Source organism: Camelina sativa, chromosome 4 (assembly GCF_030686135.1).
Source record: "Camelina sativa cultivar CO46 ecotype springtype chromosome 4, ASM3068613v1".
Classification (NCBI taxonomy): domain Eukaryota; kingdom Viridiplantae; phylum Streptophyta; class Magnoliopsida; order Brassicales; family Brassicaceae; genus Camelina; species Camelina sativa.
The window spans coordinates 17,290,318-17,563,459 of NC_141883.1; the positions used below are offsets into that span (position 1 = coordinate 17,290,318).

General features: G+C 35.9%; 28 protein-coding genes, 4 long non-coding RNA genes, 1 other non-coding gene and 10 pseudogenes across 47 annotated transcripts; 21 read left to right on the forward strand and 22 right to left on the reverse strand.

Moving 5' to 3' along the window:
• Positions 1 to 4,487: 4,487 nt before the first annotated feature.
• On the reverse strand, positions 4,488 to 6,017 carry LOC104783798 (E3 ubiquitin-protein ligase RSL1-like). The gene is made up of 3 exons (XM_010508902.2): positions 5,668 to 6,017; positions 4,887 to 5,572; positions 4,488 to 4,756 (listed from the first exon to the last, which is right to left on the reverse strand). The coding sequence occupies exons 1-3, from the start codon at positions 5,992 to 5,994 to the stop codon at positions 4,603 to 4,605; spliced, it is 1,167 nt and encodes a 388-aa protein (XP_010507204.2). The 5' UTR covers positions 5,995 to 6,017; the 3' UTR covers positions 4,488 to 4,602.
• A 7,753-nt stretch (positions 6,018 to 13,770) lies between these two features.
• Positions 13,771 to 15,552, reverse strand: LOC104783799 (E3 ubiquitin-protein ligase RSL1-like). Its single transcript, XM_010508903.2, has 3 exons — positions 15,163 to 15,552; positions 14,435 to 15,087; positions 13,771 to 14,320 (listed from the first exon to the last, which is right to left on the reverse strand). The coding sequence occupies exons 1-3, from the start codon at positions 15,520 to 15,522 to the stop codon at positions 14,194 to 14,196; spliced, it is 1,140 nt and encodes a 379-aa protein (XP_010507205.2). The 5' UTR covers positions 15,523 to 15,552; the 3' UTR covers positions 13,771 to 14,193.
• Positions 15,553 to 24,322: 8,770 nt separating this feature from the next.
• On the reverse strand, positions 24,323 to 25,820 carry LOC104780379 (uncharacterized). Its single transcript, XM_019244388.2, is given in 5 exon segments — positions 24,323 to 24,413; positions 24,487 to 24,582; positions 24,664 to 24,747; positions 25,076 to 25,177; positions 25,407 to 25,820. Coding segments are annotated over 5 exon segments (606 nt in total). The 5' UTR covers positions 25,640 to 25,820.
• A 1,349-nt stretch (positions 25,821 to 27,169) lies between these two features.
• On the reverse strand, positions 27,170 to 28,199 carry LOC109132486 (E3 ubiquitin-protein ligase RSL1 pseudogene; annotated as a pseudogene).
• Positions 28,200 to 46,859: 18,660 nt separating this feature from the next.
• Positions 46,860 to 52,255, reverse strand: LOC104783802 (E3 ubiquitin-protein ligase RSL1-like). The gene is made up of 5 exons (XM_019244112.1): positions 51,935 to 52,255; positions 51,684 to 51,795; positions 51,475 to 51,599; positions 47,081 to 47,547; positions 46,860 to 46,953 (listed from the first exon to the last, which is right to left on the reverse strand). Exons 1-5 carry the CDS (start codon positions 52,253 to 52,255, stop codon positions 46,860 to 46,862), a joined length of 1,119 nt encoding a protein of 372 aa, XP_019099657.1.
• A 544-nt stretch (positions 52,256 to 52,799) lies between these two features.
• LOC104783803 (E3 ubiquitin-protein ligase RSL1-like) lies at positions 52,800 to 53,764 on the reverse strand. Its single transcript, XM_019244407.2, has 2 exons — positions 53,145 to 53,764; positions 52,800 to 53,063 (listed from the first exon to the last, which is right to left on the reverse strand). The coding sequence occupies exons 1-2, from the start codon at positions 53,735 to 53,737 to the stop codon at positions 52,913 to 52,915; spliced, it is 744 nt and encodes a 247-aa protein (XP_019099952.2). The 5' UTR covers positions 53,738 to 53,764; the 3' UTR covers positions 52,800 to 52,912.
• A 551-nt stretch (positions 53,765 to 54,315) lies between these two features.
• Positions 54,316 to 55,579, forward strand: LOC147945883 (uncharacterized). The gene is made up of 3 exons (XR_015596154.1): positions 54,316 to 54,449; positions 54,882 to 54,989; positions 55,099 to 55,579. It is a non-coding gene; the product is annotated as an uncharacterized LOC147945883 (long non-coding RNA).
• LOC147945884 (uncharacterized) lies at positions 55,322 to 55,862 on the reverse strand. Its single transcript, XR_015596155.1, has 3 exons — positions 55,725 to 55,862; positions 55,559 to 55,640; positions 55,322 to 55,460 (listed from the first exon to the last, which is right to left on the reverse strand). It is a non-coding gene; the product is annotated as an uncharacterized LOC147945884 (long non-coding RNA).
• Positions 55,863 to 57,799: 1,937 nt separating this feature from the next.
• Positions 57,800 to 58,216, reverse strand: LOC147945885 (uncharacterized). Its single transcript, XM_087509398.1, has one exon. The coding sequence runs from the start codon at positions 58,214 to 58,216 to the stop codon at positions 57,800 to 57,802; it is 417 nt and encodes a 138-aa protein (XP_087365524.1).
• Positions 58,217 to 62,438: 4,222 nt separating this feature from the next.
• LOC104783804 (histone deacetylase 7-like) lies at positions 62,439 to 65,444 on the reverse strand. The gene is made up of 4 exons (XM_087509399.1): positions 65,433 to 65,444; positions 64,785 to 65,177; positions 64,577 to 64,693; positions 62,439 to 62,564 (listed from the first exon to the last, which is right to left on the reverse strand). The coding sequence occupies exons 1-4, from the start codon at positions 65,442 to 65,444 to the stop codon at positions 62,439 to 62,441; spliced, it is 648 nt and encodes a 215-aa protein (XP_087365525.1).
• Positions 65,445 to 67,665: 2,221 nt separating this feature from the next.
• On the reverse strand, positions 67,666 to 69,641 carry LOC104783805 (uncharacterized; annotated as a pseudogene).
• Positions 69,642 to 69,821: 180 nt separating this feature from the next.
• On the reverse strand, positions 69,822 to 70,292 carry LOC147945886 (putative F-box protein At3g21120 pseudogene; annotated as a pseudogene).
• A 2,436-nt stretch (positions 70,293 to 72,728) lies between these two features.
• LOC104780381 (tRNA-splicing endonuclease subunit Sen2-1) lies at positions 72,729 to 74,243 on the forward strand. 2 transcript variants are annotated; one of them, XM_010504876.2, is made up of 2 exons: positions 72,729 to 72,883; positions 73,373 to 74,243. In XM_010504876.2, exon 2 carries the CDS (start codon positions 73,397 to 73,399, stop codon positions 74,108 to 74,110), a length of 714 nt encoding a protein of 237 aa, XP_010503178.1. In that variant the 5' UTR covers positions 72,729 to 72,883; positions 73,373 to 73,396; the 3' UTR covers positions 74,111 to 74,243. The 2 variants fall into 2 exon arrangements, with proteins under 2 accessions (XP_010503178.1, XP_087366384.1); XM_087510258.1 differs by having other exon boundaries at positions 72,768 to 72,918.
• On the reverse strand, positions 74,165 to 78,172 carry LOC104780380 (tetraspanin-3). 2 transcript variants are annotated; one of them, XM_087510257.1, is made up of 3 exons: positions 77,916 to 78,172; positions 75,668 to 77,812; positions 74,165 to 74,688 (listed from the first exon to the last, which is right to left on the reverse strand). In XM_087510257.1, the coding sequence occupies exons 2-3, from the start codon at positions 76,178 to 76,180 to the stop codon at positions 74,344 to 74,346; spliced, it is 858 nt and encodes a 285-aa protein (XP_087366383.1). In that variant the 5' UTR covers positions 76,181 to 77,812; positions 77,916 to 78,172; the 3' UTR covers positions 74,165 to 74,343. The 2 variants fall into 2 exon arrangements, with proteins under 2 accessions (XP_087366383.1, XP_010503176.1); XM_010504874.2 differs by lacking the exon at positions 77,916 to 78,172 and having other exon boundaries at positions 75,668 to 76,340; positions 76,437 to 76,556.
• A 10,558-nt stretch (positions 78,173 to 88,730) lies between these two features.
• On the reverse strand, positions 88,731 to 90,096 carry LOC104780383 (dof zinc finger protein DOF3.2). Its single transcript, XM_010504877.3, has 2 exons — positions 89,793 to 90,096; positions 88,731 to 89,710 (listed from the first exon to the last, which is right to left on the reverse strand). Exons 1-2 carry the CDS (start codon positions 89,814 to 89,816, stop codon positions 89,003 to 89,005), a joined length of 732 nt encoding a protein of 243 aa, XP_010503179.2. The 5' UTR covers positions 89,817 to 90,096; the 3' UTR covers positions 88,731 to 89,002.
• A 5,388-nt stretch (positions 90,097 to 95,484) lies between these two features.
• On the forward strand, positions 95,485 to 98,267 carry LOC104780385 (uncharacterized). Its single transcript, XM_010504878.3, has 5 exons — positions 95,485 to 96,059; positions 96,500 to 96,751; positions 96,854 to 96,997; positions 97,097 to 97,801; positions 97,898 to 98,267. Exons 1-5 carry the CDS (start codon positions 95,949 to 95,951, stop codon positions 98,123 to 98,125), a joined length of 1,440 nt encoding a protein of 479 aa, XP_010503180.1. The 5' UTR covers positions 95,485 to 95,948; the 3' UTR covers positions 98,126 to 98,267.
• A 37-nt stretch (positions 98,268 to 98,304) lies between these two features.
• On the reverse strand, positions 98,305 to 104,052 carry LOC104780386 (uncharacterized). Of its 2 annotated transcripts, none has more exons than XM_010504879.3 (14): positions 103,866 to 104,052; positions 103,193 to 103,294; positions 102,791 to 102,918; positions 102,552 to 102,690; positions 102,364 to 102,473; positions 102,163 to 102,246; positions 102,027 to 102,075; positions 101,820 to 101,911; positions 101,578 to 101,704; positions 101,186 to 101,265; positions 99,761 to 101,106; positions 99,524 to 99,634; positions 98,703 to 99,447; positions 98,305 to 98,605 (listed from the first exon to the last, which is right to left on the reverse strand). In XM_010504879.3, exons 2-13 carry the CDS (start codon positions 103,283 to 103,285, stop codon positions 98,861 to 98,863), a joined length of 2,946 nt encoding a protein of 981 aa, XP_010503181.1. In that variant the 5' UTR covers positions 103,286 to 103,294; positions 103,866 to 104,052; the 3' UTR covers positions 98,305 to 98,605; positions 98,703 to 98,860. The 2 variants fall into 2 exon arrangements, with proteins under 2 accessions (XP_010503181.1, XP_019100172.1); XM_019244627.2 differs by having other exon boundaries at positions 102,176 to 102,246; positions 103,866 to 104,024.
• A 7,053-nt stretch (positions 104,053 to 111,105) lies between these two features.
• LOC104780387 (mitogen-activated protein kinase 3) lies at positions 111,106 to 113,297 on the forward strand. Its single transcript, XM_010504880.3, has 6 exons — positions 111,106 to 111,651; positions 111,748 to 111,877; positions 111,985 to 112,122; positions 112,212 to 112,544; positions 112,647 to 112,830; positions 112,915 to 113,297. The coding sequence occupies exons 1-6, from the start codon at positions 111,494 to 111,496 to the stop codon at positions 113,082 to 113,084; spliced, it is 1,113 nt and encodes a 370-aa protein (XP_010503182.2). The 5' UTR covers positions 111,106 to 111,493; the 3' UTR covers positions 113,085 to 113,297.
• A 477-nt stretch (positions 113,298 to 113,774) lies between these two features.
• On the forward strand, positions 113,775 to 116,053 carry LOC104780388 (protein NRT1/ PTR FAMILY 2.7-like; annotated as a pseudogene). Its single transcript, XR_015596793.1, has 5 exons — positions 113,775 to 113,944; positions 114,047 to 114,264; positions 114,350 to 114,781; positions 114,864 to 115,384; positions 115,470 to 116,053. The product of XR_015596793.1 is annotated as a protein NRT1/ PTR FAMILY 2.7-like (transcript).
• An 867-nt stretch (positions 116,054 to 116,920) lies between these two features.
• LOC147945887 (uncharacterized) lies at positions 116,921 to 120,581 on the reverse strand. Its single transcript, XM_087509400.1, has 5 exons — positions 120,429 to 120,581; positions 119,521 to 120,050; positions 119,269 to 119,462; positions 117,897 to 119,034; positions 116,921 to 117,788 (listed from the first exon to the last, which is right to left on the reverse strand). Exons 1-5 carry the CDS (start codon positions 120,579 to 120,581, stop codon positions 116,921 to 116,923), a joined length of 2,883 nt encoding a protein of 960 aa, XP_087365526.1.
• Positions 120,578 to 124,772, reverse strand: LOC104783806 (uncharacterized). Its single transcript, XM_087509401.1, has 4 exons — positions 123,935 to 124,772; positions 123,605 to 123,644; positions 120,912 to 121,185; positions 120,578 to 120,802 (listed from the first exon to the last, which is right to left on the reverse strand). Exons 1-4 carry the CDS (start codon positions 124,770 to 124,772, stop codon positions 120,578 to 120,580), a joined length of 1,377 nt encoding a protein of 458 aa, XP_087365527.1.
• Positions 124,773 to 125,830: 1,058 nt separating this feature from the next.
• Positions 125,831 to 162,117, forward strand: LOC109132487 (protein NRT1/ PTR FAMILY 2.3-like; annotated as a pseudogene). The gene is made up of 5 exons (XR_015596794.1): positions 125,831 to 125,945; positions 126,035 to 126,256; positions 126,339 to 126,880; positions 126,950 to 127,317; positions 161,656 to 162,117. The product of XR_015596794.1 is annotated as a protein NRT1/ PTR FAMILY 2.3-like (transcript).
• On the forward strand, positions 144,895 to 149,346 carry LOC104783809 (uncharacterized). Its single transcript, XM_010508912.2, has 10 exons — positions 144,895 to 145,090; positions 145,325 to 145,422; positions 145,522 to 145,710; positions 145,794 to 145,973; positions 146,113 to 146,297; positions 146,706 to 146,801; positions 147,083 to 147,128; positions 147,291 to 147,397; positions 147,478 to 147,582; positions 147,679 to 149,346. The coding sequence occupies exons 2-10, from the start codon at positions 145,374 to 145,376 to the stop codon at positions 149,026 to 149,028; spliced, it is 2,307 nt and encodes a 768-aa protein (XP_010507214.2). The 5' UTR covers positions 144,895 to 145,090; positions 145,325 to 145,373; the 3' UTR covers positions 149,029 to 149,346.
• LOC147945888 (thionin-2.2-like) lies at positions 149,741 to 150,962 on the reverse strand. The gene is made up of 3 exons (XM_087510260.1): positions 150,354 to 150,962; positions 150,171 to 150,248; positions 149,741 to 150,080 (listed from the first exon to the last, which is right to left on the reverse strand). Exons 1-3 carry the CDS (start codon positions 150,592 to 150,594, stop codon positions 149,980 to 149,982), a joined length of 420 nt encoding a protein of 139 aa, XP_087366386.1. The 5' UTR covers positions 150,595 to 150,962; the 3' UTR covers positions 149,741 to 149,979.
• LOC147945889 (mitochondrial hydrolase YKR070W-like) lies at positions 153,012 to 155,945 on the reverse strand. Of its 2 annotated transcripts, none has more exons than XR_015596795.1 (12): positions 155,791 to 155,945; positions 155,591 to 155,694; positions 155,412 to 155,447; positions 155,239 to 155,312; positions 155,072 to 155,112; positions 154,796 to 154,867; positions 154,519 to 154,705; positions 154,107 to 154,202; positions 153,957 to 154,028; positions 153,611 to 153,797; positions 153,416 to 153,499; positions 153,012 to 153,327 (listed from the first exon to the last, which is right to left on the reverse strand). XR_015596795.1 is itself a non-coding variant. In XM_087510259.1 (12 exons), exons 1-12 carry the CDS (start codon positions 155,895 to 155,897, stop codon positions 153,256 to 153,258), a joined length of 1,128 nt encoding a protein of 375 aa, XP_087366385.1. In that variant the 5' UTR covers positions 155,898 to 155,945; the 3' UTR covers positions 153,012 to 153,255. The 2 variants fall into 2 exon arrangements, 1 of the variants encoding a protein (XP_087366385.1); XM_087510259.1 differs by having other exon boundaries at positions 153,957 to 154,024.
• Positions 162,118 to 163,032: 915 nt separating the features above from the next.
• Positions 163,033 to 163,137, forward strand: LOC147945890 (U6 spliceosomal RNA). The gene has a single exon (XR_015597827.1). It is a non-coding gene; the product is annotated as a U6 spliceosomal RNA (small nuclear RNA).
• Positions 163,138 to 163,721: 584 nt separating this feature from the next.
• LOC104773831 (protein NRT1/ PTR FAMILY 2.5-like) lies at positions 163,722 to 165,820 on the forward strand. The gene is made up of 4 exons (XM_087510261.1): positions 163,722 to 163,875; positions 163,971 to 164,188; positions 164,266 to 164,807; positions 164,875 to 165,820. Exons 2-4 carry the CDS (start codon positions 164,102 to 164,104, stop codon positions 165,680 to 165,682), a joined length of 1,437 nt encoding a protein of 478 aa, XP_087366387.1. The 5' UTR covers positions 163,722 to 163,875; positions 163,971 to 164,101; the 3' UTR covers positions 165,683 to 165,820.
• A 501-nt stretch (positions 165,821 to 166,321) lies between these two features.
• LOC104773833 (protein NRT1/ PTR FAMILY 2.1 pseudogene) lies at positions 166,322 to 167,147 on the forward strand (annotated as a pseudogene). Its single transcript, XR_015596796.1, has one exon. The product of XR_015596796.1 is annotated as a protein NRT1/ PTR FAMILY 2.1 pseudogene (transcript).
• Positions 167,148 to 169,440: 2,293 nt separating this feature from the next.
• Positions 169,441 to 170,096, forward strand: LOC109131597 (uncharacterized). The gene has a single exon (XM_019242754.2). It carries the CDS (start codon positions 169,565 to 169,567, stop codon positions 169,784 to 169,786), a length of 222 nt encoding a protein of 73 aa, XP_019098299.1. The 5' UTR covers positions 169,441 to 169,564; the 3' UTR covers positions 169,787 to 170,096.
• Positions 170,097 to 175,852: 5,756 nt separating this feature from the next.
• On the forward strand, positions 175,853 to 178,787 carry LOC147945891 (mitochondrial hydrolase YKR070W-like). 2 transcript variants are annotated; one of them, XM_087510265.1, is made up of 12 exons: positions 175,853 to 176,008; positions 176,105 to 176,208; positions 176,352 to 176,387; positions 176,487 to 176,560; positions 176,687 to 176,727; positions 176,932 to 177,003; positions 177,094 to 177,280; positions 177,597 to 177,692; positions 177,775 to 177,842; positions 178,002 to 178,188; positions 178,300 to 178,383; positions 178,472 to 178,787. In XM_087510265.1, exons 1-12 carry the CDS (start codon positions 175,902 to 175,904, stop codon positions 178,541 to 178,543), a joined length of 1,128 nt encoding a protein of 375 aa, XP_087366391.1. In that variant the 5' UTR covers positions 175,853 to 175,901; the 3' UTR covers positions 178,544 to 178,787. The 2 variants fall into 2 exon arrangements, with proteins under 2 accessions (XP_087366391.1, XP_087366392.1); XM_087510266.1 differs by lacking the exons at positions 175,853 to 176,008; positions 176,105 to 176,208; positions 176,352 to 176,387 and having other exon boundaries at positions 176,486 to 176,560; positions 176,904 to 177,003.
• Positions 178,788 to 180,774: 1,987 nt separating this feature from the next.
• Positions 180,775 to 182,053, forward strand: LOC104780389 (thionin-2.2-like). Its single transcript, XM_010504882.3, has 3 exons — positions 180,775 to 181,440; positions 181,546 to 181,623; positions 181,714 to 182,053. Exons 1-3 carry the CDS (start codon positions 181,200 to 181,202, stop codon positions 181,812 to 181,814), a joined length of 420 nt encoding a protein of 139 aa, XP_010503184.1. The 5' UTR covers positions 180,775 to 181,199; the 3' UTR covers positions 181,815 to 182,053.
• Positions 182,054 to 182,425: 372 nt separating this feature from the next.
• On the reverse strand, positions 182,426 to 186,924 carry LOC104780390 (uncharacterized). Its single transcript, XM_010504883.3, has 10 exons — positions 186,703 to 186,924; positions 186,371 to 186,468; positions 186,083 to 186,271; positions 185,820 to 185,999; positions 185,496 to 185,680; positions 184,992 to 185,087; positions 184,665 to 184,710; positions 184,396 to 184,502; positions 184,211 to 184,315; positions 182,426 to 184,114 (listed from the first exon to the last, which is right to left on the reverse strand). Exons 2-10 carry the CDS (start codon positions 186,417 to 186,419, stop codon positions 182,765 to 182,767), a joined length of 2,307 nt encoding a protein of 768 aa, XP_010503185.1. The 5' UTR covers positions 186,420 to 186,468; positions 186,703 to 186,924; the 3' UTR covers positions 182,426 to 182,764.
• A 1,520-nt stretch (positions 186,925 to 188,444) lies between these two features.
• LOC104783810 (F-box protein At3g62230 pseudogene) lies at positions 188,445 to 189,836 on the forward strand (annotated as a pseudogene).
• Positions 189,837 to 203,238: 13,402 nt separating this feature from the next.
• LOC147945892 (uncharacterized) lies at positions 203,239 to 205,147 on the forward strand. Its single transcript, XR_015596797.1, has 4 exons — positions 203,239 to 203,372; positions 203,488 to 203,570; positions 203,662 to 203,722; positions 205,021 to 205,147. It is a non-coding gene; the product is annotated as an uncharacterized LOC147945892 (long non-coding RNA).
• A 94-nt stretch (positions 205,148 to 205,241) lies between these two features.
• LOC147945893 (uncharacterized) lies at positions 205,242 to 205,771 on the forward strand. Its single transcript, XR_015596798.1, has 3 exons — positions 205,242 to 205,379; positions 205,477 to 205,534; positions 205,635 to 205,771. It is a non-coding gene; the product is annotated as an uncharacterized LOC147945893 (long non-coding RNA).
• A 314-nt stretch (positions 205,772 to 206,085) lies between these two features.
• Positions 206,086 to 208,964, reverse strand: LOC104783812 (protein HESO1-like). Of its 3 annotated transcripts, none has more exons than XM_087510264.1 (10): positions 208,861 to 208,964; positions 208,495 to 208,608; positions 208,209 to 208,397; positions 207,931 to 208,110; positions 207,600 to 207,784; positions 207,398 to 207,493; positions 207,241 to 207,286; positions 207,002 to 207,079; positions 206,793 to 206,888; positions 206,086 to 206,686 (listed from the first exon to the last, which is right to left on the reverse strand). In XM_087510264.1, exons 2-9 carry the CDS (start codon positions 208,547 to 208,549, stop codon positions 206,818 to 206,820), a joined length of 900 nt encoding a protein of 299 aa, XP_087366390.1. In that variant the 5' UTR covers positions 208,550 to 208,608; positions 208,861 to 208,964; the 3' UTR covers positions 206,086 to 206,686; positions 206,793 to 206,817. The 3 variants fall into 3 exon arrangements, with proteins under 3 accessions (XP_087366390.1, XP_087366389.1, XP_087366388.1); XM_087510263.1 differs by having other exon boundaries at positions 206,086 to 206,647; positions 206,973 to 207,079; positions 208,861 to 208,951; XM_087510262.1 differs by having other exon boundaries at positions 206,973 to 207,079; positions 208,861 to 208,951.
• Positions 208,965 to 209,737: 773 nt separating this feature from the next.
• Positions 209,738 to 212,060, reverse strand: LOC104711035 (enoyl-[acyl-carrier-protein] reductase, mitochondrial). Its single transcript, XM_010504884.3, has 10 exons — positions 211,785 to 212,060; positions 211,592 to 211,689; positions 211,328 to 211,459; positions 211,069 to 211,212; positions 210,887 to 210,989; positions 210,695 to 210,794; positions 210,539 to 210,615; positions 210,375 to 210,453; positions 210,088 to 210,206; positions 209,738 to 209,996 (listed from the first exon to the last, which is right to left on the reverse strand). Exons 1-10 carry the CDS (start codon positions 211,964 to 211,966, stop codon positions 209,903 to 209,905), a joined length of 1,128 nt encoding a protein of 375 aa, XP_010503186.1. The 5' UTR covers positions 211,967 to 212,060; the 3' UTR covers positions 209,738 to 209,902.
• Positions 212,061 to 229,754: 17,694 nt separating this feature from the next.
• LOC104780394 (uncharacterized) lies at positions 229,755 to 235,659 on the reverse strand. 3 transcript variants are annotated; one of them, XM_087510269.1, is made up of 8 exons: positions 235,431 to 235,659; positions 235,135 to 235,332; positions 234,857 to 234,994; positions 234,088 to 234,305; positions 233,831 to 233,995; positions 230,284 to 230,407; positions 230,133 to 230,205; positions 229,755 to 230,047 (listed from the first exon to the last, which is right to left on the reverse strand). In XM_087510269.1, the coding sequence occupies exons 1-4, from the start codon at positions 235,444 to 235,446 to the stop codon at positions 234,247 to 234,249; spliced, it is 411 nt and encodes a 136-aa protein (XP_087366395.1). In that variant the 5' UTR covers positions 235,447 to 235,659; the 3' UTR covers positions 229,755 to 230,047; positions 230,133 to 230,205; positions 230,284 to 230,407; positions 233,831 to 233,995; positions 234,088 to 234,246. The 3 variants fall into 3 exon arrangements, with proteins under 3 accessions (XP_087366395.1, XP_087366394.1, XP_019100173.2); XM_087510268.1 differs by having other exon boundaries at positions 229,755 to 230,052; XM_019244628.2 differs by lacking the exons at positions 229,755 to 230,047; positions 230,133 to 230,205; positions 230,284 to 230,407 and having other exon boundaries at positions 233,738 to 233,995.
• LOC104780393 (uncharacterized) lies at positions 232,317 to 233,526 on the forward strand. Its single transcript, XM_087510267.1, has 3 exons — positions 232,317 to 232,499; positions 232,624 to 232,803; positions 232,908 to 233,526. The coding sequence occupies exons 1-3, from the start codon at positions 232,481 to 232,483 to the stop codon at positions 233,255 to 233,257; spliced, it is 549 nt and encodes a 182-aa protein (XP_087366393.1). The 5' UTR covers positions 232,317 to 232,480; the 3' UTR covers positions 233,258 to 233,526.
• Positions 235,536 to 238,563, forward strand: LOC104780395 (fumarylacetoacetase-like; annotated as a pseudogene). Its single transcript, XR_015596296.1, has 14 exons — positions 235,536 to 235,655; positions 235,722 to 235,772; positions 236,388 to 236,470; positions 236,570 to 236,608; positions 236,703 to 236,827; positions 236,909 to 236,971; positions 237,205 to 237,259; positions 237,379 to 237,461; positions 237,552 to 237,613; positions 237,727 to 237,797; positions 237,857 to 237,919; positions 238,013 to 238,065; positions 238,149 to 238,245; positions 238,338 to 238,563. The product of XR_015596296.1 is annotated as a fumarylacetoacetase-like (transcript).
• Positions 238,564 to 238,977: 414 nt separating this feature from the next.
• On the forward strand, positions 238,978 to 241,580 carry LOC147945894 (uncharacterized). The gene is made up of 6 exons (XM_087509084.1): positions 238,978 to 239,283; positions 239,711 to 239,797; positions 239,958 to 240,000; positions 240,452 to 240,523; positions 240,626 to 240,732; positions 241,002 to 241,580. Exons 5-6 carry the CDS (start codon positions 240,690 to 240,692, stop codon positions 241,412 to 241,414), a joined length of 456 nt encoding a protein of 151 aa, XP_087365210.1. The 5' UTR covers positions 238,978 to 239,283; positions 239,711 to 239,797; positions 239,958 to 240,000; positions 240,452 to 240,523; positions 240,626 to 240,689; the 3' UTR covers positions 241,415 to 241,580.
• A 19,066-nt stretch (positions 241,581 to 260,646) lies between these two features.
• LOC104783813 (BAG family molecular chaperone regulator 5, mitochondrial pseudogene) lies at positions 260,647 to 261,455 on the forward strand (annotated as a pseudogene).
• On the forward strand, positions 261,320 to 264,134 carry LOC104783814 (respiratory burst oxidase homolog protein B-like; annotated as a pseudogene). The gene is made up of 9 exons (XR_015596297.1): positions 261,320 to 261,430; positions 261,596 to 262,039; positions 262,153 to 262,534; positions 262,664 to 262,764; positions 262,899 to 263,015; positions 263,101 to 263,217; positions 263,300 to 263,350; positions 263,470 to 263,940; positions 264,025 to 264,134. The product of XR_015596297.1 is annotated as a respiratory burst oxidase homolog protein B-like (transcript).
• The last annotated feature ends 9,008 nt before the right edge of the window (positions 264,135 to 273,142 follow it).

The following is a 273,142-nucleotide window of genomic DNA, read 5'->3' on the forward strand; positions in this document are numbered from 1 at the left end:
AGGATTACGGATTCCGCCACAGCATGTTTGGCCAGGACGTCCAATTGAAGAGGTTAAGAAGCTTGAATATATCAACAGGCCGCTACTTGATGCTTGGATAGAGTATGAGACTATGTTTTACAACGCTTGGCTGAAAGTTGAGATCAAGCCAACTCGGTTTGTTGATCCTGCTACTATGCAGAGGCTTGGGATACATGATGAGGTACTGAGACTTCTGGAGAAGATTGGACTTGGGACCATGTGCACTCACCACTATGACTTGTATCCGGAGCTGGTCCGACAATTCATGGCTTCAGTTTGCCTTCTCTTCCAGAACGAGCAGGTCCCGAAAGCTAGTGAAGGAAGACTGTCTTTCTTCATTAGAGGAGTTTGGTATGAGATTTCTTTACGCGACCTTTGTGACATTTACGGTTTTAGTAGAGAGCCAGAGGGAGTTTCACTTCCAGGAGAGTTTGTAGATGTTTCGCATCTCTGGTCCTACTTTGGTACTGGCGATTATGATTCCCGAAGTTCCACTATGACTGATGTGCGGCATCCAGTGATCAGGTACATTTTTAGGGCCATAGCCAACACTATTTTGTGTAAGATGGAGCTTGGGAAGATGAGAGTGAGTGAGCTGGAAATGATGGCATATGGGATTTATGATTTGATTGCTGAGAATGATAATTCGGTTGACCCCGAGAGGGTTAACTATGGTGCAGTGTTTGCTTCTCATTTGATCTCTTTGAAGGTCAAGGCTTTTGGGCGTGGGAAGACAGAGTATGTTGGGAGTCTGCTTACTCCTATTTTCCAGCGACTGCGTATTTCTACTGATTTGGTTTCCGTTTGTACTGAGAGGTGCGTTATTGATGAGGAGCATTTGAAGAACTCTACTTGGATGACGAGAGAGATGCTATGGCATTTTAGGGATTCTACTGGTACTCATCTGATCAGATTGCCACGACCAGACCTCACCACTATCGGAGAGGATGCGGAGCAGAGGCTAACAGTTGGTAACACGCTTCTGGTTCATTTGTTCACTACTTTTTCAATTTGATTTTTGTATCTTAGTCAATCTCAGGCTTGACAACACTGGGGACAATGTTGTTTTAAGTCTGGGGGAGGCTAGTTACTAACTAACTACTTTTTCTTTCTTGTGTCTGTTGTGTGTCTGTCAAAACCATATTTTTGAGTCAAATTTTTAAAATTTTTCTTTTTGTAATTAGGATCTCTAACTATTGGTTTCTGTTCTTTGGCTAACACTCTTATGAAACTTGATTATGCTTTATCTCAGAACTGAAGTTTGGAAAAGCTATGAGCTGTATCAACAATCCTGAAAGCCCTTATTCAAAGGATATCTGGTTAAACTAACGTTGTCTCAACTTTTATCAGGATTTTTACCAGACTTAATCTCTTACTTTGGGGTTGGAAATCAGTAGACTAGACTTCTTCTTTGGGCCATACAAGACAGTGCAATTTTTCAAAGTATGTCTCCCCTCTCTCTTCCTAGAATATTACAACTGCAAGGCTGTTAGTATTATTAGGGTATTACAATTTGAGCATATCAATTAATAAAATGTAAACAGAAGTAGTTTACGAGTAGTCGTAATGTAGTTGTCAACTTTAGTGACTAATTGACGACTATTTAACAACTATAATCATATTTATATAGGATTTATGTATTTATACATCATTTATACAAATTATATACAGTATTTTAATAATAATATTTATATTTTATTAACTATTTTAAACATATTTAAATTATGAATAATATTTGTTTGGAGTAAATTGATACTAAAAATAAAATATTATATTTATTATTATAAAATCATGATTTGAAAAAAAACTGTATTACAAAATAAAATTATAAACATAATTAAAAATAAGAATTCATCATACTATTAAAAACAATAGTAGATGAACAACTACATAATTAATGGCTTGAAGCACACTCTCAAGTCTCGATTGCCTTGTATTCCATCTTTTAAGCCATTTGTGCCGATTGAAACCTTAACATACCACATCCTTCTCTGCAGCAGTCTTGAATCTCAGCTTGATTTGTGCTTTTGAACTCTTAGCTTCACTTTTCATGCTCACACACACGATTCCAGTCTCGTGCTTAACCACAAAAGCCCATAGCTTCAGGTGTTACCAACGATGCCACCATTATCAAATCTCAATCGTTTTTCTGTCCTCATCATCTACAACAATTACCATCTGTAAACACAAAAAAAAATAAGATACTCTCCTTCAAAGACAGCAAAAGCTAACACCATCACTACTATATATCACAAACCTTGCCCTGTTGAATATCCTCAATAGCTTGAGAAATACACACAAATCTATCAGTAGGTCGATCAAGATCGAACTCTTCACCCTAACATTGAACCTCTTTCATATAATCCTAGAACACACCCAAATCGTCTTAGATAGTTTTGTTCCCTTGGTAACATCACTGAAAAAAAATACAAGGAGACAACATAATCACCAATGGCTAAGCCTAATCCAATTCGATTGTAGTACACATAGAAACTGGGTTCGATTGAATCCAAAATCTCTAAGAAAGAACGATTCAACTTACCACGAAGGGTAAGCAGCGCCATAATTATGGAGAGACAACGAGCTTTAAAGGAGAGAAAACCACCACCGCCGTAGAGAAGAATTATGAGAATGACTTCAATTTATAGATCCAAATTGAGAAGAATAAGAAAAAGAAGGAAGCAAATCTACTTTGTATCGATGAAACGATGGGGTTGAGATCTAAGATTTGAGATCCACGAGAGAGTGCTATGGTACCAGATCTAACAACTTGAGAGGATGAAAACAACAACACAAATGAAGGTGAAATTGATTGAAGCAACAGGCGGAGGAGACAAAAGAGAATCGCCACACAGAAAAAAAAAAAAAAAAAAAAAGAAAGGAGACGAGAAGAAGAGAAAGTCTCATTGGCCAAGGAGAGGGAAAACGACAGAGAGAAGGGAGAAAAAGAAAGAAAATATTTTGTCCGTTGGATTAAATCAATCAACGGTTGATAGGGTTAATCCTTCTGTTTACATATCATCCAATGAAAACGCTTCATTATTTAAAGAATAATTAATTGCATCAAAACTTTATAATTAGGGTTTCAGATTTAGAAGAATATTCTATTTGATTTAATTTTAAAAAATGATTAGTTTTAGGTTTTAAAATGACTATATTAAATAAATTATAAGTAATTGGTTTTGGAAATATTGAATTATATGTAAATAATAAATAGTTTTACACATTGCTTTTATACATAAATAATGGTTATATCTTGGTTGAATGGTTTATGCTTTAATTTCTATATAAGAATTATAAAAGTTTAAATTTTGAAGATTTAGGGTTTAATGTATAGGGTTTGGGGTACAGGTTTAAGATTTAGGGTTAAGTTTTGATTAAAAAAAAAAGATTTGGAAAACTATAATTTTTTTATCAGTGTTAGATCTCATTTTTTGGATGTATTATATTAACTAGACTTTCTTATAAGTATTAAAGCTTGGTTTTATGTACATATATCATAGTGTTAAGTTTTGGTTTTATGGTTTATGAATTAATTTCTAAGATTAAGAATTGAAAGTTTAAGATTTAGAGTTTAAGATCTAAGTTTTAGAGTTTAGTTAAGAGTTTGAGGTTAAATTTTGAAAATTTTAATTTTCTTAAGTAGTGACTAATATGCTGACTTTTTAGCGACTTTTCACCATGAGTCGCATATTAGTCGCTAAACTGGCGACTTTTACCATGAATCATATATTAGTCGCTAAATTGGTACTATTTAGCAACTATTTGTTCTGATATGCGATATAGTCACTAAATAATCGCTAAAATACGACTAAAATACCGACTACTATATGTAGTCGCAAAAAACGACTAATACACGACTAAATATTTGTAGTCGTAAAATTGTTGGCTATTAGTCGTTACGTAGTTACCAAAAATGGCTACTACAAATGTAGATGTCATTTGTAATCGTAAAAATCATATTTTCTTGTAGTGGTTTTTAAAACAGACTAAAACATTCTACAAATTGCAATTGATTTTTTTTGATTCATAAGTAATTTGTTTTTTAAAGATAAATTTGAATTCTTCGAAGTAAAATATGTTAGGTCGTTATGTTACTTTTTTTAGATTGATTCGCGAACAAAAAAGTACATACAGTAGTCTGAAGTATGTCATTCCTACTACCTTATTCCAAATTTTTGAATTTTACATAAAGATAAAAGTAAATAATATCTTTAAAAAATAGAACACTAAATTAATTCACCTTTTGATAAATTGTATATATATATATATATATATGATTTTATTAAGTATTTGACCTTTAAGTAACAAAAGTTACTTATGTCTAACTCATGAGTGTTAATTAGTGGATTATAATGGGAAAAATACATACTTTTTCAGGCTTCCCAAATATGCATATTTTAGTAGAAATAGTTAAATAATTGATCGTGGACTGATCAAATATCACTCATAACGTAAGCATACGGTTAAAAAATAAAGTCTTAAAACACATGTAAATAGTCTATGTAGAAGCCACGGGGAAAATTAAAGAAACCAAAACCACAATCGTAGCACCTAGCTAGCTTGGTCCCAGGATCTTACTTAGGGATGAGCTTTAATACAAATTGCTAACCAAATTATATAAAGAGAAAAAAGGACTACAGCAACCAACATATCCCTCAGCAATAGGATACGATGAGAGCAACCTCCAGACTTCCATTCAGATCCACATTTGTAGCAAAACCTATAGCCACACCTAAGCACATCAACCATGAACATGAGTACATAACATTACATCATAGAGCCGAAAACATAATCAAATGGTCCAAAGAGGATTTGACACATAATAATAAGCAATAACTATAGAATGTGATTAGAGATGATACCTGCAAGTTACAACGATGCGTTCTTGCGATAGTTTGTTCATATGTTGGCAACTTCTACATTGACGCCACATTGTTGTACTAGACTTTCGACCCAACGACCTTTTTTTGTACTCATCGCACGACAAGTTACTATGCCACAGAACTTTGCAGTTAATGCAAAAGGGTTTACGGCATTCATAGCAGCTTCTCCTTACTCCATCTTCACTAGATTCAGTGAGCTCGGTCTTGGACATCAAAGCCCAGCAGGTTGGATTTGGGCAATGGAATCTGTCACATACAGGAACCGATTCCTCTTTAAACCTTTGTTCCCACAGCACTTTGAGTTTAGGTGTCAAAAGATGAGCACAGCTTCTAAGATCCAGGCTTGATGTGCAGCCAACATGAGGACATCTTGGTACACGTCCCTGGTTTAGCCTCAGTTCTATATGTTGTTTCATGTACTCCACAAAGAACTTATGAAGGCACGAATCAACACAAAACATCTTCTCAGCTCCAGCAGCACGGGGCGTAGTAGGTACGCTCACGTCAGAAACTATTGTTTCCATTGCGAGATCACACACAAATTTAGTTTGACTATCAGTCACAAGAAGAGGGATGCTCGTTACAAATCCTTGTCTGATACGTTGCACATCATCCATCAACGAGGCGATTTTCTCATTCTTAGGCGCGGATCTCCTCCCCATGGCCTAATCATATTAAAAGGGACAATCATCAATGAGGGTATTGAAAACAAACAAATACACATCATTATGAGAACCTTAACAGACAAGAAAAAACTTACAAATTCGAAAAGCTCAGGATCATCAAAGCAGATTGAGATATGATTGATCCCCAAATTTAGGGCTTTGGTTAGTCCTATCTTCAAGGCCATAATGTCAGCCTCCCAAATTGAAAGGACGGTCTCATCAAGTGGCCCCTTCATCTGAAACAAGAGATTATCACGATCGTCTTCTCTGCAAATTGCAACCCCAAATCCGGTCCCAAACCCGGTTTCTCTCTGCCACTTTCTCAAACCCTTGAAGTAAAGGGTGTACGAGTCAAAACTTAAATCCCCCGGTGAGGGTTTTGGGGCATCTTCTCGTTCTTTCTTCATGTATTTCTTCTGCATATACTTTCAGATTTTTTTTCCTTGAGGCGTAAGGTTTAATGACTCGTAGTATATATCGAGAGCAGAGGCGGCTCCAACTAAACGCTTTTTTTTTTTTTTGGTAGGAAAGGATATTTAGCTTTTAGGAATACATGTTTTCTTTTTGTCTAAGAAAGAGGAAAAAAAACTTAATTATAATAAACGAAAATTTTAATATGAAATAAAGGGTAATTATTGCACTACAAGAAAACAGGCCATTTGCCACTCCTACTATAGTCACTCTTTAGTCGCAAATAAGGGTTTTGCGACTACTTCGCGACTCTTTTCGATGGTCGCAAAAAAACGGTCGCAAAATATGTTGGTCGCAACATAGTCACTTATTTGCGACGGATTACAGACTCTTTTTTATAGTCGTATATTTGCGACGATATTGTGACTATAATTGGTAGTTGTACATTTCCGACTAAACTGCAACAAAGTCTACTTAGGGACAGTTTTGTGACTACATATAACAGTCGTATGTTTACGACCGTATTGCGATTAACGGTAGAGTCTGGGTTTAGCGACGGATTAAGGACGACCTATTAGTCCCAAAAGGGTTGCAAAGTCTGTTTTAGTTTAGTAGGAGTTGAGTCGCAAATTAGTCGTTTATTATTGCGACTATGTTAAGACTGTTTTTGTAGTCGCTAAGGAGTTCGTGTTTAGTAACTATTCTGCCACTATTTTGTGAATTGGTTTAGTCACAAAATAGTCACATTTTGTGAATTGGGTTAGTCACAAAATAGTCACATTATTTGAATTCGTTTAGTCACAAAATAGTTACATTATTTGAATTGGTATAGTCACAAAAGAGTCACATTTATTAATTGGTTTAGTCACAAATCAGAAACGTTTTAGCAATCCTAATTGTGATTAATTTGGGAATTTCAAATGCTAATAATCAAAAGGAATGATGATTGAAACTACCACACAAGCAAACTTATCATCCAAAACAAAAAGATCATCCTAAACATCCAAGAAACAATATTCAAAAGCAAGTTCATACATAAAGAAAAGGGGAATTAGAAGTTTAGTTGGAAGAAGTATTAGAGGTAGGGGTTTGTGCAGCTGGACTGGATGGTGGTGTGGTGCCTCTATCGATGGGTTGTGCAGTGGTTGTAGGCGCGATAGCTGGTTGGGTGGCTGCAGGAGGAGGAACCGTAAAAGCTGAGTATTCAGGAATTTTTTCAGAGATGAAGAGGACAAGCTTGTTGATCACAGCTTGAGACTCTCGGTGTTCCTGATCACGTCGTGCATTCTCAGACTCATGTTCAGATATCTTGCGCCGAAGTTGATCTTGAAGCTCCGCAAGAGTTGCTGCAGAAGAGCTCGCATAACTCTCTTTCCTTTTTCCTTTCCTTAGTGTCTCAACAAGTGATCCAAGGCCAAATGAGTTACCTCTGTTATCTGTTTGAGTACACTAAACCAAAAGATAAACATTCGCTAATCAGCACAAACCAGAAAACCAAATGCAGAATCAACATCAAATATTCTAGGTTCCTAAGCATAGCTCATTAAACAAATTTAAGAAAACCAGGAGACTGTTAATCTAAGAATAAACATCAATCATCATTCACATTAAGAAACCAAAATTGACAAAGAAAAATCACACACAAAAGACAAACGAATTACCTCAAGGAAGATCTCATTTCTTTCTTCAAGGGAAAGAGTTCGATGTGTTGAACTCTCTGAACCATCTGGACCATCATTGTCCGTGTCAGTTTGTCTGTCTTCTATGGTCTTCTCATAGGTCTCAGCAACTTGTTTGGCTTTTTGATCCACAAATGATCCATCTGGCCGAGTGTGTGTTTTAAGAAACACTTCGACCAGTGATACAGGACGCCCCAGTTCTTCCTCCTACAATGATAGTGAAACACATTAAATTATGAAAATTTTAGAAAAACATTAGGAGCTTAAGTGGCCGTGAGAGCATTAAATTATGAAAACACTAGAAAAACTTTGAGGTGAAGTGGATAGAAAGAGAAGTGTTACCATTTCTTGATGAATTTGTACATATGACTTCTGACCAGCTAAGTGTTTGTGCACTCCAAGGCCTCCACGGTCCGAGTTTCTGCAATGAGAAGCATTCTCACTCCTCTCCATGGCATCAGGGGTGTTCCAATATTCGCACATAATAGGCCATACTTTATCACCAATCCATGGTGGTTGTACACCACTCCTCCTAACTTGACTGACAATGCCTTTCATCCTGCTCTTTGCTATCTTCAAGAAACCTTCTTTAACAAGCTCAGTAATCCCGATATCCCAATTATACTTCCGCTACAATAACACAAAACATTTAAGTTAGCAAATTGACCAATTCATTTATATAGAGTTAAGTGTTTAAAGCATTGTCAAAACTATAATTTGACTTACCGCAAATGTCCTGAAGTATCGCTCTTGAATGTGTTGTGGAGTAACCTTCCAACTGTAGTAAGGCCCATCAAACTTTCTCCTTAAGATTCCAGCAATGACTCGAGAAAGCTTTCCTTTGTGCCGGTTAAACCTGTTACATTAACTGAGTAAGTCTACTTGAAAATATGAACCAATAACCTATTGAAACTATTGAATATCTAATAACAACCGATTACTGAACATCAAACAACAACAAACAACAAACAACAAACAACAAACAACCGATTAGTGAACCTATTACCGCAAGAGGAGAGAGTGTTACCGAGTATACTTAAAGATCAAACTATTGAACACATTCATGCTTTTAAGATTCTATGTGACATACCGAGTATACTTAAAGAAAAATTACAAGAGGAGAGAGTGTTTATACCATAGAGTTTCGACTCCAGGGATAGGATGCTGAGACAGGAGTGGTAGATGTTCTCGGCCTGGAAGAGCTAGCAAACCATCTAACAGATCTTGGTAGTGATCGACATTTTGATTAGGGTTTTGTTCTTCCTCGTTTGCTTCGTCGCCGTTATCTCCCTCTGGAACAAGCTCCGGTTGCGGTTGAGGGTGAGGAACAGGAAGAGACGCTTGTTGAGGAATCGGAGGCGGTTGAGGGTGAGGAACAGGAAGAGGCGCTTGTTGAGGAATCGGAGGCGGTGTAAGTATTCTCCGCGGTGGATGACTACTTGACGGTTGATTTGTCCTCGACGGTGGATGACTACTCGACGGTTGGTTTGTCCTCGACGGTGGATCTGTAGTCGGCAATGGACTACTTATTGGCGCTGGATTTGTCAGGGGAAACTGTGAAGGACAGCTTTGATGTGAATGGGTTGCAGACTGTGTCGCAGAGTCTGTGCGTTCAGAAGGGTTTGACGAATGAGAAGAGGATCTGCTACAATTGAAGATTCGGACATCGGTGGCGGTTCTGCCACCGCGACCTCTGGAAGCAACCTTGGTCTTAGGAGGCATCGGATCGACGATTGAGAGAGAGAGAGAGAAGAAGAAAAAGATTTAAAGAGAAAGCGATAGAGGATTGAGAGATTGAGAGAGAAGGAGAGATCGATGTGTTTGAGAGAGAAGGGGAGTGAAGAGGTTTGAGAGAAAAAACCCTAGATCGATTGAAAAAAGAAAATAAGAAGTGTTAAAACGTTTAAGTGTTTGCCTAGTTATTAACAAACCGACGTTGCAATGTAGTCGCAAAACAGTCGCAGTATAAAATTTTGGGGGAAAAAAAACGCGTAAATAATTAGACAAATTTCACAAAATTATTGGTGGGAACATAAACCGCCAAAACAGGGTGGCAAAACAGTCGCAAAAACAGTAGCAACGGTAGCAAAGCAGTCTCAAGACAGTTGCAAAGTGGTGGCAAAGTGTTACTCTTTTGTGACTGTATTTTACTAGTCAATTTAAAAGTTTGATTTTCACACATTAGGAGCTTATTTGCATCCATACATCACTCATACTAGTAGTAAAGAGTATATAAAATAGGAAGAGTATATAAAACATTGCTTTTAAAACATAAGAATTACATTTTCCTAAAATCCTACACATTCTTCCATGGTGACATGTTTTTATAAAGATGGCTTTGGAACATATGCATGTATTCATTGTTAACATTGAAATTTTTGACCTTAAAAAAATTTTAGTTACTAAATTCAGTCAAATACAAGTATAAATGTATATCTAAGGATGTACATACATCTCAAAAATGAAATTTAAGATACAAAAATAACAAGAGTGGGAAAAGAGTCGCAGAAACGTTGCTAATTCAGGTGTTAGTCGCTTATTAATCGCAATTCGGTTGCAAAGCAGTCTCAAGACAGTTGCAAAGTGGTGGCAAAGTGTTACTCTTTTGTGACTGTATTTTACTAGTCAATTTAAAAGTTTGATTTTCACACATTAGGAGCTTATTTGCATCCATACATCACTCATACTAGTAGTAAAGAGTATATAAAATAGGAAGAGTATGTAAAACATTGCTTTTAAAACATAAGAATTACATTTTCCTAAAGTCCTACACATTCTTCCATGGTGACATGTTTTTACAAAGATGGCTTTGGAACATATGCATGTATTCATTGTTAACATTGGAATTTTTGACCTTAAAAAAGTTTTAGTTACTAAATTCAGTCAAATACAAGTATAAATGTATATCTAAGGATGTACATACATCTCAAAAATGAAATTTAAGATACAAAAATAACAAGAGTGGGAAAAGAGTCGCAGAAACGCTGCTAATTCAGGTGTTAGTCGCTTATTCGTCGCAATTCGGTTGCAAAGCGAAACGTTGCTATATTGTTTAGTTACTAAACGATCGCTAATGTGCGACTCTTTTGTGACTATATTTTACTTTAAGATACTAATTTTACTTGCAAATTTCCAGATTAATCAAGCTATTAAGTTTTACTATAATTGAAATAAGTTTATTTGATTTTAACATAGAGACAATATTTTACAAATCAGATGCACATTTAGTCTTCATATGCAAGTTTTTCATCTTCATCTTCATCTTCGGATGTTGACAAGTTACATTGAAATTCGTCTTCTCCTTCACCATCTTCTATCTCAAAATCGATTGGTTTATCTTGATGACTCTCGTCGACTAAACTCTCAATGATGATTTCTTCAACCAAAGTCGGAGTTGCCTCAATAACAGTTTGTTGCAATATAACCAAATCATCATTGTTAAACTTCCCTTGAACAACATTCCTCGGATTAACTTTGCACACTGTAAGCCACGATTTGCGAGGTTGTTTAGTGTATGGATATGACAGATAACACACTTGATCAGCTTGAGAACCTATATAAAGAAACGGAACATATTAAATTAATATTTATTTAATAATATATATACGGTTCGTAATTAATTAGCTTGAAAACCTATATAGTAAATTAATTAAAATATTTAGTGAAAAGAAACTTAACCTAAAATAAAAGGTTCGTAATTTCGGTATTTTCTTGACGGAAGCACGTCTACGATGCCTCCATTTGTCATGCGGATACCTTTGCCAACCGTTGGGTCAAACCGATGCCTCCATTTTTTGTTTCTTTCTCCCGTTTTTTTCTCTTTAGAGTCGATGTAAATGAAAGAAGAAGTGGTGGCATATATATAAGAGAAATTTTGCCACTGTTTTGCGACTATTATAGAAAGAGTCACAAAATTTCAGTTCACCTAACACACTTTAAGCACGTTTTTTGCCGACATGGTGCGACTCTTTTGCGATTGTTTTCAATGTAGTCGCAAAAGTTGAGTACAATATCTTCCACATCCTCAACGTTTTTTGCCGACATGCAGCGACGACTTTGCTACTAAATGATACTCCAAAAAGTCGTTGCAAATAAGTCTCTATTTTGCGACTTATTTGCGACGGCTCTCACGTACCAAAATTGCAATTGCAAAGTAGTCACAAAATGCATCTTGTTTTGCGACGAAATAATATCAGTTACAAAAGAGTATATATTCGGTCGCAAAGGTGAGATGTTTTTGTGACTTTATTGTTTCGTCGTAAATTTGCGACGGTTTTACTTCCGTATTTTGTATGGTCGTTAATCGGTATTAAAATAGTCACAAAACCGTTACAAATATTTGCGACTAAACAATCAGTCACAAACGGTCGTCGCAAATGGCATGTTTTCTTGTAGTGTTGAAAACAGAAAAGGAAACTTGTCGGGGAAGTAATGCTTCTGATTTCTCAAGTTGCATCAAAGTTCTTTACAACGCTTAATCTCAATCCACTACAGTTTTTTAAACAATTGGGCACAATAGATTAAAGCCCGATTCTATTTTGTTTGAGTTATTTAGGTTAGTCCAATTCTATTTGTACTTTTAAAAAACCAATTTTATGAAAGTTAGCTGCTATAGATTCTATTTTGATAAGAATTGGTTAAGTACTAAACATTGGTCTTCTAAAAAATGGGTAAGTTGATTGTCTAAACCCCCCGTTTAAGTGTTAGTCGCTTAGACAAACCCCGTTTAACTAGGAAAACATCCAGGCTACGCTCTGTTTATGTGATTACTAAGTGTTAAAAAAAATCAACTTTTATTATTAGGTCATCATGGTAGTAGATTTGATTATAAGTATAACATATTAAAATACTATTTCAGATGTCTTTATGTATTTATTTATATTTAAATTTTGTATAAATCATTTATTAATATGCAGAAATCTTCTACCATACATATTTAAAATTTTAATATGTTTTTCTTAAAATTTAAACTTTTAGCACCATATTTTATAATGAGAAATACCCTAAAATAGCACTAAAACAAGTTTTATGGACAAGTATAACACACATTCAATAAATTTCCAAAAATAGCATTATTTAGCACATTAAAATATTTAAAATTAATTTTTAAAATTTTGTTTTTTAGGTTTGGGTTCTCAATTTCACATTTAGTGTATAGTTTTGAGGGGTAGGGTTTAGTATTTTGAATTTAGAATTTAATTTTAAAATATTAATTGGTGCTATTTTTGGAATTTTAGAGATGTTGCACTAAATTTGGAAAAAAACTTATTTTTGTGCTATTTTTGAAAATCTCCCTTAAATAATCGATGATGGCTTATGAAATAGAGAGATTCTCAAAAATAGCACTAAAATAAGTTTTTCTTCCAAATTTAGCACAATATCTCTAAAATTCCAAATATATAACTATATTTCAAAATTAATCTTTCAAAATTAAATTCTAAATGCAAAATAATAAACCATATCTCCTCAAAACTATATCCTAAATTAGAAGTGACTTTAGTGCAGTGACCAATGGTAATTAAGTCCTTAATGCACAAGGCACCATCACACCCGGGATCGAGTTCCCCTCCCTACGAATGTAGGGATTTGACTAATGGGCCGATCGGTTGTGGCCCAATGGTTGACAAAAAAAAACCCTAAATTAATTTTAAATGTTTCAATTTGTTAAAATAGTGATATTTTTGTAAATTAATGTAATGTATACTATTATTTCTATAAAACTTATTTTAGTGCTATAGTAGGGTCTCTATCAAATATCACTGATAATGTAACAAATTGTACGACAAAGAATGGCGATGTGAATGTCGCTTCTTCTTCCGATCATCGACCCAATCTTCTTCTGATGTTGTTTCTTCTTCCAATAAAAATTAATTCGTCCGGTTGGTTTCTTCTTCACAAGTGATTCTACATGTTCTTCTTCCTAGAAACTATGCTTCTTCTTACTTCTTTACTTGGCTTTACCAGTTTTAACTATCTTTGTTTAAGTTTGGAATTAGTTTGGGATTTTTACCCGTACCAGAATCAATGCTAAAACATACCCAGATACTGTCCCTAGTTTTTGATTGATTCGTTTCCCATTTATACTAAATTTATTTATCGATTTTCATCTTTTTTTTTTTTTTTTGTTTTATAGAGAGATATTTAGTGGATATCTAACCAGTGGAGCCTCAAAATTAAGTGAGTATCTCAAATTAATTTGAAACTAAACATAGTATTATTTTTATCATCTCATACCTAGTGGGTATGAGACTACTGAAGGTGCTTTTAGAGGAGCTACATCAGATAAAGACTCATTGAGTTTCTAAAATATTATATTTTATTGACTTTGATTATTTTATTAAAATTTTAAATTAAAAAATTACACAAGTGACAAATAATATGCTAAAAGTGAGAAGAGAAACGCATCTTCATCTCTCTCATGCATTTTTATTATATTTGATTTTTTTTTCCTTGGTGAGAACTTGAGATGGTCTTAGGCCCTAGCTACGTGCCAAGATTATGATCATCTACTTGGCGTGTGCTTAAAATTTGCTAAACATAAAAAAGAATTAAAAAGAAGACTAAAGCAACCACCACCTTCATCAGAAATTGGTGATGATGAAAGCAACCTCCAAACTTCCATTGAGATCCACATTTGTAACAAAACCTATAGCCACACCTACACACATCAACCATGAAACATTACATTAGTTGAAAACATAACCAAATCTCCAAAGAGAATTTGAATCATAATAATAACTAAATTATGTGATTATAAATGATATATATATACCTGCAAGTTACAGTGATGCGTCGGTCGAATAGTTTGTTCATGTGCTGGCAACTTCTACATTGACGCCACAATGTTGTACTAGGCTTTCCACCAGACCTCCTGTACTCCGCGCACGACAAGTTACTATGCCACATAACTTTGCAGTTAATGCAAAAGGGTTTGCGGCATTTATAGCAGCTTATCCTAACTCCATCTTCACTAGATTCAAGGAGCTCGGTCTTGGACATCAAACCCCAGCACCTTGGATTAGGGCAATGGAATCTGTCACATACAGGGATTGAGTCCTCATTGACCCTTTGTTCCCACATCTCTTTTAGTTTAGGTGTCAAAAGATGGGCACAACTTCGAAGAGTCAGGTTTGATTTGCAGCCAGGATGAGGACACCTAGGTAGGCCTCCCTGGTTTAGCGTCAGTTCTATTTGTTCTTTCATGTACTCCACACCGAACCGATGAGAGCAAGCGACGGAAAACATATTACCAGCTTTACCAAAAAGAGGCTTAGGTAGTGTTTCCATTGCGAGATCAAAGACAAACTTAGGCCGAGTTCTAGTCACAAGAACAGGGATGCTCGTTGTAAATTTTTGTCTGATGGTTTGCACATCATCCATCAACAAGGCGATTTTCACACTCGTAGGAGCCAATCTCCCCATGACCTAATTCATTAAAGGGAAAAAAAACATCAATTAAGATTGATAATCATGTGAACCCTAAAAGCAAACAAAACTTACCAATTCGAAAATATCATGGTCATCGCAGTAAAATGAGATATGATTGATCCCCAAACTTAGGGCTTTGTTTAGTCCTAGCTTCAATGCCATAAACTCAACCTCCCAAATTGAAACGTCTGAGTCATCAAGTAGCCCGTTCATCTGAAACAAGATATTATCATCGTCTTCTCTCTGAATTGCAACCCCAAATCCAGCCAATGTTAAACCCGTTGCTATCTGCCACTGCCAGTTTCTCAAACCCTTGAAGTAAAGGATGTACGAGTCAGAACTTAGATCTCCCGGTGAGGGTTTTCCAATGGTGGGTTTTGGGGCATCTTCTCGTACAAGATCGCCTTCTTTCTTCATGTTTTTCTTGTGCATACTTTCAGATTTTTTTTGTTTTTTCCTTTTACCTTTGAGGGTTAAGGTTTCAGATTTATATATAAAGCAGGCGGCTCCAACTAAACGCAGAAGAAAATTAGCTTTTTAAGAATAGGTCATATCTAAAACCTAATCTTATTCAAACAAAGGAAAAATTCATCACCAAAATTTTTAAAAATTAATATAAGCTAAATTGGGATATTGTTGAAAACAGAAAAGCAAACATGTGGGGCAAGATTTTCGTGTTTAATTTAATTTATTTGGGTTAGTTCGATGAACCTTGGTTAAGTTGGCGAATGTTTTGTTAAATTTTTATAAACTAGGTGTTAGTCCAGGCTAGGCGTGACTTCTTACGGCTATTCTATTTTGAAAAAATAATATAAAATAATATGTTATTATTATTATGTTTTTTGGTGTACATCAAAATTTAAAAACTACTTACATTAGTATGAATTTAAATAAAGTTAAAGAAATCAAATTTTCTTTTGATGATAATATATTTAGTGCAATTAAGTCATATTGTGTCTTACATGCCATATGCCATATATTTTTGTAGTTTCAGTCATATTTCAAAATCATTGTGATATATATTTTCATAAAATTTATTTCGTGGTGTTAATGATGCATATTTTTATTTATTTATGGTGATAGCTTAAAAAAGTTTTAAATGTTTCAATTAAGAAAAAATCAAAATAATAAATTCTTTGTTTGCAGTGTCTCATACATATATAACTAAGTGAGTCTAACAATAGATTATTAGACTAATACATTTTCTAAATAAAATAAAAAAACATCAACTACTTTATTAGGCTATTATCTTAAAGTCTTTAATTGTGTCTGGACTTTGATTTATATGAAATGATAATCTTTCAAATAGAAAAAAATAATTAAACTATATATCATATATTACATGTATATCCTATTCAAATAAACTGAAACTTTAATTAAGTTAAGATATCATTGGTTAAATCAAGGAAAAATAATGATATTGTAGAATTTATAAAATTATGTGAAATTTGAAATATGAAGCCATGAGGGTTATAGTGAGATATGTGTCTTTCTTTTAATAGATAATACAGAAGTCGATGTATCAAAGGTAACTATTTTGAGAGTTACAAAAGTGCAATTACGTGCATACTAATATATTTTTAACATGTTCTATTATATTAAATTAAATTCATTGAGAACACTACTATGATATTATTATGGGAGTTACAAACAAACTTTTATACTTTTCCAACTTCTAAATTGAAAACTCATTTAATTTAAAAGTGAGTGTTGGTGGGTCCATAATTTGAAGCATAATATGTTACACATTGATCGTTTAAAAGGAATAGGAACATCTAATTCTCAAATACACTTAATTTTTTTTGTTAAAACCAACATATGTGAATTTAAATTTCACTATGGAACTTTAAAAAATAAATATGAATAGATTAGAAAGGCAAGAAATATTTTATTTTTATATAAATAAAATAAAAGTTGAAAACAATGTTAAATATATATAATACTTTCTAAATTAAAATATATAATCAAATTCTTACAACACATATAATATTTGATATTGGTGTGAGAGGAGGAGAGAATGATTACTTATAAGATGATAATCCAAATTAGATAATGGAGATGAATCTTTAAAAATACGAACAATGTAAAATATATATCATGTAGTCTCTAAAATTAAAATTTAGCTTTAAAAATTTATAATGATATTTCATTTGTTTTTTTATAACCCATACAACAAAAATAAGAAATGGAAAACAAAAAAAAAACAAAAAATGATTTGAGGTATTGTGGAAGAGAATGAGAGAAGTGGAAGAGAATGAGATATGTGAAAATGAGAAAGTAAAAGAATGCCAATATGAGAGAATGAGAGAATGCTTATTAATATGGTAAGAATTGATGGAAGTTACATTTAGAATTATTGAGTTACAATAATAATTGATTGTGTTTGAATAAAATTTAGTGGTGGAATATGATTAATGCAAAATTTATTTTATTTTCATTTATAATTTTATTTTAATGTGTGAGTTAAATATATTGTGTTAATTGGGTCTTAAATATTGTTTAAGGCAATTAAAAAATTAGAAAGCAAATAAAAAAAATTAGAAAACATTAAATGAAAATCAACCAATAAAGAGAGACCAAAACCTTACTTTTATGTATATAATTTTGTTTTGGTGAATTCTTCTAATTTCCAACTATATATATATAGATATATATATATATATATATATATATTTAGATTTTACTCTTTTTACCTTACTATACATGATTATAAACATTTATTTGTTGTTTGACAAAAATTAAGTAGTGTTTTTTCTAATTTTTTTGTTTAGATATCTTTATTTTTTTTAACGTAGTTTATATCTACCTTATCATACATTATCTCTTCGCGCAATTTTTAACCTGAATATTCATCGGAGTAATGGTGGTTATGAATCCAACATTGATTCTTGCATGGTAGTCGAAGATGAAGAAGTTTGGTTAACTTTTGGTCTTGTTTTTAAGGCATTTACAAGCCATTCCAATGTGTTTCCACCATATCTCATAAGGAATTCACTACAAGAAACATATTGTGTTCTGATCAGAGTACTAATTGGAGGTGACATATTGGTCTCTTCAAGACGATGGAACAAAATTTGGATGAATTTTGTCACTATAGTACATTAGTACTCTAATTTCGTACTTTCCGTCCAACACATTGTTTTTTGAAATACATAAGCTCAAGTTGAAGATGAAGTTCAAGAAGCGGTAAAAAATAGTCTATGTCTTGGCATAGACATTTAATGTATGCACAAGCCTCTGTCCGACAAAAGAGCATCAGAGGCCTGTTAATTTTGTTTGTATGTCTCGGTTTTTGAAGATTTATGAAGATATATTTGAGACACGTTTTGGGATATTACTTGGAGGTAAAGCACGAAGAAAAAGGAAGCTTGAAGATATTTAGAAGATTTAATAGGACTAAGAAATATTCATTTAACAAAGAATAAAGTTAAATGAAATATTTCCTCTTGATTTTAGGAAAGTTGTTAGTCTTGTGAGAGGCACGAAATCTCTTAAATATAGAGGGTATAGGACTTAGAAACCTAGCTCTCGAGAACGTGAAAAAGAGAGGAAAAAACTTGTAAGCCTTTTGGCATCTTTGGAGAGAAAAGGGTGGGGGTTTTTGTTTCTAAGTGAGAGTCTTGGGTGTATATCAGTGTTGTTGATCTTAGAGATCTCTTAGTGGGTTGGGAATAGTTTGGGAACAAGCTAAGAGAAGATCTTAGGTTTGTGTAAGTCCAATATTGAGCACTAACTGTAATTGTGCTCAAGAAGTATTACCAACAAAGTTTGAGGACGTAGGCATTTGCTGAACTTCGTTAAAAATTGTGTGTCTCTTGTCTTTTCTACACTAACAAGTGGTATCAGAGCGGGTATCTGTGCAGATTCTAACTCAACCAATGGGTGAAGATCTTGAGAAGAAGAACATGGAGGCACAATCGATGTTATTCATGGCAAAAGACTTATTAGTGTTAGATCCAAATTATTATGGGATGTGGAAGGTGTTGATGATGCATAGAATTAAAGGAATTCATGAAGATGCATGGACAGCAGTTGAACTTGAATGGGAGTCACCAAAACAGGATGCTGTTGTTGATTCTGACGGGAATCAGGTGGCTGTTGCAAAACCCAAAACAGAGTGGTCTGAATCTGACAAAGCTTTGTCGAGATTAAATTCTCTGGAACTTTCAGCAATATTTGGTGGCGTTCACAAGGATCAGTTCTCATTGATTCAAGGTTGTACATCTGCTAAAGAGGCTTGGGAGATTCTGCAAACTATATTTGAAGGTACAACAAGTGTGAAACGCACAAGGTTAGATATTCTTGCTTCTGGGTTTGAGAACCTTAGGATGTATGAGTTCGAGAAAATTGCTGCTTTTAGTGGTAGAATATATGCTATTGCGAATGAAGCTAGAGCTCTTGGAAAGAATTACAAAAACAGGTTGTTGGTCAAGAAATTGTGGAGGGGTTTAGCTCATAGATATCATCCTGTGAAAATGCGATGGATGTTGCTCTTGATATAGACAATATGTCTTTTGAGGAAGTAGCAGGTAAATTGCTAAGCTATGAGTTGCAATACTTATCGTCTGATGTAGGTAAGAACACACAAGGGATTGAGGTTTGCTCAGTCTATGATAGTGAAGAGAACACAGAGGCTCGTAAAACAGAAGAACTTGAGAGTCTTGTGGGGAATAAAGGACGCAAAAGTTTGAAGATTACAGGCGAACAGAAAAGGAATAAGGTTCAGTGTCATGGTTGTCAGGGCTTTGGTCATTTTAAATCATATTGTCCTTCAGTGAGGAAGAAAGGGATCAAGAGTCTGCATTCACCAAAAAGGAAGAAAAACGCACAAAAGCTTTCAACAAACAAGTCAAAGGTTGTTGCTCTTTGTGGCTCAATCAAACTTGTTGATGACGAGTTGGAATTGAAGTCTGATGATGGAACATATGCTAGCTTAGACAGTGTTCGGAGAGATTCTCAGACTGTTGCGTGTACTAAGACAGGTTCCGGAACACCTTGTTGTGCGGATCAGGACTCTAAGCCAGTGGAAGAAGAACTTAAGTTATTGCTGAGTGATCAGATCAACACTCCGAGGAAAGATCTGATACATAGGGAAATGGAAAATCAGAGGCTTGTCACAGAGAAGAATGACTTGGTTTGCAAAATTTCAAATCTGGAAGAAGATCTAGCTCTAGAGAAAGTAAATTCTTCGAATTTAGAAAAACATTTAGAAGATCAGTTACGAAGCATCAAGATGTTGAGCAGAGGAACAAAGGATATTGACAAGATTCTGACAACTGGTAGAACATGTAATGTCAGATGGGGTTTGGGTTACCATGGAGGTGATTCTGGTGCAACTACTCAGTTTGTTAAAAGAGCAACTTTGGCTTCAAAATCTGTAGATTCAAGTCGCTGTATATTTCCATCAAAGGTCCGAAACGTGTTTGTCAGCAAGGAGACAGGTGACAACCGGCTGAAATCTTGGCAGGCGTCTGTACACAACAACCTTAAGAGAAGAGTTATTGGTTGTTGTTACTGTAGGAAACATGGTCATATCAAAGCTCAGTGCTACAAGTTCCTGAAGAAGGTAACACAAGTCATGAGAAGGAAGAAATATTACAAAGATGGTCAAAGATTCAATCAAGTTTAGATCAAGCATGATTTATATTGTCCTGATGACTACACAAAGCATGCATCAAGGGACAAACGTCTGCATTCTGACAGTGGCTACTCAAGGCATCAGAGAAGTGTTCAACGCGAGAAACGACATCTAAGACATGTTCATATAAAATTCCAAGATTCAGGTCAATGGAAAAAACGTTGGAGAACGAGATGTTGAGCCAAAGGATGTCGTCTCACATACCATATAATAAGAAGAAAGACAATTGTCTGTTGGACGACTGATCAAAGTCTTGTGTTGATGGTTGATATTTCAGATGCTATGTCAAGGTAAACTTGAGCTCTTAAAGTTTTTTTTAATGTGTTTTATCACACAAGCAGGGGGAGATGGTGTAAGAAGAATATGATTCTTGATTAAGGGGGAGTTTCCAAGATGTTGTTTAACTATGGGGGAGTCTTCAAGAGGTTGTATTATGGATTTCCAAGAATCATGAAGTGTTGTGCTTTAGTTATAAAACTCAGTAAAAAAGAGGGAGAATGTAAGTGTATTTGGGCAAGCTCAAGTTGAAGATGAAGTTCAAGAAGCGGTACAAAATAGCTTCTATCTTGGCACAGGCATATGATGTATGCACAAGCCTTTGTCCGACAAAAGAGCATCAGAGGCCTGTTGATTTTGTGTGTATGTCTCGGTTTTTGAAGATTTATGAAGATATACTTTAGGCACGTTTTGGGATATTACTTGGAGGTAAAGTACGAAGAAAAAAGAAGCTTGAAGATATTTAGAAGATTTAATGGGATTAGGAAATATTCGTTTAACAAAGAATAAAGTTAAATGGAATATTTCCTCTTGATTTTAGGAAAGTTGTTAGCCTTGTGAGAGGCACGAAATCTCTTAAATATAGAGGATAGAGAACTTAGAAACTTAGCTCTCCAGAACGTAAAAAAGAGAAGAAAAACCTTGTAAGCATTTTGGCATCTTTGGGGAGAAAAAGGTGAGGGTTTTTGTTTCTAAGTGATAGTCCTGGGTGTAGATCAGTGTTGTTGATCTTAGGGATCTCTTAGTGGGTTGAGAATAGTTTGGAAACAAGCTAAGAGAAGATTTTAGGTTTGTGTAAGTCCAATATTGAGCACTAATATTAATTGTGCTCAAGAAACATTACCAACAAAGTTTAAGAACGTAAGCATTTGCTGAACTTCGTTAAAAATTGTGTGTCTCTTGTCTCTTCTACAATAACAATCTATTGTTTCCATTGCAAAATAATAACAATTAGAAGATGATCCGAGAAAAAAACATCTAGTTAGATGATTAAAATAGGTTGAATAACATATATATATATATATATATATATATATATATATTCTGGTTATGCGTGAGATGTTGGAAAAAAAATTGGCATGTGTTATCTCATAATTTTTATGGATTTTATCATTTCATCACTCAAATATTATTAATGTGATAGTTTCATTTAGGGGTGTTATTCAAAAAAGGTTTTTAATGGATTTTATAGTATTAGTAGATTTCAGAGTTCAATGGATTTTAATGGATTTTATAGATTTGCCATTTTTTTCTTTCTCAACATGTGTGTTTTTATCTATATGTTTTTTTTTTGCTAAAATACATACTTCATCCCAAATACTAAACTATTAGAGCAAACAAAACCAAAAAAGAAACTCAAACATAATGTGTAAAGTTGTGTGTTTAAATCTTAAAATTAGTAAATTTACAATATTTTTTTATCACTACTCAATATATTTTTCTATATTTTTTTTTCCGAAAGAAATACATAAACTTTATTAGACGGTAAAACTGGAAAACTGAAGTACATAAACTTTTAGCCAAAAAGAACCTAACAAAAAAAACACAAAGTCACAAACTCTAGATGTACACAAACCTTATATGTACTGTCTTAATATATTGTCCATCCAAAAACTTTAAATTATAGACTGACATGGATCACTTGACAAGTTGACACTTGTCAAACGACTTTAATTAGGTAAAATCATAACTATTCACCAAATTTCATTAGATTTAAGTATATCTCTATATTAAAATTTATTTTAATTTTTTTCTAATTTTAATTATTCTAACTATACAATTAATACACCATAAATTGGTTTCTTACATTTATTGGGCCATTTAATATTTCTACTATTTTTCTTACATTAAAACGCAACTATAAGCATTCAAAACACAATTAAGTTAAATTATTTTGATAATGTTTTCTCCACCATGTTAATGGTTGACCAATCAATTAATACACTTAAATGTGAATTATCTACATAAACAACATATATACAATTTGTTTTAGTTTTGTAACTCATATTTAATTGTGCATGACTTGCACATTTGTTATCAACAACTAGGTGTACCCCATTGCTACAACACGAGCATAATATTTTTCTTTTATGAGCTATAAACAATGTAATATTTTGCAATCCATCCATAAAAACTAAACACAATCCATGTTTGTTAAAAAATTAAGTAATTTACGTATATTTTCAAAGTAATCTATATATCTTTTGCAGTTTGCTTAGAGATGTTAAATAAAAATATCATACTGTATTTCACTTTGATTTTAGTTGGATTATTCCACGAATCTCATATCCGATAATATACTTGCACACCAGCTTCTTCGACGATGAGGAAAAAACTGATTACGATGTAGTCATTGTACGATTCTTTTGGGATTTTGAAAATAATCGGATTGATGATATGCCCAATCCTTCTAACGTTGTAGCTAACGTGATCGCCACATGCAATCGCCTTGGATATCGTGGAGAAGATGCAGCCATGATTGCAGTTGGCAACACATGTAAATTAGGTGAAGATATTGCCCATTCCACGCAGATCTATTACTCTTTGGATAAGGTACTAGAGTTTGAACATGTCACTAAAGTTAACTAATCTCTAGTCTCTTAAATCAACTTATATTCATTTTGCTCTGCTGATATAGTTTTTAGATATTGATTGTAACATTGTTTTTCATTTGACTGGATATATTTTTTAGTCCCTCGTATACAATCAACCGACACGCCGAAAAGGTGATGCTCATAAAAATTGTGAATTGGATGATCACTCATCTATATGAGCACAATGAAGGGGATGTGTTGGGTATCTCCTAAATTTTGCACAAGAGAAACAAAGTATTTGAAATATATATAGTAAAGCTAACTGTGTGGCTGATGGGTTAGCAAACTATGTGTTTTCATTATCGTTTGGTTTTCATACTTTTGATTATGTTCCGGATGTAATTGAGCCACTATTCAGGGATGATCTTCTTAATCACTCAAGCTCTCGAAGAGTCTGTGTGTTGTTTTTTGCTATTTTGATAAATTACGGGTGGCCTTGATCGCCTGGTCTTTTGCCAAAAGGAAAAAACTACTATAACTCTATAATGTTTTTATATAGAAGAAAAACAATTCCACTTTTTTTTTGTTAATTGTTTTTCTTTTTTTTTCTTTCTTTTGGAATTGCCTGATATATGCATGAAGGAAAGTAGAAAATTTAGCAACCTACACAATTTAATCTACCGAACCGATTATTTTATTAGTCTACACAAATGAAACAAGAACAAAATAATAATTAAAATGACAAAAGAAACTAAAATCATACAAGAACAAAGTACTGTATGCATCACTGCTCGATGAGAGCAACTGCCTTGCTTCCATTCGGCTCCACATGTGTAGCAAAAGGTATAGCCACACCTATACATCAACAATAAACAGTACTTAGAAGAAATCATTAATCAAATTCTAAAATAATATAAGATAATATTAGAATATAATGTATCTTTAGATGATAATACCTGCATGTTACTTTGATGCATCCTTCTCAAAGTTTGGTCATATGTTGACACTTTCCACATTGACGCCACACTTTGTCATTTGCCAAAGCTGTGAGCTTCCCAACATTTTCCATAGGATATGGATGCAATCTCTTGTAGTCGTAGCATGACAAGTATTATGCCATGGAACTTTGCAATTGATGCATAAGGGTTCACCGCATCCGATGCAACAGCTCCTAACTTCATCTTCTCCAATCCATTTAGAGAGCTCGGTTTTCGACATTAAAACCGAGCATCTTGGGTTAGGGCAAAAAACTCTGTCCCAGACAGGAGTTGAGTCCTCCTTATAATTTTTTTCCCACATGTCTTTTAGTTTAGGTGTCAAAAGATGGCCACAACTCTCAAGAGTCAGGTACGATTTGCAGCCATAATGAAGACATCTCGGCACACTTCCCTCAAGTAGCCTCACCTCTATATAACGTTTCACGCACTTATAACAAAATAAATGATGACATTTACTAACATAATACCTCTCCTCAGCTTCTAAATCATTATCGAAACAAATAGGGCAAGTCCATTGCTTATCAAGGTTGACGTGGCGAGGAGGGTCCACAGATTTGCCTATCTCCGAAACTATTTTCTCCTTTGCTAGTTCATAAACATATCTGATTTTGTTTCCGGTTACAAAAATCGTTTTCGGATTCGTTGCACATCATTAATTAGTAGGGCAATCTTGTTCTCCTCTATCACGAATCTTCCAGTAAATGAAATCTATTCAATAGGAAAAAGATAATTTTAGTAGTGCATACTGAAAAACAAACAAAAAAAAAAAAAAAAAAAAAAGTTCAAAAAAACTGAGGCTTCTATACATGGACAAATAAAACATGCAAACTCCTATAAACAGCCAAGAAAATAAATGGAGATGTGATCGATCCCCAAACTCGCAGCTTCCATAGTCCTCGCTTCAATGTCATTAGCTCAGCCTCCAAAACAGTAATGTTGTTCGAGCCATGAATTGGTCCATTCAGCTGAAACAGGAGATCATCTCTATGTCCGCAAATTGCAACCCCAAATCCAGCCAATGAGTCCTCCCCAACCAAGCCTTTGAAGTAAAGGCTGCACAACTGAGTAGTACTAGAGCTCGAGCCAGTAAATCTCTTGAGCATATTTTTCTCTGGTGATGTAAAGGGAGATACAAGAAGTCTTAACTAATCTAGGAGATTGTTAAGCAAGACTTATATGTATAGGAACAAATACAAGAACTCTCAACTAATCTAGGAGATTGTTGAGCAAGACTTATATGCTTAGAATTCTAGGTTTCTCTAAAGAGAAAAGCAAGAGTTCAAAGACTTGCTGAAGAGAGAAGAGTTCTCGACAATATTATTAGAAATCAAAAGCTGTCGTACAAAGATAATGCTCAATGCTTAAATAGAAGAGAGGGGTAAAGCCAATAGCCCTAGATTCAATAATGTTAAACACCTAAAGAAAATCTTAAAGAAAAGGAAATAACATAGCAAAAGGAAATTGAATACCACCAACATAAAAATGAAACTTGGAGAAGAAGAAGTAGCTAAGAAGCTTCTAGAATGATTAGTCTGGTTACCGCAAGAGTAAATATGGTTACCGCAAGAGTAAATATGATTAGTCTCACGCTTTTATGGTGAGAATCCAGAATACTGTAATTGAAAATATGTTTGCATAGATTTCTAATTATCAATCTTATTATTAAAATTGAAAATAAAAGTACACTAGTTTATATTATCCCGAAAATAAAGGGATATTTATCACACTCAATTTTTTTTTCCTTTTTTCACAATTTTCTCATTGAGAATTGCGTGACATTTCATAATTCTGAATAACTTTTGTGGATTTTTTTTTTTTTTTGTTTTGGTCAATTAATTAACCTTTTGAGGATTCCGCAAGAGTCTTCGATTTCACAAGTTCCTTGACAACTTGGGAAAATAATGATGCTACGAACTAAGAGCGTCCAGATTTTTTGGACAAACGTGTGTTAAGTACGCACATGTTAGTGAAAATATGTATGGTGAAAAGTAAGAATTAAGAGAGAATTTCTCAATCTTAGTTTGCTCTAATCTCCACATTGTTAAACAGAACAAAAGCAAGGGCATCATGTTCTATCGCTTTCATTTCTTCCAATCATATACTCTCAAGTCTCGTATCTAAATTTTCTCTATAAGCTTCGGATCATGCATCAGTTTTTACTGGGCTTCACACACACACGGTTCAAGCATATCAGAAACTAAAACCATCCAGAGATATGTTCAACAACGAAATCTCTAGCCCCTAAATTACACCAACTATTAATGATTTATCTCCAAAACAACCTCTATTTCCATATTTGTTTAACGAATTCAATCAAAATTGAATAAAAAATCTTTATATGTGAGTATATCTCTGTATATATATACATTCAAGGGTCTTTGCATAAAGATGAAAACACTTGAATAATAAGTCATTCTACTTCTGGAACATCTGACTTTCTAGGCAAGCCAAATTTTAAATTAGACTTTCATTTAGTAGATCGTTTTAAAAGTTAGAAAACCAAAGACCTTACAGAAAAGGGAAAAAAAAAACAAAAAAAAAAACATCCGAATTGTAACTAGTAACCCACAAAAGCGATCATACTATTCTATGAAGGCAAACTATATATTATAAATAATAGTATATAATAGGTTTCAAGACGCAAAAAACAAGATGGTAAAATACACTGATGGAGGCGGCAGCAACGGCTGTAATGGCGGCTGTGGTGACCTTTGGTGTAACGGCGACCATGGTTGCACTGAGATATACGTATGTAAACGACCATGACAGCAATCTCCAGCCTTAGCTCCACATTTGTAGCAAAACTTATGTCCACATCTACAATGAAAATGCAATGATTAAAACATATGTATATAACCAAATATGAATGTGATTAATAGATATGATGATACCTGCAGGTTACTTTGATGCATCCTTTTGCAAGTTCAATCATGTGTTTGCAATTTCCACATTGACGCCACATATTCCTATTTGCTAAAGCTTCAAACTTTATATCATCAGCTGTAGGATTTGGGCTCAATCTCATGCACTCGTCGCACGACAAGTCACTATGCCATGGAACTTTACAGTTGATGCAAAAGAGTTGACCGCTTTCGAAGCAGCGTCTTCTGACTCTAGCTTCTTCCGTAGAGTTAAAGAAGTATTTCCAAACTCCAGCTTCTTTAGTAGATTTAGAGAGATCTTTTAACGACATTAAAGCGGAGCACCTCGGGTTTGGACAATAAATTCTCTGTTTTACAGGAATCGAGTCCTCTTTGATATTTTGTCGCCACATCTTTTTTAGTTCAGACGTCAAAAGATCAACACAGCTTCCAAAAGTCAGCTTAGACTTGCAGCGATAGTGAGGACATCTAATCACACTTCCCTTAAATAGTAGCCTTACCTCTATATGTTTCTTCATGCACACGTAACAGAATCGATGGCGACATTTATTAACACAAAACATCTGATTAGCATTAATATCATCATCTAAACAGATATTGCAAGTCGTTTTACGAGGAGAATTCAGAAAGAAGGATGCAAATCGTTTTCTTATAGGTTGCATATTTATTTGCAAAGATCAGAATCAGCAAGCAAAAGTAGTAACGAATTCAAGGAAACGTTTGAGAAGAAAGTTCTCTTAATTTTATAAACGTGAACTTAAAAAACCAGAGCATGCGAGAGTTTTTCTGAAGTAGAGATCGAAACAACTAAAAGAATAAGAAAGTTAGGAGCTAAAGTAAAAAGTATAAAACCTAAACAAAAACACAATCCAAAATAATTAGGGAATATAGATTTTTAATTAACAATCTTATTATTAAAGTGATAATAAAAATAAACTAGTTTATATTATCCTGAAAAGCGAAAATAAAGGGGAGATTGTATCACACACTCAATTTTTTTACATTCATAATTTTGAATAAATTTTTGTAGATTTTTTATTTTGTTTTGGTAAATTAGCCTTTTTGTGGATTCCGCAAGAGTCTTCGATTTAATAAATGAATAAAAACAGAATCATAAAATAAGTTTAAAGAATTTGCGAAAAATAAGTTTCAAGGCCTTAAGTAAGAGTTGAATTAAAAAATGGTAGATTTTATTATACGTCTACATGTCCATCAATTTCTTCTAGTGATATGTTCATGTGTTGGTTATCTGAATACTCTGTACGTTTGCTTCCAATGAGTTCTGAGATATTCATAGGAAAAAATGGTAAAAAAAAATCGAAGTTATTTTTATTTGGACGTTTAATACCTAATACCTAATGGTTTTGAATTGGAATAAAAATACATCAAATAATAAAAACATGTAATTTAAAATCCAAAATAATAAGTGTTGTTATTTTCATACCCACGATTTTTCAACAAAATCGAAATTCCAATTTCACGGATTATTAATTTTAAATATAAAAATTTTTGGTTTTGTGTTAACCATATCAAATGGGAAATTAATCCCAGTTATCTACTTGTTTTTCTCTCTTCCTCCGTCCTTGAGCTCCGCCGTGCTAGCTCTTACTCCGTCCGTAACACATCCATTTCCACCTCTGTTTTCGGCCAGCCACGACGCAGATCATGTGATGTTAGGTCTAATTACGGCTCCTCTCTCCACGATAGAGTTGCTGGCGATGATGATGACGACAACCTGCTAGAGAGCACGACCTGCTGGAGAGTTCGATTCGGTTCCCTATAGTGCCAGCTTTCAAAGAGAAGGATGAAGAAGAAGAAGGAGAAGAGGAAGAAGAAATTGAAGATGGGGAGAAGAAGACGATGAAGGAGCTGATAGATTTGGAATCAAAAACTCAACTTATCAAAAACTCGACGCGGGTCGCATCTCGTTCGAGGAGCCTAGAGCTTCATGGGACGGATGTTTGATAGGCAAGACATATCCAAAGCTGGTTCCTTTGTCCTCTGTAACTGAAGATGTTAAAGCCTCTCCGGAGAAGAAAACAGGTGGTAAAGAAGACGAAGAGGAGAAGTACAACCATGGTGGGACAGCTCAAACGAGGGATTACGACTTGGATTCTCGGAAACTCGGAAGTACAACCCCGTGTTTGTTAACGCATGTGTGTGACTAAACCTATGCTTTTGTTAGTTAACGAATGCAAAAGTACGGTAAAGCATAAAGTAGACAAGACACAAGCTTTGTTAACGAGGTTCGGATAACCTACATTTCCGGGACCTAGTCCAGAATTCATTCACTAGAAAAGGCTGCAACCTACAATTGCTATATGGCACTCACCACTATTTCCTAGAATTACAATGAAAGAAGACTACCACTAATTGTCTTTTGAAACTACCTTGTGTGCATCTCTTGAAACTACCTTGAAGCGCGCAGGTCTTCATAAAGCGTCCTCTTGGTATTTATATCAATTGCCCAACCCCTATGGTTGGCAACTTTCCTATTATACAACAAATAGGAAATTGAGAACTTTCCTTTTTCTTTTTGGATAAGGAAAGTTTCTCTTCATGATCTCATCTTGAATCTTCCATTCAAGATGTTCATTCAGCTAAGCCGCCGCCACTTGGCTTGTCCAAGTCGGCCTTAAGCTTCTGTACTCAAACTCTTCAACTCAGCTTCTTGTACTACTTCCTTTATTATTCTCGGAACTAGTACAAGAACTGCTTCGGACGTTTGATACCATCTCCGTTGTATCTGACCCTCTTGGCTTGTCCAAGTTGTCTCCAAACTTCTATATTTCAACTCTTCAAAGTACTCACACAGTTCGGCTTCTTGTATAACTTCATGTACTACTTTGGAACTTCACATATGTTCTTACTGCAATTGTGTCAAGTAGTGCCTCAACAACTTTGTTAGTTCTGCTCATTGTCTTCACACCATTTATGAGACATCTGTGATAATTCTACCTTGTTGTCTCATATATCACAATGTTGTATGACATCCTGGTTTAGTAGCAATCCCAAGGTATGTTTTAGACAACTTATAAAAACTCATTCAACACAACACTTTCAATCTCTCCCTTGATGATTGAGTTTTATAATTCATGCTTCTTTTAAAACCTGCTTCAATTTCTCCCTTAATTATTGACTTCACCACTTCTATGCATCTTATAAAAACCAGCCATCACAATATTTTCAATCTCTCCCTTGATGACTGAGTTTTAAATATCCTCAACTTCTCACTTTATGGTAAATCGTGCAATGTGTCTTGAAAGATCAAACATCCTCATTCTCCCCCTTTTTAACTTATTTTGATACTCAAGCACTCTTCTCTTTAACAAATCCAAGTAACAACCAATCATTATTGAAATTATGATCTCAGAACCAGACCACAAAACTCTCCTATTGGTTAAGATCAACAGCTCTTTTTTGTGTGATATCTCCCCCCCCCCCTTGAGTGCATAACTAAGTTAAAACCTCTAATTGTGTTTGTGAGCTATATCGTACTTTGACATCCGGTGCAGACTCCAACAGATACATTGACACATCTTTTTGATCATTCTCCGAAGTTCACTTACAATGCATGTGATTCAATATAACATTCATGGAGCATCTTCTGTATCAACCCTTTCCTTTCTGAAGTTCTAATCTTTCCTCTATAGTCATTCTCTTTGAAGCAAAAATATTAAACTCTCTAACGTAAATCCTGCAAAACTTCTCCAAAATCACCATCTAATCCACAAAATTCCACCATGAATTGAGCTAGCAAAACGCTCCCCCGTATCAACAAGCTTCATTCATGCTCTTCTTTATCATACTCAAAATACCCAAAGATAACAACCAATCTGAGAGTCTTTCTCTTCACTTCAAATTTGAGACACGATTGAGCCTTAGATACCTTCTTTATATACTTGTGCATTTCAGACTTTTGCACATCATTGGAGATGTAGTTTTGAACTGCAACAAAACTACTGAACTTAGTAATTTAGACTTAAGTCATCCCTTTTTGTTCTCTTTGCTTTCTAATATCAAAAGTCTCTTTCTCCTTGAGATTATTAAGTAGGATCATAAGATAGGAGGTGTCCGTACACTCGTCCGTACAAGTGAGGAACAAGGGCCGTCCGTATAAGTTAGGTGAGGGGCCGAGTCTTACCATGTCCCATGGAGTAAAGAGGAGGCCACAAAGACCTAAGGCCCATTAGAAGGATCGAGAACTACCTTATAGCCGTTAGAAGAGAAAGAAGAAGGTAGTCACGTGTTTGTATCTTCTTGGGAGACCAAGTGAGGTCGCTTTCACCCTAGGGATTAGTGTGTCCCTCTCTCTTTATGTCCCTATCCAACTTGTATGTCTCACATGAGGGAGTAGCCCTAATGTTCGGACCTATAAAAAGGCTTATAGCCACCTTGTAACATATACACTAATAGAACCCTATGTTTTCTCTTATCTCTATTGCCGAGTTCACTTTCTCCCTCTCAAGTTCTTCTCTTTACTTCCGCTTAAACTAACATGGTATCAGAGCAAGTTTCTTGATTCCTTACTCTTTGAACTCACTCTGCGATTTCCTATACTCTTTACTCTCTTTATACTCTTGTTACTACTCAATTTACACCTTTAAACTCATCTCTCTCGCAAACCGTTCTTATGGACACCTCCAAACCGATTGTTACACCGGTGGTCCTGAAGGGGGCTAACTACTTATTGTGGAAAAGAACCACGAAAACCGCACTTAGTGGCCGGGGGCTATGGATCCACATCGAAACGGACCAACTCCCCAAGAAAGCCATTAAGGACGACGGTAAAGATGGAAAGGAAGAAGACAAGGAGGCTGAACTCGAAAAGGAGACCAAGTGGTTCCAAGAAGATCAGACCGTGCTTGCCATTCTCTAGAACTCGCTTGACGCACCAGTCCTAGAGGCATATTCGTATTGCGAGACAGCCAAGGAGCTATGGGAGACGCTCGCGAATGTGTATGGTAATGTGACCAACTTAACCCGAGTGTTTGAAGTTAAGAAGGCCATCAATTGCCTACATCAAGAAGACTTGGAGTTTACAAAGCATTTTGGGAAGTTTAAGTCACTTTGGGCCGAACTCGAGATGCTCCGACCAAGCACTATCGATCCGGCCATCCTCAACGAAAGAAAGGAGCAAGACAAAGTCTTTGGTCTTCTGCTCACTCTCAACCCGGCGTTCAATGACCTCATCAAGCATATCCTCCGTGGAGACAAGCTCCCTACCCTTGAAGATGTGTGTTCTCAAGTACAAAAGGAACAAGGCTCTCTTGGCCTCTTTTGTGGAAAGGAAGATTTGGCCACAGCCAACAAGGGGGTGTACAAACCTGAGGACCGGAGAGTGGTGGTATGCGACCACTGCAAGAAAAGAGGTCATGTGAGGGACAAGTGCTGGATCCTTCACCCTCATCTCAAGCCGGCCAAGTTCAAAGCCAATCTCTCGCAAGAAGGGTCAAGCGGCCAAGGCGTTGGTGCGACAAACCAAGGAGGGGCGGAGGCCACGGCCATGGCAGCGTCATTTGGAGATCTTGTGAGGAAATCAGACCTAGAGGCTCTCATCAAGTCCATTGCCGCACTAAAGGATTCTGGTACCACTTTCTTTGCTTCACAGCCTAGTAAAGCTCTTGTTGTTGACTCGGGTGCTTCTCACCATATGATAAGTAACCCTAGTCTTATACACAACATAAAACCGGCTGTAGGTAATGTTATTATTGCCAATGGGGACCGAATACCAGTTAAAGGCATAGGAGACTTGAAATTGTTTGATAAGAATTCAAAGGCTTTCTTTATGCCTACCTTTACTTCTAACCTTTTATCGGTTAAGAGAGCCACTAATGATTTAAATTGTTACACAATCTTTGGTCCTAATAGTGTACATTTTCAGGATATTGAGACTGGGAAGATTCTTGGAGAAGGAGATGCAAGAGGAGAACTATATGTCCTAGAGAAAACTTCATCAAATCCCTCAAATTTGTTTTCCCTTATATCGAATCTTAGTAGTATCTCAAGTGAGGTTTGGCATGCTAGATTAGGCCATGCTCACTCTAGAGCTCTTGAATTAATGTTGCCTAATGTTTCTTTTGATAATTCAAGTTGTGAGTCTTGTATTCTTGGTAAACATTGCAAGTCTATTTTTCCTAAATCTACTACTATTTATGAACATTGCTTTGACTTAGTGCATTCAGATGTGTGGACTTCTCCTTGTCTATTTTGTGACTTTTATTGATGAAAAATCTAAGTACACATGGCTTACCTTGTTACCTTCTAAAGATAGAGTTTATGATGCATTTGTTAACTTCCAGAATTATGTCACTAATCACTTCAATGCTAAAATAAAGGTACTAAGATCGGATAATGGAGGAGAATACACAAGCCACAAACTTAAAGCACATTTAGCAAAGCATGGCATACTCCAACAAACAAGCTGCCCATATACACCCCAACAGAATGGTGTAGCCGAGAGAAAGAACCAGCATCTTATGGAGGTGGCGAGATCGATGATGTTCCAAACTAATGTTACCAAGAGGTTTTGGGGAGATGTCGTGATGACCGCATGTTACTTGATCAATAGGACCCCAACCAAAGTTCTACAAGATAGATCACCATATGAGGTACTCAATAGATTGAAACCTTCTGTGGATCACTTACGCGTTTTTGGTTGTGTGTGCTTTGTTTTGGTACCAGGTGAAAAAAGGAACAAACTCGACGCCAAAAGCACCAAATGCATGTTCATCGGCTATTCAACAAGTCAAAAGAGGTATAAATGCTACGATCCAACTACTGGCCGCATTCTTATCTCACGAGACGTGAAGTTCCTTGAACAACAAGGATATTACGAGAAGAAGGACTGGGACAGCTTGAAAGACTTATCTCAATCTAATTCTGATCGGGCGACCAACTTGCGGTTCCTACTAAACCATCTTGGCATTACTGCACCATCGAGTCGCACTAAACAAGGCTACACCGATCAGACTATCCATGAGCCCTCTACATCCCCTATCAAAGATGAAGCACCAACTCCTGTCCAAACATCGACTCCTGTTCAAGAGCTGCTGGTACCTTCACCCGCTGAACATTTTGTGGAGCCAGACCATGGGGATAATGATCCCACGAGCACTGATACTAATACTGAGGCTCCTTCACATGAGCCAGCCGTGCCCCTTCCCTGACGAAGTGAACGCATCAGGTCTCACCCGTCAACCTGGAAAGAAAAACGTGTGTATAACAATCAAGCTAGGAGGTGTCCGTACACCCATCCGTACAAGTGAGGAACAAGGGCCGTCCGTACAAGTTAGGTGAGGGGCCGAGAACTACCTTATAGCCGTTAGAAGAGAAAGAAGAAGGTAGTCACGTGTTTGTATCTTCTTGGGAGACCAAGTGAGGTCGCTTTCACCCTAGGGATTAGTGTGTCCCTCTCTCTTTATGTCCCTATCCAACTTGTATGTCTCACATGAGGGAGTAGCCCTAATGTTCGGACCTATAAAAAGGCTTATAGCCACCTTGTAACATATACACTAATAGAACCCTATGTTTTCTCTTATCTCTATTGCCGAGTTCACTCTCTCCCTCTCAAGTTCTTCTCTTTACTTCCGCTTAAACTAACAGAGATAGCACTAGATCCAGTAATGCTTCCATATGCGAGTCTTCAACTTTAAGAATGAGCTATGAGAAAAATGATTCATCACCACTATAAGCTAAGCTTGATATCTCTTTGCAAAATTCCTTTGAAATCCTTTGACTGAACTCTTCTTCCCATATAAGTTCATCTTTTTCATGAACTAAGAACTTTTTATGTCTCAAACTTCTCTTCTTAGTCTCAGTAGCAATCTCTCTGTTTCAAAATCCATCTAAGAATGTTTTCAGCATTCTGCGTAGATTCTAACATGCTTCCATAACATGTTAGAACATCTATGCTCCTCGCCGTTATTAGAAATTCACTGTTGCATAAAACTCTAAATCAACTGTTCTTAAATAACATCATTCAACTATGTTCTGAGATTCCAAAACCAGTTACCTTCTAGGAGAATCTAGTTAAACATGTATATAGTATCTCTGCCAAATTTCTTCTCATTCCGAGTTCATTTGGTCCTCCTTTTGATGTCACCACCGAAACTGGTAAAATCTGAAACTTCGGAAAAACTGTGCCTGAAACACACTGAAGATGCTTGAATAAATCAGAAACCAACCGTCAAAACTTCAATCCAACCGTTGGATCTCAAGCTCGTAATAGCACCAAGCTCCCCACAAAGTTTCAGCGTGATCAGATTACTTTGGGATCTCCAAACCTTCTCTTGAAACAAATTTTTCTTATCTTTCTTAGTTTTAAAGAAAACCTTCTCTCCTTTGATGATGTTAACAACACTGAATTTTCCTAAACACATTCTGAAGAAAACTCTAGTTTTGTGACCTCTTCTTCATTACATATTACAACCAGTGACAACCAACAATTCTTGTCATGTGCTTGCTACCTCTTAAATTTCTTCATCTATCTTGATGCAGTCTTGATGCAGTCTTGATGCAGAGCATAAACGAAGTAGCACAACAACCCATAAAATTAAGAAAATTGGTGAGGATATCAAAAACAGCCATACGAAGCCATAGGAGAAAGCAGACCGCCATTTCGATTTATGGTTTGAGAGTTATGGCGAAAATCCCAACATAGGTCCGGAATGAAACAATGCTACAAGGAGTCAACTTTGAGATCAATTTCCTGTCAAACCAAATGGAATCAGAAGGTGATCTTTATTTCGTTTAAAAGATCTCACTCTCAACTTTTCAGAACATCTTTCAGAGCTAAAAATCCAAGGTCTGTAGCCAAAATAAACGAGGATGAAAGAGTCAACATTGGTTATGAAAACCATCTATAAAACCTTAAACCTTCTTCATTATTCTTCCTCTGAAATACTTTTCTTGATTCAGAGTTGTATCAAGCTTCGTCTTGATCATTCTACTAGTGCATAGATATCCTTAAGAACCATGTTCCATAGGCTCATCTCTGATTCATCTTTCTTTCTCATGACAAGAAGCAGAGCACACTCTTTGTCTTCTTTTTACAAAGCTCTTCCTATGAAGCTCAACATTCTTCTCCCTCTTGTTGATTGTGTGTCTCAATAAGACAAAACATTCCAATTTTATGCCATATACATCAGACTTCAACCAATCAAGATGCATACTCCCAAATCACTTTCTTCTTCGCTGCTTCTCCACCAAATTCTTCAAAATTGCTTTTATCTGCAAATTCTTTCACACAACTGAACGTTAGGAAATATAAATCCATTCCTCCTCGGAATCCTTATCATCCTAAGTGTGAGTCGATCACTCTGATTCACAGGGGACATATTGCTTTTTGTTATTTATTCTTAATCAATAATAATTAACCGACGATCGATCAAACACTCTGCAGCTTCGGTGACTTTGTTGGAGTAAGCTCGAAGAAAGCCTAAAATGGTAACTAGTCCTAGTTCTATTACAGTTTGGATATTAAAGAGATAAGGATCAAATGTCTAGGAGTTGTCTAGACATGAGAGGATTCCTATTAGGATTAGGATTAGCAAAGTGGTATATAAGGATGTGTTGGGATGTAACACAACTTATAAGGTTTGAGAGAGAAAGAGAGATTGAGAGCTTGAGTTTTTGAGAAAGTTTTCTTAAGCTAATATAAAGGAGAAATACTTTATATAAATCTTGTGTTCTTAAAGCAAACCTTAATCTATATTTGGTATCAGAGCATTGCTCGATCATCAAAGGAATCATGTCCGAACTCGCACTACCACCACCACCACTCAAGGAAGGAGGAAGCTCTTCCTCTATTGTATGTCCTATGCTTAATGCAAACAACTATACTGTATGGGCGATGAAGATGAAACTTGCACTCAAGGTTCATAAAGTCTGGGATGCCATAGAAGCAGCAACCGAACAAGTCAACGAGGATCACAACAACATAGCCATGGCTTTGCTGTTTCAATCAATACCGGAGAACTTAACCTTGCAAGTTGGAGATCATGGTACGACAAAGAAAATTTGGGAAGCAATCCGAAATCGAAACGTTGGAGCAGAACGTGTTAGAGAAGCAAGACTGCAAACTTTAATGGCTGAGTTTGATCGCTTGAAGATGCAGGAATCTGAGAGAATTGATGACTTTGTTGGAAAACTTGCTGCAATTGGATCGAAGTCAGCTGCGTTAGGAAAAACCATAGAAGAACCAAAGATTGTTAAGAAATTTCTTAACAGTCTTCCTCGCAGAAAATTCATCCATATAGTTGCTTCTTTAGAACAAGTTTTGGATTTAAATACAGTAAGTTTTGAGGATGTTGTTGGTCGTCTAAAAACCTATGAAGAACGAATCAATGTCGAGGAAGAATCTCAGGAGGAACAGAGCAAGCTGATGTATGCAAACACAAATCAACAAACGAATCAAAACCAGCAGTACAAGGACTACAGTGGAGATTTTGGAGGTTACAGAGGAAGAGGTCGTGGAGGTAGGTTTGGAAACAGAGGACGAGGAAGAGGACGTTTTGGAGGAAGAGATATGTCACAAGTTGTCTGTTTTAGATGCGATCAAACTGGTCATATGGCGTTTAATTGTCCAGATCGACTACTTAAGCTGCAAGAGACACAAGAAACGGACAACAAAGACACGGAGGATGCAGACGAGCTTCTAATGCATGAAGTAGTCTACTTAAATGAAAAACGAGTTGTACCTAGCAAGTTCGAGACTAGTAAAGATGGGGATAGCACTTGGTACCTTGATAATGGTGCCAGCAATCACATGACCGGAGATAGAAGATATTTTGAGAAGCTTGATCTGTCTGTTACAGGGAAGGTTCGTTTTGGTGATGATTCGCGAGTCGACATAAAGGGAAAAGGGACAGTTGTTTTCATAGATCAGAATGGGAAGCAAAGGGAGATGACTGGTGTTTACTTCATCCCAGATTTAAAAAGCAACATCATCAGTCTAGGACAAGCTACAGAGTCCGATTGTGACATACGATTAAGAGGAAAATATTTGACAATAAGAGACCAAGAAGGAAGACTCCTTGTCAAAACAGAAAAGTCTAGGAACAGGCTTTACAAAGTTCAAATGGGATTGCGTGATAATGCTTGCCTTTATCTTACAGAGATAAGTGAATCAGGTAAATGGCATGCGAGGATGGGACATGTGAACTTTGTAACCCTAGGAACAATGTTAGGAAAAGAATTAGTTCTTGGAGCACCAAAATTGTCAGTAAAAAAAGAGATTTGTAGTTCATGTTTGCTTGGAAAGCAAACTAGGCATGAGTTTCCACAAGAAACTGTTTTTCGAGCCACAAAGAAGTTAGAACTGTTACATGGAGACCTTTGTGGACCAATAACACCAAGCACAGCAGCAGGAAATAGGTATGTCTTTGTGATCATTGATGACTTCTCTAGATATATGTGGACTGTGTTACTAAAGGAGAAAGGAAAAGCATTTGAGAAATTTCAAAAATTCAAAGTTGTTGTGGAGAAAGAAGCTGGGGAAACCATACAGGTTTTCAGAACAGATAGAGGAGGAGAGTTTGTATCTCAAGAGTTTAATTCCTTTTGTGAAGCTTCTGGCATAAAAAGACAACTAACAGCACCATATACACCACAACAGAATGGTGTTGTTGAAAGGAGAAATAGGACTTTGATGGGAATGACTAGAAGCATTTTAAAACATATGCATATGCCAAATTATCTTTGGGGAGAAGCTATTAGGCATTCGACATATCTTATCAACAGAATAGCAACTCGAGCTTTGAAGGAAAAGACCCCATATGAATGTTTTCGAGATCAAAAACCTACAGTTCAGCATATTAGGATATTTGGCTGCATTGGTTACGCAAAGGTAGAAAAACCGAGTTTAAGAAAACTTGATGATAGAACTCGTATTTTGGTTCACTTGGGAACAGAACCAGGGTCTAAGGCGTACCGTTTGCTTGATCCACAGACAAAGAAAATTGTTGTCAGTCGTGATGTTGTGTTTGATGAAACAAAAGGATGGCATTGGTCTCAAGATTTCTCTGCAGAAGAAAGTGATAAAAGCTTTAAGATTAACTATGGCATCTTTGGAAACCACGGTCTTCAAGAAGGTGATGAGACTACTGAGAATGAACAGATTCCTGAAGATGCAGAGAGTCAGAAAGAGATAGGTTCGGGTGATGTCTTGGATTCACAAGAGCAAACGGTTAAGGTTGAGACACAACAACCTGCATTCACAAGTACAAATCAACCTGCAGTTTCCACAGAGCCAGAGTTAAGAAGATCAGAACGGGTGAGAGCTACACCAAAACATCTTAAAGACTATGTCCTGTTTGCAGAAGAAGAAGGCGAGTATATGCTTTTGTGTATCAACGGTGAACCTGCAAGTTTTGCACAAGCTAGCGAGTCCAAGGAGTGGATAAATGCTTGTGAGGATGAAATAGGATCAATAGAGAAGCTTAGAACTTGGGATCTTGTTGATTTACCCATTGGAGCAAAACCAATTGGTTTAAAATGGGTGTTCAAGCTTAAGAGAAATTCTGATGGAAGTATCAACAAATATAAAGCCAGGTTAGTAGCAAAAGGATATGTGCAAAAATATGGTGTTGATTTTGAAGAAGTTTTTGCACCAGTTGCCAGGATTGAGACCATAAGACTTCTAATTGATCTAGCAGCTTCACATGGTTGGGAAATACATCACCTAGATGTAAAGACTGCTTTTCTTCATGGAGAACTCAAGGAAACAGTTTATGTTAGTCAACCAGAAGGATTTGAGATAGCAGGAAAAGAAGGAAAAGTCTACAAACTTAACAAAGCTTTGTATGGTTTAAGGCAGGCACCTAGAGCATGGAATAATAAGCTAAATCAAATCTTGGAGGAGTTGGGATTTGTGAAATGTTCGAAAGAACCTTCTGTGTACCGAAAAGATGTTGGTAAAGATCTTTTGATCATTGGAGTCTATGTTGATGATTTATTTGTCACTGGAACAAGCTTAGGAGTGATTAACAAATTTAAGGAGGAGATGGCTGATAAATTTGAAATGAGTAATCTTGGGAAACTATCCTATTATTTGGGAATGCAAGTTTGTCAGCACCAAGATGGGATAACATTAAGTCAGGCCCGGTATGCTCACAAGATCCTTGAGGAAGCAGGGATGTCTAACTGTAATTTAGTTCTTATTCCGATGGAGACAGAGTTAAAGTTGTCAAAAGCAGAGGATGAAGAAGAGATTGATGCAACTCTGTATAGGAAGAATGTGGGGTGTCTACGCTACTTGCTACATACTAGACCGGATTTATCCTATTGTGTGGGAATATTGAGCAGATACATGCAAAGTCCAAGGCATTCGCATGGTGTTGCAATGAAGCACTGCCTTAGATACTTAAGGGGAACTATTCATTTTGGTTTGTCTTATGGAAGATCGAAGGTACCAAGATTGGTTGGTTACTGTGACAGCAGCCATAATATTGATCCTGATGATGGACGAAGTACTTCAGGGTACATATTTTATCTTGGTAAGAGTCCTATCACATGGTGTTCACAGAAACAAGATGTGGTGTCTCTATCTTCTTGCGAAGCAGAGTTTATGGCAGGGACTGAGGCTGCAAAACAAGCGGTTTGGTTGCAGGATCTGTTGGTCGAGATCACCGGAGCTGCGGAAGAGAAAGTGACTATTCTGATTGATAATCAATCAGCAATAGCTCTTACTAAGAACCCAGTTTTCCATGGGAAAAGTAAACATATTCACCGACGCTATCACTTCATAAGGGAACGAGTGGAGAGTGGTCAAATTGAGGTGCTACATATTCCGGGAAATGAACAGAGAGCAGACATTCTTACAAAGGCATTGGACAAGAACAAGTTCAAAGTAATGAGAGATCTTTTGGGAGTTCAAGACTTGTCAAGACAGAGCTTCAAGCTTAAGGAGGAGATTGTTGGAGTAAGCTTGAAGAAAGCCTAAAATGGTAACTAGTCCTAGTTTTATTACAGTTTGGATATTAAAGAGATAAGGATCAAATGTCTAGGAGTTGTCTAGACATGAGAGGATTCCTATTAGGATTAGGATTAGCAAAGTGGTATATAAGGATGTGTTGGGATGTAACACAACTTATAAGGTTTGAGAGAGAAAGAGAGATTGAGAGCTTGAGTTTTTGAGAAAGTTTTCTTAAGCTAATATAAAGGAGAAATACTTTATATAAATCTTGTGTTCTTAAAGCAAACCTTAATCTATAGACTTTAGATAATTCTTCAATCACACAATTATCTCCCACATAATTTCATCTCCCTCATGAACTCTCTCGATGAATCTCCTTTTCCTTTGTGAAATACAAATCTAAAAGATTCTGAATTAACTCCTCAGGAAGACCATCACTCAACTAGGTTCTCAAACTCTTCTTTCTTATAAGCCCTCAACATCCACCTCAAAACTTTATAGCGTCTTCTTCCCTATGAGTTTAGCTTTAACCTTCTCTGCCAGCAAGGGCTTAATCTGAGAACTGAAAACTCTGTTTTGATTTTACAATTCTCTTTTTGCTTCTCCATGAGTCACTTTTGATAATGCTTCAGCACTAATCTACTCCTCTATTATTTCTGATGACAAGAAAGAATACAAACTCTGAAGCAATTTTGTAAAATCATCTCTGATCATTTACTTCTATTCAAATCGAGAACGAATCGGACAAAGAAGACGCTTCATCTCGGTGATTTCTTGAAACCCAGAAATTGAAACCACATTCGCTTGAATGATTCTTCAACATTAAACACATCTTTTTATGCTGACTCCATAACCAGTAATGAAGAATAAAAATCCTGAACTGAGAACCCTTTGAAATGTTGAACCAAAATTGTATATGCGCTTATAGTAAATTAGCTTATCTTCTGATATCAACGCTTTAACCAATTTTCAGAGCAAGCTCATCAGACAGCTTCAGTACGTGACAACCGAAGCTGGTTTCTTCACCCTCTTTAGTTAGACAAAAGTTTTTAAAAGTAACGTCTACAGTGAAAACTCAGATATGCCTTTTCTTCCCCTAATCAACTGAGAAATTCTAGCGAAGAAGACTACAATCTCCACCTATGAACTCAACGACTCACAAAACAGAAAATCCAAAGATTAGCATATGCCCTTAATTGCTTCAGATTCGTGTGATGATGATACAATCTATTAACTCCAATCTTGCCAAATTTGGAAAACCAGAATTCTGACTCCACCTTTGCCGACAATTTCCCAAACGTGAAACACATGTCTTCCCTTATAAGACTAAATCACAACAGAGACGAAGATTCTCAAATTCGATTTCTGGTTGTGAAGATGAAGCTTTAATACATTCATAAATTCTTCACTTTTCTTCTCACAAAACAGAATTCTCTAAACGAAAGTCTTGGTATTTGGTCGGTAAGTAAAGGTACGGAAAGAGCGGACAACGAATGAAAATCTCTGAACGTGATACGTAATAAATGGGAGAAAAATATGGATGAAACCCCTTTGATTTCTTCTCTCTCCCAACACGAGATTAAACCCCTGGTGTGTACCACGTCGAACTCAGATAAGAACTGTAGCTCCTATTGATTCTCTTCACCACCTTTCTAGTTTGGACCGAGATATATATTCACAACAAAACAAGCCCAAGTATGCAGTTATCAGAAGCCCAAACTGAAACATAAGATCATAATAGGTCAACTATTCCTTATTCGTCTTTCTTCTCCTCCACGCTGACACAAAATCAGAAGCAAACCAGATTATGATCAATGATTTCCACTTTCAGACGAAGATTCATAGCAGAAGGAACACTCTCTTATTAGCAATCGTAGCTCATGTCCTGTTAATTCTCCTTTGCTTCGACTTTTCCTAGGCGAACACAACCACTTCTTTCTTATCTACTTCCACTTCTCCGCTAGTCACACATCGAGGATCGAACACCCGAAACGAAAACAGATCTCTGTCAAGAACCTGCTCTGATACCACTTGTTAACGCATGTGTGTGACTAAAACCTATGCTTTTGTTAGTTAACGAATGCAAAAGTACGGTAAAGCATAAAGTAGACAAGACACAAGCTTTGTTAACGGGGTTCGGATAACCTACTTCCCCGGGACCCAGTCCAGAATTCATTCACTAGAAAAGGCTGCAACCTACAATTGCTATATGGCACCCACCACTATTTCCTAGAATTACAATGAAAGAAGACTACCACTAATTGTCTTTTCCAACTAGTGTAGATCTTCAACAAAACCATCAAAAGATCTTTTTATCTTGTTGATGGAGTGACACCACACATCTTGTGTGCATCTCTTGAAACTACCTTGAAGCGCGCAGGTCTTCATGAAGCGCCCTCTTGGTATTTATATCAATTGCCCAACCCCTAGGGTTGGCAACTTTCCTATTATACAACAAATAGGAAATTGAGAACTTTCCTTTTTCTTTTTGGATAAGGAAAGTTTCTCTTCATGATCTCATCTTGAATCTACCATTCAAGATGTTCATTCAGCTAAGCCGCCGTCACTTGGCTTGTCCAAGTCGGCCTTAAGCTTCTGTACTCAAACTCTTCAACTCAGCTTCTTGTACTACTTCCTGTATTATTCTCGAAACTAGTACAAGAACTGCTTCGAACGTTTGATACCATCTTCGTTGTATCTGACCCTCTTGGCTTGTCCAAGTTGTCTCCAAACTTCTGTATTTCAACTCTTCAAAGTACTCACACAGTTCGGCTTCCTGTATAACTTCATGTACTACTTTAGAACTTCACATATGTTCTTACTGCAATTGTGTCAAGTAGTGCCTCAACAACTTTGTTAGTTCTGCTCATTGTCTTCACACCATCTATGAGACATCTGTGATAATTCTATCTTGTTGTCTCATATATCACAATGTTGTATGACATCCTAGTTTAGTAGCAATCCCATGGTATGTTTCAGACAACTTATAAAAACTCATTCAACACAACACTTTCAGTGTTCGTCATTGGTCTGAATTTGACGGAAACCAAAAAAGAAAATTCTGGAATTGAGACAATATTAGAACAAAAAAGGAATCAAATTTGTCGGAGAATGTTTGGGATCCAAAGCAGACGTGATTTGACAATGGAAGTCCGATCTCAGATTTTGATTCTCTGTCCGAGCATCCACTCTAAACGAGCCAACATCGTCGTCAAGTTCCAGGATTTGTATGGCTTCACTGTCGAAGGAGAAGAGACGACGATGATTAGAGCAAGGAGGAGGAAGAAGAGAGAAATAAGTAATCCCGGTTTAATATGGTTAACATAAAACCAAAAAATTTTATATTTAAAATTAATAAATAATTAGATAACTAGGGTAAAATTGGAATTTTGATTTTGTTGAAAAAATCGTGGGTATGAAAATAACAACATTTATTATTATGGATTTTAAATAACACATTTTTATTATTTGGTGTATTTTTATTCCAATCTAAAACCATTGGGTATTATACGTCCAAATAAAAATAACTTCGGGTTTTTTTGGCATTTTTCCCGATATTCATATTCTAAAATTATTGGAGGATTAAAAAAACCATGTTTTCTTGAAAAATGCTAACATAATCTTCTCTAGCTCCACAAAAACCTTAATATCTCCTCCCCGTCCTCACTATGCTGCGGCGCAATCCTATTTTCTTGGCCCCTATTACTATAATTTCTAGCTCCTCCAGTCGAACTAAAATATCTCTAAGCTTCGGATCATGCATCAGTTTTAAGTGGGCTAGCTAGACTTTCACACACACACAATTCAAGCATATCAAAAACTAAAATCATCCAGATATGTTCTAAAACGAAATCTCTAGCCCCTAAATTACACTAACTATTTTATGATTTATCTCCGAAACAACAACTATTTTCATATTTGTTTAACAAATTTAATCAAAGCTGCAAAGAAAATCTTTATATGCAAGTGCATATGTACCATGCTTCATGCAAGGGTATTTGCATAAAGATGACTGCACTTGAACAATATAAAAGCTGCATAAAGATGAATGCACTTTATATGCAACGGTCCAGGCAAGCCAAATTGTAAATTAGACTTTCATTTACTACATATCGTTACAAACTTACAATATAAATATTAGATCGATAAAGAAAATTTCTGAATTGTCTCATCATTTCTGGGCAGACCAAAATTTTTTTAATTACTAGATCATTTCATACTGTGATCCGGATAAAAAGAATATCTAGGTCTGCCATGGGGTCCGCCACCAGCTGTAATGGTGACTGGTGGCATTCGTTGTAATGTCGAGTGTGGTGTGGTATCAGTTATAAGGCGACTATGGAAAATACCATGACGGACGAAAGAGGAAGCAGCTCTCAGTGAGAGCTGCTTATGTACGAATGATAATATTAGCTGAATTATTAAAGTTAGTCAATTATTACATGGATCAAAAACTTGGAGGAGCTAAGCTAATCAATTTTTATTTGTTTTTAGGTAGGTAAACGTTATGGGCCGAACGTTAGGTCTGGGAAAAGTATGTTAGGCCCAATGTGGATCGAGAGAAAAAAGATGTCCAGAAGCTTTTTTTTGGACACAGCGATTGCTCCCTATTAATTGAATTAAGATATAATTTCTCTTAAAGCAAAACGAAGAAGATGGTTTCTTGTGAATCAAGATTAAGTTTTCTATTGAACTAAAAAATTGAAAGGCTAAAGCAGAGTTGGTTTGTTGGTAAACCGGAAAGATTCAACTAATTCCATTCATCGTTATGTGCAATTGACAACCTCTCTCACCCTTCCACAGCCGCAGATCTAATAACCTTAAAATTGTTATTTTGCTCTCCCTAATCTCTCACTCTCGTATACTCCATCTCCGTCGAAACCATGTACGGTAGGATATCTCTCTACTCTCTGTTGCTCGAAGTTATTTAATATCTGGATTAGATTATTTTCTTCGTCGTTGGATGAATCTGATTGTGTTTTGTTTAATTTACGTTACGTAATTGCCATCGTTTGGTGAATATTAATTAAGAGGTTATGGTGAAACACGCGTCTTCTGGGACGTTGAGGATTTCCCACCCCCTCTTGGTTATGATTATGATGTGGTTGTTCGTAATATCAAAAATGCTATCAAGAATGAGTGTTTTGATGGCGTTGTGTCCTTCTCTGCCTATGGTTCGCTGGCAACGGAGGAAGAGGACAGTTTCTTGCGGTACGCCGGAGTCTTGTTCGTGAACAAATTAAAGCTAAAGATAAACGTGCGAGACTTAATCAGATGTTAGTGGACATGGTTTTCTGGGCATACGAATGTCCTACGAGACCAGAGGAAGAAGATTATAATATAAATCTGATGGTGATTTCAAAAGGCATCCCAGAAGAAGAAGGAGTTTCCGCGTGGATCAGGGTCCTTGAAGGGTTGGATAAAATGGGTTACAATCTTTTCTTATTAGATCCTGATGACTGCGCACCAGGAAGGCTACCTCTTAGTGAGAGCTGCCAAGCAAAAGAGCTGCTTCCTCTTTCCTTCTTAATATGGCGTTGGGAGATACATATGGAAAATACCATGACGGCAAGCTCCAGCCTTAGACGTTCCACATTTGTAGCAAAACATATGTCCACATCTACAATGAATATGCAATGATAAAAACATATGAATATGACCAAATATATATATATATATTTTTTAAGTAAATAAATAAAAATAAAATTTTGACAAAATATGAAAGTTATTAATAGAGATGATGATACCTGCAGGTTACTTTGATGCACCCTTCTAAAAGTTCAATCATGTGTTTGCACTTTTCACATTGACGCCACAATTTCTTATTCGCTAAAGCTTTGAGCATATCATCAGCTGTACGATTTGGACCCAATTTCTTGTAATCGTCGCACGACAAGTCACTATGCCACGGAACTTTACATTTAATGCAAAGGAGTTGACCGCATTCGAAGCATCGTCTTCTAACTCTAGCTTCTTTTGTAAATTTAGAGAAGTATATCCAAACTCCAGCTTCTTTAATCGACATTAAAGCCGAGCACCTCGGGTTTGGGCAATAAATTCTCTGTGTTATAGGAATCGTGTCCTCTTTGATCCTTCGTTGCCACATCTTTCTTAGCTTAGGTGTCAAAAGATCGACACAGCTTCCAAAAGTCAACTTAGACTTGCAGCGATAGTGAGGACATCTAATCACACTTCCCTCAAGTCGTAGCCTCACCTCTATATGTTTCTTCATACACACGTAACAGAATCGATGACGACACTTATTAATACAAAACATCTGATTAGCTTTGATATCATCATCTAAACAGATATTGCAAGTCGTTTTGCGAGTAGCCTTGGCTTGGTAAGGAGGATTCTTCACAAACCTGCTGAGTTCAGAAACTATAGCTTCCTTTGCTTGTTTATAAGAATGTGTGATACTATTTCCGGGAACAGAAATCGGAAAGAAGGACACAAATCGTTTTCTTATAGGTTGCATATTTATTCGTAAAGATCAGAATCAGCAAGCAAAAGTGAACTAAGAAAACCAGAGCATGTTCTACCAAAAAAGAAGAAAACCGGAGCATGCGAGAGTCTCTTTGAAATAGAAATCGAAACAACTAAAGAAATAAGAGAGGGTCGTCTATTTGTGTTAAAAAGGAGCCTAAAGGAAACAACCATAAACAAAAACGCAATCTACTGTATAATTACAATTTTGGAACTATCCTTTTTTGTAAATTTAAAATTTTCCAAATTTTCTTTTGGAACAACCTTTTTGTAAATTACAATTTTCCAAATTTTCTATTTGTTTATACCACTTTTTGGAACAATCGTTTGTAAATTACAATTTTCCAAAATTTCTTATAGCACTTTTTGATGGTAGGTCGAATATAATGGGCAAAATTACATCTTATTTACAATAAAGGAGATTAGTGGTGAAAAGGCAAACTTATAATGGTAACAATTATTGGGGTGGACAAAATATATAGTTTTTATTTTGGAAAATAATTATTTCATCTTCCAAAAACCGGAGTAGTTGATATATTACCAATTTAATTTCAAAGCTCATGAATTAAATTAATGTAATATGAGTTGGAAAAGAGAAAGAGAATAAAATGAAAACAGCATAAAAATCATGAAAAATGAGAAATAGGAAAAATAAAAATATGATTGGTTTGTGTTTTGTTGTTTTTTCTCTAGTTAAAAAATCAGGGGACTAATGAAGTGGTAAAATCATTAATAGGAAGAGGAAAGTGGTATTTGGAGACTAATTTTCTTGTAGTTGTATAGGTTTGAATAAGAAGATAGTTTTTGTTTGTCAACATTTGGGTCACAACAGTCGGTCCATTAGCTAAATCCCTACATTTATAAGGAGCAGGACACAATTCATAGTGTGATGGTTATATAACTACATTCGTACGAAGATAGTTATATAACTCAAAATATATGTGTTATCATAAAGGCTTAACCTTTATTTTGATTATTTTCTCAACAAACACATTAAGGCAGCTATATGATGTCCCTTTACTTTCATTTTGGCATTGTACATACCACTAAAAATTATCTCAAAAATATATGTAGAATGATAAATATAACACATAGTTATATATGATGATGAATATATGTTGATTATTTTCTCCACCAACACATTAAGGCAGCTCTATGATGACCCTTTACTTTCATTTTGGCATTGTACATACCACTAAAAATTATCTCAAATATATATATAGAATGATAAATATATCAAATAGTTATAAATGATGATGAATATATGTTTTAGTAGTAGAAGGTATTTTTTATATTAGTATTATAAAAATGATAAAGTGAAGTTTGTCAAAACAATGGCAAAGGAGGTGGTCTTTGCACATAAGGTTACTCAGGAAGGGAATCAGTTGAGTGACCCGGTTGAGAGGATGATCTGTTGGAAGCCACCAAGGGATGGGTGGGTGAAGTTGAATACTGATGGGGCGTCACACGGAAATCCGGGGTCTCACTACAGCTGGGAGAGTACTACGTGACATGATGAGGCAATGGTGCGGAGGGTTCGCTTTGAACATCGATATCTACCATGCCCCTTTAGCGGAGTTATGGAGAGTGTACTAAGGCTTACACATTGCTTAGGAACAACGCGTAACAAGACTTGAGCTGGAGATTGACTTGAAGTTAGTTGTTGGATTCTTAACCACAGGGATTGCTGATTCGCACCCCCTGTTGTTCCTGGTACGTCTGTGTCATGACTTACTTTCAAGGGACTTGATAGTCCGCATATCTCACATCTTAGGTTTTCATTGGTTTGCAATGTCTCTAGCCTCTGTGGAACCGCTTGTTCAGGATGATGTTACCGGAACTGCGGTTCCGCGTCAAGCCCCTTTGTAATTTTTTTTTCTCTCTTTTGTCATGAATAAATAGCAAGGAGGTACCTAGTCCTCTACCAAAAAAAAAAATTAGAAGAAAAAAAAAAGATTTTAAAAAATATAGAGTTCAAAAGACATGAACATTTAAACATATACAACTTTCATAAAAGACATAACTTTTGTAATGAAAAGTTTTGATGAAAAACGAGAACAAAATAAGGTGAAAAGATAGAATTCTGAACGACGACATCAAATTAGTAAAAGTATAATAATTTATTTTGATGTCAAAATATAATCAATTAGTTAACACAAAAGAATAATTATTTTAAGTCCTAATTTGTAGAATAAGATTTAGAAGAAAAAAATTTATGTTCCCGGTTAATTAACAAAACGTTCATACATGTTTATTTGTTGTCACCTCGATCATAAGAAAGCGAGGTAAACAATGGAAGCTATCATAAGTGTAAAACAGATGAGACAAAAACACATTGCTGGCGCTGGTGGCATTTCTGGCGCAGGTGGCGGCGGTGATGGCTGCTGTGGAGGCCGTGGAGGCCTTGGAGGAAGACCATGACCATGTTGGCAACCTCCAGCCTGGATTCCACATCGGTAGCAAAAGTGTTGAGAATTGAGTTCTTGATTAAATCTGCAACAAAGAGAAATCAGTCAGTCGAAGAACAAAGAAGAAGAAGCAAAGCAGCAAAGCTCCCGTAAAGAAGAAAACGTTGTCGGAGAAGAGACGACGTGAAGAGAGGAGTCAAGGGAGGAGAAGAAAGTCAACAAACCATTTGGGTTTGTGTTTTGTGAATTGGGCCATCGGTGATGATAAGGCCCATATGAATAAGTGTTTAGTTAAGGTCCAACAAGAAGAGTTGTGATAACTAAAGTAAACCTAGTCATAGTTAGAGTATAAGTGAGTTGTTAAGAGTTGTTGAATGTGTAAGAGTGAATCAAGGAACTAGAGTTCCAATAAGTAGAGTGGCTACTAGTGTGGCTTGTGTAAGAGAGTAGAAGTATGGCCTAAGGTATGGGCATAAGTGTGTGTGTGGCAAGTGGAGAGAAACTACTATATGAATGTGTGCTTGTGTTGTAAGGAAGATATCCAGATCCCAAAATAAAATGTAATCTCTTTGTGTTGTCTCTCTAAGTTCTCAAACACTTTCTTGTTATTCAATGAACAAAACAGAGTGTTCAAAAACAGAGATAGAGAGATGAGAGAAACTGATCTTACAAGTGAGAGTAAGATCCTGAAATGTTAACAAAAAGCTATGCCCACATCTATAAAGAAAATACAATCCTAAATCAGCTTAAAACATTAGAACCAACTTCAAAAGAAAAATGTAATTAAATAGAGATGATACCTGCATTTTACTCGTACGCATCCTTCTTTAATTTCAATCATTTGTTGACACTTTGGGCATTGACGCCACAGTTTCTGATCTGCCAGAGTTTTGATCTTTCTATCGTTTTCTGTAGGATATGGATGCAACCTCTTGTAAACGTCGCAGGACATGTTACTATGCCATGAAACTTTGCAGTTAATGCAAAAAATTTCACCGCATTTGAAGCACAATCTCCTAACTTCAGCTCCTCCGGTCGATTTCGAGAGCTCAGTTTCCGATTAAAGCCGAGCACCTCGGGTTTGGGCAGTAAATTCTCTCTGATACAGGAATAGCGTCCTCTTTGATCCTTTGTTGCCACATCTTTCTTAGTTTAGGTGTCAAAATATTTTCACATCCTTTAAAAGTCAACTTAGACTTGCACCGGAAATAAGGACATCTAACCACACTTCCCTCGACCAGCCTAACCTCTATATGTCGTTTCATACACTCGCAACACAATCGATGACGACATTTATCGACACAAAACATCTCATCAGCGTTAATAGCATCATCTAAACAGATATTGCAAGTTTTTTTTAGTGTAACCTTGGCTTGGTGAGGAGGATCCATAGGCATAGGTATGCTGAATTCAGAAGCTATTGTTTCCCTTGCTAGTTTATAAGCATAACTGATACTAGTTCCCTCCACGAAAATCGGAAAGCTCGATATAAATGCTAATCTGATACGTTGTACATCCATCATTAGCAAGGCAGTTTTGTTATTCTCTGGTATGTATCTTCCCATGACCTACACTCAAAAGGCAAACAAATTAACCCAATCAATGATATTCATATTTTTACTATTTGGTAGACTAGTAAAACAACCAATACTATAATGACATAATTAAACCTCAAAAAAAAACAATGGTCGTTAAAAGAAAACTTACAAATTCGTAAACTGGATAATAATCACAGTAGATTGAGATATGAGTGATCCCCATACTGGCAGCTTCGGTTAGTCCTCTCATCAATGCGATAACCTCAGCCTCCAACACTGTTATTGTGGAGTCATGATGGATTGGTCCTTTCATCTGAAACAAGATATCATCTTTGTTCCCAAATATTGCAACTCCAAATCCGGCCAACGAGTTCTCCTCACTTACCAAACCTTTAAAGTAAAGGGTACATAACTGATCAGGAACGTCGTCGGGGTAATTTTCAGGTGAGGGTCTTGCGGTGCCATCAATACTAGGGTGCTCCGTATGCATCTTTCTTTGTTACACGGTGTTGAGGCGATCGGATTCTAAAGTCTTATAAACGCTTTATGCCAATAAACAATAATCCAAAACGAAAAGGGATTATATCTTTGGATATATTTGTACAACGATTCTAGTTAATAATATCCCGAAAATACAGGGTGCTTAATTTTATTTTATTTTTTTATATAATTATCCGTTAATTGTAAGAGTCATACTTTTTACTAGGAAAATATGTTTGGGATTCAAAAGTTGAATTTGTAATTCATTGTTCAGTTTTCTTGTCGCTCAAGTTTCGATCTACCTTACCAAATTTCTTCTGAGTTAAACATGTATGTAATGAGAATGCCTCAGTAGTTGTTGTTTTGTGCAATATATGTTTGTTTTGTACTCTTTTTATTTTCATGGACACAATTTGGTACTCTGAGTTACTTTTAAAAATACATATGAAAAAACAAAATTCTTAAAAATATCACGTATATTAAATAAGTAGGGAGTACTATGTTAGAGATTTCAAGCAAAACCAAAGATAAGAAGATGAGCTATGAAACAACGATTACTAAGTTAATTCGTCTAACTAAACCTCCAACGCTGTTTGTCTTATGGCTATATAAGTATATTTTTTCATTATCGTCATGAACAATCTACGAAACAAATTATTTTATTCTTTTACGAGTAATGAACACAAAGAAATATTATAAAGACAATAACAACTAAGGAAAGAGTACGAAGACGATAATCCACAAGCATCCTTTCTCGATGGGGGCAACCTCCTTGCTTCCATTCGGCTCCACACGTGTAGCAAAATGAATATCCACATCTACCTCCAATTAACCATGAATATCTAACAAAGCTTGAATGATTTATAATAGAGAATATGATTAGAGAGAATTATATATACCTGCAAGTTACATGGATGCATCCTTCTGAAAGTTCGATCATATGTTGACACTTTTCACATTGACGCCACAATTCTTCATATGCTAGAACTGTTAGCTTCATATCATCTGACATACGATTGGTAGATAATCTCTTGTAATCGTTACACGACAAGTTACTATGCCACGGAACTTTGCAGTTAATGCAAAAGCGCTCCCCGCATCTGAAGCATCTCATAGATTTATCTTCAGTAAATTTAGAGAGCTCGGTTTTTGACATTAAAGCCGAGCACCTCGGGTTTGGGCAATAAAGGCTCTCCGTTAATGGAATTGATTCCTCTAAAATCCTTTGTTTCCACATCACTTTTAGTTTAGATGTCAAAAAATGGACACAACTTCTAAGAGTCAGCTTAGACTCACATTGATAATAAGGACAAGTAGGTATAGTTCCCTTGAGTAGGCTATCTTCAATGTATCGTTTCATGCATTCCACACAGAAATGATGATTGCATAAAACAACATAATACATCTGATCAGCTTTAAAAACATCATCTAAACATATACTGCAACTCTCAGGAACCACAAGTAAACTGATTTCAGAATCTATTGTTTCCATTGCAAATTAATAACAATTAGAAGATGATCCGAGAAAAAAAAAACATCTAAATAGGTTGAATAACCAATATATATATATATAAACGTGTAAATTCTGGTTATGCGTGAGGGCAATTAGTTTGAAAGTAATTGTATAACTTTTTCTCAAATTCAAAATCTTTTTTTTTGGTTGGTGCAAGTATTTAATAGACATTTGTAAATGTAAATAAATATGTATAAACTCTAAAGTAACTGTAATAAAGTATCTTATATATTGTTAATAAAACAGACCTAGATATTATGGTTATAGATATAAATTATAAATTTCTTCTTTATATAAAATAATAAACCATTTCAAATATTAAATTTTAAAAACTTATTCTAGATTATTTAAATAAAATAGCAAAAAAAATATTATTTAAATAATATGTAGATAAAGTAAATAGAGATGTTAAACTAGAAGAAATTGTAATATTTTCAAATTCATATCCAAGAATAGATACAATAATAAATCAACATAAATCATGGAAAATAAATGATCAAAAAATAAAAAATAAAAAAGGTAGAACAAACAAATAAAAGCTCTACAAATTGTTATTTTTGCCGTATGAGTGAACTTGTATCGATTATTCAAAAGTGGGCTTTCCAATGATTTGTCACGGTAATTTTACAAAAGCCACGGACCGTGTTAGTTATGTCATGAACTTAACACATCATCTGGCATGTGGCATGTGGTAAGTTTCTTTTATTTCGTAAACTAGTTAAGGTTGTGGTAGCACCTTGTTCTCCGTTGTGCATTTGATTAGTTATAACTTCATAGGTTGCTAGATCATAGTGTGAAACGTGTATGTGCTAATTGATGTAGCCGCAGATGAAATTTGTTTAATTATACACGGAGTGTTAGGGTTGTTGAGACCTATACGATTGTTGTCAACTGAACAGGGATTTTGCTTTCTGTGTGTCTCTCTCTCTCTCTGTCTCGCTCAGTTTTGGTCACTCGTGTATTTGCTTTAGACGAAATAAAAGGACACGCAAGAATTTAACGAGTTCGGATCCTTTGGAGGAATCCTAAATCTCGCCGGAGAAGATCTCCGGAAAATCCACTAAAAACTTTGCTCTACCGAGCCTTCAACCCATTACATTTTTTCTCTCTACTTCTTTGTCAGGCGCACACTCACTGCAATGGACTCCGTGGTCAGTTTTTTTAAAGAAAAGCTGAAGACACGACTTCGGGACAAACAATAAGCAAACTCTAACTTGAGTCAAGTCCGGGTGTATGTTGCCTGAATTCTTTTTTTATTTTTTTATTTTTTATTTTGTTGCCTGAATTCATTATCTTCTCCATATGCATCAACCTTGAGTGCACGAGTCTGTAACTTGCAGAGTTGAAGTATTAGGTGAGCTTTGAATGTATCCTTGAAACTCTCAGTGACTTCTGATTCTCATCTTAGCGTCATTGGATTTTCCCTTCTCCGGTAACTTCATCTCTTCATCCACCAATTCATTAAACTTTTACATACGGAGAAAACCCCATGTACGATGATGACCTAGCAATTGAAAAATCACTCCATTAAAGAAGCTTATAGGATGTTGTTCTTGATATATTTTTAAAACGTAATTAAAAAAATGTTTATGAAAGATGAGACTCGCCTTTGAAATGTTGACGGCGAATCTCCATAAATATCAAAGAAAATGCTTCCATTGCTGTTGATGTTAGGGTGAAACACCTTTGTCCTAAATCCAACCTACAATAAAACAACACAACACTAGAATAAGGAAAATATACAAAAGCAAAATGCCTAAACTTTATGGTACTTTTGAGAATTCTTCCAATATTAAATACCTTACTGGAGGGAATTGTGAATGGATCTATGCAGGACCCGTAATTGTAGCTTGCCAATGAAACATGTCTTCAGCAACTGGACCTATGATATTAATGCAACTCAATTTTTTTTATTCTTCCACTCAGCTATATATACTAAGATTCGTTATAAAGCATGCTTGTTTACTTGTAATGGAGATCAAATTATATACGTCCGATGTGTAGAGGAAAAGAACAACGCATCTATGTCTTTGGCATGTTCATCTTCAGGTAACACTTTTTTCACGTGGTTTTTTTTCTTGTCTCCGTCCTAGCGTATTTGTTCTATAGCGACTTCAAATAAAGGTTTAAGAACATAAAATAAAACAGGGCATCCTACTCTCTTTAAATAGAGATCGAACCTACTAGAAAACCCTAAGTAAAAAGGAATTTTTTCAAAAAAAAAAAAGTACAAACAAAAGATAAGTATTGGAAAAAAATACTAACGATAAAAAAATTATCAAAAAAAAAAAAAAAATACTAACCATAAAAAAGGCGAATCATGACGATTAATTGAAAAAAAAAAAGTTAAAAGGAAAACTAAGATTAACAACAACCAATAAATTAAAGCTAAAAATAATTAATCACTATCTTATTATATAAAGTATGGTTTCAAAAGTTACTAACTCACCCGATCGTGACATGTATCAATTTTAAAAGTTACTAACTTACCATATCATGACAAGTGTCAATTTTACACAAATCTAAATTTAAAAGAAAAATTTTTTACTAACTCACCAGATCGTAACACGTGTCAATTTTAAAAGTTACTAACTTACCACATCATTACAAGTGTCAACTTTACACAAATTTCTAACTGTAAAAGAAAAATCTTCTTAAAAAATCAAGAAATAAAAAAAAAATTACTAATCATAAAATCTTATTATATAAATTTGGGTTTTCAAAGTTAGCCATTAACAAGATCATGACACGTGTCAAGTATACTGATAAGATGTTGACATGTGTAAAAAATTATTAGTTTTCAAAACAACTAATTAAGATAATAGCATTAAATCTACATAAAATTTACATGTTTATTATATCTAAACAAATTTCCTAAATCAATAAGGAAAATTAACGACCTAATATATTTTTCATTGTACGCTAATTATATTATACGTGTTTTCTTAATTAGATTTTGACATGTATAAACAAAAAAAGAATTCATTAAACATGTATATTTTTATTAATCAATAAATAGGACATAACAAATCTAAAAAGAATAACGTAAGTTATGTAAAAAGAATTATTATTTTTGAAACGTAATAGGACAGCTAATTAGGAAAATAACATTATTTCTACATAAATTTACATGTTTATATCGAAAGCTTTGATCTTTAGGGTTGCAGTTTTTAGAGGTGTGTCCCTTTTGTGTTATTTCTTTATGTACTGACGATGCGAATGGGGTTTCATTCCCGCGTAGGGTTCGTGTGTAATTTGTTTCTTTTACTTTCAATAAATTAAGGAGGCTTTGCCTCCTGTTTCACACCAAAAAAAAAAGCTTTGATCTTTGATTTTTTTTTCTGATATAATTTTGCTTATCTATTGTGGGTTTTTCATCCGTGCAGGTTCTTCAATGGAAGCTATCATATGCAAATGATATGGAATCAAATTATATAAAGCCTGCTAAATTAATCGAGGATGGAGACATTGATGGAGATTCCAAAAGTGATTCTACAGTTAGTAGCGTTATAAGTTTTGAAGATTAGTCGATGGTTGATATTTCTAGTCAAAATCTAGAGTTTTCTCTTATGAATAATGTCAATGATTCTGGTACTAAAACAAAAGCTACTTGATAGAGTAATTGAGAATCGATTTTGAAATTTAAGAAGTTAGAACGGTAAACCGTTTTAAAATTGGTTTCAAACCAGATTTATGTGGATTTTTATCGGATTTGGTTCGTAAACCGTTTAAACTCAGGTATATAGAGAAATATATGAGAACTTTTGAATCGGGTAGACATAAGCTGAGAACTTACGATTCGAGAATATTTTGAGACGAGGTCATAGTTCTAAGTAATTTTGGTATAATGTGATACTTCTGAGGAAATATATGAGAACTTTTGAATCGGGTAGACATAAGTTGAGAACTTACAATTCGAGAATATTTTGAGACGAGGTCATAGTTCTAAGTAATTTTGGTACAGTGCGATACTTCTGAGGAGTAAACAGGTCATGGATCCTTTAAAATATGTCATATTTTTTTTTGTCAACCAAACATTAATTAGAAAAGTATTCCAGAATTGGTGACCCAATTCAGAGGGAAAGAGTTTACAAATGAAATAGATGAACTTAAAGATCTAGACGACCAAGCAAGACAATCCGCTCTCAAATTCGATGAATGAGGAATCTTGGACAGGGAGAAGAGAGGAAAGGCGGCCCGAAGCAGGTGGAAATCGTCAAGGATATTAGAGAAAGTCGGCCAATCTTCAGGAGATTGAATCATCGTAACTAATTCGACGCTGTCCGTCTCAAAGTGCTGACAAACAACTCCATTAGCGAGGAGGCACTCCATTGCCCAAAGTAGAGCCTCCAATTCTGCATGAAGCGGGGAAGGGCTTCGACGAAGACATCTAGCACCCAACAATAAAATCTGATCTTCGCCAACTCCACAGCACCAATCTGATCTAACATATGTCATATTTTGGATTGTTTATGAAGTTTTTATTTTGTATGTCTGAATTATTTAAGACTTATATATACCATCATGATTATAAGTTTCAAATTTTTATTTTTATTATGTTATATTACCTTTTTTTTTGAACAAATATTATGTTATATTACCTTTCTTTCAATTTCTCAATAAAATAATATATTGGGTTGGTCATAAAATCATTGTATTCGAGTAATAATTTCCGTCAGTTGTTCATCCAAAATATCTTTGGAGTAAAAAAATTATGTCACAAAACAATTTTAGTAATTATAAGAACTATAATTATGCCAAAATGAAAGTAAAATAACATAAAATTAGTTTCATTTGTTTAAAAGACATTTTAGGTGGTGATAAAAAACATACTTCAACAATAAAATAATTTTGAGTGTAAGAGCATATTTTTAATGATAAAACATACAATAAAATTGTATGTGGTTATTAATTGTATGTTGTTTTGATGAATTCTTTGCATGTAAAATATTTTGTAATAAGTTGTGAAATGTTCTTGAAAATTTACAATAATAATATTTGTAATGATGAGTATTTGGTAAAAGTTTTGGTGGAGTATAATTTAGCTTTAGATTATTTTAATAATTGTTATAATATATTAAAAATATAAAAATATAAATAAGTGTATGAAGGTAAATACAAATATGACTTTTTCTCTAACTAAAATTATTATTATATTTATTTCAGGAAATATTTTTTTTATATTTTAAAAAAATTATTTAGGGTTTAAGATTTTTCTTTTTTTGACAATTTTAAAACCCGCACATCGTGCGAACCCTTATCTAGTAATAATAATATATTACAATCTTAATAAGTGCTTAATATATTTTCGTAAGTTTATTTTTTTTAAAATAATAACAATTGTAATATTTTAAAATTGTGTTCTAAGTTTCGTACGTAACCCATATTTGTTTAGTTCACTTTTCACAAAGAAAAAGATTTCAGTTTGGTAAGTATGAGTTTTACTCTTCACGGAAAGTGATTTTAACGTATACATATGTTTCACGGCTAAGTGTTTAGCTGTCTTAACGTATAAACATGTTATAGCTCGCTGAGACGAATTGCTTAGTTCTATTCAATTAAAAAAAAAAAAAATCAAAAAAAAATCAGCTTATATGAAATCTAATTTTTGTGTTATTGTCACGGATAAAACAGGTTATAAATTTCTGAAGCAAAGTGTGTATCTTTAGCGACGGTCGGAAGAACAAAGATGTGATGCATAACTGATTTTGCCTTAAAAAGGACATTTTGTAGTATCATGCTGAGAAAGTTTCTATGATTCTCTTTGGATTTTTTTTTTCTTGTTAAGAAAACATCATTTATCATCTTTGGTTGCTCGAGTTACCCGATACACATTTAATCGTGAAGTAGTATATGCAGGGTCGAATCTATAAGGACCAATGGTATACTAAAGATTTATAAGACTTATAAATAGCTAACTAACGCTGTCGAATGTTTGTTGGTTTTCAGGAATATAAATAAAAAATAAAAATAGTTTAACTTATAAGATTAAAACATTGGGTCATAGGATATTTCAGAAATCAATGATCAATGAGAAAAAGAAATATGAAATTCCATAATTAATAACTGTTCTAGAACATGAACACAATAATAAACTAACCCTCTTTCAATACATTAATCAATAAAGTTGACTACTAGTTTGCTAAAATTTCATTTGCAACCTCCTAGCCAAATTTGCATTAGCAAACAAGCTCATTAAGTTTATAATGTGTTCTAACATCAACTTTCGCAGGCTAGACATATATTACTCAATTCACTTTCGTTCAGACATTCTATCCAACAATTTTGAAGGTGTTCTCTTACAAGACAGCTTCTCGAAGCTCTGCTTTCTTTGTCACCCTCGCCGGTGGAATCCCGCAAGCTAATGCAAACTACAGTATGTTCGGGAACATCTCATCCTCTGTTGTCGGGTTACAAAGATATGTATGAGCTCGGTTAGCTTTGTAGAACCGATCCTCCCATTGCATAACCATGCCAAGATGTTGGTTGTTTAGTTTTAGCGAACTCCTTTTGGTTTAAACTCTTGATCTTTTCTTCATGTATTTTGATATGACTCCATACGTCTTCTCTGTCCGTTTCATCAAAGCTTCGATGTGTGATCCAGAAGTGAGTATAATTTTGCTTGAAGTTTCAGATTTCTTTTAACACAATGTAATTTGGTGGAAAGTGACTAACTTTGGTTTTGATGGTTGTATTATGTAGATGCATTGCAAGGTTCTTAAGGGGATTCTCACAAAAATAAATTAAGAAAACATTAAAAAGTAGGAAAGAGATACGAGAATCGAATCTCAAGTGAGAATTTTTGAGAATCCTTTAGAAACTCTTTTGTTCACATGTATGTTATATAATTGGTTCTAGTTTTTGTTTTTATTTAAAATTTCAATAAATAATTTACATAAATTAAAATTATTTAGATACTATTTTTTTAGAGACTTGGTGGTGAATCTTATGTGCACTGCATATCTTCTTATAATTAAAAAAGGAGTACGTTTAGCAAAATTTTCGAAATGTTGGCAGCAATTACCAAAAGAGAAAACATTTATTGAAATTGAAAGGGGCAATTTGGTGATAAAAGAAATTAAATCCAATTATCCGACCCAATAAGCATAAGGTCCGCCTGTTTATCCGTTTGGCAAGTGGAGCTCCGAGATCCTGTAAAAAAAAAAGAATCGATTTAAGAAATAAAACTATTATTTGACCTAAACAACTTTTTTCTCCTTTCGATGGCCGTCTTCCCATATCCCTTTTCATATGTTTATTTTTTTCTTTCTACTTCATCTCTCGAGAATCTCTCCCTCTTACATGTTCTGACGAGTTTGTGGCGGTGATTGTGTGCATATTCCACCGGATGTAAAAGAAGATAGCGGGTGAGAGAAGATCATGGATAAGCTTCCTTCTCGGTTTGTACTAAAATTTATGTCTATGACAACCCGTCCTGTGGACTCCACTAGCTCCTCGCTAGCTGCCCCAACGGACTGTCTGTGGACCCTGCTAGCTCCCCGCTAGCCGTCCCAACGGACTCTAAGCTGGTCCTGCAGGGCATCAATTCTAACCCATTACTGTGGACCGTCCGGATGTTACCACATACTTTAAAAAAATATATATTTAAATTATATAAAAATAGTTATGTATCTATATTAAATATTTATTTTTATTTAATATTTGAAGACCGCGGGCCGACCCGCCAACCCGCGGATATAACCCGCTAAAACCCGCAATCCATTTGGGCTAGGCCTGCAAGGCCCGATTTTTAACGGGCTTAATATTTAGTGTTCATACCCGCCCCGCTGAAGTACTATTTGAGGTAGGCCCATGGGTATAGAGCCCGCTTAACACCTCTAGTTTGTAGATTAGAAGGTAAAAATCAAATTAACCTGATTTTTGTAAGTTTTCTGGTTCAAACTAATTGATACGATTTGATTATTCATGTAGAATCCATTTTATAAAGATTATGTTTTGAGAGGGATAAAGGTAGTATAGTTATACACTACTTTTTTTTTTTTTTTTGTAGTTCGTCTTTTGTGCTTATTTCAAGTTCTTGGCAGAGATTCAGGAAGCATTTGGGCTTTTCGTGATGCCAAACCAGGTCTCATTTGGTAATTTTTTTGTTTCTTTTAATTGAAACTGTTAACTAAACTCTTTGTTTATTTGGTCCCTTATTGTCTCTTCGTTTGGAAACAGAAACCTTGTGATTGACATGAACATCTGGACGGACTTTCAGATGATGTTGGAACTGGATTTACATGGCCAGCCATCTTCTTCAGTACACATTGTGGATCGAGCAACTGATTCGGTCGGCTATGATGAAACAGAAATGACGGGTGTTCTAAAGTAATCATAGCTGACCAGAAATGTTTCTTCTTTGATATTCTGTTTAACTACTTCTTCTTCTTCATTTTGTTGTTCAGTTTGGATCATTGGGTGTATATCTGTTGACGGCTTGATGCATTTTAATATAGACAGAATATTGAGTTTGATTGTTTTAGTATGATTGTTCATGTTTGAGTGTGAAAGTATTTGCAGGATTTTGTTTGAGTGTTAATCATAATCCATTGTAGCTTCTTAACTTATATCTACAACACTAATGACTATTTGTTTTGTGTGTAGCAGTCTTTTAAAACGATTGCTGCCTCACTAATATGGATACACATCTCATTGGGGGATCAGAAGATGGATTGGATCAGAGGATACCAATTTGGTAGTTCAGAAGTGGTTTCGTAACTCTGAGATGTGCATAGCAACGTAAGTAACTCATGTTATCTCTAAATTTATTTCCTAGGCGTTTCATTTGCTCTAACCGATTCAGCTGAATGACCAATAAGTGAGAAATAAAATCAACGGTTGTTCAACTTCCATTCTCATATAAGATTTTTTTGCAACCTCAGGGACACTGGGAACTATATTATCAGAACCAGTACGTTGTAGAGTTTCATACAAGCGCCCAGGTATACAATATAAAAGCAACAGACACATCCCTCGACAAAAAAGGTCACAACTTTTGGCTTGAGCCAATATGACGGTAGAAGCACTAAAAATCTTTAAAAACGTTGAAGCAGGTCATCGCGCTAAGTGGAAGAAGAAGAGGAAATACTCTCCACCTTATGTTTTTATTTTCTTTTGTACCCAACTAACTCTCGACCTTACGTTTATATTTATCATTTAGTTTGTTAAAAATTAAGAAAATATGTTATTTTACATGTTATGTTGTTACATTCATTTGTCTCAAAAAAAAAATGTTAATTCATATCGTTAAATTTTGTTTGTGCAGTCATATTGTTTATATATATTGGTACAAATTATACTGACACGGATGATAGAACTGGTTTTAAATTTTCAACGGTGTGAGTAGGAAGCCATAGGGACATAAATAGGTTTCTCTACTAAGATCTTTCTGTTTTTTTTTTGACGGGTTATGTAATTTGTGTTCCTTTTGCAAATAGCACTAGGATTTTACATAATTAATATATTTAATTAGTTATCATTTTTAAAAATATATGTTCATCTTTTATTTTTAATAATATAGTATAATATTTATATAATACTTTCTGTTTTAAACCAAAAGTGTTATACTACGATGTATCGCATGTTAATTAGTATCCACATTTAGGTCTATCAATTAAACCAAAGTGCGTTAGGCGGATGTGACTGCAGGTTTAAATATTTTGATTAAAAAAATATTTTGTAAATACAACTATAGGATGATTTTCTGCAGGTTAAAGATCTTTAAACCAATCCGTTGCGGGACAGGTCTATAACATATGACAGATTTGAACTATTAAACCAACACTAAAACTATTTTTTTTAATATTTCATATATTATATATTTATGACCATAGTTTGGAATTAATTAAATTATAAATAATACCCATATTTACAAAATATACAAACATGTCAAAGAAAAAACAAATATTTTATTTATACCAGTTCGACTAACATTTTGATAATTAAAAGTATTAAAATATATTTAAAACACAATAAAAATAAATTTTTGACTCGCGGTGTACCGCGGGTTCAATCCTAATTTTATAATATAACCAACAAAGTTGAAAAGAGAGAAAGATCATTCGGAGATATTTTTAATTAATGAAAATATAAATTGTTATCTAAATTTTACTAATATCTCGAAAATTCATTGTCAATTAAAGTTATTAACAACTAAAGTTATTTTATATTAGAAAAGTATATATATAAAGCTCCAAGTATTACTTAACCAATGATATTAGACATAAGTCTTTTAAAAACAATTTAACTAAAAGAAAATGAAATACCTTTATAGTTATCAATATAATAAAACTTGGATGTTTTTCACCAGGATCTGACAATTCAGTATTTTAGAGTCTTCTCAGCTTGACACCTCAGTAAAATCTTCAACTAATAAAAACATTTCAGATAATACAACTCAATGTCAACCTATAATAAATATATTATTTTATTCCATGTCATTTTCTTCTTAAAACATTTTTTCATTCTGTTGGGCTTTGGACTTATAATCATCCATCTAGAACAATAAAAATGACCCAATAAGCTTCATATGAATATCAAGGTGCACTAAAAAATATAATAAAAAACCCGAACTCGAACTCGTTCGAGTTATTTGCTTTATTGATGGAGTGTCTTGAAACTGTACACTAAGTACGTGCATTTGTTGTGAAAGTTTCCGTAGCAATCGTAATCAAAGGCACAAGTAAGTTAAGTCTTCTTCTTTTTTTGTGCACCAAGTTAAGTCTTATAGCTCCATAATTAGATAAGACAAGGACGAGGAATGCCAAATAATTTTAAAAAGCAAAAAGTTGTGAATGGACACCACATTGAGGTTACCTTAATCTCAATATCTCTTGGTGTGTTGAAATCTTGTTTGAAGTTTGGCTTGTAAAAAAACTCGTTGACTTTGAGATCGTTCTCAAGTTGTTCCCCAACCCCAACCGCAACAGCTGTCTGCAAACAAAGGACCAAGAAAAACAAACCCATCAAAAGAACTGATATGAAAAATACATAATAAAAGTTACCAAAGAGATGAGAAACAGACCTCGTAGCACCAGCAGCGGGAAACAAGGCGAGGTTCAGAACCTCCACCACCCAAGACCATGAGAGGAACATTAAAAGATCTTACGAACTGGAGGCAATCACCGTGACCCTTGATTTTCAAGTTGAACCTACCAGGCCAATTATCAGCTAATGAATCAGCACCACACTGAAGAACAGGTCTGAATAGATTACAAAGACTTTTATCCTTGAGGCAATCTTTTAACGGTGCACTCAGAGAATACAACTCTCTCCTGTCTCTGTATCCGTATCTTGGGAAAAACGTGAAAGTGTCTGAATCAGTGTGGAAAGAAACAGTCATAACTCTATCAGTATCGTAAAATGCTTCTTCCACTCCATCCCCACGGCGATAGCCAATATCTATGTACAGAACTCTCTGTCAACAACAAAATTCAGAAAAGCAAACATCAAGATTCTGAATAACGATGCATCAAAGATTCATGAATCAACGCCTAAATCTTAACTAGAGGTGTCAATTGGGCGGACTGTCCATAGACACACGCCCATGTCCAAATATATATGGGCGGATCATGGTCAGACCAAAAACTAAATGGTCTATATGGGCATATGACCATTTTTCTCTATATACCATATGGGATTAACCATAGGAACAATGGATATGCCCACTTACCAAAACTGACATATTTTTATGAGAAAATACATTTACAACTAAATAATTCTAAATTATTATATTTTACATTTATATTTTTTTTTCATGAAATACATTTATAAAATTTTGTTTTTATAAAATATATAAATTATTGTATTGGCGGAAAAATGATTTTACGGTTTTGGCAGGAAAACGCAATTCTGCAATTTTCCGCCAAATTCATGATTTCACGGTTTTGGCGGAGAAAAAGCAATTTCACGGTTTTGGCTGGAAACACACAATTTTACGGTTTTGACGGACACACACAATTTACGGTTTTGGCGGAAAAACACAATTTTACAATTTTGGCAGAAAAATGTAATTTTACGGTTTTGGCGGAAAAATATAAGTTTACGGTTTTGGCTGGAAAATATAAGTTTACGGTTTAAAAAAAAATCAGATTTTATAAAAGAAACAACAAAATAAAATTCAAATTTTATAAAAGAAAATAACAAAAATAAAACTCAGATATTATAAAAAATGGTGACTATATAAGGTGAGTGTCTTGATAACAATTTACACTTTACACTAACAAAAAACTTGGATCAATGAATTTGGATTTTGTAGATTCATAGTGGAAGATATAACACTCGACTTGGTCTTTCTATCTCTTATTAATTTTATGTCTAGGCAGCTTCTTGGCAATGGTTTCAAACTTTTCAAGAAAATCATTTTCAGTTTATTATTCTTTTTATGTGCAAAGTACTTTCAGTTTATTTAGTTCATAAAAACCTACTTTGTCCAATTGCTTTATGTGATAATGTTGTGGTGATTATTTGAATATTTACATACTATTGGTTATGTGGCTAAATCTACTATATACTCAGATACTTGAAATTATGTATTCTACTGCTAAAACTAATGAAATCTGCCAAATTAAATGAGCTCTATAGCGAACAAGGAATAGTGAAAAAAAAAACACAAGGATGACAAAAGAGAAAGAGACTCAGAATGACTCTCTACCTAGCAAAAGAGATGTTCTTAAGATTGAGAAAAACGATTGTGTAGATGAAAAAAATAAAAATGATAAAAGTTATGAATTGGAATCTCAGATCTCATGTATTGAATTAAACTGCTATCTCATATTATTTATGTTAGCAACTTGGACCGCTATCAAATTCTCAAAAATGATGAACCGACTATTGAAATTACATGTCCTTATTTTGTTGTTTTATCTAGATTATATTCTCGGTCAGTTGTTCCTCTGCTTTTTAAAAATAATAACAATGTTGTTTATCTATTTTATTTAAGATTGTTTGATTAGAATAATAAGAAAATATTATGAAAAATATAAATAATAAGGAAAAACTGATAAGAATTTGCACTATAATTTTGATACTTGATATCAAACAACTTATATTAAATTATGTTTTAAAAAAAAATCAAATTATATTTTTTATTAAATAAAAGAATTCTAAAATAATCCTACGGCATAGCGCGGGTATAAGCTTAGAAGAAAACATAAAAATAATAATGGTGCTCTAATGCATTGTGACACAAGAAAAAAAATTGATTTTAGTCTACAATTTCATTACAATTAAAAAACCCAACAACAAATAATAACAAAAAACTAAAAACAAAAATATTACCAATGATCATTGTCCACATATATGTTAATAATGATTTTTATTATAAAAATCATCCTATAAATAATAAAAATAAAAACAAAACAAAAACAACCCGCGGGCGGGTACTATCCAAGTTAACTTAAATTTTATAAAGTTGCTTATAATTTACAATTATTTTAACCAATAAAAATAAAATACACATAATTTAAAACATACTCCCTCTGAATTAGAATAGATGATGTTTTAGTATTTTCACATAGATTAAGAAAAACATTTAATGTTTAGCTATAAATGCATTATTTATTTCTAACAACACATTTTTATAATTATTAACCAATAGAAATCTATTAAACTTTTAAATTTTCATTTAATGATTCTAGAAATTTACAATTTCTTAGCATTAATTGAGAAAAAATATACAGAAAATTAATCTTTGTGATACAAGAAAAAATCCTAGAAAATCATCCTTTATGATATGGAGGTAGTATTTGTCAAAAGAAGTTAATACTTTTAATAAATTGTTATAAGAAAATGGTGATTTACGAGAAACTAATATAAAAAGTGGAAAAAAATGGGAAAAGAAAAGAGAAAACAGAGAGTTTTGCTAAAATTAGGCTAACTAGTTAACAGACAAAGAAGAAAACCAAATAAAATCCAAATACACCAAAAGAAAACCAAGTTAAGATGTGATCATTGTAAAAATTTCAACAACTGTATTAGTGACGATAAACAAAACAGCCTCATTCAACCTCTTCTTCTTCGCTTCCTCTCCTCTCTGTCGCTTTCATCCAAACTAGAAGATGATGAATCAGAAGAACATGAGTCAGACTCAGAACCAGAATCAGAGGAGGATGAGCCCGACTCTGACTCAGAATCAGACTCGGAACCAAAACTGTCAGACTCAGATTCTGATTCCGCAACTTCCACCTATTGTTGCATGGTCTTCAGATACTCTCTAAGATTCTCAGTGATACCACTAAGACCAATGGAGGTAAAGAAACTAATTGAAAACCTCACGTTCTCTTGATTATCTTTGGGGAAGATAGATTCAAGTGAGTCCTGCATTGCTAAATCCTGAAGCCTCTCATTAAGCAACCTAATCCCCAAGAGTTCTGACAATTCCTCAAAAAGGAACTTAAGGAAGATACGAGATGAAGAGGTTGTGTCCTCCTTAGTTAACCTAATGTAGGAAAACACATGCCATGGGATTGCTTGTGTCGCAAGTAAATGGCCAAAAAACTTAGCAACGTTACGCAACTTGTTAGTCTCGAGACGGTGGATCATCAAATACTGCTGAACAAAACATTTCTCAAAACCCTTTTGATAAACTTTGCTGATCATACAGAAACGCTGACCCAAGGAACCGTAGTAACGAAGATAAATTCTCTCCTGAGAGCAGCATTTAAGAAGCATTATGCATAGTTCCATCTCTTGACCTGGTTCAAGTTTAATTCTAAGTAACTTGTGACCTGCTTCCTCCAAATCAACACTGGACATAATGGTCTGGTATATCATCCTCCTAAGATTGACAAGATTAGTCTCCTTCTTTTCTCTTATTTGCATTTCTTCTTCATCAAATTTATCATCTTCGTCCTCTGAACTAGCATCAGAGCCATCTTCTTCCTCACCAAGTAACTCCTTCTTGTGTTCCTCGTACTTCTTTTGGTTCTTGAGGAAGTCAGGATCAGGTTTGAAAACATCAAGAGAGGTTTCAGGATCTGTTTCTTGATATAGAGACACATAATGCGAGTATTGTTCTTCTACGAGATCTAACTCAGGACGAATAGCGGGAGTTTTTGGAAATTTGGCAAAGTAGAGCCCTTCAATCAGGTACTGAACTCTCTTATCAATCTCTCCTTCATGTAATATACTAAGAAACCGCTTAAAAATCTCATTCAGTCCTTTCCGTGTAACGTCCTGAAGCCTTGCGCCACACTCTTTCACAAACACAACAGCCAGTTCGACATTGTCATCAGTCAGGTTACCAAGAAGTAGAGTGACTAATTTAAGTGCGATGATCTCCTTAGCAACTTGCTGGTTTACTAGATGTGCTATAAACTTAACAGCAGCAAGAATCTGACGCTTGTCGTTACAAGCATACGCTCTCATTAGCTGCAAAACAACCCTTTTCAATAGAAGTAGACCAACTTGAGGGAACTTGGAGTTAACAACAGCGACTAAAGCTGCAAAGACGTCAGTGAATTCAGGAGAAGCCATTTGAGACTTGATACAAGAACGGCAGAAGAGTCCTATTCCTCTGATGAGATTTTCAGAAAACAATTCAGGGATTACGTTCTCGATGTTTCTTACATTAACCTTATTCACAATCCCATTAATACTTTTACGAAGAGCGTCCCATGTAAGTCGTTGGTACTCTACGCTGCTCTTATCTTCAACCTCCTTCATCTTACTTTCTTGCTTGAACGGTGGAACATAAACTCCTCCTGTTTTTCCCATAGCCCTAGCATTGCTATCAGCCGATGGATTGAGTTCTGGCACGTTGGGCTTTGCAACTTCACTCTTTGCTTCCCTTTCACGGCGCTTGTCTCTGTCTCTGTCTTCTTTTCCTATCTCTCTTTCTATCTCTCTCCTCTTCATCAGAGGAACTATCATGCCTACCCATAGACGAATAGATACAAAAGTAAGAACCTTTCTCGTTTAACTTTGAAAGCCCTAACCTATATATCTAACGATATATAGCATGCAAGAACACTAATGAGGTTGTGGTCGTCGCAAAGACTGAATCAATCGGCAAGCAAAAGTGGTAGTGAGTTGAAGGAAAGGTTTGAGAAGAAAGTTCTCTTTAAATAGAGATCCAAAACCAAAAGCAACGAGGAATTGGAATAAAGAAAACCTGAACCATAAAGAAAAAGAAAACACCTGAACACGGATTCCAAACAACTAGTCTACGGTCTTCGGTAACGCATACCAATAAACCATCACAGTGAAAGGCGTTATGTACATCGACTTGTTCCGAGAGATGATCTTTTAAGCTGAATTGACATGTTATCTGTGCAGATGGTTTAACGTTTCCATGAAGATCAAGACTTACTAAATTAACCCTAGAATCAGCTAACATGAGAACCATAGAGGAGGGCTTTGGAGCATTAGCAGAGTGCTTCTTAGCAAGTATCGAATATTTGACCAGACCGTTCCATCTTTTCGATGTTGATCGTAACCGTGCTAGAGATATAGCCGGAACTCTAGAAAGAATCTCGAATAGCAAATCATCCGGAAGATATACCGTGCTTTTCCCCTCGTACCTCTTCATCATCTAATCTTTAGAGTCGACTGCGCTTTCTTTCAGATAACTTGGGATGAAACTATAACCTAAAATTTTGAAGTTAAAAGTTCAGATTTCGTCTGACCTAAATCAAGAAGAGAATCAAAACGATTGTGGGTAAAATTCTAGATGGGCCAAGTGTGGGCCGAAAGAGTCGATTTCGAACTCATAATGAGTTGTGCTAAAGTTAGGTTCATGAACTAGTGTTTCAAGACTTCTAGTGCAAGCTGATTTCTAGTCACCAGAACAGAACAGACATTGACATTACCAAACAAGCCAAACACAAAAGATTTAAAGCCTTTAGTCATAAGGAAAGAAAATTACAGTAAAACCTCTATAAATTAATAAAGGGTTTGTTCGTTTGGTTGATGCAGGCGGTTGCGGTTGCAGCAGCGACAGCGACTGCATTTACGTTTTTAACCGCTGAATCGAAACAACGTTTAAAAATGTTAGACGCAGTTGCCGCAGCGTCATAACGCAAGTACCTGCGGCAAACAAACGAACAACTATATTTGCGTCTGCCTTAACCGCTGGTACCTGCGGCAGCGAAACGAAAAAACCCAAAGTCGGGACCATGAAATTTTATTAATTTATAGAAGTTTTAATTTATCGATAAATTATATTTTTTCATTTTCATAATTTTGAAAAATTTCTATTACAAAATAAGATACTTTTGTTATGATTCACATTTTTATCAAATTTTCTTTATTTATAATTTTGGCTATCGTAATAGAATTGATGCTAAGAGGGGGTATTGAATTTGACATTCTAAAGGATTTTAGAGTATTCTTAAAATCTTTTGTTATTCAATTGAAGATTTTTAAAAATCTTCTGAAATCCTATGTTATTCAACTTAAGATTTATGTAAAATCCTTTAAAATAATATAGAATCCTTTAAAACTTGCTACTTTAGAGGCTGTTATTGGAGATGTGATTTCTAAATTCATATGGAATTGTAAATTCTAAAAATCAAAACACATGGATTTTGAAATAACATGTTTTATCCTTAGATTTAAATCCTTCTATTTTACACTTTCAAATCCATTTAAAACATAATGTGGATTTTGAAATCCAAAAACAAATCATTAAATAAATAACATGAAATTTTAACAAGTATTTGTAAATTATAGAACCAATAACACATAATTTTGATAAGTATTTTAAAATCAATGATTGAATAACACATGATTTTTGCTTGGATTTCCAAATCCATTAAAATCATGGAACCAATGACTTTTTTTTGTTTTTTAGTTGAAAAGTATGACAATCAAAATCATACCTATAGAGGTGGAATTTTGAAAGATTTCAGAGAAAAAAAAAGACTGAAGATCTTGAAGCCAAAAACCCCCGCCAATCATCAACCACCTTCTCCACCAGTCTCAGCCTGAGCCGTCAAGTTTTTTGGGTTTGCCGCAGCATCACCAGAGGCAGAGTAAAGGGATAATAAATTCTATTGGTTTTGATCAGTTTCTGGGTTTGAGCTCATGGAGAGTTCGATCAGATTATTGTTTGGACACAAAAAAAAAACATCACCGTTAATCCAACTATTGATCAGTTTCTGGGTTTAAGTTTTACACGAACTGAGGACATAGCTCCAACTATTGATCTGATTTTCTTTTGGTATTGTGTTGTAAAATATTATAAAATCACCCAAAGTTTAATAGTCAAATCCAATAGAATCACATTTCATTTTTTTTTCTTAAAATAGAAAAACTCTAAAACACAATCAAATCTCCTAAAAACTTACTAAATCTTTCAAAATTCTAAAATATTAAAATCCTACCAAATCTTTAAAACATCAAGTTGAATACCCCCTCTAATAGTTTACTTAATTATTCAGATGAAAATGATAAATGTTAGAAGTTTAGAGTTTAGAAGAAATTGCTAGTACTATCCGTAATGATGAAGTTGAATAAGATATTGAGGTGCCTTTAGAACTAGTTACATGTAAAAAAACAATTATCGCATCTAGTACTCTCGACAATTGTTGTATGCGATTTGAGAAGACAACACCAAAAGTTTTTAATACAATGAAAAAAATTAGAGATGAGTTCTAACTAGAATGCAAATTCAAGAATACACAAACAATAATAGAGCCATAATTTCACTAAATTTATATATATATATATATATATATATTATTTAGTTTATATCATTATTAATTTATGATATTGTTGGGATCATATTTTGATATAGGATTTATAAAAAAATTATTATCTTATTATTTTATCGAATTGTGTCATTTTTTACTTTAGCCCAACTCAGGATCAGAAAATTTTATTAATTTATATTTTTTTTTACAACAAATTTTATTAATTTATAGCGAATATTAATTTAAAGAGTATTAATTTATAGAGATTGTAGCGTAAAATTAAAATAACAAGTTACAATAGTAAAAAAAGTCAATACACTTAGCCGTCAGACCGTCTGCCATTTAATTTGAGCCAACAGATTCCATTGGACTCTCACAACCTTCTCTATCAAACTCATCCATCTGATCCGATCTACCATTTTGCTCAGCATCCTCAACGTTCAAAACAATCCTACGTCTATATTCATCCATTGATCCCAATAAAAAATTAGTAACATCTTTATCATCCAAGACATACATACGATGGTCTCAGTCTCTTAGCATTTATATCCTCCAGTGGAATGTATCTAAGTTTTAGATTCCATGTCCTGGGAGCTTTAATCTTGTTGCATATTCTATCAATCAACTCAGAATAAGTGACCTCCTCTATAGATTTCTTCTTCATGAAGTTAGAATATAGATTACGGAAATAAATTGAGTTTTTAATGTAGTTGGAGTGAAATGTTTTAGTGAACGTAAGGTGTTCGACGAAATGCCTTAGAGAGTTGTTTATCTTAGTATAATTCAGTAGTGTTTGTGTTTAGCGTGAACAATCTTTTTTTTTTTGAATGATGAGTTCAATCGTAATAACTGTTTTGAGTTCATTCACCAGATTCATCTAACTCGTGGCGCTGCTCATTAGATTTAGCAGAAGTAACATACACATGCTTGTTTTTGTTCGGAAGATTTATGAAAGGTTGATTTTTTATTCTGTGTGTAGAGAGAGATAGAGAGACCCTTCTCCATGGCGCCAAGGTGGAAATGGAAAGGTGCTGAGGCAAAAGCACTTGCAGAACCTGTTTCAGAAACAGTCTCAGAGCTTCAATCTTCTTTGGCCCAAACAGAGGCTTCAGGCTTCCTCTCAAGTTGTAATGTACTTCTATTGGTTGAGGTTGAGCAAGCTGAGCTTTTGGACCGTTGTTGTTTCGGTAAACTTGTTGTTAGTAGCGAGAAAGATAAGAGATGGATTCAGTTATCTTTTGAAGAAGCTTTCTTTTTGTTCTACAAACTCAACTGCATCAAGATCTCTCCTCACGGTCGTTCCCTAGAAGACGAGGTAGATCTATGGCGATCAATGAGATCCTTTAAGCCGAATTTTGCGATCTTGTACAAGGCTTATTCGCATCTTAGATTAAAGAACTGGATTGTGAGATCAGGGTTACAATATGGAGTTGATTTCGTGGTCTATAGACATCATCCATCTCTTGTCCACTCTGAATACGCTGTTCTTGTTCAGTCCATTGGAGAGAATGACGGGTTAAAGGCGTGGTCCGATGTTCATTGCAGTGTTCGCCTAACTGGAAGCGTCGCGAAAACATTGTTGTTTCTTTACGTTAATGGACAAGTCAATACAGAGAACATGAACCTGCCTTTTTGTTTAGAAGACTACACAGTGGAAGAGCTAACAATTCGTAGATGGAGTCCTGAACTTTGCCGTGAAGATGAAACCAGAACATGATTATGCTTATGAGTTAAACAGTTGTGTTGTAATACTCATTTTTAGAGGAAGATATAAAAACAGACTAGAAGTTCTGATTCCAACATAAATAATATACAAACACAAAAAAAATGTGTTACATACCAAAAACAAACTCAAAAAGGTACTAAAAACTTTACCGCAAGAGCCAGTGACAACATAAATCAAAGCTTCCATAATATATTTGTTCTAATGAACTACATACCAAACTTTGATCAAAGATGGAAATGACTAGGATGTGATTTTGTCATCCTTGCTTCACCGGCAGGCTCATCGTTATCCATCCTCTTGACATTCCTATAAGCCGCATAAGCTATCACGTAGAAGATAACGAGCATGATTAGCACCACGATGTTGATCACTGATACTTTTCTCCAGCTCTTCTTCAAACTCCCAAGAACACCAGCTTTACAAGAGCTACACTGATAACAGAGCATGCTCTGGTCGTTGCTCCACAGCATACAGTCCGGGTTAGGTCCTATCATCCCTCCTCTCGTGTCCCACCCCGTCTCATTCACATATGAAAAACCACAATCTGTTGGTGGCTTGCAACAGCCGGACTGCAACATAACAACAATTACATATCATAAAGACATAAACTGCAATATACTAATAATTATTTTTCTATAATTCATTACAAAACAAAGCTCAAGTCGTATGCATAACCTACTACCATAAAGCATTATGATCATGTATCAAAGTATAGCTCGATAGGCTCATATAATTTATATGACAAAATAAGGACTTGAACAACTACACTTTCATACGTTCCATGCATCTTCATCATGGTTTTAGTTACTCACGTGTAAAGCTGGGAATATGAGCACAAATATGTCTACTTTAATAAACAAAAATATTCAAAAATACAACAAAGCAATAATTATTCCCCAAAAAGTTGAATACTTTTTTGAGTCGCTCCAAAAGCTTATAATAAATTTTAACATATAAAAACAAAAACAAAAAACTGCAATGGCCAGAAATAAATTGCAGAGATATATCTCTCTGGCAAATAAGAATCGAAGCCTAGACAAACAAATCATTATTCAAGGAATCATACCTTTTTTACATGTTCAAATTTGTTTCATATATGGCTTCTACAACAACAATCAATCAGGTCGAATAAATTTATAAAATAAAAATTGTCTCAGTTTGTTATTATTATTTTTTTGCTGGAGTAAGCTGGAGACAAAGCTAAATCAGATCTAGACTCAATCACTCATAGATAGTCAACTAAGTTTATTATAAAAAAAGTTAACACAAAGTTTCTTCAGTTTGAAAAAAATAAAAGATAATAATTATCTTTTTCAATAATTGAGTCTCTCCTCATATGGGTCTTGAACACATGGAGGACCAAAAATTTTAATTTCAAGAAATTAACACCTCAAAGCTTGTGTCCAAAAAAAAAAAAAACTAATAGCCAGAGACCTTTCTTAAAATTTCTGTATCTGAATATCCCAGAATCCAAGATTAAACAAAGAACATCACTAGATTTGATTCTAAAATAACCAAGTAACATATATATGTATTATAAAAAGTTACCTCAACAGGACTAAGTCTTCTAAGGAAGAACATATCAGCTGTTTCAGGTACACCGTTAAAGTTCCTTCCGATCTTCCTGCAAGCACCAGAATCTCTAAGACAAGAACTGATTTTGCCCCAGTAACCATCATCCGAGACTCGATCTTTCAACCAACCAGAGTAATCTTGAATATAGTAGTCAAGATAGCCCCGGTTAAGCACGGTTCGACCAGATCCTTTATCGGTAACCGCGTAAGCAAAGATGATGAAACCTATGAGGGCGGCTATGATGAGGAGCATGACGACTAGGTATAGCCACATGAGGAACTTATTACGGTAACAAGCTCCAGCGAACCCGGCTAAAGAAACGACCATGATTGAGATTCCGATGACTATGAGTGGCCACTGGAGGAATCTTAAACAGTCGGTGGAGTTAGCTCGGCTGCTCAGCCATATTCCACCGCCGAGGATTGGGATCGAGAGGAGGAAGGTGAGGAAGTTGACTAGACCTATGAGATGGTTGCTTGTTCTCATAGCTTTTGATGATTCTTAGGTTTAGGTTTTCTTGAGCTTTCTTGAGCTTTCTTGAGCTTTCTTGAGCTTTTTTTCTTGTGCAAAAAGACTGTAAAATGCAGAGAGGCGTTAAAGAAGAGGATGGTGTTGAAGATGATGAAGACATAATGGGTTTACATATCTGCACATGGTTTGACACGTGTCAGTACAGTTTATTTTTGCTATTGGGTAGTGTGTTATTGTCATTTGATTAGTACATTATAATATTGTTGTTTACCTAAAAAAAATGAGAAAATTTTGTTTCTTTATTTGTCGTGACGCAGATATTTGATATATATAATTTGTGTGCGATTTTTTTTTTTTTTTTTGGTTTTACAAAGAAAACAGTTTCAAGGCCACCACCATGACAAAAACAAACGATCTTTATAGTATCTTTATGATATTGATAACTAAGCTAAGCTACATATATATGAAGTTAAAGTGATACGTTTTTACGTAATAATTAGGCTTTGAAAGTTAACTAGGCTAAGACGGATTAGATTTTGAACGTTTGGGATCCACATATTTCTATTAGTTACCATGTCGGTAGTTCAGTGATGATATTTTAATTTTGAAGATATTATATTTGTAATTACTGTATTAATCCACATATACGTGATGTTGAACATTTTACTCATGGTGATGAAGTCATATTCATCACTTGAGTTGTTGTTGGTGTGCTAGTATTTTCTACATACATATCTTGAGCTGAACCAATAAAATATTAAAGACCGCTTTCTTAAATGGTCTTCTAATTATGATCATAAAACAGGTAGAGAGTTTCAAAGAAAGAAGTAAAAACAAAAGTTATTAGGCTTGTCTATTGTAAAGGTTGTTGTATTAGGCTAATCTGTTGTGGTAAAATAAGTGAGTTGAAAAAAATAATAATAATTTGATTGGAGATTTTTTTTTTCAGTTAAACATTTTCATCATATAATAGAAGGATAGAATACAGGGCTGGAATACGGTTTTGATATCCTAAAGCCGGCGAAAAACAGAAATATCCCTCGAAACTTAAGCCCCATACACAGGAAACACAAATTAAAACAACAAAGCCAAGAGAAAAACTCTAACAAGATACCTCGAACAAAGTAAGCAAAGAAAACGAATCTAATTCCTACCCACCTAATCTTTACCGAGAATCTACATCTAGGACTTTGCATCCCCACAAAAGACATTGCTACAAGAGGTTAGCCTTACAAGAACAGACAAGGAACAGACCACGGAAGAAGACTTAATTATTTTCTAAACTAAAGCGGTGGTAAGAGACTTAGTTTAAAGATTCAGCGAACATAGAGGAGGTAAGCGAAAGCTATCCTAAGCTAGACAAAGACCTGGCCGTAACTTCCTCGAGATCAAGAGCTAAACTATGACTACAACCTTGACAACAAAACAAAAGTCATAAACTAGACTGCAACCAGGAAGACAGTAGAGACGAGGGAGATACGGAAGTTAACAAGGAATTATTCTGATGTTGCACAGATTCATCGAGGTAAGAAGAAAAACGAGCCGTCGAAAAGGAACGCCAAAACCTCCACGGGAGGCAATGACTCAAGGAAATGAACCACCGGTCATAGCAGAAGCTAGCCGAGACTCCACTTCAAGGCTAAGGAGCTGAAACAACAAACCATAGCACACCATCGACCACCAGAATCAGCAGATCTGAATCCCACGACCAAATCTCATCAGATCTGAACATTGAAAATAACTTACTCACCAACGTCGAAAGCTTCCACACTTCCTAGGAAAAGACAGAATTGAAAAACTAAGCAATAAATCGACGGAAATGACCGACGCCGGCGCTAACTGAGCCGCCACGCGCCGGTCACAAACTTGACGGCCGCTTTGTGTTGTTAAGCGAGAGAGAAAATTTTAGGTCGAGGAGGAGAGAGGGGTGACTATGCGAGTTGATTGGAGATAGTCATGTGTATATTTTACTGTATATATATGGTAATTGCAGCTATGCATATGCGTAACAAGGCTTGAATTTTACTCTATATATATGGTAATTGCAGCTATGATTGGCTTGAATTTCCTATATTTATAATTATAGTAACTTCGAATTTCATATTTACAACAAAAAAATCAGTTCTTTATTCATAATAAATTTATTTTTAAGAATTGTTTCATATATTTTATTAACTTACCTATTCTATCAAATATATTGTCCCATATTTATAATGACATTCATGTTTTTTAAGACACTAAAATTTAATTAGTTGCAATTCTTTATTTGTACTTATATTGACATTTTTGTCACTTCTATAATATTTGTAGCATTGCAACGAATGATTAATAACAAATAAAAATATAATAAATACTAAAGATATATAAATATTTAATTATTGCATTTATGTAACTCTTATATAGTTGATGTAACTTCTATGACAATGAAATATGAATTGATATAAAGATTAGTGCATTAACTACTACCCAATTAAATAATAAAATTAGTATATGTTTTTAACTACAATTTTCTAATAAATAGTAATACACACGCTAACTTTTATATCTTAAATCTCATATAATTTTGTAAATTCTATATCTTTTAGTATTTATCTAACATAATCTTACTGTATTCCAATATATATGTAGCATGTGGTATCTATTTTAACATTTTTGGAGTACATTTTTGTGTCATTATTTTTTGCAACGGATCGGGTTTTTAAAGAATTATAAATCGATTATGGAAATCGGATCTTGCTATAATATATGGGCGAGATTCATTCCTAAAATCTATCACTAATTAAGTAGAAATATAGCACTATTAAATAGAAATTCCAACATTCATATAATATAGGAACTAATTAAATACAGTAATATTTTAGGCAACATATAATTACGATAGAAAAATTGCAAACATATTTTGGTAAATTCTTATATGTATTACGCTGTATACGTGTATATGTATAGCGTGGATGATGAAATTAAATAAATCAAATCCTAACTAGAATCAAGATAAGGATATACATTAACATTATTTCCTAAATCAAAACAAACAAAATCGTAAAAATATACTATAGTTTATGCATCGTAAAACGTTAACATTATAGTTTTTGTATATCTCACCATTACTATATAATAAATCTTAACATATTAAAATTTATTAGATGTAAGCTATGTACTGGGATTCTTTAATTTAATTTGTGCAATATATTTTTTTTTCTTTTTGCACTCCAAATAATATATTAAGACCATTTACATAAAGAAATTAATAACATTGGATATCTCTAAATGTATTGTACTTCAACATATATTAAATACAAATAATATTACTTACAATCATAAATAAAATTTGAGTTTTTTAAAAATGATTGACTATGAACCAAAGAAATAGTAAATAAAATCACATTTAAATAAATATAGATAACAAATTCAGCACTATAACAATTATATATATAGCTCTGCTCAATTGTAAACTTTATCCACAATTTTCATTTATCTATACAATCTCCTATATATATTCATAAATATATATAGTTAGTTTGATCAAAAATACAAAAAATATAAAATGTATATATAGCAAAGGAAAATATGTAATTATTACAAAACTACAACATAACTATGCCAATTTCCATAAATTAAAGGTGCAAGAATAATTTAGTAAAAGAAGAAAAAAAACAATTGCCTCGTGGTGTACCACGGGGTAGATCCTAGTTATGTTTATAAGAAGTTCAACAGGTCTGTATCATATAAATATGTAAAAACTTATATGATATATGGTATTTTTGTTTTAAAATATGATGAAATATTTAATCTTTTTATCATCTAAATTGTTTTCGTTATAAACTTTTTTTTGGGATATTAGTACTGCATATATCATAGATTCCTATATTCTATATCATCTTAATATATGTAGTGTATTTCCTATTTTGCTTTTATATTTGTGTTCATTTTAAAATAAACAATTCAAATGATGTATTATCACTTACTTATTAATATTATTAATATTTTTTAATTTCTATTCACTTATTAATATTGCTCTAATCATGTATCATTTATCAGTATATAGTATTAGATGTTATTATAATAGTTTATATCACATAAGTATCTTTCCAATCTTGTACAAAAAATTTCAAATGTTTTCCTCAATTATTGTTCTAAAGTTTTATTAGTTCACTCAATAGTCTTTCCACTATCCAACAAACGCAATAAAACTAACATATTAGTTTTTATATTATTTAGATTCAATTATGAAGATAAATATTATCCGAGATGATTAATCCAAATCTAAAGATGCTCTTTTGAGATGATTGATGAAGTTATATATTAAAATCATATAGAGAAATGATTCAATTGTACCAATATATGTGAGACGAAAACCTAACTTTTCTATATTTACAACTCACAATTTTTTTTAAATAAATTAAACAGATAAAAAAACTCATGACAAAAGAAAAACTCCACATTCAAACTGAAAACATCGCATGCCCCCGAGACACAGAATAATCGACAAAAACTCCACAAACTGAAAACTTCTCAGACCAAGAAACACAAGACAAAAAAAAATCGACAAAAATGTTAAAATACCCTTTTTAGAGAGTAGAGATTTCAATGCCACCAAAACCATCTAAAGATTTGTATCCGTCTAAAAGTTGCCCTGTGAAAGTAAATAGTCCTTTTGTATATTACATTATATATATATATATATATATATATTTGCTTTGAATTCGATACTACATTTTTCGTAGTCATCAAAAGGGAATTTTAGCTTTGAATATGAGATTACATTTTAGCTTAATGTATTAGAGTTTTTATTATTGTAGGGGGCTTGGGATGTTGAGAACAATCCTATCCCTGCCAACAATACATTGTCAGATAAAAGAGACGATAGCGATATTGCGCTTGTAAAATACTTGTTAAAGTATTGTCTGGACTACATCTCTCTCCAGCAAAGTAATACACAAGAATTTTACATTACTTATAAAAATGATACTCACATGGTTGATGCAAATAATTAACATCGATTTATTATCAAATGACGCAAAGTTTTTTTTTTTGTATCAATTATTATAATCGATATTAATAATGTGTCAATTACCAACATATGATTATATATTTTTTATCAATTTGTAAAAGTGATTTTACTATTTGTGTCGGTTATAATAATTGATGTCAAATATTTATATCACTTATAAATAACTGATGTTAACATCATTAATTTGTAAAATAATAATTTTTAGATTAATAAAATACCTCCTTTTAAAGGTTAAGAATTGAATGAGATTTGGAAAACGAATATGGGCGTAGAAGAAGGTTTGTGGGTAAGGAAAAAAGAAATAATTGTTTAATTTTGAGGAAAAAATCAGAATTAATAAATGATTATTTATTTATGGTAACAATAAAAATTTAGTGTCAACTATAATAATAAATTCCAATTATTGTTTTTAATAATTAAAATAATTAAAATTAGCATCACATTTAATTGATGTAAATTTTTGTATTATTTTAAAAGTGATGTCAGTAAAATTAAATGAATATATCGTTTATTTTAATTGATGTAAATGCAAATTTTATATCAGTTCTTCTAAGTGATGCAAACTAATACAAATTTGTTTTAATTTGATTGAACTGACACTAAAAAAAATAATTAACATATCATATATTACAATTGATGTTAAATTATTTAGTTTGTATTATTTGCTAATAAGTAATTTAAACTAGTATCATTTATATTTTTGATGATATTTAATTGATGTAAAATAACCTTTTTTGTAGTGGCAGTAACATTTCTATGAACATTTTACATAAGTAGTCGAGCACTTTGCACCGATCCTCAAACTCTATGACCTATAAAGCTTAATGTTATATCGCGTTTTTAGAGAATATCTTAACAGTGCAATTTTGAAAACTACTAGGAAATTGAATGTTTTCCCCAACCTAAGTAGCTATTCAGGATCTTTAGCTTCTTGAGCAGCACCACCGTCGCCTTCATAATCATTTTCATCATTATTGTGTGACAACAGTTCTGGAATCCATTCATTATCCCAAATTTCATCACCACTATCTGCATCACTCTCGTCTCCATTGTTACATTCTCTCGCAGCCAGTGCCGGCTTAGCTACAAGGGCGGGTAGTATGATTTTCTCATATCAAAGATCCGAAAAAAAATTATATGTATAAAAGAAGTCCAAAATATTTTTTATATGAACAAAAGAGGTCCAAAAATAATAATTTATATGTATAAAAAGGGTCCAAATTTTTTATTGTGTTACCAATAGCCCATCAGACAAATCCTGCACTACATCTCTCTCCGGCAAACCGGCTACATGGAGTTCTTAATCTATTTGGCAAACATCATATAAGAGAGAACCCTCCTGCATAGTTATGGTTTGTTTTCTATCTTTGGCAACCAATGGTCTTTGTTCCCTTTGTATGGTTTAATTGTAATGGTTTGCAATTGCCCTGGTCCCTTTCTTGCTCATCCGATGAAGCTAGGCAACCACTTTTCAGTACCATCTTCCCCACCCGGGCTATTGACCATCAAATCTATGCCAATGAACTTCTAGTGTAATGCTTCTTGCTCTGGTGAGACTCTTGGTTCTGATTCTCTTTTTAATGTCAAAGTGTCTTATGAATATGACTAACTTTTCTTCCGACGAGTCCCTCATGGAAGATCTATCGAGCAATCGTGACCTCACATGTTCCAAGTAGTTTCCAAGAACTTGTATCAAAGCTCTCATGGACCATTGTTTGATGTTTTATTACTCATTGTTTATAGTTTTGGGGAAAGTCTCTCTATGTAATCTCTTTGTAACTCTTTTAAACTTTGAGGCTTTGACCTTCTATCCTTGTATTATTGGTGCTTAAAGTGAATGAAACCATCAGTTTGACAAAAAAAATAAAAACAAAGAGGTTAAAATATATATATATATATATATATATATATGTATGTATAAAAGGGGTCCAATTTTTATTTTTTCATAAGTAAAACGGGGCAAAATAAAAATTTATATGAATATAAGGGTTCATATAGAACTATTTTTTCTTTTTATCAAAATAAATAATATAGTAAAAGGTCTATTTTTGAAACGACTCAACCCATTTTTTTCCTTTTTAACATAATAATTAACTAGTGATCTCATACTCACTAACAACCTAACCACAATCAAACAACAGTGGATAACATAAAACGATACCATTAAACCAATAACCAATAACCAATTCCTCACAAACAGTAATAAATCATCCAACTGAGTTATAAAACATTAAACCAGAAACAAAGCAACTTTCTAATGATTCGACTCTAGCATCCTAACATAAGCCAGGCAACACATCAACGAGCCACTAGAACATCATCATTTTAATCGTTATGATTCCACGATCACACTTTGCTTTACCTTCATCACAAATAAAAATAAGATGCGTGAGTATTATCATAAATACTCTGTGAGGCGATCCTTCCATCTACTGGGCTATACACACAAACGAAAAGATAAAACACAAGCAATACACAAAGAAACAAGCAAACCAGACAACTCTGAACACGCGCGTCGACTCTGCGCACTTGCGTTGACCGACGCACTCCTTGCGTCGACCGATGCAACATCCTTGCATCGACCGATGCACTCCTTGCATTGCCGTCAAATTCCTAACTGCGTCGACCGATGCAGTCGCGCGACACAACGCCGAGAATGATTTCCTTCTACTCTCCCCGGCTCCAAGATGTCAGAAACAAAAACCAAATGCCACAAAACTCACAACAAACATTCACCTATGAGCACATAAGCAAACAACACCCAAAAACACACAAACAAACATCTAATCGCTTAGATCAGCCATGACCACACACTCACCTATATGAATGACGAATCTGATCCTAAAACCCACGAAAACAGCCTCCTAGCAAGCTCCTCTCACGTTCTCAGCCTCAGATCTCCATTCACAGTGACACATTTCTCCAAAAACGGCTTAGAACTCACCAGAACGCTCTCAGGAACTTTTAGAAGTTTTTCTCTCTTTCTTTTTCTCTCGGGAACGATAAAAGTAGCTAAACCTCTCTAAAACGCCGAGCTTCTCCTTTTATATCCGTCCTTAGGGTTTTCTAAACCGAAAATACAATAAAACAAGCGTTTAACTTAAGTTTTCCCACAAAAGTGAGCCTTGCATCGACAAATGCACCTACTACATCGGTCGATACACAACCCGAACCGGAATTCCAGTTCGAGTGGGCTTTACAATTTTAAAAAAAATTCCTAGAGACCTAAAAAATGTTTGAGCCGGCACGGCAAGGAAGTGGTTAGTTAGATTTAGATGTTACAAAAAAATAGGGATTAGTTATGGAATGTTGCTTTAGCTAAAAAGATATTAGTATTTTTTTTAATTTTTGTTGTTGTAGAATTGTTAAGGGGTTGATTGGTTCTCCCGCTGCCTCCCGTAAACGTTGCGTTTGCGGGTGGTAGCGGTTGCTAGCGATTGGTACCAATCACACAAACCGCTCCCAATCGCTCTCAACCGGTTGAAACCACTAAATTCCAAAAGCTGTTCCCCACAAGCGTTTGCGGTTAAACGCTTGCGGTTGGATTTTATTTTTTTAATTAAAAACAAATCAATTATAACTGAAATATTTTTTTATATATCTTCTACCTAACCATTATATCCATTATGGATGAGAGAAAATGAAATACGGATACGATTGAGGAGATTAGAAAATAAATAGTTATACAAGAAAATAAGATTCCAATTAACAATAACTCGGAAAACTTGATGTAAATGTAATGGCACATCGCACATAAGTTCAAAAAAATCTAAATAAATATAACATTTCATCAGAAATTTAAGAAAATAAGATTATTTATGAAAAATATTAAAACAAATCACCAATGACTCTTCTCAACTATCGCTTCAATATAAAATTTATTTGTTTCTAAATAATTATTTTAGTAATTTTTAATGAATTTGAATTATAAATCAAGTTTAATAAAAATTTTGGTGTTTTAAAACATTTATATAATTATATATTACATTTATTGTGTTTTAACCACTATTGCACCCGCTAGTCAACCATTCATAAAACTCCAGCAAACACACCTATTTTAAAACGTTAAACCAGTTATTCAAAACGCTTAATAACGCTTGAAACCACAACCACCTGCTTCCGCAATCTCCTACAACCGTAGCTGCAATCTCCTACAACCGCAGTCGCAAACGCTGCGGTTGAACCAGTCATATCCTAAATTGATTTGCCAACAAAAAAGGTTAATTGTGTGTACATCAAAGGAAAATAAATCCGATTTTCCAAAAAATTAAAGTTAGAAACTATAAATACTCTAAATTGGTTTGTTATAGCAATGTCAATAATATGTCACTATAATGTGAAAGAATTTAAAAAAACCAAGTATAATAAAACAAAAAGTATAACAATATATTAAATTACTCATAATATAATAACTCGCTTTTTAAAAACCAAATTCACAAAATTATGTCTTATAATGACATTCAAGTCATGAGGTAGAATATACATTGTTGAAATAACTTCACGTATATAAACTAATACAACATATTAAAATTTTCTTTTAAAATAGAAAATATACAAAATTTTAACCAGTGTTATAGCACGGTTACTTATCTAGAATCATTAACAATATAAAACTTACAAAATAAGTATCTTTTTCAAGTCATCATATTTAGCATATGATTTTATTACATAATATTTTATCCAAAAAAACTTTTAAAAATAATCACATAAATTATATTTTATAAAAAAAATTACAATGTAAATAAAATAAATTTCAACTCGTGCTCTAGTACGGGTCTTAATCTAGTACTTTTGTTATTTTGTAAGTTACTCCAAATGGCTTTTAATTATTTAAAAATAGTCATTCAATTCACCCACGGATTAAGCTATTTATATCTAATAGAGTGTTAGGCATTAAATAAGCAGCAATTCAGCGTCTAAATCTGCAAAACTAATTAAAATTTAAACGGTTTTAAACGGTTTAAGTGTTTACATCATAAACATTATAAATATAATATAATAAAATAAATTAAACAAAATCATCATAAATTATAAATGCTAATAAATAAGACTTTGAAAATACATTTATACAAAGTTAGAATTTGTTCATCTAAATTTAACGTTTAAAAGATAATTTTTATTGTTTATGAGCGCCTACCGTTTTAGGCGACACTGTTTATACTAAAAGATATATGACGTCGTCTGATTAGGTAAATAATACAAATGAGAGGGGCTTCATAGCTACTACACTTTGGCTTATTCAAGAAAACAATTACAAAAATATGTAAGGCTACGGACGTGTAGGAGAATAATGCGACAATACAAAGGAATCGATTCTCTTTTCTCCAGTATTTGTAAATTATTCGTTTCAAATCAATTTGCATGGAACACATACAAAAGTGGGTTGTCATAACGTCCATTTCTTAAAATAGTCAACTGAATATAAATCACGTCCACCGACCTAACTGATTATATTAATAGTATTCACAATGTATCTAATTATCTATATAGTTTACGATAAATAAATTTGTATTTAACGGTTACATTTTTTATAAATAGAAAAATATGTCTCAACGGTTACATTGTTTTACTTGTCCGTATCCTAGATTCTGCTACATCGGTTAATAAACAAAAAGTTATTGTTATATTGTATGCATTTCTTTCTTTCGAATGATTTTAAAACTGTAAACAGAAATTATAAAAGAGAGAGTTAGGCTCTCCATTCAAACCATAGATGGAGGCCATCTTCGTATTTTCGCGGGGGCTGTGACCTGTGAGCTGAAGTGAGGAGAGCTTATTGCGAATTATCTGATTCTGATCTTAGACACTTGATTTAATTGGTCTGATGAGTTATAGGCAGCTCACCATATCTTTCAGCTAGCGGTACTGTTAGATTGGACTTCTTTAAATAGTTCGTAGGTTGTTCTGTATAGAGACAAGTTTCAAACATTTTGTATTTTGATCATTTGAAGTTACTGATTATTAAGGACTTTTTCTTTTTGTTTGAACGTAGGCAACCCACTTCTTGCTTAAGATGATGGGGTCATCGACATCATTGACCTCTGTTTCGATTTAGCTGGTTGGGAATGATTTTTTTAGCATCTCGTTTCCTAGGCCTAATAAGGGCCCAGTGGGCTACAAAAATTATCTTTGAAGTTGTTTGAGTTTGATAACTAACAATTTCATCATATTCATGGCTGGTTTATTATAGTCTTACTGAATTTTAAGGTTTTTGCAAACAATCGAACATGTAGCTCACATAATTAACATGGGTTCTTAATCAATCTACTTATCTACATATGAATATCTTATACTAGTTTTGTTTCATAAATGTTAACATATAATAATAAACTCTCTATTTTGTTGACGAAAATAAACTTATTAATTATAGAATCAATGTCACTTCGAAGACATTCGATAAAACTGTTAAAATAACACGCATATCGAATAATGGTTTAAATGCATAAGCTTTTTAACAAAAAGAAAAAAATAAAATACAATGAAAATGTTTTTTTTATTAAGGAAATTAAAATGAGAGCACATCAAAGGAAACTAGTAGAATTTGTCATCGCCCAGAAATATTTTTGAATTTATAAAAATACAATTGTAAAAAGTGTTAAATGCTCGAGTTTGAGAACGTTTCTAATTTGATTTCTGTGATGTTTACAGAGTTCCATACTGGAATTAAGAATCGTTTATTTGCTACGTTCTTCATATAATTAAACTAATAAATTTTGTTTTCTTTTGATTGACCTTTTTTTTTTTTTGACAAGCAATCATGAAGTAAGTATATTATACTATTATTATTAGTTTATTACTCATTTTTGTGGTGTTTTGGACTTTTAAGTCATGGTTGGGGTTTAAACAAAAAGATTTTTTATTTTACTCGGTGCATTTTTTAATTTTTTTTTCTTTTTATCTGAATAAGGTTTTTGTTTTGTTTTATGATCTTGCCATCACACCACTAAAGACAATATAGCAACAAACATATCAAAATCAAAACCGTTTTTGGGGATTCAAAACAAATCATATCCTTTTAATAAAAGACTTTGGCAGTTTGTTCCATTCTTACGAGGATTTTGTCACGCCACAATCTTCCAATTGGATCTGGTTGGCTGATATATATATATAGATATATTTTTGTGTAATAAATACATAATATACATTTTTCATCGTCATTCGAACGACAGTACGACACAATATAAAATTAAGCTTATAAACCTCGAAATACGATATAAATATACTGAAATTTTCTAAAACGTTCATACAAGTTATGATCAAACATTTTGCTTGGGTCCGATCGAGAGAATATTGCTTTCACTTTGGTCCAATTTTAGTTTTTCTTTTGGTCCATTTGTTAGGCTTAAAGATAAAAAGTTTTTATATGAAGAAGTTCGAACTGAAGACTAAAAAGCCAGATTTTATATTGGAGCTTCCCTCATGTATGCTATACGTAGTACATTTTACTCTTTGCATGTTATGGTTTCATCTACTGTATATGGTTAAAAAAGCGTATTTGTGTAATATCAATGTTCTTACAATTAAACTTTAAATATTTAACCAAGAAGTAGGTAATTTAGTAAAGTTGGCTCAATTCTTCTAAAAAAAACATAGAGAAATACCAAAAAACAACAAAAAAAAGAAAACGATCAGAACCAAAGCAAAAAAAAAAAACACAAATTCATTTTTCAAGTAATTGAAAATCTTCGAAGGAAGAACACCATATCTATTATCTTTTACCATTAACCCCAAACTCAAATTATCCCTTTCTCTAACCAAGAAGACCAGAATCCAAACCCTAACCAAACCCCAAACTAATGAAAATGATTTATTTTATAGTAGATAGACTACAATAAAGCACCAGTATTAATGTAGTTGACAGTACTGCTCCAAACCTCTCGCCCTGAGTCATTCTGTTCAACATGACCACTTCCTCCTCCTCCTCCCATGTTCATCTGCCAGGGGAACCCCCACAAGACTTTGTTTGGATCACTTGTCGCCATCTGCTCCAAACCGCCTCCACCATTCCCAAACGCATAACTTGCGTTCTGCATCTGGTGGCTTGTGGTCCCAAACACGCCATCCATGCCCATTGGGGACTGAGAGCTTCCGAACCCTAGATGTGAAGAAACCCCTAGAGGTTGCTTGTTCAGCAAGGCAAATGCTAACCCAAGATCCATCTGTTCATTGTTAATGTTATTGTTATAACCGCCGAAACTCGCCGTCGAGAATGTTCTGCCGTCGTGGGCCGTCGTCGGTTCAGGGGTTGTTCTGAGGCTTTTGGTTGCGGAAGTGGAGCGTTTGTGTTTCCTGTAAGCACCACCGATTGGGATGTTTCTTAAGATCCCACCTTTGGTCCAATATCTCCGACAAGATTTGCAGAAGTAGCGAGGCTGAGACAGACTGTAGTTGTTGTAGTAGCAGAACTTAGTGTTGGTAGAGTCACAACGAGGGCATCTCAGTGATTGCTCCGGTGGAGCTGGCCTAGTAGCCTGAGATGGTTTCTTCTGGTTCTGATAATCTTGTGATGAACAAGAAGATACTCCCACCACATTCTATAAAAAAAAAACAAATATAAATGAACATCAAAACTCAATTCTCTAACAAAACAGTTATAATGTGATGTAAAATTAGTACCTGATGCATCGAAGAGTAATCCATATCTCAACTAATTGAGAAGCTTCTTCGAAATGTAGAGAAGATTGAGACTGAGATAAAGCGAAGAGAGATAAAGGAGAAAAGGAGAGTGGAGATAAAGGAAAAGCCAAGCATCTTATCTCTCTATATATAGAAAAATAATGTGGAAGTAGCTAGACAATTTGGTGGCTTACCTCAATATTATTATATTGTTTCAATGTTTTAACGTTACTAATAAATGTTTATTACCGTATGAGGGAATAACGTGATCCAACTCTTAGCATGAGATGTGAACCCATGAAGCCGTTTTTAAAAATAAAGATTTATCATGCCTACTTCTGATTTACAGCTAGACCCTGTTTTTAAATTTTCATTTAGATTGGATATATAAAGTATATTAAGCATTTTTTTTAATATCGGACTGAAAGGTGAACCAGAAATCTTTCGGGTCACTGGGTCAATCGGTCAGACCAATTGAACAACGGGTAAATTAGTTTACTGGTTTGTTTATATTTTCTAAATATAACATCTACTTTTCTATAAATCTATGAACAAAAGATACATAATGAAGTACTAAAGAACTAAAATTACATTTTTAAATGATTAGATAAAATAACTAAGTGATTTTTCTATAAATAACAACATTTAATTTTAATTTTGTTTGAGTTTGAAATGTGATAAAAATAAAATATTTTAATTTGATACTGACTCGTTGGTCCGATTCGCCGGTTCAACCACCGGTTCACGGGTTTTTAGTGGAGTTTTCCGTTTTTTGTGAATTTTTAGTTGTCCAGTTTTTAGAGGTAACCCAGACCGGAATGTCTACCAGTCGCGGTTGGACCGGTCCGACCGAACATTGATATTAAGACTAGTTGTCTCTAATTAAATTATGCTTGTTCATCGGCTCTTCAATGGTATCATATTAATAATAAAATCTCTATATATATGTATATAATTGCGATATCGAGATCTTGTGAGCGAAGAAGATTTTTCATTATCATCACACGTTGATTTTTTTTATAATTGTGATGGAGCCACATCCTTCACTTTACAATATAACTATGTGTTCCGTAAATTTACAAAAACATGTTGATATAGATTGTTCTATCATGTACAAATTTTATATATTGAGTACATTACATGTGATGATGTGGGAAATATTGTTTGAAACTACCAAACAAAGTTAGTACTCTCGGATCAAAAAATAGTTTTACGTTTCATCATATTGGAATTCGAATGTGGTCGTGAATCTCGTGATGTACATGAGAAATAGTCATAAGATATGTGTTTGCATCTATTTTGGATTTTGTTCGAAACTTTCTAAATACAAAAACTAAACTATTGTGATCCTTATATAGGGTTTCTAAGATAATAATAAATTTGTGGGATTCTTAACACAATGAGCCAATAACAATATGCAATTACTAAATATTATATGTGTTTATATATATATATATACACATATATCTTTGGCGTCAGATTTGTTTCTGTAGAAATGATGAGAAGTGTGATCGAGGACCGTACTATGATGTATCAGAATTGGTTGTTTGTACGACGTCCATTTCTGAGGCACCCATCTTCATGTGTCTTTGATCTCTTCTTTTGTGTCACAATTCTTCTTGAGTTGTCACCACGCGGAACCCACCTTCATCTTCTAAGTTAGTCAAAAATTTATACTCTCGCGTGAATCCCACCACTCCCTCAAGCTGGTCCTAAGTGTGACAAAGTAGAATATTTCTCTATTTTCTTCTCCTTTTTTAATTTTTTCTTTTTCTTTTTTAGTTTAGTCACAGTTAAGTTTAATATTTTACTCTCCAAAATGTTGGGTGAAACTTGAAAGGGTAGAATAATACTACATAACTATAGTTGGTGCATGATTAATCATTTCCTGGACCACATTTTCTCTGTGAGGACTGATCAGGAGCCGAGGTCCACAAATATCTATGTGTCTGCAGCACATGTGGTTCATGACTTTTGCGTCCATTATTTTAAAATTCTTGCATGTACTAGTTTACGTTTTGTAATTTTGAAGATGTGATTGTTGGATTTATTTGTTGGATGTAACGTTTAGCAAACCACCATCACGGTTCAAACTCTTGAGTTGTACATGATGGCAAGTGTATATTAAAAGAGAGCATTAATATTGTATATTATGGTTTTATAATGATTCTTTGTGTATATTGTATAGTTAGGATTAAAAAAAAAAATTGCATTTTTTAAGGACTGTGTTTTATGCATTTCCTAATCGAATAAATTTGTATCATCAGAAATTGTCAACGCAAGTTATTATATTCTATATAGTAATTTTCTTTATTTTTTATATGTCACAATTTCACATCGATTGTACGACATCAAAATCACCAATCATGATGATCCAATCGTTTATTAAAGGTGTAACTTAAACTTGCGTTAGCGGTTTAGTGGTGAGTCGAACTTTTTACCAAGAGTGATACAAGCTACATGCACATAGGGACATAGCATTGTACTTGCTTTGAGCAGACTCAAGCTTCTCTAGCTAAGTCATTCACTATACTTAAATCATCATTTGTCGTCATCTACTATTGCGCATATTCCAAGGTTTATTTTGTTAAATCCCCTTGTACAACACTTTAAAGTGTAATTATTTTGAATTTTTCAAAAAACTTTATGTTAATCAACTACTACTTGGCCCTCGAGGTACCTAATTCAATGGTTACTTGGTTTTAATGAATATTCTTTATGTAAACAAATCTATTTCCACCTCTAACATATAACATGATCGTTGAAAAACACATGCAATTTTTTTTCCTTTTTATAATTTTAACACATTCTTCTCTCAAACGGAACAAAAATGACAATGTAAAAGCAGAGATTTGGCCGGACAATGTGTAGCCCATGATATCCCTATCAGTTAAAGTCAGTAGAGACACAAAACATCGATTTTCGTAAAAGGGACTTATAGGAAGACCAAGATTTGGTCTAAAAGACATGTATGGGTATGGATTACCCATTATCCACAACCAAATTACATACTAATATATATGCATGTACGTATTACAACATGGTTTTTTTTGTTGTGCAAACGAAATGTTTATTATATGAGTACCACCTAATCTTGAGTTTTTTTTTGTTTTTTTTGTTCTTTTGTTAAATTGTTACATTCATAATATATTGGGTTTATTACACATATTTTTGACATCCCTTGAGTTGATATATATTTTGATAACACTTTGGAAATTGAGGTGAATAAATGTGTTGCATCAGGCTGTCATATTCTACCACTAAAATTAGTGATTCATACACAATGATTGGTATCCGAGTAAGGAATGGTGATCATTACATTCCGGCCAGTTGGACCCTCCTTGTGTTGTGGGTTGTTGCTCAAGTTTAAACAAACTTATGATGACCATTTCATATTTATTTTGAACATGTATGCTAAAGTTCTTTAATTTCATTAATCAAAAATATTGTTATAGGATAAAAATATTTCTATCCCGTTCAAATACTTGTATATATTTTTTTTTCTCTAGTTAGGTTTCATTTTTTTTTTAAGTTTTAAAATGTATGATAATTGCATTCATCTTTGTTTTGGATGGAGTGATTACTATAAAATTTGTTGATGAATAATCAATCAGGGGTTTGGACAAATGACTGTCAATGAAAATAAACACTAAGCTCACGTTATAAAACCCATAGTGTCAAAAAAAAATTCAGTAGATCCGCATGGAGACTAAAGAATGCGACACGTGACGAAAGAAGAAGAATCTTTGAAGAAATCGAGGAATGAGACAAAGAAACAAAAGTGGGGATCCCAGAAGCTCTGAGAGATATGAGCATGTGGTCTCTCAGTCAAGGCAAGGTTCAAAACTCATCAGACCAACCCACTTCTCAATTTTTCCTATTATGTTGTTTTTATTTTTATTTTTATATTGTACCTCCAAGTGGATTTCTCATCATTACCGTACTGGTAAGTTAGTAGCGTATAACGATCGTTCATAAATCCCAATCAAATCCCCTCAGGTGCTGTTGCTGTGACATCGCTTCTTCACTCCTAGCTCGTTTTGTCTTTGTTTTTTTTCTTCTGTCGTGATCATGAAATTTGTAGAAGGATGTTAAACAAAATATCTTATGTCTTTTCATAGATGATTTAACATTTCTTTTTGTATAAAATATGTTTTGTGCAGGTTTTATATATATATACCTCATAATTTATAATATATAAATTTCTATTCGGGTATTTTTTGAACAGTCATCTTACACTAGGTCACAAGTAAGCAAGTACAAACAATTAACTAATGCTAATGCATTATATAAAAAGGGGTAACATATACTATAAAACAAGTAAGTGGATCGGACCGAAGATTTGAGGCGCAAATTCCAGAGCGACGTGCATCAATACTTAACTCCATCTTCAAGCAAAGCATCAAAGGCCTATAAGATTCCCATGCATACGTTATTAATTTCTTTATTTATAAAAAAATGTTTCTGTTGCTTTTTATTCGTTTCACTTTCCTGACATCAGTTTTTGTTTATTCTTATATATTCTCGTCTTCATAGAATTTATGAATCCCTTATATATAATACGATCCGTTATATATAAGTCTATGCTTTCAAACTTAAGATGATGATCAAAGTCGCATTTTCATCAATCATAACAATCACTAGGTTAGTTATAAGTCATAACTATTAAAAACAAAAATATTTTGTCATTACGAAGAGTAAATATATTATTGAATTTGGTAAAACAGTTTTCAAGTACATAGTTCTGGCTTTGATTATATTTAGCTAGAGAATCAGTATGGTGTTTTTTAGCTTATACTAGCTTTTAGTAGCTAGGTCTCTTGACTGCCAACTTATTCTAAAAGAAAATGAATCATAAAATATAAACATTTTTCGGTGTTGCTATTAACTATTTTTCTTTAATTTAATTAAGATATCGATGAGACCATATATTTACACAAAATTTTCAAAAAAAAAAAAGAGGTTAAGTTATTATTTTACCAAATTGTGTTAAATATTACACCGTCTAACTTGGAATTTATTGTAAGAAATACAAATTTGTGGATATTTTATTGTAAGAAAACTGTATATAGAATAAGAGACTGTCTTAGACCATCTCCAACCATGGTTCCAAATATGGAGGTTCTATTTATTTTTATAATTGAAATAAATACAAAACTAAAATTTTGATTCCAAAACCTTAGAGTTGGTTACCTTCCAAAACCTCTACATTTAGAACCAACTCTCTTTTTTTTGTTGGGCATTTTGATTTACTTTTAATATTTTTAAACTTAGAAAAGTTGATTCAAAACCTCTTAGACCATCTCCAATGGTGAGAAACCCTTATAGTTTTTTTCCATTATTAAAAATATAAATTTAGAAAAAAATTAAAGTTAAGATAACCTTAACTTGTTCTATAATTTATCATCCTTCAATGGTAAAGGGTAAAGAGTTTCTCAAAAATAATGAAATATTATTTAGAAAATTCAAATTTGTGTAACTTATAATACTGAAACAAACTGAACAAAATAAAACAAAATGAACCAAATGAACCATGGAGATGGTGGCTTCACTACAAATTTTGATTTTCACATCTGGGCCAGGTCTGTAATCTGTATATATTTCCCCATATGTGCTAAGCTTGTTTCACTGGTAAGGCCCAAACTTTTATGTCTTATTACCTAATCTCGAATGTTAAATGTTGAGAAATTTTATTGTTTTATGTGAGTAAAGATCAAACATATATAACATTTTACTTCTTGAAAAATGTTGCTTCGCAAAGTTCTGCAACCCGTGGAAGAAGATATCATAGTTTCGTTTGACTTCGTAATGATATGTGTGTTTTCTTCTTTGCTGATTCTTTCTTTTCCTTGGACTAATTTTAATTTTTTTAACAATTTGGTTACAAAATTAGAAGGAAATAAAGTATCATTTTAAACAATAATATTTAATTATTTATCCTATTAAATCTATTTTTCTGCCAATATCAAATGGTTCCAATTGAAGAAGATTATATAAGTTACAGTACCTTCGCATGTATGCCGTTTTGAAGTGGGTAAAAACAACAAGCCGTCACATTTCGAGTAATGTAGACGGCACGATGTTCATGCCTGATTACGAATCACGATTTATACAAAAAAAAACAAAAAAAGCATAGAGACTTAAAAACTTCGTACAATGGCGAGACGTCGAAACACAGAGATCGGTGATAGCTTCACGGAGCTATTCAACAGAGAGATTGGTTTCTTTCATTCGAGCTCCATCTCTCGTCGTATCTCTGCTTCTGAGGTTACTCATTTTGTTTTCTTCACTACTCCATCACTCTCTATTCTTCCGATCTTGAACCTCTCTTGGTTGTTTCTGTTTTTCGAATGAGACTTTTTGTAACTCGGGAAGAGTAAAGTTTTCGTATTTCGTGCTCAAAATTCGTATAGGAATCGTGGGTTTTGATTAGTTATGTCATTTTTATCATAAAGTCTTCCCAGTCTCTGGATTTGTGTTTCGAATCATGGATCTTAGTAGTTCTTAAATACCAAGTTAGTGATGCTTATGTTGTTGTTTTCAAGTGAGAGGTCTTGTGTTAAAGTCGAAAGCTTTTGAATCAATGGATTGTTACAAGTTCTAGATTAGTGTTTTGTAGGATGTATGTGAGACAATCCGAACTAAATTCAAAGACTTGTCTAAAGACTCTTAGGATTGAACTGTACTGTTTTATTTGGCTACTTCAGGGGATAGTGAAGAAACTAGATCTTTACGGGAAGTTAAATGGGCATGAGGGATGTGTGAATGCTTTGGAATTTAATTCCACTGGCGATGTTCTTGTTTCGGGTTCTGATGATAGACAGATCATGCTTTGGAACTGGTTGAGTGGAAGCAAGACATTGTCGTATCCCTCTGGTCACTGTGAAAATGTGTTTCAGGCTAAGTTCATACCTTTTACAGATGACCGGACTATCATAACATCTGGTGCTGATGGACAAGTATGCTTGTAATCTCAAAAATCTTTTAAGACTCTCCAGCATTGTTGCTTTTTGATTTCTGTACCTAGTTAAATCATTCGGTGTCTCGTTCTGTTTTTGCAGGTAAGACTTGGTCAGATCCTAGAAAATGGCAAAGTGGAGACAAAAAGGCTAGGGAGGCACCATGGTCGCGTGTATAAGCTTGCTGTTTTGCCTGGAGATCCTAATGTATTCTACAGCTGTGGTGAAGATGGTTTTGTTCAACATGTTGGTCTCTATATCTCTCTCATGCTCCATTGTATTCCTAGTGTTTGGCTTTTGAAAACTCAAACGTAACTTGTCTTTGTTTACTTTTCTTTTGGGCAGTTTGATATACGTAGCAACAGTGCCACTATGGTTTTGTATTCCTCTCCGTTCACGCAAGGCTGCAGGAGACATCACTCTAGCAGTAGGATCAGATTGAATTCTATTGCGATAGATCCGAGGAACTCATTTTATCTTGCGGTTGGGGGTTCCGATGAATACGCACGAGTCTACGACACTAGAAGAGGACAGTTATCTCCAGTATGTCGCCACATCTTACCAGACGCACCTGTGAACATTTTTTGTCCCCGTCATCTTCGGGAAACCAACAGTGTTCATATCACAGGATTGGCATATTCCAAAGCTGGAGAACTACTAGTCTCTTACAACGACGAGCTCATTTACCTGTTTGAGAAACACATGGGTTATGGTTCGTCGCCGGTTTCTATCTCTCCAGAGAAACTGCAAGAAATGGAAGAACCACAGGTGTATACAGGACACCGCAATGCACAAACAGTTAAAGGAGTGAACTTTTTCGGTCCAAATGATGAATATGTGACGAGTGGTTCAGACTGTGGTCACATCTTTATATGGAAGAAGAAAGGTGGTAAGTTTGTGCGGGCTATGTTGGGTGATAGACGAGTAGTGAATCAGCTTGAGTCTCACCCACACATACCGTTTCTTGCATCCTGTGGGTTTGAAAAGAGTGTTAAGCTCTGGACGCCAATGTCAAACAATGTACTTTCTCTACCTGAAAAGATCGAAAAGGTAAAAACTACTAGATAGATCACATCTCCTCTGAACCAAATGTTTAATGTTGAGCCATGTCCCAAACACTGAATCTGTGTTTTGTGGGAAATGCAGGTGATGGAATCGAACCGAGTGGGAAGAGAAGACCAGTCGAGGGTGACACTGACTCCTGATGTAATTATGCACGTTCTCCGGCTACAGAGACGTCAGACGTCAGCGTTTACAGAGAGAAGATACGTTTCAGCTGATATTGACAGTGATGAAGGACATGAAGCTCAATTGATCGCAAGCTTAGCAGCCAACGAAGATGAGTCTTCAGAAAGAGAATGTATTGTAAGCTAAGTTCTCAACTAGTGTGCTAAGTCCTCCACTAATGTGATAGATTCCAGGTCCATGTGTTTCAAATACTTGTTGATTTTGCTTGCGTGTTGTAATTCTTAATAAGTAAGGAAAATAATAACAAGAAATTAGTGATCTTCCAAGATACGACCAAAGCAAATCTCGTTATAAAAACAACCCAGTTCACGGTCTAATGCTGTGAATTTCTTTCATTCAATTAGGAGAAAGTTGAAGAGAGGTTGCACAAGAAACAGATCATTTTTTTCCAGCAAACTCTTCTTTATACAAAACATGCAGGCGAGTTTGTTCTTGAAAGCTCTATAATCTATACAGATAATGAATTCACAGTAGCGCCAAAAATGCAGGGGAGTTTGTCACTAGTTAAGCCTTCTGAAGTATGCAAATGTAGACTAGATCATCTTCTGAATCAACAGCACTGAATTTTTTTGCTGATACACACACCCAACAAGGTAAGGTGTCCTCCTGCAAATGAGAGAAACAACTTTGGTAAGAACACTTAACAATATCAGTAAATGATTGTCTATATTTGATGAGGTATAGAGGAACAAGATGTCTATACCAATCGAGTTTAAACTACTCCTGGCAAGCAGATATTGCGATTGTTGATACTAAGGTCTGGTTTGATATGGACAAATAGACAGAGCAGTTTCGACTATGATTCTTCCAACACTGGAATCAGCCAAACAATCGTTCTTTTACGAAAATCCAACCAAGTAATCACATCCCGTATGTTCTGTTGTACGGATCTCCGGGACTGGGCCTCTGGTAGTTAGGCTCTTCAAAACGGCTGTAGACATTGTCATTAAATCCCATCCGTTCACTCCTTAGAAGCTGGGTAATCCCAAGAGTGTTACCACTTTGGGGATCATTCCACTTATCCCAGTGACCATTTGACAACAATGGACTTGGTGAAGTTTGTCTAGGCAACTGTGTAAAAGGAGATAAGCCAGTTCCTTGTGTTTGATCCATTAGCCTTGAACTAATTCCATATGGGTCGGAGAGTGAAGAAGAGAAGTTGTTAACGTTCCTGGGATCGTGATATCCATTGACTTGTTGTGCAGCCAGAGACCTCTGTGCCAACAATTGAAGTCTTGGATCGTTCTCAAAGGAATTCAGCTGAGAAGAGAACCCTGATCTCATATCAAAGTCTGCCGTTTCCATCCCATTGTGAAGTCTTCCCCTTCCAACGGCTAAAATTGCAGGATCAATAAACTCAATATCTCCAGCTGCATTTGAATTGCCACTTGGAGGTGGTATATGATATGTGTTCTTCAAGAAAGCGGCTGCCTCAAGCAAACGAGTTCCTGCAGAATGTGTTACAAGAGTTTCAGCTTACGGAAAGTTGAAATTATTTATTTTTAGGAATGTAATATATAATACCTGATCCAATATCAGAAGACAGGTCGGCTCTTTCATGTGAAGAGAAACCGGGAGGAGGTAACCTGTTGGGAGCAGAGAAACCAGGAGGAGCAGAAACTTGAGTCCTCGCCACTACAAGAGGGCAATGGTGAAAAGTTCAGAAAACCAGAGGAAGAGATAGTCTTGATGAAGTACTTGTTAGTCAAACGAATTTTAATTTGCAGAAAACAACTATAAGAAGCGATGATATATACTAACCAGGACTCTTGTAGGAAGACAATCCAGCAATAGCAGCAAATTGTTCATATCCACCGGAATAATTTGAGGCAAAACCGTTTTGACTCCCAAGCTTATCCTGATACATATCACGGTTCACTCCAAACTCTTGAAGAGGCTGATCTCTTGACAACTGCCCAGATATGCTGTAACTCTTACTGTCATACACTTGATTATTTGACTCTTCATGCCGAGCAAAAGAGAATCGGGACTGGTCATTATTTTGCTTTATGAGGTTAGAAGATTCCAGAGTACTGGCTCTATGATCACTCTGGCCAAGTAATTTTGCAAAATTGTGTGACGAAGCCAAGGTATCATCCCAGGGGTCAAAATCTAAAATGTTTGAAATTATACCATCCTCTGTATTCTGCATGTTGTTCCTGCTTTCAATCGCAAATAAAGAATGCTCCATATTGGATATGGATTTCTCAGAAAATCCGTTTGGAAGATGCAATCTATAGTTACCTATGTCAAAGGAGGATCTAATATCGGAATCCATCCCACCAGGAGTTTCCCTGGTCTGAAAAGAACGAGAAGCTAGATTATTTGAATCCAGGACGGAACTTGATGAACTAAGCATATAAGACGAGTCGCTAATAGCCTTTGCAACATCTCGCCTATTGTTTTTAAATGATGAAAGATCATCCACTTTCAACTTAACATCTATCTGGGATTGCAAACCTGATCTCCAATCCCACTCTGGCCTGGAACCATGAATCCCATTTTGTAATATGTCAGCTTCTGCATCAGTGTTTCTATGCATTCTACACTGCTCCAGATTTGATACATCGTTACCAGGTTGTCTAATAGAACCTTGATCACAATGAATACCAATAGCCACTGGAACACTAGGACCTTCATCCTTAGAAATTGTAGTTATCCCCATCCGTGCAACATCAGCCGACAAGTTACTAACATGAGAGACATCTTCGGCAATTTCATCTGTGTGCTCAAAAGAATTCTCAACAGCAGAAGGCTTGTCAATGACTCTGCTATTGTGTGAAGATTCTACTAAAAAGGATATCTGATTGCTAGTAGGATCTCTATTAGGCGATGTACTTCTCTTGGACCCAGGATCCACCACAATCTTATGTTGCACAGGCTTCAACATGCCTGGTTTGCTTTTTCCAGCCAATATTTGAAATTCTTCCTTGTGAGGTGGTTTCTGAAGAGTGTTACTAGACGATACAGACCCATGAGCTGCATTTGCAACAACTGTAGACATAGCCAAAGTTCCATTCTCTGATGGTGATCTACGATTATCCAAAGATCCATTTGAAATAGCTGAAGTTGCTATAGAATTATGATTTGTTGTTAAACGCGCCCCCCTGCAACAGCAATTTCAATTTTTTTAAATGACCACTTAAAAAAGTGCACATATACAACGGCTTACAGCAAGAAACTTACCATGATGCTGCAGCAGGAAGAGCAGTTGATTTACCAGAGCTCCCACTAGGTGGAGAACCCTTGGGAGCACTAACTGCAGTCTACACCAATAAATATGAAAAGAGAACTAAACGTTAATTTCATATAGCCTTTTCGTAATTAAAAAAAAAAAAGAGTAAATGAAAAGATTAAATTGAAAAAACAAACATATGTACACAATCTGAAGCTATTGCAGAGAAAAGTTAAGTTTCTACGGAATGCTGCACATGCACTAAAGTTTCTAGTGAGCAATATCAGAATGCATTTACCAATATATGACTCTAACTAAGGCTACAGGAGATAAGAATGCAAAATGTTAAGAGTAGCACCCTCATATATCAAGGTAAAGTAGTACAAAAGTTTAGAGAGCTTACATTAGAAGGAACTTTTGCAATTGGTTTTGCAGTAGAACTGTCAATGCAATAAGCATCCGATGGTGGAGGTAGCATGCTCCCTGAACGGTATTGCATAGTATTTGAGGCTCCAGTAATTTGCTGAACTCTGCTCATTTAAAATTACTAAATGAATTAATACTACAATTTCTCCACATATTATATGCGTAAAAATAGTCATGAGTACAAGAGGAAAACTTAGACAATATGACAATGAAGATTACCTTGTATGGGCTGATGTGATCTCATCTTTTGTAAAACTATCCTCGTGAGAGCCAACCTCGTGCAAATAGAGGCAATCAGGATTGTTGCATGCCTGATAATAGAAAAACAAATCCATATTCCATTAGTATCAGTTGCAAATTTCGACTGAAAAGAGGAAAGCCAAAACAAAAACTCTGTCAGCCAGAGAGCAGAAAAGGAGTACATACCACGTTTCTTAACCATGCGTGACAATACTTGGTTGTCCCAAAACATGCCCTGCAGTAAAAAAAAAAAAAGGGAAAATAATGGAATCAATGAAGATAATTGCCACTGTACACTAACAGGGTACTCCACATGACTTACTTCAGTGCTTTACCATCCAAGATAAATCCACGAACGGACTCGATGCATCGAGCAGCCTCTTCCTCTTTGCCATAAGTGATATATCTGGAGCAATAGCCATTAATAATCAGAACATAATAACAATGCAAACAAACCTGTATGAAATCCATTCATGCTAAAAGAGAAATTTGTTTGATTAACATTAGAAACAACGACACTTACACACTGCATGTGTTGTTAGGGAACTGTTGAATGAGACCCGTTGGTGTTCGGGACATAGAAACCTTTAGAACCTTTCCATACTGACCAAAATATTCCTTACGGTGGAGAAGCTGAAAAAAATGAAACTTTTCCGTCACTAAGCAGATCATATGAAATAATCACAAGGTTTTCAAGGAAAGATCCCGTACATCTTCATCTGCTAGATTAAGTGGCAACCCAACAATGTAGACAAGATTTCTTTGAACCACTCGAACACTGGTTAGTTGCTTTCTCCCTTCAGAAGGTTTCAGTTTTGACTTCTGTGTTTTTTTGCCATCAGAGGCCAGTCTGAGAACAGGAAAAATAGATAAGAAACATCAGCAAACCAAAACTGAAAAACTGATAAAGAACAAAAGTCGGCATTCATCAACAGGTGTCATATCTCAACCTCTCCTGATCAACAGTCATCCCAACAATCTTTTCTTTGTCATATGGAGTGCGGCAAGCTGGACAGCGCCCTTCTGAGTGATCTTTTTCAGCCATGTCCATTATGTGGTGCCAGCACCAAACACAAATCTGTAAGATTGGAGGTAAACCACATATCAGATCAGAAAATTATCAGCAGAACAAAGATCAACGATCTCTGAGGCCACCACAATCGGTATAAACACAAATCTTTTGAGTCAACAGTTTTCAACACATATATTTTATTATTTTGTATGCTCTAGGTATACCACATTACAGCCTACAAAACAAAATCATAACTAAACCTAATTGTCTATCCTAATCACAAAAACAAGGAAACTAGAAGTTTAGCACAATGCATCGACATGTAAATCAGAAACTGGACCTGATAGCCACATTTACAAGGCCTCAACTGCTGGTCAGTCAAATCCATCTCCTCTGCACACAAAGGGCAAGTCTTTTCACCGTAATCACTCATTGTTTTTTCCTGAATAAGACAAGTGAAAACAAAAAGAAAGCGAATGAGATATATATATATATATACGAACAAAAAACTTAGAATAATGGCCCATCATCTAAAGATAAACAAGCAAAAAGCAAACCATACTACTGACACCATTATATCTACCACACAGAGACAAAACTAAAAAATAAACTTTTTAGTACTTCCACAACAGTTCGTGTTAAAAAAAAAAAGGTACACATAACAGTTCAATCAAAATTGAAGATCTCATCAAAAATTATTCCAAGCCAAAATTGGTTCTAAAGATTCAAACTCTTTCAGATCGAAATCAAGAATCTAATTGAGCCAGATGCATCTATAGTAGTCAAGAGCTGTCGATAAATTAATCCGTGCATGCCAATCGAAAGTCAATTAAAAAATATATATATATATATCCAGTGAGATTTCTACAATCGGTATCAATCATGATTGATCCCAAAAACAACGCCGGAACTAAATCAGAATCAAGAAACAGAACTAGGGTTTTGAGATTCGGCGATTCCACCAAAAATCAAAGAGATGATAGAATCAATCAAGAAGAAGAAGTGAAACATACAGCTGAGTTGAGAGAGAGAGATTCGATCGGAGAGATTTTGCGAGCGAGAGAGACGAAGTGAGAGATTGGATGGCTGAGATTTTTGGCCGCTTGCTTTTTTAATGTTTGTTTGGTTTTGGTTTTTATAACCCTTAAAAAATCTTTTCATCTGCCAGATCCACGATTGCATAATAAGAAGAGATGATATGGAAAATAACTATACCCATAGATTCTTTGTTTATTACGGTTCTGCCATTACCTCCGGTTCAATTATTTCGATTGGCGTCGGTTTAAGATTTGAAATTCAAAGTTTGTGGTGGTTTATTTCAATCTCTGAATCGTCATCTATATCACTCCTAAGTGGGTGTATTGAAACTATGATTTTGAAGGATTTTGTGAAATTTAGAAAATTTAGAATTTTGATAGATTTTAGGAAAGTTGATATGATTTATGCTAAAATTCTTTTAAATCCCACCTAAATCCATGAGATTTGGATTTCTGTAGTTTTAACTAAATAAATCGTCTCAAATCCTTCAGAATCCCTAAAAATTATTAAAATCAAAATCCACAAACTGTTTCGAATAACAGTGGATTTTAAAGTAGATATTTAAATCATTAGTTCAAAAACAGTGGATTTTAATAGACTTTTTAAAATACATGATTAAATAACATAGGATTTGTAAATTTTACACAAATCACTTAAAATATCAAGTTGAACTAGGTTTTACCTCGTGGTACACCACGGATCTATTATTTTGTTGATATATATACTGTTAACGGTTCTAGGTAGAGTTTTGTAGAAACTCTTGATTCACAAGTTGAGAATATACATTTTACGATTTGTTAGTTATGATTTAGGAATGAATGATCTGACATATTATTATTATAATTCTCAATTGATATTATTGGATTAATAGTGTACATTTAAAGCTAATAAGATCTTACTAAATATGTAATCGTTTATTAAACGCAAATTAGATATTTCCTAAGATGTATTCATCTTGAATTAGTTATTATATTATAGGGATGTGATTAAGATGATGTGATTACATAAATTGGGTTATCCATTCTTTCGGCATGCAAATTAGATATTTCCTAAGATACAATGGGCATTAATTGGATGTGAATAAGTATGTTATGGATTAAAAACCGGCCCAAAATATTCGGCAATCTTAAGGAGGATCCGGATAATTGAATCGATTATAATTTTAGTTAAAAACCCGACCCGAAGTTGGCAAAAAGTGATGGCACCCTATTGTACTCCAAAAATGTATTCCGAGCTCTATATGTGGATATACTTGTTTGGTTACATATATCCTAAGACAATTTTTTAATATATATCCGTTTATAAAAATTCAAATAACATTATATGCTGAAAAAAATCTAAAAAATTATTAAATTTATGTATTGAATAGTAATTAAAATAATTAAATATAAGATTAAATAAAAAGGAAAGGAGAATTATATTTTAATCTAACATATTTATTTAAATTAGATAGATATATTTTAGGAAATTAATATTATCAAATAAGGAAATGATTGTGTTTGGTTGTAAGGATTGTAGAGAATTTAAGGGGGTGTATTGAAACAATGATTTTGGGGATTTGATGGGATTTAGAAAATTTGGAATTTTGATAGATTTTAGGGGAGTTGATATGATTTATGGTAAAATTCTTTCAAATCCCACCTAAAACCATGAGATTTGTATTTCTGTATTTTTAACTAAACAAATCCTCCAAAATCCTCCAAAATCCTCTAAAATCTTCTAGAATCCCTAAAACTTATTAAAATCCAAATCCACAAACTGTTTTGAATAACAGTGGATTTCAAAGTAGATTTTTAAATCATCAGTTGAATAACAGTGGATTTCATGAGACTTTTTAAAATCCATGATTGAATAACATATGATTTGTAACTTTTACACAAATCACTTAAAATGTCAAGTTGAATACACCCTCTTTAGTTGAGACTTGTTTGGATACAAAGATAAGAGAGGATGACACAAAAATGTACTTCAAAAATGTTAATATAGATACACCCCTTCTGTTGATTGTTTTAAAAAATTAAGTAAATTTTGTTAACTCAGCCATTTGAGATTTGACATTAAATTGCTGTTAAAAAGAAGTTTATGAAGTTATTTTCATACGTTAGCCGTTTTTGTTTATGCAAAACAACAATGTTTTAACAAAACCCAATTTAACAAAATCTTCAAATTGAGACAATCTCATTTCCGAATCAAATTATCATCCCTAACCCTAGAAAACTAAAAAGTTAAATTCTCTCTAGATCTGATCGAATACTCGTAGTGACGTGGATCCGTGGAGGACGAAAAAGTTTACCACTGATAGTTAGAGGAGGCGCAAAAGTCGGAACATCACGATTTGCAAAATGAGATGTTTGAGAACCCATCAGACATTGAAGTAGATCAAATCCCATTAGGACAAGACACTAAGGTGGCTTGATGCCCAATGGAGACTGAGGCGGTGGCAATCCCACAATAAACAGAGATTGAGGTGTTTTGATACCCACCGAAGAGCGAGGCAATGACAATCTAAAAGACAACAAAAGAATCAAAAACGAAAAACGCCAAACGATATTAAAGAAGATCATAAAGTTATGAGTGGGGATGATCATGAGGTTGCTGGTGATGAATAATTTAATGAGGTTGGGCATGCAAATGAGGGAAAACATGAAGAAGTTTATAGAGAGGAACAATGGAGCATTGTAACTATTATGAAACTAGATGTAGGTGTAAAGGAAGAAAATTTTGATGACTTTGAAGTTGAGTTTATAGAGGCTGGGAGAGAAGGTAACAATGGAGGCGAGAGTGATGCAGACAATAGTGATGAAATTTGGGATGATGAGAGGATTCCAGAACCATTGTACATAGTAATGATGAAAATGATTATGAAGGCAAAGGTAAAACAACCCGACCCGTTTTTTTTTAATATCCTATTATCTAGTGATCTCATACTCACTAGTAACCTTACCCCATTCAATAACAACAGCGGATAACACATAACCATTCCAATAAACCAATAACGAATAAAGAATAACATGAAACAAAATCCATTAAAATCCAAACATAACATAGTCATAGAACCAACAATCCTAACAACCGTTCTAGACAACTAAGTTCCACTCTAGTATCCTATCAAAGACACAGAGCAAACAACCTAGCATCTAAAACATCCTCCTCTTCATAGCCTTGATTCCACGATCACACTTTGCCTTTACCTGCGCTAAAACACAAAAGAGAGGCGTAAGTATTACCAGAAATGTTTATTGAGGCAATCCTTCCATCTGCTGGGCTATACACACAAGCAATAAGATCTCTCATGCTATAATCAACAAACAATAAAACAAACCAGGCAATACACAAAGCAAACATGTCATCAGCCGCTGCTGAAGGTTGGTGTCGACCGACACCCTCTGGGATCTCCACGAATATTGCCCCTCTCGGCACACTCTAGGATAACAAAGCAATGAGTAGCTATGGAGTCGAACAACACATGGGACGGAAGTCCTCCCACCAATAAGGTTCCAACACAAACCTTATGCACTAAGAACCCTAACATTCATCACAGACACCCATAAAATCCAAAAATGACAAAAAACCACAAAGTCAAGTTTATAAATTATACCCGTGATCGCGATGGCACTTGTTCCTCCCGTCTCCACTATCGTGTACACACGCGGTGCCGCTGGTAATGGAAACACCGTCTGCCCCACCTGCTGTACTCTTGGCTGCACCGCTGCCACAACCATCGAATGCAGCTTGGGACACGACGATTTGAGAAGTCTCGCCTCTTTGCGTAGTAACACACCCGAGTCGTCGGCGGTGCTGGTTGGTTGCCCCTCTATGGACAACTCACCACATTGTGTTCAAAGCTCCCACACCCGAAGCATCCCGCACCGCTGGACCCTGACCTATGCATGGCATCGAACTTCTACTTCTGCCCCTGCGCAGGCTTACCGCCCTTGCTATGAACAGAATGTGGCTGAGTCCGCTTCGACTGCACTGGAGGACTAACCACCACCACCTGTGACCTCAACTCATCCTCTATCTTGACAAAAATCTCAACTAGCTCTGCTCTTGTAGCATAGTTCCTCACCATGCACTGAGTCCTCAGGTCATCAAGCAGAGCTAACAAGAACTTCCGCACCTGAGCCGACTCTGGCTCCAAAGACCGGCCTCCATACCCCACAAGCTGACTGAACTCCGCGTCTATCTCCTGCACAGTACGGTTCCCCTGTGTCAACCCCAAGATATGTGCCTCTATGCGATCAATTGCCTCCTGTGGAAAATACCTGGCAATGAATTCCCCCAAAAAGACCATATAAGTCATCTCCCACTGCACCCTCCGGGCCGTCACCAACCTCCACCGACCCCGCACATCCCCCAAAAGGTATTGCGCTGCCAAGTCCACCCAGTAGTGGTCGAGACACCAGAACGACTGGAAGATATCCTCCATCCGCTCTTTCCACTCATCAGCCGCACTCGAATCCGTGCCTCTTGGGAAAAATCCTGCACCCACATGTCGTAGTTGCACCAGCATCTGAACATACTGTACATCCACTACCTCGGCCCATGGTTGCACACCTGCCTGCATCCAGTCACAAGCTGCACCGCTGGACCCTGCCCACCAACCACTGGCGGCACCACTGGACCCTGCCCACCAACCACTGGCGACACCACTGGAACCTGCCCACCAACCGCTGGCGGCAAAATGAGCCTGCACACCAGCCACTGGCAGCGCCACTATTGGAAGTTGCACCAACACGTGAACTAGCAAGCCTGCCGAGACATCCTCCCTACCTGGAGCACCACCGGTTGCAACCCCCACACACGGGGCAACACCAGTACCGACACTTGGCCCACCTGCCCTACTAATACCATCACTAGCCAGGTCTCTAGACACACTAAGATGAACCTGCAACTCTGTCACCTCCTCACTGGCCATGCTCTGGGTCACATTCACACTGGCCTTGAGAACTTGTCCCCGCCAACGATCACACCCGCGTCCACGACCAGCAGTTCTCTCACCTCTAACCATCTGTACCACCAAGAACAGAAGGCTAAACAAACAAAACGACCCTGACTACACAAAGAACACAACTCATCGTGGAATCACAAAGCATGCTCAAAGAGGATGTTCTAGGACCTCATGCCACGCACAATCATTCAATCCAACATCCACAACACAAAGCACACAGCAAAACCATACCTAGAACCGTATGGGCTCTGATACCAAATTGAAACAACCCAACACGTTTTTTTTAATATCTTATTATCTAGTGATCTCATACTCACTAGGTACCTAACCCTATTCAATAACAACAACGGATAACACATAACCATTCCAATAAACTAATAACGAATAAAGAATAACATGAAACCAAATCCAGTAACAATCCAAACATAACATAGTCATAGAACCAGCAATCCTAACAATCGTTATAGACAACTAAGTTCCACTTTAGCATCCTATCAAAGACACAGAGCAAACAACCGAGCCTCTAGAACATCCTCCTCTTCATAGCCTTGTATCTACGATCACACTTTGCCTTTACCTGCGCCAAAACACAAAAGAGAGGCGTAAGCATTACCAGAAATACTTAGAGACAATCTTTTTTTTTTTTTTTAAATTTTCGTTTTTATTTTCTAATAATAAAACTTAATTAAATTGTTTTTAGTTTTTTGGTCCTTTTACATAAATATATGGAATTATATTTTAGTGTGAGATTTAGAAGTCAACTGATCAAACTTTGGAGGGAAGTTCCCAACAAACACATCTATTAAAGTCAATTCCAAACCACAACGCCTAATATTACGCTTTAAGAAATTGAGTGCTTCTTACAATGTCGTTGACAATAACGGAAATGTTCTCAACATTCCAAGCTCCCTACAAGAGCGTCTTAAGTTTTGGATTAATCATCTCGGATAATATTTATCTTCCTAATTAAATCTAAATAATATAAAAAATAATAGGTTAGTTTTGCGTTTGTTGGATAGTAGAAATACTATTGATTGAACTAAGAAAACTATAAAACAATAATTGAGAGAAACATTTGAAAATTTTTGTACAATATTTGAAAAATATTTATTTAAAAAAAAATATTTATGTAAATGTGTACAAATATGAAACTAACCTTAAAATGTGTAAAAATTACATTCAATTGCCATTAGAAAATTTTAAGTAAGATTAATTAATTAATTAAATAAATAAAATTAATTAAAAATAAAAACGCTGAAATATCAAAAATTAAAAAATCTAGAAAAGTAAAAAAAAATCTATGCAAGTCAAAACTAATTTGTATTTGAAAAAAAATAACAGCTAAGATTTTTTAAAAATACAGATAATTATTAGTTAAAAAAATATTTTTTCTTTCTACTAAAATTATGGACGAAAATTACTAAATATTTTTTTAAAAAATATAAACCAATCAGAATTTCAAAACTAAGATGTTCTATCCAAGTACACAATAAAATTATTTTTAACTAGATTTCGAAGATTTTATTAAGATTTCAAATCATGATTCTCCTATTATCTTTCTTTTATTTTATTTAAAAATTGTTTGGAATTTTCAGATAATACTTATAATTAACAAATATGCAGAATTTTTTCTACATTTGTTGTGATTTGAATTTTTAAAAACGAAGATATATTACGCTTTTTTAATTTAAAAGATATATTACTCAATCTATGAAAAAAATGTTTGTTTTAATTTCTACAGTGACGGGTTGGTAAAACTAAATTTATATAGTTGATAAATTAATAAATTTTATTTGCTCACAATTATAATATTAAAATTACTACTTCATATTTCACAAAATATTGATGAAAATACAACAAACAAACAATATAAAATGTAATATACATAAAAAAATAAAATACTATAATATTCTAAAATAATTAGTATTAAAAAAATATCTATAGATTTATAGAACATAATTAAAAATAAATACTATCTCAAACAAAATAATTTTTCATAAGAAATATAACAATAATTTTTAATATTGTATTATAATTATTTTTAAAAATGTTAACCCATGTTTTAAGCACGAGATATCTCCTAATATTTATATTAAACTTCAAATAATCGCATTAAAAAAATCTTAAATACGTAACGTAAACACTAAACAATACTAAAAATTAATTTCTTTCTGAAACGAATAAAACGAGTAATATTTTATTTATCAATCGTATAAAAAACGACTTTGTTTATTAAAAATCCCCACGTTGTTTATATTTCTCCAAAACTATAAAACAAAACTTCTTACAGCAAAACGAAATTAATATATTTAAGGCGGAACTGTAAAGGACGACGTTTGAGAAGAGAGGAAGACCGTTGACGAAGTCAACAAACGAACATGAACCGTCAGATTTAAGGCGGCTCTAATCTCAACCACACGATCTTTTCATCTTCTCCTCTTCTTCTTCCATCTTCGTCTTCCTCGCAGTTACCGCGAAAAAACTCATCTCAGCTTTAATCCTCTCAGTCTCTCCAGTTGACTCTTGACTATATATGTTAAAACGATTCAATACAAACACCTTCAGATTCACTACTTCTTCAAAAACACATCTAGTGAAGCTTGACTTGATTTTAAATCTTCAACGCTCATCGATCGAGAAAGAGAGAGAGAGATGAACACCGGCGGCGGTCAATACACGGATTTCCCGGCGGTGGAGACTCACGGAGGACAGTTTATAAGTTACGATATCTTCGGTAGTTTATTCGAGATCACATCTAAGTATCGTCCTCCGATTATCCCAATTGGTCGTGGAGCTTATGGAATCGTTTGGTATGTTTTCTCTTTCGCTTCTCTGAGTTTTGATTTTTTTAAGTTTTTGATTCGTTGATTGAGATCGGAGTTTTTTTTTTTATTATTATTGTGAAGCTCTGTGTTGGATTCGGAGACGAACGAGCTAGTAGCGATGAAGAAGATAGCGAATGCTTTTGATAATCATATGGATGCGAAACGTACGCTTCGTGAGATCAAGCTTCTTCGTCATATAGATCATGAAAACGTTAGTTTCTTCGTTTTTTTTATGAAATTATTATCTGTTGAGAGATTAGGATTAGATGAAGAGATTAACAAAACAAATCATGATTTGGTATTTGTTGTAACTGACAGATTATAGCTATAAGAGATGTGGTTCCACCACCACTACGAAGGCAGTTCAGTGATGTTTACATTGCTACTGAGTTAATGGATACTGATCTTCACCAAATCATTAGATCTAACCAAGGGTTATCAGAGGAACACTGGCAGGTAAAAACTAAACTGTTTTTGGATTGGATGGTTTCTAAGGTAGAAGAAACATGAAACTGATTCTTGGATTGGTCTTTGTTGTGAAACAGTACTTCTTGTACCAGCTTCTTAGAGGGCTGAAGTATATCCACTCAGCTAACATTATCCATAGAGATTTAAAGCCGAGCAATCTTCTGTTGAACGCGAACTGCGATTTAAAGATCTGTGATTTCGGTCTTGCTAGACCTACTTCTGAGAATGACTTTATGACCGAGTATGTTGTTACTAGATGGTATAGAGCACCTGAGCTTCTGTTAAACTCTTCTGACTACACAGCTGCTATTGATGTTTGGTCTGTTGGTTGTATCTTTATGGAGCTTATGAATAGAAAGCCTTTGTTCCCTGGTAAAGACCATGTTCATCAAATGCGCTTATTGACAGAGGTAAGAGATTAGAAAAGTTATCTACTTTTTAGTATGGTTTTAAAGAAAGGTTCTGCCTTTTTACCGGGATATGTGATGATTGAATATGTGTGGATTTCGCAGTTGCTTGGCACACCGACAGAATCTGATCTTGGCTTCACACACAACGAGGATGCGAAAAGATACATCCGGCAACTTCCCAACTTCCCTCGCCAGCCGTTAGCAAAACTTTTCTCTCATGTTAACCCATTGGCCATTGATCTAGTTGACAGAATGTTGACGTTTGACCCCAACAGAAGAATCACTGGTAAGTTATATATATACATCATCTGTTCTCTGTTGGTTTTATTATCATCTTATGGTTTTGACTGTCAAATTCTTCTGTGTGCAGTTGAAGAAGCTCTGAATCATCAGTACCTCGCCAAATTGCACGACCCAACTGATGAGCCAATCTGTCAAAAGCCATTCTCTTTCGAGTTCGAACAACAGCCTCTGGACGAGGAACAGATCAAAGATATGATCTACCAGGAGGCTATAGCACTCAATCCAACGTACGGTTAGAAGAGCAGCAGCCCCGTGAATGCCCGGTACCCAATAACCATCCGAAATGGCTGCTTAGTATCTTTGCCTGTTCTTTTATTCATGTACTTTCCACATATATTATCTTGTAATTTTATTTGTTTGTTCATGCTTATTTACTACTAGCGATTGAGTGTAGCTCCAATGTAAAGTACTCCAGTTATTAAATCATATCTTCAGACTTTTTTTACTGAACATATTCTAGCAAACAAAGAGAAGTCAGAATATGGTTTTGTAATGCATGTCAACAATCTAGTTGGAGCCATTGAAGAGCTAGACCAGTGTCAATGCTCGTAGCTGTGAGTAGTCTATTCTTATTCAATGACTTAAAAGAGACTTTTTGTGGGCTTGGTTCTAGGTAGTAGCTACTTGCATTATTGAAGCATTAATGGTCAAATTCCTTGGCAATAATTAGGCACAAATGGGTCTTTTATTTAGCAATATCCTTTTACCTGACAATTTAGAGTTGACTTCTTAAAAATGTTGGGTTGGAAATAATTTTGTCTTCACACAGGCTGTTCGAAGCTGATAGTGATGGCTCAACTTGCATGGACAATAAGCTTTGAGATTTTTAGTTTCTTAATCTTTCTTGTTTTGAAGCTGCTGCGCATGGAGAATAAAATATCGTGGACCGGAGAATGTCATCATTAAGTATTATTACTTATACTCCTATATATGTTTCAGAATCTCAGGCCATTGTTGACAAATAAAAAGTGAAAAGATCTCTGCTATATTTTAAGACATGGCTGGTTCAGTTACAGGTGATGCAGAAACACAGATGTCAGCAGATTCAAGTACCAAACGCCGCAGTGGAGGTTGGATCACCTTCCCGTTTATGATAGGTGAGAGATTCTGTTTCTCTCTGTTTTTGATCTTATACATAACTTCATAACCATTAGAACTTAAAGTAGGAATTTGAAGCTATCTATCTTTCTATGGTGCAGCTACGTTGTTAGGCCTGACAATAGCTGCATGGGGTTGGTTACTTAACTTGATCGTCTACCTGATTGAGGAATTTAACGTGAAGAGCATCGCAGCAGCTCAGATTGCCAACATTGTTAGTGGTTGTATCTGTATGGTTCCAGCTATTGCAGCCATTGCCTCTGACTCTTTCTTTGGAAGCATTCCAGTTATCTCAGTTTCAGCTTTCATTTCTCTTATGGTAAAGTTTAATAAAGACTCACACATTTTTTTTTGTATCAACTTCTCTCTGAAACAGAAGTTCATTAATTCTACTTCTTGATCAGGGTGTAGCTCTGCTGACTCGAACAGCTTCGCTTGACTCTTTAAGACCCAAACCCTGTGAAACAGCTTCAAGCCTATGCCAATATCCTTCGAAAATCCAGTTCGGCGTCCTTTACACGGCAATTACTCTAGCCTCTATAGGAACAGGTGGGACACGGTTCACATTAGCAACCGCTGGTGCAAACCAGTACGAAAAAACTAAAGACCAAGGAAGCTTTTTCAACTGGTTTGTCTTTAGCCGCTAATCTCTTCAGTTTCTTGGTTTTCATTGCGGGGAAAAGATTCTACAAGCACGACAAGCCTTTGGGAAGTCCTTTCAGAAGTCTACTATGCGTGATTATCGCTGCGGTACGCAAAAGAAAAGCTGTGGTTTCCACCAACGAAAAAGACTACCACAATGAATCAATCACAACAATTCCCACAAGGAGTTTCAGGTAAAATTAAAAAACCATCTCTAAAACAACAGTTTCAATTTATGCACTGAGAGGCCATTCTAATGAGTTCTCAAATACGCAGGTTCTTCAACCGTGCAGCTTTGAAACTGGAAGACGAGGTGAAACCAGATGGCACAATTCGCAATCCATGGAGACTATGCAGCGTTCAACAAGTGGAAGATTTCAAAGCAGTCATGAGAATCATCCCTCTTGCGTTAGCTACAATATTCTTGAGCACTCCAATCGCTATGCAGCTAAGCTTAACAGTTCTTCAAGGTCTGGTCATGGACCGGAGGCTTGGCTCTAACTTTAAAATCCCTGCAGGCTCTCTCCAAGTCATAACACTTCTCTCCACTTGCCTATTCATCATAGTCAATGATCGGTTTCTCTACCCATTTTACCAAAAGCTAACAGGAAAGTTCCTGACACCGCTCCAGCGAGTCGGGGCAGGCCATGTTTTCAACATTCTTAGCATGGCTGTGACTGCCTTAGTTGAAGCAAAGCGATTGAAGGTAGTACAGAATGGTCATTTCCTCGGATCATCATCGGTTGCAGACATGTCAGTCTTGTGGCTATTCCCTCCTCTAGTTATAGTAGGAATAGGTGAGGAATTGACTATGGCTAATTTCATCCTACTCGAACTTTGTTCAAATTGATCATGTTCTTGGTTTCTTATATTTGGTTACAGGGGAGGCCTTCCATTTCCCTGGGAATGTAGCTCTGTGCTATCAAGAGTTTCCAGAGTCTATGAGAAGCACCGCAACATCGATCACCTCAGTTGTGATTGGGATATGTTTCTACACAAGCACTGGTTTGATCGACCTGATTCAGAGAACGACCATGTGGTTACCAGATGACATTAACCATGGAAGAGTTGACAATGTGTACTGGGTTTTAGTGATAGGTGGAGTCTTGAATCTTGGTTATTTTCTTGTGTGTTCTTGGCTTTACAGATACAGAAACCTTAAGGATGATGATAATGACAAAGATGCTGTTGGCTCTCACTCTACTACTTTGTCCTCATGATCCTATAAACTGGAGAAAGAGAGAGAAAGATTAAGAACGAGTCGTTTGTTTTCATAATTTGCAGTTTTGTGAAGGGAGAGCTTTGTCTGAAAAGCTCTTTTCAACTGTTTTTGAAGTATATATAAAACTGATTTGTAAATTTGTTGTAATATAATTGATTTGTGTCTGTGATAGAGGATTAAGAAGAATTGTTTGGTAATGTTACGTTGATTATAATAGTGCAGACATTACATGTTTTTCTGAAAATGAATGGGTATTTGGTGAATCTAGGATGAACTATAACACATTGATAGCATCAAAGCTTGTCTTAGTGAGTAGTCTATTTTAATTCAATACAACTTACAACATGTTTTTGTGCGCTTGGTTGTAGGAGCTACCTGATGAACAAATTATTAGTAATAAAAGACAAGTTGGTCTGTCTTTAGTAATTTATGTACAGGACAATGCATGTTAAGTTGACTTCTTGAATGTTATTAGGTTAAACGATGTTTTGCTTTCACACAGGCTGATTTGAAGCTGACAGAGATGATTTAACTCGCAGTAAACAGCTTTGAGTCTTTTTTTTTTTTTTTTTTTTAAGTTTTAAACTTACCACATACCAAGTGCCAATGGGTTTATCCAATCGAGCAAGCTTAGCATAACCTCTAACTTCTTCTGGTAAATACAAATCTATCCAAGAAGCTTGCTTAACAAAAGCACCATCACTCTTCTCTATTCATCTTTCTTAGGCTTTCCCTCTTTCCCTTTACTCCATACTTGGTAGTTATACTTGCATAAATGATAACACTTAGTGAAAGGATTTGTGTCATGGGTAGTCACAACAGGATTTGGACAAGGATTTATGTAGTTGTGATTGCAAAAAAGCAAAGGAAGAAGATGGAGTTGCCAAGACGGAGGATCTCAACATCTTTTTGAGAGAAATTGTTTGCCTGCAAGAAACAAAGACTTGAGAGATTTCAAACGTAAGTGAATGAAAGCTAACATTTTTTTTTTGAAAATAATGTTAAATTAGATTCAAAGAAAATCGTTTGTACATCAAATGCAGCGGTGGTACAAAAAGAGAGTTAGGACATGTTTAAAAAGCTAAAGCATAAATATAAAAAGTATATCGGACTAGGGCAATGGGCGAGTTGCCAGCCAGGTAAGGAGGTCGTCCTTGTAACGTTTATCTCCAATGAGTTGAATGGCTAGTAATTGATTCCTGATCTGGCGGTCAGTCCAAGCAATGAGGTGAGTTGGTGTCCTTGGAGGGGCTCCATGTCGCCTATCGTTCCTTTCTCTCCAAAGTGTGTGTACCAGAATCTGCAGAGTGTAGCGAGCTAAGAAGGCGCCGACTCGGTTAAAACCTTGTGTAGATACATAAGCAATAATGGACTGCCAATCTGTTGAGAAATGTGCTTTGTAAATGTGAGAAGCCAGGCCGTTCCACACTTCAGCAGAAAAAACACAAGAGAAAAAGAGATGATCTCTTGTTTCGACTGCAGAGTTGCAGAGAACATATGTTGCATCAACACCACTATTCCAACTCTGCATCCGGTCCCCCGTAGAAAGGCGATTCAGGACTGCGAGCCAAACGGTAAAAGAGTACTTAGGAGTTGCATGAGTGAACCAGACCGCGGTGTGCCAAGAAACCGGATCCAAAGCGTGGCGAGTATGTTGCCAAGTATCCTTTGTTGAAAAACGATTCTGAAACTCATCCCGTTTCCCCCTCCATAAAGCTACATCTTCCCCAATCTTCCTGTTATTCCACTGATGTTCTAACTCCTCCTCCATGTTGTTGAGGTATTCAACAGGATGCCTTCTTCTGCGTCGTGTAGTCCAGGCTTCTAGAACAGAGGCGGTTCGACTGATCCCCATATCAATGCAACCTCTATCTCCCGCAATGTCTACTAAACAGCCCATCCTTGACCAGTTATCATACCAGTAAGAAGTGTTAGCACCATCATGAGCATCAACGCGACATAGGGTTTTAGCAGTAGCTCTGCATTTAAGAATTTTACGCCATATCCATGAACCGGATTAAGTGTTATCCGGTAGTCCCCAAATCGTTTCCTTCTTAAGAAGATATGTTTTCACCCATCTTACCCACAACAAGCCCCCCTCAGAGACTAGCCGCCAGAGCAATTTCAGACAGCAAACATCATTTGTTTCTCGGAGAGAACGCAATCCCAGACCACCCTCCTTCTTCGGTTTACAAATGGAGTCCCATGCGACTTTAGCTTTAGTTGGACTCATCTCAGAGCCAGACCAGAGATATGCGGAGCATAACTTATCAATCTCTTCCAAGCATTCACGAGGTAAACAATAAGCAGACATCCAAAAACTGTAGACACTCCAGAGAACAGAGTTGATAAGATTCAATCGCCCTGCATAGGAGAGGTGCCTTGCGGTCCAAGAACCAATTTTCTTTTTGATGTGATCAATGAGTGGGAGACAGTCTGCCATAGAAAATCTTTTTGTGACCAGAGGAAGACCAAGATACCTAACTGGGAGGGTGCCAACACCAAGAGGGAACCGTTCCACAATCTCCTGAGTGACCGTATCAGAGATACCGGCCAAATAAATTGTTGATTTCTCCATGCTTATTTTCAAACCTGAAAATTTTCCAAACTCATCAAAGACCCTCATCAGCCCTTCAATAGACCGAACTCTACCATTTGAAAGAAGCATTAAATCATCCGCAAAACTCAGATGAGTTAGACCAATGTTCTTGCATTGGGGGTGATATCCAAACTTCCGCAAAACTGCAGCTCTATCCAGCATTTTCGAAAGGACATCCATAGTAATAACAAACAGATGAGGGGACAATGAGCAACCCTGACGCAACCCATGAGAACTCTGAAAATATCCAACCAAATCACCATTTACTTGCACCGAGAAAGAAGCTGTCGTAACACACAACATGATCCAGTGAACAAACTCTTGAGGGAAATCCATAACCGTAAGAACATGACGGAGGAAAGACCATTGGACCAAATCAAATGCTTTGGAGATGTCGATTTTGATGGCACAACGACTAGAGATAAAGTCTTTGTGATAATTCTTCACAAGCTCTGTAGCTAAGAGAACATTCTCAATTAGCAGTCTATCTTGAACGAAAGCAGATTGATTTACGGATATGAACTTTGACAAAACCAGTTTCAGCCTGTTCGCTATGATTTTTGAGATAACTTTGTATAAGACATTACAGTAAGAAATTGGACGGTTCACACCCTTCGGCAAAAAACCTTTTTCAAAGAAAGCTAACTTTTTCAGTAAAGGGTTTATTTATTACTATAATAGAAGATAATAGAAGGTAATCTGTTGTGTATTCCAATCAAAGACGTAAAGTCTATATACAAGAGTAGTTGCCTAAACGTGATAAACCCATATTAGAGTAAATCTAGGAATATAGAATATTAACATATATCCTAATATAATACCCCCCTCACGTTGATGGTACGTAATCTGTAACACCTAACGTGGACAATAATCTTTGAAATGTTTGGCTGGCAGAGCTTTAGTAAGAAGATCAGCAATCTGATCAGTAGTAGAAATGTGTTCGGTTGTAATGAGCTTGGCAAGAACGACGTCTCGGACCTGATGACAGTCGGACTCAATATGCTTTGTCCGCTCATGAAAAACAGGATTGGCGGCAATATGAATGACAGCTTCACTATCACAATGCAGAGAAATCAGAGAAGAATGATCAACACCCAAATCCTTGAGAAGACGCTTCAACCATATGATTTCTTTGAGGGTGTATGCCATTCAGAGAAGAATGATCAACACCCAAATCCTTGAGAAGACGCTTCAACCATATGATTTCTTTGAGGGTGTATGCCATGGCACGGTACTCAGCCTCAGTAGAGGAGCTAGAAATCATCTTCTGCTTCTTTGTCTTCCAAGAAATAGGAGAGTTCCCTAAATAGACAACATACGCCGAAAGAGAACGGCGAGTAATAGGACATGAGTTATAATCAGAGCCGCAGTAGGCGGAAATGTGGAGATCACAATCTGATTGAAGAAGTATGCCTTGTGCAGGAGAACCTTTGAGATAACGAACTAGACGGAGTGCTGCTTCCCAATGTACGAGCAAAAGTGCCTTCATGAACTGAGAAAGAATGTGTACCGCGTAGCTTAAATTCGGCCGGGTAACTGTCAAGTAGATAAAACGACCGACCAAACGACAATATTGTTGAGGATTGTCAAACAAAGGACCAGTTTCAGAAGCAAGTTTATGATTAACCTCAATAGGCACTGGCTACGGCTTACAACCAAGAAGACCAGCTGCACGGATTATGTCCAGAACATATTTTCGCTGAGAGAGACAAAAACCATCCTTACCGCAAGAGACCTCAATGCCCAAAAAATATTTCAGGCGATCGAGATCCTTCATATGAAAACACTTCTGGAGCTGGACTTTAAATGTATTAATGACAGCCAAATCATTTCTTGTAATCACAAAGTCATCAACATAAACAAGAACATGAAGGATCATCGTGCCTCGTCGTAAGGTAAACAAGGAGTAATCTTGATAGCTTTGAGTGAACCCCATTTCCCGAAGAGCATTGGAGAGCTTAGAAAACCAACATCGAGGGGCTTGTTTGAGACCATATAAGGATTTGCGAAGTCGACAAACCTTGTTAGGATCCATGGCTTTAAAACCAGGAGGAAGACGCATGTAAACCTCCTCCTCAAGATCGCCATGTAGAAAAGCATTGTGAAAATCCATTTGATGAACTTCCATGTCCTTAGCAGCAGCAACACCGAGAAGAGAACGAACGGTTGTCATTTTTGCAACGGAGCAAAAGTCTCGGTAAAGTCAGTCTTCTCTTTTTGAAGATTACCCATGGCTACGAGACGAGCCTTGTAACGTTCTAAAGTGCCATCGGAATGATATTTCAATTTGTAAACCCATTTACTATTGATAGCTTTCTTCCCATGAGGTAAGTCAGTAACATCCCAAGTATGGTTGGCCTCAAGAGCATCAATCTCTTTGCGCATGGCCTTGCACTATTTCTTGATTAAAACAACATCTTTAAAATGCTTGGGCTCCGTGCTGTCAAGAATGGCGGCCATGTAGGCAATATGATTGGCCAAAAAACCCGCGTCAGATAAATACATGGAAATTGGATAAAGCACATAGTCTTTGAGTAGAACCGAGGGGATACTTTTTGCGATGTCCCTTGCCCAATAATTCAAGTAAACCAGGTGAGGAAACCTCAGCAGTATCAGGTAAAGAAGACGTCGGAACCGGTGAAGAAGTAGAAGGAGAGTCAGGCGTATCACGCTCTGCCAATGGTGTAGAAATAGAGACCGGAGACGACTCAGAAGAAGGAACCAGAGCAGGTGGCAGCAGAACCTCAACAAGCGAGGTAGGAGTAGAAGAAAAACCTCTATTGAGGATGTAGGAAGCGGTAAAAACCAATCATCCTCAACAAGAGCAGGAGATATGATCATGAGACCATCCAAGACGACCCTTGAGTCTTGCTCAACACGAACGAAGTCAAAGATCAACTCTTCCTACCAAACTGCTATTTGGGATACATTCTTACCGCATCTAGAGCATATCTCGAAGTTGAATCAGTTCAATCAGAGTTTAGATGAAGGAGTTATTCATTTTACAAATCAGGTGAACTCATGGCTACACGACTTAGACCTACGAGCATTCAAAGGAGGATTCCGACCAAGCCAGAAGTATCAAGCTATGAACATAACTGTTCTGAAATCTTTATCCATCCTAGAACCATTGAGAATTGGAAGCACGTTAAAATCAGTTCATACTTGAAAGATATGGATATTTTAAGTCAGTGGATTTGTCCTAGTTCCAGTTTCACGTCTGAGCCAACGATCGTGTTACACAGACCAACTCAGCATCAATTTCGACACGAAATCAATTGGAGGATGTCAATGGATCTCTTATGTTTCCAAAAAGCTCAAGAACACAAGATTTGGCCAACAAACCACAGAGTTACGTCCCATTTGCCAAAGAAGGTGAATCTAGTTCTTAACTTGATAAGTTTCAGGTCCAGTTGGTTTAAGAGCTTCCATAATTATGTTTGGCAACCAGGAGTTGTTTCAACTAAGCTCAAGATGAATAAATGATACAGTCCAAGTTGTTTCTCATCAGAAAGTTAGATCAAGGAGTCAAAGAGATAAAACATCAAAGAGGTACTTAATGGGACTATTCAAGAGCTTATGGCCAAAGAGAGCATGAGAAATTCTATTGGGGATGATACCTATCAAGTCTAGTCCACTTTGAGCCTAATTCAAGACCAAAAAGGCCCTAAATAATCACTCTAATTTGTGGCCAAAGAGAAGTGACGAAAATTGAAGTTCAACTCACCTTGGGAAGGACACCTTGGGAAGACAAAATTCAAGAGTTGAATCTTCATTCAACTATCTATCTTTATTGTTCTTTTTAGTTTCAAGAATAATACTTGGCTTTGTTACCAAGTTTTCTTATCCTATATAAACTCATGTAAGAGCAAAGAAATAATAAATTCAACTTTTTATAAAACCTTTTCTTTTCTTTGAGAGTGATTCTCTTCTGTTCTTTGTGAACAAAACCGATTGCTTGGTGTGATTCCAATAATCAAAACCGACTACTTGGTGTGATTCCAATAGTCAATACCCGATCTCCTTGGTGCGAGACTGAGAGATCGGATCTTTTTGGTGTGAGGCTGAAAGATCTAAGCGGTATATCAAAAGTCTTTCTGCAACTCATGTGCAATCATTCATTCCATCATCCTTATTCTTAAGGCTTCTTTGTCTTTAGAATCAAGGTGTCTCTATCAACCAACTCAAAGGTGTCGATTCCTTGGGAGGATCATATCAGCAGACGACACAGAAGGAGATAGAATTGTCGGTTTGTCAGTAAATGGAAACACGTCTTCAAGAAAACGAACATCACGGCTGGTGAAAAAAATTTCTGTCTCAAGATCGAACAAGCGCCAAGCTTTCTTGCCATAGGGGTAACCCACAAAAACACATTTACGACTTCGAGGCCCGAATTTGTCTTTGTCACGAGATCGAGTATGAGCATAACAAAGACAACCAAAAGTATGGAGCATGGTGTATGACGGACGTTGCCCAAACAGAACTTCATATGGTGATTTTCCCTTCAATATTGAAGACGGTGTCCGGTTGATCAAGTGTGTAGCGGTGAGAATACTCTCACCCAAAATTTAACGGGCATATGGCTTTGGAAAAGACAAGCACGAGCAACATTGAGAATATGACGGTGTTTGCGTTCTACACGGCCATTCTGTTGTGGAGTATCCACACATGATGTTTGATGCATAATCTCATGATCTTGAAAATATGATGTGAGGCACATAAATTCGGTGCCATTGTTTGTGCAAAAAGCCTTTACTTGTTTGCCAAACTGTCTCTCGGTCATAGCACAAAAATTATGAATCATAGTGGAAACCTCCGATTTCGCGGACATTAAATAGGTCCATACGGCTTGAGAATGATCATCAACGAGAGTTAGAAAATAGACCGCACCACTTGTAGAAGGAGTCTGATAAGGGCCCCAAACATCACAATGAAAAAGAGAAAAACAATCCAATGCTTTATTAATGCTCTCATAAAAAACTTCTCGAGTTTGTTTAGCTCGAAAACAAATGTCACAATTTTTCATATCTCCAAGGCCACTTGGAGATGAAGTACATTCAGGTAAAGAAAGTAAAACAGTAGAAGACGGATGACCGAGTCGACGATGCCATAATGGTCCAGAAGAAACAGGAGTAGCAGCAGAGACCTTGTTAGACTAAGCAGCCAAGACTCCAGTAAAATAGTACACTCCCTCACGCTCTTCCCCCGCCCCAATCAAAGTCCTCGAAAAATGGTCATGCAAGAAACACAAAGTATCAGTAAATATTCCAATGGAGCCAGTTTGTTTTAACAGTTTAGAAACAGAAATTAATGTGCAATTAAAATCTAGAACAAACAAAACATCAGTGAGCAAGTAAGCGGAGCTCAAAGGAAGTGAGCCACGCTTAGTAGCACGGGAAGCATTACCATCAGGTTTGGTCACTGGCGAGGGAATGATATCAACACAATCATTAATAATCGAGTAATCGCCGGTCATGTGGTGCGAGGCACCAGTATCCGAAATGACATCATTTAAACGTGTTTTACCCGACAATTTTTCAGAAGTAATGTTAGAGTGTTGAGCCTCAAAGAGATGGATGATCTGGGTTATTTGATTGTTGTTGCTGTCGGAGGAAGACGTAACACGAACATTATTAACTCGACCACGACCACGGCCATTGCCCCTGGACGAGAAACCTCCTCGTTGGACAGAGCGGTTAGAAGTGTCTCTATTTTCATAATGGTTGCCACCCTTTTGTTCGTGGTACCAATCAGGAAAACCATGAAAAAGAAAGCATTCAGAGATGTCATGGCCTTGACGATGACAGTGGGTGCAAGAGAGAGTAGAACGATCGCAAAACCGTTGAGTAGAAGCAGCAGCAACTTGAGAAGGTTGCTCTGTTTTGACGGAGAAACCAACGGCATCGGTTGTGATAACTTCCTTCGATCTTGCCACATTGAGGTTCTGCTCTTCGCGAATAACACGAGAGTAAACCTGCGTAAGTGGTGCGATAGGATCTTCACCGGTAATAGTGGAACGGATGTTGCTAAAACGTGGAAGATCCAAACCAAAAAGAAACTGATGGACCCGATCCTCTCCACGCTCCTTAGCAATATCCGGAGCAGCAGCACAAGTACATTGACGGCCGGTATTGTAGTTATGGAGTTCCTCCGATAATTTGGAAAGACGACAATAGTATTCCATCACCGATTGACCATTCTGCTTACAAGCAGCTATATCATCTTTGAGAACTTGTTTACAAACCCCGTTTCCAACCGAGAAACGAGATCGAAGGCTTACCCATAATGTAGAAGCATCGGTAATAAACGAAACCGTAGAACGAAGCTTGGGATCAATGGAGGTGCATATCCATCCAATGATCATCGAGTTGGCGGCACGCCATGAAGCCAACTCAGGTTCAGTAGTGGGTTTTGGGACAGAGCCATCGATGAAACCAAGTTTCTGCTTGGCCTGCAAAGAGTTTTTCAGCTCCGTAGCCCATTCAGCATAGTTATCTTCTTGTAAAATTACAGAAGAGATCAATGCTCCTGGATTGTCAGAAGCATTGAGTTGATACGGTGATGGTGGTACGGATACGACAAGTTGCGTTCCAGGAGTTGTATTAGAACCAAACATGATAATAGAATAAGGAACAGAGAACAGAGTAGAAGAGAAGCGGCAGTTGCAAAGAACAGCGGCTAGAAAAATAAAATTTAGGTCAGAAGAGATTACGCTCTGATACCATGTAATAGAAGATAATAGAAGGTAATCTGTTGTGTATTCCAATCAAAGATGTAAAGTATATATACAAGAGTAGTTGCCTAAACGTGATGAACCCATATCATAGTAAATCTAGGAATATAGAATATTAACATATATCCTAATCTAATAATTACCTTTTCAATGAACACAAGAAGGTATATCAACCTTCAACAAAGCACCTGAAGGTAACCCAAATGATTCACAATCTGATTCGATGATGCTTATTGAAAGTAAAATACATTTCAGAGGAATTTTACCATTTATGTATAAACCATATTAAAATGAACTAATCAATCAAATAGAATGTGCAAAGGAAAATATTTTGATCTCATATATGCCAATTTTTGTAGACTGGGAAAATTATATTGTGGCCACTATCGATGTTAGTAGATACTTGGTAAAGTGGGAGGTCTGGTAAAAAAAAACTTTTTCTAGATGTCTATGATGATTACATTCACCACGTGAAGTTGGAACACGACAACAGTTGATGAAATGTCAGAACTTTGGTGTAGTTATTGAGGTATTATATAATTTAGAACAAAGTGGATCATGCATCATTAGCAAATTAAATCATTGGGTACAACATACATAACTATTCTGTACTTACTTGTTTAATTAGTTTCTTTTATATAACTGCACCACAACACAACACACAAACACAGTATTGGACGCAACTCATCTTCTTCCTCTGTTCTCTGTCAAATGGCTGGTTTAATCTCTACTGCTGACACAGAAGCTCAGAGTTCTGGTGATCCAAGCAGCAAGCGCGGTGGCTGGATCACTTTTCCGTTCTTGATGGATACGTAATATTTTTGTCTATGTTCTTGTTGATCCCAAAACACAGAGATAAAAATCTTGATTATTTTTTCTATGCTCTATGTGTTATAGCTACGTTGTTAGGCCTTTCCATAACTTCTTTCGGATGGGTAATGAACTTGATCGTCTTCTTGATTGAGGAATACAACATCAAGAACATCGCTGCAGCTCAGATTTCAAATATTGTCAATGGATGTCTCAGCATGTTGCCTGTTGTTACAACCATTCTAGCTGATTCTTTCTTTGGTAATATTCCCGTCTTCTCGACCTCAGCGTTCATTTCTCTTCTCGTAAGTCAAGAACTCGTTGATCTCTCTACTATCTCTTAAGTTACTTACACAAAGCTTACTAGTATTAACACTTTTTTTCCAGGGCATCTTTCTCTTGACTCTTATTACATCTTTCGATTACTTGAGACCTATACCATGTGAAACAGGCTCAATCCTATGTCAGTCACCATCAAAACTCCAGCTTGGGATCTTGTATACAGCCTTAGCTCTAGTGATTACTGGAACAGCTGGGACAAGGGTGACTTTAGCATCTGCTGGTGCAAACCAGTATGAGAAACCTAAAGACAAAGGAAGCTTCTTCAACTGGTACTTCCTCACAGTTAATACAGGCGCCATTATTAGCGCGACAGCAATTGTATATACACAGGACAATGCTAGTTGGAAACTCGGGTTTGGACTATCTGCTGCTGCTAATTTGATCAGTTTCTTTGTCTTCATCTCCGGGAAGAGATATTACAAGCATGACAAACCCATCAAAAGTCCCTTCACAAGTCTTGTCCGCGTTGTAGTCGCTGCTACAGTGAAAAGAAAGGCTGTGATTTCATCCAAAGAGGAAGACTATCATCACAATGAGCTCATAGAAGAGACCAAGAATTCTGCTGTAATGCCCTCTAAGTGCTTCAGGTGAAACAAAAAGACCTTGCCTGATTCATAAAACGTAAACACAGAGCTGAAAGATCTTCACATGTGCAGGTTTTTAAACCGGGCAGCGTTGAAGGTCGAAGGGGACTTAAAAGTTAGTCATGATGAATCATTCAATAAAATTTGGAGGCTATGTTCTGTTCAAGAAGTAGAAGATTTCAAAGCGGTTCTTCGACTTATTCCTCTGTGGTTAGCCATCATGTTGGTTAGTACTCCCATTGTGGTGCAAACAAGCATGATGGTACTCCAAGGTCTAGTCACAGACCGTGGGCTTGGGCCTCACTTCAAAGTCACGGCTGGGTCTCTCCAAGTCATAACAATCATCTCTGCATGTATCGTCATCATAATGAACAACTGGCTTGTCTATCCTATGTACCAGAAGCTAACCAACAAGCAGCTGACACCACTTCAAAAGGTTGGTATAGGCGAAGTTTTACCATCCTAAGCATGGCCATCTCAGCGGTTGTGGAAGCAAAAAGGTTGAAAACAGTTGGGAATGAGCATCCCATGTCTGTGCTATGCTCAGACATGGGAGAGGAAGGCGATGGCGGTGTTGACGGGGACGAGCAACGGAGAGGAAGGCGATGGCTCGTCGACGAGGGACGGAGAGGAAGGCGATGGCGGTGTTGACGGGGACGACGGTAGGAACGGTGGGTGGTGATCAGAGCACGGAGGTGAGGGCACCAGAGCCGGTGATGGAACAACCAGAGGTGATATTGTTGCCGATATCGAACTAGAGTATTGAGGAGACGATTGAGCTGAAGCTGGTTGTGACAGATGAGAAGCAATGTGTTGAGCAAACGGAAAACGAGACTCAACAAATTGCACATGACGAGAGGTGTATAGCCGGCCATGAGCAACATCAAGACACAAATACGCACTTTGTGTTAGCGAGTAACCAAGAAACACACAAGGAGTATATCGTGTCTCGAGTTTGTAACGCTGATAAGGACGAAGCCAAGGATAACAATCACACCCGAAAACCCGAAGCTTGAGATAATTGGGACTGGTGTTAAATAAATGCTGGTATGGTGTATCACCATGTAAGACATTAGTTGGCATTCAATTTATCTGATAGACCACAATGGCGAACGCGTAAGGCCAGTACGAAGTTGGAAGAGAAACACGATTAAGTAGAGCAAGTCCTGTTTCGACCTCATGGCGATGCTTGCGTTCGGCTACACCGTTATGCTCAGGTGTATGCGGTAGAGAGGTGAGGTGAGAGATCCCATGCGACACCCAAAATGGCCGAAGAGCAATAAAATCTCCTCCATTATCCGAATATAACGTACATATCTTAGTCTGAAACCGGTTCTCCACCAATGATTTTAAAGCAACAAAAACATCTTTGACTTGAGATTTAAGTTTAAGAGGATAGAGCTATGTGTATCTTGTGAAATGATCAATAAGAACCAAATAGTATTTGAAATTTTCAGAAGAAAGAATAGGTGAAGACCACACATCTGTGTAGATGTAATCAAGGGGTTTAGAGGAGACAACTGTGTTTGTAAAAAATGGGAGTTTGTGACTCTTATTGATTAAACAATCTGAACAAGACAACTGTTTTGGTGAAGAGGAAGAAAGAGGTAATGAAAATTGAGAGACAATGGATTTTCAAACTAGAAAAGAGGGATGCCCAAGTCGAAGATGCCAAGAGATCAAATCTATTGGTGGAGAGGGTGAGACCGAGAATGCCGTAATGGAGCCACCACTCATCTACCACTCATACAATTTATTTCTCGTTCGGCCTTGGAGTAACTTGACCGTGCTTAGATGCCTCACCTGAAAGAGTGCAGGATAGAAATGAAACGAAACATGATTAGTATTGCATAGGCGAAAGACTGATATCAAATTCTTTCGAACATCTGGAACATATAGAATATCATTGAAAGTAAGAAAGCGAGATGGTGTAGGAAGTGAGGCAGAACCAATATGTGTGATTTTGAGATCTGAACCATCCCACAATTTGCACCTCTTCACCGCCGGTGTACGGTTGATGGAGAGACAAGTTGGCAAGATCCCACGTCAAAGGGTGCGTGGCACCCGAGTCCATGATCCAATTTGTGGGATTTTAAGGTTGAACGGCGGCCATGTTCGCACGAGGCTGCCACGGAGTGAGAGAGGAAAGTGGGTGATTGATACCACCGTAGGGTTGATATGAACCTCCGGAAGGAAGCTGAGAGCATTGCCTCGCGCTATGGCCAAACACACCACACAGCTGGCAACGTCCCTGATTACCTTTGCCTTGGGAGCCATGGTAGGAATGATGAGAGCCGCGTGTAGCATGGCGATTCTGGTGGCGAGAGGAGCTGGTGTTTTTATGAGGGTTTGTGAAACACAGCATTCGCCGTAACTGGAACAACATACGATGTGGAAACTTGCGTCTGAAACTTCAGCTCATAATTAATGATCTTCTCATGAATGGCAGGCATGGAAGGAGGCGTGTCGCGGCCGTCGATCTGGTCAATAAGAGGCTTGTAATCCTCTGGAAGACCTCCCAGCAGAAACTCTATTTGTTCTTCATGTTCATACGGCTTATCAAGCGTAGCAAGTTGATCAAACCGAACAACCAAACCCTGAACGTATTCTTCAACTATGGGAGAACCTTTCCGCCATTTGTTGGTCTGTTCCGGAAGTTGTTTTATGTGTCCCCACGTTGGTTTAGCATACGCAGAGGAAAGAAGACTCCAGATCTCGGCTGACGTGGAAGCCTTGGAGAGCATGGGTTGAATTTCGATCGAGATCGCACCGAGAAGGCTAGCAACAATGAGTTGATCTTGCCTTTCCCAAAGGTTATACTCTGGATTAGGAATAGAGGTTGCACTTTGACGCACGGTGGCGTCCGGAGCAACGGTGGTGCCATCGAGGTACCCCGCAAGACCATAACCAGCAAGCAGAGCACGAACTTGACGGTTCCACATCAAGTAGTTGGAAGCAGTAAGCTTGGTAACATTGGACATATTAATGTTATGAAGTTGTGAACCAGAGGCAGGATTGATAACATCAGATGGAGAGGCAGCCACGGTAAAGATCTAGAGAGGAGGAGAAGGAGGCGCGGCGGAAATTTTTTATTATTATTATTATTTTTTATTAGGTCTAGGATTTTTACTGCTCTGATACCATGTAAGGAAAGCTTGTATTATACATATGAATGTGTTACAATATATATAGTGTTTAGCACTGGGGTTTAGCAATAACTAATTACACAATAGTCCCTATATAACTCTCGTATAGACTGATATGGCTATTATAATATTGTTTTTCGTTTTCTCTGTCTTTTCTTTTTTTCTTGTTAACTCAGCTATAGAAATGTGTAGAAAGCGATTTTTTTAATTAATTTCAATCGTTACCAATCACAACCAACTGCAAACGCAACATTTGCGGGTGATAGCGAGAGAACCAATCAAAATTATTGATTGATTACCCTGCTATCTCCCGCAAACGCTGTGTTTACAGGTTGTTGTGGTTGCTAGCGTTTGGTACCAATCATATAAATCAATTTGTACCGTTTAAAATCGCTGAATTTCAAAAACTCTTTCTCGCAAAAATTTGTGGTTACGTGTGGTTTTAAAAGGGAAGAATTCTTTTTTTTTTTAAAGGAATATATATATCAAAAGATTAAAAAATATGTTATCAAACCTTATATATTAACGATAATTCTTAAACATCATTTATGGTGTTCGTTAATAATATTTTTCGATTTAAGTTTTTTTTCATTTATAGAGTTTTTGGTGTTTTTATAAAATTTTATTATTATAAAATTGCATTTTTTTAATAATTGTTTGTTTAGCCACTGTCCTACCCGTTGATCAACGAGTCATAAATTAACACACCCATTTTAACCGACAAACCAGTCGTTCAAAACGCTGAATCAAGGTTCAAATGGAAAACATTCGCTTCTGCAATCACAACCGCAACTGCTGCATTTAAACCAGTCAATCCCTTACTAATGTAACTACAGTATTCTCATATGTCAGGTAAAGCATTGGGCCAAGGCACATGATGTTAACAGTGGCCTACACCGAACCCTGAATTATGTATCCATAACGTTCCTAGTCGCTCTTCATTTACATGTATCAAATCAGTAATATTTTAAGTTGTATATGCTTAAAGTTTGAACCAATCTGCTTCTCCTTTGTCTTGCGCAGACTCAAACTTCTTAAAATGGGGACAACGTAATCAGGACTGTGTGGGTAAGAATGTTTGCAACCTTTTTCATTAAGGTACTAATCTTTTTTTTGCCTTCAACCCCAAACACCAAGCTTCAGTACGTACATACTTATTTGTTATATAATAAAATATATGCTTTATACCTTGTAGTTGCAATCTGTAGAGTACCTTTGGATGCAAGTGTTCTGCGTCAGTGCAATGCATAGTCAGTCTTTGAATATCCAAAAACTGGGAAACTACTGGTATAGTGAGTTATGGGAACTTTGGCCCTCCAACTGTACCCCATCCTTATTTTGGTAGATCGTTTTACTAATATTGTTTTTGCTTAGCATAAGTTTTAAACCAATCACGAATGACGAACCATATATATTAAAACATGGATATACATCGAAATGCAACACACAACTTATTTATTTCTTTATCTAGTTATCATGCAATCATGCACCCTAAACATACACTCAGAGCAAGACCCTACTCCCACACTTAGAGCAAGGCCTCATGTTTAAAGATACATGTTAAGACAAGTTTACAAATTGCATAAGCATATGCATGAGAACGAGAGGATTTTTACTTTGGTTTAAGTGGGACTGAATGTATCTATCTACAAATCTTGCATCTGATAGAGAGCAAAAGCTTAATAACGGACGAGAACGCTAGATCTCGAGGAGAAGGATTCACGAACGGATCTTGCTTAGAACGTCGTAACTTGACGAAGAATCAATAGGGATAGGGTCGAGATCGGGAGCGATATCGACGTAGTTTTGCAAGTCCTCCTTGCAGGGCTTGAACACAAGCTATTAGGTTGAGAGTCCTCCTCTCTAAGCTTTACACAAAGCTCTCGTAAAACTTGTTTATTCAATAATCGATAATTACACAATAATGAGACTCATGTCTCTTTAAATAAGAAAACAAAACCCTAGTCTAAATGTTTAACGACAAAACTATGGTTTTAAAACCCATGAACCTAAGGCCCATTAACATGACTTAAACAAACAACAAAGTCGTTAATGACGTGAAGATGCGCTGCATCAGTCCCTCCGGGTGAGAAAGAAAGATTCGAATCTGAAATCTTTTGGAGATATCCTTTGTCCACCAATTCATAATATTGACGCTTAAGAACTTCGTGACGTTTCTTTTTCCGCTTCAAGTGCAACGTGCGAAAACATCCTCCACATAGAGTCTTTGTTAAAACAATTGTGGCTTCCAAGCTCGCTTGAACACGATTGACGATCGCGATCAACAAAGCCAGGCGGTTGAGAGACATATACCTCTTCCTGCAGAGTCCCTTGAACGAACGAATTGTTGATATCAACCTGATGTATAACCAAATTCCGCTTCACCGCCGTTTCAAGTACCAACTGGATTGTTGTCGTCTTAATAACGGGACTAAAAGTCTCTGAGCAGTCAAGACCATACTGTTGATGAAAACCGCGAGCCACCAACCGTGCTTTGTACCTATCAATCGATCCATCAGGTTTATACTTTAAAGTGAAGATCCACTTACAAGTAATCACGTTCTGCGCAGGTTTAGGAGGTTCCAAGTCCCAAGATTGTTCGTGAATCTGAGCATTGATCTCATCTGCCCTCGCATTGCGCCATCGGGGATCCTTCAAAGCTTGTGCCACCGTCGTTGGTATGAGAGGATGTTTGGAGACGGTGAGACTGAATTTTGTATTTGGTTTGGTAATATTATTTTTGGAACGGGTTTTCATTGGATGGTTGTTTGGTCGTGGAGGTGAGTTAGCAATCGGAGACAGCGAGGGTGTCGGACTTGAATTCGAGGGGGAGGAGGATGATACTGGACTTGGATCTAGATTTGGTGTATGTGATAACGGGCTTGTGGTTGATGGGCTGGTCTCGGCTTCAATATTTTTTCGATCTCGGGCATGTTTTGTTCGGGTCTCATGAGTCTGATCAGTAGACGAGGGTGATGACGACGGTGACACAGCAGTGTCGGATGAGGACTCGTCGACAAGCGACGGAGAGGAAGGCGATGGCGGTGTTGACGGGGACGACGGTAGGAACGGTGGGTGGTGATCGGAGAACGGAGGTGAGGGCACCAGAGCCGGTGATGGAACAACCAGAGGTGATATTGTTGCCGATATCGAACTAGAGTATTGAGGAGACGATTGAGCTGAAGTTGGTTGTGACGGATGAGAAGCAATGTGTTGAGCAAACGGAAAACGAGACTCAACAAATTGCACATGACGAGAGGTGTATAGCCGGCCATGAGCAACATCAAGACACAAATACGCACTTTGTGTTAGCGAGTAGCCAAGAAACACACAAGGAGTATATCGTGTCTCGAGTTTGTAACGCTGATAAGGATGAAGCCAAGGATAACAATCACACCCAAAAACCCGAAGCTTGAGATAATTGGGACTGGTGTTAAATAAATGATGGTATGGTGTATCACCATGTAAGACATCAGTTGGCATTCGATTTATCTGATAGACCACAATGGCGAACGCGTAAGGCCAGTACGAAGTTGGAAGAGAAACACGATTAAGTAGAGCAAGTCCTGTTTCGACCACATGGCGATGCTTGCGTTCGGCTACACCGTTATGCTCAGGTGTATGCGGTGGAGAGGTGAGGTGAGAGATCCCATGCTACACCAAAAATGGCCGAAGAGCAATAAAATCTCCTCCATTATCCGAATATAACGTACATATCTTAGTCTGAAACCGGTTCTCCACCAATGATTTTAAAGCAACAAAAACATCTTTGACTTGAGATTTAAGTTTAAGAGGATAGAGCTATGTGTATCTTGTGAAATGATCAATAAGAACCAAATAGTATTTGAAATTTTCAGAAGAAAGAATAGGTGAAGACCACACATCTGTGTAGATGTAATCAAGGGGTTTAGAGGAGACAATTGTGTTTGTAAAAAATGGGAGTTTGTGACTCTTATTGATTAAACAATCTGAACAAGACAACTGTTTTGGTGAAGAGGAAGAAAGAGGTAATGAAAATTGAGAGACAATGGATTTTCAAACTAGAAAAGAGGGATGCCCAAGTCGAAGATGCCAAGAGATCAAATCTATTGGTGGAGAGGGTGAGACCGAGAATGCCGTAATGGAGCCACCACTCATCTACCACTCATACAATTTATTTCTAGTTTGGCCTTGGAGTAACTTGACCCCGTGCTTAGATGCCTCACCTGAAAGAGTGCAGGATAGAAATGAAACGAAACATGATTAGTATTGCATAGGCGAAAGACTGATATCAAATTCTTTCGAACATCTGGAACATATAGAATATCATTGAGAGTAAGAAAGCGAGATGGTGTAGGAAGTGAGGCAGAACCAATATGTGTGATTTTGAGACCTGAAACATCCCACAATTTTCACCTCTTCACCGCCGGTGTACGGTTGATGGAGAGACAAGTTGGCAAGATCCCACGTCAAAGGGTGCGTGGCACCCAAGTCCATGATCCAATTTGTGGGATTTTAAGGTTGAACGGCGGCCATGTTCACACGAGGCTGCCACGAAGTGAGAGAGGAAAGTGGGTGATTGTTACCACCGGAGGGTTGATATGAACCTCCGGAAGGAAGCTGAGAGCATTGCCTAGCGCTATGGCCAAACACACCACACAGCTGGCAACGTCCCTGATTACCTTTGCCTTGGGAGCCATTGTAGGAATGATGAGAGCCGCGTGTAGCATGGCGATTCTGGTGGCGAGAGGAGCTGGTGTTTTTCTGAGGGTTTGTGAAACACAACATTCGCCGTAACTGGAACAACAGACGATGCGGAAGCTTGCGTCTGAAACTTCAGCTCATAATTAATGATCTTCTCATGAATGGCAGGCATGGAAGGAGGCGTGTCGCGGCCGTCGATCTGGTCAATAAGAGGCTTGTAATCCTCTGGAAGACCTCCCAGCAGAAACTCTATTTGTTCTTCATGTTCATACGACTTATCAAGCGTAGCAAGTTGATCAAACCGAACAACCAAACCCTGAACGTATTCTTCAACTATGGGAGAACCTTTCCGCCATTGCTTGGTCTGTTCCCGAAGTTGTTTTATGTGTCCCCACGTTGGTTTAGCATACGTAGAGGAAAGAAGACTCCAGATCTCGGCTGACGTGGAAGCCTTGGAGAGCATGGGTTGAATTTCGATCGAGATCGCACCGAGAAGGCTAGCAACAATGATTGATCTTGCCTTTCCCAAAGGTTATACTCTGGATTAGGAATAGAGGTTGCACTTTGACGCACGGTGGCGTTCGGAGCAACGGTGGTGCCATCGAGGTACCCCGCAAGACCATAACCAGCAAGCAGAGCACGAACTTGACGGTTCCACATCAAGTAGTTGGAAGCAGTAAGCTTGGTAACATTGGACATATTAATGTTATGAAGTTGTGAACCAGAGGCAGGATTGATAACATCACATGGAGAGGCAGCCATGGTAAAGATCTAGAGAGGAGGAGAAGGAGGCGCGGCGGAAATTTTTTATTATTATTATTATTTTTTATTAGGTCTAGGATTTTTACTGCTCTGATACCATGTAAGGAAAGCTTGTATTATACATATGAATGTGTTACAATATATATAGTGTTTAGCACTAGGGTTTAGCAATAACTAATTACACAATAGTCCCTATATAACTCTCCTATAGACTGATATGGCTATTATAAGATTGTTTTTCGTTTTCTCTGTCTTTTCCTTTTTTCTTGTTAACTCAGCTATAGAAATGTGTAGAAAGCGATTTCTTTAATTGATTTCAATCGTTACCAATCACAACCAACTGCAAACGCAACATTTGCGGGTGATAGCGAGAGAACCAATCAAAAGTGTTGATTGATTACCCTGCTATCTCCCGCAAACGCTGTGTTTACAGGTTGTTGTGGTTGCTAGCGTTTGGTACCAATCATATAAATCAATTTGTACCATTTAAAATCGCTGAATTTCAAAAACTCTTTCTCGCAAAAATTTGTGGTTACGTGTGGTTTTAAAAAGGGAAGAATTCTTTTTTTTTTTTTTAAAAGGAATATATATATATCAAAAGATTAAAAAATATGTTATCAAACCTTATATATATTAACGATAATTCTTAAACATCATTTATGGTGTTCGTTAATAATATTTTTCGATTTAAGTTTTTTTTCATTAATAGAGTTTTTGGTATTTTTATAAAATTTTATTATTATAAAATTGCATTTTTTTAATAATTGTTTGTTTAGCCACTGTCCTACCCGTTGATCAACGAGTCATAAATTAACACACCCATTTTAACCGACAAACCAGTCGTTCAAAACGCTGAATCAAGGTTCAAATGGAAAACATTCGCTTCTGCAATCACAACCGCAACTGCTGCATTTAAACCAGTCAATCCCTTACTAATGTAACTACAGTATTCTCATATGTCAGGTAAAGCATTGGGCCAAGGCACATGATGTTAACAGTGGCCTACACCGAACCCTGAATTATGTATCCATAATGTTGCTAGTCACTCTTCATTTACATGTATCAAATCAGTAATATTTTAAGTTGTATATGCTTAAAGTTTGAACCAATCTGCTTCTCCTTTGTCTTGCGCAGACTCAAACTTCTTAAAATGGGGACAACGTAATCAGGACTGTGTGGGTAAGAATGTTTGCAACCTTTTTCATTAAGGTACTAATCTTTTTTTTGCCTTCAACCCCAAACACCAAGCTTCAGTACGTACATACTTATTTGTTATATAATAAAATATATGCTCTATACCTTGTAGTTGCAATCTGTAGAGTACCTTTGGATGCAAGTGTTCTGCGTCAGTGCAATGCATAGTCAGTCTTTGAATATCCAAAAACTGGGAAACTACTGGTATAGTGAGTTAACTGTACCCCATCCTTATTTTGGTAGATCGTTTTACTAATATTGTTTTTGCTTAGCATAAGTTTTAAACCAATCACGAATGACGAACCATATATATTAAAACATGGATATACATCGAAATGCAACACACAACTTATTTATTTCTTTATCTAGTTATCATGCAATCATGCACCCTAAACATCACACTCAGAGCAAGACCCTACTCCCACACTTAGAGCAAGGCCTCATGTTTAAAGATACAAGACAAGTTTACGAATTGCATAAGCATATGCATGAGAACGAGAGGATTTTTACTTTGGTTTAAGTGGGACTGAATGTATCTACCTACATATTTTGCATCTGATAGAGAGCAGAAGCTTAATAACGGACGAGAACGCTAGATCTCGAGGAGAACTCGGATTTACGAACGGATCTTGCTTAGAACGTCGTAACTTGACGAAGAATCAATAGGGATAGGGTCGAGATCGGGAGCGATATCGACGTGGTTTTGCAAGTCCTCCTTGCAGGGCTTGAACACAAGCTCTTAGGTTGAGAGTCCTCCTTTCTAGGCTTTACACAAAGCTCTCGTAAAACTTGTTTATTTAATAATGGATAATTACACAATAATGAGACTCATGTCTCTTTAAATAAGAAAACAAACCCTAGTCTAAATGTTTAACGACAAAATTATGGTTTTAAAACCCATGGACCTAAGGCCCATTAACATGACTTAAACAAACAACAAAGTCGTTAATGACGTGAAGATGGGCTGCATCAGTCCCTCCGGGTGAGAAAGAAAGATTCGAATCTGAAATCTTTTGGAGATATCCTTTGTCCACCAATTCATAATATTGACGCTTAAGAACTTCGTGACGTTTCTTTTTCCGCTTCAAGTGCAACGTGCGAAAACATCCTCCACATAGAGTCTTTGTTAAAACAATTGTGGCTTCCAAGCTCGCTTGAACACGATTGACCACGAGATCAACACACAATGAATATTTGGCGTTAAGGACCTGGCGGTGGAGCAAAATATGCACCTTTAACACATCAGCAGCAGCAAGTACGACACTCAAAGTACCCACAACAACCAAAAGGTGACCCTTCTTGTAGCGAGGGTAATCCCCAAACAGCTCCTCAATGATGCTCTTTGTGATTTTTGTGTGAGAAAGACATGGGGCATGCATATCCAAGCTGTAACAAAGTAGCTTCCACATCAACACAACGAAGACTGCATTTTTTATCTGCTTACCCACCATGAACCGAAGCTTGTTAGAAAAACAAGCCAAGGTGAGGCTTTATTTTCCACACGTTAATAGCTTTCTTGAAGCGCAAGTAACGACTCTCCAACAACTAAACGTAGTGGATATGAAACAAGAATCATCTAGTGGGCTACGAACAGTTCGGTTTACCCATATAGAAACCCCACATGATGTTTTGAACAATATATCTGAGAAGATCGCCACATCACGAAAAATACGATGTTGCGACACAAAAACCACAAGATCTGATCTCGGACCCATGTCGAAGAGGTTCTCGGGGGAAGGAGAATTTTGGCCTCTGACACGTCACCAACAAAAATATACCCTACAATCACATGGCGACACTTCTCCTTGTTAGTGACATCCATTATAAGTTGGTCTATGTCTTCCTCATTGTAAATCAACACGTCATCCCTCCACCAAAGAGGCAAAGACACATCATGTACTCAATGAAGAACCTTAAATGTTTGATAGGTACCACTCCGCTTCTTGGCGTAGAAGACTCAAGTAAGAAAACATCAAGAAAATCACATTTAAACTTGACATGATGCCTTTCGGTATACACACAAACATCTGATACGGCTCCACAGAGGGCTGCAAAAACTTTTGAGTCCTTTACTTCTTGCTGAAGAAACCAAATGTGAAGAGACACTGACCGCACCGGTGGAAGAAGTTGCTGACGAGTATGGTTTGTCGTAGCCAACACTTGGCTCTGCGTGTGGAATGTTCGTTGATGAACAACTCTTTCATTGGTCAGGACCCCTATGACCAGAGATAACCGAGTATACAATGACAGCTGGCGGTGATCTATAAACATTTCTTCTACTGAGGAACCACCACACGAACTAAAGCTCACTCGAATCTGGAACACGTCAATCAATTTTACCACTTGTATGCAATATTCCCGATGGCGTCTATGCTTAATCCTCCCAATATATGCCCCCTCATGCACATCAAAGTCAAAGGACATTAAGAAGAACTGAAACACGTTTCTTCTTTCACACGTTGTTGTCACTAGTGCACACGTGAAGAGACTGAGACACATGGAATCGGTGGCCACATAAGATACTCTCACAATCTCACGTGATAATAGTATCATAAGTATGATATGGTGAACGCATACATACACTACACGTCTATTTCTTGTAACCAAAGCTCCACTGGGGAAGAAAAACATAACGTGATTTACGTGACTTACGTCTCCACCGTTAACTGCAGTTGCGTCACTTTGACAACAAGATGAAACTTTCTTTGGGTTTGTGCTTCCAAAATCCCAATTCATGACCATTGTAGCTGAACTACACATGTGAGTTCCATCATCTTCTTGATTTGTCTCATAGAACACATGTAAATCTTCTCTTGGTAATCTCGCTTGAGGAGAAGGTACACGAGGTTTTACAACCTTGGTGTCCCCAATTTCCGTCCTCCCGCGTCCGTCTCGAATAGAAGCATAATAACTAGGAGTTTTACCAACATAGATAGCAAATTCCAGAGCACCATATACCTTGTCACGGAGATTCACCACATTGTGGAGAAACAAAATCTTGCGTCGACCACGATCTGGCGGCTCTCTCTTGATCTGCCGGTGACAGTTTGCAGGAGAGAGAGAATAATTCTGGGGTCTCTTATCCAAATATAAATCTCCGTTATTCGCATCAAAGTTGTTGTAGACTGGAGTAAGTTTGGATAGTGAAAGATGTTTAAATAACACCCCGTCAGTCTCGATGAACTCAACGTTCTCGACGTCTACTTCGCCACCATCGTAGATAGAATCATGTACACCAATGTTATTAACATCAAGGCTAGTTTTGACACTATGATCAGTGTGAACGTCAACGTTTGTAACATCCGCACTAGCGTCGATGTCTTGAATTTGATCTATAGATGAATCACCATCTTCGTAGGAAACAACACAGGTCGGGTCGTTTAGCAGATCCATTTCGTCATCATTGCCCGTGTTGTCAATAATAACGTTGTCATGAAATACTTCTGCTTCGACATCATCTTCCTCTGTGTAGACATCAAAACATGCATCTCCCTCCGTAGTTGAAAAACCAAGACCATCAACATCACGAACTTCGTCGTCACCGCATACATTGAAGATTGGATCTCCGCTTTGATCATCGTCGTTTCCTGCACCACCAGTAACGATATCAACATCTTCCAAGTCTGTGACATCATCGACCTTGTTCTCAACGTCGTTGTTATCGTGGTCGACAACATCACGGTCTTCTTTATTATTGCCGTCGAGTGTTAAATCTGCATCATACACCACATGATTCAAATCTTTGTTATCACCATAGATATCACGAACGATGAAATCTTTGTCGTCAAAGTAACAACTCTCTTTGTAAGCCACCAAAGACCTTCGTCGTTTCAAATTTTGCAAACGATTATACACCAAACTATGGTAATGATGAGGCAAAAAGTGTGTGCATAGCTTCTGCTTAAGTTTATCCCAAGATTTAATAGGGTTTTTGCCAGCTTGCTTGCCTGTTTTCTTCACATGTTGCCACCATGTTGCAGCGTGTCCTCGAAATTGTTTAACCACAACTGAAACAAATCGATCATCTGAAACGCTTTGAAACTCCAAAATCTCTTCAACATCCATCATCCAATCTAGTAATAAATCACTAGTAAATCCACCGTGGAACTCGGGAATATCCACCTTAAAATCTGTGAACATGATCGGAAGGAAATCAAACCACCAGAAACGTGATGACTCTGATACCAACTGATAGAGAGCGGAAGCTTAGTAACGGACGAGAACGCTAGATCTCCTGGAGAACTCAGATTCGCGAACGGATCTTGCTTAGAACGTCGTAACTTGACGAAGAATCAATAGGGATAGGGTCGAGATCGGGAGCGATATCGACGTGGTTTTGCAAGTCCTCCTTGCAGGGTTTGAACACAAGCTCTTAGGTTGAGAATCCTCCTCTCTAGGCTTTACACAAAGCTCTCGTAAAACTTGTTTATTCAATAATCGATAATTACACAATAATGAGACTCATGTCTCTTTAAATAAGAAAACAAAACCCTAGTGTAAATGTTTAACGACAAAACTATGGTTTTAAAACCCATGAACCTAAGGCCCATTAACATGACTTAAACAAACAACAAAGTCGTTAACGACGTGAAGATGCGCTGCATCACATCTTATGTTGGATTTGGATTGGAGAATCTGTAGCTAGCTTTATGTAACTTGTGTCCGAAGTTACCTTTTATAAATTCATGTTTTCTTAATGCCAATTCGCCTCAGATCCTTTATACACATTTAAACTGAAAGATAAGTTAAATGATCGACCACCAAAATGATGACTTCAGATTCAGTAATATATTTTGGCATCACCCTGAAAGTAGCCATAATAGAAACTCAAATCTTTAAGAAATCTTTACACCGGCAAGAAAAAAATAAAAATAATAATAAGAGTGACATAAATATCTGAAAAATGCTTGAAGATGTGAACTGAGAATAGATGAGCATTTATAAGTATGTTAACTTTAATAAGTGAACGATTCTTGTCATCAATTTTCTATTTGCTCAATTGTGAATTGCATCATTTAATTAACACATTTATCTCCGTTTTTTTTTTGCGAGTCTTATATTGAAAACTTGTAAATGTGAGATTACGAACATTGAAACCCCATTTTGTTCGAGAAAAATAAATGAAAAACAACAATACATCAGGTCACACACCCGAATTATTCAGTTTAGAAATATGAAAAACAACAATATATCAGGTCACACACCCGAATTATTCAGTCTGGAAAAATGAAAAAACAACAATATATCAGGTCACACACCCGAATTATTCAGTCTTGAGATTCGTCAACCTTGCTTTAGTACAGATGGATAGACAAATCCGCCGAACTGGCCCTGAATGTTTCCCTCACAAAGTCGGCTTTTGCACGGATACGGTCAAGTCGATCCACGGCAAGTCCCATGGGTGCATACAAGTCCACCCGTTCCAGCACACGACAAACGCGAATCAGATTCTTAAGGAGCTGCAACTCATAAAAATCTCCACAGAAGTTCCAGACTTCTAAATATTTGAGTGTATTCTTGAAACACGGGTGAAAAATTCCAACCCTCCAATATCCGTTTGCATCGATCGGCACTCGCACCATTCGGACAGCGGTTCTAACAACGAGCTGAAAAGTCAGCGTCTCCAGATATGGACAGCTGTTGATCATGAACCTGATTCCGACGAACTCACGTGGTTCGAGAGTGGTCATCAGCACCAATCTCGTCGTTTTCATATCTGCTCTAAGGCGAAGCGGGTTGACATTGTCCTGGATCACTTGAATGAGGAAAGGACAGACGGTTACTGTCTTGGCACTAACCAAACTGCAAAGGAGGTCACAAAAATGTGTTCCTAAGCCAGCTTGGAATTGGCTCAGCCGCCCAAAGTCGAGCGACACTTCATCCATTTCTTTGTTTACGTTCCTCAACGTAAAGGAATGAACATTGCCAGCATACTTGAAGATGAGAATGCTTGGCAGGTCGAGTGAAGTACCCTGCACTGCGAAGACACAGTTCTTGAACACCAGTTTGATCAACCGGTTGTTAACTCCGGTTATTGCTCCGAGACCAACGTTCCAGCAATTTTTAATCTGTAGACACTCCAGAAGAGGTGCCTTTGGTAGCAAAGACGTGATCATGGCAAGCGGCATCCACCCGAAGTAGAGGAACTCCACAGAACCCGCAACGGCAAGCCTCGATGCATCAAACCGGCATGCGAGTAACTTGAGCTTCACCAGGCCGGTTAATCGGTAAAAGCTCTCCGGCATTTGAATCATGGTAGATTCAAATGATGCTTCTACTTCATCTCTGTTCACCCAAAGCCGGTCTGAGAAATCAAGAACGAGATTCTTGACTTTCGTAGCGGCTGCGAAATCTATGAGAGTCCTCATCTCCGCTTCATAACCAATCGGCCTATGAAAGGAGAGTTCGAACGTATCAACGATCCCACCCGTGAACATGGAAACCCAATGCAAGGTGTAACCTACAAATGCCTCTCGTTTCGTATCTTCATCAACCCACGCTGGATAGGTTTGAGTGATCACAGCCTCTTGAAATGAGACGTTTCTCGTCTCTCGGCAAATATTTCTCCAACGTTTAGATAAAACGCTGGTCCTGAGAGCTTCCTTGAACGTCAGATTGGAAATGATTAGGACAAGAAGAATGTCCGAAAGAGTCGAGATCATGTCGAGAGCATCTCCTGAAACCATTGTTAGAGATTTTTGAGAAAATGATGAATGGAATCAAGAAAGTGATTTGCTGTGTTTTGCTAGAAAGATTTTGCTGTGTTTTGCAGGAAAGAGTTTGCTGTATTCAGGGGTCAAAAACTGTACTTTAAATATATGCTTCTATCTCTGATTAACTTGGTAATTTGTTCTCTAGTCCAATGTAGTTTTAACTTAGCTTTGTTTGACTCTCTTATACATGTAAAGTCATAATTAGTTTTTATTTAGGCCTTGAATGGTAGTAGATTCTAGAATAGTTTTTGGATTTTGTTTTTGAAAAACTCATTTTTTCTCCAATCAAGATTTTAACCTAAATACATTCCCTAAAAAATAAGAAAACTAGTTTTTTGGATTTTCCCTAAAAAATAAGAAAACTAGTTTTTTGGATTTTCTTTACAATCCTTAATAGAAACCAAAATCCACATAATTAGAGATTTTAAGAAAACACTCACCACATTTCTCATTTTTTTTTTATTGCAAAAACTAAAAACTCAAAAACTAAAAACCAAAAACCATAATTTAAAAACTATTTTAAAACCCACTACCATTCATGGCTTTATTTTATTTTACGGACGATTGATGTTCATATGGATTTTATTCCAAACATTTGCTTCCCAGATTTCGATTTTACCAAAAAATTGCCTATAATAGTTTCAATTCAAATGCATAATTATATCATAGGTGGTCAAAGAAAAAGTTCAACTATATTTCTACAATAAAGATTATGAAAGTCAAAGATAAAATATAACTTTCCTAGAGCCATTTAAGAACATGCATGTATTGATAAATGGTGCATCTTCAAAAATAGTTTTTTTTTCTTATGTCATTTTTCAAAAATATTATTTTATGTTGTCAATTTTCAAAAATATATATTTTCTATGTATAAAATGACTAAATTCTAAGTCGCAAACTCCAAATATTAAAATCTTACCCCCTCAAAACCATACCCTAAATGTAAAATAAAAAATTTCAACTTTAAAAAAAATTCTAAAAATTAATTTAACATATTGTAATTGTGTACAAAAAAAACAAAAATAAAAATGTTAAAAGAAAGGTATTTTTGAAAAAAAACGTATCTCAAAAGAGACATTTCTAACAAGTTATTAATTAAATTAGTAAATCAATTATAATTTTTTTTGTGGTTAAATTATCAAATATCACATTATTATTCTTTTTTTTGTGGAGTTTAATCGACATCTTCAGCATCGAGTTTAAGGTTATAATCAGTTAACTATGATTTATGCTAATTAATCGATTCATATTATTTTTTGAGTTCAAATAATTACAGATTACATTATTTATGAATAACTTTTTTTTAACAGCATTTATTTATGAATAACTATTTACAAAGAAAACAATATTTTTTCTTTTTGTATAAAATATACTTATTTAAAAAAAATACATATATTCATAAGATCTTTTTTTTTGGTCAAACATATTCATAAGATCATATAAAATATCTTTGTACAAAATCTTTAAAAAGGCACTCCTAGCTTTGGTAATTTAACTACTATAAAAACCTAAATAACTTAGACATAAGTACAATTAATGAAAAAAAAAAAAAAAATTAACAAGACAGCCACCTTTTTGTCTCTCCCTCTCTTCTCCATACAAAATTGTGGGTTTCTCAGACTTGTCTCTTGCCACGGTTCCCGCAACGGGACCGTGACACCGTATCATCTCCGACTAGTTCGTCGCCTTCTCCTCTGGCCAAAAACATTCCTCTGGTGCGTGTCCTTAATTCCCAAAATTTTATTGCTTTCCTTCAGATTACGAAACCCATACCTTACTTTTTGAGTACAAAAATTGAGTCTTTTGTACTCAAAATGACTCGAATGCTATAAAAAAAAATGAACCTTTAGATCTTAGTTTGATAGTAATTAGGTTGTAGGGATTCTTATTTGAATCTCTTTTGATTTCGTTAATTTTGATGTTGAATGGTTTCTATGTTATATTTGCAGGTTTTAATATCTCTGCTTCTTGACAATAAGGAGTAGACAGAGAGGTATCATGAACTCTCGAGGAAATGTGGCTGACGAAACAAACGTTTCGAGTAGAGGTTAATACTTTTTTACTCTTTGATGAAAAATTTTCTTAGATTGTTTGTGTTTATTTCAGAGTTTCTTAATCATTCTTGTTTGGTTTTATGGATTGTCAGCGATACGAAGGAAGGTGAAGAACACTTTGGACATAGCTATAACGAAATATAAGATTGATAGTTATAACTTAGTTGACCTTGATAAGGTATTAAATGATGTCTACTGCTCTTTTCGACCGGTTTCTGCTGATTACGATATTAGGAAGGAATTGGTGAGAAGCCTTAATGTTATGGCTGTTGATATCTATGGTAATATAAGATCTTTTTATCTTATTTAGCTTGGCTTATATCGAATGTTAGCAGAGGTTTTATTTATTTATCTTGTTCGTTAGGTGATTCAGAAGAGAAGAGCCCTGTTCTTGAGGCGTATGGGTCTTTTGTGATGGATATGTATACCTCTCAGAGTGATTTGGATGTTTCTATTAACTTTGTTAACGGAACATCTGAAGTTACTCGTGAAAAGAAGATCCAGATACTTGAAAGATTTGCTGAAAAGCTCCGTTCTTTGGAGGGTATGATATATTTTGTTCCATTCTTGTTGCTGATTCCATTATGAGAAATGAAATTATGATTATTACTTATTAGAAGCTGTTAAGGTCTATGCCAACTCTCATTATTGCTTTTTTTATATAACCTAAACTTCTTTTGTAGGAGAAGGGCATGTTAGGAATGTTGAATCTATCGTCACTGCTAGGGTGCCAATTGTCAAATTCTTTGATCATGGGGCTGCTGTTGAATGTGATTTGTCAGTCGAAAATAAAGACGGCATTTTGAACTCGCAGATCATTCGCATCATATCTCAACTTGATGGCAGGTTTCAAAAACTTTGTATGCTGGTAAGATTTTAAGTTCTGTTCTAATGGCTTTTGTTATCCTTATAGTGCTATTGACTTGCTTGTTTTTCAACAGAATTTAGTTTTTGTTTGCAAGTTAAAAACTATAAAAGTTTCTTCAATGACTAGAAGTTGCTAGGGTTTTAGATTTCTTTTGAGCTGCCTATGGTTTGTTGCTATACTTTGTTAACTCAGTGCTGATGAATTTTTCAGGACAATTTTCTCTTTACTATCTAAGTGAAGTAACCGCATGAAATTTAAACTGTTAGGGCATGTTTGGCTAACCATAGTTTTTAATTGATGAAGTAGTCATAGTTCAAAACGAGCATATAGATGGTTTATTGTTAACTCAGCTAGATATGTGTAGTTGTGGTCGATATATTTACTAATGTGACTATTCTCATATCTCAGGTTAAGCATTGGGCCAAAGCACATGACGTTAACAGTGCGCTACACAGAACCCTGAACTCTGTATCTATAACAATGCTAGTCGCTCTTCATTTACAGGTATCAACTCAGTTACCCTTATTATGTTGGATGTCCACTAGATTATGTACTCTTATTGTTCCAGTTACATTGACTTTCAGGATGCCCAAGTAGGTAGTTCGTCTGGCTGTTTAATGTGTTTCTTTTACTCTCTAAAATCAAGTTGGATAAAAGTGTTAGGTTGTTTATTGTGTCATTTTAAGTTGCATGTGAGTATCCAATCAGATACTCTTCAGGCTTTGAATGTTCAATGAGACAATACTTCCAAGTCTAATTTGCTTCTCCTTTGGTCTTATGCGCAGACTCAATATCCTCCCATTTTACCTCCATTCTCTATGCTATTTCAAGGTAACACTAAACTTCGTAAAAGAGAACAGAACACTTGTGGATTGTCAAATTTCAGATTACGTTTTTGATACTCGTCTTTCATATCCCTTTGTTATCCTTCTTTTCTTGTTTTTGCTTATATGGTTTTCCGTTAAGACATTAAGTGACCCTTTTCTTTTCCAGATGGAATGGATCCTCCTAATGTGGAGGAAAGGACTCAAAAGTTCTTAAACTGGGGACATCGTAATCAGGAATCTCTGGGTAGACTGTTTGCAACATTCTTTATTAAGGTGTAATATCTTTTTTACCCCTAAACCCTTACACCAATTAAAGAACAAGCTGTTATAACAAAAGCATTTGTGTCTTGCAGTTGCAATCTGTAGAATTCCTTTGGAGGCAAGGGCTCTGCGTCAGTGTGCTGAATGGTCTTTGGATAGCCAAAAAGTGGAAAAAATTTGGCATTGCGTCCATTAGTGTAAACTCAATGAAAACTCTGTTCAGTAATATACTTTATTTGCATTCTTACCTTTTTTGTCTTATGTCATTAGTAATTTTTCGTGTATCTTAACAGGTTGAGGATTTTACAAATGTGTCTCAAAATGTTTCAAGGCGGGTTAATGGCGCAGGAGCCAAAAAGATATACCGCTCCATAGACAGAACCGTTGAAGACATTTTTAAATTCCTCAATGGCAAGGTCACTGGGACAGATCTCAAACACATGTTATTTGGCCAAATCCCTGTTGTGCATCCTCCTCCTGTGGCGCCACTCAATGGAAAGACTGGGGTGTTTGGCCAACAAGATTTTGTGGAGCCTCCTCCTGTGCCGTCATTGTTAAGCCAACAAGCTGTTCTGGATCCTCCTCCACATGTGCTGCCACTTACTGGCGCTGGAAGACATCTTAAACACAGGAAGTTTGGCCAGCAAGCAGTTCAGCAGCCTCGTCCTCCGGTGCCGCCACTCAATGACCATAGCGCTAGAACACATCTCAGAGATAGGTCGATTGGCCAACAAGGTATTGTGCAGCCTCGTTCTCCTCTGCCTTCACTCAATAGCAATACCACTGGGACACATCTCAGAGATAGGTTTTTTGGCCAACAAGCAGTTGTGGAGCCTCGTCCTTCTGTGCCGCCACTCAATGGCAACATCTCTGGAACATATCTTAGGGATAGGTTTTTTGGCCAGCAAGCAGTTGTGGATCCTCGTCCTCCTGTGCCTTCACTTAATGACAATATCTCTGGAACACATCTTAGAGATAGGGTGTTTGGCCAGCAAGCAGTTGTGGATCATCGTTCTCCTATGCCGTCACTCAATGACAATATTGCTAGAACACATCTTAGAGACAGGTTGTTCGGCCAGCAAGCAGTTGTGGAGCCTGGTCCTCCTGTGCCTTCACTCAATGGCAATATCTCTGGAACACATCTTAGTGATAGGTTTGTTGGCCAGCAATCAGTTGTGGAGCATCGTCCTCATATGCCGCCACTCAATGTTTACCCACAGCAACCTCATAACAACTACAGAAACGGGTTCAGCGGTCTTCCTGAAATACATTACAACAAAAGAGTTTGTTTGGGAAACGGATACAGAGCTGTAGAAGAAACAGGTTACAGGAGAGAGGAAGAGAGATACAATGATCTCAGAGAACTCCGAAACAGGTATATCGGATACTGTACTGAAACTCCCCATAGGAATGATGATAGATATAGGGGTGAAGAACCAATGCCTGTGGGACAGTGTTATGACTATAGTTTAAGAACTGGTCCGCCACCTCCACAGGCACACCCACCATATGGTAGAGATACTTATGAGAATTTTCGTCCTCAAAACCCTTCCCGACCACCTCCACCTTATGGTAGAGATAGTTATGAGAATTTCCGTCCTCAAAACCTTCCCCAACCTCATTCTGGTAGATCGTTTTACTAGTAGGGTTTTTGGTCAGCAAAGTTAAAAACCAATCACCAACCATTTTTTCAAAGATGAATATAGTAACTTCATGTTATATATATAATTGGCGGAGAGTACAGGTTTTGGTTACATAGGGATTAATTGTGGAGAAGTGGAACTACAGTTTTGTGTGATAACTGAGAAGTCATAAGTGTCATGAATGTCTGTATGTTTCTTGTTTAGCTGGGATATCTTTTTAGTATTTATGCTGGATTCGGTTTAAATTTGGATTTATGTAAGATTTAAGTTAAATTGCTATTATGAACTTCTGCAAGATATATCCTTTGATTTTGTATTTTTTAATCTCTCTTTAGTTTATAATTTGAATGTTTTCTTTTTCTTTCAATTCTTCAAAAAAAAAAAAAAAAAAAAAAACAGGTTGTATTTGTGACTTTATGGTAAAGCAACAAAAATTCTTTAAATTTTTTTGGATGGATTCAAATAAAACTTTAGTTGACTTATATCAATTTGAACAGTTATCAATTTAAACGGATTGGTTTAATTATTGATAACTGTTATACATACTAGAATTGAAATTATTTTTATGTTTAATTTGGTGTATGAAAAAAAGTTATATGCTTTTCTTATGCAGAATTTGAGATTTTGTTCATCTTTGATAGTGTTAGCTAAGTCATGCATATGTTGCTGTCGTCATATATGAGGAGCTGTTTGTAACTTGTAAGAGAAGAAGGACACAATAGTTTTTTTATTTAAACAAGAACAAGTAGAAAGGATACACAACCTTCTACGACACAACCAACAATACATAGACAATCTGAATATTGTAAAGCATAAACTAACCAGAAATAGTATTAGCTAACACAAGAGTCTAGCTTTTTTTGTCATATAGAGTGACAATTATTGAAAACACGGAAAACAACAATTTGAACACATGGATGTGGTATCTTTGCTTAGTGGATATCCTCTAGTTTAGGCAGTTTCAAATGCAGGCTTCACAAAGCCCTTGGTGCAGAGAATAGAACATGCCTTGGTACATTTTTCAACGGCTGCATCCACAATTTCACTAGCATCTAGTCACCAAAACAAAGATCAGAATAAATTATTAATTAAGCATTTTATCTAACAACAAAAATAATAATAATCTTGGGGAGTCTATTTACCAGAGTTCCTGAGAGTAGTCATGGTACTGCACACAGAGGAAGCACACCCTAGCTTGCAGTATTCGTTGACAGCATCACCTTGAGTCACAAATAAAAATCCATGCAACTTGCATCAAAATTGGAATCCATCTATGTAACAAATAACTAGCAAAACACTAGAAAACAAAAAATAAATCAATTTACCTGAGTTTTCGAGACGCTTATAAATAGAGCCTGAAGGGCATCGACCATTATCAGGAACTTTTGTGCAACCAGTGGAATATAAGCAAACGAACTGGGGGATTTTTGGGGTATAATCGCAGACAGTATAGGCAGTTCTAGCATTCTGGGACGGGCAGCAGATCTTTGCTTCAACTTGAATTTGCACCATGAGCAGACTCATCATGAGCACAGTCATGAGCATAGCTGCAAATTTGCCTTCCATCTTACAATTGATGACTTGTGTTTGGTTACAAAATGTAAGTAGAGAAAACACTAACAATTGTAATTAAGCTTGTATTGATGAAATGATAATGAAACAAGACTTGTTTAAATACTAGTTCTTCTACAATTTTCTCCCACAAACGTCGTCGTTTGAGACCATTATCACATGTTCTATAGTCTTCAACAAACTGGCTTAACCACCATGCAATCACATGATATTTTGTTGATTGAAGAGGAGAAGACAAAAGATGAGACTGAGATCGAGTTTGTTATTTTTGGTACCAACGTGTTTTAAGTTTCTTCGTTTTAACCAACTCTCTCTTGTGGCTGTAGAAGTTATGGGTGGGTTTCAATTTGAATATTTTGTTGGGACCAAAATGAACGTTATCTTCTGTCTCTCTTTCTTTTTTCTGTTTTTTTTTCCTTGGGATCAATATATCTTCTCTAGTAAGATTTATGTTCATTACGGCCCTGATTGGTAACGGCTGTTACTTGTGGCTGTAGAGACTTTAACTTTAAAATTTTAGCTGTAGAGAATTTGGCTGTAGATGTTTTGACTGTAAAAACTTTTACTGTTAAAATCTGATTGTTTACCAACAACTTTTAAAGCTGTAATTGTTATTTTATTTTAATTTTTATTAATAATAAATATAAATGTCAACATATAATTCATAACAATTTAGTAACAAAAATAAAATTTATTAATGATAAATTAATTTTTTTTTAAATGTATGTCAACAAAATATGTGATTTTGTTTGAAAATTCTGTTTTCTTTTGTTTTTGGTAATTGATTTTTAATTGCTTTGAAGTGGCTGTTGAAACTTAAAAAAATAATAAAGCCATAAAAGTCTGATTGGCAAATAAAATGTTTTTACAACTTTTAAATGCTTTTAAAGTCTTTAAAGTATTCCCCAATCAGGGCCTAGGTAGAAAAATCAATAGGCAATCACATGATATTTTGTTGATTGAGGAGGAGAAGACAAAATATTAGATAGAGATCCAATTAGTTATTTTTGGTGCAAACGTGTTTTAAGTTTCTTCGTTTTAACCAACTCTCTTGTGGCTGTGGCCTGTGGAAGTTGTGTTTGTATTATATTTTGTTGGGACAAACATGAACGTTACGTTATCTTCTCTCTTTGTTTTTTTGGGGATCAATCTATCTTCTCTAGTAAGAATTATGCTCATTACGCGGAAAATCCATTAGATTTGAGCAGCCCTAATGATCGGTGGACGAAATCAGCCAAACTCCACATCTTTCTCGACCAGCACGACCCATCTTCCCTTGGCATCCTTGGACAAGGATGGTTAATTCCATCTCTTGTTGAGCCTTTTCAGAAGGTTTGAGGAGTCGATCAGCCTCTTTGGGTTATTTGTGTTGATGCAGTTAAATCCAAGCTAACAGAAAGTATTTAAATGGTATAAAAAGAATAATGTATATTTTCTTTAATAATAATGTTTTCTGTAATCACAAGTGCAGTTCTATGTAAGATTCAACCAAATTATATGCAAGATATGGTCAGAAAAGGTTCATCATTTGAAAAGAAATATTGTAAAATCAGTGAAGAGATACACTGATCAGGGCCTTAGTTACCAACTAAAAAGCCGAAAAATACCTCATCTATTTTTTATTTGGACGTTTAATACCTCGTCTTTTTTTGTTGGAAGAAAAATACCTCATTTAATTATCATTGGCTTAAAAATATTTAATCTTTATATTGTTGTCAGATTCTAACCCGCTGTTTAACAGACTTTAACGGACGTTACAGATCATCAAACATGTGTTAAAATCAAATCTATGTGATATATACAATACATTTACCTTAGTTATGTGATATGTTGCCGTAGTGTAGTGGTTAGAAGTGGGTTGGTTTTATCTCCTAACCACGCTTCGAACCTCCCTCCTTCCCCAAAACTTTTTTTTTTTTTTTATCATTGGTTTCTTCTTCACACGATTAGTCAAAACTCAAAAGAATTGTTGAAGAAGAGTGTTTGACTGTTTGGATTCTTAAAAGTCTTTCTATCAATACTCGCTCAACTATCTCTTCTGTTTTGAATGGATTTGAAAGTTTCGGTTTTAGGCGGCCACACCAATGGAGGTTAAGGTTGCGATTAGTGAAGAAGGTGAAAAAAAAAAAGTTTTGGGGGAGGAGGGGGTTCGAAGCGTGGTTAGGAGACAAAACCAACCCACTTCTAACCACTACACTACGACAACATATCACATAAATAAGGTAAATGTATTGTATATATCACATAGATTTGATTTTAACACATGTTTGATGGTCCGTTAAAGACTGTTAAACCACGGGTTAGAATCCCGCAACAATATAAAGATTAAATATTTTTAAGCCAATGATAATTAAATAAGGTATTTTTCTTTCAACGAAAAAAGACGAGGTATTAAACGTCCAGATAAGGTATTTTTCCAATACGAAAATAATGACTTTTCGATTTAGTAACGTAATCACTCACTATCGTGAAGACCACAATATGTTAAAAAGTTGAATAAAATCTTAAACAGTCGAGAAACCATTGTGCAAAATAATGACTTCTCGATTCAATAATGTTCACTACTTTGGCCAATATGTTAAAAATTGAATAAAATCTTTAATCGTCAATAAATACTTGGGACTGGCCAGAAAAAATGAGAGTGACCTTAACTCATCAAAGTAAGCTTTGCTTCTTGGACTCTCTTGTCAAAATGAAATCAACTGCTTCCTCGACGGTGTCAACTACCTGAAGAAGTTAAACAGTTTCACATGAACATTAACTCGCGGAAATAATAATAACCTTCTTCTAAAGGTTAAGTGATGATGTTACTTACCAGATCAGCAGGAAACTCAGCATGATTATCTTTCCCTTTGAAAACTCCTGTTCTTGTTAAGATTGAGAACCAAGGACTCCCGGCCTGTCACACAAGAGTTACGTTAACCAGATTACTAATGGTTTAAGGTAAAGATTAGAGGAATGTTTTATGGCGAGATGACCAACTCTAGTCTTGAGAGAAAGAGCACAAAACCTGCCGTGCGCCTCTGATGTCGATTTTAGGGTTGTCCCCGATCATATATAGTGTTCTGAAGTGGTGACTTCCTTCGGTTGAAGAATGAGGGGAAGTAGCTATCTCTTTCAGAACATCTTCTGCATTCTTGAACACAAATGGATTTGGTTTGCCAAAAGATGTGTACTCCAGAGGGTTATCATGGATTCTGCAAGTATGTATAATATATCCAATCTCAATCATGCAAAACTGAATTGGACAAATGAAGAAAAATATCACATTTATTATGCCTTTGCAGGCTAGTCTCGTGTTTCCTGAAAGATGTTCAGTTTCATAAGGAAGGTGTGTGCTTAATTTTGGGTATTACCTGTTGAAGATTGATTCCAATGCGATTCTAAAAGCTCCCATGCCAAGACGTTCAGTAGGAAACGCAGTCTGCCTTTGTTTCACAATGTATTAGTATCCCATATAGTAGTATTTCAAAAGAATGGAGACACAAGAACAGATTCACGAGAACCTGGTAGTCTAAATCGTCACTGGCAAAGTACAAATGAGGTTGAGGCCCAAAATCTTTCCCAGGAAGCCCTCCAGTTCGTAAAATGTCACAAAGAACCTGACCAAAAGCATTAGTCAGTATTTTATAACTGTGAGCACCAAAACTTCTAACGTCTGTCTGCATGCCCCAACACAAACTATGTTCATATACCGCCACGAACCATCTACAATGTGTTTTATATCTTTTGTTCCACATAACCGTGAAGCCAGTGATATGAAAATACAAACCTCTACTTTGCCATATTTATTACGATGTGTGCTTATGATATATTTTTTTTCATCCAAAAGAATGAAAATAACACGTATGAGATGTGTGAAGCAGGAATCAGAAGAAAAAAATAATGTAATCTGAACCACAAAGGGGAATGAGAAACCTGGATGTCTCGGCTCCAATCGACTGGATCACTAACTATAAATGCTGCCTGAACTCTTTGGGATAGAACATTTTCTCTTGATCTAAGCTCCTTGTGACCATCCTGCCCGACCATCGATTTCTTATATGGCTCCAAGGGATCAATGTTGTCAAAGTAAGAGGCATACTCGTCCATTGAAACGACGTTTCTGAAAACACATGCACATATATAATCATCTGAATAGTAAAGCACAAACAAACGAAAATCAGAAAACTCAAGAACGATCCCTGGAGCTTACTTGAAACCATAATTAGACATCACCTCGGCAGGTTCCCCTTTTCCAGCTGCAACAACGAGCTCATTTCCAAACCTGGTCCAAGCAGTCATTAAACAGCTTTCTGACAAAACCAAGGAATAAAAGTGACAAAATCCAAGGCTTATTGGTTTGCAAAGTCATATGCCCTATGTACAAGTTGATTATTCATGCTGTAACTGATTAATCTCTTTAAAAATACTTGAGGCTAAAATGTAAGGCCAAATGTTGCAATACGGTTTAATCTACATGTAACTTTACCTGTTCACTAGCTTCCGAAAAGGTGAATGTCCTTGTAACATCTGCAACATGAACATGTCGACGAAATTTACATCAAAAGCGTTACAATTTACTCAAACTAGCTTGCCTTATTACTGTAACACCTACAGAAAGATAATAGAAATGAAGTGATGTGACAAGGTTTCAACCTGAAATGGAGAAACATTAACACCTAACAAATGACTCATCTCAGAGGCCCGTTTAGATTCAGGCAAGCCACCTCCTGCCATAACCAATGAAAACTTGTATATGAGAAAAAAAAAAAAAAAATCCAAGAAAGAGGTAATGTTAGCTATGTCACTTTATAGTTAAAGGCTCTCACCATTAGTCAAGAATAAGAAAGGTATCCTCAAAGCACCTGCAAAAGAAACCCTCAAAACTCATCAAAGGCAGATACAACTCTACACAAAAATCTCTCACAGTTCCAAAAGCTTAATTGCAAAATAGAACTAAGCAATAGCAACTCTTATAAATCAATCACGCAAGAGAGAGAGTGTAAACCGGAATCATCGTAGAGTCGTCGGAGAGCACCAGGAGAGCCACCGACGGGAGAGGAACCGAGAAGAATAACTCCATCGATATCGAACGCAATGCCAAACGACGAGCTGTGTTTTTTATTTTTTTTGTTGGGGGTAAGAATCAGGAGAAGAGAGGCAATGATGGAATAACGCAGCAGCGGGAGAGGAGAGAGGAGAACTCACCGATTTGATTCCGGTGAGATGATGTTAGAGAAGGAACGAGACTGTGATCGGAGATTAAAATCCCGCCGCCGCAGCGAGTTTCTAGCTAAGATTCGGAGATGATTCATTTTTTTTTTACCGAATCTAAAAAGTCGGCGGCGAATAGTAATAAAACATTTGGGAGACCCTCTCATTTAAATAGGTTAATAATAACATTTTAAGCCATATACTTATATTTATTACTACATTCGATTTCAAATTCTTATTATATTCAATTTCACCCCTCATTTTGCATCAGATTTGTTTGACATTCATCAAAATCATATATTTTACATATCCAAATTAAAATTAAATAATATCAAAACAGGTTAAACTTTTTTTAATAAACATCTGTATTTTACAAATATACAAAAGTGTATTTACATTCACCCCCCCAAAACTTTATACAACACAGTAAATTAAATTTCTCATTTATTTACTCCTAAAAGGTTTATGTATATAGTAACAACATATATTCAAAAGAACCGGAAGCTAACAATCACATTACATTGTATACAAGATTCTCAAATTAATTTTGAAGATCTGACGATAAGAAATTTTATGGAAGATTAATCTGACATAAAGATCAGACACTACAGTTCAAGTGGCGGCTTAGTTACTAGTTAGTATCCTCTCTTCTTGTTGTTGTTGTTGTTGTTGTTGCTGCTCTGTGTCCATGATCCGACCAGATCGCAAGCAATCATGATCTTGATTTGGCCTCTCTTTGGAAGCGGTGTGGTGGAGGACGTTGAACCGATTAGATCGCGAGCGATCATAATCTTGATTTGGCCTCTTTTTGGAGGAACGGTTTGTTCCTCTCTTCTAAAGCTGCAAGAAAATAGAAGCTCCATTGTCGTAATAGTATCTAAGATATATAAATAAGTGTGCAAAAAGAAAAGATATCAAAAGAGTGAAGCAGAGAAGAAGCCAATTCCAACGCGATGAAACTAGAGAGACTGAGGCTTGTTAAATAGGCCCACATGACTCCTAGAGGCTAGAGTCACAGACCAGTTCTTTTCATGGCCAATTCTTTTAACTTGCAGAGCAAGCTACGTAGGGTTAATTTTGTTATAATTAACATATTAACATGTGTGATCTAGGTGGCAATGAAAGGTTTTATTATTGGTTAATAGATGTGGCAATGGAGAGATACGTCTGAATGTATGTGGTCACTTTCGTAAACGCGCTACTACAATCGTTGTCGTTGACTTACTGTTCATAAGACCGTGGGTTGTAGAATTTAATCTTTAATACATGTAAACAATTTTTAGTTAACTATTTTACAATAATTAAAGCCAATATGTCTAGACCATATTGAGATTCATAAGCAGACATGAGACAGTATTCGTAACTCTCCACATGTATATTATTACAACAAATATTTTACAGGCCAACCAAAACTTTTTACATAAATGACGATCTCAAATTACAATAATTGCGTCTTACAAAGTACTATGTACATAAGTAACATTAAAAACTATCCAAAAAAAAGAAGCTAGGTTCCATAATTATTTACAATCTTGCTGTCTCTTCCAAAGTGAAACGATCGAAGCCATAGATTCGAGGAGTTTGCGCACGATCATAGTCTTGACCTGTCCTCTTCTCGGAGGAAGCCATTGCTTAGTTCCCCTAGAGCTGTTGTTGGGAGACAATAACTCCATTATTTTAAATAAATATATGTCAAAAGTGAGAATTGGGAAAGAGAGAGTGAGAGACTAGAGGAAGTGAGGTTATCTGAAAGTGAGAAAGTGTTATTTATAGAGACAGAAGAGAAAGAGTTTTAGTTTGGTTTTCCCTTGGTCGCCAAGCAACATTTTTTGTGGTCAGGGAATATTTTTGGTTATTATAAGCGAACGTGTGGGAGAAGCATATTTGATAATATAAATATATATTCTCGTAAGATACATACACAGCAACAATAAACAGAGTTTATCTGATACTATAATTTAGTTACTACAGATTCGTAACGAATAATTTTTGTAGACAATTAAACTGATGTGAGATATGATTTTTAAAAAGTAACTTGCAGTAGAGTTTAAGTGGTATTAATTAAGAGAACATTACTTAACTTTTATAATGCCGTTTGGTTTGAATAATTCAGTTTCTTTTTCTATAAATAAATCTATCCGAACGAATTTATTCATCAAAACGAAAAACATCTTACGGGCAACGTATGTATATGTTATATATTTACAGAAATAAGTATTATGTAAGCTGCAAAAAAAAAAAATGTTAGTCTAATTTATTCATTGACATATTATTTTGTAGATTTGTACTCTCAATATCAACTATTGTAATGTGAACACACATTCAACTTGAGTGTTGTGGTCACTTTCAGATATGGGACCACTGACCCAAAATGTTGGCTTTGGTTCAACATTTGCTTAAAGGTGTGAAAGATACACCCATTTGAAAACGCAGCACCTTCACAAAATCACTATCTTCAGAATTAAAACATGTATATAATTTTGGAGTACATCACCAAGTGACCTATGATCATGATCATTTCAGAAGGAACTTAGACCTTATCCAATGGGAGGTTTTAAGAGAGGTTTTCATTGTTTTGAAGGAAAAAACAATTCGGAGAAAAAAAAAAAGGTAAGAGAGCTTTTTATTTAGTATATTCAAATTTGTAATAAGAGACCATACGTGTCACGTTTTTGTAGAGGTGGGCATTTAACTCGAACCGAACCAACCCAAACCAAATCTAATCCTATACTCCAAATATTCAGTTATGTTTCTTTTTAACCCAAATGGTTCGACTCAATTCGGTTTAAAACTGAACCGAACCAATAATCCAATGTGTTTCTTAAATTAATTAATAATATTATTAAAATTATAAATATGTGATCTTATCTATTACCACTTGCATTTGGTTTCTATATTACTTTATTTTAACTTTTTTGATAAAATTAACTAAATATAAATATATATTTAACTATATTAAATATTAGGTATTAATTTTAATTTTCTATCTTTTCTAATTTATTTGATTAATTAACTATTATAAACCTATTATCAATTTTATTTTGTTACATTAATTGATTTTTAAACCAAATTAAAACCAAACCAAACTGAAACCAAACCAAACTGAAACCAAACCAAACATAATCGAACCAACTGTAAACCAACCCGAACACAAACCAAACCAAACTACTTCGGTTGAGTTTGGCTAGAGTTTTAACCAAATAAACCGAACCGAACCAAACCCGAACTTAAACCGAAATGCCCATCCCTACGTTTTTGTTGGCCAAACAGATTAATAGAAGGGGAAAAATAAATTTTATGGACGATCGAATTTTTCTTTCTTTTCCTCTTTGTCACTCTCGCTTTCTCTCTTGATCGAAGTCCTGAATCGACAACGGAACGAGATGGAATCGAAAGATATGGAATCAGAGGAATTGGGGTCGGAGGAGATGCATAGCGGAGGAGATTGAATCGGCGGAGGCCAATCGGAGGAGATTGAAAACCCACAGAGATTGTATGGGAGGCGATTTGGATTTGGAGTCGATTCAATCGGAAGAGATTGAATCAATTGGAATCGGAGGGTAAGTTTCTCAGTAAAATAGTATGAAATTGCGATTAGGTAAACGGATTAGGGTTCTTTGATTTTTGATCGCAAATTAGGGTTCTTTGATGTTTGTTGGAAAATTAGGGTTATTGCTTGCATGTGTTCCGATATGATGCTTATTTTTGGTAGAATATTTCTTTTTATTGTTCGATAAAGAGGAAGCAGAAAAGATTTGGGTCTGTTTGTGTTCTTCCAATTTAAAAGTGATGCCCATGATTGATAAGTGATGCTTTAAACGGATGTGGGTCTGTTTGTGTTGTTTACACATGATTGTAAAATTTAAAAGCATATTATTCTTGTTCGATTTAGCTTGTAGTGTGTCTTCTCTCCTTGGGTATGATTGATAAGTTTGACTTTATTTTGGCCATGAATGATTCATTGTACTTTTTGAAATTGGGCATGATTGTGATCTACGTCTCTATTTTCTTTTGAGGTTAGATGGACTAACTTGGATTGATGGATTGATGAGTATAGAATCTGCTACCTGTTCGGCTATGAAGGAAGGTAATTTATCATCCTCTTCTTTCTTCATTTATTTGGTGTTAGTTTAGGTAAGATTCGAGTCAGCCATTGATGTTATTGCTTTTGTTTGTTGGTTGTGATAAATACGGTTAGTACTTGATTAGGGAGGTCTACATCAGACTTATTGTTTGATGCTTTGTGTTAGTTGGTTATGAAGATGTTTAATATGTGGTTGTTGTAGTTTAGGTAAACACTTAAATTTCAAAATAGAAACCAACTAGTTTAAAAATTAAATTAAACCTAAACCTTATAAATAAAAAGACTTCCTCTTCATAGTAAAAACACAAAACACACTACATTAACCCTTTAGCAATCTCTTCATTCTCCTTTTATCACACACAAACAAAGTAGGATATGGATTCAGACGACTCCATGAATCCAAATCGTCAATCAAAATTATGTTCATTTAAGGCCTTCATCATATCTTGATTACATCCAATTTCTGCAAAAGTTTTCCGGCTAAAAAAGCCAGTCTTCATGCGTCTTTATAATGTGTATGCATTTTATAGGATTTTAACCTTAGTTTTTACATTTCTTTTGAGTCTTTTATTAGGTCCAAGCGTGCTTTTAGAGTCTTTTTAGTGTTTTATGAGTTTGTACAAGTTCTAGGTTGCTTTTGAAGGAAACTGAGTGTTTTGGGGATGAAAACAAGCATCTGGAGCCAATTTGGTGAAGATTGATCAGACTAGCAAGCAGATGGAGCAAACACAGAAAAAGCATCTAGGATCGACCAGTCCCGTACCCGACTCAAGTTTTCCTTTTTCTTTTTAAACCGACTTTTAGGGTTTTATTTTGATATTTAAGTTAGAGGCTCGACCTCCAAAGACATAAGATTTATTTTCTGAGACTACTCTGTATTGAGAGATAAGGGAGAAGATCTCTAATCCTTCTTGACACTTTGGAGAAGATTTCTAAACCCTATTTTTTTATTTCTCTTTGCAACTCAAACATGTTTTCTTCATCATTGATCTGATGTTCTTTGATTTCCATGTCTGAGTAGTTCTACTGTTGGGTTTCAGGTTTCAAAAAGGGGTTTTATGATTCTCTAAACTTAGGTTGTTAGATTTGGGATTGATCTTTTGTGTTTTTCATCTATAGTTGTGCTTAATGCTTAAACTAGATTAGCTACCTAGTTTATGATTGTGGGTTTAATTCATCTAGGCATCAAAAGTGTTGTTGAATTGCTTGAAAAGAACATAGGTGAGCAAAGTGATCCTTAGCCAACGAAAGCTGAAGTTAAGGCACCTTGTGAACAAAAATCAAACTTGAAATTATTGCTTGCTAGGATTGCTAGATACAAACGACGGTTTGGAATTTAATCAATTCCTTGCATAGATAACTATCGCTGCGACAGTAGGTTAGCTTTACAATCGTGATTTGAGTTCTAGAACGGTGTCTAATGCAACCCCATCTTCCACCTTAGTCCGAGAATTATATCCCCATAGATTCCTTGCGCCCAATATTTACTTTTTGATTTAGAAACAACTTATTTACTTTCCGTTTTTAATTATTACTTGAAACACAAACTTCCTTTTCTGTCTTAGCTATATTCGATCTTCATATTTTCATAGTGCAATTGTTTGGTCTTTGTGGATTTGATCTTGAAGTGTTACAGCGATACCACTAGATCGTGGTGGAGTACACAATGGGTTTTAATTGACCTTTGATCACTTTATCATGATGAACAAACTGGCTTGTCTATCCAATGTACCAGAAACTAACCGATAAGCCGCTAACACCGCTTCAAAACGTAGGCATAGGTCAGGTTCTCACCATCTTGAGCATGGCAGACTCTGCGGTTGTGGAAGCAAAGAGGCTGAAAACAATTGAAACTGAGCATCTCATGTCAGTGTTATGGCTGTTTCCTCCCTTCGTTATAGTAGGAGTACGTAGGCGAAGCCTTCCAGTTTCCAGCTAATATTAAATTCTTCTATGGAGAATTCCCTGAGTCTTTAAGGAACACCGCGACTTCATTGACCTCGACGGTGATTGGAATCTCTTTCTATATCAGCATAACTCTCATTGATCTTATCCAGAGAACCACCAAGTGGTTACCAGATGACATTAACCACGGAAGAGTTGATAAAGTTTACTGGGTATTAGTCATTGTAGGAGTCTTGAATTTTGGTTATTTCCTTGTCTGCGCTTGGTTTTACAAATACAGAAACCTGAAAAATGAAAATCATGAACAAGATCCAAAAGATGTTACAACCTAAGAACACAAAAATGTTCTGTTTCAGTTTTCTCTACAATAAATGTCTACATATCTTGAATCAAATATCTTACATGCTCTTTGTTTCTGTTGTTTGCAATTTTTACCAAGTGAAGTGTGTTTTTGCATTTCCTACTTCACACATGAGATTACATTCATTCAGCAAATGATACTTTCAAACTGATGGAACAAAGTAATCAGCTTATTCTTATCAAAGTTCTAATTAAGTTACCGTAGAAACTAGGTTTCTCATAATGAATTTATTTAAAGGGAGAAGCAAATTCACTTAGGAACTCTCTCAAGAAACTCGATCAAAGCTATGAATTGAAAGGAAATTAAGTTCTTTTAGGAAACAAGCTAGGGTTTCTCAAGAACAAAAAGAAATTAGGGTTTTAGTATTAATTGTTGGATGCTTTACAAGGAGGGGGATACCCCTCTATTATTTATATGATAAAATAAATCTACTTTGTCATACTTTAGATTGAGATTTAGGAAAGTTTCTTCTTCTGATGTCAAGTCGATCTCGAAGAGGCGATCTGCGGAAGTTGGCCGTTCAACCTTACTGGGCTTGTCAACCTCGTCAGGCCTCCATTCACAGGCCTCTCTTGAACCTCCAGTTTAGATTGTCGGTTTGCTTTTGGTTCAGGTCGGTATATCGAGGTTGCCAAATCCCACACCAACAGTTACTACGACCTTTACACCCAAAAAAACAAAGTTGCTACAGCTTTTGAATTACAACATAGGGTTCCAATAATAACAACTAGAGATAACACAAATTAGTATGTAGTGCATGACTATATATCCTAGCTCAGCAAGATAATTAGTATTAATCATCTATGATCGACGCTCCTTTTCTCATGAATCCTACATCAGTTGCATTAACTTACTTGTAATCAAATTATATAAATCAACATACAAGGTTTGTCCCTTCGCAGACATCCGATAAAATTGGAACGATACAGAGAAGATTAGGTGGCCATGCGTAAGGATGACACGCACAAATCTTGAAATGGTCCAAATCTTGAATCTGTCCGTTTTAACTATTGCCTGGGGTTGTAGTAAACCAAAGAAAACAAATCCCAAACGACCTAGACAACTAATAGATGAAAACAGTATACGACGGCGTTGGTAGCATGGTCTTGTGATATATTTGACCTCAAGATTAGGCTTCAGAAGGATTCATCAGTCTCTTTCAGAGAACCAAATATCTTGGAATGAAAACAGAGTTTAGTATGTGAGATAACGTGGTCAGATTTTTTTTATATTTGCTGATACATGAGTTTTTTTTTTGTTAATTTATATATCGTACACAAGTCACTAACGATCGTGAGTATATTAATTTTTTTATAATGATTATTCAAACTATCTTTCCTATTTATATTTTTGAAAGATTAAAGGATACTACTGTTTAAGATTCGGTCAAATACTTTTATAGTTGTTTATTACAGTCACCAACTTGTCATTTTGCAAACAATAACAGTAGATGGACTGTCAGAATCTGATTACGACTTTTCATTACAAAGCAAGATCGTTACAAAATCATTGCACCAACATAATAATTGGTATATAGATTTGGTTATCTATATAGTTTAAGGCTTTTATCTAACTGCATTATAACAACACACAAACACAAGTCAACGTGTACCTCCTGCTTTCTTGTTCTCTGCCATGGCTGATTCAAACTCTGGTGAGACAGAAACTCATCGCTCTAGCGATCCAAATGGAAAGCGTGGTGGCTGGATCACTTTACCGTTCATACTCGGTTGTGTTTTTTTTTTTTGAATATTTTTTTTTTAATGTTTTTGGAACCAAAACATAGACATATGTTGATGATTGTGAGGTTTCTATGTGGGGCAGTTACACTATTAGGTATGTCCATCACTTCTTTTGGATGGATAATGAACTTGATCGTCTTCTTGATTAACGAATTCAACATCAAGAACATCGCTGCTGCATAGATTTCAAATGTTGTCAGTGGAGTTGTCAACATGTTGCCTGTTGTTGCAGCCATCTTAGCCGATTCCTTTTTCGGGAACGTTCCTATTATCGCTGCTTCCACTTTCATTTCTCTGATTGTAAGTCTATAACGCTCACTAGTTCTGTTCTATTTTCTGAAATACAAAAGCTTACAAGTTTTGAAACATGTTTCCAGGGAATCTCTCTCTTGACCTTGATCTCATCTTTAGACTACTTGAGACCTAGACCGTGTGAAACAGGCTCAACCCTATGCCAATCGCCATCAAAACCACAACTCGGGATCTTGTATGCAGCCTTAGCTCTAGTGATTATTGGTTCAGCTGGGACGCGGTTCACCTTGGCATCCGCAGGTGCAAACCAATATAAGAAACCTAAAGAACAAGGAAGCTTCTTCAACTGGTTTTTCGTCGCACTATATACCGGAGCTATTACTGGCACAGCAGCAATTGTATATACACAAGACAATGCTAGCTGGAAATTTGGGTTCGGTCTCTGTGCCGCTGCTAATTTGATCAGTTCCATCGTTTTCATCGCTGGGAAAAGATTCTACAAGAGTGACAAAACCTTGGGAAGTCCCTATACAAGTCTGATCCGAGTTTTAGTCGCTGCTACATTGAAAAGAAAGGCTGTGATTACATCCAAAGAAGAAGACTATCATCACTCTGATCTTGATAAAGAGTCCAAGACTTCTGCTTCAATCCCATCCGACAGCTTCAGGTGAAAACCAAACCTTGTACGATTCTTGAAAGTTAAACAAGAACTAAAAAGAACTTTACATGTGCAGGTTCTTGAACCGTGGAGCATTGAAGACCGATGAAGACTCAGTTAGTAACAAATGGAGGTTATGTTCTGTTCAAGAAGAAGAGGATTTCAAAACCGTTCTCCGACTTCTCCCTCTCTGGGCAGCAGAAATGTTCCTCGCCACTCCCGTAGGGGTGCAAATAAGCATGACGGTCCTCCAAGCTTTGGTCATGGACCGTGAACTTAGCCCCCACTTTAAAGTCTCTGCTGGGTCTTTACAAGTCGTAGTATTCTTATCTGGATGTGTCTTTATCATGCTCAACAACTGGACTATCTATCCCGTGTACAAGAAGCTAATCCGTAAGCCGCTGACACCGCTTCAACAAGTTGGTATAGGCCATGTTTTCACCATCCTAAGCATGGCGGTATCAGCTCTTGTGGAAGCAAAGAGGCTGAAAACAGTTGATGATAATGGCCATCCTATGTCAGTGCTATGGCTGGTTCCTGCTCTCGTGCTAGTTGGAATAGGCGAGGCTTTTCATTTTCCAGCGAACGTTGCAGTATTCTACGGAGAATTCCCTGAGTCTTTGAAGAACACCGCGACTTCATTGACTTCGGTGGTGATTGGAATCTCTTTTTATTTGAGCACAGCTCTTATTGATGTGATCCAAAGAACCACCGCGTGGTTACCAGATGACATTAACCATGGAAGAGTTGATAATGTTTACTGGGTCTTAGTTATAGGAGGAGCCTTGAATTTTGGTTATTTTCTTGTCTGCTCTTGGGTTTACAAATACAGAAACCTCAATAATGATGATCAGAAACAAGATCTTAAAGATGTTACAACCTAATTAAGGAGGCCACAAAATGTTCTGCAAACTCATTATTGTTTGTCGTTTGTGCTTCCATTCACCATTTTACAACTGTGTTTTCTTTTCTGTACATGGAACTTCTAAAATATAGTATTGGTATGCACTAGATTTTAATTATACTGAATCTTGCATATACGTTTTAATTTAACTAATTCACCGTTACTTTGAAATTAATTTAGATATTCGTATTTTATAGTTTACATTATAGTGGTTGAGGTTTAAACCTAGGTGGCTAGGTTCAATCAGAAGCCAGAAGAGAATGCTTCGATGGTATACTTGTGCAGTCAAAATGCATGAAGAAATTATAAAATTCATGAAGTTTAGTATCAAAGAACAATAAGGTTTGTGTGGATATGTATGCAATGGAGAAATCATAAAGTTCTTTTCTTTCCTCATTCAGTCTCAAGATTCTATTGTAGATTATGTGAATTGACAACATGATTTCTTAGAACGTGTTTTTATGTATGTTTATATATAACTAGTGGATGAAATCGTTGAAGATTGACGCATGTGACAACGAATGATCTGGTCAAGTCTTTTTAATATTCACTAGCTGTTCGAGACTGATTTTCATGGATAAACCAAAGACCAATGACACATTTTTTTTTGGTTGAAAGAACAATGACACATTATTTCATTAAAGTCATTTCTCAGCTTTCACACAGTTACTCTGCTCTATCATGGCAGCTATTCGTTGGAACTTCCATTGGTGTTCAAGCAAGTATGACGGTCCTCCAAGCTCTGGTAACGGACCGAGAACTTGGCTCTAAATTCAAAGTCCCGGCTGGATCTCTACAAGTCATAGTACTCATCTCTTCATGCGTCTTTCTTGTGCTCAACAACTGGACTATCTATCCCATGTACCAGAGGATCACCCATAAGAAGCTGACACCGCTTCAACAAGTAGGTATAGGTCAAGTTTTCAATATCTTGAGCATGTCAATCTCCGCCATTGTTGAAGCAAAAAGGCTGAAAGCAGTTGAAAATGAGCACTCCATGTTAGTTTTATGGCTATTCCCTCCTCTAGTGATAGTTGGAATTGGCGATGCCTTCCATTATATGGCGAACGTTGCAGTATTCTACGGAGAGTTCCCTGAGTCTCTGAGGAACACAGCAACCTCCGTAACCTCGGTGGCATTTGGAATCTCATTCTACTTAAGTACAGCTCTAATTGACTTGATACAGAGGACCACCGCATGGTTACCAGACGACATTAACTACGGGAGAATGGACAACGTGTACTGGGTTTTGGTTCTTGGAGGCGTTCTGAACTTTGGCTATTTCCTTATCTGTTCTTGGTGTTTCACATTTAGATATTTCCAAGATGATAAGAGCAAGTTTATTTGGGGGTTCATATAAGGGGAGTTCTTAATTTTTTTATGAATTAATTGTGTACTGTTTGGAATATAAGAACTCATGATCTCTTAGATAAAATTTTCCCTTTTATTGGTAGATTCTTATTTTAGGTCTCTTATTTTTGAAAATATTGTTTTTGAAAATTTTAAAATTTTAAATAGAATAGAAGTGGAATAAATGTGTAAACATTTAAGATTTTATAAAATTAAAAAATATTGCATTTTAATTAATTTACAAACATACAAAAATAGAATTATATTTTCTGTTTCTGAAAACTTTGAAAACAGAGGTTCATCATCTGTTTTGTTAAAGATTTGTAAATGAGAAACATAGGCAACTAACATGGAGCACATATATTACACAAAATGGTGAGAAAACGTTACAACAACATTGACAATGTTTATAGAAAACCACGAATTGACAATGGTTTAGCAATATTTGGGATTTCTTGACTATTGTTGTGAAGAAAGAAATAAGTAAATTTTGGTGGAGAGATGTATGGGCAGCCGTTTATGTTTTTTGACTACTCTCGTTTTTTGTTTTCTCTAACTTATACAAATGAGAATATGCAAACTTGATAACATAATAAGCCCAATAAAACCAACAACTACATGTTTCCTCTTCTTTACAAGCAAAGAGTTTAAAAGAGTTACTGACAAAAGAAGATCATTAGAGTAGAGTATTAAGAGAAGACACTAATTAGGCTGGGGACGAGGGAGACGTTGCATCCAACGAGGGAGAACATACTGGGAAAAGAGGAGATGGTTAGGACCATAAACTGGTATTGCTGTTAAAACTCAAGATGTAACCACCCATACACTTGTTGTTATTGTCTGCAGTTTCCTCCTAAAGCCTAAACGCATGTGTCCTCAAGTTAAACAAGATCAGCATATTGCTCCTGCTCCACAAGTAGATGATCTCAGAGTTCAAAGGATGCATCACCACCGGAAAATAATCGATACCTAACTCGATCAAAGACGCCAAGCTGACTTCCCAAAAGAGCTGCCACTGATGATTTGGTTGAGATAGACAGGTCACGGCTTCCTGAAGAAAGAGCATGTTGCCTGAGGATGATAAATCAATCAGATAGCATCAACACAACTATATATATATATATATATATATAGAAACTGAGATTTAATTACTTATCTTGCTCAACGAAGACAGAAGACTGAGATTGGAGACCACCAGAGTAATTAAGAGAGTGAGGAGCAGAAGGAGGAACCAAAAGAGATGAAGAATAATTCATAAATCTCCCTCCGCCGCCACCACCAACTCCACCACCACCAAGCGACGACATCATCATCATTAAACCCGCCCACAAAAACACAGATTGATATCAGATTCAATTCCAGTTTCAAAACAGAGAAAGAGGGAATAAAAAAACAGATGTTGTATTTCACTAACAATATCAAATCAAATGATCAATTTGGAACACATGCACAACAAAAACCCTAATTTTCCAACAAACTTCAAATAACACTCAATTACGATCCAAAATAAAAAAATCCTAATCATAAAACAATTTCCGATTCAAACAATTCTACTAAGAAACTTACCTTTTTGATTCAATCTCTTGACCGATTTAATCGACTCCAACTTCATAACCTTCAAGCTTCAATTCCAAATTCTTCGTTTGTTTCGTCGATTCAATCGCAAACGAGAGAAAGAGAGAGAGACGAAAAAGAAATAAATCGAGGAATTTTTTTTTTCTATTTTGTTTTATTCTTTCAACCAATAGAATAGCGACACGTATCGCCTCTTAAACCAAGATTTCGTCTCTTATATAAGGGGAGATCTTAGAATTTTTTCCATTTCTGATTTATCTTTTTTACCCAAAACACTAAGAACTCTATCATAAACCCCCCGATAAACTTGCTCTAAGAGACAAGACCCTAAAGATGTTACAACCTAAGACATGTTTTTGTTTCAGTTTTCTCTACCATTTATTCAAGATTGATATCTTATTTGCTCCTGTTAACTCTAGCGTTTGAGCATCAAGGTTATATAGTATCAGATAAGTATTTGCTCCTTTTTTTTTTTTTCATACTGCAAAGGTGAATAATTTATATAATTGCATGTTTTATGTTTCTATTTATCAATGTTTATTGTGAGTTAAAAATCTTATCTACTAAAAATAGGGTCCAAAACAAGATTCCTTATTTTCTACTTTAGAACCATCTAGTCAGCGACAACGAACGAGTGTACGTAGTAGCGCGTTCACACATGTCTCCATTCTCATAATAAAACCTTCATTATCTTTCTAGATCAGACATGTTAACGAAATTAATTACGTAATTTATCTTCAATTTACCAAATCAACCCAAATGAAAGAATTGGTCTTGAGAAGAACTGGTCTGTGTGACTTGTGGGCCTATTTAATTAAAGCCTCGCTCTTATGTTAAATCATATCCAAATTGGCTTCTCTGCTTCACTCTTTTAATTTGTTTTCTACTTCATTTTTTTCCCTCACACAGATCTTTGATACTATTACGAGTTACGGTCATGGAGTTTCCATCTCCCTATCGTTCAGGAAGGGAGGAACGAACCGTTCCTCCAAAGAGAGGTAGAGTCAAGACCATGATCGTTCGTGATCTAGTCAGATCAGCAGCAACCTCGATCACACCTCCTCCGAGGAGGGGTCGAATCAAGATCATGATTGCTCGCGATCTAGTCGGATCATCGACACAGAACAACTACGGTGGAGACGGCAACAGAGAAGGCTAGTTAAGCAGCCACTTCAATTGCAAAGCTGGCCCTTCCCCTGAGAAGATTGATCTGATCTTCAAAATTCATATCCTGTGTAAAAAATGTAATATAATTGTTGGCTTTTGTTTGCTCTGTTTATAGATGTAATCTTTTGGGGGTAAATTAAATGAAATTTACTAAAGAGTTTGGGGATGATACTTTTGTATCTTTGTAAAATACAAATGTAAAATATAGTATTGTATCTTATTATGTTTTCTTATTTATATATTTTGGATGTACTGTTCATATGAAAAAATGAAAATAAAAATAAAAATATGATTTTAATTCAGGGATGAAATTGATAATACTTAAAACTTTAGGTCAAATATGTAACAAATATACAAGTATATGTCTAAAACTGTAGTTAACCTTTTTGAAAGAGAGGGTTTATGAAAAAAAATTCACCCAAATCTAATTCTTAAAGCAAGTCTATTGGTGTATTTAGCAGGGTATTTAGCAAGTCTCTTATTTTAATTAGGACTAAAAATAAATCAAATAATAAAAGAAATAAGAATTACCTCTTATTTAGCAAGTTTTAACACTAACTCTTGTTGGATAGGTGTTTGTCTCTGATTGGTCTAATTTTTTTATAGAAAAAAAATATATTTTTCTTTTCTTTCTTTCTCTTTCTTCTCTCCTATCTCTTCGCCATACTCTCGAAAACAGAGGGATTTTTTGGCTTCACTCGCAAAATTCTCTTCTTTGATCTTGTTGATTAACCAATCTCCAATCAAATTACTGATCAAACAATATTCAGTCAGAGGTGTTGATTGAGAAATCAAACCAACAAATAAGATATTCTGATCAATCGGTGAGAAATTGAGAGTCTTCTCCACCAAAGTCGATGGTTAACCAATCTCCATCTGATGGTAATTTCATGTTTCAATTTGTATGAATTATTTTTGTGAATAAATCGTCTCTTGTGTATATATATATATATATATATATATAAGATTTGGTCAATTTAGGGTTTTTTATCGGTTTGGGAGGAGAATAAATTTGTGTGTTTGATCTATAGATCTTTGACTTGAGGAATTAGATATATTGAAGAACTGACGAAAAGGAATGAGACGAGGGTGGATGAGAGATCGGTTGATGATAACGGAGATAAGGCGATATTGGTTAGCAGAGAAAACGTAATTGTGTTGACCACAAAGAGGGCACTGGTTGGTATTAGTGCCCGTGCCTTGTTCTATCCTACTCTGGTTTACAACGTTGTTAGGAATAAGCTCGAGACTGTGTTTCGCTGGTGGGATCGTGTCGATGAGGTATAACTTGTATTGATTTTTTAGCTGGTTTATGTTGGGATCATTTCCGATTGTTTTGTTTGGTCTCTTGTTTAAAGTATGTTATCTGGATTTGATTATGCTAATACTTGTCTCTCTTAATCTTGTTTCTATAGTTTATATTACTGGGAGCTGTTCCATTCCCATCTGATGTTCCGCAGCTGAAAGAGCTTTGTGTCTGTGGAGTGATCACACTAAATGAGCCGTATGAAACTTTGGTGTTCTGAAGGCTGCAGGTGGGCCACATAGATGATGATCCTCCGATCATGTTATATAATCATCCTTCTCTCTCGGGGTGGGGTGATAGGCATTATGTTGTATATGCAAGAGATATGGCAACTGGAGAGAGCAAAGGAATAAAACCAATGCTACTAGGGAGACTGGCTTTTTTAGCCGGAAAACTTTTGCAGAAATTGGATGTAATCAAGATATGATGAAGGCCTTAAATGAACATAATTTTGATTGACGATTTGGATTCATGGAGTCGTCTGAATCCATATCCTACTTTGTTTGTGTGTGATAAAAGGAGAATGAAGAGATTGCTAAAGGGTTAATGTAGTGTGTTTTGTGTTTTTACTATGAAGAGGAAGTCTTTTTATTTATAAGGTTTAGGTTTAATTTAATTTTTAAACTAGTTGGTTTCTATTTTGAAATTTAAGTGTTTACCTAAACTACAACAACCACATATTAAACATCTTCATAACCAACTAACACAAAGCATCAAACAATAAGTCTGATGTAGACCTCCCTAATCAAGTACTAACCGTATTTATCACAACCAACAAACAAAAGCAATAACATCAATGGCTGACTCGAATCTTACCTAAACTAACACCAAATAAATGAAGAAAGAAGAGGATGATAAATTACCTTCCTTCATAGCCGAACAGGTAGCAGATTCTATACTCATCAATCCATCAATCCAAGTTAGTCCATCTAACCTCAAAAGAAAATAGAGACGTAGATCACAATCATGCCCAATTTCAAAAAGTACAATGAATCATTCATGGCCAAAATAAAGTCAAACTTATCAATCATACCCAAGGAGAGAAGACACACTACAAGCTAAATCGAACAAGAATAATATGCTTTTAAATTTTACAATCATGTGTAAACAACACAAACAGACCCACATCCGTTTAAAGCATCACTTATCAATCATGGGCATCACTTTTAAATTGGAAGAACACAAACAGACCCAAATCTTTTCTGCTTCCTCTTTATCGAACAATAAAAAGAAATATTCTACCAAAAATAAGCATCATATCGGAACACATGCAAGCAATAACCCTAATTTTCCAACAAACATCAAAGAACTCTAATTTGCGATCAAAAATCAAAGAACCCTAATCCGTTTACCTAATCGCAATTTCATACTATTTTACTGAGAAACTTACCCTCCGATTTCAATTGATTCAATCTCTTCCGATTGAATCGACTCCAAATCCAAATTGCCTCCCATACAATCGATTCAATCTCCTCCGCTATGCATCTCCTCCGACCCCAATTCCTCTGATTCCATATCCTTCGATTCCATCTCTTTCCGTTGTCGATTCAGGACTTCGATCAAGAGAGAAAGAGAGAGTGACAGAGAGGAAAAGAAAGAAAAATTCGATCGTCCATATAATTTATTTTTCCCCTTCTATTAATCTGTTTGGCCAACAAAAACGTAGGGATGGGCATTTCGGTTTAAGTTCGGGTTTGGTTCGGTTCGGTTTATTTGGTTTTGGTAAAACTCTAGCCAAACTCAACCGAAGTAGTTTGGTTTGGTTTGTGTTCGGGTTGGTTTACAGTTGGTTCGATTATGTTTGGTTTGGTTTTAGTTTGGTTTGGTTTTAATTTGGTTTAAAAATCAATTAATGTAACAAAATAAAATTGATAATAGGTTTATAATAGTTAATTAATCAAATAAATTAGAAAAGATAGAAAATTAAAATTAATACCTAATATTTAATATAGTTAAATATATATTTATATTTAGTTAATTTTATTAAAAAAGTTAAAATAAAGTAATATAGAAACCAAATGCAAGTGGTAATAGATAAGATCACATATTTATAATTTTAATAATATTATTAATTAATTTAAGAAACACATTGGATTATTGGTTCGGTTCAGTTTTAAACCGAATTGAGTCGAACCATTTGGGTTAAAAAGAAACATAACTGAATATTTGGAGTATAGGATTAGATTTGGTTTGGGTTGGTTCGGTTCGAGTTAAATGCCCACCTCTACAAAAACGTGACACGTATGGTCTCTTATTACAAATTTGAATATACTAAATAAAAAGCTCTCTTACCTTTTTTTTTTCTCCGAATTGTTTTTTCCTTCAAAACAATGAAAACCTCTCTTAAAACCTCCCATTGGATAAGGTCTAAGTTCCTTCTGAAATGATCATGATCATAGGTCACTTGGTGATGTACTCCAAAATTATATACATGTTTTAATTCTGAAGATAGTGATTTTGTGAAGGTGCTGCGTTTTCAAATGGGTGTATCTTTCACACCTTTAAGCAAATGTTGAACCAAAGCCAACATTTTTGGGTCAGTGGTCCCATATCTGAAAGTGACCACAACACTCAAGTTGAATGTGTGTTCACATTACAATAGTTGATATTGAGAGTACAAATCTACAAAATAATATGTCAATGAATAAATTAGACTAACATTTTTTTTTTTTGCAGCTTACATAATACTTATTTCTGTAAATATATAACATATACATACGTTGCCCGTAAGATGTTTTTCGTTTTGATGAATAAATTCGTTCGGATAGATTTATTTATAGAAAAAGAAACTGAATTATTCAAACCAAACGGCATTATAAAAGTTAAGTAATGTTCTCTTAATTAATACCACTTAAACTCTACTGCAAGTTACTTTTTAAAAATCATATCTCACATCAGTTTAATTGTCTACAAAAATTATTCGTTACGAATCTGTAGTAACTAAATTATAGTATCAGATAAACTCTGTTTATTGTTGCTGTGTATGTATCTTACGAGAATATATATTTATATTATCAAATATGCTTCTCCCACACGTTCGCTTATAATAACCAAAAATATTCCCTGACCACAAAAAATGTTGCTTGGCGACCAAGGGAAAACCAAACTAAAACTCTTTCTCTTCTGTCTCTATAAATAACACTTTCTCACTTTCAGATAACCTCACTTCCTCTAGTCTCTCACTCTCTCTTTCCCAATTCTCACTTTTGACATATATTTATTTAAAATAATGGAGTTATTGTCTCCCAACAACAGCTCTAGGGGAACTAAGCAATGGCTTCCTCCGAGAAGAGGACAGGTCAAGACTATGATCGTGCGCAAACTCCTCGAATCTATGGCTTCGATCGTTTCACTTTGGAAGAGACAGCAAGATTGTAAATAATTATGGAACCTAGCTTCTTTTTTTTGGATAGTTTTTAATGTTACTTATGTACATAGTACTTTGTAAGACGCAATTATTGTAATTTGAGATCGTCATTTATGTAAAAAGTTTTGGTTGGCCTGTAAAATATTTGTTGTAATAATATACATGTGGAGAGTTACGAATACTGTCTCATGTCTGCTTATGAATCTCAATATGGTCTAGACATATTGGCTTTAATTATTGTAAAATAGTTAACTAAAAATTGTTTACATGTATTAAAGATTAAATTCTACAACCCACGGTCTTATGAACAGTAAGTCAACGACAACGATTGTAGTAGCGCGTTTACGAAAGTGACCACATACATTCAGACGTATCTCTCCATTGCCACATCTATTAACCAATAATAAAACCTTTCATTGCCACCTAGATCACACATGTTAATATGTTAATTATAACAAAATTAACCCTACGTAGCTTGCTCTGCAAGTTAAAAGAATTGGCCATGAAAAGAACTGGTCTGTGACTCTAGCCTCTAGGAGTCATGTGGGCCTATTTAACAAGCCTCAGTCTCTCTAGTTTCATCGCGTTGGAATTGGCTTCTTCTCTGCTTCACTCTTTTGATATCTTTTCTTTTTGCACACTTATTTATATATCTTAGATACTATTACGACAATGGAGCTTCTATTTTCTTGCAGCTTTAGAAGAGAGGAACAAACCGTTCCTCCAAAAAGAGGCCAAATCAAGATTATGATCGCTCGCGATCTAATCGGTTCAACGTCCTCCACCACACCGCTTCCAAAGAGAGGCCAAATCAAGATCATGATTGCTTGCGATCTGGTCGGATCATGGACACAGAGCAGCAACAACAACAACAACAACAACAAGAAGAGAGGATACTAACTAGTAACTAAGCCGCCACTTGAACTGTAGTGTCTGATCTTTATGTCAGATTAATCTTCCATAAAATTTCTTATCGTCAGATCTTCAAAATTAATTTGAGAATCTTGTATACAATGTAATGTGATTGTTAGCTTCCGGTTCTTTTGAATATATGTTGTTACTATATACATAAACCTTTTAGGAGTAAATAAATGAGAAATTTAATTTACTGTGTTGTATAAAGTTTTGGGGGGGTGAATGTAAATACACTTTTGTATATTTGTAAAATACAGATGTTTATTAAAAAAAGTTTAACCTGTTTTGATATTATTTAATTTTAATTTGGATATGTAAAATATATGATTTTGATGAATGTCAAACAAATCTGATGCAAAATGAGGGGTGAAATTGAATATAATAAGAATTTGAAATCGAATGTAGTAATAAATATAAGTATATGGCTTAAAATGTTATTATTAACCTATTTAAATGAGAGGGTCTCCCAAATGTTTTATTACTATTCGCCGCCGACTTTTTAGATTCGGTAAAAAAAAAATGAATCATCTCCGAATCTTAGCTAGAAACTCGCTGCGGCGGCGGGATTTTAATCTCCGATCACAGTCTCGTTCCTTCTCTAACATCATCTCACCGGAATCAAATCGGTGAGTTCTCCTCTCTCCTCTCCCGCTGCTGCGTTATTCCATCATTGCCTCTCTTCTCCTGATTCTTACCCCCAACAAAAAAAATAAAAAACACAGCTCGTCGTTTGGCATTGCGTTCGATATCGATGGAGTTATTCTTCTCGGTTCCTCTCCCGTCGGTGGCTCTCCTGGTGCTCTCCGACGACTCTACGATGATTCCGGTTTACACTCTCTCTCTTGCGTGATTGATTTATAAGAGTTGCTATTGCTTAGTTCTATTTTGCAATTAAGCTTTTGGAACTGTGAGAGATTTTTGTGTAGAGTTGTATCTGCCTTTGATGAGTTTTGAGGGTTTCTTTTGCAGGTGCTTTGAGGATACCTTTCTTATTCTTGACTAATGGTGAGAGCCTTTAACTATAAAGTGACATAGCTAACATTACCTCTTTCTTGGATTTTTTTTTTTTTTTTCTCATATACAAGTTTTCATTGGTTATGGCAGGAGGTGGCTTGCCTGAATCTAAACGGGCCTCTGAGATGAGTCATTTGTTAGGTGTTAATGTTTCTCCATTTCAGGTTGAAACCTTGTCACATCACTTCATTTCTATTATCTTTCTGTAGGTGTTACAGTAATAAGGCAAGCTAGTTTGAGTAAATTGTAACGCTTTTGATGTAAATTTCGTCGACATGTTCATGTTGCAGATGTTACAAGGACATTCACCTTTTCGGAAGCTAGTGAACAGGTAAAGTTACATGTAGATTAAACCGTATTGCAACATTTGGCCTTACATTTTAGCCTCAAGTATTTTTAAAGAGATTAATCAGTTACAGCATGAATAATCAACTTGTACATAGGGCATATGACTTTGCAAACCAATAAGCCTTGGATTTTGTCACTTTTATTCCTTGGTTTTGTCAGAAAGCTGTTTAATGACTGCTTGGACCAGGTTTGGAAATGAGCTCGTTGTTGCAGCTGGAAAAGGGGAACCTGCCGAGGTGATGTCTAATTATGGTTTCAAGTAAGCTCCAGGGATCGTTCTTGAGTTTTCTGATTTTCGTTTGTTTGTGCTTTACTATTCAGATGATTATATATGTGCATGTGTTTTCAGAAACGTCGTTTCAATGGACGAGTATGCCTCTTACTTTGACAACATTGATCCCTTGGAGCCATATAAGAAATCGATGGTCGGGCAGGATGGTCACAAGGAGCTTAGATCAAGAGAAAATGTTCTATCCCAAAGAGTTCAGGCAGCATTTATAGTTAGTGATCCAGTCGATTGGAGCCGAGACATCCAGGTTTCTCATTCCCCTTTGTGGTTCAGATTACATTATTTTTTTCTTCTGATTCCTGCTTCACACATCTCATACGTGTTATTTTCATTCTTTTGGATGAAAAAAAATATATCATAAGCACACATCGTAATAAATATGGCAAAGTAGAGGTTTGTATTTTCATATCACTGGCTTCACGGTTATGTGGAACAAAAGATATAAAACACATTGTAGATGGTTCGTGGCGGTATATGAACATAGTTTGTGTTGGGGCATGCAGACAGACGTTAGAAGTTTTGGTGCTCACAGTTATAAAATACTGACTAATGCTTTTGGTCAGGTTCTTTGTGACATTTTACGAACTGGAGGGCTTCCTGGGAAAGATTTTGGGCCTCAACCTCATTTGTACTTTGCCAGTGACGATTTAGACTACCAGGTTCTCGTGAATCTGTTCTTGTGTCTCCATTCTTTTGAAATACTACTATATGGGATACTAATACATTGTGAAACAAAGGCAGACTGCGTTTCCTACTGAACGTCTTGGCATGGGAGCTTTTAGAATCGCATTGGAATCAATCTTCAACAGGTAATACCCAAAATTAAGCACACACCTTCCTTATGAAACTGAACATCTTTCAGGAAACACGAGACTAGCCTGCAAAGGCATAATAAATGTGATATTTTTCTTCATTTGTCCAATTCAGTTTTGCATGATTGAGATTGGATATATTATACATACTTGCAGAATCCATGATAACCCTCTGGAGTACACATCTTTTGGCAAACCAAATCCATTTGTGTTCAAGAATGCAGAAGATGTTCTGAAAGAGATAGCTACTTCCCCTCATTCTTCAACCGAAGGAAGTCACCACTTCAGAACACTATATATGATCGGGGACAACCCTAAAATCGACATCAGAGGCGCACGGCAGGTTTTGTGCTCTTTCTCTCAAGACTAGAGTTGGTCATCTCGCCATAAAACATTCCTCTAATCTTTACCTTAAACCATTAGTAATCTGGTTAACGTAACTCTTGTGTGACAGGCCGGGAGTCCTTGGTTCTCAATCTTAACAAGAACAGGAGTTTTCAAAGGGAAAGATAATCATGCTGAGTTTCCTGCTGATCTGGTAAGTAACATCATCACTTAACCTTTAGAAGAAGGTTATTATTATTTCCGCGAGTTAATGTTCATGTGAAACTGTTTAACTTCTTCAGGTAGTTGACACCGTCGAGGAAGCAGTTGATTTCATTTTGACAAGAGAGTCCAAGAAGCAAAGCTTACTTTGATGAGTTAAGGTCACTCTCATTTTTTCTGGCCAGTCCCAAGTATTTATTGACGATTAAAGATTTTATTCAATTTTTAACATATTGGCCAAAGTAGTGAACATTATTGAATCGAGAAGTCATTATTTTGCACAATGGTTTCTCGACTGTTTAAGATTTTATTCAACTTTTTAACATATTGTGGTCTTCACGATAGTGAGTGATTACGTTACTAAATCGAAAAGTCATTATTTTCGTATTGGAAAAATACCTTATCTGGACGTTTAATACCTCGTCTTTTTTCGTTGAAAGAAAAATACCTTATTTAATTATCATTGGCTTAAAAATATTTAATCTTTATATTGTTGCGGGATTCTAACCCGTGGTTTAACAGTCTTTAACGGACCATCAAACATGTGTTAAAATCAAATCTATGTGATATATACAATACATTTACCTTATTTATGTGATATGTTGTCGTAGTGTAGTGGTTAGAAGTGGGTTGGTTTTGTCTCCTAACCACGCTTCGAACCCCCTCCTCCCCCAAAACTTTTTTTTTTTCACCTTCTTCACTAATCGCAACCTTAACCTCCATTGGTGTGGCCGCCTAAAACCGAAACTTTCAAATCCATTCAAAACAGAAGAGATAGTTGAGCGAGTATTGATAGAAAGACTTTTAAGAATCCAAACAGTCAAACACTCTTCTTCAACAATTCTTTTGAGTTTTGACTAATCGTGTGAAGAAGAAACCAATGATAAAAAAAAAAAAAAAGTTTTGGGGAAGGAGGGAGGTTCGAAGCGTGGTTAGGAGATAAAACCAACCCACTTCTAACCACTACACTACGGCAACATATCACATAACTAAGGTAAATGTATTGTATATATCACATAGATTTGATTTTAACACATGTTTGATGATCTGTAACGTCCGTTAAAGTCTGTTAAACAGCGGGTTAGAATCTGACAACAATATAAAGATTAAATATTTTTAAGCCAATGATAATTAAATGAGGTATTTTTCTTCCAACAAAAAAAGACGAGGTATTAAACGTCCAAATAAAAAATAGATGAGGTATTTTTCGGCTTTTTAGTTGGTAACTAAGGCCCTGATCAGTGTATCTCTTCACTGATTTTACAATATTTCTTTTCAAATGATGAACCTTTTCTGACCATATCTTGCATATAATTTGGTTGAATCTTACATAGAACTGCACTTGTGATTACAGAAAACATTATTATTAAAGAAAATATACATTATTCTTTTTATACCATTTAAATACTTTCTGTTAGCTTGGATTTAACTGCATCAACACAAATAACCCAAAGAGGCTGATCGACTCCTCAAACCTTCTGAAAAGGCTCAACAAGAGATGGAATTAACCATCCTTGTCCAAGGATGCCAAGGGAAGATGGGTCGTGCTGGTCGAGAAAGATGTGGAGTTTGGCTGATTTCGTCCACCGATCATTAGGGCTGCTCAAATCTAATGGATTTTCCGCGTAATGAGCATAATTCTTACTAGAGAAGATAGATTGATCCCCAAAAAAACAAAGAGAGAAGATAACGTAACGTTCATGTTTGTCCCAACAAAATATAATACAAACACAACCTCCACAGGCCACAGCCACAAGAGAGTTGGTTAAAACGAAGAAACTTAAAACACGTTTGCACCAAAAATAACTAATTGGATCTCTATCTAATATTTTGTCTTCTCCTCCTCAATCAACAAAATATCATGTGATTGCCTATTGATTTTTCTACCTAGGCCCTGGGGAAGACTTTTAAGACTTTAAAAGCATTTAAAAGTTGTAAAAACATTTTATTTGCCAATCAGACTTTTATGGCTTTATTATGTTTTTAAGTTTCAACAGCCACTTCAAAGCAATTAAAAATCAATTACCAAAAAGAAAAGAAAACAGAATTTTCAAACAAAATCACATATTTTGTTGACATACATTTAAAAAAAATTAATTTATCATTAATAAACTTTATTTTTGTTACTAAATTGTTATGAATTATATGTTGACATTTATATTTATTATTAATAAAAATTAAAATAAAATAACAATTACAGCTTTAAAAGTTGTTGGTAAACAATCAGATTTTAACAGTAAAAGTTTTTACAGTCAAAGTATCTACAACCAAATTCTCTACAGCTAAAATTTTAAAGTTAAAGTCTCTACAGCCACAAATAACAGCTGTTACCAATCAAGGCCGTAATGAACATAAATCTTACTAGAGAAGATATATTGATCCCAAGGAAAAAAAAACAGAAAAAAGAAAGAGAGACAGAAGATAACATTCATTTTGGTCCCAACAAAATATTCAAATTGAAACCCACCCATAACTTCCACAGCCACAAGAGAGAGTTGGTTAAAACGAAGAAACTTAAAACACGTTGGTACCAAAAATAACAAACTCGATCTCAGTCTCATCTTTTGTCTTCTCCTCTTCAATCAACAAAATATCATGTGATTGCATGGTGGTTAAGCCAGTTTGTTGAAGACTATAGAACATGTGATAATGGTCTCAAACGACGACGTTTGTGGGAGAAAATTGTAGAAGAACTAGTATTTAAACAAGTCTTGTTTCATTATCATTTCATCAATACAAGCTTAATTACAATTGTTAGTGTTTTCTCTACTTACATTTTGTAACCAAACACAAGTCATCAATTGTAAGATGGAAGGCAAATTTGCAGCTATGCTCATGACTGTGCTCATGATGAGTCTGCTCATGGTGCAAATTCAAGTTGAAGCAAAGATCTGCTGCCCGTCCCAGAATGCTAGAACTGCCTATACTGTCTGCGATTATACCCCAAAAATCCCCCAGTTCGTTTGCTTATATTCCACTGGTTGCACAAAAGTTCCTGATAATGGTCGATGCCCTTCAGGCTCTATTTATAAGCGTCTCGAAAACTCAGGTAAATTGATTTATTTTTTGTTTTCTAGTGTTTTGCTAGTTATTTGTTACATAGATGGATTCCAATTTTGATGCAAGTTGCATGGATTTTTATTTGTGACTCAAGGTGATGCTGTCAACGAATACTGCAAGCTAGGGTGTGCTTCCTCTGTGTGCAGTACCATGACTACTCTCAGGAACTCTGGTAAATAGACTCCCCAAGATTATTATTATTTTTGTTGTTAGATAAAATGCTTAATTAATAATTTATTCTGATCTTTGTTTTGGTGACTAGATGCTAGTGAAATTGTGGATGCAGCCGTTGAAAAATGTACCAAGGCATGTTCTATTCTCTGCACCAAGGGCTTTGTGAAGCCTGCATTTGAAACTGCCTAAACTAGAGGATATCCACTAAGCAAAGATACCACATCCATGTGTTCAAATTGTTGTTTTCCGTGTTTTCAATAATTGTCACTCTATATGACAAAAAAAGCTAGACTCTTGTGTTAGCTAATACTATTTCTGGTTAGTTTATGCTTTACAATATTCAGATTGTCTATGTATTGTTGGTTGTGTCGTAGAAGGTTGTGTATCCTTTCTACTTGTTCTTGTTTAAATAAAAAAACTATTGTGTCCTTCTTCTCTTACAAGTTACAAACAGCTCCTCATATATGACGACAGCAACATATGCATGACTTAGCTAACACTATCAAAGATGAACAAAATCTCAAATTCTGCATAAGAAAAGCATATAACTTTTTTTCATACACCAAATTAAACATAAAAATAATTTCAATTCTAGTATGTATAACAGTTATCAATAATTAAACCAATCCGTTTAAATTGATAACTGTTCAAATTGATATAAGTCAACTAAAGTTTTATTTGAATCCATCCAAAAAAATTTAAAGAATTTTTGTTGCTTTACCATAAAGTCACAAATACAACCTGTTTTTTTTTTTTTTTTTTTTTTGAAGAATTGAAAGAAAAAGAAAACATTCAAATTATAAACTAAAGAGAGATTAAAAAATACAAAATCAAAGGATATATCTTGCAGAAGTTCATAATAGCAATTTAACTTAAATCTTACATAAATCCAAATTTAAACCGAATCCAGCATAAATACTAAAAAGATATCCCAGCTAAACAAGAAACATACAGACATTCATGACACTTATGACTTCTCAGTTATCACACAAAACTGTAGTTCCACTTCTCCACAATTAATCCCTATGTAACCAAAACCTGTACTCTCCGCCAATTATATATATAACATGAAGTTACTATATTCATCTTTGAAAAAATGGTTGGTGATTGGTTTTTAACTTTGCTGACCAAAAACCCTACTAGTAAAACGATCTACCAGAATGAGGTTGGGGAAGGTTTTGAGGACGGAAATTCTCATAACTATCTCTACCATAAGGTGGAGGTGGTCGGGAAGGGTTTTGAGGACGAAAATTCTCATAAGTATCTCTACCATATGGTGGGTGTGCCTGTGGAGGTGGCGGACCAGTTCTTAAACTATAGTCATAACACTGTCCCACAGGCATTGGTTCTTCACCCCTATATCTATCATCATTCCTATGGGGAGTTTCAGTACAGTATCCGATATACCTGTTTCGGAGTTCTCTGAGATCATTGTATCTCTCTTCCTCTCTCCTGTAACCTGTTTCTTCTACAGCTCTGTATCCGTTTCCCAAACAAACTCTTTTGTTGTAATGTATTTCAGGAAGACCGCTGAACCCGTTTCTGTAGTTGTTATGAGGTTGCTGTGGGTAAACATTGAGTGGCGGCATATGAGGACGATGCTCCACAACTGATTGCTGGCCAACAAACCTATCACTAAGATGTGTTCCAGAGATATTGCCATTGAGTGAAGGCACAGGAGGACCAGGCTCCACAACTGCTTGCTGGCCGAACAACCTGTCTCTAAGATGTGTTCTAGCAATATTGTCATTGAGTGACGGCATAGGAGAACGATGATCCACAACTGCTTGCTGGCCAAACACCCTATCTCTAAGATGTGTTCCAGAGATATTGTCATTAAGTGAAGGCACAGGAGGACGAGGATCCACAACTGCTTGCTGGCCAAAAAACCTATCCCTAAGATATGTTCCAGAGATGTTGCCATTGAGTGGCGGCACAGAAGGACGAGGCTCCACAACTGCTTGTTGGCCAAAAAACCTATCTCTGAGATGTGTCCCAGTGGTATTGCTATTGAGTGAAGGCAGAGGAGAACGAGGCTGCACAATACCTTGTTGGCCAATCGACCTATCTCTGAGATGTGTTCTAGCGCTATGGTCATTGAGTGGCGGCACCGGAGGACGAGGCTGCTGAACTGCTTGCTGGCCAAACTTCCTGTGTTTAAGATGTCTTCCAGCGCCAGTAAGTGGCAGCACATGTGGAGGAGGATCCAGAACAGCTTGTTGGCTTAACAATGACGGCACAGGAGGAGGCTCCACAAAATCTTGTTGGCCAAACACCCCAGTCTTTCCATTGAGTGGCGCCACAGGAGGAGGATGCACAACAGGGATTTGGCCAAATAACATGTGTTTGAGATCTGTCCCAGTGACCTTGCCATTGAGGAATTTAAAAATGTCTTCAACGGTTCTGTCTATGGAGCGGTATATCTTTTTGGCTCCTGCGCCATTAACCCGCCTTGAAACATTTTGAGACACATTTGTAAAATCCTCAACCTGTTAAGATACACGAAAAATTACTAATGACATAAGACAAAAAAGGTAAGAATGCAAATAAAGTATATTACTGAACAGAGTTTTCATTGAGTTTACACTAATGGACGCAATGCCAAATTTTTTCCACTTTTTGGCTATCCAAAGACCATTCAGCACACTGACGCAGAGCCCTTGCCTCCAAAGGAATTCTACAGATTGCAACTGCAAGACACAAATGCTTTTGTTATAACAGCTTGTTCTTTAATTGGTGTAAGGGTTTAGGGGTAAAAAAGATATTACACCTTAATAAAGAATGTTGCAAACAGTCTACCCAGAGATTCCTGATTACGATGTCCCCAGTTTAAGAACTTTTGAGTCCTTTCCTCCACATTAGGAGGATCCATTCCATCTGGAAAAGAAAAGGGTCACTTAATGTCTTAACGGAAAACCATATAAGCAAAAACAAGAAAAGAAGGATAACAAAGGGATATGAAAGACGAGTATCAAAAACGTAATCTGAAATTTGACAATCCACAAGTGTTCTGTTCTCTTTTACGAAGTTTAGTGTTACCTTGAAATAGCATAGAGAATGGAGGTAAAATGGGAGGATATTGAGTCTGCGCATAAGACCAAAGGAGAAGCAAATTAGACTTGGAAGTATTGTCTCATTGAACATTCAAAGCCTGAAGAGTATCTGATTGGATACTCACATGCAACTTAAAATGACACAATAAACAACCTAACACTTTTATCCAACTTGATTTTAGAGAGTAAAAGAAACACATTAAACAGCCAGACGAACTACCTACTTGGGCATCCTGAAAGTCAATGTAACTGGAACAATAAGAGTACATAATCTAGTGGACATCCAACATAATAAGGGTAACTGAGTTGATACCTGTAAATGAAGAGCGACTAGCATTGTTATAGATACAGAGTTCAGGGTTCTGTGTAGCGCACTGTTAACGTCATGTGCTTTGGCCCAATGCTTAACCTGAGATATGAGAATAGTCACATTAGTAAATATATCGACCACAACTACACATATCTAGCTGAGTTAACAATAAACCATCTATATGCTCGTTTTGAACTATGACTACTTCATCAATTAAAAACTATGGTTAGCCAAACATGCCCTAACAGTTTAAATTTCATGCGGTTACTTCACTTAGATAGTAAAGAGAAAATTGTCCTGAAAAATTCATCAGCACTGAGTTAACAAAGTATAGCAACAAACCATAGGCAGCTCAAAAGAAATCTAAAACCCTAGCAACTTCTAGTCATTGAAGAAACTTTTATAGTTTTTAACTTGCAAACAAAAACTAAATTCTGTTGAAAAACAAGCAAGTCAATAGCACTATAAGGATAACAAAAGCCATTAGAACAGAACTTAAAATCTTACCAGCATACAAAGTTTTTGAAACCTGCCATCAAGTTGAGATATGATGCGAATGATCTGCGAGTTCAAAATGCCGTCTTTATTTTCGACTGACAAATCACATTCAACAGCAGCCCCATGATCAAAGAATTTGACAATTGGCACCCTAGCAGTGACGATAGATTCAACATTCCTAACATGCCCTTCTCCTACAAAAGAAGTTTAGGTTATATAAAAAAAGCAATAATGAGAGTTGGCATAGACCTTAACAGCTTCTAATAAGTAATAATCATAATTTCATTTCTCATAATGGAATCAGCAACAAGAATGGAACAAAATATATCATACCCTCCAAAGAACGGAGCTTTTCAGCAAATCTTTCAAGTATCTGGATCTTCTTTTCACGAGTAACTTCAGATGTTCCGTTAACAAAGTTAATAGAAACATCCAAATCACTCTGAGAGGTATACATATCCATCACAAAAGACCCATACGCCTCAAGAACAGGGCTCTTCTCTTCTGAATCACCTAACGAACAAGATAAATAAATAAAACCTCTGCTAACATTCGATATAAGCCAAGCTAAATAAGATAAAAAGATCTTATATTACCATAGATATCAACAGCCATAACATTAAGGCTTCTCACCAATTCCTTCCTAATATCGTAATCAGCAGAAACCGGTCGAAAAGAGCAGTAGACATCATTTAATACCTTATCAAGGTCAACTAAGTTATAACTATCAATCTTATATTTCGTTATAGCTATGTCCAAAGTGTTCTTCACCTTCCTTCGTATCGCTGACAATCCATAAAACCAAACAAGAATGATTAAGAAACTCTGAAATAAACACAAACAATCTAAGAAAATTTTTCATCAAAGAGTAAAAAAGTATTAACCTCTACTCGAAACGTTTGTTTCGTCAGCCACATTTCCTCGAGAGTTCATGATACCTCTCTGTCTACTCCTTATTGTCAAGAAGCAGAGATATTAAAACCTGCAAATATAACATAGAAACCATTCAACATCAAAATTAACGAAATCAAAAGAGATTCAAATAAGAATCCCTACAACCTAATTACTATCAAACTAAGATCTAAAGGTTCATTTTTTTTTATAGCATTCGAGTCATTTTGAGTACAAAAGACTCAATTTTTGTACTCAAAAAGTAAGGTATGGGTTTCGTAATCTGAAGGAAAGCAATAAAATTTTGGGAATTAAGGACACGCACCAGAGGAATGTTTTTGGCCAGAGGAGAAGGCGACGAACTAGTCGGAGATGATACGGTGTCACGGTCCCGTTGCGGGAACCGTGGCAAGAGACAAGTCTGAGAAACCCACAATTTTGTATGGAGAAGAGAGGGAGAGACAAAAAGGTGGCTGTCTTGTTAATTTTTTTTTTTTTTTTCATTAATTGTACTTATGTCTAAGTTATTTAGGTTTTTATAGTAGTTAAATTACCAAAGCTAGGAGTGCCTTTTTAAAGATTTTGTACAAAGATATTTTATATGATCTTATGAATATGTTTGACCAAAAAAAAAGATCTTATGAATATATGTATTTTTTTTAAATAAGTATATTTTATACAAAAAGAAAAAATATTGTTTTCTTTGTAAATAGTTATTCATAAATAAATGCTGTTAAAAAAAAGTTATTCATAAATAATGTAATCTGTAATTATTTGAACTCAAAAAATAATATGAATCGATTAATTAGCATAAATCATAGTTAACTGATTATAACCTTAAACTCGATGCTGAAGATGTCGATTAAACTCCACAAAAAAAAGAATAATAATGTGATATTTGATAATTTAACCACAAAAAAAATTATAATTGATTTACTAATTTAATTAATAACTTGTTAGAAATGTCTCTTTTGAGATACGTTTTTTTTCAAAAATACCTTTCTTTTAACATTTTTATTTTTGTTTTTTTTGTACACAATTACAATATGTTAAATTAATTTTTAGAATTTTTTTTAAAGTTGAAATTTTTTATTTTACATTTAGGGTATGGTTTTGAGGGGGTAAGATTTTAATATTTGGAGTTTGCGACTTAGAATTTAGTCATTTTATACATAGAAAATATATATTTTTGAAAATTGACAACATAAAATAATATTTTTGAAAAATGACATAAGAAAAAAAAACTATTTTTGAAGATGCACCATTTATCAATACATGCATGTTCTTAAATGGCTCTAGGAAAGTTATATTTTATCTTTGACTTTCATAATCTTTATTGTAGAAATATAGTTGAACTTTTTCTTTGACCACCTATGATATAATTATGCATTTGAATTGAAACTATTATAGGCAATTTTTTGGTAAAATCGAAATCTGGGAAGCAAATGTTTGGAATAAAATCCATATGAACATCAATCGTCCGTAAAATAAAATAAAGCCATGAATGGTAGTGGGTTTTAAAATAGTTTTTAAATTATGGTTTTTGGTTTTTAGTTTTTGAGTTTTTAGTTTTTGCAATAAAAAAAAAATGAGAAATGTGGTGAGTGTTTTCTTAAAATCTCTAATTATGTGGATTTTGGTTTCTATTAAGGATTGTAAAGAAAATCCAAAAAACTAGTTTTCTTATTTTTTAGGGAAAATCCAAAAAACTAGTTTTCTTATTTTTTAGGGAATGTATTTAGGTTAAAATCTTGATTGGAGAAAAAATGAGTTTTTCAAAAACAAAATCCAAAAACTATTCTAGAATCTACTACCATTCAAGGCCTAAATAAAAACTAATTATGACTTTACATGTATAAGAGAGTCAAACAAAGCTAAGTTAAAACTACATTGGACTAGAGAACAAATTACCAAGTTAATCAGAGATAGAAGCATATATTTAAAGTACAGTTTTTGACCCCTGAATACAGCAAACTCTTTCCTGCAAAACACAGCAAAATCTTTCTAGCAAAACACAGCAAATCACTTTCTTGATTCCATTCATCATTTTCTCAAAAATCTCTAACAATGGTTTCAGGAGATGCTCTCGACATGATCTCGACTCTTTCGGACATTCTTCTTGTCCTAATCATTTCCAATCTGACGTTCAAGGAAGCTCTCAGGACCAGCGTTTTATCTAAACGTTGGAGAAATATTTGCCGAGAGACGAGAAACGTCTCATTTCAAGAGGCTGTGATCACTCAAACCTATCCAGCGTGGGTTGATGAAGATACGAAACGAGAGGCATTTGTAGGTTACACCTTGCATTGGGTTTCCATGTTCACGGGTGGGATCGTTGATACGTTCGAACTCTCCTTTCATAGGCCGATTGGTTATGAAGCGGAGATGAGGACTCTCATAGATTTCGCAGCCGCTACGAAAGTCAAGAATCTCGTTCTTGATTTCTCAGACCGGCTTTGGGTGAACAGAGATGAAGTAGAAGCATCATTTGAATCTACCATGATTCAAATGCCGGAGAGCTTTTACCGATTAACCGGCCTGGTGAAGCTCAAGTTACTCGCATGCCGGTTTGATGCATCGAGGCTTGCCGTTGCGGGTTCTGTGGAGTTCCTCTACTTCGGGTGGATGCCGCTTGCCATGATCACGTCTTTGCTACCAAAGGCACCTCTTCTGGAGTGTCTACAGATTAAAAATTGCTGGAACGTTGGTCTCGGAGCAATAACCGGAGTTAACAACCGGTTGATCAAACTGGTGTTCAAGAACTGTGTCTTCGCAGTGCAGGGTACTTCACTCGACCTGCCAAGCATTCTCATCTTCAAGTATGCTGGCAATGTTCATTCCTTTACGTTGAGGAACGTAAACAAAGAAATGGATGAAGTGTCGCTCGACTTTGGGCGGCTGAGCCAATTCCAAGCTGGCTTAGGAACACATTTTTGTGACCTCCTTTGCAGTTTGGTTAGTGCCAAGACAGTAACCGTCTGTCCTTTCCTCATTCAAGTGATCCAGGACAATGTCAACCCGCTTCGCCTTAGAGCAGATATGAAAACGACGAGATTGGTGCTGATGACCACTCTCGAACCACGTGAGTTCGTCGGAATCAGGTTCATGATCAACAGCTGTCCATATCTGGAGACGCTGACTTTTCAGCTCGTTGTTAGAACCGCTGTCCGAATGGTGCGAGTGCCGATCGATGCAAACGGATATTGGAGGGTTGGAATTTTTCACCCGTGTTTCAAGAATACACTCAAATATTTAGAAGTCTGGAACTTCTGTGGAGATTTTTATGAGTTGCAGCTCCTTAAGAATCTGATTCGCGTTTGTCGTGTGCTGGAACGGGTGGACTTGTATGCACCCATGGGACTTGCCGTGGATCGACTTGACCGTATCCGTGCAAAAGCCGACTTTGTGAGGGAAACATTCAGGGCCAGTTCGGCGGATTTGTCTATCCATCTGTACTAAAGCAAGGTTGACGAATCTCAAGACTGAATAATTCGGGTGTGTGACCTGATATATTGTTGTTTTTTCATTTTTCCAGACTGAATAATTCGGGTGTGTGACCTGATATATTGTTGTTTTTCATATTTCTAAACTGAATAATTCGGGTGTGTGACCTGATGTATTGTTGTTTTTCATTTATTTTTCTCGAACAAAATGGGGTTTCAATGTTCGTAATCTCACATTTACAAGTTTTCAATATAAGACTCGCAAAAAAAAAACGGAGATAAATGTGTTAATTAAATGATGCAATTCACAATTGAGCAAATAGAAAATTGATGACAAGAATCGTTCACTTATTAAAGTTAACATACTTATAAATGCTCATCTATTCTCAGTTCACATCTTCAAGCATTTTTCAGATATTTATGTCACTCTTATTATTATTTTTATTTTTTTCTTGCCGGTGTAAAGATTTCTTAAAGATTTGAGTTTCTATTATGGCTACTTTCAGGGTGATGCCAAAATATATTACTGAATCTGAAGTCATCATTTTGGTGGTCGATCATTTAACTTATCTTTCAGTTTAAATGTGTATAAAGGATCTGAGGCGAATTGGCATTAAGAAAACATGAATTTATAAAAGGTAACTTCGGACACAAGTTACATAAAGCTAGCTACAGATTCTCCAATCCAAATCCAACATAAGATGTGATGCAGCGCATCTTCACGTCGTTAACGACTTTGTTGTTTGTTTAAGTCATGTTAATGGGCCTTAGGTTCATGGGTTTTAAAACCATAGTTTTGTCGTTAAACATTTACACTAGGGTTTTGTTTTCTTATTTAAAGAGACATGAGTCTCATTATTGTGTAATTATCGATTATTGAATAAACAAGTTTTACGAGAGCTTTGTGTAAAGCCTAGAGAGGAGGATTCTCAACCTAAGAGCTTGTGTTCAAACCCTGCAAGGAGGACTTGCAAAACCACGTCGATATCGCTCCCGATCTCGACCCTATCCCTATTGATTCTTTGTCAAGTTACGACGTTCTAAGCAAGATCCGTTCGCGAATCTGAGTTTTCCAGGAGATCTAGCGTTCTCGTCCGTTACTAAGCTTCCGCTCTCTATCAGTTGGTATCAGAGTCATCACGTTTCTGGTGGTTTGATTTCCTTCCGATCATGTTCACAGATTTTAAGGTGGATATTCCCGAGTTCCACGGTGGATTTACTAGTGATTTATTACTAGATTGGATGATGGATGTTGAAGAGATTTTGGAGTTTCAAAGCGTTTCAGATGATCGATTTGTTTCAGTTGTGGTTAAACAATTTCGAGGACACGCTGCAACATGGTGGCAACATGTGAAGAAAACAGGCAAGCAAGCTGGCAAAAACCCTATTAAATCTTGGGATAAACTTAAGCAGAAGCTATGCACACACTTTTTGCCTCATCATTACCATAGTTTGGTGTATAATCGTTTGCAAAATTTGAAACGACGAAGGTCTTTGGTGGCTTACAAAGAGAGTTGTTACTTTGACGACAAAGATTTCATCGTTCGTGATATCTATGGTGATAACAAAGATTTGAATAATGTGGTGTATGATGCAGATTTAACACTCGACGGCAATAATAAAGAAGACCGTGATGTTGTCGACCACGATAACAACGACGTTGAGAACAAGGTCGATGATGTCACAGACTTGGAAGATGTTGATATCGTTACTGGTGGTGCAGGAAACGACGATGATCAAAGCGGAGATCCAATCTTCAATGTATGCGGTGACGACGAAGTTCGTGATGTTGATGGTCTTGGTTTTTCAACTACGGAGGGAGATGCATGTTTTGATGTCTACACAGAGGAAGATGATGTCGAAGCAGAAGTATTTCATGACAACGTTATTATTGACAACACGGGCAATGATGACGAAATGGATCTGCTAAACGACCCGACCTGTGTTGTTTCCTACGAAGATGGTGATTCATCTATAGATCAAATTCAAGACATCGACGCTAGTGCGGATGTTACAAACGTTGACGTTCACACTGATCATAGTGTCAAAACTAGCCTTGATGTTAATAACATTGGTGTACATGATTCTATCTACGATGGTGGCGAAGTAGACGTCGAGAACGTTGAGTTCATCGAGACTGACGGGGTGTTATTTAAACATCTTTCACTATCCAAACTTACTCCAGTCTACAACAACTTTGATGCGAATAACGGAGATTTATATTTGGATAAGAGACCCCAGAATTATTCTCTCTCTCCTGCAAACTGTCACCGGCAGATCAAGAGAGAGCCGCCAGATCGTGGTCGACGCAAGATTTTGTTTCTCCACAATGTGGTGAATCTCCGTGACAAGGTATATGGTGCTCTGGAATTTGCTATCTATGTTGGTAAAACTCCTAGTTATTATGCTTCTATTCGAGACGGACGCGGGAGGACGGAAATTGGGGACACCAAGGTTGTAAAACCTCGTGTACCTTCTCCTCAAGCGAGATTACCAAGAGAAGATTTACATGTGTTCTATGAGACAAATCAAGAAGATGATGGAACTCACATGTGTAGTTCAGCTACAATGGTCATGAATTGGGATTTTGGAAGCACAAACCCAAAGAAAGTTTCATCTTGTTGTCAAAGTGACGCAACTGCAGTTAACGGTGGAGACGTAAGTCACGTAAATCACGTTATGTTTTTCTTCCCCAGTGGAGCTTTGGTTACAAGAAATAGACGTGTAGTGTATGTATGCGTTCACCATATCATACTTATGATACTATTATCACGTGAGATTGTGAGAGTATCTTATGTGGCCACCGATTCCATGTGTCTCAGTCTCTTCACGTGTGCACTAGTGACAACAACGTGTGAAAGAAGAAACGTGTTTCAGTTCTTCTTAATGTCCTTTGACTTTGATGTGCATGAGGGGGCATATATTGGGAGGATTAAGCATAGACGCCATCGGGAATATTGCATACAAGTGGTAAAATTGATTGACGTGTTCCAGATTCGAGTGAGCTTTAGTTCGTGTGGTGGTTCCTCAGTAGAAGAAATGTTTATAGATCACCGCCAGCTGTCATTGTATACTCGGTTATCTCTGGTCATAGGGGTCCTGACCAATGAAAGAGTTGTTCATCAACGAACATTCCACACGCAGAGCCAAGTGTTGGCTACGACAAACCATACTCGTCAGCAACTTCTTCCACCGGTGCGGTCAGTGTCTCTTCACATTTGGTTTCTTCAGCAAGAAGTAAAGGACTCAAAAGTTTTTGCAGCCCTCTGTGGAGCCGTATCAGATGTTTGTGTGTATACCGAAAGGCATCATGTCAAGTTTAAATGTGATTTTCTTGATGTTTTCTTACTTGAGTCTTCTACGCCAAGAAGCGGAGTGGTACCTATCAAACATTTAAGGTTCTTCATTGAGTACATGATGTGTCTTTGCCTCTTTGGTGGAGGGATGACGTGTTGATTTACAATGAGGAAGACATAGACCAACTTATAATGGATGTCACTAACAAGGAGAAGTGTCGCCATGTGATTGTAGGGTATATTTTTGTTGGTGACGTGTCAGAGGCCAAAATTCTCCTTCCCCCGAGAACCTCTTCGACATGGGTCCGAGATCAGATCTTGTGGTTTTTGTGTCGCAACATCGTATTTTTCGTGATGTGGCGATCTTCTCAGATATATTGTTCAAAACATCATGTGGGGTTTCTATATGGGTAAACCGAACTGTTCGTAGCCCACTAGATGATTCTTGTTTCATATCCACTACGTTTAGTTGTTGGAGAGTCGTTACTTGCGCTTCAAGAAAGCTATTAACGTGTGGAAAATAAAGCCTCACCTTGGCTTGTTTTTCTAACAAGCTTCGGTTCATGGTGGGTAAGCAGATAAAAAATGCAGTCTTCGTTGTGTTGATGTGGAAGCTACTTTGTTACAGCTTGGATATGCATGCCCCATGTCTTTCTCACACAAAAATCACAAAGAGCATCATTGAGGAGCTGTTTGGGGATTACCCTCGCTACAAGAAGGGTCACCTTTTGGTTGTTGTGGGTACTTTGAGTGTCGTACTTGCTGCTGCTGATGTGTTAAAGGTGCATATTTTGCTCCACCGCCAGGTCCTTAACGCCAAATATTCATTGTGTGTTGATCTCGTGGTCAATCGTGTTCAAGCGAGCTTGGAAGCCACAATTGTTTTAACAAAGACTCTATGTGGAGGATGTTTTCGCACGTTGCACTTGAAGCGGAAAAAGAAACGTCACGAAGTTCTTAAGCGTCAATATTATGAATTGGTGGACAAAGGATATCTCCAAAAGATTTCAGATTCGAATCTTTCTTTCTCACCCGGAGGGACTGATGCAGCCCATCTTCACGTCATTAACGACTTTGTTGTTTGTTTAAGTCATGTTAATGGGCCTTAGGTCCATGGGTTTTAAAACCATAATTTTGTCGTTAAACATTTAGACTAGGGTTTGTTTTCTTATTTAAAGAGACATGAGTCTCATTATTGTGTAATTATCCATTATTAAATAAACAAGTTTTACGAGAGCTTTGTGTAAAGCCTAGAAAGGAGGACTCTCAACCTAAGAGCTTGTGTTCAAGCCCTGCAAGGAGGACTTGCAAAACCACGTCGATATCGCTCCCGATCTCGACCCTATCCCTATTGATTCTTCGTCAAGTTACGACGTTCTAAGCAAGATCCGTTCGTAAATCCGAGTTCTCCTCGAGATCTAGCGTTCTCGTCCGTTATTAAGCTTCTGCTCTCTATCAGATGCAAAATATGTAGGTAGATACATTCAGTCCCACTTAAACCAAAGTAAAAATCCTCTCGTTCTCATGCATATGCTTATGCAATTCGTAAACTTGTCTTGTATCTTTAAACATGAGGCCTTGCTCTAAGTGTGGGAGTAGGGTCTTGCTCTGAGTGTGATGTTTAGGGTGCATGATTGCATGATAACTAGATAAAGAAATAAATAAGTTGTGTGTTGCATTTCGATGTATATCCATGTTTTAATATATATGGTTCGTCATTCGTGATTGGTTTAAAACTTATGCTAAGCAAAAACAATATTAGTAAAACGATCTACCAAAATAAGGATGGGGTACAGTTAACTCACTATACCAGTAGTTTCCCAGTTTTTGGATATTCAAAGACTGACTATGCATTGCACTGACGCAGAACACTTGCATCCAAAGGTACTCTACAGATTGCAACTACAAGGTATAGAGCATATATTTTATTATATAACAAATAAGTATGTACGTACTGAAGCTTGGTGTTTGGGGTTGAAGGCAAAAAAAAGATTAGTACCTTAATGAAAAAGGTTGCAAACATTCTTACCCACACAGTCCTGATTACGTTGTCCCCATTTTAAGAAGTTTGAGTCTGCGCAAGACAAAGGAGAAGCAGATTGGTTCAAACTTTAAGCATATACAACTTAAAATATTACTGATTTGATACATGTAAATGAAGAGTGACTAGCAACATTATGGATACATAATTCAGGGTTCGGTGTAGGCCACTGTTAACATCATGTGCCTTGGCCCAATGCTTTACCTGACATATGAGAATACTGTAGTTACATTAGTAAGGGATTGACTGGTTTAAATGCAGCAGTTGCGGTTGTGATTGCAGAAGCGAATGTTTTCCATTTGAACCTTGATTCAGCGTTTTGAACGACTGGTTTGTCGGTTAAAATGGGTGTGTTAATTTATGACTCGTTGATCAACGGGTAGGACAGTGGCTAAACAAACAATTATTAAAAAAATGCAATTTTATAATAATAAAATTTTATAAAAATACCAAAAACTCTATTAATGAAAAAAAACTTAAATCGAAAAATATTATTAACGAACACCATAAATGATGTTTAAGAATTATCGTTAATATATATAAGGTTTGATAACATATTTTTTAATCTTTTGATATATATATATTCCTTTTAAAAAAAAAAAAAAGAATTCTTCCCTTTTTAAAACCACACGTAACCACAAATTTTTGCGAGAAAGAGTTTTTGAAATTCAGCGATTTTAAATGGTACAAATTGATTTATATGATTGGTACCAAACGCTAGCAACCACAACAACCTGTAAACACAGCGTTTGCGGGAGATAGCAGGGTAATCAATCAACACTTTTGATTGGTTCTCTCGCTATCACCCGCAAATGTTGCGTTTGCAGTTGGTTGTGATTGGTAACGATTGAAATCAATTAAAGAAATCGCTTTCTACACATTTCTATAGCTGAGTTAACAAGAAAAAAGGAAAAGACAGAGAAAACGAAAAACAATCTTATAATAGCCATATCAGTCTATAGGAGAGTTATATAGGGACTATTGTGTAATTAGTTATTGCTAAACCCTAGTGCTAAACACTATATATATTGTAACACATTCATATGTATAATACAAGCTTTCCTTACATGGTATCAGAGCAGTAAAAATCCTAGACCTAATAAAAAATAATAATAATAATAAAAAATTTCCGCCGCGCCTCCTTCTCCTCCTCTCTAGATCTTTACCATGGCTGCCTCTCCATGTGATGTTATCAATCCTGCCTCTGGTTCACAACTTCATAACATTAATATGTCCAATGTTACCAAGCTTACTGCTTCCAACTACTTGATGTGGAACCGTCAAGTTCGTGCTCTGCTTGCTGGTTATGGTCTTGCGGGGTACCTCGATGGCACCACCGTTGCTCCGAACGCCACCGTGCGTCAAAGTGCAACCTCTATTCCTAATCCAGAGTATAACCTTTGGGAAAGGCAAGATCAATCATTGTTGCTAGCCTTCTCGGTGCGATCTCGATCGAAATTCAACCCATGCTCTCCAAGGCTTCCACGTCAGCCGAGATCTGGAGTCTTCTTTCCTCTACGTATGCTAAACCAACGTGGGGACACATAAAACAACTTCGGGAACAGACCAAGCAATGGCGGAAAGGTTCTCCCATAGTTGAAGAATACGTTCAGGGTTTGGTTGTTCGGTTTGATCAACTTGCTACGCTTGATAAGTCGTATGAACATGAAGAACAAATAGAGTTTCTGCTGGGAGGTCTTCCAGAGGATTACAAGCCTCTTATTGACCAGATCGACGGCCGCGACACGCCTCCTTCCATGCCTGCCATTCATGAGAAGATCATTAATTATGAGCTGAAGTTTCAGACGCAAGCTTCCGCATCGTCTGTTGTTCCAGTTACGGCGAATGTTGTGTTTCACAAACCCTCAGAAAAACACCAGCTCCTCTCGCCACCAGAATCGCCATGCTACACGCGGCTCTCATCATTCCTACAATGGCTCCCAAGGCAAAGGTAATCAGGGACGTTGCCAGCTGTGTGGTGTGTTTGGCCATAGCGCTAGGCAATGCTCTCAGCTTCCTTCCGGAGGTTCATATCAACCCTCCGGTGGTAACAATCACCCACTTTCCTCTCTCACTTCGTGGCAGCCTCGTGTGAACATGGCCGCCGTTCAACCTTAAAATCCCACAAATTGGATCATGGACTTGGGTGCCACGCACCCTTTGACGTGGGATCTTGCCAACTTGTCTCTCCATCAACCGTACACCGGCGGTGAAGAGGTGAAAATTGTGGGATGTTTCAGGTCTCAAAATCACACATATTGGTTCTGCCTCACTTCCTACACCATCTCGCTTTCTTACTCTCAATGATATTCTATATGTTCCAGATGTTCGAAAGAATTTGATATCAGTCTTTCGCCTATGCAATACTAATCATGTTTCGTTTCATTTCTATCCTGCACTCTTTCAGGTGAGGCATCTAAGCACGGGGTCAAGTTACTCCAAGGCCAAACTAGAAATAAATTGTATGAGTGGTAGATGAGTGGTGGCTCCATTACGGCATTCTCGGTCTCACCCTCTCCACCAATAGATTTGATCTCTTGGCATCTTCGACTTGGGCATCCCTCTTTTCTAGTTTGAAAATCCATTGTCTCTCAATTTTCATTACCTCTTTCTTCCTCTTCACCAAAACAGTTGTCTTGTTCAGATTGTTTAATCAATAAGAGTCACAAACTCCCATTTTTTACAAACACAATTGTCTCCTCTAAACCCCTTGATTACATCTACACAGATGTGTGGTCTTCACCTATTCTTTCTTCTGAAAATTTCAAATACTATTTGGTTCTTATTGATCATTTCACAAGATACACATAGCTCTATCCTCTTAAACTTAAATCTCAAGTCAAAGATGTTTTTGTTGCTTTAAAATCATTGGTGGAGAACCGGTTTCAGACTAAGATATGTACGTTATATTCGGATAATGGAGGAGATTTTATTGCTCTTCGGCCATTTTTGGTGTCGCATGGGATCTCTCACCTCACCTCTCCACCGCATACACCTGAGCATAACGGTGTAGCCGAACGCAAGCATCGCCATGTGGTCGAAACAGGACTTGCTCTACTTAATCGTGTTTCTCTTCCAACTTCGTACTGGCCTTACGCGTTCGCCATTGTGGTCTATCAGATAAATCGAATGCCAACTGATGTCTTACATGGTGATACACCATACCATCATTTATTTAACACCAGTCCCAATTATCTCAAGCTTCGGGTTTTTGGGTGTGATTGTTATCCTTGGCTTCATCCTTATCAGCGTTACAAACTCGAGACACGATATACTCCTTGTGTGTTTCTTGGCTACTCGCTAACACAAAGTGCGTATTTGTGTCTTGATGTTGCTCATGGCCGGCTATACACCTCTCGTCATGTGCAATTTGTTGAGTCTCGTTTTCCGTTTGCTCAACACATTGCTTCTCATCCGTCACAACCAACTTCAGCTCAATCGTCTCCTCAATACTCTAGTTCGATATCGGCAACAATATCACCTCTGGTTGTTCCATCACCGGCTCTGGTGCCCTCACCTCCGTGCTCCGATCACCACCCACCGTTCCTACCGTCGTCCCCGTCAACACCGCCATCGCCTTCCTCTCCGTCGCTTGTCGACGAGTCCTCATCCGACACTGCTGTGTCACCGTCGTCATCACCCTCGTCTACTGATCAGACTCATGAGACCCGAACAAAACATGCCCGAGATCGAAAAAATATTGAAGCCGAGACCAGCCCATCAACCACAAGCCCGTTATCACATACACCAAATCTAGATCCAAGTCCAGTATCATCCTCCTCCCCCTCGAATTCAAGTCCGACACCCTCGCTGTCTCCGATTGCTAACTCACCTCCACGACCAAACAACCATCCAATGAAAACCCGTTCCAAAAATAATATTACCAAACCAAATACAAAATTCAGTCTCACCGTCTCCAAACATCCTCTCATACCAACGACGGTGGCACAAGCTTTGAAGGATCCCCGATGGCGCAATGCGAGGGCAGATGAGATCAATGCTCAGATTCACGAACAATCTTGGGACTTGGAACCTCCTAAACCTGCACAGAACGTGATTACTTGTAAGTGGATCTTCACTTTAAAGTATAAACCTGATGGATCGATTGATAGGTACAAAGCACGGTTGGTGGCTCGCGGTTTTCATCAACAGTATGGTCTTGACTGCTCAGAGACTTTTAGTCCCGTTATTAAGACGACAACAATCCAGTTGGTACTTGAAACGGCGGTGAAGCGGAATTTGGTTATACATCAGGTTGATATCAACAATTCGTTCGTTCAAGGGACTCTGCAGGAAGAGGTATATGTCTCTCAACCGCCTGGCTTTGTTGATCGCGATCGTCCACATCATGTATGTCGCCTCCGGAAAGCTCTATACTGTTTAAAATAGGACCCACGGGCGTGGTATCAGGAGTTACATCGGTTTCTTGTGTCCGGTTTCAAGACATCTTTGGTTGTTAATTCTTTGTTCATTTACAAACATGGTCAGGCATATATATATATATATATATATATATGTGTTAGTCTATGTTGATTATATCATCATTGTAGGACCGCCTTCGTTGGTTAATGAATTCAATACCTTGTTGGCTCTCCGTTTTTCTCTAAAGGATCTTGGACCATTGAGTTACTTTTTGGGAATTGAGGCAACAAGAACAACTAAGGGACTTCACTGAATGCAAGGGAAGTACATCACCAACCTCCTAGCCATAACGAGCATGCTTGATGCCAAGCCAATTCCTACGCCGATGTCCGCTTCCTCAAAACTCATTGTGCTATCCGGTACGCCGTTGGTGGATGTCACGAAATATAGGATGGTGGTTGGGAGCCTCCAATACCTGGCATTTACGCGTCCTGACATCGCTTTTCCGGTAAACCGACTTTCGTAGTTCATGCATAAACCGACTAATGAACGTTGGAAAGCAGCAAAGAGGGTTCTTCGTTATTTGGCGGGCACACATACACTTGGTATTTTCATCCGCAATGATGCTCCCCTCACGGTTCACGCCTTCTCCGATGCAGAATGGGGTAGAGACAAGGCGAATTATGTGTCCACAAATGCGTACATTGTTTACTTTGGGGGCAGTCCTGTCTTGTGGCCTTCGAAGAAACAAAGGAGTGTTTCTTGTTCCTCCACTGAGGCTGAGTACTGCCGTTGCTAACACGGCCTCTGAACTGCGGTGGATATGCTCTCTATTAACCGAAATGGGTATCAATCTCCCAACAGCTCCGGTCATCTACTGTGACAATATGGGCGCAACGTACCTATGTGCGAACCCTGTCTTTCATTCCAAGATGAAGCATGTCGCCATTGATTACAATTTTGTCTTTGAGAACATTCAATCAGGGACATTGCGGGTTGCACATATCTCCGGGGATGATCAATTTTCGGATTCGCTCACTAATCTATTGCCACCGGCTAGATTTCATGAACTGAATCACAAGATTGGCATCAAGAGTCTGCCTCCATCTTGAGGGGGCGTATAGGAGAGTGATACAACTTAGGGACTATTGTGTAATTAGTTATTGCTAAACCCTAGTACTAAACACTATATGGTAAAACCTCTATAAATTAATAATGTCATAATCATGGTATTTTATTAATTTATAGTGAAATTAATTTATCTATAAATTAATATTTCTTATTTTACAGTGTAAATTAATAATTATTAATTTATAGATATATATTTTTATTGTTTAAATTTTAAAAAATTATGAATTGAGACGATAAAATAAGATTAGACTTTCGGATGTTATCAATTTAGAATTGAATTTGTAATATTTAGAAAATATTATTGACAACAAATTACAAATAATCTATAAAAATATCAAAATAAAAATGATGCATACGTAAAAATTGAAAACTAAAAAAAAATAGCTATTTTTATGACATGCTATAGAGTATTTTCTATCATTATGGTTTAAAAATACAACATAACAATTTTTTATAGATATAAGCTCTATGAGAATATTCAAAATTCTAAAACATACATATATCAATATATATATATATATGTATATATATGTAAATTTACATGATTATTAATTTATGATATTATTGGGACCATATTTTACATGAGAATTTTTTAAAAAATATTATCTTATTATCTAATAAAATTTTGTTATTTTTTACACTCGCACTAATAAAATTTTGTTATTATCTAATAGAAATAATATTTTGTTATTTCTAATAAAAAAATATTATCTTATTATCTTATAAAAATATATAACATATTTTACATGTTATTGTTTTTAAAATATTATCTTATTATCGTATGGGATTTAGGAACAACAAAATTTATTAATTTCTAAGGTTTATTAATTTATAAAATACTAATTTATAGAGGTTTAACTGTATATATTTTAACACATTCACATGTATAATACAAGATTTCCTTACACCTAGAAAACGTATCCATCACGAAAGACCCATACGCTTACTTTCGAATTACCTAATGAACACAAAACACACAAATTAAAACCTTTGGCTGACTTTTTTGTATTTCCCAATCTTAAAATGATAACGTGGATTTCATGTAAGTCTTATATTACCATATGACCGGTCGAAAAGAGCAGTAAACATCATTTAATATGACCGGTCCAGAAAGATCTAACTATCATCAATGTTGTATCTCTCTAATTATGAACTCAGAGTTCTTTACCTTCTTTTGAATCTCTGACATGGCATCCATAAACCAAGGAGAAGCGATTAAGACTCTCTCCTAAACACAATTTTACCAATTTCAGGAAAAACAAAAAAAAAAGAGTAATATACATTCACCATGACTTGAAACATTATTATACTCTTCAGCCACAATACTTCGAGAGGCCATAACAAAGCTACTAACCCTGGAATAAAATATAATCATTAGACCATGATTATCGGACATACTCGACTGAGGGTCAGAACAAAAAAATAAAAAAATGAGAAAAAGGTGGAGAGAGAAGAAAGAAGTGTCTTTGCCGAGATCTATAAATACACTAAATCTACCACCTGTTTTCATTCGATTCGTTACATAAATTAAAAAATAATTAAATAATCAAATTTAATTAAAATATTATTAATTATTTTTCTTGACACCCAAGTCAGATAATCATGCTCTTAGAACTGTGAACAATTAGACTCGATTAGGAATAATCAGTTATATTTCAATCATTGTTCAAATGCTTCAATAAAATGTTTTTAGCATAGATTCAATAAATGTTTCAAGCCAAGGTTCAGAATTCAGAACCTAAGGAAAGAATTAAGGAGAGAATTTACTCCGAAAACACAAGGATCTAATCCAAAGTGGATATGGATTTTTGGGAGTATTTATATTAGTAGAGTTTTTTTTATCGGATGTCCCCGAAGGGACATATCAGTAGAGTACTATCCGCATCATGCAAGTTTTTAAATTATTTGAACTGATAATAAACTATGGTAATTCTTTTAGTATATTAAATCTTTTAATTATATACCATAACTTCATTGAACCTAGAAGACTAATATGCAATGTATTATGTAACTAACTAATTATAACCACTAAAAGATGGTCGAGATAACGATTAAATTTCGCTCAAAATGAAAATAAAATGAATAGAAAGATAAGTTAAATTTTCTTATTATTTAATGTTTTGAACTTATTTTTTTCCAAAATTAAACTCAATGATATATCGATTTTTATTTTTTATTTTTGTAAATATAATTAATAGTTTATTTTTCAATAATATAATTCCGTTTTTTTATTTTTTTTTTCAATTTTCTATGTGGTGAGGTATTCAGTAAGGAAAGTTTTTATATCTTTGACTATTACAATATATTTATTAGAAATATAAGAATTGAATTTTTTTCTTTTATCTTTGACTATAAACTATGCATTTGGAAACTCTTTATAGGCATTTTATTAGTCAACAAAATCATTTAGTTTTTTTCTTTAGTATGAAAAATATCGAAAGTCCATGGCTGAGTATAATTTAGTAAACCTAAATGGACTTGAGCTCTTTGACTTCCTCAGTTTTTCGAATCATTTTTCTTTTTCTGTAGAATGTTTTGAAATTCTTCTTGTAACTAGCTATTCTCGTCATATTTAGCTCGTCTAGTCAACCTTTGTACTCCGACCTTCAAGAGCCTCGACTTACATTTATGAAAGAAATTTCGATATCTTTCCACCAAACAAATCTTAGCTGATTTAGACATCAATAAGAGAGAAAAATTGATACACCAACACCATTATCAGGTCTCAACTCATATCGCGATCTAAGTGCTACTTCTCCTTTATGTGTCATGTTTGTTGTTGTCTTTTATTTGACATACCGTTATAATGATGTATGTGATGCGTTGCAACAAAGAAGTTACATCAAAGAAAACTTATAAAAAAAGTGTCACAAAAAGAAAATGGCCTCAGAAGATAGACTGATTGAAGAACTACTATAAGGTACTTTTGTAGTGTTCATTTATATGTTATGTAATTTTATTTTATTTTGTTATTCTAACTCTCAATTTTTGGGTTTTTGAAAACTATGCAGCAGAGTATGAACAAACTGATTGTTTCATAAGGTTGTACTCGGAAATGGAAAGTTTAAAAAGGTATATACATATCTTCTTGATTTTGCTCATAATATATACTAAGTAAAACCCGTGCTATTGCACAGGATGAAATTCTTGTTTGAGATAGTACATTTGTAAATATATTTATTTAGTATAACATTTATAATACAAACTTGTATTGGTTTGAATTCATCAAGTTTATGAAAGTTTAAAATATTAATTGTTTCACCATAAATTTTAGATTGACATAATGGCGGATCTGGATCGAATGTGGACCAAATTAGATTTTTAAACTTTTTATCAATATCTTGAACTATCAGATTAGATAAAAACCACAAAAGAAACTAAAATTTCATGAACTAAATTATTTAAATAAATTTGTTAATCCGGTCAAACCCGTCCGCTAAGCCGTCCCGCAACAGGTTTAAATATTTTGAGCCGCAAAATGTCTTTGCATCTGTCCCGCTTGAATTCGTGAGATCGGCAGGTTACCCACATGCATTTCAATAAATCATTTTTAATATAGAAAATATATTTAAAGCTTAAACTTAATTTCTATTAATAAAGTTATGTGATAAAGTTTTTAAGAATAACACATTTATTTTTTTTGTTTGTTAAAAACACAATTGCATATAGCTGTAAATAATAAATCAAAATGAGGCTAAATTAACTAAATGTGTCTCGGCTATTGGTATAATATTATTACTTTTTATCATTTTTATTGGAATGGATTTTCTAAATTTTAAGAGTTCTGTAAAAACACTATAACTACATATTTATATATAATGTTTAACTACATAGTTATCCAAATTAAAGTATATATTCATGTCATTTCAATTGGTGAGCATACATTTTTTTTGGGCAAATATAGGTATTGTTTTTAGCAAAAGAATAAACGTTCAGCCAGTTTCAAATGATCTTCGATTCTTTCACTATTAGAGCTTTATAAAATTATTAGAAAGGTAAAACTATTTTTATTTATGATGATATAGTTTTAAATATATATATTTTAGATCTTATAATATAACTATATTAGTATATTAAAATACATAGTGAAATTAATTTATTTTGAAAATATTTTGGGGATAATATTTATCAATTTTTGAATAATATTTACCAATTCTAGAATTTATAGGAGTAAAATATTGTGTATAAAAAATATAATAAATAGAAATGGCAGTTTGATGTAATATCATGGAATATTAAAGCCAAATAACTAATTGAGGATAGAGCTCTCTTGCGACGACAGATCAGCTTTTTTAGAGAATGCTTCTCTTTTAATATATAGGGGATACGCTAACTCCAGCCTTAAAATTTTTGCCATACTAATGTCACAGGGCTGTTGCCTTGTTCGCGACGTCAGCTCATCATAACGTTGATAAGAAATATATATTTGCATCTGTATTTGAGGAGATACGACGACAGATGGAGAATGCCAAGCCACATATCCTAACAAATGGGTATGCACCTTTAATAGATAGTACATATCTTTTTTTATGAGTCATTTCATTCATGTATATATCCAGATATCATACGATGATGACATGAACTGTACAGGGGAAAGTTGAATAATGTTTTTAAAAAAATCAAATCAGTATGATCTCTTCCTTTATTTACGTTTTAACTTTGAATTGTGTAACACTACATATATTCGGGTTGGAGGCAAACCATTCGAAAGTGAAGCTTGAGAACGAAGGTCTAGTGTTTTACAAATGTTCGGTTCATTGCAACATTGTTATACAATTCTTATTTAGTTTTTTCGTTTTTTTTGTGTTGTTACTGAAATGGAATAGGTATACATAAACTCGATACCTTCGCGTAGTTGCACTCAGAAGCTGGAAGTTTTGAAAGGTATATATGTTTTTGATAATATAACTCCAATGAACCGGTTGTTGCCTTGTAAAACTTTTCTTCTTTCCTAAAGTGGAATTAAATCATCATCAATTGTCAGGGCGGTCTCATTGTTCTCATTGGCTCGTCAAAACATTGAGAATAAATTAAAATCTGGAGCTGAAATGAAGAATTCCTCAGAAATATTAGCATGCGTATCTAAGGAGATGCATATAGAGATGGAGAATATCAAGTCACATTTCCTTACAAATGGTAACCATATAAAGGTTAAGCTTGAGAAACATTTTTAGAGTATGTTAATCTTTTGGCAAGATGTATTGATTTCTTGGGTCTTTTCCTGAACTTTTGAGCATTAGACATCATCTAATACCTTATCGAGGTCCATTAATATATAACTATCAATGTTATGTCTCTGTAATGCTATTAACTCAGAGTTCTTCACCTTCTTTCGAATCACTAACATCCATAAACCAAGGCGAAAAAAATCTACTCTTCACTTCTGTATGGTTCTAACAAAACTAAACACAAACTAAAGTAAACCAACATCAATCGAAACCAAGTCAGCTTCTCATAATTTGATAGTTATCTCTATGAGCATAGTAAAAAATTTATTAGCACATGCATGACCATAGAGTTGTATACTAAATAACATGTTAATATAATATGTTAAGACACAAGTTATACAAACCCTAACTAGTCAAGACCAAATTTCTCATAAAGAACTTTATCATAAGGTGCTGGCGGTGGTGGCAGATCTAAACTTCGACTGTACTCATGCCACAGACCAACATGCATTGGTTCTTCACCATCATTCACCAAACCACCCTTTCCTCCTACAGCTCTGTATTCGTTTACCAAGCAGACTCTTTTGTTATGATGTTCTTCAGCATGGCCATCAATCTCCTTTCTTTTGTTGTTATGAGGTTTTTGTGAGCAAACATTGTTGATCAGTGGCGACTCAGGAGGACAAGGCTCCACAACAACAGTTTGTTGTTCAAATAAGCTGTGTTTGAGATCTGTTCCAGTGATCTTACCATTGAGGAATTCCAAAATGTCATCTACAGTTTTGTTAATGGATCTGTATATCTTTTCGACTCCTCTGGCACTAACCACCTTAGAAAAATTGTTAGAAACGTCAGTAAAATCCTCAACCTATATAAACAACACAGAATGAAACAAACAAAAAAAATCAACTGAAGTGATAAGAGAAAAAAAAAGGAAGAATGTGAATGTAATTTTACAGTATAGATTTTTTTACATTAATAAGAGCTCTTTTCCTCCTTTTAGATATCCAAAGACCTTTCAGCACACTGGCGCAGAGCCCTTGCTTCCATAGGACTTTTACAGATTGCAACTGCAATACACGAAAACATATTTCATTATAACAATTAACAAATAAGCATGTTTAGGTTCAAAGGTAAAAGAAGATATATAGCACCTTAATAAAGAATGTTGCAAACAGTTTACCGAGAGATTCTTGATTACGTCCTCCCCAGTTCAAGAACTTTTGAGTCCTCTTCTCCACGTTAGGAGGATCTATTCCATCTGTGAAAGACATAAGCAAAAGACAAAGAGGAAAAATATGATAATTAGATCAGTAATTAAATGTAATTCTAGCTCAAAGAGACTTTGTCAAATGTTGAATCTGCCATTAAATCATTATATATAGTTCTTTTGTCTTATGTGTGCATGGATACATATATTACCTTTAAAAAGTGTAGAGAATGGAGGTAAAATGGGAGGGTTTTGAGTCTGCCACATAAGACAAATTAAAGGAGAAGCAAACTAGACTTTTTAGAGACAGATGAACCAAACACTCAAAATGCTACCTAAAATAATCCAACAAGAGTAACTGTGTTTGACCTGTAAATGATGAGCGACTAGCATTGTGATAGATATAGAATTCAGGGTTTGGAGTGACGCATCGTTAACCCCATGTGCTTTGGCCCAACGCTTAACCTAACGAATGAAGAATAGTCACATTGGTACTAAACAATTGAAAGCGCACTTGAACAATATGCAAACTAAGGATATATCCATAGATCGAGTTCCTTTAGAATCTTACCAACAAACAAAGTTTCTGAAACCTGTCATCAATTTGAGATATAATGCGAATGATCTGTGAACTTAAAATGCCGTCTTTGCATTCGACTGACACATCACAATCAATAGCAGTCCCTTGATCATTGAATTTTACAATTGGCACCCTAGCAGCGAAGATAGATACAACATTCCTAACTAAGCCTTCCCCTACAAGAAAAAAAAGTGTAGGTAAGAAGATGAAACTCAAAATCATTTTGAGAATGTTACATTCACTTGTAAACACTAATAATAATAGTTTCATTTCCCATAATGGAATCAGCAATTAACAAGAATAGAACAAATATCTTAATTACCCTCCAACGAGCGGAGCTTTTCCGCAAATCTTTCAAGTATCTGAAGCTTCTTTTCATGAGGAAGTTCAGATGTTCCGTTACCAAAGATAATAGACACATCCAAATCACTCTGAGAGGTGTACATATCCATCACGAAAGATCCATACGCCTCAAGGACCGGGCTGCTCTCTTCTGAATTACCTAATGAACACAAAAATAAATAAAACCTATGCTAATTACTTTCGATATAGGGCGAGAAGATTAAACAAAAAAAGACTACAAGTTAAATCTTATATTACCATAGATATCTATAGCCATTGCATTAAGGTTTTTCACCAATTCCTTCCTAGTATCGTAATCAGCAGGAACCGGTCGAAAAGAGCAGTAGGCATCATCTAATATCTTATCAAGGTCCAGTAAGATATAACTATCAATGTTATGTCTCTTTAATGCTATGGACTCCGAGTTCTTCACCTTCTTTCGAATCGCTGACATCCATAAACAATATTGATTGAAACATCTGTAACGAACACAATCTTAGAACCAAAAAATCAGCAAAGAGTAGTTTCAATCTTAGAACACAACCTTCTTTACTCCAAGCTATTTTTTCCTCAGTCACATCTAATTTTTGAGAGTCCATAATATACCTCTCTGTCTCTCTACCTCTACTAGTTTTATCAAGAAGCAGAGCTATGAAACCTGCAATAACATAGCTTCTTCTTCATTATGGGAAAGGAGAAGTACAGTGAACAACTGGAGTCAAATATGAATTTTCAAATTCATAAGAAAACCTTGTTTTTTTATTTATCAAACTATGATCTTAAGGAGCTTTTTCTTACAAAGCAGTTACGCTAAGATCATGTTTCTATCAAAACGAAAGGTATGGTTTTGAAGCCCAAGGGACGCAGAAAGAAAGCAACTGGTTAGGATACAGAGGACAAAGCGACGAACCTAATCGGAGCAAGTACGGTTGCTATCGGCAAAAGAGAGACGAAGGTGGCTGTCTCGTTAATACTTTTTTTTTTTTGTTTTTGGCTGAGTAGGTTATTACAAACACTATCCAGTGGTAGGTGTAAGAGAGTGGTTTAGCACCATTCGGTTAACCCAATTTTGAACCAAGAATAAACCATTTTGATATTTTGGGTCTGGCGGTCCAATAAGAAATCTAGTTTCAAGGAAAAAGCCTGATTAGCTCGGAGATACATGGTCAAGAGACCGACCAAGGATGTTCAGAAGACATAAATCCAATCTTGGAGGAGAAAAAAAAAATGAAGATTGAAAAAGGAAGATTCTCTCCTGACAATGATGTAAACAAACCATATCGAATGGTCAACAACTCGAGGATATGAAGAGTGAGCTCAACCGCCAAGCAAGACATAACTTCCAAACTCAAGAACCTTATACTGTACATAAGCTCACCTTAAAAGAACCCAAACTTGCAATCCAAGCAAGTGAGATTTCCTTTGTAACATCTGAGCTGTTCATGATCAATAAAAGAAACCGGCTTTAATGATTCTCTAGTCCATCTAGTTTTTCCGGTTAAATTTAGAGGTGACCAGTAGGCATGCTTTCCATATTTTTAAAAAGGTTAATGTGAAAATTTTGTAAATGTATTTCATATGATATTTTGTTCAAAAAAAAAAAAAAACTAGTAATTATTATAATCTAACTAAGCTAAACCTGATGTGAAACAACTCTGGTTTGATTCAAACAAAACTTATCTCTAACTTTAGGTTAAACCAACATCACCTCGAAACCAAGTCAGCTTCTGATAATTTGAAAGTTTGAACAGGGTAATAAATTAACACGTGACCATGGAGTAACAATCTGAACATAAGCATAACGATTTATTTATTTTGGTTTTAATGAAGTTTACATTCTCATTGTTTTCTGATACATTAGACAAGAGGACGCAGATACCGTATAATAAAGTACTACATCATGCATCATCACATTAATAGCTAACACTAACATGGCTCACACGAAGGAAGCTTCAGAATGTGATGACTTGTTTAGGTTGCCTACCTAGCTTCCCGAGAGCTTTATCGAGAGCAACAGGGAACTCGTCGAAGGGAACCAATTCCGTTCTGGCAGAAGAAAACAGCCATTGGTATTATATAGTAGCCGAAGATATTTTTTCAAGGGAGCTAAGAATCTTTATTTGAGAAAAGGACTCACTCGTATTTTAGCTTTCCGTCTCGTGCAAGCCCGAGGAGATAGTCTATCATCTCTCTGCATTCTTTTACTTTACCCATACTCAACCAACTCTGCAGCCAGAATCCTCTCAAGGCCAAATCCTGTAGGGCAATCAAACTTAACACAGGGCACAAAAGCCATAGATCTTGACACCCAACGAATTTGAAGTGAGAGAAAGAGTACATTTTCAACTATGAATGAAGATCTAAATTTACTACTCTAAGACATACTGATGCAAGTATAATTTTTCCAAATGATCTAGCAATTACCTTAAAGATGAAAGATGCTGTTGACACAGTGATTGGCTTCTTGGACATCCCACCATATGTTACCATGGTTCCTCCTTCCCTGAAATATTTATGTATTCACTACCTTCAGCACAGCGGTAATTCATTTAACTAGAAGTATGTAAAAACGGAGATGTTCACTGCACCTGAGATATTTGAGCACAAGAGAAGCAGCATTGCCACCAACACAGTTGAATCCCAGAGCTGGTTCAGGTAAGTTACCCTAGACCACAAACACACATATGTTAAAGCTTCACATACTCAGCAATTTCTGCGATAGAATTGCTAGACATAAATCTTACCAAAAGACTTTTCACGTTCTTTACATTGAGTTGACTCTCTGAAAACACTTCATCTGCACCTAGAGCTTTCAGCTGCTCTCTTGCTTCATCCGAACCAGCCCTAAAATCAGTACCACACGACAGTCTACTTGACAAGAGCCGCTTTGATTGTTCGTAACCAATATCTTAGATTCAACTCAAAATATATTTCACCTGTCACGAATAATGTTGATGGTACTGATGCCACGGAGTCTTGCCAACTGGATGACACATTGACCCACGATACTTGTTGCACCATTCTGCACCACAGAGTCTCCTGCTTCAGAGGATTACTTGATTAGAAAAAAAGCAAGTAGGGAGCAATTACATCAAAGACATAAGATAACAGTCCAAACCAGAATTTAAGTTCACAAAATCCTCAAGCATCCTTAAAGCCGTCAATGGATTAACAGTGATCGTCGCCGCATACTCCATTGGACACGCTTTATCGATTTTGTGCCACACACTCTCCTCCTTCACAACATAAGTCTGCCAAGTCCCTAGTTCCAGAGTGATTTCCATCAGATTCCAACATCATGCTTCAAAAACTCAGAAGTGGATACCACTAACTAAACTGTTTTACAAACTGAAATCCAAGTTTCAGATTCCTCCTACCTGAAGATGGTGGAGATGGAATGACCCAATCACCAGGAGAAAGACCATTGACCTTAGATCCAACTGCATAAACTTCACCAACACCTTCATAACCACCAACCGCTGGTACCGGTGGCCTCACCGGATACACACCTAAAACAATCATCATTTTCTCAACATTGAAACTCACTATCTAAATCACAAAACTCTTAATTAGTTAGATTAACATATATACTAATCACAACAATGGTTCTTGAATTAGAGAAGAAATGGAGAATTTGTAACCTTCAATTCGATTGATATCAGAGGGATTGATCGGCGCGGCGATCATTCTAACACAAACATCCTTTTCTTTCACTTCCACCGGCGGGAGATTCACCAATCTGTCTTCACCAAAAAAAAAAAGGAGAAAGAGTTGAAATATTGGAGATTACGCGTACGTATGTATAAGCACAGAGTAAGCGTGTATACGACGAACCTGGTGACAGAATCGGGAGAGCCGTGCTGTTCGTAAACGATGGCCTTGGACGGTGGTGACAGAACGGTGGAGAATGATCTGATACAGAGAATTGGTGTTTTGCCGCATCGGTTTGACCTGAAATTCGCTGCCGATGAGAATTTTAGAGCTCGGACGGTGACTGACTTCATCAACGCCGCCATATTTCTCCGCCGTCACCACAGTCTCTCTCTCTCACAGCGATTCAGGTAACGACGTCGTTTCTGTTTTTTTTTCTACTTTTAAAGTTGTTGGAATATCGTGGAGTTTTTTTATAACGACGTCGTTTCAGCCAACGGTTTGTTTTTTTTCTCAAACCAAACTAGGGTTGGAAAAACTGTAACCGGAAAACCAAACCAAACCGGAATTAAAATATTGAAACTAACTAATTTATACGGAATTGGGATTTTATCCTTGTGTTGTCGTCGTTGGGACTTCGGAGAAAATTTGTTCTTCTATACGATGAACCAAATTTAAGGTACAGAAAACAAAAAATCGAAAAGACCCAACCGAACCTAAACCAAATGAAAAAATTATTGGTTTGATTATTTCAAAGCCAAACAAACCATAACAAAACCGATGTCAAAACTGAAATGTGTGAAAAATGTATGTATAATTGGCTTATCCGGCTATTGAAAATGTCATAACACAATACAGTTGCACACTAATGGAGTAGCGAGTAGAGGGACCATAAAGACGATGATGAGTCGGAACATTTTGTAGAGTGACCTGTAACAGTCTCATCTTGTTGGGTCGTCTTAACGTTTCTTCTTTGCCAAGTATCTGATTGCCTTTTTCCTTAAAAAAACATAAGTGAATCTATGAATAGTTTACGTTAGGATATAGTGAACCATGAACCGCAATTTTTGTGAACTATTGGCCCTTCATTTTATTTTATTTTGTTGTATTATGTTTAGGTTGTGTTGTTTTTGTATGTTACAAAAATATGCAGGGTGTGGTTGGTATCTCCTTACCATTTTTTTATTTTTATTTTGGGTTCTCTGGATGTCTTTGGTGTATTTAATAGAGTTCATGATATTTGGGGTATGACTGGTATCCCCTTTTACCAATCTCTTTCTTTCGGCTACCTCTATTTCTAATTGCTACATTTTATATCACAAATTGGACATTTGGTGTTGCTATTGGCGTTATACTTATACATAATACACGCCTAATAAAAGTTTATCAATTATCATCTAAAATTTGATGAGCTCAGAGCTTAACAAGTTAATCAACATGAATTAAGCTTAGAAATTCTTATCATCCCCTATATATATTAATAGAGAAACATTCTATTGACGAACCTGATATGTCACCGTCAGATAATTTGAGACACATTTAGTTATTTAGTCTCATTTTGATTTATTATTTACAGCTATGTGTCATTGTGTTTTTAACAAAAAAAAAAGTGTTATTCTTAAAAATTTTATCACATAACTTTATTAATATAAATTAATTTTAAGTTTTAAATATATTATATATACTAGAAAAATGATTTATTCAAAAGCATGTGGGTTACACGCGGATCTTACGAATTCAAGCGGGACAGATGCAAAGACATTTTGCGGTTCAAAATATTTAAACCCGTTGCAGGATGGTTTAGCGGACGAGTTTGACCGAGTTAACAATTTTATTTAAATCATCTGGTTCATAAAATTTTAGTTTTTTTTTGCGGTTTTATCTGATTTGATAGTTCAAGATTTTGATTAAAAAATCTAACCGATCACTAATTCGGTTCACATTTGATCCAGATCCGCCATCATGTCAATCTAAAATTTATCTTAAAACGATTACTATTTTAAACTTTCATAAACTTGATGAATTCAAACCAATATAAGTTTGTATTATAAATGTTATACTAAATAAATATATTTACAAATGTAATATCTCACACAAAAATTTCACGGATTATTACCTAGTTGAATCACTAAAGCAGAAAAAACGAAAAAAAAAAAAAACAAAACAAAATGCATGAAGCTTAACTTAACATGCATCCAAATTTGTATGTTTGAATTGATGTAATTCATTTATTTAGTAGAACAATTTAACAATAAAAATATTGTTAAAAATACATTTTTCTAGATACCACTTTCCAAAATTATTTTTTTCTGGCTATTTTTATTTTTATCATATTTTACACAATTACAATATGTTAAGTTAACTTTAAAATTTATTTTAGATTTGGATTCTCTATTTTTCATGTAGGATATAGTTTTGACTGAGGGGATGGGAGGAGTCAAAATCTCAAAAGTCCCTAAAAAAATTCTGACAATCTCATAACTCCCTTCTTTAAAACTGTTTTCTTTTTCAATTATTTTTAATTCCAGAAACTGGTATTTTACTATGATACCCTAAAAAAACAAAACAATTACGCTAAAAACCTGGGTTTAATCCACCCATCCAAGTTTTATTAGATTTAATCCAATATATATATAAAAATATACTTAAAACAAAAAAAAATAAAAAATTAAACTAAATAAATTTTTTAATTTCATCGTCTTCTTCTTTTTCTCAAACTCTTTTCACTTTCTTCGATTTCAACGGAAGCGGCAATGAACAACGACGGCGAGGACGAGCGATTTTTGGAACCAACCTGGAAAGAAGAAACGATGGCTCCATCCTTTCTATTTCAAAACTCGATCCAATCCCTAAAATCTGAGAAATTTTTTAAATAAAACTGCAATCTCAAAATCGATTTTGTGAAACTTGAGAAAATAGGTATTTTGCTATGGTGTTCAATTGATAAGGAAGATGAGTCTAAAATACAAGCTTTGGAATTATAATTGGTGAATTCTTGGTTTATGTTCGTATGAATTTCTGGGTATAACTAGTATAACTACGTAAAACTAGTATAACTACGTAAAACTAGTATAACTACGTAAAACTAGTAAACTAAGTAAAACTAGTATAACTAAGTAAAACTAGTATAACAGTATAACTAATTCAAACTAGTGTGATCTTGAAATATTAGTAAAACTAGATAAAAATAGTAAGATAAAATAGTTTCAGCAGCGTTCACACCGAATGACTCAACGACGATGAACAACTCAACAACGATATGTAAAAAAAACAGCGGCGATGAACGACTCAACGATGATGAACAACTCAACTTCGAGCGATCTCTGTAACCAATTCAGGAAGAAGAAACGGTGGTGATGAACGACGATGAACAAATCAACGACGAGCAATCTCTGTAACCAATTTCGGAAAGAAGAAACGGTGGTGATGAACGACGATGAACAATTCAACGGCGAGCGATCTCTGTAACCAATTTTGGGAAGAAGAAATGGTGGTGATGAACGACTCAACAATAAGAAGAAAATCCGGAATGACAGCGGCGATGAACCAAATCGTGAAGAAGTACAAGCCAACCGTGAGTGACTCCATCGACTCAATGATAAGTAGTTGGATTTGGTTGAACAAGTAGAACTAGATAAAACTCATCCGTTTTGGTTACGAAGAGATTCATGATTTTTTTGTTCTGCATCTTATTCAGAATTGAATTTTTGGGTTTTAAGTAATACTAGTATATATAGGTATCAATAACTAGTATGTTTTTGTAATGCTGATAAAACTAGATAAAACTAGTCGTATTTTATTTGTAATTAACCGTTTGTTGCAGATACAAAAAAATAAAACCACACGTGCAGCTGAAAAAAAAAAGTTAAAAAAAAATCTGAATTGTACTGCCACGTGTGCAATATATGTGTTCACATTTAGTGTTCACACATAGTTATACCAAGTATAATAGTTTTACCAAAATTGCAAATAATTATACTTTTGGAGGTTTTTCCATTTAATTAGTTTTACTCACTCTTAAAATTATATTTTTTAGTTTTATAGTTGATTAAAGTCTATTAACATATAATTATGAGTTTTTTATGCATTCATATGTTTAAAACCTACAATTCTATAAATTTGTCATCCTAACTTGGTTATTATTTACAAAGTGACATTAAAAATATAATGAAACACTTGTTTAGGTTCTTACATAACAACCCAAAATTCATATATTTAAAAAAATTTCGTTCTTAGTAAACATTTAAACATTACTTTTGACGTTTACTAGTACACACATTATTATGTTATCTTTAAAATCATTTTATGGATGTTCAATTCAGTTTTACCAGTTTTATCAGTTTTATTTTTGTTATAGTTGTTTTACTCTGTTATGACAGAGCAAATATACACATCAAGGGAAAGGAAAATCAAACATTACGAGATTTGAAAAATAAGTTTTACGATAGTTGTGACATAACCAAGAAAATAGTAGTACAAACCAAAAGATCAAACATGAATCAAACAATGGTGTTAGGTGCAATTTCATCATCCTTTGAATGTTGCTCAACTGTGACTTTCAACAAACTCAAGCTTCTTGTATATCTTTGCTTTTAACATCAACAAAGTTATATTCGTCACATGTGTTTTGAACATTATACTATATATGTGACATTCACACTTAAAATGTATGCTGATGTTCTCTCCCACTGTATCCTGCCAAAAAAACTCTAAAAAAAACTCAATTAGTAATACTACTAGTTTTACTGATTGTACTATATTAATCAGTATTACCAGTTTTACTAGTTATACTACATTTACTAATATTACCAGTTTTACCAATTTTACCCAGTCGCGATAACTGAAAATTGAATGGTTTGAGGTTCTAATCTCTACAATTCACAATGATTCAATAGTAAAATTTATTTCTTATCAACTAAATAGCTCAATCGACCCATAACCCATGGTAAAACACCCAATTTGCTAAACATCTCAAGCAAAATCTAAACTAAATTTCCAAAATTCAAAACCTAACCCTATGCATCAAGAATTTTATTTTTTATGTTGAAGAACGCACTTGTATTTTGAAGGAAAGCTTGATACAACTCGAAAAAGGTGAAAAACGGTGGCAATGAAAAGTTCCGATGAAAAATCGCCGGTGGTGGAGAGTTCCGGCAAAGAACGACGGCGACTGAGGAAGAGAAGAGATCGGTACTGAATTTTTTTTTGGTTAAATAAAATAAAAGAATTGAAAAAAAAAGAAAGGGCATTTTAGTCTCAACATATTTCATTAAATGAGAAAGGGGTATGGAAAATAGAGAGGGAGATAAGAGATTTGTAAAAAATTTATAGGGATTTTTGAGATGAATTCTCAGATGGGAGGGGTGTTTAGTATTTATTTAGAGACTAGGGTTTTAAATTTATTCATTATAATACATAGAAGATGGTATTGTTGAAAATGAACAATAAAAGAGTATATTATTTAAAAATGTATAGAAAAAGTGTTTTTGCAAATGTCCTTTATATTAAAACTTGGTTCTAATATATGTAAAAAATATTAAAACTTTTAGAAAATTTTAAATACTATTATTGATATATGTAAAAAATTGATGAATAGTTGAACTTATAAATTAAAAAAATTAAATGAGAAAAATAAATATGTTTACTTGGTTCTATTTTAGTTATGACTTAGCAAAAACTGTCCATGTGGCATATAACTTATCATGCATGGTTAATCAACACCATCTAGATCAATATTGTTTGTGGCAAAAATTTAATAGTCCATGTAGTTTATTTGAAAAAACGTTTTGTTCATGTTAAAATCGGTATGCTATCAAATTAATAGGCTATTTTACCTCCACATAACATATTTTGGGGGTCCTAAATATTGATTGTATACTCTGTTTCATTCGGATCAATACTTTCTTTTTTAATCTATGTACTAGGTTTAGACCCACACGTACGTGCGAAGTTATTTTTGCATAATAATTTTAAAAATATAATTGTCAAGCGATCAAACCCATGTAATATGTCTTATTGCAATGTTTAAATTTTGTTTGACCTGAAAAACCTCATTCCTCGTAATTTACATGAGTAAATAGTATGTCCGCATATGTTCAGCTTGAATTCTTGTTCCCAAAATTTTCGTCGTGTATTTTGTCATACATGAATATACCCACACAAAATTCTCATAATCTGATTATTATTGACCTAATTTGAACGATTTCCAAAAATTTAATAAATCTGTTGTTTAATCTTTTTTTTTTCTTCTTAATATGTAAATTGGGTCAGATCGGCAACATGGATATTTGATATGATTTTTTTTTTAACTCTTAAGTGTATTCCCCAATTAATAGTATAGATTTTCTTCAATTATTGAATGAAATATTTCTTAGTTATACTAATGACAATTTAATGTAAATAATCTAGTAAGAGAAGGGCAAATAATAAAATAGAATATAAAGCGTAAGTATTTTATATAGAAGATTCCAGAAGGTATTTTATTAAGGAGAATTCTATTAATTTGGATATTACTAGTTTTTTAAGTAATATATGTGTCTGTAATTAATGGAGAAATAAAATTACAAAATTGTTTCGTGAGGGGAAAGACTATAATTGGTCATTAGATTCCTTATATAATTGGTCTTAGTTACTGTATTATATCACTGGATTTTATAAATTTTAATTGGTCATTAGATCCCTATATATCTCAGCTATTAGTATAATATTATTACTTGTTTTCATTTTTATTGGACTGGATTTTCTAAATTTTAAAATTTCTGTAAAAACAATATAACTACATATTTATATATAATGTTTAACTACGTAGTTATCCAAATTAAAATATATATTCATGTCATTTCAATTGGTGAGCATATGTTTTAAATATAGTTATTGTTTTTAACAAAAAAATAAACATTGAGCCAGTTTCAAATGATCTTCGATTCTTTCACCATTACAGATTTATAAAATTATTATAAAGGTAACATTATTTATATTTTTGAAGATATAATTTTAAATATATATATTTTTACATCTCATAATATAGTTATATTATTATATTATAATACATAGTGAAAATTAATTTAATTTCGAAAATATGTAGCGGATAATATTTATCAATTTTGAATAATATTTACCAATTTTAGAATATATATGAGCAAAATATTGTGTATATAAATAAATTGAATAGCAGTGGCAGTTGACAATATATATATATATATATATATATAGCAGTGGCAGTTTTATGTAGTTTTATGAAATACTAAGGATGAATAATAAATTATGTACGGAGCTCTCTGGCGACGACATGTCAGCTTTTTCTCCAGAATATTTTTCTTTTAATATATAAGGGATACTCTATAAGACTATAAGTAATTGGCTATTTATGTTAAAATTTGGACATTTCGATGCATATATGATCTGTTTCGTAAGAGTTTTAAAAATTAATATAAAATTAAACTAAAAATACAGATATATAGATATATATACAAATATATATATATATACAAATATTTATATATATACGATTTTTCTTCTTATTTTGATTTGTTAAACTTAAATATATAAGTATTTGATTTCTTCTATAAAAGTCATAAAACTTATGACAATAGTTATACTTATATGTATTATGTAACTAGATTAGGCCCGTGTATTAACATATATAAAAAAAATTGTGAAAGTTTAAGTTGTATTCTAAATATTAATTTTATTTCATTGATTTTAAAAAAAAAAAAGATTTAGAGTTCACACACTCCATCTTGCAATACAATTTCTTTGTATATTACTTGATAATAAAATTAGATTTTATTTCTGTGCAGTGTGCACTCAATCCCAATGAGTACTATTTATAATTTTCATATAAAAAAATATGCACTGTATCAAATTTATATCTTACTTAGTAGTTTCAAAAAATAAAAATTAGTAAAATATAATTATCAAAGAAAAAACTGAGAACTAATTTTATCTCAAATTTGAAAAATAATATCTTAAATATATTTATTTCATATTTTGTAATCCCATACGTAATAGTTTTAATACTTGTCCAACTAATTTTAAATAAAACTATACTAACATTATCATAAATTATTCAAAAAATCAAAGATGTTATTATGAGAAAAATTATTTGTTTATGTAAAGGTGAGTATCTACAATCCTTTTTTTTAGGATTAATAATTGACAGTATAATTTATTTAACTATGGTATTATAGTAATTAATTGTATAATTTTCTTAATTCTTTTTCTTATAGAATTAGTAATTTAAAATTAGATTTTTTTTTATATACATATATAGAGTTATCATTGTTGGATGAACGGTTAAAAATAACTTAAATTTTGTTATTGATTTAATTAGCATTTAGCATTTTAAAAAAAGTTTCCAAAAACTGTTTGTCGAAAATTCTAAATTTTTGGAAACAATAATTACGAAATTAATTATAAGAATAATAATTACTCAATATATATGAAAACTGTAATAATAATTACTCAATAATAATTACATTTTTTTTAATTCCTCAAATACCACCTCTTTGTTTTGTTCGTATTTTCCAACTACAAAAGTATCCAAAATCACTCAAAATCCATTTTCAGTATTCTTTTGAAAATAATTTGTTTAGTTTGAATAACAGTAGATTTGATATGACTTTTAAAAATACTTTATTGAATAACAGGGTATTGTGAATGATTTTACATAAATTTCATTTTTAATAACATAGGATTTGAGAACAGATTTTAAAATACTAATTTGAATAACATGTGATTTTAACAAAAACCCCAAATCCATAATGAAATGTATTTAAATCAAATACATAAATCAAAATACGATAGTATATTATCTTGTCCATTACATAACCCAAACGAAAGCCATAGTAAAATTAAAATTAATTATTAGAGTCTCTCAGTAGAGGAAGAAGAATCCATCAGTAGAGGTAGAAGAACCCATCATTAATCAGTGATTAAGAAAACGATTCTCAATTGCTCCTCTCAAAAGGATCAGTTTCTGTTGGAGTAGGTTTGCTTCATTGTCGGTCGTAGAATTCAAATCAACCATGTTGAAGCCTTTCTGGAGAAGGATGGCTGGAGGAGTTTGAGTTTCAGGTGAATCATCGTAGAACCTACTTACCACATGAAAGAAACTGACCACCAGAACTGGTATTAGCATATATTAACAAGCCTCAACCAAGAAGGAAAAAAAATAAGAGAGAGATTCATGAACACCTGGGGCGTCCGTACAGCAAAATTCTCCCCTCATCATGACCATAAGAAATGACGGCGGACTCCGAATGACAAACTTGATCGAGTTCGTCAACGTTAGATTGGAGAGTATTGACATAGTTGCCGTATGAGATTTTGCGCGCCATTTCTCCGTCTAAAAACATATTTAGAGTTCACATACTCCATCTTGCAATATAATTTCTTTGTATATTACTTGATAATAAAATTAGATACTAATTCTGTGCACTCAATTACAATGAGTAATTTAGTAATATTTATAGTTTTTATATCAAAAAAATGTGCATTGTATCAAATTTATATCTTACTAAATATTTTTAAAAAAACTAAAAATTAATAAAATATAATTATCAAAGAAACAACTGAGAACTAATTTTATCTCATATTTGAAAAAGTAACAATATCTTTAATATATTTGTTTCATATTTTTTAATCTCATACGTAATAGTTTTACTACTTTTTAAGCTAATTTTAAATAAAACTATACTAACATTATCATAAATTAATCAAAAAAATCAAAGACGTTATTATGAGAAAAGTTATTTGTTTATGTAAAGGTGAGTATCTACAATTTTTTTTTCAGGATTAATAATTGACAGTATAATGTATTTAATTATGATATTATAGTAATTAATTGTATTATTTTCTTAATTCTTTTTTCTTATAGAATTAGTAATTAAATTTAGAATTAATTTTTTTTTATATACATATATGAACTATCTTTTATATTTCTTAAATTGTTTAAATTTCTAATTTCTTATAATTAACAAATATGTTAAAACAAAGTTTTTGTATAACACATGACAAAATCTTTAATTGTTAAAACTGACACTTGTTGCGATCATATGAGTTACTAACTTTGAAAACCAAGGTTTATAAAACATAATAATATTGAATACGCTATCAAATTATTCACCGATTGAAAAATTTAAGAAAATTACATTAATTTCTTATTTTGATTATATTATTTTTCTTAGATTATGATAATCACTAATTTTAACACATTAAACCTTTTTATACTTTAATCACTCTTCTGTATAAATTTATTTTTACTCTATCATTATAATAAATAATAATTGCATTTAAATTGCAAATATTTTCCTATTGAAATAAGTAATTTAATAGATAATTTTCCTATTAGAATTAGTGATATAATAGATTACTTTTGATTTTATATACTTTCAACAATATTAATTATAATCCTTTTATTTTTAGGATTTTTTTTCATTTTCTTATAATTAATATATAAATTTTATTTTTATACATGTCAAAATATATCGATATACTTGACACATGCCGCGATTATATGAATTACTAACTTTGAAAACTAAAGTTTATATAATAAGATATGATTATCTATATACATGGACAATACACACATGTACCGAAAAAAATATTCATCTTTTAAAATTTTAGTATTGCGATTGCTCTATTTTTAATCGGATATTGAATTTTAAAATTAAAGCACTAATCTCTACTACCAGAGACTCCATCTCCTGCTATTGAGCCGAAGCCACCCTCTTCCGACTCAAAGTAACTGCAACCGTGTTAGCCTTACCACGGTGATAGGCTATCTCCAAATCATAATCTGCCACAAGCTCCATCTACCGCCTCTGTCTCAAATTCAGCTCAGACTGAGTGAATATATACTTCAGGCTCTTATGATCTATAAACACCTGTACTTTTGCACCATAAAGATAAGATCTCCAAATCTTCAGGGCAAAAACTACAGCAACCATCTCCAAATCATGAGTAGGATAGTTACCCTCATGCTTCCGCAACTGCCGCGAAGCATAGGCAATCACCTTCCCATGCTGCATCAGCACACACCCCAAACCAACTCTGGATGCATCAGTATAAACCACATAGGGTTCTCCCTGCTCAGGCAAAGCCAACACTGGCGTAGTAGTCAACATCTCCTTAAGGCTTTCGAAGCCCTCCTCACACTCCTGTACCAAACAAAAGGAACATCCTTCCCTGTCAACTTAGTCATAGGGCGTGTCCTACTTGCAAAACCCTGCACAAACCTCTTGTGGTAACCTACCAGACCAAGGAAACTCCTGATCTCTGTGGCATTCTGCGATCTAGGCCAATCCCTGATAGTCTGAATCTTCTCCGGGTTTACTGAAACCCCCTTTGCAGAAACAATGTGACCCAGAAAATCCATCTCACGCTGCCAAAAACTACACTTGCTCAACATGGCAAACAGCTTCTGCTCCCGCAGCTTCTCCAGAACTGCCCTCAAATGCACTGCATGCTCCTCAGGACTCTTAGAATATACCAGGATATCATCGATGAAAATGATGACAAACACGTCCAGAAACTCCTGAAACACACTGTTCATCAATCTCATAAACGCTGCTGGCGCGTTAGTCAACCCGAAAGGCATCACCACAAACTCATAATACCCATACCTCATCCTGAAGGCCGTCTTCCTCACGTCTGCCTCATCTATTGGTATCCGATGATAACCCGATGCCAGATCTACGTTGGAGAACCAAGTAGGACCCCTCAACTGATCCAACAACTCATCGATCCTAGGAAGAGGGTACTTGTTCTTCACAGTGACCCGGTTCAAACCCCGATAATCAATGCACAACCGGAAACTCCCATCCTTCTTCTTGATAAATAACACCGGCGCTCCCCACGGTGATACACTATGATGGATGAATCCCTTACTCAACAAATCCTCTAACTGCTTCTTCAGCTCTACCATCTCTGCTGGAGCCATTCTATAAGAAGCCTTGGATAACGGCGTCGTCTCCGGTTCCAGTTCAATGGTAAAAGGATCCGATCGAGATGGTGGTAATCCCTGTAATGACTGAAACACATCCTCAAACTCCTCCACTACCGGAATACCACTAACCGTAGACTTCCCCACTGACTCTGGCATAGATATAGTAACCAAATAAGCCTCACGGTCCTTCTCGATCATCTTCCCAGCCTGAATGACTGAGATCACGAGACTCCCCGAAGTCGGTCTAATACCCTGAAAAGCCAACTTCCCTCCTGGACGCTCAAACTCCACTCTACCTCGATAGCAATCCAAATGCACCATATGCCGATGCAACCAATCGATCCCGAGAATAACATCATACAACTCCACTAGACTGATAAGCAAATCCGCTGGCCATGACTCTCCGGCGATCTGAATATCAACTCCTCTAGCTCATCCTATAACTCTCAGAAACTTGCCTCCCGCAACTCTGACAACTCCTATACGCTCTCCGGAATCCCCTCTGATCCCCGCACCCTCTGGACACTCCGGAGTAATAAAGCTATGAGAAGCTCCAGAATCAAACATAACGTGGGACTTAAACCCGCCCACCAACAAGGTCCCTACACAAACCTCATGTGTTGAGAACCTAACACTTATCACAAGAAAACATAAAATCTGAACCTACTAAAATTCACAAAGTTTAAGTACCAGAAATTATACATGTGATCGCCCCGGCACTGGTTCCACCAGTCTCTGTAGTCGTGTAAACCCGTGGCGCCTGCTCAATCCGTGCCACCTGCTGACCTCCAGGTTGCACCTGCTGCAACGCTGCCACTGCCACCGGCTGCAACTTGGGACACAAGGGCCGGAAGTGCCCTGGCTCCCTGGCTCCCTGCAATGATAGCATACACGAGCCGCTGCCATCAGAGCACTCCTCTTGGGACAACTAGCAACCTTGTGATCCTTGCTCCCACAACCGAAGCAACTCGCACCACTCGGCCTCTGCATAGCCTCCCACCTCCTGTTGGTTCACCGTGCAGGCTTACCGCCCCTGCTAGAACCACCCTGCTGCTGAGCCCTACTAGGCTGAACTGCTGGACTAAACGCCACTGACTGTGCCCGAATATCCTCCTCAATCCCTGCTGCACTCTCAACCAGCTCTGCACGCGTAGCATAACTCCGCCCTCTACAGTGAACTCTCAAATCATCACGTAGAGCCCTCAAAAACCTCCTGATCTGAGCCTCCTCTGACTTTATAGCCCGACCCCCATAACTTAGAAGTCGATTGAACTCCAAGTCCAGCTCCCGCACTGACCGCGTCCCCTGAGATAACTGAAAGAACTGCACCTCCAACCGGTCCAATGCCTCTCTAGAAAAATACTTGCGGTTGAACTCCAAGACGAAGTCAGCCCAAGTCATCTCCCGCTGCACTCTCCTAGCAGCCACTGATCTCCACCAACCAAATGGTAGACCCCTATGTCCACCCAAAATTCCTCAGGACATCTCAGAGTATGGAAGTTACGTTCCACACTCGTCCTCCACGCATCTGCACCAGTAGGGTCTGTACACCCCAAAAACCTCTCAGTCAAAAGACCCTTCATCTCCTTGAGTATAGACAAATAACGTCCATGTGCTCCCACATCTGCAACCACGGGCTGCCGCTCCTCCGCCACCACTGGTGGCACTACCTGAGCCTGAGCCGGTACCACAGGTGGCAACCGCTCCAACAATTGTGCTATCATAGCCGCAAAGTTAGTACCACAGACTCCTCCCGCTGGAACTCCCACACCTAGAACCCACATCACGGCCACTGGAGCATCAACACCGCCCCCTCCGGCCACACTCCCAGAATCTCCCGGTACACCCTGCGACTCGCCAACACCCTCAACTGTCACACTCTGGTCCTCAGTCTCACTAACCTCTGGGACTCTGCCCCTACCACGACCACGACCAGCGACAACACCATCTCTAGCAATCTGCACTACCATGAACAGAAGACTAAGCAAACAAATTTCTATTATAACACAGAACATAAACTCACCGTGGAATCACACAGTAGGCTCGAAGAGGATGTTCTAGGACTCCATGCCACACACACAATTGACTAACTCACATAATCAATCAAAGCATGCAAATCCTAAACATCTATAGCACAAAGCCTAGTGAACCCAAACCTAGAACCGTAAAGGCTCTGATACCAAACTGAAACGACAAGACCCGTTTTTTTTAATAATAAATAATAAATATATAGATATACTATAATAATAAATAAACGACAACTAGTAGTCACATACCCACTAGCCACCTAACCACAATCACAATCATCAGCGGAATAATATCAATATCCAATAATATCCAATAATATAACCAATAAATATGACATCAACAATATCCAATAATCAAACAACAGGAAACATAGAACCAACAACCTAGCAATGTTCTAGTGACCCAACTCTAGCAACCTAGCAATGCCAGACAACATCAAACCGAGTCCCTAGAACATCCTCCTCTTCATCGCCTTGATTCCACGATCACACTTGCCTTTACCTGCACCACAAACACATATTGCAATGCATGAGTATTTAATAAACACTCAGTAAAACAATCCTCCCATCTACTGGGCTATACACACAAGCAATAGAGTCATCTCTAACCATCAAACAACAATCAACAAACAACAAACGACAAACCAGGACTCTGCATCGACCGACACCAACATGCATCGACCAACACCACATGGGGATGCATCGACCGACACAAAGGTTGCATCGACCGATGCAAGTCACACTTGCATCGACCAACACGCGCACTGCATCGACCGACGCATGCTCGACATAACACGAAAACCCTAAAGTTTTACGCGTCGTTCTCGCACTTGCATCGACCGACGCAAGATATGCATCGACCGATGCAATGCCGAGCACCGTGTTTTCCCCGAAGCTTCTTGCCGGATCTTCGTTCCTACAACCACAAAACTCGATCCCAAGCCACAAGAAAGCTTCCTAACGTCCCAATTACCAATCTAACAAGTCTAACAATACACAACAAGCAAATTAGAGAGTTCTCTAGCTTAGATAAGCCATGGTCCTGCACTTACCTTTGCCAAGACGAATCTGAACCTCAAACAAGCAAGAAAACACTTCCAGGAAGCTCCTACAGCGATCCCAGCTACAGATCTCTACAGGAACAGTCTCAAATCACCCAAAATCCTCAAGAACCTTTTCTCTCAAAAACGGCCAAATCCGTCGAATGAGACAAAACCCGACTTAAGGGTTTCCTAACCCAAAACACAACGTTTAACTTAAGTCAAAACGCAGAAAATTGAACCTGCGTCGACCGATGCACCATCTGCATCGACCGATGCAACTCCCAAACCGGGATTTCGGTTCACGGATGTTACAACTATATATAAAATAATAAGAATAAAGAAGTCAAATAATTTTGTAATATTTTTATTATAAGATATGATATATAAATATATTATCAATTATATTTATGTTTATTCCATACGGGAGTTTGAGAATGTATGTTTTCATTCGGTCCCATCTTGTTTTCTATCAAAAATACAAATTTGTCTCATATTCAGAATGTCCCATATTTGGAATGTTTTCTTTTATGCAACAGAAATTTGAGAACAGGTGTAGGACATGATGGAACATGACAAAACAGAAAGAGAATTACATCCACCCCTAAATATTCATATTTGTCTTAAACGGGTTTTCATCGTTGTTAGCGGTTATATATTTGATTTGATAGTTCACAAATTTAATAGAATCTAACCAATCATTTATCTGATTTAGTTTGTTGTGAGTCCAACCATTATGTTGTTCCAAATTTAAAAAATATTGGTGAAACCATTATTATTACAAATTTTCAAACATTAATAAACTGAACCAAAAATCAAACTAAAATCTCAATTAATATGAGTTTGACTATAAATACTAAAATAAATTGGTTTATAAATATAACCCCGCACATACGTGCGGGTCTGAACCTAGTGTATATTTAGATGAAGCATTCGTTGCATTCTCACGCTCAAAAGTATTTATCATCGATATATACATTTTTGAAGTACGTTTTGTTTTTTACCCTAAAAATCATCTTTATTTGCATAGTTAATCCTTACAATTTGTGTTTTCTTTCCAAGTTAAAAGAGTTAAATGTTTTAGTTTTAAAAAAGAAACAATAATATGCAAAACTATGTTATTCCAAGGAAATTGAGATCTTCACTCAATCGTTTGTTTGCTTATGGATAGGTGAATCTTTTATGATAGGATTTGCCTACTTATGGAAAACAATAATGACGATTGAATATTCACAATAAAAATTAAAAAAAAAAAAAAATCTTTGATTCCATACATTAAAAATATAATAAAGAGGAAATCGAGATAATACGTAAAACAGAAAGTAATTACTATACCAAAATCCTATTAGTGGCATATTCCTTATGTAAAAAAAATTTCATGTACATTATTTCGTAATCAAAATACTTTTTTGAAGATTGTAGACTTGCTTAACAGGATTTTCTCGATTCATTCACACATATCCCTATCATCTTCTTAAGCCACTATAAAAATATCATTCATAACATAAATATTGTGTTATATATATATATATATATATATATATATATATATATATTTTTTTTTTTTTTTTTTTGTAATTTGAGAAGGTTTGATTGTGATTTTTAGTGCATAGTTATATGGTGGGATGGGTTTTATCTAAATTCACTTCAAAAAAATATAAACATTTCTTATTGTTAACAAACAAAGCAAGATTGAAAGGCAAACAACTCATGTGATGTTCAAAAGAGGAGTTTCAGAATTTGGAGAACTAAGAAAATGATTTAGCACATGTACGTTTACTTAAGCATTGTTACTTTTTTTTTTTTTTTGAAACTGCTTTAGCATTGTTACTTAGCTTTTGAAATTATGTTTTTCACAAGCCCTGTATATACGTAATTAAAATATGTTTCATTTTTTCCCTATAGGTAAGTCATTGCAAAGGCAATGTTGAGAACAAAACCAATTTTGAGTTTAGTATACCTACCTAGGTATCATCTTTATATCTATTACTAGATTTTATTCCGCAATACACCGCGGACATATAATTTTTATTATAATTTATATTTTATGTTGTATCTATTTGTTAAATATTGGATGTTTTGTAGATAGAGGAATAACTAAATTTTCCGGTTGTTGTGCGGCTAAATATTTATACATTTCATGACCATTTGTTTGTTATATTTAGCTTGTTTTGTTTAATGTTTGAGATTCTATTTGGATTTTTAATTATTATAACAAAAAAATAAGAGATTTAAATACATAATCAATAATTTATATGTTGTGATTAAGTCACATTTTTCCTAATGAATTAATTATTTTACACAATCTTAGTTAAATCAACTTGATTTTATGTCAAATATTCTAATATTAGTAGTGTTGATAAATAATTAAATGAGGATTTAACCCATGTTAACACAAATTTAATAATATTTTATCAAATATTCCAACATGTCCTCTTTATAATTCATCTACTATATAACCACATTATATAGTATTTTAGACTTTTTTAATTTTACATATTCATAATAATTAAAAGTTTTATTAAGTTTATATATGTTAGTTATAATATTCAAATAAATGTCAATCGAAGTTTTTTTACGTTAAGAATCAAAATTCACAGATTTTGGAAATTAAAATGGGAATCAAAATGTTGTTTTCATTGTTAGCGAAGGATTCAGATATAGAATATCTTCAAAGCACAATAGAATGTGTGGTTAAATATATGATAGTATATATTTCCATATTGGTTGCTGTTCTTATTTAGTTGGAATGAAATGTAAAATATTTAGGAAACAAAATCTGGAGTAATGTTAGTTTTGGAAAATTTTTAGGGGATAATGTTGTAAATAACTTTTTAAATAAACAAAACTAAAAAGGCATAACACAAAATGTACTTCAAAAATGTTAATATAGATATATATTGAACTTTTGATTTTTAAATGTCGGTTATAACCAGCTATAAACCTATAAACCCCAAGAAAATATTTTATTTATATATAAAATTATGTTAAGATTTTACTTTTATATTATTATTTGAAGTACATGATTTAAACCTTTTTTTTATAGATTTAACCTGTAGTATATATGTAACTAAGTATTGATATTACATATACATACAACATATAATTAAAAGGTATAATTTTAATTCAAATCTAGTTCACTAAAGTTACTTAATTTTATATAAATTTAATTTATGAAATATTGCAACAGACATATATGAAAAAACTTTTTTTGTCAAACATATGTGAAAACCTTATAGAAGCAACAATTAGGCTCTTTTGTGTTTATGAGATTTTTCACAATATATATTGTTAATTTCAGTATATTACACGTTGCTCCCTTAATCTCTTATCCTTAAAGATCATTTTTCCCTTCACTTGTCTTTTTTGCACTGCCTTCCTTTCAGTGTACTCTTCAAGTTCATATGTCACGAATGAGTTATCAAAAGACGGCTAAACTGAAGACAAAAATTAACTGTCAAAATAGTGTAGAATTCACGACATAGAGTGAAAATTAGACTTAAGGCAAGATGCTTACAGAAGAATCTCATCTTCAATAGTACCCCATTTTCCATGACCACTCCCTTACTTTGTAGATCATTTACTAACATCTTCAAGTAACAAAAAAAAATCATTAAAAAGTTAAACAACCCAACCAAAATAGTGAACAAAACAAAATGAAAGCTTACCCATGACATGTCCCGGCGCTGATAAGTCTTGTGGTCATTCAACTGATTCACCAATGACAAATCCACCACAGCGCCTCCTCGATGACCACCACCACCACGGTATCCACCAACATACCCACTACGCCTTGCATCATCAACATATATATTTCCGGTTGAATGTTTGCAAACATCATATATATGGGAGATGGAATGAGTGTGGATCCTCCTAGATTTATGGCTAAATAATCTCTACAAAACTAATTACTTTACGTGGAAACATTAGGATATGGAATATTCTCATTATTATCTTGATTCGAGATCGCAAATCACGATTGATAGAAAGATTTTTGTAAGCAATTAATATATTCTTTTATTAAAAAAAAATCTATAAAATACCCCTATAAATTTAGTTTTTGATCGTCCTAAAAAAATAATTAGTTACCATATTTATCAGATTTTAATTCCTTCCCATTTTAATGTATTTTTGGTAATCAAAATCGGTAAATCAATTTTAATATTTTATATTAATTACAATGACATTGTCTGTAAATAAGTCTGAACTCCAAGCCTTCTTCTGAAAAATGCTGTGAAAAATAATAATATAGATTATTAAGGTTTATGTTATGTTATGGCTTTCCTAATTCATTATAAAAGTTTTGATTTACAATATAGTTTCACATATCTCAATCCCATATACCAAAATTTGTTTCTTTTTTTTCATCAAGCAACATTCAATAAAATAAGTATCAAACCCTTATAGGCAAGTGATTCTATGGGATATGTATAAGGAATAGAATGATTTACTATCATCTTTTTGAAGTTAAGTTTACTTAATTTTTGTTTATTGGCCTTCGTATTGTATTTATCGAAAATCTCTCGGTCAATTTTACTCCTAACCAATGGTGTAGATAATAATAAAAATGATACGATATACGACAAGAGGGCTAGCTTATGAGTTCAATATACTTATCCACGTGTAGTATGAAAGCTATTCAATGCACAAAATTGTATTTACACAGTTTATTATATAGACTGATATTATTATTTTCAATATTTTGCTTTAAGACATGAAGTATTGATAACTATCCATTGTATCAAGCTGTATGTAACAGTAGAGCAAATGTTTTATTGATCATATCACTTAGACTTATTGATCAGTCTACACTTTTTAGTATTTGTTTAACTATTAGAAAATAAATTTGTGATTTAAATAATGATATATAATACCTCTCTTCAAAACCCAAAATTGGCATTTCTAAAGCAAGGTTTTGTGTATCAAAATTAGTTTACATCATGCTTTATAATAGTTTCAAAAAATATATTTGAAATGAATCCAATTAACACTAATTAGTATCCCATAATTACAATATTTTTTTAAAAATATATATATATATATATATATATATCTTCTAAACATTTTAATATGCTAAAAGAAATTTAAATGCTCGTAGGTTAGAATTTATACAAATATGATTAAATAATTTTAAACACTAAACAAAACAACGAAATTAATAAATATAATTAATTAACAAAATTAAACATTAAAATTTTTAGTTATATAAGAAATTATAAAATCTAGTTTTTCATTAATTATTCTAATTCTACAGTTTAAAATGTGCAAAACAGTCGCAAACAACAATTAAAGAGAAATCAAAACGTCTTCAAGTAATAATATAAATTTAGGAATGTATCTAAAAGATTCAAACAGTTTTAATTTTATTATGATTGCAAAGATAAACAAATATAATGAAAAAAGCGTTCAAAAACAACCCGCGGTTTGTTATCATCAATCTAACGTATTTTATTCTTAAGCAACTTTTTCAAAACTTTGTTAGTAATACCATCCGGTAGAGATATGATCTTAAACGTAGAGAATAAAGTTTTTTTTTTTTTTTTTTTTGAGAATTGGGTAAAGTCAAGATTCATATAACAAAAACGATGTGAGATCGAACGGCTAAAAATATAGTAGTGTGCAGAAGATCTTGACGGTTCAGATCGCTTGAGAAATATGACGCGGATCGATGATAACAACCGTTGATAAACTAGGATCCAACGATTAACAGTCTTCCAAGAATAGTAGCCCTAAAAAGCCCTCTTTTGTATCGGCAGTCGCCCTCTTTTTTAATTTGTAACCGAGAAAAAAAAACAAAAAACACAGATCTGAGCTTTATATTTCTCCGTTGTATCATCCTCTCGATCTCCGTAGTAGAAACCAATCATGAACAGAGGTTTCAACGGTAAGATCTGTGCTCGAAATTATCTGGATTAGATTTCATCTGTCATCTATAACTAGCCGCCGATCGTTTTTTCTTCTTCAGTTTCGTATTTGTTTATGCGTTCTCCGATATTTTGTGTATGCAGATGCTAAAATACGCGTCTTATGGGACTTGGTGGATTTCCCAGTCCCTGAGGGTTACAGTATTCGTGATATTGTTGGTTCTGTTCTGCGGAGAGAGGGTTATACTGGTGAGTTGTCAATCACGGCTTATGGTGAGACGGATCCGTATCCGGCTGAAGACGGGTTCACCTTCGTACAGAATAGTGAGATTTCCTTTTGATTTTTTTTTCTTACAAAATAAATTGTGTATGTGGGGCCTGTGGCTGTATGTAATCTAGAGATCTCCGTTGTTGATATGCATTTCCAGGCGATAAATATTTGAGACTTTCTAAGATATTAGTAGACGCTGCATTCTGGGCACTGGAAAACCCTTTGCCTTATTTAAAACCTGCACCTTCCTTGATGGTAGTCGCAAAGAACTGCGACCAACAAACGGAGTTCGTGGATTTTCTCCAAAATTTGTATAATTTAACTTTCCAAATTTTCTTAGTACTGCCCGATGATTGCTGCCCAGAAAAACTGGGAATTCCTAAGGTAAATTTAGCATGGTACTGGACAAGCCTACTTGAGGGAGGAAAACCTATCCCTCGTACCGAATTAAAATGCCTATTCGCTCGAGTAAAACCATCGCCTGCCAACATATTTAGGAGGATCTGATGCATGCATGGCTCCATCGACAATAATGTTCTGCTTTTTTTTTTTTTTCAAAAGATTTTTGGTTTTGTGTATGTCGTTTGTTTGTCGTCGTCTTTTAAACTCTGTTTGCATGATCTGATGTGCAAATTATCACTTCTCGTTTGTTTGTCGTCGTCTTTTAAACTCTGTTTTATGTAAGTGATAATTTGCACGCTTTTAAGTCTGCTCAAGTATTATCTTTTTTATCTGAAGCACTTTTCGGATCATATTTGAATCCTTCCGGATCTAAATCCTTCTTTCAATTTATCTTCTTAATTATTTTCCTAAGATCACAATCTTATTCTTAAAATTGATCGACAATGTATTTTAACTTGGACCAACAACTGGCTAACGTTATTCTCAATTTACGAGCTCTCAGTTATTGAAGTTCTGGAATGATTGCAGTTTACTCATGTTTATTGGGTCACGTTTTCTATGGTGATGCAAATTCTTTCCCAAAGATTGTGTGTGAAGCACTGGGAGATGGTATTTTATATGAATTGCTAGTTTTATGTTGTGATGTAGGATTGCAAAAACACTTAAATATTTACTTACCTAGAGAATCCGTTTTCTCGCCACATCTCTATTGTTTCTTTTGAAGCTTTGGCTCCAGCTTTTGGGGCTTTGATAATTTTGCTCTCTGGGACGACATTATCTACTATTCTAGCCTCAGCTGTCACAGTTGTTTCTTCAAACCATAATATCCGATGTAGCTAATTCCTGCATTTTTTCAATCAAAACCTTCTGTTACAACCACACGATTTTCTCAACAAAACAAGACCCAAGTGAAACTGTATAGGTTCGCAACTTACATTGATATTGTTCTCAGCGTTACAAACTTTTTGTTGATTGTTTTCTTCAGGAGACGCAGTATTGGCTGACGAGAGCTCGTTTATAGATGACTGCACGATACTACACACGAGAAAAGGAACACCTCTCTAAAACCTTGTCACTAAAGTTGAACATCCTTATCATCTCCACAGGATATAAGGAGAAGTTCCCTTATATGTATTGCAAACATAACCAGTGCCTGTTAAAAGGAATATACACATTTAAGACTCACAATAGCAGTGGCGTAATTGTTACAGAAATATGCAAGCATCTTATTAATGTGATGTAGGATTGCAAAAAGGTTATATATCTGCTGCTTAGTGTCATCACTAGTTGGACATTATGAAAGATTTGAGGTCATAACAATATAGAAGAAAGTGCAGTCGAGGTAGCTAGTGGTGGAATGTTCAGTAATTGTTGTTTCTGACAAGCGACCCCCTTAAAAAGAGAGGCAAAAGGGGATTGTAGTCTTTAGTCTGCATCCGCAGGGAGGGAGGGAGAGAGAGAGAGAGAGAGAGAGAGAGAGAGAGAGAGAGGAAGAACAAAGTTTTTGCTTATGTTCTTTTTGCATGTATAGTTTCTTCTCGTATTATGTTTGTATCTCGACGATATTTACTGAGAAACTCAATTAAAAGTGCAAGCAGAAAATCATTAACATTCAATTAAAATGACTTTGCCATCAAACGGATCTCTTTACTTACTTAGTCAGGAAGTAAAAAAAACCAAACAAAGCAAGAAGATTGAGAAAACCTGTGTCTTTCCCTGGGACGTCTTTAGCAATTACGAGGAAGTTTGTCTCGTTATGTTCTAGTTCGTCATTAAAACAACGGAATGCCCAGTAAAGTATGTCCAGTTGCATCCTACTGAGTCTCACATGTTTTTCAGCCGCTGGGAAATGCATATCATATCAATCAACGGAGATGCATGCAAATTACGAGACATGAATATATATATATATATATATATAAGAAAAAAGTGTTAATTATAATATTAAAGAGGATCGGAGGACTTCAATTAATTTTGTTCACCTTTTTGTACAAGCTGCATCTTGGCACAGAGATAATCCATCCTATCTGCATCTCCATCACCATAAGCCTGGATTTTCAGTTTACCAATATACCCCTCCATCCGAAGCGCTCGTTCGACTTTACTACGAAACTCGTTTAACATGCGATCCTCAGGGACTGGGAAATCAACGACGTCCCAGAAGACGCACGTGTCAGCATCTGCCAAAACGGACAACGAAACAATTAGGAAGCCATCAGACCGACATCAACTTGAATTGAATTGGAGCAAGAGAGAGAGAAAGAGAGAGAGATCTTACCGTAGTACTTCGCCATGACTCCGATCGAGAGAGAAACAAAAAGAATTTAGGGGAAATTGGAAAAAGAGATACGAACAGAGAGGAATAACCAATCGATGAAAGAACATGAAACTCTTTCGTCTAAGGGTGCCTAACCGCCGCACCGAGAATTCGGGGTTAGATCTGTGTGTGTGGCTGCCGATGAGAGGGTATTTGTTGAGAGGAGAGAAGATTCGGATCCCACAGGTTTGCTAAATTACGTTCCTACCCCTTATTTTACAATGCAGTACACAGCCAAGTAGCTGAGGGTAGTTTAGTAACTTCGATGGTCAGATTCTTAAGGACGCTGATTGCTTCCTTCAGGTTCGTTTCTCGATTCCTATTAAACTGATATTTTCTCAAGTTTGCTCAGCACATGAGAGGCACGTGTGGGGCTGAAGATGAGTTAGTTCACACTATTGTATATTAATACAGTATAGAGAAAGGATCGTAGATGGTATGCATTGTTTGTGAATTGTAAAAGTGACGTATGTGTTGCTTGGGAGATAGAGTTGATGAATCGGTGATGTGCCGGTGGCTCTAGTATTGTATAAACAGTGCATCACACAGGTAAGAAGTAGAGATTGTGTTCTTCATTCTTATCAAATGTTGCGGTGAAACTGTGATCGCGTCACCGACCAATGCATTATCCAATCCCGTTTAGCTCGATAATTTCGGATATTCTACACTAAATTGCTCGTTGCTTCAATTGGTTCACTTTGAGTTTTCTGATCACGGTTTTGAACTTTTGCCAACCATGATTGCTGGGTTTGATGCGATTTTTCCCATCTTTCATGATCTGATGGTTATGGTTTATTGCTCCACACTAAGCTACATGAGTGATGTAGGGTTATGTTATTTCTAAGGATCGGGTTCTGTTCATGGTCTAGTCTATTTCTGTTGTTGTTAATGTTCTAAGTTTCTGTGCTCTGTTTACAGCCTAATTTGAAAAAGTTCTTGGCCATGGGACGGCCTGCGTGGAAGGAAGGAAGCCCGCTCTACGCTTCAAATTTTTTTGTCATGTAAGCTCTGTTTGATCCTATTGATTTTATACAAGTTATGCAGAGTTTGTTATTTGACTTTATGGTTTTGGTTTTGGTTTTGGTATATTTTTGACGCAGCTAATGAACCCATTGAGGAGAAAGTCATTCTATGAGATGGTTAGTACTGAAAAAATGTGTTCCTGAAACAGGCGAAATGAGGTTGTTTAAAGCTATTTTACTAATGTTGTCTTTGTTTGGCGCTGATTTGCAGAATAAAGTGGAAATGATTGTTCCTATGGTGATTGGGGACTATACAGACTTCTTTGCATCTATGCATCACGCAAAGAACTGCGGACTTATGTTTCGTGGGCCTGAAAATGCGATAATCCCAAATTGGTGCGTATATATTACTTTTGAGCTGAGTGTTTCTTCATGCAATGATCGAGTGACTCTGCAAATTTTACACGACATTACCATGTTTGGTCGTCCTATTGCATATCATGGAAGGGCATCATCCATTTTTCGACCAAGGTTAGGAAACTGTATGTTTATTATCTGTTTTTTTTTTTTTTTTTTTGCTCTTATCCTGAGAATGTTTGTTAAGGCATTTCATTTTCTAAGTCATGCATTATGCAAGGTTTTATGCTTTGACAAGAAAAATCGTTGTTCTTAATTTGTTAGAAGTTTTCTAAGATACTCTTACACTGAAACTGATTTGGAAAATTAATACTGAAATGCTAATTCCAGATTTACTTTTTCTTGTTTTGTATTCTTCCCGAGGCCGAGGTCAATGCCATCTACAAGGAACTTGATTTTGAGCTTGAAATGGTAAGCATCGGATGCCTCAGTAATGTTGATTTGCTTAAGAATGATTCAGTTGAAGCTATTTGGTGTTAGTTAAGTATTTTTACACCATTGACGAATTTCTTTTATCACTTGATATTCAGGCTGCTGTAGTTGGTCCAGGAAATGAATTGGGATTGGGAAAGCCCATTGACGTGAATAATGCAGCCGATCATATATTTTGGTCTAATACTGAGTACTTACTTCATTATAGTATTCTTTGAGTCATCTTTAACCTGACCGTGCGTGACCTGTTTTATGAAATGTTTGTTGTTATAGCTAGGGATATTCAGGCGTGGGAGTATGTGCCTCTTGGGCCTTTCCTAGGGAAGAGTTTCGGTGAGAAATTAGTATTCAAGATTGATATTTGGCTTCAAAACTTCGATTTCGTTTATTCTAGTTGGAGTATGTGAGCTTGGAACTTCAGCGAATGTTGATTTGTTGTGTTGTAGGGACTACCGTAACCCCTTGGATTGTTACCTTAGATGCGCTTGAGCCTTTCGGTTGTCAAGCTCCCAAGCAGGTTGGTACTTTGCATCACATTATTTTTGTGCCATGCAATCATTGATTCTTTTTGTGCAGGATCCACCGCCATTGCCATATTTGGCTGAGAAGGATTCTGTAAATTATGACATCTCTTTGGAGGTAGCATCGTGGAGTTTTTTTTTTCTTTTCACTATCAACTACAGATGATTGTGGATTTAATTAAAAATAAACATCATGCTTCTTCGCTTATAGGTTCAACTGAAACATGATGCTTGTGTAATAACAAAGAGCAACTTTCAAAACGTGTTAGTTCCTCTATAGTCTCTTACCCAGTACCTCCTTACAATTAATTAGTATGATTCCAACTCTCTTAAACTTATGTTGACAGATACTGGACCATAACGCAGCAGCTAGCACACCATACCGTCAATGGTTGCAATTTGAGGCCTGGTGATCTCCTTGGAACCGGAACCATAAGCGGGCCTGTAAACTCTTTCAAACTGGTTCTCTCCTCTACTTTATCAAGTGATGGCTAAAAATAACAACAAGGATGTGTGTTTCTTGATTCTTAACGCAGGAGCCAGATTCATATGGGTGCGCCTACTTGAGTTAACTTGGAATGGACAGAAACCGTTATTACTCAACGAAACAACTCAGACATTTCTCCAATGACACATGCTCTGATACCATATCAGCAAACACGAATAGAGAGAAAAGTTTGTTAGAAACTCAAATTCTCATTAATCGAAGAAAGAGTTGTTACAATGTTCTTATGTGGAACGTGATTATCAAACCGGGACAAACCGGAGCTATACAATTAATTTAATCTATAAACCGGACATTCCAGAGTCCTTAACCAACTATAATATGTACAAGTATAAAACTATATACACTCATCTAACACATTTCTCTAAGACGGTGACAAAGTGACCTTCTCAGGTTTATGCAAGGTAAAAATAAAAGGGAAAATTATAAAAAAAGATCTTTTTCCCAATTTTTATCCATTTACACTTTTTTTTTTTAAAGTTTGGTTAAATAGGTTTTAGGATATAAAAATAGCCAATTATACCCTTAGTTATATTTTCAAATAAAATTTGTTGATTTTTTGTCTTCTGAAATTAAAAATACAGTAAAATTAAATCGAAATAATTTTACTATGTCAATCTAGTAGGCTTAATTTTTCGTAATGGGTCTTGAGAAAATAAGGAAAATTTTACTTTGTCTCGACAAAGTAAGAAAACAAATGGGATCCCAAAACAATTCAGGTCAAAAAATTCCCGATAGGGTTAATCGAGAAAAAACCCTTCCGCCGTATCTCACCATCGTCACCATCTCTTGTCTTTCACCATCGTCAGCATCTCACCGTCAGCTCTCTCCATCGTCGACATCTCTCTCCATCTTCACCATCTTCCGCCGGTTCGATTTCTTCACCGTCTTCCGTCGTTTTTCCATCTTCATTGTCTTCCGCCTTGTATCCATTGGTGGCTTAGTCGTTTTGGTGGTCTCCTCTTCACTATCTCAAGGTAAATCCGGTTGGATTTCTCTTCTCCATTGCTCCTTGTCGATCGAATTAGGTATTTTAATTTGTGTATATTTTTTTGCATGTTTAAATTTTTTCCTTGTTTAATCTCGATTTCAACCTAGAATTGTATAATTATAAGTAAATTATCAAATTTTCAGTTTGGATTTCTCTTAACCATTTATCCATGTTTATCGAATTTGGTATGTTTCATTGTGGAATTTTTTTGGGAATGTTTAACTTTTATCCTTTTGTAATCTCGATTTCAATCCAGAATTCAAATGAACATCAAAGTTTTAGATCCGTTTTGCATCTAGACCATATAATTCTTGATTTTTTTGCACTTAATAATGTGAATACGATAAGTTGAAGCTCTTCGTTTGTTTTATTTTTAGTATTATATTGACTTTAAAGGAAAAATTGTGTACCAGGATTGATGAAACAAGATCGATAAAGCTAATTAACAAGAACAAGAGTGATGATCGGAACAGTAGTGAACACTTTTTGTGAACGATAAGGTTAGTTAAAAAGTTTGCTTAAATCTCTTGCTTTTTCTTATGAGTTCTTCGTTTTTTCTTTTTCTTAGTTTGTTTGATTCTAAGTAGGGTGATATGAGCTTAGATATGAGCGATTACGTTGTTGATTGTAACGTTGTTTTGTTTTCTGTAATTTATGCAGGTTGAGGTGGAAAGAATTGAAATTGGGAAGTCAGAGAACTCAGGTTAGAACTTTGTTGCAGCAATATTCTCATATGATTTAGCGTCTGTAGCCCCTTCTTGTTTGTAGATATTTTTTTCGAAAATCGGATCAGAGGGATCTAGGATACACTTACATAAATTGAAAAAATCTGAAGTCTTAAAACAAAACAAACTTAGACTCTTTCTCATCATCTTTTAAACAAACAGTTTGGCATATACATATGGTTGGTTGAGTTAGGTTGCTATTAAGAAACTAAAGTGTCTTCCAGAACAGTACGTGTAATCATCATCTCTTTGTTTGGGACCTTTTTTCATCACTGCATACTTTAAATTCTTGTTTTGCATCTAAATGATTAATGATCTAAGTATTTTTGCTCTTAAATCATAGTTTCTAGAATCTGTATTAATTTCTTTTCGAAATTGAACTTTTAGTATACTTTCTCATGTCTTTGTTGATTTTTGTTATGATTTCAGAAGTGTTTCCTTCTCTCACTGCTTCTTAGCTTGTCACATCATAACATATTTTGCATCTTCACCGCTTAACAGGTATGTAGAATTGTATTACAAATTTTTTTTCAAGTTTCATCGTTTAACAGGTTATGTAATTTTTTAAAAACTCGATTTCTTTTTTTGATCTTCTTACTTCAGGAAACCTGTCTATATCATTCATGACTGACCATGGCTGAGAGCAGAATTGGATCATAAGTTGCAAATGTCAATGTCCTCAACAAAGGCACCATCAGATTCTGATACAAGTAAGAGCCAAAGTACAATCTTTTTTTTTTTACAAGTCGTATTTAGTTTGGTTATAAAAGTCGTATCTCGTTTGTTTGTTTTTTTTTTCAAGTTTCTGTTAGCAGCTAAATGATTAGTAGTCATAGTTTTCTTGTTCTTAAATCATTCTTTTAGTAATCTGTTTTTTTTTTTTTTTTTTTTTTTTTGCAAAATTGAAGTCTTATATCTTTGTTGATTTATTTCAGTTTTGGCTAATTTATACTAATTCATCTTTTACTTTTTTTGGCAGGAATGGAAAAGAAGTACCCTAAACGGCTTATGGAAGATGGAAGCGAGCCACAAGTTGGACAGATAAATAACACTTGTCGAATGTCTATCTTACACAAAATCAAGAAGGCATTACCAGAAGAGTATGAGATTGTGAAGGGTGATCCAGTTTTCGCATCTGTATTTGCATTGTATGAGAATGGTCTTGGATACTCAGCTCGGTTGATACACATCATCATGTGTAGGCAGTTGGTGACTAAAAGAAGACATGAGCTGTGGTTTGTGTTTGGTAAGAAGCCGGTTAGACTCTCAATGCAAGAATTCCATGCAGTTACTGGTCTTAAGTACAATGCCGATTTCAGTCATGATTCAGAGAGTTGGACAGATGATAATGGGTTTTGTAGCAAATTGTTGAAGAGGGATGGGTTGGGTTAAATATTAAATATTTGAAACACATGTTGAAATTTATTAAATATTGTTATCGAAACAATGATTTTAGGATAAGAAGGAGAAACACATGTTCTGTTGGGTTGATGATGCTCTTGTAGAGGAGATTAGGATGGTTGAAAGCAAACAAAACCAACTCTTAGAGGATCTAAAAAAGATGGTATCAAACAATGTGGAGCTCCAAAAGGAAATGGTGAAGGAGATGGAAGAAAAGATGGAGAAGAATATGATTGAGATCATCAGGCAAGAGCTAATGGTTGCAAAAGAGAGTATGGAGAAGTCGAACAAGTAGAGGATTTGTGTACTAGTCGTATTGGCAGTTTCAATGGCGTGGCTTTATAAAAAGATGATATGATGTCTTTGCTTTCTGTATTTTGTTGTTATGCTTAACACTTTTTGTTAGTCTTGTTTTTTGTACTATGGTTTTAATGAAAGTTTGATTGAAAGAAAACACCATCAAGGAATTTCAAAACACATGAGTATTATATTAATCTTAAATCAACACCATCAACGAATTTCAAAACACATGAGTCTATTAATCGAAAATAAAAACCACCAAACACCATCATTCATCACAAAGCAGCTGTCGTGAAACACAATCCAGAGGCTACCTGAAACATAACGAGTACCGTAAATATAAATGAAATCAAAAATTCAAAAACATGAATTGTAAGTTGATGCACAAACCATTGTTATATCACGATATCACAGGTCGTTCTGTTATGCCCTTCTTTGCCACACCGCGCACACTTATGTCTCTTTGACCCTTGTGAGTTTTGTGATGATTTTATCTTGTCTTCAGCAGATTCATATATTCTTTTTCTTCGCCGTCCTGGATGTCTTCTTGTTTCAGGTGGTCGAACTTTTGCATCTTCAACATGCTGTGGGACTCACCATTCTTCTTCAGGAACACCTATTGGATTAATAGTTTCCTCATATTGCGATCTCCATGCAGTAGTGGTATACACATCATCAACATAAGGATATAGATCCTTGCCTATATCAAAAGCTCCTTTTATAGCATGTCTACAAGGGATTTTTCCTATGCTAAACTTTCCACATGAAGAAGTCCTTCTTCCTAAGTCAACAATGTAGTCTACTCCATTACCTTTAACCTGGATCTGCGATCTGCTCATCAAATAACCGTTCATGAATTTACCTTTCTCTATTCTTCTTGAAATCTTTTTCTTCACCTCAACAGTTAAAGGATCTTTATGCTTTGCACTTAACTCTCTACTCTCATAAAACCAGCGTGTCATCATTTCTCTGATGCTGTCTAACAAAGGAATTATTGGATACTCTCTGGGTGTCTTCAAAGCAGCATTGATTGATTCAGCTGCATTGTTGGTGTTAATGTCATACCTATAACCCAGAAAATGACAGGGAGCCCATTTTCTCACATCGGCTTCCTCTAGATAACTTCCAATAGCAGGACTAATATTGTTAATTCGCCCAAACTCTTTCTCAAACTCAGCAACTCTATAAGCTTTTGATGCTTTTGCAACCATACCTCTGCCCTTATTATATGTTATCACATTACTAATCAAGTGGTGGATGCAAATACCATGTTTAGCCAATGGATAGATGTTTCCAATTGATTTAGCAATCGATGTATGTCTATCTGACACAAATGATAAACCTTCTTCATCAGCTATAACCATCTTAAGTTGCATAAAAAACCACTCCCATGAACAATCATTCTCAGAATCAGCAATTCCAAATGCGATTGGATACAAATTGGAGTTATCATCTACAGCTGTAGCAACTAAGAGAACCCCTTTGTATTTATTCTTCAAAAATGTACCATCAACTACTATCACTTTCCGCATTGCCTTGTAAAACCCTCTTCTTGATTGACCAAAATAAATAAATAGATATTTAAATCTTCCATCAAAGTCAATTTCATAATTCGTGAACGTACCAGGATTCGCTTCTTGTAGCATGTGCAAGTATTTTGGAATCTTAGCATAACTTTTCTCAGGAATTCCTCTAACTTTGTTAACTGCATACTCCCGAGACTCCCAAGCTTGGTGATATGTTAGCTCGCAGCCGTACCTTGAACGAATAATATTAACTATATCATTCAAGTTAGGACCTTCCTTCACACCCTCATAGCTTTGCTTAATGAGATGTCCAATTGTTCTTGCAGATGGAGTCCTACAAAATGAGTTTTTTTTGGAAGGAGCACATGTATGGTTACCCATAAACTTGTTAATTTTGAAATATGTAGACGCTTGTAAACACTCAGCCCGGAGACGCCAATTACAAGCACTATCAATGCAGCGTATACACCACCATGTCTTATCAGATTTTGTAATCATGTAGTCGCAGTTATATTTCATTGCATACATTTCCATAGTAGCCTGTAAAGCTTCCTTACTGTTGAAATATTCACCCTTTTTTACCATTGAATCTTCCAACTTTAAACCAGTAGCATCACCAAGATTAGCATCAGTAGGCTTTTCTAATACATCATTAGTCGGCTTAGGTGAATTCCTTGAAATAATAGCTACTGATTTTCCCACATCAACTTCCACATCATAACCATCGCTAGTATCAACTGGGACCTTATTCAGATCGAACTGGACTTTACTCCTATCATCATCAACTACTCTTTTGAACGTAACACACAACCGAATCATGTTTTTCCTTTTCAGATATGCAAGAAAATTTTTCATACCTCTATCATTTGTCAATACAACAGGAGGACAATCAACTTTAACCTCTGTGGGTAAATAACTGAATTCCACATCAAACATACTTTGCTCTATTTCTAAATAATTAAGAATACGCATTCTAAAATGTATTAGAACAAATCTAAACAATAATTACGAAATCTTAACCATAAATTAAGAATATTTAAAAAATATTCACTTTCCTTATTTAATTTATTTTCGTTCTTTTTTAGGGTATTCTAAGGTTTACAGATTACAAATTCTAAAATGTCTATGATATATCTTCTACTTCTTTTAGTATATAGGGTAAAACTTAGAAAATGAATTCTGAATTGATGTAGAATGAAGAAAAACGTAGAATACATATTCTTAATTTTGTAGAACATACAAAATTCAGGTTATGAAGTTTTTAGAACAAATTTTTCGTCTAAACTTCGTAGAACATGTACAAACTGTAGAATGAACAATCTAAATGTTTCAGAAAGAGAAAAAATCGTAGAAAGTATATTCTAAACAATTTAGACCTGAAATCAGCAATTTACAAACTGATTTTTGACACCTAATACATTTTTTTTTCAAATTTTTTTTTACACAGTTGTATACTAACATGGGTTTTCTGTTTGTTTTTTGGTTTAAACTCCTAAAAACTTCACTATTTCTATTAGTAGGAGCATTTTCGTCACAATTAACAATCTTAAAAAAAAAGTGTATATGGACAAATATTTAGAAAAAGCTCCTTTTTTTATAATTTTCCCAAAAAAAAGACTATAAGCGAACTAACACAAGTATAATTTTGTTTATGTCCCAACAATTCCAAATGATCATGAACTTGTTTATGACATTTCGATTAACACTTGTTAACCAAACTACGACTATGATGATTAAACCGGTTTAGGGAGATGGTTACAATGTCGGATTTGGAACATGCACAGGGAAAATTGTACCTGCACTCCCTTGATCTGCTCTCGCCGGTAAACGTAAGTTCACCTTGATAACTATTTTCCTTACAATCCTGAATAAATTATTTAGACCACAATAGTAATTAATTAGTTCATTTTTTTTTTGACTTTATTTGCAGGAAAATGGTGAGAAGATTTTCATGATAACTATTACGCATTTGGGGTATGAATATGATGATTAAGTAGATAACCCCATCCGATTGATAATAAAATCATCTCGATATTTTTTTTGGTGAAGGAAGTCAAGCCCCATAATTTTATTAAAATAATGAAAAATTACAATCGGACCTGCCGTGTCCAAGTGTGGCCAGCAGCGTCATTGATAACTCTCTAATTTATATGTTTTTAGCATTCTTTTTTGTCCATATTTTGCATTGTTCATACCTCTAACTTAGCATTTCTAGGTCATTAACTATAGGAATTCACTTTTAGAACATTTAGGGTGTTGCATTTCTGCATTTGCATATTTTGGATGAAAACAGTTGCTAAAGAGCCAAAAATGGGGAAAAACAAGAACAAACCCGAGCATGTACCCGAAGGAGCCATCAAGCTGGAAGAACAAGTCCGAACCCCAACACGATCGAGGAGGATCCAAGAGCATGAAGAACAACCCGAAGATCCACTCGAGGAGTAACCCGACTTCACCCTCGTGTACCCCATCGAGTAGACCATCGGGCAGGTCTGGAAAGCTAGGTCAAAAGGGTTTCCATATATAAACCCCCTCCTCTCCTAGCTCGCAAATGAGCACGCCGCAGACCCTCAAACCAGATAGCGAGAGCTTCTGTGAGAGAACTGAGCGACTCAAACATTTTCTCTTTTTTCTTTACATTTTATTTCATAGCTTTTATCGTTTTTCTTAGATTTCTATCTTGTACTCTTTCTACTCTACTTTACCGTTTAATATAATGCAATTTTCATTCTTATTCGTTGCTTTGTTTCTTGTTATTATGTCCGAGTAGTGTAGTAAAGTTTCTAGGGATGGGATAGATGATTTTGTGTTCTTGATCGGTTAGGATGCCTTAGTTTGATTGTAAACGTTTGATAGATTTCCTTCTAGGTTGGTGTTCTTAATGTTGTCAACAGACCGAGAGGTTGAGATTAGATCTAGGGTGTTTTACCACCGAGAGGTGTAGATGAAATGCTTGAATCAACCAATGCTAGAGGTTCACTCGCTCTGAGTAAGAGAAGAGATGAGTTAGGGTTTACTGACAATAATGAATCGATCTTAATGCCTACTTGGTCATGTTTCTCCAACGAGAGTTGGGTAGGGAAGTGATCAAGGTTGATTGTTGCTATTGCGAGAGTGTGGTGACAAAGTTTTAGAGATTCATTGTCTAGAAAATATTTGCTTGAGGCATGTAAGGCATCTGTACTGGTCAAGAATACTTAGGATTCGATTACCCCATCCTTAGGAGCTTTCGTATTTTAATTGTTTGCATTTCCTTTCATCACTCGACCACTTACCCGATCAGGTACACTATAACTTGTATCGAGTAATACCTCAAGCTGTTCATATCCCATTTGCTTACTCGATCACCCCACACGATCCTGTACTTGATTGCTTGCATCGAGTGCTTAGGTCGTGTGGTTTCTTTGTTTATATACTTGTCTTTCATTTATTTTAGGACTGTTAGATCAAAACCCTATCTACTTGGCTTGACTTGTAACGTTCTGATCATATCCTTCCTGCTAGCAATAGACAACCATTTGGATTGATAACCCTTTGTACTACAACTGCATAGGGAATTGATACCCTGGGTGAAAACCTGTCTATCAGTCATCGTTCAACAAACCATCAACAATAGATGGAGCTGAGTCAAGTAAACCTCTAGCATTGGCTTATGTCAAGCATCTTATCTACACCTCTCGGTCGCTAAAACGCACTAGATCTAATCTCAACCTCTCGGTCTGTTGACAGCATTAAGAACACCAACCTAGAAGGAAATCTATCAATCATTTACAATCAAGCTAAGGCATCCTAACCGACCAAGAACACAAAATCATCTATCCCATCCCTAGAAACTTTACTACACTACTCGGACATGATAACAAGGAACAAAACAACGAAAATGAATGAAAATTGCATTGTATTAAAAGATAGAATAGAGTAGAAAGAGTACAAGATAGAAATCTAAGAAAACTACAAAAACTATGAAATAAAAATGTAAAAATGGAAGAGAAAGTGTTTGAGTCGCTCAGTTCTCTCACAGAAGCTCTCGCTCTCTGGTTTGAGGGTCTGCGGTGTGCTCCTTTGCGAGCTAGGAGAGGAGGGGGTTTATATATGGAAACCCTTTTGACCTAGTTTCCCAGACCTGCCCGATGGTCTACTCGATGGGGTACACGAGGGTGTAGTCGGGTTACTCCTCGGGTGGATCTTCAGGTTGCTCTCCATGCTCTTGGATCCTCCTCGATCGTGTTGGGGTTCGGACTTGTTTTTGCAGCTCGATGGCTCCTTCGGGTACATGCTCGGGTTGTCCTTGTTTTTCCCCATTTTTGGCTCTTTAGCACCTGTTTTCATCCAAAATATGCAAATGCAGAAATGCAACACCCTAAATTGTCTAAAAGTGGATTCCTACAGTAAATGACCTAAAAATGCTAAGTTAGAGGTATGAACAATGCAAAATATGGACAAAAAAAGGATGCTAAAAACATATAAATTAGAGAGTTATCAGATCCCCAAACTTAAATCTTGCTAGTCCTCTAGCAACGAAGTAAGAGGGTACGGTTTGAAAGTGGGGACTCATAACCTTAAGATGCTAACCGAAGGATTCAAGCTATAGTCCTTAAAGATAGTTTAATGGTGCTAAGATCAATCAACATACTTACAAATATTTTTCTATGCTTATTACCATGCATCGATCTAGCTCAACCTCCAACTAAAGGTAAAGAACATCTCTTTCTCATTCAATTAAGTGTTTGGCGAATTCTTGCAAATGGAAGGTGAATCAAGCTCAATCGGTTTCAAGGGTAAGGCTTTTTAGTAAGGTGGTTTCAAACAAATTCTTTCGGTGGTTTTCTCTCAAAAGAAAGAATGCTAGATAGTTGTGAAAACTATCTAAGACTGAGAACAATTTGGGCATACAAAGCTTAACTCTTGATGATCTACCCTTTTCTCATTCACTCTTTTTTTTTATTATTGTATCAAACCCCCTAGAATCAAACTACCCAAATCCTTGATTTTAACCCCTTTTTTTTTTCTCCCTAAGGTTTAGACTTTTAAACTTTAAACTTCTAGCTCTTTCTCTTTTTTTTTTTTTTTTTTTTTTCTTTTCTTTCTTTGCTAAGCTCCTAATATAAATATATATATTTTTCTTTCTTTCTTTCTAGGAAACTATAGCAAGATCTTTTCTCTTTTTTTTTTTTTTTTAGAGACTTAGAGCTAATTGATTCTAACCTTAGGGACTTTTCCTTTTTTTTTTTTATTCACAACCCAATCTCCAAATAAACATTCTAACCACCTCTCTTACAAAACCGAATCTATTAGCTAGTTCAAATTCTAACTTAACCAAATCAAGAGGCAGTTCTTTGTCGTTCTCAATACTCTCAAGGTTTCACAACCTATAGCACAATGAAAAAGGCCTAACTCAATAATTCACAACAAGGTTTGAAAGAAAGGTTTGGGTTCATGGGTAGGACAAATGAATCAGGTTAAACAAAAAGATTGGTAAAAAGTGGAGTGCTAACCCGAATTTAGAGTTACCATGAGCAAGTATTCAAGTTCCATAAGCAAGACAATTAAAGTTCAAATTAAATCCGATAATATAGAGATGTTCTAATGTTCAAACAAGTGGAGGAAGCATTCAAACGACACAAAGGTTCTAAGCAAAGATTTTTCATTTTTTTCCAAAGATTGATCTAGCAACAATGAACTGTGACTAAGGGCTATAGCTTCAATCCTAAGGTTTGATTTTAAACAAGGTGGTTTTAATCATTGTCCCCTAAAATGCATATGCAACAACCCTATATGAAACAAACTAGACTCAATCCTAATATGTAAATGCAACTAAATGAACACTCTTTCTTTTTTTTTTTTTATTGCACATAGATGCAGACTAAAATGAATGAAACTAGCATGCAAAATTTTGAAATAATAAAAATAAGAAAATAAAACACAATGTTAAATACATTCTAGGACCCTCCCCCAAACTTAAATTACACGGTCCTTGTGTAAATAAAAGTTGGAAAAAGAATCCAAGAATCACATAAAATGAAATAAACTAAATGCAATGGTATATACAAGGGTTGGATGAAATTGGTACCTCATGGGTTGGTGAAGAAGGAGGTTGTAGCAGCCTCCATACTCGCCAACGTGTAGCCTGGGTCGTCTTTGGCTTCAGCAGGTGCCGGTGTTTGCTCGTCAGAGAGCTCAGAAATGCGCACGGACGACCTACTCGTACCAGCATCCGAGGTGTTGATCGAGGATGGGATCGCGTAGTTCATCGGGTAGGGCATCGGGTAGTACGACGGAAATGGCGGAAGAGGTCCAGAATGATGACCCGTGTATCCACTCGCAGGGTGCATCGTGTATGGTATCGTGAATGGCATCTGGTAAGATGGAGGGAAAATACCTGCGTAATCATCCGATTGGGTGCTCGATGGGTGCATCGGATAGTTCATCGGGTATCCCATCTGGTTCGGCGTCGGGTAAGCGTCAGAATAGCTTCTCCGCGATGCCTCAGGTCAGGTGACGTTCTCCTCGGCTTGGGGCTCGTATGATGATGCTCTGTAAGGTTCTGGAGGTGGCAGTCCTTGAGTTCCTCCTAGCGGTCCGCTTCTCCCCATCCAAACCGGTGCTTGTGTCGAGGTAGGAGCTGAGGCACAGCTTGCCTTGTCTTGCAACTCTTTGATTTGACCTCCCATTGTCTTCACCGAACCGGCAAGATCTTTTACCTTCTTTGCCAAGAACTTGTTCATCCTCTTCAGCCAGTCGATCCTCTTGTGAGCTTCCCTCACTCCAACCGGTTGCTTTTGAGAGCATACATACTCCTCAAAATCGAAATCCTCCGAGCTGTCTCCCTGTCTCTGCCCGGTCTCCTCTCTCTTCTCAGCTTCGGACTCTTCCTCCGGGTTGTACAACTCCTCCAAAGGTGGTGCGAAATCAATGTTGTTTCCCAGCCGAACCTTGGTGCATATGACATTAGGTAGGACCATTTGGGCAGCTCCGGCGGTTGGGTGGACGAACTTGAACAGCGTCATGTCATTAGGCTTCTCATGGGCCAAAAATCTCGCCTGCACGAGGTAGTCCGCATCCAGCCACCTTGGTTTGTGAACAATTCCCTTCAAAGGCACGTCGCAAGCCACTAGGATCGGTGTGACTAGCCCCCCAATGGAGATCTCTCCGCCTCCTTCTCTTCTTTTCACGGCCCATGATTTCAGATAGAGGAATTGATCGAGTAGCACAAACACCATGCTAGTATCCGCAACGTCTCCAACTAGTGGTGAACCATCCCTAGCATTGTCCAAAACTCCACACAGTGCAATGTCTAACAGCTGGAGCTCATGATCATTCACATTCCCAGTCTCTTTCCTAGCAAGGAACTTGTGAAAATACCTCAAGACAGGGCTCCTTATTTGAGCGGATTTGGAGCTTGTAGACTTGTAGAGGAGCTTGTCTCCTATTGTCAGCCATAGGGACCTCATTTCCTACTTGCTAACCTCCATTCCTTCTCCACTACCAGCTTTGAAGCCATACAGCTTCTCCATCTCCATGAAACTGAGTCGGTAGTCCTTGTTCCTCACGGAGAAGGTGATGAACCCGATCCCTCCATCGGGTAGTAGGGTCGGGTGGTCCTCGAAATAATGCAGCTTCAAGGTCGAAAGGAAATGGACCGTCTCCTCCTCATATGCTTCAAGGTGGGCTCGCATCAATTGGCCCAGGTGGCACATATCGAACAGAAACTCAACATCCCTAGCGATGCCCAACATCTTCATGGTTTCGCGGTGAGGGTATCGGGTACGAACAAAGCTCATCTTCTTGAAGACCTTGAATAGTCTTGCCAGAGTGTCCACCTCCTTCTGCTTTAGCCTCCTCGAGGCTAGTCGTGTCCTTTCTCTCTGCTCCTCTTCTCTCTCTCGGTCCTCCTCCTCTGCGTGTTCATCCTCTTCCTCAACTGCTCTCCCAACTACCTTCTCAGCCTCCTCTGAAGCCGGTCTCTTCCCTCTTGCAACCGCAACTCTGCTCCTTGATTGAGAGGTTTGGATCTCCCTTTGCTCTTCTCCTCCAGCATCAGAATCGACCTCCATGGGGTCGGTAAGGGTTCTTTCGGACGTATACAGGTCCCTACGTCGAGGAGAACAGCGAACAGTACTCGCTATTGGATTCGGTGAGCGAACTTGAGTGCCTACTCGATCGGATACTCGAGCATCAGGTCGGGTGGTGGATCGGGTTTAGCATCGGGTTGGGGAGGCAAAACGTTCAGCCAGTGGTTGGGAATGTGAAACGTTTCCTCTTCCTCGAGACTCTCGAGCTTCGATGGCATCACCTCCGGTAGCAGCGGTGGAGGTTGATCTCCTTCCCTTCCTTTGATAGGTTCTCGCAGTTGGCTCCATGTTTGAGTTCCTTGAGAAGAAAAAGGCTAAGCCTCGAGGTTCTCGCAATTAAGAACGATTCATTATTGTCAGTAGACTTAAACTCATCTAATTTCTTACTCAGAGTCAAGTAAACCTCTAGCATTGGCTTATGTCAAGCATCTTATCTACACCTCTCGGTCGCTAAAACGCACTAGATCTAATCTCAACCTCTCGGTCTGTTGACAGCATTAAGAACACCAACCTAGAAGGAAATCTATCAATCATTTACAATCAAGCTAAGGCATCCTAACCGACCAAGCACACAAAATCATCTATCCCATCCCTAGAAACTTTACTACACTACTCGGACATGATAACAAGGAACAAAACAACGAAAATGAATGAAAATTACATTGTATTAAAAGATAGAATAGAGTAGAAAGAGTACAAGATAGAAATCTAAGAAAACTACAAAAACTATGAAATAAAAATGTAAAAATGGAAGAGAAAGTGTTTGAGTCGCTCAGTTCTCTCACAGAAGCTCTCGCTCTCTGGTTTGAGGGTCTACAGCGTGCTCCTTTGCGAGCTAGGAGAGGAGGGGTTTTATATATGGAAACCCTTTTGACCTAGTTTCCCAGACCTGCCCGATGGTCTACTCGATGGGGTACACGAGGGTGTAGTCGAGTTACTCCTCGGGTGGATCTTCGGGTTGCCCTTCATGCTCTTGGATCCTCCTCAATCGTGTTGGGGTTCGGACTTGTTTTTGCAGCTCCATGGCTCCTTCGGGTACATGCTCGGGTTGTCCTTGTTTTTCCCCATTTTTGGCTCTTTAGCACCTGTTTTCATCCAAAATATGCAAATGCAGAAATGCAACACCCTAAATGGTCTAAAAGTGGATTCCTACAGTAAATGACCTAAAAATGCTAAGTTAGAGGTATGAACAATGCAAAATATGGACAAAAAAAGGATGCTAAAAATATATAAATTAGAGAGTTATCAGGAGCCAAAGTCAAAACATACAAATCAATAGGTAAACTAAACGCATAGTTTGCTAACTCGTCAGGCTGACGGTTAGCTTCCCTATACACGTACCAATACGCACTATCCAGTCCCTTGTGAGAAAGTCATGGCATAACCGTACCAGGAAAAACAAAGGATGAGATTTATCTATCTCTGTCGAAAGAGAACCAACAACCATTACCGAGTCCACCTCCATCTCAACCCGTGTAACCCCGTGATCCCAAGCCGTCAACAACCCATAATATAACCCCCCATATTCTGCTAACGGTGCCGGAAAACGCCCTAAATTTGCTACAAAATCCCCCACACCATTCTCCATTACCATTTCGCAACATTCCACCAGCAATGGCAAACCCTGGATTTCCCTTCGAAGCTTCATCAATATTTAGTTTGAACCAGCCTTGTACAAGAGCCACCCAACCAACCTGCTTCTCCACTCTTTCTCTTTGAGTACCATGTTCACAGATGCTTTTCGCTGCCACCGACACTTCCATAGCGAGGTCTTTTATAAAACGAACCTGATCTCTACACTTCATATTTTCTCCAAACACATTATAACATCGCCACTTCCAACTCTACCAGGCAGCCATAGCAAAATTTGTAGACCAATCCCCCTCTCTAGTCGATAAGCCTATCTCTAGGTTATCATATACCCATTCTAACAAAGAGGTGGTAAAGAAACTTCGTCGTTGCTAGAGGGTACAATGCGAGCCCACAACCCAGCCATTGCTAGACAATCCCTCAGAATGTGGATAATGGCTTCAACCCCTTCCTTACAGACTGTGCAAATATTAGAATCACACAAGTGTCGCTGCTTTCTTTCCAAATAAGTCATGATCATTTATCCTTCCAAAACAAAATCTGCCTCTGTGACACCCCGGTTTCAGAGACTTGCGGTGAGGTTTACAAGAATTGATTTGGCTACCTATGTTACCAAAGTGCACTTATCTTTTCAGTCAAGGATCCTGAGAGAACTCCACAGTTAAGCGTGCTTGTGCTGGAGTAGTCTCATGGTGGGTGATCTTCCGGGAAGTGATTGTTGGAACGTGCAAGTGAAGACAAAACACAGGGAAAGATCATGTGGTGATTTGTAGGGACGGTAACAAGTCTTCAAAACCTCCTGGACGTAGCAAACCAACCTTCGGATATGGATGGGTTCACGGGCCTAGTGAGAGGATGTGAGGCCCATTAAGGAAGGTGGGCCAAAGGACTGGGATTGGACATGGGGCCCACTGAGAGGTGGCGGTCGGGGCGTTACAACCTCCCATCACCGACCACCCAGCTCTATCCTTTACTTACCACCTCCCTCAGTCCTATTCCCACACTTTTTCACGTTGAAGACCAAGTGCTCTTAGCTACCATCCAAGACAAGTCATGAATATTTTCCAATCTCACCCACACCATCATAGTAGCAATCTTGTCTCGCAAGGGGTCAAACTTCGGAGACCAAGCTTGAACCAAAAGGTAATTCCCAAAAATCCTCCACAGTCCTCCAGTCAGAGCGGATATATACTCCTCCTCACTTCCAAACCGTATCATAAAAACTGCCTCGAGAGATCCATGAACTGCATCTGCGAGCTCGGCTTCCACATCTCTCTCAAATGCCGACTCAACACCGCTATCGGCACCGACAGCCCTAACATTTTAATGATCATACAGTTCTTCCACAGGCCATTCATAGCCTCCAATACCTCCTTCTCGATTGTGATCACTAGTTCCCCATCTTCCCCATTAGAGAATTCCAACCACACTCTCTCTGTGACAAACCCATCATCCACCACTTCCTCAGAGATCAATCTTCCCCATGCAAAACCACCCAGCACTTTCTAAACCCATACTCCATGATGGAGACAATTTGTCAATGAGCACTAAAGCAGCCAGTTGCTCATCGATTGGTATGCCTTCAGCCTGAATCTTGGATACAATGGCTTCATACTCGTGGAGTTGATCGAGAACAGGGAGATCATCCTTCATCTGAAAGGAGGTCCATTTTGAAGTCACGTATTGTTTCTTGCCTTCATCTTCAGCCCCGTATCTTTTCTTCAAGTTGTTCCAAATCTCCTTTGCCGAGTCATAGTTGACATATATATCAAACAACTTCTCCGAAAGGTGTCTGATGATGTGGCCACGGCAAGAGCGATTGTGATCTTCCAAGGAGCCTTCAGGTTTTGGCTTACTTGATTGGGTCAAGTCTGCTTGAGAAGAAGACTCGGACGTGTCTTCAACGAGAACGTAGTCTAAGCCAACCTCTTGAAAGAAGAACATGAGTTCCTCTGACCATCGACGGTAATTGGAACCAACCAAAGGTTGAAGCTTTGACAGATCTGGCACTGCGGAGTTCTTTGGCATTCTGAATCGTGATAGAACCAACAAAGGTATTTTTCGCTCAAGATTGTTGGAAACAGAACCAGACTCAGAACAAATGAGAAAGAACAGAGAAGCTTAAGTTGCAGAGCCGTAGAAAATCTACTGCACTTGAGCGAAAAACCGCCTAATCCCGGTGCAAGATAACCAAGATGGCTCACTCCAGGGTTTACTCTGCTCTCAATTGAACTGTGCACTCAATTCAATTGAGATGAAACTCTCAAACTCAAAATCAGAAATTAGAAGAAGAAGAAAAAGACGAAGAAGTAGAAAAGAGAAGAAGTTCTTTTTCATCTCAAAATAGAAGGCTGGGCTCATGTCTTTATACCACAAAATCAAACTTCCCCTCCGAAATTTCAGTCATCTCTCTGCCAGTTACAACCGACCTCAAGCAAAACTGTCGATCTCAACTTTTTCTTTGAGGAAGAAAGACTTTGTCAAAACACAATACACGACAACACCAAAGTTGGGTAATTAAAGCCCATTTGAGAAACATATCCAACAATCCCCCACATGTTTCAAAATTGAAAGAAAACGTTGATGTCCTTAAGACTTGAATCAACGAGAAGAAGAAAAAAAAATTGTTTGAGAGTTTCGCAAAACAAATACATCAAAGGCCTTTTACACAACCCTGCATCATAAGTGTTCTAGTGAGTTAGCCAACAACTCATCTAGTTAGGCAGCCTATACCTTAACACTTACTTAGGTGACTTATCAAGTGTGTGTTGTCTCACACCCCCATACAGGAATAAGATCATTAAGAGACCATATGTCTCAACCTTCCCACCGACAACAACCTGAGAGCTTATCTAACATCAGATTAAGATCATTCCTTCGTTTGACCAATTTGAACCAAGAAATCAAAAGTGAACAGAATTCTTGGTTTGGTATCCAGAATGAACTAACCTGAAAGAGGCTTAAGTCCCATTTCTTTTGCTGTGTCCATAACCATAGGTCCACACAAACCTTTTGTAAGAGGATCAGCTAGATTATTTTCTATCCTCACAAACTCCAGTGATATCACACCAGCTTCAATCAAGCTTCGTATCACTTTATGCCGCATACGTATATGCCGTTTCTTTCCGTTATACAGCCTGTTCATTGCCACAGCAATCGCAGCTTTACAATCACATCTCATGGACACAGAAGGACAAGGTCTTCCCATCATTGGAAAGTCAGCCAGCAGGTTTCTTAACCACTCAGCTTCTTGACCTGCCAATTCAAGAGCAATCAGTTCAGATTCCATAGTAGAACGAGCTATTCAAGTCTGTTTTGTAGATTTTCATGCTATAGCTCCTCCACCCAAAGTAAATACAAAGCCACTAGTAGAATTTACTTCATCATTATCTGAAACCCAACTAGCATCACAATAAGCTTCAAGAACACAAGAAGAACCAGAATAACACAAATTCCAATCAATAGTCCCCTTAAGATATTGCATTAAACGATTAAGTGCTAACCAATGATCAGAACCAGGATTATGAGTATATCTACTCAATCTACTCACAGCATAAGCAATATCAGGTCTTGTGCAGTTCATCAAGTACATAACACTGCCTATGACCTTAGCATATTTAGACTGATTCACACTTTCTCCTCTATTCTTACACAAAAATAATGATGAATCATAAGGAGTTTTAGCACAAGGTTCATCATTCCAATAACCAAATTTCTTGAGAATCTTTTCAATATAATGAGACTGGTTCAAAGAAAATCCAGAATCAGTTTTTACAACTTTAATTCCAAGAATGACATCAGCCTCTCCTAAATCCTTCATATCAAATTTAGAACTTAAAAAAACTTTTGTTTCACACACAATTTCAAGAGATGTACCAAGTATAAGCATGTCATCTACATATAAACATATAATGACATATCCACGTTCATGCATTTTAGAAAACACACAAGTATCACCTTCATTTGAAACAAAACCATTTTCTAGCAAAGTGTTACTAAATTTTTCAAACTATTGCTTAGGAGCTTGCTTAAGCCCATAAAGAGACTTAATCAACTTGCATACTTTATTTTCTTGACCTTCTATAATAAATCCCTCAGGTTGCATCATATATATTTCTTCATGCAAATCACCATTTAAAAATGCAGTTTTCACATCCATTTGATGCACTACTAATTTATGAAACGATGCAACAGCTATCAACATGCGAATGGAAGCAATTTTAGTAACAGGAGCATAAGTATCAAAATAGTCAACTCCCTGTTTTTGCGAAAATCCTTGAGCCACCAGCCTCGCCTTGAATTTGTCAATAGAGCCATCAGCCTTGAATTTTTTCTTTAAAATCCACTTGCACCTGATAGCTTTACACCCACTAGGCAAATCAACAATCTCCCAAGTATGGTTAGTCATTATAGAATCAAATTCATTATTAACAGCTTCTTTCCAAAAAACAGCATCGACAGATTTCATAACTTCAGAAAACGTTTTTGGATCTTCTTCTATCAAGAAAGCAAACACAAATTCTTCACCAATCTCATCATATTCAGCTAGAAAAGAAGTAATAAAATCTGGACCAAACTCAGTTTCAGTTCTCATTCTTTTACTTCTTCTAGGTTCTTCAACATCAACAGAAATTCTTTTACAACTACTAGACAAAGTAGAAGCTCTATTAACTGAATGACTTGAAGAACCAGAATCTAGGTTTCTTTTAAAAGGAAACACATTCTCAAAGAATTCAACATCTCTAGACTCAATCATGCTATCAAATTGCAAAGAATCATGCTTAAAAGTCAAACAACGATAAGCAGCACTATTCAAAGCATAGCCAACAAACACAACATCAACAGTCTTAGAACCAACGACATTCCTTTTAAAAGCAGGCAACCCAACTTTAACAAGACACCCCCACACTTTCAAATAACCCAAGTTAGGAGAATGTCCTTTCCAAAGTTCATAAGGTGTAACAGAAATTCCTTTATGAGGCACTTTATTCAAAATATAACAAGCAGATAAAATAGCTTCCCCCCACATTTGATCAGGTAACCCAGAACTAATAAGCATAGCATTCATCATTTCTTTCAAGGTTCTATTTTTCCTTTCAGCAATACCATTTTGCTGAGGAGAATAAGGTGCAGTTCTTTCATGAATAATACCTTCTTTTAAACACAAAGACTTTAAAATTTCAGATTCATATTCTCCACCTCTATCCGATCTTAACCTTTTAATTTTTCTATCTAGTTGATTTTCAACTTCAGCTTTATATTGCATAAACATTTCACATGCCTCATCCTTTGATCTTAATAAATAAACTCTTGTATATCTAGAAAAATCATCGACAAATGTAATGTAATAATGCTTGCCACCTCTACTAGTGGTGCTTTTAAAATCAGCCAAATCAGAATGAATAAGTTCAAGCAATTCAGATTTTCGATTAACAGGATATGAAAAAGGCTTTCTAGCATGCTTTGCTTCCACACAAATTTCACATTTTGAGATATCCTTTTCTAAGTTATCAGGAATCAAATTAGCATGCTTTAAACGTTTGATTGAGTTCACATTTAAGTGACCTAATCTACCATGCCAAGTATCCAAAGCACTCACAAAGTAAGCATAAGCACTAGCACTTTCATTCATTATTTCAAGTACAAAGAGATTTCCCTTACAAAAGGCTTTTCCCACATACCCCCCATCCTTAGTTATCACTAATTTTCCAGCCTCATAAGTTTGCTTAAACCCAGCATTCATCATCAAAGCACCAGAAATTAAATTCCTACGCATGTTTGGGACAAACAAGACCTTAGTCAAAGTTAAAATTCTTCCAGAGGATAATTTCAAAGAAACTTCACCAACTCCAGCAACTTGCAAAGCACTAGCATCACCTAAGTACACACTATCACCATCAGATTCATCAAGCGTTTTAAAGAGAGTCTTTTGGCTGCAGATGTGACGTGTGGAACCTGAATCAATGATCCATTCCACCACATAAATCACAACATTTACCTCAGTGGTGACAGCAATTAGTTCTTCTGTGAGGTGAGCTTTGTTTGGTTCCTTTGACTGAGGAGGTAGACGGCAGTCCTGCTTTTTGTGTCCTGCCTTATTGCAATTCCAGCATTTGAGTTTCTTCTTGAATTCAACAGATGGTTTAAAGGCAACACCATTGTTCTTCCCTTGGTTTTTGTTAAATTTGAACCTGCCCTTTGCACCACCAGAAGTTTCCACCACATTAGCATTATCAGGAATAGTACGAGAGACGGTGTTGTTACCCAAGTAGTTTCTGTTGGCATCCTCAATCATTATGTCAGCAATCAATTCATCAAGCGACATCTTCTTTTTCTCATGCTTCAGCTTGGATCGATAGCCATTCCATGATGGAGACAATTTGTCAATGAGCACTAAAGCAGCCAGTTGCTCATCGATTGGTATGCCTTCAGCCTGAATCTTGGATACAATGGCTTCATACTCGTGGAGTTGATCGAGAACAGGGAGATCATCCTTCATCTGAAAGGAGGTCCATTTTGAAGTCATGTATTGTTTCTTGCCTTCATCTTCAGCCCCGTATCTTTTCTTCAAGTTGTTCCAAATCTCCTTTGCCGAGTCATAGTTGACATATATATCAAACAACTTCTCCGAAAGGTGTCTGATGATGTGGCCACGGCAAGAGCGATTGTGATCTTCCAAGGAGCCTTCAGGTTTTGGCTTACTTGATTGGGTCAAGTCTGCTTGAGAAGAAGACTCGGACGTGTCTTCAACGAGAACGTAGTCTAAGCCAACCTCTTGAAAGAAGAACATGAGTTCCTCTGACCATCGACGGTAATTGGAACCAACCAAAGGTTGAAGCTTTGACAGATCTGGCACTGCGGAGTTCTTTGGCATTCTGAATCGTGATAGAACCAACAAAGGTATTTTTTGCTCAAGATTGTTGGAAACAGAACCAGACTCAGAACAAATGAGAAAGAACAGAGAAGCTTAAGTTGCAGAGCCGTAGAAAATCTACTGCACTTGAGCGAAAAACCGCCTAATCCCGGTGCAAGATAACCAAGATGGCTCACTCCAGGGTTTACTTTGCTCTCAATTGAACTGTGCACTCAATTCAATTGAGATGAAACTCTCAAACTCAAAATCAGAAATTAGAAGAAGAAGAAGAAGACGAAGAAGTAGAAAAGAGAAAAAGTTCTTTTTCATCTCAAAATAGAAGGCTGGGTTCATGTCTTTATACCACAAAATCAAACTTCCCCTCCGAAATTTCAGTCATCTCTCTACCAGTTACAACCGACCTCAAGCAAAACTGTCGATCTCAATTTTTTCTTTGAGGAAGAAAGACTTTGTCAAAACACAATACACGACAACACCAAAGTTGGGTAATTAAAGCCCATTTGAGAAACATATCCAACAATATCTTCCATAATGGCATCCTGCTCGCCGTCTTTCTAACCCTAGAATCGCTCTCAGATCTTATTTTTTGCTAAAGCACCTCTTATATTCTACTTTATGCTTTAATAATTCTTAAAATATTTTCGATATTCGTGTAATATGTAATTGAATATTTTCTCTTATGAAGAAAGACAACAAAATATTAATAATTTTCTATATAAAAGCGATTATCATCGAGTGGTAACTGGTAAGTAATGTTTCCTTTAGTAATTGTCGGTCACAAAAACTTTGAATAGTTTGGTCTTTAATTACTCTTATTAATAGTGAGTTTATATGAGTCAATAAGGACCATCGTCAGAAAATTTCCCCTCCTGTGTATCAAAAACAGAAAGAAAAAAAATTAAAATGTCAAAAAAAAATTTATCGTCGGCAATAACCACCACCGTAATCCATACTTTTATAATAACCATAATACCCCTCCAGCTCCATCAACCAAACAAATCCCGATTAAAACTCCATCACCGGCGGCGAAATCCACCGTCTAGACTAACTCCTCCTCCGCCGCAGCAGCAGCGAGGATCCAGTCTGGATACCGTTCTTACAGGATTCGAAACTTATACAAGACAATCTCATCCATCAACCTAGAAGCAAATCGTGTACATAGCATGATCCAACGACAAGAGACGGTAGACGCCATTAGAACCGATGAGAAGGAACGTCTAAGGATGAACGAGATTCTAATGTATCTGCTTCTGAAACTCGACTCCGTCCCTGTTTTAGATCTGTCGATCAGAGAAGCTCGGAGGAGAGTGAGCTGCAAGCAAGATCGTAGAGATGCAGGAAATACTTGATTCGATCTCGGAGACCAAAGACGAAATTCAATGGTGGAATTACAATGATATTGGAGGAATTGACGGCTCTCAAGGCGGCGGCGCGTGGCCTACGTATTAGGGATAAGCAGTGGAGGAGGAGATGTGTAGAAAGAAATTAATAATATAAAAACAAATTGAATTTTGTTTCGGCTTAATTGTAGATAATTGCTCTAAGTGCTGTGGCTAACAAATGATCAAAGATTAAGGAAAAAGCAGATGAATATGCTGCCTTGATCATGGAAGAACTCGATCGCGACAACCTTGGGTATATTGAGGTTTTTTTTTTTTTTTTTTGACAACAAATATAATAGAGGTTTGTTATCTACTTATATGGTTGCGCTTGATTTTTTTTGTTTAAAGGTTAAATCATTAAAATCAATATTCAACAATTTTGTTATTTAAATGCATTCAAAAACTATAGAGCAATTGTTTATTTGCAGTTACACAACTTGGAAACCTTGCTTCTCAACAAGATTTTAAGCCAGAAGCTCAAACAACAGTCCATCGTCCGCGAACAAGCGTGCACTCAACAAGATTTTAAGCCAGAAGCTCATACCAACAAAAGATCGGAACCCGCTGAAAAGATTTGCTAGGAATATATCTTACTTCTTCATGGAAAATTGGAAAAGGATTTGGGTGCTAACATTGTGGATATTTATTTGCATGGCTCTCTTCACTTGGAAATTTCTTCAGTATAAACGCAGAACCGTGTTCGAGGTGCCTGGGCTATTGTGTTTCCATGGCCAAAGGCATTGCAGAAACCTTTAAATTCAACATGGCTCTTATTCTCTTGCATGTTTGTAGGAACACTATCACTTGGCTAAGGACCAAGTCCAAGCTTATTGGGTCCGTTGTTCCATTTGATGACAATATCAATTTCCACAAGATAAATTATATATATCTTCTCATAATAAATAAAAAAAAAAAAAAAAAAAAAAAAAAAAAAAAAAAGATGATCATAACAATTTGGTTTTTGCTTAATTCTTTTGATCCAAGCAGGTTATTGCGTTTGGGATCGCGGTTGGAATATGCTTACACGCCATATCTCACCTGGCATGTAATTTCCCACGTTTGCTGCATGCAAAAAATGTAGAGTTTAAGCTACTGAAAAAGTTTTTTGGAGACAAGAGAGGCCTGACAATTACGGATGGTTCATGAAAGCAACAGATGGGTGGAGCGGTGTCATTATGGTGGTTCTAATGGTAGTGGCCTACGTCTTGGCCCAGTCGTGGTTCAGACGGAACCGGGCGAACCTACCAAAATCGTTGAAACGGTTCAATGCGTTTTGGTACTCCCACCATTTGTTTGTCATCGTTTATGTGCTTCTAATCGTGCATGGCTACTTTGTTTATCTCTGTACGGAATGGTACCATAAGACAGTACGTACCTGATTTTTTTTTTTACGTCTTCATTAATCATGCATGGAATTTTAATTCAGAAAATTATACTAAAAGATCATAATATATACTTTTAATGAAAGCATCGTTAAAGTATAAACATTGGTATAGACGTGGATGTATCTGGCTGTTCCCGTACTACTATATGCATCTGAACGATTGATTCGTGCATTTAGACCAGGTGCCAAGGCTGTAAATTAAAGATCTTAAAGGTATCTCTATATCTGTTGAAAATATTAAGTTTTCTGTTCGAAAATGGAAATGGGAAGTTCTATAGGAACTCTAGTAATAAAAATTATCAAATCCAAATGCATCCTACAAAACATTAAATTAATTTAAGTTTTAGGTTGCAGTATATCCAGGAAATGTACTTTCACTTTACATGTCGAAGCCTAAAGGGTTCAAGTACACAAAGTGGGCAGTACATATATGTTAACTGTTCTGACGTCTCACCATTACAATGGTAATTAACAAATACCAAACAGTTATAATCATAAGATTTAAACTTCATTATTTTTGGTAACAAAACCTCTCTTTAAATTGTTTAGGCATCCGTTTTCAATTACTTCTGCTTCTGGAGACGATTACCTCAGCATTCATATCCGTACGCTCGGCGACTGGACATCGCAACTCAAATCCATATTTTTGAAGGTTAGTTTTCAAGAGTAACATGTATGGAATTAATGATATACACTTGAATTAGCGTTATAGCTTGTTTTGATTATTTAATTTACAACCCTCAACAAGTCAAAGTGGCCTCTTCATAGCTGACATATGTCAAGCCAATAACATAACCAGGTATTTTATTTATTAGTTGCCTAATTATTTTTAAGAAAACAGAGCATATGAAAGAAGTGCAACTTCACAAAGAAAGAAAAAAGTAGTTTACTATATGATCAGTTTACATGCATGGAAAGGTTTCCAAGGCTGTTAATCGATGGTCCATATGGTGCACCGCAACAAGATTACCGGAACTACGATGTACTGCTTCTGGTAGGTCTAGGGATCGGAGGGACGTCCTTAACAACATCAAGAACCAGAAATCCATCCAACAAGGCAGTACCACAATGTCCCCATAAAAAACTACGTTGCCACAAAACGAGCTTATTTCTATTGGGTAACAAGAGAGCAGGGATCATTAGAATGGTTCGGTGAGGTCATGAACGAGGTAGCTGAGTATGATAGCGAGGGGATGATTGAACTACATAATTACTGCACGAGCGTGTATGAGGAAGGAGACGCGAGGTCAGCAATAATCATGATGTTGCAGTCATTGCACCACGCCAAGAGCGGCATTGACATCGTTTCGGGCACTCGGGTCAGAACTCGACCCGATTGGCGTAGGGTCTTCAAGCATGTCGCTGTCAACCACGTCAATCAACGAGTTGGTATGTCACTATTACAACAATTTTATAAACTATATCATAAATCTTTCTAGTGATTGATTTTACATTTTTTTGTTATGTTTGTAGGGGTTTTCTAGTGTGGTAATACATGCATCATAGGAGAGTTAAAGAGACCGGCTCAAGATTTCTCTAGGAAAACTACAACCAAGTTTCAGTTCCATAAGGAGAACTTGTAGTTCAGTTATATTAATCATCCAACATTAATATTTATAAACTCATTAGTAAATTACTATAACGCATAAGCAACTCATGTTTTGAATAAATGTAGCTACTAATAAACCAATGATTAAAATCCATTATAACTACTTTGAAGAGGTTCCAAATTGAAAAGCTGAGACAACAACTTGAACTTTTCTATAATCTAAATAGGAGAGAAGAAGAGTGTAAATAAAAGGGGACTCACTACAAGAAAACACGGATTTTACGACTACGATCGGCGACTAAATTCGTAGTCGTTAAATTTATCGACTAACTACCCACTAATTCGCGACTGCTTTATGACTATTCTTACATAGTCACTTTTTAGTCGCTAATTTGCGACAAAATAACTTAGTCGCTAAATAGCGACTAAAACGCGACGAAATAAGAATAGTCGTAAATTTGGCGACTATTTTGCGACATTTTCGGCAGGTCGCAAACGTTTGTCGCAAAATAGTCGCTAAATTAGCGACTAAATGGTAGTTGCTTGTGTAGTCGTAAATTTGGCGACTATTTTGTGACATTTTCGGCGGGTCGCAAAATTTAGTAGCAAAATAGTCGCAAAATGTTGGTTCAAAATCACGTTTTTAGCATTGCGGAGTAGGTGTACCGGTATTTGGTGAACCAAGTTTCAGTTCCATAAGGAGAACTTGTAGTTCAGTTATATTAATCATCCAACATTAATATTTATAAACTCCTGATCTCAGTGGCATTATGTGGTCTAGGCCAATCTCTGATAGCCTGAATCTTCTCTGGATCTACAGAAACTCTCACTGCAGAAACAATATGACCCAGAAAACCCATCTCACGCTGTCAGAAACTACACTTGCTCAGCTTAGCAAACAACTTCTGCTCTCGCAGCTTCTCCAGAACTGCCCTCAACTGCACTGCATACTCCTCAGGAATTTTGGAATAAACCAGGATGTCGTCGATGAAAATGATGATAGACACGTCTAGAAACTCTTGAAACACGCTGTTCATCAATCTCATAAACGCTGCTGGTGCGTTAGTCAACCCAAAAGGCATCACCACAAACTCATAATGCACATACCTCATCCTGAATGCAGTCTTCTTCATATATGCCTCATCTATCGGAATCTGATGATAAAATATACATGCCTATGTTCTCTCTTTTTTTTTTGTAAACCATTGGGCCACAACTGGCCAACCCATTAGCCAAATCCCTACATTCGTACCACTGGCCACTGGTGTGATGGTGCATTCTACAATTAGACTTACTATTTGCCACTACGTTAAGGTCAGTTCACGCCTACGTTCTCTCATTTATAACTTATTTTTAATCGTTTCCAGGCCAACCGCTGGTCTGATCCAAGTCTTAAAGTACTGATTAACACTGAAACACCCAAATATTCATGAACCAACATGAAACTGAACCAAAAACCAAAATGACAAAAATTTGGGTTACTGATGTTATACTAAATAAATATGTTTACACATACTAAATAAATAATTCTAATTTTTGACATGTTATTACATGATAAAATACATTAAATTTTCTCAAATAAATCTTACTATTTTCAATTGAACTAGCATAAAAAATAAAAGATATATAAAATATGTTCTAGAACAGTTAAAAATATTAAAACAAAAAAAAATAATCTAATATAGGTGAACCATTGAAAAGACCCGACTCGTTTTTTTTTTAATAATAAATAATAAATATATAGATATACTATAATAATAAATAAACTACAACTAGTGGTGTCATACCCACTAGCCACCTAATCAAAATCACAATCATCAGCGGAATAACCAATATCAATATCCAATAATATCCAATAATATAACCAATAAATATGACACCAACAATATCCAATAATCAAACAACAAGAAACATAGAACCAACAACCTAGCAATGTTCTAATGACCCAACTTTAGCAACCTAGCAATGCCAGACAACATCAGACCGAATCCTTAGAACATCCTCCTCTTCATCACCTTGATTCCACGATTGCACTTGCCTTTACCTGCACCATAAACAGATATTGCAATGCATGAGTATTTAATAAATACTCAGTAAGGCAATCCTTCCATCTACTGGGCTATACACACAAGCAATAGAGTCATCTCTAACCATCAAACAACAATCAACAAACAACAAACGACAAACCAGGACTCTGCATCGACCGACACCAACATGCATCGACCAACACCACATGGGGATGCATCGACCGACACAAAGGCTGCATCGACCAACACTCGCACTGCATCGACCGACGCATGCTCGACATAACACGAAAACCCTAAAGTTTTACGCGCCGTCCTCGCACTTGCATCGACCGACGCAAGATATGCATCGACCGATGCAATGCCGAGCACCGTGTTTCCCCGAAGCTTCTCGCCGGATCTTCGTTCCTACAACCACAAAACTCGATCCCAAGCCACAAGAAAGCTTCCTAACGTCCCAATTACCAATCTAACAAGTCTAACAATACACAGATCCCAGCTAACAAGTCTAACAAGAAAACACTTCCAGGAAGCTCCTACAGCGATCCCAACTACAGATCTCTACAGGAACAGTCTCAAATCACCCAAAATCCTCAAGAACCTTTTCTTTCAAAAACGGCCAAATCCGTCGAATGAGACAAAACCCGACTTAAAGGTTTCCTAACCCAAACCGCAGCGTTTAACTTAAGTCAAAACGCAGAAAATTGAACCTGCATCGACCGATGCACCATCTGCATCGACCGATGCAACTCCCAAACCGGGATTTCGGTTCACGGATGTTACAATTCTCCCCCACCAATCTAGATTCGTCCTCGAATCTCGAACAACCATCAGCCAAGGACTCTCGTGCAACCGTCTCACGGCCCGCACTCCTCCGACCGATCTACAGAAGGTCACCTCTAGGCGATAGACTCACGCTCCAGGAATTATTTGCTCTTTACTTTTGGACTTTCCTTTACTCATAGGCCTAAACCTTGAGTTTTTATTGGCTCCTCATCAGACCTAAGTCTGCATGCCATAATGTTGGCTCCTCATCGGGCCTAAACCCGCATGCCATAATATATAAGGAAATTCCAATACTCGTCTCTCGGGTTGCCACCCTACAGTGCGCCCCCGGATCGTCATCCGAAGTCGATATACCAACCATACTCCCAAGCCACAAATTCTCAGAACGTGTCAGTACTAGGAGAACCTAAGTCCCCCAAGAGTCGCGAGCAAACAAATCTGAACATGTCTAGGTCCTATCCCTATCCAGGTTCCCTTCCCGCGGCTGGCGTAAGACAACACAATGTCCTACCAACCACATATCCCCTCATTGTAATACCTCATGACCACACAAGGATCATATACATGCCACAAGGGCCACCACAAAGGCCAAACAAAATGTCCTAAACAGGACCGCCACCAAGGCCAAACAAATGTCCTAAACAGGACCGCCACCAAGACCAAACAAATGTCCTAAACAGGACCGCCACCAAGGCCAAACAAATGTCCTAAACAGGACCGCCACCAAGGCCAAACAAATGTCCTAAACAGGACCGCCACCAAGGCCAAACAAATGTCCTAAACAGGACCGCCACTAAGGCCACTCGTCCCGAAGGACCGTCACAAAGACCATCTGTCCCAAAGGACCGTCACAAAAACCATTTGTCCAGAAAGACCGCCTAAACAGGCACTCTGGCTAAACAGCCCGCCACAAAGGCCACACAATTGGCTAAACAGTCCACCACAAAGGCCACACAATGGCTAAACAGCCCGCCACAAAGGCCACACAATGTCTAAAAAGACCGCCACACACGGGCACACTGACTCGAAAATCCGCCACTAAGGCCACACAATGTCTAAAATGACCGCCACACACGGGCACACTAACTCGAAAGTCCGCCACTAAGGCCACACAAGCCTCTCCAAGGCTCTCCACCACTAAAATGGACAAATTCTAACTCACCTAAAACTTTCCATATTTAGCACTTTCCACTTTTGGATACTTCTATTTCAGGAAAACATTCCTCCAAAAACCCCGCCTCACGGAAACTTTGTATCCCGAGCACCACCTCATCTTGTTACTGAGTCGCACAACCAACCAGTCCAAGCGACCGAATAAACAAGAGAGATGGGCTGGAATACTCCATTCCCGCTCCAGCCACGGATTACAAATGGGACCAGGCTAGACAAGTTCAAGTCGCGGCTTGCTTCTCATACCACTTCTTAAACCTTGCCTTCATCTTCGCCTCAGGCTCCCAAGTCTGCTCCTCATCACCATCACAAACCCAAAGGACTCTCATCAAAGGAATCTTCTTCTTCCGAAGTTCCTTGATCCTCCTCCCAAGAACCCTTACTGGTCTCGCCTCCAACGTCATGTTAGGCTGAAGATCTTCAGGAATCTTAGCCAACACCTGCTCACCCTCACGGAGACACTTCCGCAACATAGAAATATGAAACACCATGTGGAATGCACGCATAACCTCAGGCAACTCCAGCCTATATGCTATCGGTCCCACCCGCTCAATCACCCTAAACGGACCCATGAACCTCAGACTCAACTTAGTCTCTGTCAATGACCTGTTCGGACCCTGCAACATGGCCATCTTGAGGTACACTCTGTCTCCTACCTGAAACTCAAGATCTCTTCTCCTCTTATCATCATAGCTCCTCTGCCTATCCTGAGCCTCCTTCATGTTCAGCTTGAGAACCCGAGTCTTCTCTAAGGCTCCTGAACAAAATCCGCCCCAAACATGCTCCTCTCCCCCACTTGAGTCCAGCATAACGGTGTACGGCATGGTCTCCCATACAAAGCCTCATATGGAGCCATCTTAATGCTCGCCTGATAACTGTTGTTGTAAGCAAACTCTACCAGGTTCAAGTGATCTGCCCAATGGCCACCCCAATCCAACACACACATCCTCAACAAATCCTCCAGCGTGTTGATCATCCTCTCTGACTGTCCATCAGTCTGGGGATGATAAGTTGTACTCATATGCACCTTAGTGTCCATCTTTGCCTGAAATGCCTTCCAGAACACCGAAGTGAACTTAGAATCTCTATCAGACACAATGCTCGCTGGCACTCCATGCAATCTGACTATCTCTCTCACATACTTCTTAGCCAAGACCGCTGCTCCATCAGTTTTCTTAATGGCCAGAAAATGTGCTGACTTAGTCAACCGGTCCACAATGACCCAAATAGCATCAAAAGTCCGAGACACTGGCAATCCTACCACAAAGTCCATAGTGATCATATCCCACTTCCACTCAGAAATGGGTAGACTCTTCAGTAACCCGCCTGGAACCTAATGCTCAGCCTTCACTAGCTGACACACATCGCACCTCGCGACCCAACTAGCTACATCCTTCTTCATCCTGACCTAGTGATAGTACCTCTTGAGATCACGGTACATCTTAGTCGCTCCTGGATGAATAGAAAACTTGCTCGCATGAGCCTCTCTCAGAATCTCCTGCCTCAACTCCTCATCCTTGGGCACACAAACCCAACCGTGCACCAAGATAGTTCCATTATCTGAGACCTGATACTCTGAGTCAACATCCTTTTAGGCATTCACCAGCCCCAAATCCTCTGAGCCAACCGTACCCTACTCAGAAGATCTGCTCTATCCACTGCTTCCAAACCCAACGGTTCCAGTGAAACAGCACACAGCAATCAAAATGACTCGACTCGAAACAAATAAGAAATCAAAATGACTTTTTTTGAATATAAACGAAAATTTTCCCCATCCATAGTTTGAATACCAAAGAGAAGGGAAAGCAACAACCAAAAAAAACTTAACAACCAACACCTTTTTATAATGTTAGTCAAGAGACAATTGAAAATGTCATGAATAAGATTACCAAAAGAAAAAAGTTGCACATTAATGGAGTAGCGAGTAGATGGACAAGTCATAAAGATGATGAATCAGAAACTGCCAACAATTTATAAAAGTGACGTGTACCTGTTTCATCTTCTTGCTAGGTCGCTTTAACGTTCTTCTTTGCCAAATTAATTTATGCCTTTCTTCCCTAAAAAATAATAATTGCTGCTATGAACCAAATTGTGTAAGTAATAGTGAGACATGATGTGCAAATCTACAAATTCATGTCCATTGATTTTGTTTTCTCTTTTTGTTGTATTAAAATTAGGTTGTATAGTTTCCGTATGTATATCAAACATTTTCGGACTGTGATTGATGGTGATCATTTATATAATCTCGAAGGTTTTTCACTTTCTGATTGGAAATCCTAAAAATATTAAAATTTTCAAATTTTAAAAATAATTGTGCATAATTCAACAATATTTATATTTTAACTTTGAAAATTTGTCATTCGAAATTAATTATTGTGAAAAAAATTATTTAGAATATCATTCAAAAAAATACTCCATCGTAAACTCGTCAACAAACAGATTTTTCCGATAAAAAATATCAATAGATTTCGATGGAAATTGTTTGAGCCATTACTGCAAATTCATGTCAAGTTGTCAACCTAGTCTGATTGCGTTCTCGTCGACTGTCAAAAACATTTCTGATGAATTTTCGATGGCTATTCTATTCGTTTCCGACGAACAACTTTTGGAGAACTTTAATTAATGATCTGAGTTTATATTTCGTATAGTGCAAGTTAGGATTGGTGAAGACCATTTGAGTGATTCAAGTGTAAATTCCCAACGTGTTTTTATATGACACGTTAAATTCCCAACGTGTCTTATAGCTGATAAACTTTTTCTCCATTCACACAATAGTAGAGATGGTTACTTGCACGCAGAGTTTAACTTGTACACGTTACTCTATGCTTTGGATCGATGCGAGATAGCTAACTCGATCTAATCAGTTCACATTCTTGCTTGTATCATCTTCGACCAGACTCATATCGACGATTTCACTAAAACGATATGATATGAAATCCTCTTCGATGTCAGAAAAAAGTAGATTATGCTAATGTAGATATTGCTCCTTGTGGTACTATCATTATCCCATCTTTTCCTTCTTCCCCCGCATCTAGTCTAGGGAATAAAATAGGGTTTGGTTATAGAAAATTAAAGAAACTAAGCTGCCAATGTGAAGACTGATGTGACATTTTCAGCCCCCACCACACACTCACACCCACAATTGGCACATGATGGATAAGATAATAACCCGTTAAGATCTTTTTTTTTTTTCTTTCTCTTTGATCAATCTTCACGTGGGTTACGGTCCTACTTGTGTTTGAAATTTAACCATACTCTTCTCTGTGCTTATTTTATCCTTCAAATAATCTTGTCCACAAGGTCTCCGACAAAAGTGTCGAATCTACAGTAAAACGGTCTGATATTTTTAACCAAGTTTGATCGTGATCGATTGGGATGATCAGTTTGCAGTGACTGAACAAGATATATATATTTTTACGGCGGTCATAAGATATTAAAAAAAATTGTAATCGAGCGAATATGAGTAGAAAAAGCAGTGTGTAATGGGGCTAATAGGCCAAGATTTACCAATTACATGCTATTCTTTTTTTTTTTTTTTCCTTTTCAATATTTACATACAATTTACAATATTTCACCGAGGACCCGTATCTCATAAAAGGGTAAGTTACTGATGACAGAAAGTTTTATGTCACACCATTGAACAAGTTACACATTATTTCTCAAACTCTTAGTCAAAAATTGCAAAATGCAAATGGCCAAATTGTATGTTGGTTTAATGTTTGGTGTGTGCCTCTAATTTGACAGTGTACCAAACCGATTTAATTACCGGTGCTAGACTGCTAGCTATCGTTGTAACTTCTTTTGTCTCTATATATAGAAACGAAACATTGCGGAAGGAAGTTAAATGTTTGAAATCGTTATTTTTGGGGAAAACGTATTGAGATAGAGTAAAAACGTTTGAAAATGGAAATTTTAGAAATAAATCCACCAAAAATGACAAGTGGTTGGTTTTTGTTTTGTGATTTTACAGTGAATGAGAACTCCTTCGTTAATATTGGTTTTATGCATTTGGGTTTTGGTTTTGGCGTTTTCAAATGACAACTCACTCCCACAGATAGTCACTGACACAAAACAGAAACTTTTAAAAGAAAAGCCATCACTCCCACACATTTGTGTGTTCTTCGAGCTTTTTAGTTTTCAATTATATATGCTCAAGTTACAACAAAGATTGTTCCTTTGTGCATTAACTATTATATTTTTCGATCTTGTTTGTCTTACACCATTTCTTAGATTAATCACAGTCACAAACTTGCCAACATTTAATCATCTCGGTTATGTCATAAACCATTATTGTCCAATTATAAGCAAATTTATCAATAAAAATTGAATCTTAATTCTCACAGCTTATAATCTAATTATATCAAGATAGTGTTATACGAGACTAATGTTCTCTCTGCTTCTATATAAGCAATTTAAAGTAATTAAACAAAAGAGAGCCATGTGGAAATCAGGAACATAAGAGGCATGGGAAGATCAAATAATCTAGTGATGGAGCTAGAAAGGAGCTAAATCAATCATGAACCCTAAATAATATTATATCTTTCTTTGAATCACTTCTTGTCAAAATCTCCATTGTTTTAAAAACCCTCAGCAATATTATGCTTCTCATCCCAAACTCTCTTCTCAACTGATGATCTGTTTGTTTCCTGATGAAAGTTGAGTGAAACAAAATCTTACGAAGCTGTTTCTTCCTACACAAGCTAACTTGCAAGGTAGTGTTTTCCCCTTTCGACTCTTGCTTTTTCTCTCACTTTCCTAGAGGGATTTCTCGGGAAAATAATGAAATGTTTTTTTATTCGTCTGTACACTCTTTTAATTTATTTTAGGGTTCTTGTCACATTTTTCACCTTCGGTTAAATTGTGTATAATTTATAAATAATGAAAAATGCATGCAATATTACATAAACTAGTATAAGATCATACTAGACGATATAAAATAAATATATATTGCATGCTTGATCTTCTAAGACTAGTTAATGTAATATTACATGCATGCAAGGAATAAAAATGAATTATTTGAATGTCAGTTTTTTATGTAAAGTCACACATCACCTGGCATGCA

Excerpts from the sequence above, each read along its gene's own strand:
- LOC104780390 (XM_010504883.3), bottom strand. The coding sequence starts at position 186,419 with ATGAACTCTCGAGGAAATGTGGCTGACGAAACAAACGTTTCGAGTAGA. Across the intron at positions 185,088-185,495 it reads TTCAAAAACTTTGTATGCTG|GTTAAGCATTGGGCCAAAGC; the intron begins GTAAGATTTTAA and ends CTCATATCTCAG. Across the intron at positions 184,316-184,395 it reads TTGCAACATTCTTTATTAAG|TTGCAATCTGTAGAATTCCT; the intron begins GTGTAATATCTT and ends TGTGTCTTGCAG.
- LOC104783799 (XM_010508903.2), bottom strand. The coding sequence starts at position 15,522 with ATGCACAAGAAAAACATGAAGAAAGAAGGCGATCTTGTACGAGAAGAT. Across the intron at positions 15,088-15,162 it reads ACCATGATATTTTCGAATTG|GTCATGGGGAGATTGGCTCC; the intron begins GTAAGTTTTGTT and ends TTAATGAATTAG. Across the intron at positions 14,321-14,434 it reads CGCATCACTGTAACTTGCAG|GTGTGGCTATAGGTTTTGTT; the intron begins GTATATATATAT and ends TGATGTGTGTAG.
- LOC104783809 (XM_010508912.2), top strand. The coding sequence starts at position 145,374 with ATGAACTCTCGAGGAAATGTGGCTGACGAAACAAACGTTTCGAGTAGA. Across the intron at positions 147,129-147,290 it reads ATTCTCTATGCTATTTCAAG|ATGGAATGGATCCTCCTAAT; the intron begins GTAACACTAAAC and ends TTTCTTTTCCAG. Across the intron at positions 147,583-147,678 it reads TTGGCATTGCGTCCATTAGT|GTTGAGGATTTTACAAATGT; the intron begins GTAAACTCAATG and ends GTATCTTAACAG.
- LOC104780387 (XM_010504880.3), top strand. The coding sequence starts at position 111,494 with ATGAACACCGGCGGCGGTCAATACACGGATTTCCCGGCGGTGGAGACT. Across the intron at positions 111,878-111,984 it reads GTCATATAGATCATGAAAAC|ATTATAGCTATAAGAGATGT; the intron begins GTTAGTTTCTTC and ends TGTAACTGACAG. Across the intron at positions 112,545-112,646 it reads AAATGCGCTTATTGACAGAG|TTGCTTGGCACACCGACAGA; the intron begins GTAAGAGATTAG and ends TGGATTTCGCAG.
- LOC104783812 (XM_087510262.1), bottom strand. The coding sequence starts at position 208,549 with ATGGACTCTCAAAAATTAGATGTGACTGAGGAAAAAATAGCTTGGAGT. Across the intron at positions 208,398-208,494 it reads AATAGCTTGGAGTAAAGAAG|CGATTCGAAAGAAGGTGAAG; the intron begins GTTGTGTTCTAA and ends TATGGATGTCAG. Across the intron at positions 206,889-206,972 it reads TTGCAACATTCTTTATTAAG|TTGCAATCTGTAAAAGTCCT; the intron begins GTGCTATATATC and ends CGTGTATTGCAG.
- LOC104711035 (XM_010504884.3), bottom strand. The coding sequence starts at position 211,966 with ATGGCGGCGTTGATGAAGTCAGTCACCGTCCGAGCTCTAAAATTCTCA. Across the intron at positions 211,690-211,784 it reads TCTCCCGATTCTGTCACCAG|ATTGGTGAATCTCCCGCCGG; the intron begins GTTCGTCGTATA and ends TGGTGAAGACAG. Across the intron at positions 210,990-211,068 it reads TTTTGTGAACTTAAATTCTG|GAGACTCTGTGGTGCAGAAT; the intron begins GTTTGGACTGTT and ends CCTCTGAAGCAG.
- LOC104780389 (XM_010504882.3), top strand. The coding sequence starts at position 181,200 with ATGGAAGGCAAATTTGCAGCTATGCTCATGACTGTGCTCATGATGAGT. Across the intron at positions 181,441-181,545 it reads TAAGCGTCTCGAAAACTCAG|GTGATGCTGTCAACGAATAC; the intron begins GTAAATTGATTT and ends TTGTGACTCAAG. Across the intron at positions 181,624-181,713 it reads GACTACTCTCAGGAACTCTG|ATGCTAGTGAAATTGTGGAT; the intron begins GTAAATAGACTC and ends TTTGGTGACTAG.
- LOC147945894 (XM_087509084.1), top strand. The coding sequence starts at position 240,690 with ATGTCAATGTCCTCAACAAAGGCACCATCAGATTCTGATACAA. Across the intron at positions 240,733-241,001 it reads ACCATCAGATTCTGATACAA|GAATGGAAAAGAAGTACCCT; the intron begins GTAAGAGCCAAA and ends TTTTTTTGGCAG.
- LOC147945889 (XM_087510259.1), bottom strand. The coding sequence starts at position 155,897 with ATGAATCATCTCCGAATCTTAGCTAGAAACTCGCTGCGGCGGCGGGAT. Across the intron at positions 155,695-155,790 it reads ATCTCACCGGAATCAAATCG|CTCGTCGTTTGGCATTGCGT; the intron begins GTGAGTTCTCCT and ends TAAAAAACACAG. Across the intron at positions 153,328-153,415 it reads CTGAGTTTCCTGCTGATCTG|GTAGTTGACACCGTCGAGGA; the intron begins GTAAGTAACATC and ends TAACTTCTTCAG.
- LOC104783803 (XM_019244407.2), bottom strand. The coding sequence starts at position 53,737 with ATGGAAACAATAGATTCTGAAATCAGTTTACTTGTGGTTCCTGAGAGT. Across the intron at positions 53,064-53,144 it reads TGCATCCATGTAACTTGCAG|ATGTGGATATTCATTTTGCT; the intron begins GTATATATAATT and ends AATTGGAGGTAG.
- LOC147945885 (XM_087509398.1), bottom strand. The coding sequence starts at position 58,216 with ATGACATATGTTAGATCAGATTGGTGCTGTGGAGTTGGCGAAGATCAG.
- LOC147945888 (XM_087510260.1), bottom strand. The coding sequence starts at position 150,594 with ATGGAAGGCAAATTTGCAGCTATGCTCATGACTGTGCTCATGATGAGT. Across the intron at positions 150,249-150,353 it reads TAAGCGTCTCGAAAACTCAG|GTGATGCTGTCAACGAATAC; the intron begins GTAAATTGATTT and ends TTGTGACTCAAG. Across the intron at positions 150,081-150,170 it reads GACTACTCTCAGGAACTCTG|ATGCTAGTGAAATTGTGGAT; the intron begins GTAAATAGACTC and ends TTTGGTGACTAG.
- LOC104783802 (XM_019244112.1), bottom strand. The coding sequence starts at position 52,255 with ATGCATACGGAGCACCCTAGTATTGATGGCACCGCAAGACCCTCACCT. Across the intron at positions 47,548-51,474 it reads GTATGAAACGACATATAGAG|GTGAGGCTACGACTTGAGGG; the intron begins GTTAGGCTGGTC and ends AAACATATAGAG. Across the intron at positions 46,954-47,080 it reads TGCATCAAAGTAACCTGCAG|ATGTGGACATATGTTTTGCT; the intron begins GTATCATCATCT and ends TATTCATTGTAG.
- LOC104780383 (XM_010504877.3), bottom strand. The coding sequence starts at position 89,816 with ATGGATTACTCTTCGATGCATCAG. Across the intron at positions 89,711-89,792 it reads ATTACTCTTCGATGCATCAG|AATGTGGTGGGAGTATCTTC; the intron begins GTACTAATTTTA and ends TTTTTTTTATAG.
- LOC104773831 (XM_087510261.1), top strand. The coding sequence starts at position 164,102 with ATGTTGCCTGTTGTTGCAGCCATCTTAGCCGATTCCTTTTTCGGGAAC. Across the intron at positions 164,189-164,265 it reads CCACTTTCATTTCTCTGATT|GGAATCTCTCTCTTGACCTT; the intron begins GTAAGTCTATAA and ends ACATGTTTCCAG. Across the intron at positions 164,808-164,874 it reads ATCCCATCCGACAGCTTCAG|GTTCTTGAACCGTGGAGCAT; the intron begins GTGAAAACCAAA and ends TTACATGTGCAG.
- LOC104783804 (XM_087509399.1), bottom strand. Across the intron at positions 64,694-64,784 it reads CCCGCTGCTGGTGCTACGAG|ACAGCTGTTGCGGTTGGGGT; the intron begins GTCTGTTTCTCA and ends CTTTGTTTGCAG. Across the intron at positions 62,565-64,576 it reads CAAGAGATATTGAGATTAAG|CTGAATCGGTTAGAGCAAAT; the intron begins GTAACCTCAATG and ends TTGGTCATTCAG.
- LOC104780380 (XM_087510257.1), bottom strand. The coding sequence starts at position 76,180 with ATGAGAACAAGCAACCATCTCATAGGTCTAGTCAACTTCCTCACCTTC. Across the intron at positions 74,689-75,667 it reads GAAGACTTAGTCCTGTTGAG|TCCGGCTGTTGCAAGCCACC; the intron begins GTAACTTTTTAT and ends GTTATGTTGCAG.
- LOC104783806 (XM_087509401.1), bottom strand. The coding sequence starts at position 124,772 with ATGATCATTGGATGGATATGCACCTCCATTGATCCCAAGCTTCGTTCT. Across the intron at positions 123,645-123,934 it reads TACTTCTGAAAAATTGTCGG|GACCATTTTTCGAGGACTTT; the intron begins GTAAAACACGTT and ends TGTTTCTTGCAT. Across the intron at positions 120,803-120,911 it reads GTGCTTTATCCAATTTCCAT|TGCAAGGCCATGCGCAAAGA; the intron begins GTATTTATCTGA and ends ATCAAGAAATAG.
- LOC104780385 (XM_010504878.3), top strand. The coding sequence starts at position 95,949 with ATGGCGAGACGTCGAAACACAGAGATCGGTGATAGCTTCACGGAGCTA. Across the intron at positions 96,998-97,096 it reads AAGATGGTTTTGTTCAACAT|TTTGATATACGTAGCAACAG; the intron begins GTTGGTCTCTAT and ends TCTTTTGGGCAG. Across the intron at positions 97,802-97,897 it reads TACCTGAAAAGATCGAAAAG|GTGATGGAATCGAACCGAGT; the intron begins GTAAAAACTACT and ends TGGGAAATGCAG.
- LOC109131597 (XM_019242754.2), top strand. The coding sequence starts at position 169,565 with ATGGAGTTTCCATCTCCCTATCGTTCAGGAAGGGAGGAACGAACCGTT.
- LOC104780393 (XM_087510267.1), top strand. Across the intron at positions 232,804-232,907 it reads GTTCACCTTCGTACAGAATA|GCGATAAATATTTGAGACTT; the intron begins GTGAGATTTCCT and ends ATGCATTTCCAG.
- LOC147945887 (XM_087509400.1), bottom strand. The coding sequence starts at position 120,581 with ATGACAACCGTTCGTTCTCTTCTCGGTGTTGCTGCTGCTAAGGACATG. Across the intron at positions 119,463-119,520 it reads AGAAATCATATGGTTGAAGC|TGAAGCTGTCATTCATATTG; the intron begins GTCTTCTCAAGG and ends GCATTGTGATAG. Across the intron at positions 117,789-117,896 it reads GTCTCTGAGGGGGGCTTGTT|AGCTACTGCTAAAACCCTAT; the intron begins GTGGGTAAGATG and ends TCTTAAATGCAG.
- LOC104780386 (XM_010504879.3), bottom strand. The coding sequence starts at position 103,285 with ATGAGTGATTACGGTGAAAAGACTTGCCCTTTGTGTGCAGAGGAGATG. Across the intron at positions 102,247-102,363 it reads CCTAACAACACATGCAGTGT|ATATATCACTTATGGCAAAG; the intron begins GTAAGTGTCGTT and ends CTATTGCTCCAG. Across the intron at positions 99,635-99,760 it reads GTCTTCCTACAAGAGTCCTG|TGGCGAGGACTCAAGTTTCT; the intron begins GTTAGTATATAT and ends GCCCTCTTGTAG.
- LOC104780394 (XM_087510269.1), bottom strand. Across the intron at positions 234,995-235,134 it reads GATGCAGCTTGTACAAAAAG|CGGCTGAAAAACATGTGAGA; the intron begins GTGAACAAAATT and ends TGCATTTCCCAG. Across the intron at positions 234,306-234,856 it reads CGTCCCAGGGAAAGACACAG|GCACTGGTTATGTTTGCAAT; the intron begins GTTTTCTCAATC and ends TCCTTTTAACAG.
- LOC104783798 (XM_010508902.2), bottom strand. The coding sequence starts at position 5,994 with ATGCAGAAGAAATACATGAAGAAAGAACGAGAAGATGCCCCAAAACCC. Across the intron at positions 5,573-5,667 it reads ATCCTGAGCTTTTCGAATTT|GCCATGGGGAGGAGATCCGC; the intron begins GTAAGTTTTTTC and ends TAATATGATTAG. Across the intron at positions 4,757-4,886 it reads CGCATCGTTGTAACTTGCAG|GTGTGGCTATAGGTTTTGCT; the intron begins GTATCATCTCTA and ends TGATGTGCTTAG.
- LOC147945891 (XM_087510265.1), top strand. The coding sequence starts at position 175,902 with ATGAATCATCTCCGAATCTTAGCTAGAAACTCGCTGCGGCGGCGGGAT. Across the intron at positions 176,561-176,686 it reads TTAATGTTTCTCCATTTCAG|ATGTTACAAGGACATTCACC; the intron begins GTTGAAACCTTG and ends TTCATGTTGCAG. Across the intron at positions 176,728-176,931 it reads TTTCGGAAGCTAGTGAACAG|GTTTGGAAATGAGCTCGTTG; the intron begins GTAAAGTTACAT and ends TGCTTGGACCAG.